The 278,933-nt window shown below is 39.8% G+C and overlaps 2 protein-coding genes across 3 annotated transcripts in view; both read left to right on the top strand.

The window, feature by feature from the left end:
* The window catches only part of smarca2 (SWI/SNF related BAF chromatin remodeling complex subunit ATPase 2), a 57,768-nt gene extending 56,510 nt beyond the window's left edge, over positions 1 to 1,258 (top strand). The window contains 1 exon segment of the mRNA XM_084115523.1: positions 1 to 1,258. This exon segment is cut by the window's left edge and continues 217 nt beyond it. The gene's annotated coding sequence lies outside the window, so the exon portion shown is untranslated.
* Positions 1,259 to 48,439: 47,181 nt separating this feature from the next.
* On the top strand, positions 48,440 to 212,640 carry adamts3 (ADAM metallopeptidase with thrombospondin type 1 motif, 3). Of its 2 annotated transcripts, XM_084114139.1 has the most exons (22): positions 48,440 to 48,819; positions 49,938 to 49,962; positions 50,609 to 51,009; positions 81,129 to 81,285; positions 105,186 to 105,373; positions 110,739 to 110,822; positions 112,142 to 112,298; positions 126,632 to 126,737; positions 130,620 to 130,763; positions 133,047 to 133,179; positions 137,704 to 137,817; positions 137,902 to 138,047; positions 138,893 to 139,068; positions 142,937 to 143,070; positions 149,788 to 149,911; positions 164,420 to 164,500; positions 170,181 to 170,344; positions 186,082 to 186,238; positions 186,864 to 186,996; positions 205,858 to 206,065; positions 208,075 to 208,192; positions 211,700 to 212,640. In XM_084114139.1, the coding sequence occupies exons 1-22, from the start codon at positions 48,754 to 48,756 to the stop codon at positions 212,179 to 212,181; spliced, it is 3,498 nt and encodes a 1,165-aa protein (XP_083970265.1). In that variant the 5' UTR covers positions 48,440 to 48,753; the 3' UTR covers positions 212,182 to 212,640. The 2 variants fall into 2 exon arrangements, with proteins under 2 accessions (XP_083970265.1, XP_083970266.1); XM_084114140.1 differs by lacking the exon at positions 186,082 to 186,238 and having other exon boundaries at positions 48,454 to 48,819.
* Positions 212,641 to 278,933: the final 66,293 nt, after the last annotated feature.

Genomic DNA, 278,933 nt, shown 5'->3' on the forward strand with positions numbered 1-278,933 from the left:
GAATAATCTACAGTTTTTGCACCTTCAATAGCTTACAGTTATTTCCCTACATGCAGTGAGGTATTTTAGAGATAATTTCTGTTTGCTTGTATATAATTTACATTTATGCAATGTTTAAAAATATATGTTTGATAAAAGAAAAATCTGAATTGCATCAAAGAACGTCATTTATAAGCTATTCAAACCTTTTTTTTTCCTTGGTTAAACCAGTTGTTTCAAATTTATGAAGCATATCAGAAAGTATTCAAGTGTTACTTAAAGTGAAGTCCTCATAGCATTTCGTATCATCTAGATTAGATCATATATTATAGTCACTTCTATATTGTATTGCATGCAGCACAAAAGCCAGCAGAGATTACAAATGTGTTTGAGATGGGAGCACTATTCAGCCCTGTACCGTTTCAGTGGTATGTGATATACGAATTTGACCAGCTTTGTATCATATACATAGATGTGGCGATTTCTCTTTTCCTATTCAGTGTCTTTCCTTCACTGGTTTTATACTCTGCAGTCGGACATGCACATTTCACCTTCACTTTCCTTTAATTTACAGTGGAGAAGAGTGTCTCACAATATTTCAAAGCTCATGTAGATAAGACAATCAGTATTTTAAAGCATATTGTTCAAATATAAACCAGTTCAGATTGGCTACCCTTTTCCCCCTATCGATATTTTTTTTAATCATTATTTTCATTTACAAAAAAAAAGAAAGAAAAAAAGTGTTTTTTTAAGTAATGGGATGTTTTTTAAAATAATGAATTGCTCTTATACTATATTGGTTGAAATATGCATTTCATCTTGTTTTTTAATGAATGTTGTTGCTTTAAAATGTACTCACTAAGGCACTTGCATTATTGTCAATGAGAACTCTTTTTGATCTGTTCTCCTGTGTGCCATTGGTCATTTCTGACATCTCTTTTGTAAGTGCTTGAGCTTGGTAACTCTTCAAAAGTGTCATAATCTTTGCTCTCCTTGCACAGTGTCTTTGTGGTTGTAGCTCATAGCCCAAAGTAAACATCACCAATGATAACCCTTCCCTCGTTGATCTCTGGTGTAATGTCATGCTGATTGTCTTCATGAAATAATAGTGATTTGATATTTAAGTTTGCAATGCTCCTCTACTAATAGACTTGTGAAATCAATCCTTGTGTATTTTTGCAACCAGTCATGATGTGCTAGGAACATTTGCAATATCCCAAATATTATGTTTTAGATGTATATGGCGTCATCTGCTTTATTAAAATGGAAGCTTAATTACCTTAATAGTCATTTGAGATAATTACTTGTCACTTTGCAGTTGCTGTTTACCTAAAGCCACTAAGCTACAGTAATTGCAGGGCCAGTTCCCAGACAAAACACTGAGATTAAGTACCTTGCTCAGGGTTGAAATAATAATGAGATAGTATTCTATAATTACCTAGGTCAGACATTTTCAAACTGGGGTCAATGGGGTGCTTGGGGTCTGCAAAAACATGGGACATGGTGATGAAAAAAAAAAATTCAATTCTTTTGCGTTCCCCAAGAAACTTTGCGTCCCCTCGGAAAACGTTTGTGTTCCCCACTTCCCCTGAGAAACTGCTTTCGCTCACAAACCTTTTGAGTTCTTTGCAAGCGAATGCAAAGTTTCTCGGGGGAGTCAAAACTTTTGCAAGATGACACAAAAGCATTGAAATATTTTTTTTTCATCACCATGTCCCATGTTTTTGCAAGAGAATGCTAAATCATTGAAATATAGATATTTTTCCTCCCATCTCATATTTTCCCATCACCATGTCCCTTTAGGGGCTCCGTTCACCGTCATGTTGTTCTAAACCCATATACATTTCTACACGTATTTTTGGGTGAACTATCCCTTCAAGACAGTAATGTTTAACAATTTTAAACACATTTACAGAATTTAATATTCTTAATATTTCTTTGTTCAATGAAATTGCAATGCAATGAAAAAGCCTGTTATTTATTTTTGGAAATGTGTTGTTTTTATATCACACTTAATATTTTTCTCATACAGTATAAATGGGTTTTATACAATAATATATATTCAAATGTTTGGGGACAGTACGGATTTTTACCCAATAAAAAGAGACAGTGAATACATAATGTAACAAAAAAATATATATTTCAAATAAATGCTGTTCCTTGAACTTTATATATCAAAGTATCCTGAAAAATGCAAGGATTCCACACACACACACAAACTAATCTGGTGCCTCTTACACGTCAAACTAATATTGCTGTGGGGAAAAGTAAGTCTGTTAAGTTAGCAATCCTTAACATTCGCTCACTTAAAAATAAATCACTTCTAGTCAACGACTTAATAACCACAAACAATCTGGATTTTATGCTTCTAAATGAGACCTGGCTAGAAGACAGCTGCAGTGCAACAATCCTCAATGAAGCAGCCCCCCCGAACTTTACTTTTATGAGTGTCTGCAGAGCTGTTAAGAGAGGTGGGGGTCTAGCTGCTCTTTTTAAAGATATCTATCAGTGTAAGCAAAAATCATTTGGGAATTACTTGTCTTTCGAATATCTGGGTATTGTGTTAAAAGGTGCTCCACGCATTTTACTTATCATTATTTACAGGCCTCCAAAATACTCTCCAGCCTTTGCTGAGGACTTTACAGAAATGTTATCAACAATTACATCAGAGTTTGACTGTTTTGCCATTGCTGGAGATTTAAACATCCACATAGATAATGCAGAAACCAATATGGCAAAAGAAATCAATACTGTTTTAAAAACTTTTGATCTGACTCAGCATGTTCATGGACCCACACACAATCGTGGACACACTCTAGATTTACTTATCAGTAAGGGTCTAAACATTTCATCGATTGTTATTAAGGATGTAGCACTGTCTGATCATTTCTGTATTTTCTTTGATATATTGATCTCTCCTGCCACTGAAGCTAGATCTGTGTCTGTCAAGAAGAGATGCTTAAATGAGAACACTAGTGTACTATTTATGAAGGCTATATCCTTAACACCAAGCATATCTGCAGACTCTGTTGATTTTCTCCTTGATTCCTTTAACTCAAAAGTTAAAAGTGTAATTGATGATATTGCTCCTGTGAAAGTCAGGAAGAAGAGTGGCAGACAAAAAGCACCTTGGAGAAACTCAACAGCAGTGCAAAATATGAAAAGACAATGCAGAAATGCAGAGCGCATGTGGCGGAAGACAAAACTTGTAGTCCATTATAACATCTACAAAGACAGCATCCATGCTTTTAATATGGAACTAGGCAAAGCTAGACAGACTTTCTTCTCAAATATTATAAACAGTAATTTAAACAACACACGCACTCTTTTTGCTACTGTAGAGAGACTGACAAACCCCCCAAGCCAGATTCCCAGTGAAATGCTCTCGGACAACAAGTGCAGTGAGTTTGCTTCTTTCTTCTCTGAGAAAATCAATAATATCAGAAAGGTGATCAGCACATCCTTGAGTTGCCCTGGGGTTAGACAGACCATCAAACCACCTGAGAAAGTAGTTACTATGTCTGACTTCAAAGAAATTGATGGCAAAATTTTGGAAGAAACCGTACAGCACCTTAAAACATCAACCTGTGCTCTTGACACACTTCCCACATCATTTTTCAAAAGTGTGTTAAATAGTTTAGAAGCAGATCTTCTAGAAGTGGTAAATGCCTCACTTCTCTCTGGGAGTTTTCCAAACTCCCTGAAAACTGCAGTTGTCAAGCCCCTCCTGAAAAAGAACAATATGGATAAGACCATATTAAGCAACTATAGGCCGATCTCAAATCTTCCTTTCATAGGCAAGATCATTGAAAAAGTTGTCTTCAATCAGCTGAACAAATTCTTATGCTCGAATGGATACTTTGACAATTTTCAATCTGGTTTCCGACCGCACCACAGCACAGAGACAGCGCTCATAAAGATAATAAACGATATTCGCTTAAATACTGATTCAGGCAAATTATCAGTGCTGGTGCTACTCGACCTCAGTGCTGCATTTGACACTGTCGATCATAACATACTTCTTGACAGGCTGGAAAACTGGGTGGGGCTTTCTGGGAAAGTCCTAAAATGGTTCAGGTCATACTTAGATGGGAGAGGTTATTATGTGAGTATAGGAGATTATAAGTCTGAGTGGACATCCATGACATGCGGAGTCCCTCAAGGCTCAATTCTTGCGCCACTCCTGTTCAACCTGTATATGCTCCCAATGAGCCAAATAATGAGAAAGAACCAAATTGCTTACCACAGCTATGCAGACGACACACAGATCTACTTAGCCCTATCGCCTAACGATTACAGCCCCATTGACTCCCTGTGCCAATGCATTGATGAAGTCAACAGTTGGATGTGTCAAAACTTTCTTCAGTTAAACAAAGACAAAACTGAAGTCATTGCATTTGGAAACAAAGATGAAGTTCTCAAGGTGAACGCATACCTTCACTCTAGGGGTCAAACAACTAAACATCAAGTCAGGAATCTTGGTGTGACACTAGAGTCAGACCTTAGTTTCAGTAGTCATGTCAAAGCAATAACTAAATCAGCATACTATCATCTGAAAAATATTGCAAGAATTAGATACTTTGTTTCCAGACAAGACTTAGAGAAACTTGTTCATGCTTTCATCACCAGCAGGGTGGATTATTGTAATGGACTCCTCACTGGCCTTCCCAAAAAGACCATAAGACAGTTGCAGCTCATACAGAACGCTGCTGCCAGGATTCTGAGCAGAACCAGAAAATATGAACATATCACACCAGTCCTCAGGTCTTTACACTGGCTCCCAGTGAAATTTAGGATTGATTTTAAAGTATTATTACTGGTATATAAATCATTTAATGGCCTAGGACCTCAATATATTGCAGATATGCTCACTGAATATAAACCCAACAGATCACTCAGATCACTAGGATCATATCAGCTAGAAATACCAAGGGTTCACTCTAAGCATGGCGAGTCTGCTTTTAGCTATTATGCCAGCCGCAGCTGGAACCAGCTTCCAGAAGAGATCAGACGTGCTCCTACAATAGTCACTTTCAAATCCAGACTCAAAACACATCTGTTTAGCTATGCATTTAATGAATGAGCACTGTGCCAATGTTCGTCCGACTGTTTGTACTGTACTGTATTTTATTTTTTTTATTTTTCTAAACTGTTTTAATTATTCTTATTTCTTTTTATTATTTTAATTTCTTCTATGTAAAGCACTTTGAATTGCCACTGTGTATGAAAAGTGCTATATAAATAAACTTGCCTTGCCTTGCCTTGCAAAATGTTTAGGCCTAAGCAGCACAACTGTTTCAACATTAATATGATTTCTAAAAGATCATGTGACACTGAAAGGCACAATATGTAACTTTTTTGCTTTAAAAATAGCAAAAATCACTATATCTATGTTAGATATATTTTTTAGTTGTTTACTTACATTATCCCGACTGTTTCCAACAACTTTCAAACCAGGAAATTTTAATTTAATTCGAAGACACGGCACGTTTCTTTATTTCCGTTTTGTCGCAGTCAATGGCGTCATATCCGCGTTGTCCCTGGTTTCCGCTTGTACTGCCATGGCAACCAGAGCTATGAACCAGAGCCCTCTGATAGTAACCAAGGCGACAGACGTGGATCACTTTAGTTCGCAATGTCTATCTGCACGCTGTTGTTGTTTCGTTCAAACATTATGGACCATGGCAAGCAGACTTTGGATAAAAAAGGAGAACTAAAACGAGAATCAATATCAGCGCGGTGTTTTCGAGATGCCGCTCCACGTCCTATCTATAGTGTAATTTAGACTTCGACCGCTCCTACATGTACTTTATTAAACAGGTGAGCACATTTACATAAAACTAATCAATGTTTTATAACTGTTAGTTCAACAATGATAAAATGTCAGAATATGATCTGTATGTTATTCTCATGTTGATCTACAGACAGACTAAAACATAAATTTCAACACATTCAAATGCAGTTTAGTGTGCTAGTGTAATGTTAGACCAAGTGAAACAGCGCTGCGTTACCTCACAAGTTTAATTTGTCTAATAAACTGACCTGTGAGTAGTAATTCTGCACTCGCGTGTAGTTCGGTAGAATGAAATGTCCATATTCCTTTTATATCCGCGGGACTCGCGTCGCTTGTGGAGCTGATAGCTGTCTCTTAGCAATCCCGAACTGCTTCATATCACAGTCATGATAAAAACATTGATGTATTCAGTCATCCATAAACATTATTAGATCGGTCGGCTTGACGTTGACGACAAGATCCATAATTCTTAGCAAATGTTGCGTCATCACGCCTTTGTTATTGTAAATAGGTTAGCGACCCCTAGTGGAGAAAAAAATCCATACTGTACGTTGAAGACTGGAGTAAATTTGGCATCAGCTTTGCCATCATAGGAATAAACTTAATTTTTTAATATAAGAAAATATTAACAAATCTTAGACTTGAACTTTTTTATGGTAGGCTAGCTGCTTTTATAAGAAGAACGCCCCTCATGAAAAAGCTTGAAGAGATTTTTGGCTGTTAGGATACTGCCATTCCTATAGCTCAGCACATTTAAATGTGATGTAGGCCTATAATATTGCACTGACTTCAAGAACACTAGAACTTCTATTTAGCCACCACACTCCACCTTTAAAGCTAATCCCAATTTAAGTGTTTTACCTCATATGAGCACTGAGGGGCAGTGCAGAGGTCCCTCATAGGTTTACCAAGCTTCTTTTTTCCTCCGAGATCAAAAACGCCTTTTCTTCCAGAGCTCCAGCCATTTAAATGGAGTTCTGCTAAGCTGATTCAGTCCAAGAGAACAGTCCATTTCTGCCCTGTTTGTCCTCCACTTTGAAGTGGCAAGCTGTTTAGATAGCGGTAAGCCTCAGAAGATAGCTAAATTGGACAGTAATCCTTGTCTCTGTGCCAGGGATGTCAAATGGAAATAGTCAGGTGCCAATGCAATCCCTGCTATTCCTCTGTAGCCTTTGTGAGCTCTTTTCCCGATCATCCGAGTGACCGATGTGGTGATAACCTAGGCCGTTTCTCAAACAATCTCTCTCAGAAGTGCGTAGAAAATTAGTCATGTATGACTGAATGAAAGGACCAGGTGCTCCCTATTATTAGAAGTTCTGCTGCTAATCACGCTTTATATCACATATTTAAGGTCTCAGGCCTATGAATGGCCAAAATGCGTCACTTAAAAGGGCTAGGAGAGAATGCATTGATCCCTCTGGCATTCCAGAGTTCGTGATCAGTTAACTGCATGACTGAGGAAATGAAATGAATTAAACCTTACGCCGTATATATCTGCTTCACCATAATCTCACCGCTGAACCAGCGTTTATATAACCTGACTGCCGCATTTCCACCACCAGGCAGCAAGATCAAAGCTTGTGGTCAGCGAAATTTCCGTCATACATTCATGAAATGCAGCACTTGTACTGAATGAGCTTTATCGACTTTTTTTTTTTTACCAGAGGCAGATTAAGGCGAACCTGACATTAAAAAGTCAGTGTAATCTATAGTGAATCTATAGTGTAATTTATTCCATGATAAGGCCTTATCTGGCTCTGTTGTAGGCCTATCTAATTTGCCTAGAGAACGGACTCTTAGATAGCAATAGCTCTGCTCAATATCATCTGAAAGGAGAGTGTTTAAAAAAAGAAAAAAGAATATAGAAATCTCAAACTGTGTAGGAAAATTGGCACATTTGAATGAGATAAAACCGCACTAGGGGACCTGCCTAAATCTACTGCCTTTTTACTCTCGCTTGTGTCTGAAACCAGCAGAAAAGGTGCTTTATTCAGATGCATCCAGACCAGCATAGACAATGCATAGATAAAAACTCTTCGTTCACAAGCTGCCATACAAAGGAACGCTTGAAGTGGCTTATTTGAAGGATTGCATTTCAACTGAGCTGTCTGTTCAGTCCTACTCTGTCTGTAAACCGAATGGTGTGCACATGCTAATGTCTTGACCATGATGCAGGATTTCCTGGATTATTCTATAGATCCTTGTTTCTGCTACTCTGGAAATCCTTGTACCATCATAGGTACTATCATGAGTGGTAATGGACAATTGCCATTTTTGTGTCTAATTTAGGGATGCAAGAGTTCCATGATGTAGGATGTAGAGAAAATGTCATCTTGATCATTAATTTTGTTTTCATCTTCAACTAAATGTTTTGCCTATTCTGTGCTTGATAAATGGACTTTGAAAACCATGCAGTTTTACAATAACCCAGATGTTCATAAAGTAAAAAAAAACAAAAAACATACTTTATATTCAAAATACTGTACATGTCATTATAGCTGCGTCTCAATTCACAGGCTGTATCATTTGAAGGGCGCATACGAAAGTCGATTGTGTCACAGCGACACGACGATGGCTTTCCCAAGTCGAAGGCTCCAAATGCAGCCTTCGTTTCCCATGAAATGAAGGATACAACAGATGGATCCTTCGTGGCCTTGCCTACCCCAGAATTTTTTTTGAGAGAGAGAGAGTAATTGCCGAATTAAACTTTTAAATGCAAGTATTGGTTTTCAGCTTACTCAAATATCCAATGACACAACTAAAACTTGAATGCGGTTCAAATGATGTTGACTTGTATCTTACTAAGATGCGATTATATATAGTTTATAGTCTTTATTACATATAGAAATGGACTACGATGAACATATTTAGACAGTTTGTGAACCCTGTTTTGTTTTCAGTTTATTATAACTTTCAAAAAAGTCCAGTACAAACGTTACAGCCACTCATCAATGGCAGCTGTCACAGTTGGCGACAAGAACAGTCCTCCGAAGGGTAGACCGTCCCATTTAACAATGCTCAGTCCGACCTTCGTGGCCTTCGAAGGATGCAGCCTCTGAATTGGGACACAGCTATAGTGAGTGCATACACATTAAAGACTCCTGTAGTCAATAACCTACAATAAATGTTCACTGGACCAGTCGATCATAAATTAAATAATTTCCTTGTTTTCTTTATAGGTTCTGTGAATTCAAACATTCATTGATTCACATTATCTTTTGTGTAGAAGTGCACAGTTTAAATAATGAGCGACATTCTTAGTAAATATGATCAATCATTTGAAAGAACCAATGAGATACAGACCTGTTTAAATCAGTTAAGACAATGTGAAAATTTATTTACAGCTGGATATTTATCATGATGTAAAGAATCAACTGCACTACACTCCATTGCACTTCCTCTCTAGGATCTCAGCATAAAGGGCAAGAGATAAATATTTACATTTATGCATTTAGCAGATGATTTTATCCAAAGTGAGTGCATTCAACTATACATCTTGAACCTGATGTATAAACTTGACGTAACTAGCACAATGCTACCAGTTGTACTGAGTCAAGTCTAGCCAGTATACTAACATTGTTTCAAGTTATCACATTATGAACATGTTACACTTAATGTTTGACAGCCAGAAAGTGTTTAAATAAAATTGATTTTAAACACTGGTACACGTTGGGGTTATAATGTTCAGGAACAGTGTGTGGAGCATTTTATGGAGAAGAGCCTCCAGAACCTAAGAGAGTACAATGCAGACTACGCACAAAAGCTTCTCCTGAAATGGAGCAGTTCCCACTTTGTAGGGACAATCCATTGTTTATGGATCACAACTTGTAAGGATGTCTTATTATTTGTAGTTGTGTTTTCTATTAACAGTTTCAATTATAAGTTTTATGTAGCCTAGTTGCTATGATGTAAACAAAGGGCAAAGCTTTGCCTCCGCTCGCCTGCTAGCCAACATTAGTGTTGATATAGTGTTTACTGTAGCTTTTGTAAGGTTGTTCACCGCCCCTTAGGAAAATAACCATGGTTTTGTGATCAATTACTGTTTATATTACATAGTTTTCCGACAAATATCATGATTAAATGGTGTACAATGTATCTAAAATGTATAAGAAAATAAAAAAAAATAAAAAAACACACCGCTCTGAAACCCATGCTTGCAAAGTCTATGCATGAAATCCGTTCTAGACGATACTTTTGTTTATTAACATTCTTAAGTTTGAATCAGGCTTGAATTGGTTTGAAATTAAGGCCATCCTTAGTATTTACACCTGAGCAGATGAAACTCGCAGTTACCGCAAGAGGCGTGACATTTCCCAAACACGCGGTGTCAATCACAACACACTGGGCCAGCTAACCAATCACAGCACATTTCGTATTTCAGAAGGAGGGGCTTCATCGAAACAGGAACTAACGACGCATTTGAGCCAGGGGAGAGAGGTGCTGTAATAATGTAAAATTTGTGGAAAATAATGTGTTTTTTGAACAACCAAGTGTGAAAGCATATTCTTGTACACCCCAAAAACAAAATCAAGACTTTGTAAAAGGGCATAATATGACCCCTTTAAGATATTTGTAAGTGTGCCTTAAGTGTATATATAGAAAGGGAATTTAAGCTGAAATCAGTGTGTGTTCCTCTTTGGAGCAGCTGTGCTGACATGACTGACTGCCGACAGTGCTGGAAGACCCTGGGATGTGAGTTCACTTTGGGTAATGTTGAAGTATGGCATGCGGAGGGGTGCCACGGCGGGAGTCGGCTCACTGCTTGATGTGCTGCAGAGGAATTCAAGTTTGAAAAGGGGGGGCAGATTAAAAACATCATCCCCGGCAGGTGGTTTTATTGTATTGAGAGAAAATGTGAGGTCTGTAGGCCTACTCCATAATATTCACTCTCACTTTGCTTCTTTGAATGTTTTCATCTCCCTTTTCTGGAACTTTCCCGAGTATAGTTTAAAGGTGCTCTAGGTAACTTTTTAACCTTAACTGAACAGCTTTGGAGTCAGTGGAATGGTTATATTACTTATTTCGAGTTGAATGGTGGTGGTTTCGCACCCCCCTGGTGCCCGAGAGCGGAAAAAACTCACTTGCAACTTTGGGCCGGTGGGTCGGCGTCAGGAAGTATCGCGTGATATCAGGTCTCGCGATGTAACGAATTGCTTGACGGCACTGCACACGTACACGCCCCCATTCAAGCACCGGCTAGCTATAAGCAAAGGGCAATGATAGATTGAGTTATGGCTGAGGCTGTAAAAAAGATGCAGAAAGCTAGGAAATCTTTGTCAGAGGACCAATGAAAGAGGAAACGGGATACTGACCGAGCAAGTCAGACTCGAGTAAATATCGGACCGGCTTTTTCAGAATGGGGAGAACTGAGAGAAACAGAAGCCTGCAAAACGGATGCTGATCCTGCTGTTGCACTTGTAAGTATCTTTGGAATAAACTGTGTTTAATATTTAAATTTCAAGTAATTGCGACCTCAGGATGTTTGCTATTGTCTGTAAAGGTTTTTATTATGATCGCTGTCTGTTACGGGCTTAACGTTACTAGTACGCTAGATACTATAACTTTGATGTTAGCATTGTCATTAGCAAACACGTTTGATTTCTGTAGTTGTTTGTGTAACTTACACTTTTATTTTATGTCACTAAGTCAACGCGTCTGATAATAGGCAATACACATGTTGCACATATCATGATCGAGCTAGAAAAAACGTTCTGATGTTTTCTTAGACAAGCAAAGGTAAACCGTCATTCTACCAGATTAACTTATAGACCTTACTAATTTAACTTTAGACAAATATTAGCCTCCGATATATATATATATTTATACTACAGGGCCGTTGAATGCTTGAATCTGATTGGTTGACGAACGTTCTAAGGTGTGCATTATTTTCAGGGAAACGCACGGCTAAAGTAGTTCCAGGCAGGTCTTGACCGCATTACAGTTCCAAATCACTTCGCGTAGTTAACGGTAATAACGGAAAATAGGATACAATTCATAACAAGAAAAAGCATTTAGCCCCATGCGCTTGATCTGCAATTTTCAATGTCTAGCTTCACAATCAATGGAAACATGCAGTTTAATTTGAATAAATAAAGTATATAGTCCTGTCTATATTATAATCAATAGAAAATTAAACTGAATATAGGCTAAATAAATGGATAGTCCTGCAGTACGGATTTTTATTGCAGATAATAATAAATAAATAATTATTTATAGGCCCACTTGTTAAAAGGGCTTTGTGTTTCATTTATTTGGCTATAGTCTACTGTCATCTGTCAATGAAAAAAAAAAAAAAAAAAAAGAATGAACGAATTAATTAAAACGAATTAAATTAATAAATAAATAGGCTAATAATACTGACGCACATGCTTTTCTGTCTCATTATTGCAACATCTCTCTCTAATAACTGCATTAATAACTGCATAAAGCCGGGGACACACTTTAAGGCCGGTTATGAATGCAATTTGATACTTATGACTGATAATGCCCAAACGCGCGTTCAGTCTGTGTTCAAAGTCGGTGTTTAAAATCTGCTGCAGTCGATGAAAACAGTCAGAGAATGTGTCAGCTAGTCGTGTGTCCCCAGCTTTAGTCTGCTATCAGTGGCTCAAACCTCCGTTACTAACTCTAAAATGACGTTTTGGAATTAGCAACGGAGGCATTGGACTAGATGCGTAAGAAATTAGTCCTACATACAAGAGCGTTTTAATGACAAAAACTTTACAAACGTCTTGAAATACATAATCTGAACAATGTTTCGAGGTGTGGTAACTGTAGTATAAGCGGAATAATTGACTTCAGGCCGTTGAATTATTAGAAAAATAATGCACACCCGAGGTGAACGGCCACTCCGCTTCGCGTCGTGACCGCATTACCACCTCGGGTGTGCATTATTTTTCTAATAATTCAACGGCCTGTCGTCAATTATTCCTTACATATATTTATGCTCATGCCCATTCTCCCAAAAGCAAACAAACACCAAAGCAGTAGTTCGCCTCGTTCATATCGTTCGTTCCCGGTAAAAATAATAGTATGCATGACAACACAAAAAAAAAAAAAAAAAAAATCGCCATCAGTTGGAAAGAAAATATTGCTTTACTTGCCTCTAGACCTAACTGGTTTTGAAATAGCCTGTTTCTCTGCTCAGCTGGGTTGACAGCTGATCAGCTGGGTTGCTCGTGGCGAGGGGGGAGGGACAACAGTTCGTTTTTAGTGTTTGAAAGCATTTACTACCAGACACTAGGGGGAGCTACGTAGAGAAAAAACACTCAGACTTGCCTGGTGTCCCTTTAATATTCCATTACTGTAAACATAATTTGAAGAACAGATACTGTATTTGCACGCAGTCTTATCCACGCACTCTCCCTTTCTAATCCATCCATTCATTTTAAAAATCGCTTGTCCTAAATCAGGGGGTTTCAATCGTATTTTAGACTCCCAAACTTAATCATTCTTGTGTGAAGGATAGGGTTGTAAAGCGAAAATCGATTCCAAGTCAGGAATCGCTTACTTGTTATAAAATGTCAAGTTTGATTCTTATCGATTCCTGTGTGCGCATTTTAATGTGATTTTAAACATTTCAAGTGCAAGAGGATGCGAAAGAGAACTCAATCCGGTACTCAAGCATTGTTTTCTCAAGCTCGCCACCTCTCATATAGTGCATGAATACTTAATTGTGTTCTCTTTTATGTTTTATTGAGCTTGAACGGAAATACACAAAAGATGGCAAGTATTAACATACACTTGGAGCCTGTCCAAATACACACACTTGCAGTCTTTGCACTTGGAGTCTGCAGTGTTATGTTATTGTCATGCCGCTTGAAAATGTGTTTGTTTCAGCAGTTCAGTGTGGTTTGTTTATCTTGTAACCATAGTAATTTAGTACTAGTGCATGTTGGGAAACAGGAAGTAAGATTGCCATGCGGTAATCAGCTACAGGAATGTGTGAGCTCTGTCAGTCGTTTCTGAGTCGATCGCTTTTCCTTCTCCCTTTTTGCTAAGGCAACGTCTGTAAGTATTTCTCATCGTGTAATATTTGGTTACTGCTTACTTTTAATTTTGTAAGATTATTGAGACGGCTAAATTAGTTTTGTTTATTGCTGCTGGTTGTTTCTACTAGCTTGATTGTGTTTATCATATAGGCTACACTGCTATGTTAGCTAAGTGGTGCTACTTACACTGTTATTGTGTATTTGAGTTTAATTAATAATATAGACATCTCATTGTACTGTATTGCAGTTTCACAAAATTCCCAGTAAACTTCATGGAAATGAATCAACTGCGTCCTGGAGTTTCTTGGGAGTGTTTTAGCTGAATGGAACATAGCCCATGACAGTGAAAAGACGGCATCACAGCTAATGAAGGACAGAAGGATTGCCATCCTACAGAGCAACTCAATACCAAGAGATAAGTGGCTAACGCTACAGCTCCCTGTCAGCTACATACTAGCTTCCTTCTCCTGATATTGAAAACGCGGTGAGTCACAATGTCACAACGTAGCAACAATAAAAAAGGAAATGGAGATAACCAGTCTGAGACTGCGCGCTCAAGAAGCAGTCGCTCATCTGGTACATTGTCCAGCTCGAAGATTAGCATGGCCGTCGCCATGGCAAAGGCAAAGGCTGAAGCAGCGCAAGCTAGAGCGGTACATGCGCTAAAGGAAATTGAATTTAAAGTGGAGCAGGCACGAGTTCAAGCTAATCTTGATGCATTAAATGACGAAAAAGAAAAGGATGCTGCCATTGCAGAGGCAAATGCTCTCGTGGCTGGTTTACAAGATATGGGCTTTGAAGTATGCAGTAAGGCTAACAGCCCAGTCCCCCAATCGGTCAAAGACCAGCTCGTCGCCGCCTATGTGTCGACACAAGCCAGCCTATGCAGCAGGGGTCTATCTGTCAGAAGAGGGAGTGACTACGCTTTGCCAACGCTTCATCCTCCACACCACCAACCAATCAATGTTATCCCTTCAACACCTCACCCACTCAATGCAAGTCAAACCCAAGCTGCTGCTTCCGCTGACATTATGCCACACCAAGTTCCTCAGACCAGTGGGGCACCGCCACAACAAAGCTTCAAGCAGCCTCTCAACTCCTCTCCAGCTCCTCAGCTTGGTGGGAATCGTCCGCAACAGAACATCAAGCAGGATTCCTCATCTCCTGTGCACCCGCCTGCTCACAGGACTCCTTATGGAGGTAGCTATGACCATTCTACGTCCACTGGAGACCTCATCAAATACCTTGCTCGCAGCCGCCTGGTGACTTCAGGCATCACCACATATGATGACCAGCCAATGAACTATTGGGCCTGGAAAACATCGTTCCTGAACGCTGTCGCCGATCTAGACTTGTCTGCTGCAGGAGAACTCGACCTCCTCACCAAGTATCTGGGAAAAGAGTCAGCAGAACAAGTAAGAAGGATAAAAACAGTCAACATTAAGGATCCAGCAACTGGACTGCACATGGCATGGGGGCGCCTCGACGAAATATATGGCTCACCAGAGGCCGTCGAGCAGGCTCTGTTCAACAAACTAGAAAACTTTCCAAAGGTCACAACAAAGGATCCACAGAGACTCAGGGATCTAGCTGACCTGTTGTCAGAGCTACAAGCCGCCAAGGAAGACGGCTACCTTGCAGGCTTGTCATACTTGGATACCTCCAGAGGAATTAAGCCTATCATCGAGAAACTGCCATACAACATGCAAGAAAAGTGGCTTTACTTTGGTACCAGATACAAACAGGAACATTTCGTTAGCTTCCCACCTTTCTCTGTGTTTGTAAACTTCATCGCCATGGAGGCAAGGGCTCGCACTGACCCAAGCTTTAACCTCTTCACGCAAGCTCCAGCAGAGAGAAAGAGTAAATGGGAGAGGCCCATAAAGACATCGGTTTATGTTCACAAGACGCAGGTCTCAGGAACTGCTAAGGCTGAGTGCAGAGAAAGTATGGAACGAATTGATCAAAATAAATATTGCCCTCTGCATAAAAAGCCCCACCCTCTGAGGAAATGCAGAGACTTCCGTGAGAAGAGCATAAACGATCGCAAACAGCTTTTGAAAGAGCATTACATCTGCTTTTGCTGTTGCTCCTCCACAGAGCATCTTGCAAAGAACTGCACTGCTGAGTTAAAATGTACAGAGTGTGAGAGCACTGCTCATGTGACAGTGCTCCACCCCTGCCCACCTACCTGGAAATCTAAGTCGTCCCCTTCCACTTCAGAGGACGGCGGCGAGGAGGACAGAGCAGACATCCAGGAGGTCAAGTCGACGTGCACTCAAGTATGTGGTGAAGGATTGAGTGCCAGAGCATGTGCTAAGATCTGTCTCGTCAGCGTGTTCCCAAATGGATGCAGGGAGGAGTCCAAGAGAATGTACGCCATACTGGACGAGCAGAGCAATCGCTCCCTGGCGCGGTCGGAGTTCTTCGAGGTTTTTAAGATCTCCGGAAGCTCCTACTCATATACTCTCAAGACCTGTGCGGGGCGTTCAGAGACAGCGGGGAGGAGAGCCAGCGGTTACACTGTGGAGCCGGTGGACAAGAAATTGAGCATTCCTCTGCCTACACTCCTCGAGTGCAACCAAATCCCTAACGTTCGCTCCGAGATTCCTACGCCGGAAGCAGCCTACCATCATGCCCACCTGAAGCGCATCGCCGACAAGATTCCGCCTCTGGATCCGGATGCCAAAATACTCCTCTTACTGGGTAGAGACATCTTACAGGCACACAAGGTCCGAGAGCAGATAAGTGGCCCAGGAGATGCACCGTTTGCTCAAAGGCTTGACCTAGGATGGGTTGTCGTCGGTGATGTGTGTCTTGGAGGTGCCCCCAGACCACTTGAAGTGAGGAGTTACAAAACAGCCATCTTAGAGAACGGTCGTATGAGTTATCTTCAGCCATGCAACAACCAGATCAGAGTGAAAGAGGTATTTGGTCAAGTGCCTAAAACTCAGCATCATCCAGCACCAACCTCCACCTGTGGCTTAACCCTCTGGGGACCAAGCTGTTTTTGGGGTCCTTGAGATGTTCTGACATGCCTTGACATTTGTGCTTTTTTCAGTTATTTATAAACATGTTAATGGCAAAGGTGTAAATTCACTCTATATAGCACAAACAGGGCTACCATAATATGCGAGCAACGTGTAGATGTTTGTATTTTTAAGAGAATAATGTTTATGCGTGGTTATTGAAAAAAATTAAAATGAAAGTTGCTGAATTAAGACCACAAAACACATATTAAATATGTGTCCACAAGACTTTTGACTAATTGATGTTGTCCCTTTGAGTTCTAGCTTCAAAATGATGTAAAAATAGTCTTGCTTTATCGTTCACAAAAAAAAATACATTGATTTAAATGGTGTAAAACAGGTTTTGCTTGGAAAGCCAATATGCGAGGGGGAGGAGTAGTTTACACCTTAGATTATGAATGTCCCACCCACTCTGTATAATGAGCCATTCACTCAGGTGTGAAACTGACTGAGCCACAATGCAAGGACAAAAGATGTATTTAGAAGAAGACTTATATTGACCATTTAAGATTTCGCTTACATCTCTCTTGTAAATATGTTTTGCTATTTTATTCAAAATGTTACAATTTCAACAATATTTCAAGTGTACTCTTTCTTTGTAAAAAAAAAAAAAAAAAAAGATTATAGGCCTACATTTTATCATATGTATTCATTAGTTTGAATATAGCCAACATTGGAACATCTAAGGCTATGTTCACACTTAGCGTCTTTTTTGACAAGAAAAAGTTGACAACGGCGTTTTTTTAGCAAAAAAAACGCTGGCAGCGTTCGGTTACAAATAGCAGCCGAGCACGTCTTTTGTTGCTATAACAACAGCTGCAACAGTGCTGTGTGATGCAAAAAATGTCGAGAAAGAGAAAGTTGGCTCTTGCGTTGGCTTTTGAAGTTACCGGGGAGGAGAATGTCGGTTCACAAAGACGTTTGTGGGTGCACGACATTATACGGGGAAGGAAACATACAAGTACATTCATTTTTTTCTTGTTGTTCTTGTTGTTATGGAAACGACAGGTCTCGCTACTCGCTTGTCATTGGTCAGCTGTCAAAAAGGCGCTTGACGTAGGGCGTTCTTTTCAGAAAAGTTGAACTTTTTTCAACTTAAAAAGACGCTCTGGGCTGCAGAAAAAGACGCCGGCGGTGGCGTCTAAAAAAGCGCTCAGGACTTTTTTGAAAAAACGGTTTACTCCATAGGGTTATAATGTAGAACAGACGCTGGCAGTTTGAAAAAAGACGCTAAGTGTGAACATAGCCTAACATCTTAGTCTATGAATTTATTTTTGACAAAAATAGTATTTTTTTTGCAGTTTAATACGTTGCTTATACAAATACATTTTATTTCAACATATTCCAGTCGATTTTTACTCATCTCAGTAGGCTATAGCAAAGCAGTTTATTCTTTCACACAGACGCGCGATTCATATTTAGGCTAAACAGTCTTTACAAATATGTCCCCTTCATTCATCTCACAGAAAGGCGAGTCATATTATAGAAATGCGATTCATCTTTTTGCGGTTTACATAGGCCTACACTAACGTTATTCCATAACGTTATTCCACACGTGAGAAAAGAAAACAGCCTACCTCACTCCTCAGCGGAATCTGCTCCTCATTTCAGGAGATATTGCTCCTCATCAGCACTGTTCTGAGGAATATTTTCTCCATAAGGTAGGCTATAATGTCTCACTCGCGAGGAGTCGCGACGCGCTTTGTTTACAGCTGATGTGGGCGTTTCACAGCTCTGAAATAGTTCTCAGAATTTGCGTTTGAATAGCACGCGCTCTCCGGGGAGTGGTCACATTACTGTGAATGAGCTCCTAATGAGCTCGACAGGAGTCGCTCTCTTTTTATACAGATTACAGAAGCTGAGAATATTTGTTTTTTATATAAATGACTTCATTTAAAAGATGCGATCTCAAGCTTTATGCCCGTGGGTCTGTTTGCCTGTTTGACTGAATTTTCGCGGAGTTATAGATCATTTTCGAACGCGTTTCAAATGGGAGTTTACTGACAGAGAGAAGGCAGAAATCGCATCATGTTAATTTTTCTTTATTTGTCAAAAAGCAAAACACTTTATTTTTATTGTGAGTATACAGAAAAAAAATAGAAACTGAACAGGATCGATTGATGTATTACACGAAAATGAAAGATCAAAATTAACAGAGCATTTAGTGTTTATTTTCATTGCTAAAAAAAAAAAAACGAGCAAAACGCGCGGGCGCGTTTGTGGTCCCCAGAGGGTTAATGATGCTCAGTGGAGACTGCCTGGGGCAGACTGTCTTCGCTCGTACTCCCGACGACCACAGACTCGCTCCATCCATGGAGGATCTAGAGTTTCTGAAGATAATGGCAGCTGAGTGCTATCAGGACAGCTCCAAAAGTTGGGTTGCACCTTTACCCTTCCGGTCGCCAAGACAGCGGCTGCCTAACAACAGGAAACAGGCTTTCGACCGTCTTGTCTCACTCCGGCGCTCATTGGAAAAACGACCACAGATGAAAGCCGATTTCCTAGAGTTTATGGAGAAGATGCTTAAGAAGGCACACGCAGAAGTTGCCCCGCCAGTGCAGCCTGGACAAGAGTGCTGGTACCTGCCCCTGTTCGGTGTGTACCATCCTAGGAAGCCAGATAAGATCCGTGTGGTCTTCGACAGCAGCGCGTCATGCGAAGGAGTGTCACTCAACGATGTCTTGCTCACTGGCCCTGACCTTAATAATAGCCTGCTAGGTGTTCTTATGAGGTTCAGGAAGGAACAGGTGGCGATCACCGCCGACATCGAGCACATGTTCCACTGCTTTGTCGTTAAGGAGGACCACCGTGATTTTCTCCGCTTCCTGTGGTATAGAAACAACGACCCTACCTCCGACATCGTGGACTACAGAATGCGAGTTCACCTTTTTGGGAACAGTCCCTCGCCTGCCGTTGCAGTGTATGGTCTGCGACGGGCAGCTAAGGAAGCAGAAGCTGACTATGGCAGTGATGCAAGAAGATTCATCGACCGCGAGTTCTACGTTGACGATGCTTTAAAGTCCTTCGGCACAGAGGAAGAGGCCATCAGCGTCCTCGGGCGAGCACAGAAGATGCTTGCAGCTTCTAACCTCAGGCTGCACAAAATTGCTTCAAATCGACTGGCAGTCATCGAAGCATTTCCAACCGAAGATCGCACCAAGGACGTCAACAACCTAGATCTCTTTGTTGATGATCTGCCCATTCAACGTAGCCTTGGATTGTTCTGGAACATGCGCACAGACACCTTCATGTTTCAAATCAAAGATGATCAGAAGCCATTCACTCGCAGAGGGGTACTCTCAACCGTGAACAGCCTCTACGATCCTCTAGGGTTCCTTGCACCCATCACGGTTCATGGAAGACTGATACTCAGGGAACTCACCACGCAATCAGAGGACTGGGACTCACCTCTTCCCAAAGACATGGAGATTGAGTGGACTAGATGGAAACAATCACTCCAAGACCTAGAGGGGCTCCAGATACCACGCCCTTATACGTCCTTCTCCACCGCAGGTGCGCTAAGAAGAGAGCTCTGTGTCTTTGCAGACGCATCAGTCAAGGCAATAGCAGCCGTTGCCTACATCAAGGTGACAAGCCACCAAGAACAGACTGAGATTGGCTTTGTCTTCGGGAAGGCAAAGTTGGCCCCCCAACCTGGGGCCGGTTTCACAAAGCTATTTTAGACTGGTCTATAGTGTTAGACTAGTCTAAAATTTGCTCATAGACTAGTCTAATGCAATTTAGACTGTTTCACAAAAATAAAGACTGACTTAATTTAGACCAAAAAAATTAGACACCTTACCCCCAGGCTAACTTAGGTTTAAGACTCTGTTACCTTGGCAACCAGCAGTAACAATCAGTTAGCCTACATTACAAACAGCCAGAAGAAAAGGGAAAATGGCTCATAATTTAAACATTTCTTCTTGTTACTACATTCCCAAGTAAAATGTCCTTGTAACTGTTAGGGCCGTTACATAGTCAACGCGAGCAACGATCGACGCGCTCCCTTTCATAGTCTAAACAGTGGACGCGTCACGGGCAATGCGTGAAATGAAATGCAATACACCGCTCACGCAACAGGGCAGTAGAGTCACATGGCGCTTTTCCACTGCATGGTACGGTACGGCTCGGTTCGGTACGGCACGCTTTGGCGCTTTTTCACTGCATGGTACGGTACGGTACGGCTCGCTTCGGCTCGCTTTAAATGGTACCACCTCTGTTGAGGTTCAGGTGGAGTCATAGCTCTGAACGCCCGTCTATTTCGCTTCAAACGCTCGCTTTGGACGCGCGAATGGATTCAAAATGTTCAAGCGTCGAACTAGACGCGATAGACGCGGATTTGACGCTCTATTCGCGTTTGGTGTGAACGCAGCATAATAGGCTGCGATGTCAAGATTGCAATGCTGGAATGTGTGTGTGTGTGTTTCAGAGAGAGAGAGGCACGGGCGCGATCGAACAGTGGAAACATAAAAACATACTCCGTCATTTATACTCCTCCAACAAACACATATTTTCCGCTGGGGTAAACTGCACTGAGCGGTTGAATGCGCTTACTCGATCCGCCATGTTTTTTGTTTTGAAAAGTGTCTTATTTTACCCAGAATGCATTGCAGTGTAGTCCTACTTAAGATAGTCAGAGTCTTAAGTGCTTTGTGCAACAGTCTGATTTAGATGTCTATCTGAAGTCTGACTATCTACTATATCTAAGCCATAGTCAAAGTCTATCTTTGTGAAACCGGCCCCTGGCTTAACTATCCCTAGACTTGAGCTCTGTGCGGCTGTGCTCGCCATTGAGATCGCCGAGATGGTAGTCACAGAGATGGACACAACATTCGACAACATCACCTACTACACAGATAGCAAGCTTGTATTAGGGTACATCCAGAACCAGTCAAGGAGATTCTATGTCTACGTACACAACAGGATCCAACGAATCCATCAATCACCTTGTTCCGGTCAGTGGAAGTACGTCCCAACGCACCTCAACCCAGCTGACATTGGGTCAAGAACTGTGACACCAGCTTTGCTTAGCAGCACAACTTGGCTCAAAGGACCAGCCTTTCTCCATGATGCATCTTCGCATTCACCTGAGCTTCAAGAGACTTATAACCTTATTGACCCTGACACTGACTCTGAAGTGCGCCCTCAGGTGGTGACAAGTCTCACACATGTTACCAGAGATGTGGTGCACCCACAACGCTTTGAACGCTTCTCCAAGTTCAGCACTCTCCTCACGGCCATAGCGCACCTCATCCACGTGGCTCGTTCCTTTGCCCACTCCACCCAGAATGAATGTCAGGGCTGGCACATCTGTCGCTCTACAGAGGAAGAGTTGCTAAGGGCCAAAGTGTGCATTGTGAAGAGTGTCCAAAATGAGTGCTATAATCTCATCTTCCAGCAGCCTGTGGAAATTGCACCCCATCATGGACCAAGATCAACTTCTTAGAGTGGGCGGTTGGATTGGACAGTCAGATCTGAGCACGGACGAGACTCACCCCATCATCATTCCTGGCCGACATCATCTCGCAACCCTGCTTGTGTCTCACTATCATGAAGCAGTGAAACACCAAGGAAGACATCTGACCGAAGGTGCCATTCGAGCGGCGGGGTTCTGGCTGGTAGTAGCTAAACGCTGCATCAGCAGTCTGCTTCACAGATGTATCACTTGTAGAAGGCTGAGGGGAAAGACCGAACATCAGCAGATGGCAGCTCTGCCAGCAGAACGGCTACAAGTAGCACCTCCTTTCACCTACGTAGGTGTCAATGTCTTTGGACCATGGGACATTGTCTCACGCCGCACAAGAGGAGGAGTCTCCAACTCTAAATGATGGGCTGTGATGTTCTCATGCATGTGCTCAAGGGCAGTTCACATTGAGGTAATTGAAGCAATGAGTACCAGCAGCTTTATCAACGCCTTGAGGAGGTTCTTTGCAGTCAGGGGCCCTGCAAAGCAGATTCGCTCTGACTGCGGAACTAACTTCGTCGGCGCCTCTCGTGAGCTGGAGATGGACAAGACTAATCCAGGCTTCAACAGTGTGGAAGAGTACCTGGACACACAGAGCTGCACCTGGGTATTCAACCCGCCCCACGTGTCTCATATGGGTGGCGCGTGGGAACGCATGATTGGCATTGCCTGCCGTATTTTGGACTGCATGCTGCTTGAGCAGAGGAGGTCTCACCTTACACATGAAGTTCTGACCACACTTATGGCCAAGGTAGCTGCAATCATGAATGCTAGACCGCTCATCCCAGTATCATCGGATCCGGAATCGCCTGTCATCCTCACCCCAGCAATGCTCCTGACTCTCAAGACAGGCTCTGCTCCTCCTCCTCCGTCAGGAAGCTTTGAGGAAGCGCATCTCATCAGAGAGGAGTGGAAGCGGGTTCAGGGCCTAGCAGACATGTTTTGGAACAGGTGGAAACATGAATACCTCAAAACATTGCAGCTTCGGCACAAATGGCAAGGAAAAAGGCAGAACCTCCAGGAAAGAGACATAGTTCTCTTGAAAGACAATCAGGCAAAGAGAAATCAATGGCCTACGGGCATCATCACAAAAACCTTTCCAGGAGAAGATGGATTGGTCCGGAAGGTTCAAGTGGAAGTCGTCAAGGATGGAACCAGAAAGGCTTTTTCTCGGCCCATTAAAGAAGTGGTTCTGCTTCTCTCTCCAAAGACTGATTCTGTTAATTAATGTGGGCTCTTTAAAGACCCCAAGCGGGGAGTGTCATGCCGCTTGAAAATGTGTTTGTTTCAGCAGTTCAGTGTGGTTTGTTTATCTTGTAACCATAGTAATTTAGTACTAGTGCATGTTGGGAAACAGGAAGTAAGATTGCCATGCGGTAATCAGCTACAGGAATGTGTGAGCTCTATCAGTCGTTTCTGAGTCGATCGCTTTTCCTTCTCCCTTTTTGCTAAGGCAACGTCTGTAAGTATTTCTCATCGTGTAATATTTGGTTACTGCTTACTTTTAATTTTGTAAGATTATTGAGACGGCTAAATTAGTTTTGTTTATTGCTGCTGGTTGTTTCTACTAGCTTGATTGTTTATCATATAGGCTACACTGCTATGTTAGCTAAGTGGTGCTACTTACACTGTTATTGTGTATTTGAGTTTGATTAATAATATAGACATCTCATTGTACTGTATTGCAGTTTCACAAAATTCCCAGTAAACTTCATGGAAATGAATCAACTGCGTCCTGGAGTTTCTTGGGAGTGTTTAAGCTGAATGGAACATAGCCCATGACAGTTATATTTGATTTCAATTTCTGTATCTAAACATACCTGTCATGGAATGGCAGGACACAGACAGGTAGAATATATCCAAAGGTTTATTAAAGGGGGGGTGAAATGCTATTTCATGCATACTGAGTTTTTTACACTGTTAAAGAGTTGGATTCCCATGCTAAACATGGACAAAGTTTCAAAAATTAAATTGTACGTTTGAAGGAGTATTTCTGTGCCAAAAATTGTCCTTCCGGTTTGTCACAAGTTTCGGAAAGTTTTTTTCGAGTATGGGTCTGTGTGACGTCAGCTGGGGCGTAATTTCCTTATATGGGTCCTAAGGGCACTTCTCCCGGAACAGCGCGGGCACTCGTAGACCAGAGCAAGAGAGCGAAAGCAGTACGCCATCAAAGCGCTCTGCTCGGCTTTTGGGAAGTCAATGTCACCAAAGAAGTGGGTTTTTGGTTGCCAGGGCAAGACAACCCTGCACAGATTCCCAAAGAACCCAGCGTTGAGGGACCAGTGGATGGAGTTTGTTTTTTCAGAGCATCATCAACGGAGTTGTGCAAGACTGTTTGTTCCCTGCATTTCGACGATGATTGTTTTACAAAGCCCAGATCGACGGATTTGCAGAGCGTCTAATGCTTAAGGATCGAGCAGTCACAATGATAAAGGTTCGCGGTCGTGGTTGGAACCGCAGGCGGTGAGTAAAACTGCTTCAAATGTCTCTGTGTGTTGTTAGCTCGGCGCGCTAGCACAGCTTTAGCTTCGCCCACACGGCCCGCCTCCAGCCGCTCGTTTTTTTCCGGAAAGACTCGGTACAGCCTATCTTTCTTTTATAAATATAATAAAACTAAAGACTTTTTGGAGATATGAAGAATGCAATACTACTCTATAGGTACTCAAGATTAACAGGAGATTGAGTGAAAATGAGCACTTCACCCCCCCTTTAAAGAGCACTGGATCGACAATGACAGGTAAATAGCAGTATTGTAGATAAGTTAAATACTGAAGGTAGTGGGAAGTCTGACAGAGTCTCTCTGAACACAGGAATGAATGATGGACCGAAGAGACAGCGTGATGACCAGACAGGATGACAACCAGACAAGACGAGGAACCAGAGAGACTGGATGAGGAGCAGAAGTAGAACAGGTAAGTAGACAGGCTGGTAGAGTTCAGTTTAGGTAGCGGGTAGAGAGTCAGGTAAGTCTGTGTAGTATAGAAGTAGTGGTGAGATGATGAGTGCAGAGTGCAAACAGGTGGTGAAGGCAAGTGCAGACAATCAGAACTCAGGGGATTGCGAACGAGTGGGCGGAGTGAGGATGTCTGGTGCTCACAAAGGGTGTATCCGTGACAATACCTACTTGAAAAACGTAAAACACTGTTTATTTAATTTCTTTGCTCAGTTGTATGTGTTTGTGCTATCCCTTACGAAAAAATAAGTTTATTCAAGTGTGCTTTCAGTATACTTCTTTTAAACTAAAAATAAGAAAGTATACTTTCAGTCTATTTTTATGTACTTGTCAGAAATATACTTAAAATTTCATTTAAGTATACTTGACTTATACCTACTGACAGAAAGTCTAAGTATATTTGGCCTATAGTCTTTTGATCGAGACATACTTAAAACTTTTTAAGCAGGATATACTTATAGAATACTTGATTATACTTTTAAGTTAAAAGGGTAATCAAGTGTTCTAAGCATATTTGGCTTGTAGTTGTGTTTACTACATAAGTAGCGCTGATCGCCGTACCCGTAGCTCGGCCTGCTTCTCTAGTAGGTCCCGGATCTGCCTCCAGCTCCAACTGCACCGTGTGCAGCTCGAACGTGTCCTCGCCATTGATGTCATTTTCATTCTGTGTGCTTCTTCCTTCGTAAAGTCTAGAAATATACCGTCTCTCCATTGTAAACTGGATGCACTTTCTAAGAACTTCGCAGTCATTGAAATTCTAGAAACCCTTTTGAGAAAATGTGTCGTTAAGATTCAGGCAACTTGGGTTAGACTTTTTTTTTTTGATGGTAGCCTCTAAAACACTCAGAATGTACATTTGCTACATACATTAAGTCAAATATATCAGTAATGCAGCACTGAATTTGACTGAACATAATCACAGAACTATCCGGTCTTTGCAGTCTGTTAAATTACTCTTGAACAAGTGACAGTCTCTGCCAGGATTCTGAAGGCAAGTGCATTTCCAAACCATCTCGCGCTGAAAGATTTTCATCTGTGGATAATGGTGTGCTTTTGCTCTTATAAGGATGAGATATGTAAATGGACAGGCTCATTTAGGTTGTTCAGGTATTTAGTTGATTTTTTCACAGGGGGAAAAATCACTAGATTTTTAAATTGAAATTGATCTTTGAATCTGTTGGCCATGTTGCCACTCAAATAATCATGCACCAAGATTTTTTATTTATTTCTTTATTTATTGTTTTGCTTGAACAACTTTTACCTTAACTTTACGACTTCTGAGGAAAAATAATTATCTGCCTAATGACATTTCTGAAGACATCTGTTAGATGAACAAAAACTGTTTACATTAAAAAAAATGTTTCAAGCTGTTTACATTCAACTTTTGACTTAATTCAACATTGTTTCACTGTGCAGACATTTGGAACAAATGAAGGCATATAATCACAGCCATTTGTGATTAAACTTGAATGCTGGCTAGTTGCCCTGTTTCACTACAATGGTTATGACGCTGTATGTTGTTCTCAGGGAGTCTTGTACAAAAACAGATTTCAATGTGCTTTTGTCAGATATGAGTTCGATGACATTGCCATCGAAATGTGGGTTGAACAATTATGTACCTCTATGTTCATAGCACACAAAGGTCATAGCACACAAAGAGTCAGAAAGATGGTCACCTTGCTTTGTGTCCTGTATGTCAAGCTTTGGGCCAGCCTGCAAAAGGATATTTACCATGTTAGGCAGAGGGCAGGAAGACTTTTCAGATGTAGATGCAGATCCTGATACCGTGAATCCTTGGTTTTTCCTGTGGTAGCTGAAATTGTACACTATAAAATATCAATTACATTTTATCCAGCATTTATAAAGGAGCTGTGTGATTCTTATGGAATAATGTTGCTTACTTGTTAATATCTAAACAAAAACAAAATATGATCTTTAGAGCACAGTGCAGGGTACATAAGCAATAAGATACTCGAGGCTGTGTATCGTGAATAGTCACGGCTGAAGGGCGTTGTTAAGACACAACGAGCTGAGCTGCACAGCGAGCACAGAGCAGAGCTGACTAGCGCGCTCATTGGCTTTGCTGCGGGAACTGCACGAACCTATGGCGAGGTGGCTGATGCGCGCAAACCAATCATGGTGCTTGGATGGTGCCGCCAGAATGGGCGTGGCTTCTGGCTATATAAGCGGGCCATTTCGCTATAGGAATCAGATTTAATCTCCTTCAGCGAACTCTTCACTTCGCTGTTTCTCCTGCTAAGAAGCCTTCGCCAGCGGAGACCCCTTCACCTGTTCTGTTCACTCAGACGGACCAGCGCCCCTCTCCGCAAGCGGCAGGCCTCGTCTCTTTCAGTGGATCAGAAGAGGATGAAGATGACAGCCTGTCTTTGGCTGCATCTGAGTGCGAGGATTGGGTGGGCTCGGCTGACCCCACCCCCTCATCTCAGTCCAGTGAAGTAGGCGCAAGGGCGAGTCTGGACTCCGCGAGTCGACAGAGCTTCTCCGCGTCCTCACTAAAACCGTCGAAGACTTCAGCTCGATTGGTCTTCGCCTCAGGAGCCCGCTAAGAGCTGGCTCGAAGACCAGTGCCGTTCTTTCCTGAGGTACACGACGAGCTGACTAAATCATGGCGCGCCCCCTACTCGGCCCGTCTAAGAACATCCACCTCCACAACGCTCTCTACTGTTGACGGCGCTGAGGAGAAGGGATATGAGACGCTGCCCCCCCTAGAAGAAGCAGTGGCCGTGCACCTCTGCCCGCCCACTGCTATTGGATGGAGATCCAAGGCAGTTCATCCATCGAAACCCTGCAGAGCCACTTCAGCTCTCGCCGGCTGAACTAACACCGCCGCTGGCCAAGCTGCATCGGTCCTGCACACCATGGCGGTCCTCCAGGTGTTCCAAGCTAAACTCCTCCGCTCCATGGACGAGTCTGGACCTAACCCCGAGGCTTTTAGGGAACTGCGCAGTGCCACCGATCTAGCCCTGCGTGCCACTAAAACCACCGCCCAGGCTATTGGAAAGAGTATGGCCAGTTTGATTGTGCTAGAGTGCCACCTCTGGCTAAACCTGACGGAGATTAAGGACGCAGACTGGACTCTTTTCTGGACTCTGAAATAGTCAGTGTTCACCAACTGGTGCGCAGCCCGGGACCTTGACCCTTATTCAAGTGAAGTACCACTGGTACTTTCTTTTCTCCAAGAGCTGCTGGACGCGGGTCAAACCCCTTCCATGCTCAAAGTATATGTGGGGGCCATGGCAGCCTTCCACGCTGCTGTGGCCGGCCAGTCACTGGGAAGGAACGACCTCGTCGTGCGTTTCCTCAAAGGGGCCAGGAGGTTGAACCCGCCTCGACCCCCTTTTATACCGGCCTGGGACCTTTCCACAGTCCTTAGGGCCCTGAAGGGACCCCCTTTCAAGCCACTTCAGTCGGCTGATCTAAAGACTCTTTTACTGAAGACCGCACTTCTGCTAGCCCTAACATCGGTCAAGCGAGTGGGTGATTTACAAGTGCTCTCTGTGAGTGCTTCCTGCCTTGAGTTCGGGCCCAACGACTCCAAAGTTGTCCTCAGGCCCAGGCATGGCTGTGTTCCCAAAGTGCTCTCGACTGCATTCAGAGCTCAGGTCATTTCTCTATCAGCTCTTCCCCCTTCGGAAGAAGATAGAGATGTGTCTCTACTCTGCCCTTTTAGGGCCCTTAGAGTCTATTTAGAGCATTCTGCCCCATTCAGGCAGTCAGAACAGCTCTTCATATGCTTCGGTGGCCGCACCAAAGGGCTTCCGGTCACCAAGCAGAGACTATCACGATGGATAGTAGACGCTATCGCTTTAGCCTACGGTTCTATGGGCCTTCCTTGCCCCATTGGCATTAGAGCTCATTCCACGAGAGGCATGGCCTCATCTTGGGCCTGGTCCAGTGGTATACCAATTGAAGACATCTGTGCGGCGGCCGGCTGGTCCCCCCATTGGATTTGACTTTAGCTCTACTATTAACCTCAGGCTTCGAACCCTAGGTGATAGTTGGGCGAAGTGTTAGCACTGCGTTTTAAAATGGGTTCCTATAGCGTATAGCTACACAATACGAGAGACCGTTCTCGAAAGGGAACATATTCAGTTACTGACGTAACCTCGGTTCCCTGAGAGTAAGGGAACGAGTATTACGTACCCTGCCGAGCTATTACCTTGGTACAGGTGCTGACGATTTAAACCTGATTCCTATGGCAAAATGGCCCGCTTAAATAGCCAGAAGCCACGTGCAAAGCGCAAAGTGCAAAGCGCAAAGTGCAAAGCACCATGATTGGTTTGTGCGCGTCAGCCGCCTCGCCATAGGTTTGTGACTAGAAGAAAAGACTAGAGCCATGGGTTTGTGACTACATGAAAAGACTAGAGCGTGGCATAAGAGTGGGGACTCCACCTTTGTGAACGAAGGCAAGTCTCAAACTCAACACCGAGATGGTCATATTCCCGCAGTGGGAACATGAGTCATCCACGAGAGCTGCCTCAGGGTGCTGTAAGCCCAAACACGTGATGCACCTATCGTAACCGTCAGAGGGGGACAGAGCCCTACCGCACCCAGAAATGCACGAATGGAATGGCATCTTGGCCAATATGAACTAACACAGTAAGGTGGATATATACCACACCCCATCAGTTATATTCAGTACTATGCTGCCACCTGTTGGCGCAATTGTGTAACTTAGAAAACAACTTTTGTTATGTCAAGATCACAAGAAAATTAAGTAGTGATGATGAGAAAACAACTTTTATGTTGAGATCACAAGAGAATAAATATCAGAATGTCGTGATAAAGAGAAAACAGATAGAAAAGAGACCACTAGAAAAGCTGCCACCAGACACAATGAAATGAAAATGTTGTCCATTTGTCTTTTTCACGATAGCATGTTATAACATTTTAATAAAGACATGTATTGTTGTGGTATGAATAATAAAACAAGCATTTATGTGTTAAACTGCAAGCATAAGGTTAGGAGGAAAAAAAATTAGTGCTTGGACCCCGATGATTGCCGCTTATGACTATAATAATAATTTAATAATCATTCTAATTCTGTTCACACCAGCTATAATGATAATGACAGATTTTGCAATTTTTCAGTGTTTGAGTAATCGTCTGTATTAATTTATATTATGTATTATTATGATATAACTATGACTATAGAGTTTTAATAATCATTCTAATTCGATGAGAATAGGGATGTTCACACCAGCTATAATGATAACGACAGAGAGGAACAATACCATTGGAATCAATTTCAGATTCCTTCTATCAATTTCAGAATACATTTTTTTCAGCTGATAAACTATACAAACTTTAAAGTGCTTGAACATTTTAGACAACTGCAACACGCTTATAATAAACAGACCTTTATCATCCATCCACTGGTGTAGGCTAATAAACAGACCTTTATCATCCGCTGGTGTGGGCACTAATATAGTTGTTGTATAGTTATCTTTATAGTTATCATTCTTAAACAGGCATTGACTCTTGACAGCAATGCATACTTGAATACAGTTAAAAATAAAAAAAAATGACATTGACTTGCTGCTCTGGGTCGCAACACAAGTTTAGTTGACTTGAAATCCACTAACCCATATTACACATTTCACCCCAGTGAAAGGTCCAGTGTGTTGCATAACCTGAGCAAGCAGCTCTTGCACTAAACTACATTTCTAAAAATTACACTCCCATTCACAGCAAATGGCACATCTGAGCTGGGCTGTGGCAAAGTCTGCCACAGAATTTTCTCCGCCTGGTTGTCAACTCTTCAACAAAGCTGACCCTCTTAGCCATAGTGCAGCAAACCAGCAGTGAAAAGTTCAAATATTGGACTTTCCTGTGGGGCCCAGGCTCTGTGACAGCATGTTCACGCCAACATCAACAGGGTGGGATGGTGTCGGAGAGCATGTCTGTCTCGTCTGCGGCAAATGGCTAAAGTGCCATGTGTTTTAGCGGGAAAAAATACCACCCCATCCTTTGTTTCAAAAGGCAGCATGGACACTTTCCATTTACATGCAGCTCAACTCATCTCTATATACTTTTGGCTATAATTACCTGCATATATAGTATAATTTTGTTTTTTATTATTACTAATTTGTCTACCTTATGCATACAGTATGACCTACTTCCAGTGAGTGAACAGGGGAAGACTAATTTTTTTTCTGCATTGCTGCTGGGCATTTCGAAGAACAGTGCGACATAGATTCAGGCAAAAGAAACAAACTTTAAATTTATTAAAGAATGCATGATGTCAAAGATAACAGATAATATTCAATCATCTACTTAGGGAGATATCTCATGGGCTTGCTCACTGGTGTCACAGTCTAACCAGGCTCCTCTGTCTCACACACCCAACCTTCACTCTCATCCAAATACTGATCACCTGCACTTGTCCCTTATCAGCCCACCAATCAGGACCTGTATTTAAGCACACAGCTCACAGTCACACTTTGTCTTGTCTCCAATACCGATTACAAACTACTTACCCGCTTTACTTACTGGTGATGTTCCCTTGAAATACTCCAGTAATCTACTTGTGGATCTCCAATAATTTCCTTGTGATACCACAGCGATCTCCTGTAAGCTATTATTTGGAATATTGTATTGACCCGTTTACTCATAATACTCTGCAAAGAGGTGTGTGCTCTCTCCACTCTCCAGTCATCACAAGTACTCCGGTAACCTGGTAAAAGAGAAATAGACTATGTTCTGTATACATCTGCTCATACTCACTCTGACTGCTTCATTACTCACCAGCTTTACAGTGCAACTAATTTGTGTCAGTAAATACCTGTTTGGGTTGAACCAACATCTCTTTCTTTGAGTGTGGTATTCCCTGACAGAACCAGACCATAACATCATTAACCCAACAAGCCATGATGACTATGCTCTGAGATTTTGTACCCTAGCAGTAGAAAGTGGATGGAAAGAGCGCTCGGTCCTCACTACTTACTGCCAAGGATTGGAACCGGCTCTGTGGCTGCATCTCTCCGCTTATGACGATTCCATAAGGCTCAAGTACTTCATTCAGTTGTCCATTTGAATCGCCCATCGAGTAAATAACTGTATGGAATAACTGTATTTTAATCAACAACATATGTGACCCTGGATCACAAAACCAGTCACAAGTCGCACAGGTTTATTTGTGGCAATAGCCAACAATACATTGTATGGGTCAAAATTATAGATTTTTCTTTTATGCCAAAATCATCTGGATATTAAGTAAAGATCATGTTCAATGAAGATATTTTGTAAATTTCCACTGTAAATATATAAAAAATTTATTTTTGTGAGTGAATGCAGCACAATTGTGAACATAAATGAACAATTTTAAAGGCGATTTTCTCAATGTTTAGATTTTTTTGCACCCTCAGATTCCAAATGTTCAAATAGTTTTATCTCGGCCAAATATTGTCCTATTATAACAATAAATCATACATCAATGGAAAGCTTATTTATTCAGCTTTCAGATATTGTATTATTCAAACAATTGACCCATGTGACTGGTTTTGTGGTCCAGGGTCACATATGGTAGATAGGACAGAACAAGAAGACTATTAATAATATTTCAATGCGCAAAAGTATTATAGGCCTAATATGAAAGGCTCCAATACAGAGCGGCTTAGGTGCATCCCGCGCACAGAATGATGCGCTTGAAGCAACATGGAGTTGCAGTGCTTCGCATTGAAAAGTTCGAAGCACAAGGGGAAGAGATATTGAAGCGTAGTGTATCATATGCAACAGTTTTGAATTTCAGTTACTGTGCGCGTGAAGAATAATTAATAGTGCTCTCTACTCCAGTGTTGTGATCTAACAGAAACAGGTAGAAAGATAACATGATTTAAAAACAGAAATATACTCCAGCAGGATAAAGTTCGTTTCCCTGACTGTCCACGGCCTCTTCTTTCCAACCACAAGACCATCTCCATCAATTCTACCACCATTAAGTCTATAACCATTAAGTTCTGCTGCCCACTTTTCCTCATCTCAACCGCTTTGAAACAGCTGAGAGGTGCAACTGTTTTCCCTAAGCTGGACCTCTGAAGCGTGTACAACCTCATCCGTATTCGTTACACCTACAGGCCACTACGAGTGCTGCGGTATGCCGTATGGGCTTGTCAATGTTCCCTCCGTATTCCCTCTGTATTAATTTGAGCATGAGGTGCTCCGGGAGTACCTCCACCTATCTGTGCTGTTATACATCGATGATATCTTGATCTACTCCCGGACCATAGCCGAACATCGGCAGCATGTTTCTGAGGTCCTCCAGCAACTGAGAGAATATCGACTCTTCCATACCCTCCTAAGGCTTAGTGGTCACATATGTGGACAGCACATTTTAGCTCTTATGTCCACAATTGTGTTCACTGCTGAATTGGTGGTGTTATGGACACGTATGGGGGTACTTACACTGCCATCTGGTGGTGTCAGAAGTTTATAACACACTACGGTCAAAATTCAAAATGGCGGCGAACACAAGGGAAGATTCAAGTGGTAGCTCCATACACAAACGTCGACCAGGTAAGAAGTTCTGTCATATTTCATGGCTTATTCTGATTTAGATATTTATAAAAGCCTTGTATATTTGTCATGACATGCAAATTTGAAAAAAAAAGTGTAAAACTAGCAACTTTGTAGGTCACTAAACATGAAGTACACGTACGTGTACTTATGGACTGATGCTCCTCGAAACAGCTAATATGCTAGTAAACATGCACACACGTAAAATGGGAAAAAAGCTAGCTCTGATGCAGCTAAAAAGCTGTACATGGTCCCAATGAAATAAATAACAATTAAATCACTAAATACATACATACATACTTAAATTAGTTGGGGTGAAAATGTTAGTAAAAATGTAATATGCTAGTAAAAACCCCTCTCGATGTGGAGGAGCAGCGGCTCTACTCTGAGCTCCTCCCGAGTGACGGAGCTTCTCATCCTATCTCTAAGGGATCGCCCAGCCACCCTGCGGAGAAAGCACATTTCGGCCGCCTGTATCCGGGATCTTGTCCTTTCGGTCATGACCCACAGCTCATGACCATAGGTGAGAGTAGGAACGTAGATTGACCGGTAAATCGAGAGCTTCACCTTGCGGCTCAGCTCCTTCTTCTCCACGACAGACCGGTACATCGACTGCATTACTGCAGAAGCTGCACCGATCCATCTGTCAATCTCCCGTTCCATCCTTCCCTCACTCGTGAACAAAACCCCAAGATACTTAAACTTCTCCACTTGAGGCAGGAACTCTCCACCAACCTGAAGTGGGCAAGCCACCTTTTTCCGACAAAGGACCATGGCCTTGGATTTGGAGGTGCTGATTCTCATCCCAGGCGCTTCACACTCAGCTGCAAACCGTCCCAGTGCATGCTGAAGTTCCTGGTCTAAAGGGGCCAACACGACAACATCATCCGCAAAGAGCTGAGACGAAATCGTGTTGTCCCCAAACCTGACACCCTCCGGCCCCTGGCTGCGCCTAGAAATTCTGTCCATAAAAATTATGAACAGAACCGGCGACAAAGGGCAGCCCTGCCGGAGTCCAACATGCACCGGGAAGAAGTCTGACTTACTGCCGGCAATGCGAACCAAGCTCCTGCTTCGGTCGTACAGGGACCGGACAGCCCTTAGCAAAGGGCCCCGGACCCCATACTCCCGGAGCACCCTCCACAGGCCGCCGCGAGGGACACAGTCGAATGCCTTCTCCAAATCCACAAAGCACATGTGGATTGGTTGGGCAAACTCCCATGAACCCTCCAGCACCCTGTAGAGGGTATAGAGATGGTCCAGTGTTCCACGGCCTGGACGAAAACCGCACTGTTCCTCCTGAATCCGAGGTTCTACTATCGGCTGTATTCTCCTCTCCAGTACCCTGGCATAGACTTTCCCAGGGAGGCTGAGAAGTGTGATCCCCCTGTAGTTGGAACACACCCTCCGGTCCCCCTTCTTAAAAAGAGGGACCACCACCCCGGTCTGCCATCCCAGAGGCACTGTCCCCTTCCGCCACGTGATGCTGCAGAGGTGTGTCAACCAAGACAGCCCCACAACATCCAGAGACTTGAGGTAATCAGGGCGGATCTCATCCACCCCCGGTGCCTTGCCACCGAGGAGTTTCTTGACTACCTCTATGACTTCAGCCCGGGTGATGGACGAGTCCACCTCTGAGCCCTCAGCTTCTGCTTCCTCAATGGAAGACGTGACGGCAGGATTGAGGAGATCCTCGAAGTATTCCTTCCACCGTCCAACGACATCCCCAGTTGAGGTCAACAGCTGCCCACCTCCACTGTAGACAGCGTTGGCAGGGCACTGCTTCCCTCTCCTGAGGCGCCGGACGGTTTGCCAGGATCTCTTCAAGGTCAGCCGATAGTCCTTCTCCATGGCCTCACTGAAGTCCTCCCAGGCCCGAGTTTTTGCCTCCACAACCACCCGGGCTGCAGTCCGCTTGGCCTGCCGGTACCCGTCAGCTGCCTCAGGAGTCACACAAGCCAACCAGGCCTGATAGGACTCCTTCTTCAGCTTGACGGCATCCTTTACTTCCGGTGTCCACCACCGGGTTCGGGGATTGCCGCCTCGACAGGCACCGGAGACCTTACGGCCACAGCTCCGAGCGGTCGCTTCGACAATGGAGGTGGAGAACATGGTCCACTCGGACTCAATATCTCCAGCCTCCTTCGGGATCCGGTCGAAGCTCCACCGGAGGTGGGAGTTGAAGATCTCTCTGACAGGAGACTCGGCCAAACGTTCCCAGCAGACCCTTACGGTACGCTTGTGTCTGCCGAGTCTGTCCAGCTTCCTCCCCCGCCATCGGATCCAACTCACCACCAGGTGGTGATCAGTTGACAGCTCTGCCCCTCTCTTCACCCGAGTGTCCAAGACATACGGCCGGAGGTCAGATGAAACGACCACAAAGTCGATCATCGACCTACGGCCTAGGGTGTCCTGGTGCCACGTGCACTGATGAACACCCTTATGCTTGAACATGGTGTTCGTTATGGACAAGCTGTAACTAGCACAGAAGTTCAATAACTGAACACTGCTCGGGTTTAGATCAGGGGGGCCGTTCCTCCCAATCACGCCCCTCCAGGTGTCACTGTCATTGCCCACGTGGGCGTTGAAGTCCCCCAGTAAAACGACGGAGTCCCCAGTCGGAGCACTTTCCACCTATCCCCGACCCGTAGGCGCAGGGAAACGACCCTCCTTGAACTGCCACCATAACGTGGTGGAGGGGTTTGAGTACCCGAATGACCCTAGGAGCTATGTTGTCCGGGGCTATATGCCCCTGGTAGGGTCTCCCAAGGCAAACAGGTCCTAGGCGACGGGTCAGACTAGGAGTGGTTCAAAAAACCCTTTATGAGTAATGTTAAATCGAGGACCGTTACGTCGCCCGGTATGGCGCAGCCGGGGCCCACCCTGGAGCCAGGCCCGGGGTTGGGGCTCGTATGCGAGCGCCTGGTGGCCGGGCCTCCCCCCACGGGGTCCGGCCGGGCTTAGCCTGAAGGAGCGACGTGGGGCTGCCTTCCCGTGGGCTCACCACCTACAGAAGGGACCGTAAGGGGCCGGTGCTTAGAGGGTCGGGCGGCAGTCGAAGGCGGGGGCCTCGACAACCCGATCCCTGGACACGGAAACTAGCTCTAGGGACGTGGAACGTCACCTCGCTGGCGGGGAAGGAGCCTGAGATTGTGCGTGAGGTTGAGAGGTTCCGACTAGAGATAGTCGGGATCACCTCTACGCACAGCTTGGGCTCTGGAACCACACTCCTCGAGAGAGGATGGACTCTTCACCGCTCTGGAGTTGCCCATGGTGAGAGGCGGCGGGCTGGTGTGGGTTTGCTTATAGCCCCCCAGCTCAGCCGCCATGTGTTGGAGTTTACCCGGTGGCCTTCACACCTTGAGGGTAAATCTTCAAATTTCATATAAACTTCCACACAGATTCAAGTATTTTATGCACCAATACACCTCAATTGCTTACATGGGTAAAAATGTAACTTCCTACAATAAATACTATTTTTATTCTGATTCTGGTTGTGCAGGACGTGGACTACGCTGGAAGGCTACTCCATTGACGCCAAAACGCTACAAGATGCTACATCCACTGTCCAAAATGGGCAAAAATGCAATGTTTCTATGTTGTTTTTACACTCTGATAGTCAAAACATGTTCGAAAAGTATGTGTGTATGTGTTATTAATACATTAAAAAACAGTCAGGAAAACAACTGCTGTGTTCAAGGCAGAAATAAAGAGTTTTTCATTCTATTACACAAAGGTGACTTTATTGTGTTTTATGGAAATTCGGACCATGAATCCACATATGTGGACATCATTTTTCTCTAAAAGTACATCATATCAAAAGATGATACTTAGTTTTTATTCTAATTAGTTTCCAATAAGCCCAAATAGCAAAGAGAAATAAAAAATGCATGTAAAAAAACAGCTTGGGCCTTAAATGCACCTTTCCCTAGTCATCCATCCAGTTCTTTGGCTACCATATCAGTGAAAATGGTATCAAGATGGGTGAGGGCAAGGTTGATACAGTACGCTCCAGGCAAACTCCCACCAGCATTGAAGAGTTGCAACATTTCCTGGGTTTTGTTCATTTCTACAGCCACTTCAAAGTTGAAGCGTCAACAAGTGGTCTAGGAACGGAGCTTTCACAGCAGCAGGGAATACTATCACAACATTGATGTGCCTTCTTCTCAAACAAGCTCACTGTGGCAGAGCAGAACTACGATACTGAAAATTGTGAGCTACTACCATCAAACTAGCTCTAGAAGCATGGAGGCATTGGCTGGGAGGAGACCATCACCCTTTCTTAATGCTTAGTTTAAGATCGCTTCTGGTGGCCTGGCATGGCACAGGACATCAGGAGGTTTGTCCAGGGGTGCCATTTCCAAAAGTCCATGTAATCTACCATCGTGAAAACTCCTCCCACTGCTCATTCCTCATCCACCCTGGTCAAACCCTTGGAGTGGATTTTTATCACAGACTTACCTGCCACCTAGTGCCACTCAAGGGACTGCCTACTGCCATGGAAACAACTGAGATGATGTTCAATCATGAATTCCGCAACTTTGGACTCCCTGAAGACATAGTTTAAGTATATGGAAAGCCTTTTTCATCTTCCTAGGTGTGACCGTAAGTCTCTTTTCTGGTTACCACCCTAAAACAACTGGGCATATGGAGAGAAAGATTCAGGAAATTGGATGCTTTCTGAGAACCTTCTGCCACGGCCACCAGAGGTCCTGGAACCGCTTCCTCGCCTGGGCCCAAAACTCTCTCTGTCAAGCAGCAACTGGATATACTCTGTTTCAATCCATACTCTACTTCCAGCCCCCTCTGTTCCCATGGCTCACCTCACCACTACCTTCAGCATGCAGTGTGCCGTCAGAAGGGCAATGCTGACGGACCGACACTTCTACTTAACAACCCAGGCAGAAGGTGTGGCTCTCCACATGGGACATCAGACTGCGTCTCCCCAGCAAGAAGTTAAGTCCCAGATACATCTGTCCCTTCCCCATTAATCATTAAATTAACCATGTCACTTATGTACTGCACATACCCCCCCCCCCCCCCCCCCCCCCCCCCACACACACACACACACACACTACGTAATTCACCATACCGTCCATGTCTCTCTGCTCAAACCTTATCAACTCCTGTTTTTGATTCTCCCACAGACCCTGGTCATGTAGACGCATCCCCCAAGCCCCCCAACCAACTGGGGGTTGTAAGACACTATTATTTGTATGTATTGTCAAAAGTGCTATGATTACAAGTAAATTAAATGGAAAATTTATTATTGCATTCAATCATGTTAATAATTGATTATATATCTCTCCTCTGAAAGAAGATATAATCAGTACATTTCATAAACCTCTGACTTAATGTATCCCCCCCCCCACACACACATTTTTTTTAATAGGCCTTATACATTCTGAAAGTTAGCCTACTCACTTTCTATGTAATGTAAATGTGGACAATGTTATACTGTTTTTTCCTGTAATCAGTGCAATAAGAGTGCAAAGTGGAAACCATCATGACCTTATTGAGCAATATGAAGAATTTACTTATTGCACAATCAGCATGACTGAACAAGTGCTCTTATACACAATCTTTTGCCCTTTTGTGATGGGTTAAGCAGCTATCAGGCCTCTGTTATGCTCTGCTAAGAAACTTTGATTTGACCACAGCTAAGCTGAAGAGATATTATCTGTAAATGTCACTGACTGACATTAGCTGGTAATTACTTTAAGCATCCTTACCCAAGAAACTCAAAATGTGTTGTGGTACTTTAGTTTGCCCTCTTCACCAATGTGATCCAAATGGACTGTGGGGCATTTTCCTTCCAAGCAATTCTTACATTTACTTATCAAAAGAGGTCATGGATAAGAAATACAGTCAATTTGAGGCTGGATCCAATTGGTTGATTTTGTGACCTGTCCATGGACTTTAAAACAGCTGCTCACTCATGTTCTCTCTCTCTCTCCTCCCATTTTCTGCTTCTACTGTATCTTCACTTTTTTTAAATTAACCCTGTCACTTATGTACTTATGTATATTAACCCTGTCACTTATGTTTATGCTGAAACTCGACTTCCTGTTTCGAATGCGCATGCGTCGCGTCTGAACGCGTTGTTGTCTTTGGAGCTCCATCGATTGATTTATAATTCTTGATTTCTCTTTAAACTCACTTACAACGAACATTTTCTATTTTTCCTCACCTCATAGTTACAACGCGGACTGTTGAGCAGACGCGCCTCAAGCCTATTAGTGATCCAACGTCGGATACTCTTATAGGTTACTCCTGTGGATCACGGCTGAACGCGTCTTCTCCACACTCACTTACAAACAAACATTTTTTCGCCTATCGTGCGTCTACTCTACACCTGTACCACTAAAAAGACGGATTATATCCAAGACTTCAGTCATAAATTAGTATTAATATTGATAGCATCACTGGTAGCGTCGTTGCTAACTTAACTTACTGTCCATCTGTTAAAATGGCGAATATATCAGATGTAAGTAGTCTACCTTTTGGTGCAGGTGAGGACACATTTGAGCTACACGCGTTGCAGTCTGAGCTGGAAGCTGTTGAGAAACAGATCCACGACCTTTTAGTGAGAAAAGCCGAGCTGATAGACCGGCGGTTAGCTCTTGAAACATCACGCGCCGATGCACACAAATCAGTGATCAACGTTACTAACCCGCTGACTCCGACCTCGTCTACTCCGTGCGTTACTCAGCATCGGTCACGAGCGTCGAGGCCGCGATCAGCTATGGTCTCGTTTACGCCGGCTCCAACATGCCACCACGAAGCCTGGATATTTCCGCAGCGGAAGACGCGAGTCAGGTCTAGACCAAGAAAACTCTCTCCGACCCTCCCGGTTTTCGAGATATCCACACAAAACCGCTTCTCCCCTCTTCGCGAAACAGAACGCGATGCTGTGATCATCGGTGATTCCATCGTTCGACACGTACAAGCTACGTTAAATAAAAGTAAGGTGCATAGTCACTGCTTTCCTGGTGCTCGTGTTTCTGAAATCGCTGCTCACGTTCCCGAGATTCTGAACGAGCGCGTCGGAACTGTGGTCCTGCACGCGGGAGGGGCCGACATCAGGCTGCGACAGACAGAGGTTCTGAAGAAAGACTTCAGGAATCTGATCGATACGGTACGCAGCACATCGCCTGATATAACGATCATTGTGTCAGGACCGCTTCCCACGTGCCGACTAGGTCATGAAAAGTTTAGTAGATTATTCGCGCTAAATGAATGGTTAATGTCATGGTGCAATGAGCAGAAACTGCTCTTTGTAAATAATTGGAATCTGTTTTGGGAGCGTCCTAGGCTTTACCGTGCTGATGGCTTACACCCAAGCAGATTCGGATCGGATCTTCTGTCAGATAACATCTCCAAAATGTTAAATACCTTTTGACTAGTAACCAAAAGTTCAAATCATAGTCTCTGCTGCACCAAATTAACTGATATAAATAGTGTAGAACATTGCATAGAAACTGTGTCTATTCCTCGTTTAGTGAGATCAAATAATAAATCTACTGCAGGATCTAGAAAAAATCTAATTGTTATTAAACCAGAAAATGTTGCTATTAGTAACCAAAAACAATTTCTAAAGCTAGGTCTTCTAAACATTAGATCACTCACACCTAAGGCAGTTATTGTAAATGAAATAGTCACGGATAATAGCTTCGATGTACTTTGCCTTACTGAAACTTGGCTTAAACCTAATGATTATTTCGGTCTAAATGAGTCTACTCCATCAGGATACTCCTATAAGCACGAACCCCGTCTGATTGGTCGTGGCGGCGGTGTTGCAGCGGTCTATAGAGATATTCTCAATGTTACTCAGAAAACGGGTTATAAGTTTATTTCGTTTGAAATACTTGTACTAAATGTTACGCTCTTAGATGTTAGAAAAAAATCCATATTATCTCTAGCCTTGGCTACCGTATATAGACCGCCTGGGCCTTACGCTGATTTCCTAAAAGAGTTTGCAGATTTTCTCTCAGATCTATTGGTCAATGTAGATAAAGCATTAATTGTTGGAGATTTTAACATACACGTAGATAATCCAAATGATGCGTTAGGGGCTGCGTTTATAGATTTATTAAATTCCTTTGGGGTCAAACAAAACGTCACCGGACCAACTCATCGTCTTAATCACACACTCGATTTAATTATATCATATGGAACCGATCCAACCGATATAGATATCATTCCACAAAGTGATGATGTCACTGACCATTACTTGGTAACTTGCATATTACGTACTGCTGTAATATGTCATGCGGCGCCGCGTTTTCGACCAGGCAGAACAATCCTTCCATCCACCATAGATAATTTCTCGAGTTGCTTGTCTGATCTGTCTCAGCTGCTGCCTGAACCCAAACAAACAGATGAACTAGAAGAACTAACAAGCACTATGAGCACCATTCTCTCTAGAACATTGGATGTTGTTGCACCCGTTAGATTAAAAAAGGTCACAGAGAAAATTAAAGCACCATGGTACAATAATACTACGCATGTTCTAAAGAGAGAAACCCGTAATTTAGAGCGTAAATGGAAACAAACTAATTTAGAGGTCTTTAGAATCGCATGGAAAGACAGTATGTCACGTTATAAAAAGGCCCTAAAAGCGGCCAGGGCTGAGCATCTCCGCAAACTAATAGAAAACAACCAAAACAATCCTAGGTTTTTATTTAACACCGTGGCTAGACTAACAAATAAACAGACGTCACCCGAACAAAATATCCCGTTACAGTTTAGTAGTAATGATTTCATGAACTTCTTCACTGAGAAAATAGAAAACATCAGAACCACAATTGTAAACGTTCAATCCTCAATCGCACCTTATAATTCAGCCTCAATTTTCCCCCCGCAAGAACAATTACAGTGCTTTACAACTATAGAACAAAAAGAGTTAAATAAACTTATCACTTCATCTAAAACAACAACATGTTTATTAGACCCTATACCAACTAAACTACTGAAGGAAGTGTTACCTGTAGTGGAAGAGCCTCTCCTCAATATTATTAACTCGTCTTTATCTTTAGGTCATGTTCCAAGAACATTTAAACTGGCAGTTATAAAACCTCTCATTAAGAAACCACAATTAGACCCGCATAATCTAGCAAATTATAGACCCATTTCAAATCTACCTTTTATGTCTAAAATACTAGAAAAAGTTGTGTCCACTCAACTGGGCTCTTTCTTGCAAGAAAATGATATCTATGAAAAGTTTCAGTCAGGATTCAGGCCGCATCATAGCACTGAAACTGCGCTCGTTAAAATCACAAATGATTTACTCTTAGCTTCTGACCAAGGCTGCATCTCAATACTAGTTTTACTCGATCTAAGTGCTGCGTTCGATACTATAGATCATACAATACTCTTAGATCGACTACAAAATTATACTGGTGTTCAAGGACAAGCATTAAGCTGGTTTAGATCATACTTATCAGACCGCTACCATTTTGTCTATTTAAATGGAGAAAAATCGATCATAATTCCAGTAAACTATGGAGTGCCGCAGGGATCTGTGTTGGGCCCTCTGTTATTCTCAATATATATGCTGCCACTTGGAAATATTATAAGGAAACATGGAATTAGTTTCCATTGTTATGCTGATGACACTCAAATATATATTTCATCACGGCCGGATGAAAATGCTAAATTATCCAAATTGACAGAGTGTGTTAAAGATATAAAAGATTGGATGACGCGTAATTTTCTATTATTAAATCCAGACAAGACAGAGGTAATACTTATCGGTTCAAAAAACCGCCCACAGAACCTCTCACAATACAACTTTGACATCATAGGATGTCCTGTTACTTTATCCTCTACAGTAAAAGACCTGGGTGTTATACTCGATTGTAACCTGTCTTTTGAAAATCATATTTCGTATGTTACAAAAACAGCCTTTTTCCACCTTAGAAACATTGCTAAGCTACGTAATATGCTATCAGTTTCTGATGCAGAAAAGTTAGTTCATGCATTCATGACCTCGAGACTAGATTACTGTAATGCTTTATTAGCCGGTTGTCCTGCATCCTCAATAAACAAGCTACAGTTAGTCCAAAATGCAGCCGCTAGAGTTCTTACTAGATCAAGAAAATATGATCATATAACACCGATTTTATCATCACTACATTGGCTACCTATAAAGTTCCGTATTAATTATAAGGTATTGCTACTGACTTATAAAGCCCTAAACGGCTTAGCTCCAGTCTATTTAGCGGATCTTCTATCACCCTATAATCCATCGCGCTCTTTAAGATCAATAAATTCAAGGCTTTTGGTCATACCTAGGATATCCAGATCAACCAAAGGAGGGAGAGCATTTTCACATTTGGCTCCAAAACTCTGGAATAGTCTTCCTGATACTGTTCGTTGCTCGGACTCACTCTCCCAGTTTAAAACTAGATTAAAAACGCATCTTTTCAGCCAGGCATTCATATAATATTGTTAATCTCACAGTTTCAAACTACAATCCGGCCTCTAGTTCATAAATGCCAGAGGAGAACTGACCCCCGACTGAGCCTGGGTTCTCCCAAGGTTTTTTTTTTTTCTCCATTAGGTCACTTGATGGAGTTTTAGGACACCATTAGGTCACTTGATGGAGTTTTTCGGTTCCTTGCCACTGTTGCCTTTGGCTTGCTCAGTTGGGGATATTTTGGTGATATTTAATTTTATTCTATCAATCAATAAATTCCACTAGAAACAAACTTTGTTGTATTATTTTATTTTAATACTGTGAAGCTGCTTTGATACAATCTGTATTGTGAAAAGCGCTATACAAATATACTTGATTTGATTTGATTTGATTTTTCTTCAATTTAAAGTTTGATCAAACCGGGGGACTTCATCAGTCGTTTTCTTTGCCAAAACATCACGATAGACTGTGGTGAGTCCACCAATTCTTGTTTGATCTTACAATGGTTTTTGGGGAGAAAATAAAAATATGGTAAACTAAAATGCTAAATTAACTTTAAACAAACTGAAGCAGCATATGTTTCACTAAACTATTGTTCTTCCCACATTAAAGTGTGTGACATATTAGTAATGATTGTGTTTTTATGTTTTATGGGAACATTCCCCTAAACCTAACAATCACAGAAAACTTTCTGCATTTTTACATTTTCAAAAAAACATCACTTAGTATGATTTATAATCCATTTTGCTCATGGTGACCAAAAAATGTCCCCACAAGGATTTTGGATATTGCCATCTTTGTGGTGACATTTTGTCCCCACAATGTAGGGAATACCTGAAACACACACACACACACACACACACACACACACACACACGATGAAAACGATATTTTTCTTCATGTCTTTTATTTTAATATTATCTCTTTGTTCAGCAAGATCTATCAAACAAGTACAACCTATTTAAGAGCAATCACATTAAGAGTGTAAGGGGGAATTAAAGAAGACATAAAATAATACATTCAGCATAATGTGATTGTAATGAATACAATAATAATAATAATGAATAAATATATTATTATTATTATTACAATTATCATTATTATTATTATTATGAAGTTTTATTTATTAGTTTATATAACATTAATTAGCTTTACTGTAATGTTAGTCAAAGGCTATTTTTTATCTTCAAAGGCTATTTTTTATCTGTAGTCCCTGAACAGAATGTTACAAGTCACCCTAAAAACAAAATGTATTATTATAAACATAAAAGTAGAAAAAAAAACTATACCATGCAAAGCAGATGCACAGACATGCACAGTGTATTAGATTTAAAAATAAAAAAATACTATAAACCACAATACTATTGTGTGCTTTTGTTTTAGAAATTGACATCTTTTCAATTTTGCAGTGGGTTTTTACACATCTAGTAAGTTAGTGTTATTAGCAGTTGTTTTTCCGGTTTGGTTTGGGTTTCTAGTATCAAGACAGTAGTTTCCTGTTTTCAGTAAAGCTGTCTACATGAAACTTTTAGAAGAGACATACAGCTATACTAACATAGATATATACACATGGATGCCCCATTAGCCGCTATACATAAGCTGGTCTTTGAACACTTGTGAGTTGACTGTGTGTCTTTAACCATATTACTCACGTGTGAATATCTATATAGACTTTAGCAGCAATAGGATTTAATTTATAATAAATATTAGATAATTCTGTAAATGGATATTGCATACTGAGTTAAAACACAAATTAACACATTCTCACCTGAAATGTATAACTTTGTGGTTGTTATATTCATATTGCTCTGGTATTTCTGATTTGTTAGTGAAGACTGTTGAAGACATGCTGAAAACTGTTGTGGGAAAAACAATTAATGGATAACACAAACATTAATTAAAAAAAATCACTATATCCTCTAAAGTTATAAAATTGATAATAATTATAACATTTTACCGTTACAAATATCTTGCTTTTTTAATCTCGTAAAACAGTACAGACTAACACCAGAGGATATGGGACTATAAAAAATGGTCTTGCCCTCAGAATTAGACAAGTAAGGGTTAAAATGGCAAAATGTGTTGTCCTTCCCTTTGTGAAAATCCTTTACATGGCAAATTTTTATTGGTGTTTCTTTTCTTTGACTCAAAGATGAGCATGGACAAAAACTTCCATTCAGCCCTCACGAGGTCAAAGCACTAGTGAGATGCACATTGTGACTTCTGCATGCCTCCAGTTGCTATTGTGTTCCTAATGTTTTGTTCGAAAACAAAGACGGGATGACAGCAAGTGGACAGCTTGACATTCAAATATTTCATATATAGCAATCAGAATGCCCTTTGTGAGGTCAGGAAGGTGTGTCCATTTCAAATTGCTGTTTGGTGTGGTCTTGTGGTCTGGTCAATGTGCAACACATTAGACAAACCACAAGTGTCTTGTTGTGAAAGACCAAAGCATTTGAATTATTTCCGGGATTGGTACTCATTTCGCATTAACCTCAAAATGCATGACTATATGCTTACAGTTTAAGGTAATGTATTTCATTCAAGTCTTGTGTTTTAAAACAAGCTTTAGTGTTGAGAAATGCCTGGCTGAAAGACAAAACAGGTGATATGCCTTAAACTTAAATGTCCTTCATGAACAGTATGGCTCTTAATGTCAGCAAAGTTGCAAATAGTTTATTGTTTCATTGACCACTTTACAACCTCATTACTCAGCTGGAGTCTGCTTTACAGAACCAAAGCTTAGGCACAAAACAAAAGGGTTGCTGACATTCAATTTTACCTTCCAATAAAAGCTTCAGAGTGCATGGACCTGAGTGCAGACAGATTCTCAGGACCTCCGAGCACGTCTTTAATCAACGATAACAATACTGCTGGAATTTCATATACCATTTCAGCAGCAGACCGGTAACACTTGGAGGGAAGCCAGAGTTAGGACCACAGGGAAAGAGAAACACTGCTATGAGCATTATCCATGGGAGAGTTACATGTATCAGATATATCATTCAAGAAATAAAAACAACCTTTTTACAAAAGTAAATAGATAAAACAATGTATAGTGAATTTCATATCTTACAGTAATGTAACAGTTATACACACTCCAAATTCTTAGGTTGAAATGAAATAACAAAATTGGCATGTGCTTGTATTGTAAAACGTACAAAAAATGTCACCAGATGGAAACTGCTTTTTTGTAGACAGTCGACACTGAACATGGGCTATTATTGAGTGATATGGTCTGGGAACGTACTCAGACAGTGGAAAGCATGCCTAAATTGGGATGAGGGAAACATAAGGTCTACAGATGTGAGGTGATCAGATTACCTCTGCTTAAAACTCACCTGTAATGCATTTGAACTGACACATGGCCTAGAAGGCATCAGAAAGACCTGGAATAGTGTGGAAGAGAAGAAACGAAGGTAAGAACTGCAGGTGGTCTTTGCATGGATATGAGGAACAAAATTGCTGGTAGCCCAGTGTTTTGGCTAAGATGTAAAAAAAAGAAAAAAGAAAAGTGCTAAACAAAATTGTGTTACAGATTCAGACAACAAAGAGGTCGAGAAAAGTGATAAGAAAAGATGAGAGGTTCTGTCATGTTAGGGAATGGAACCCATATGGCAGTTTTTTCTTTTTCTTTTCTTTTTTTCTTCTCAGAGGTATTGACACATCCCTCACAAAGAAATGAGAGCACAGCAGAAATTAGTTGTATTACCCAATATTTTTTTGTCTAGAATAGAGACCTTGTAGAAGGCCATTAAACAACATGTTGATTGAGATGGGAGATGAATGTATTCTCTGCTTTGTTGAATACAAAACAAATAATTTTAAAGCACTGCAAAATGTTATTGCATTTGTTTAATAAAAGTCTATCAACTCACTTGAAAATAACTATACAAATAACAGATTTTAACTTCAAACATATTGAAATCAAAACTAGTGACATTTTATGCTATTCAATATTATTATATTATGTTACCAGTAAACATAACATGAGCAGCTTAGTTTTACCCCTGTAGGATCTCAGACCTCTTCTGACTTCAATAGCTTCACTACTATATTCACACTAGCTAGCTTTGACAAAAGCATCGCCATGTGTTTTCTTAGCATATTTCTTAGCATAACCCCCCCCCCCCCCCCCCCCCAACCCCAACCCCCACCCCCGTCCCCCTCCAACCCCAACCCCCACCCCCGTCCCCCTCAACCCCCACCCACCCACCATGTGCTTTCCTGGGAAAGGGTCGAAAATGACGTCACTGTAGGGCTGGTCTGCAGTTTATTAGTCAGCGCGAAGTGCCAGGTTAGAACTCAGACAAGGCTCTGTCCAGCCAGCTCAACTTAACTTAACCACCTCAGTTCTTCAGAGGGATGTCTTTCCTATAAGTTTAACAAACTGAGGCATTGACCCAAGTTCTACAACTTTTAACTTTCTTAATGACTCTTTGTTTACTTTTAACCAGTCTTTAAATGTGTCTTGTTTAAGGATTAGTGCGCAACACTTTTAGAGAAGACAGGCGCGTAGTGAAACATCCAAATTTGGATTATAGTTTCTGTTTCTCGTCTTTCAGTTGAGAAAACCCGACTCGTGATGGTTGTCCTGTCACTTAGGTTACTAATGGTAGGAGTTGTAGTAGGTCTGACTTCAGCTCTTCTGGTAAGTGTTAATGATTTTCTGTTTCTGCATGTAAAGTTGTATGAAAGTGATCTGTAAGTGAAAGCTCGCGGGGCATGTTGGAGGTTTAACAGTCGCCCTCCCGCTTGGAACACGATTAGAATCCAAATAAATCTGACTGAAATTTAAGCTGGTTTTAAGAATATCTACACCAGTATTGTGTTTATTCTGTCTGTTCGTAATATGCAGAGAACTTAGAGAAAACGTATCAACCAAATACTAGAGAGAAACTTGAGCATTATAGGAGAGTGTTCCCAGCTGTCAAACCAATAGCCAAACTGTCCGAAAAGTTGGCATGGCAGAAAACACGTGAAATATGGCAAGCTGTATTCATATTTCTTCCTTTAAACGAACAAGCACAGAATTAATTTATTGATTAAATACTAGTAGCTACTTGTAATTAATTGATAGTGACAAATTATTCCTCTGAGAGTGACAAATTATCCTTACTATTCCGGGTGTCTAGTATGTATATACCGGCATATATATATATATATATATATATATATATATATATATATATATATATTAATTTTACTAAAACTTAATTTTTAATTTTATGAAACTATAAATTACACAAGAAATGTTACTAATAACAGCTGGAATGGGATACTAATGTCAGATAAATAGGTAAGAGTATCTGATAAGTATCAGAAAATCTGAAATAGATACTAGCAACAATCTGGATGTTATAGTAGTAACAAAAAGTACTAGTAGCTCACCTAATGAATAGATAATAGTAAAAATAGATAGGTACAGTTGGAGCACTTGTTGGTTTATATCTGAACCACAGTAACAATAACAATGGAAGAGTTGCTTATTCCTTTGTTTCTGGTCACTATTGGGTTTCATCCTAGAAATTGAAATTAAGTAGTAACATAAAAATAGATACCTATTAGTTCAAAGGAATACATGTAAAAATGGCTTGCCACAAACGGAATTGAAAGTTAAATGTCAGATTTGGATATACTCATGACAGTTTTACATCCATTATGGTTTCTCTTGTTCTACAAATGGTACTTTCTCAGCTGTTTTATAAATGTCTTGGCTGCATGTTTTATGCATCATCTCTTTATCTGTTTGTTTTCTTTTTCTTGCAGGCTGGTGAAATTATAGATAAAAAAGGTAAAGTATACGGCCTTGTGGTCCTCAAACTTTTTCCGCTAATATTGTGCTTGTTTTGTTTCTCAGATAGTTTTTCAGGGTTAAAAAGTAATTTTATAACTTTTGATGCTTCTTTAATAATTTATGTAGACAGCTGCAAAGTAAGAGTCACACTGTGCCAAGTCATGTGGTGTTTAACTGTTATCACTTGCATCTTCTCCTCTCAATGTTTAATGACAAATATTTTAATCAGAAAATTGATCAGAATTGTTAAACAGTCAGTACAGGAAAAACCCTAAGCGGCACCCTAAGAGATGATGCAAGCCAATCTCTAGAGAACTTTTAACAGACTTTAACACTAATAGTCTGTTAATTAAAGTTGGGAATGACAAGCAAATTGCACAGGATAATACATTGTTTAGTCAGCTAGACTTACAATAATTTATTTTGTTTCTCTTTTTTAATGAACAGTGGGATAACTTTAAGAAGTTAATTGTACACCGTAAAAACTCACACTTGATCCTTTACATTTAAGTAAACTCAAAGTAGAGTCAACGTCACAACCTGCAGTGATGAGTTTAGTGCACTTTTTCAACCGCTTTGATTTTAATTACTGATGTAGAAAATCATATTTTTTTCATCATATGTTTGTCTTATGTTTTATCAGACTTGTTGAAGATCCGTCTGAAAGAGTATGGCCTCATTACTCCCATCAGTACCGATGCAGAGGGACACTACCTCTCGCATCTTCTCTCAGCCAATCACAAGCAGCGTGTGAAGCGTGAGCTTTTGGAAGGGTCGACGCAAGCGGTAGACAGACTGTTCTTTAACATAACTGTCTTTGGCAAGGAATTCCACCTCCGACTACATCCCAACCAAAGATTAGTGGCTCCAGGATCTATGGTGGAATGGCATGATGAGATCGAAATAGCTGGGAATGCAACTGAGAATGGAACCCACTCAGAGAGAATACTTAGAAGGGAGTTGCTGAAAACAGACTGCACTTTTATAGGGGACATCACGGATGTGCCTGGAGCTTCTGCCGCTATTAACAACTGTGATGGACTGGTGAGTGTTGTTTCCTTTCCTATTACTTTTGAAATGAACTTGGCACAGGGCCTGGCACAAATGACAAAATATAACAGAAACTGCAAAGCATTAGATTTGTGTAGTTAATATAATGGCTTACAATCTATTTTGGCCTATTTTCCTACTACATAATGCCAGTGCAGTTTGGTTTCTAAACTTTTATGGAAATCCTCACTGGCATTGAGTGGTGAATCATTCCTTTCCACCCCCCACCCACAGAATATTTGAAGTTTGCATTATATTTGGCATTCTCTTTATTTCTTTATTTCTATGCTATAAAGGGACAGCTCACTCCTTTGTCTACTAACTTTCATGGCTCTCAAAACTAGCAATAGAGCAATATTACATTTCATAGTCAATATAATCAAGTCAGTGATGTTTTTAATTTTATGGCTGGTAATCAACAAATGGCCAATAATAAAATGTTACATTAATAAACTTTTCTAAATAAAAAAACTAACTTTACATTAGACTGCGAAAAGATATATAAGCAGTCCATAAGAGCCATTTGTTAAATTACAAGCCCTCTAAAGCCATCCAATAGCTTTGTGTGAGAAATGGTCTGACATTTAAGTAATTCATTGAAAATCTTGCTTATAGCGCAAATGAAAAGTTATTAATTTCCCTTTCAGAATATGCTGTGGTGAGGATGGTACAAATCCACTCACCTGCCAGTTTACAAATCAGATCATTCAAGGAAATTGTGCATTGTACTGTGTGTCTATTGGTCTTTCCACTTCCTCACAAAAGACTGTGAGCTTGAGGCTAGTGTCCTGAGTGATAGTGGAGTTGAGTGAACTGTGAGTCACCCCAGGAAGCTGACAAATAGGATGAAGCTGCTCTCCCCAGGGCCTGTCTAACATCAGAGGAAAGCTTTACTCTTCAACAATAAATTGAGAGGTCAAATTGGAAAAATCAATTTCGCATAGACTTCCAAAGAGTTTGCGCAGATAAGCATGGGCAAAGGAGTGATGGCTATGTTGATGAGACACTCAGTGGGAAAATATGTTTTTTTTGGAAACAAGCAGTAACACTCGATCTCTTTGCTCTGACCTCCTCAGTAAAACAAATAAACTTAAATCAATTACTCATAAGATCATCAGATTACTCTCACTATGTGCTGTATATTTGTTATTTTTGTAGCCTGCTAGAACACCTCAATTGAAAGTTGTGTTTTCTTACCAGTCATTATTTTGATTCAGATATTGATTTACTAACTGCTTTGGGATGCATTTGCCAAAAGCATTGCTTGCCAACTATGTTCGCAATTCCATCATTATCAGCATAGTTCAACGAGTCTGTTTCCCGAAAACATTCCAAGCAGCGTCGCAAAGTTGTATGGTCTGAACGACAGCTCTCGACCTGTGGTTAGAAGCATAGTTTCTTGTTTGCTTGACATGTGGACTTAATAAATTCTTATCTTGAACAAAATAAGCAAGCTGACATTCAGTACAATCTATATCTTTTATTTAGAATATATACAAATTTCATTTACGTCTTTTAGTTTATCAAGAGATATAAAACACCATTTTTGAGTGTGCATGTGTGCGTACGTGCTCTAGTATGTAAGAACGAGCCTATCTTTGAAACTGGAAATAAAGCAAAATAACTAAGAAAATTTGAATTAGTCCTCAGATGCCGTGCCCGTAATTTATAGCAAAACATCAACAGATTCATTAAAATAAGTTATTACACCACCACCTGCGTGACATCAACCAACATGGTTGAACAGCAAATTTATGACAATACGGTTTCGGGAAACATTCTTGAGTAGCTGATTGATTTCTTTAACAATACATTGTTCTATGGTAATTAAGCAAGCCCCCTGATGAATTCATTGAGTTCACTCAGTAAATTTGTCAGACTAATTTAAACTGGTTATTCATGAGTTTGCAATTCTTTTTGAATGTTCATTAAAATAACTGCTTAAAAAGTTTAATTTGGTCATGAATTGGTCTACACTACATGCTGTATGTTTTGATTGCAGCCCACAAAGGCCCCTAAATATAATTTATTTCCCTCACTAGACATTATAGTGAGTCAGATTCAGTATCTGCTCTGACTTATTCAGTGAAGGATTCATCAGACTCATTAGAACTGCAATGTAACTCCTGAGTTTGATTGTACATACTGTGAGACTGTAAGCTGAACCATTCCATTTGAACTGACTTAGACATTTTCCTTCAGCTCTGAATGTTTAAATTGTCTTAAAATGACATCAGATTCAGTGCTATTGTGTGACCTTTGAAACCTTGACTGTGCATTTCTTCAATATCCACTGAGGTTTTTGTAGCTTTGCATTTTCCACCTAAACTCTGCCATTTCCTTAAGTAATGGATCAAATGCTTACGTGGACAGTCTTTGATGTAAAGTGGCACTCAGAGTTGACACCAAGATATGTTTTACTGTTCTTAATTACAGCCACCGTGGATCTTGAAGTCTTCACATGCAGCCCGTGAAGCAGTTATTTCCTCTCTGAGCTGAGAGGTTGTGGGGGATGGAGGGATGATTTTAGCTGAGAGAGGAGGAGGAGGAGGAGTGGGAGGCTCACTTACATGACACAGGCATGTTTCAGGCTTGTGAACATTCCTCTGAAAGTGGAGAAAAGTGAACAGTTCTGTTTCTGCTTAGCAACTCAACAAGGTCTCGGGAATGTCAGCAGAAATACTTTGGTAGAAATATCAAAGATCCCAGCCATTGGCCATACCCTTTCCACTAGGGACCAAAAAGGGTCAGCAGTCCCAAAGCAATGGGAATTATCCTTTGCTAATCTACAGCTCTGTGTCACTCATAGCTTGGCCTCTTTAATGCATACTGCTATATTCTGTGGCCAGGGTGCTGAATGAGGCTCCTCACTCATTGATGATCAGAGCTGGCTGTGTTACTGAACTCCTGGCTGAGCTTCACACGGGAGGCTGGCTCTGAGCCAGAACTTCACCCCCAGTGCACCTTTGTCAGGAGAATAATGACATTAATGGTCAGTGGAGTCTGTGTTCTTCTGCCCACACTGCCAGTAACAATCTAACATGTTCAGTCTTTTGCAGATCCACTTTAGTGCTGAGATGACTTTGAACTTCTCTGTTTTTTTTCCCCCATCATGCCTTGAATTCCTCTGAGTTCAGTTCACTGTTCCAAGACCTAGTAAGCTGACAAACAATAATTTGTAGTACTCTACTGTACAACAAGAAGCTATAACAGCATAAATGCATATGATGACACCCATAATTTTAAGAATCAGTACTTTTCAGTATTGAATAAATATTCATCAACGATGCATTAAATTGATCTACACTTGTGATGAAAAGAGTTAAGACTTTTACATTGTTACAAAGATTTATAATTCAAATAAATAAACTCTAAAAAAGTTATCATGGTTTCCACAAAAATATTCAGCAGCACAACTGCTTTCAACATAATTCAGCATATTAGAATGATTTCTGAATGATCATGTGACACTGAAGTGTCATAATGCTGAAAATTCAGGTTTGCCATCACAGGAATACATTACATTTTTTAAATATAATAAATAAAAACAATTAATTTAAAAATGACCCATTTACTGTATTTTTTTATCAAATAAAGGCCGACTTGATAAGTAATAAGATACTTGTTTCCAAAACATAAAAAAATCTCACAGACTTCAAAGTTTTGAACAGTAGTGTATGTTAATTTAGTGAAGGATTCATCAAATGGGCAACCGCATTTTTGATTTATTCCTCAAAAGAATCACTCATAAGAGCCATTAGTTATACATATGTTGATTCAGTAACTGCTCTGATGGATTCAGTGAACGATTCATAATCATATATGAAAATTATTTATTTTGATGTGACTCTGTATATTTAGTGATGGTGGAGGGAGCTGGAAACACTGCTGTTATCACAGCCTGGTTAAGATGTAGGCCTATGTTGGAGTTGCAGTTCAGAGAGGAAAACTGTGCTGTTTATTTTATTTTATCAAGTTCAGACACAGTGGCTGCACGACCTACATCAAACAGAAGTGCCAGTGACCAAGCAGTGTATGAGACCTGAACTGTCACAAGTGGGTGTAAGCTGTTTTAAGAGCAAACACATCTCTGCTTTCTGACATCTCTGGCACACCAGTGTGTGTCCCACCCTTTACTCATTGGATCACTCACTGTGCCTTTTTCTTAATGCCCCAGACTCTCACCATCTGGGAGACAAACTGAAAAATGACAAATTCATTGAGCATGAAAATAAAATATGGAATTGAAGAACAAAATGTTTCAACCAAAACATAATGCTTTTTAAAACTTATAACAAAATTGTCTCTGAATCTGCCCTCATGGCTGCTGCAAAAGTGAGTCAAGAATTGTTAAAGATGTAGATGCATGTGCATTGAATTCTGTAACCCATTTACATAGATACTAGAACAGATAGCCTTGCTGATAGAAAATGAATAGAACAGTTACTAGTTAAATAAATGGTGTCATCATTTACTCTTAAAGAGGTTGTTTCAAACCTCTTTTACCTTATTTCTTCCATGAAGCATAAAAGTAGAGATTCTGAAGACTGTACTGACCCCCCATTCCGTGGCATTAAAATTAATAGAAAAATAAAGCTTTTCAGCTTCAAAAAAGAAGGACCTAACATAACAGTGCACTGCGTATATGACTCGTTTTATGAAACCATACAAGCTTTGTGTGAGAAAGACGGGACCAACATTTATGTCATTCACTGATAACCTTCACCTCCACAGCGCTGTTAACCACTCAAGACTTGAATTTGAGAACTGGATTTATCAGTTAGATTTATGAATGAATCATTCAGAATCATGTTTTGTTCATGAATTGGACATCTCTACCTTTCTTTTGAAATTTCTTGAGAACTAGGTTGGATGTCAAGATATTATGTGAATAATTAATTCATATTATCCCTGGAATATTGACCCTTCTATAGCATTTTTGAAGCTTGAAAGCTTCAATCCGTGTGTGTGTGAAATAGCTTGGGAAAGAGCATAAAAACAATCTTCAAAATAAATCCTTTTGAGTTCCACAGAAGAAAGAAAGTCATACATGTTTGGAATAACATAAGGATGGGTAAAGTATGACTGGATTTTCATTGTTGGGCGAATGGACAGCTATATTATTGAGAGAGTGCTTGAAGGAAAGAGAGTAAAGCAAGCTTTCTGTACTATCATACCTATCAGAAGTTATTGCTTTCCATTGGAAAGAGCAGCATTAGCTTGAGTTTTACTCCTTAACTCTGTTTAAACTTTGCAAACTTAGGTGAGGCTTTTATTCAGTCCAACACCAGTTTAAACTCAGAAACCATCCTTCTGGGAACACAAACATTCTTCACCAAATATTGGCTGAACTCAGTGACTTCAACTTTAGCATCTCAGCTTGAAATCAGGTAACATTTGGATCATAACAGGCTGTCCTGATTTTAACGGTTACCTCAGTTCTCCTAGTGTTTTTACAGCTAAAGAAATTTAGCCATGTAAAAGAAACTAAAGCCCCCTTCTATGTTCCTCAGTGCACTATAAAATGCACCAAAATAATGTTTTTAGGGTGCAAATTAACTGGCAGTAGTCCCAAAATATTTCATAAAGTTTTGTTTTTACTGGCAAGACTTCCATTACGCAGAGCATTATCTAAAGCGACAAAGAGAGGCTGGAGAAAACAGATGCTTCAATATTTGGATTAGACTCAAATGCCCAATTTACATTTAATAAGCCTCTTGTCCTCTTTCAGAAAGAGAGGCCCTTAGTCCATCTTCAAGATGATTTAAGCATTTGCGAAGAACGGCTGGGGATTTAGCATATCCAGAAAAAAAGGTTGCCTTTGATTGAGAAAGAAACCGAGCCAGTTCCTTCCCCCTGAGAAGTGAACCCGTGCACAAGAGTTGTATTCACTAATAGTTATTGATGTACTTTGTTGATTCAGCCGAGGACTTGCCTGTTGCAGAGGCTTGACCCCTGAGCTGTTTTGGTATATGGTTTGAGGTTGAAGAGAGGAGGTGTTGGAGGATATGCAGAGGCAACTTGTTTCTTTAGGTCTGATTCAGGAGAGGTCAGAGACTAGCAACTCTAGCCCTGTGTGTTTGGCTGCTTTTATTGGTATATTCATTTTTTTTTATACATTTTTACTCATGACTTGTTTAAAACCACATTTTCTGTTGTCATTGCTCTGAACATTGGGTCCTGTTCACTAACAGCGCTTGGGTTTTATTTGGAGTTAAGGCCCTTTCACAATGAGCGCGACGCGATAAAGCTAAGCAAATTGCAGATGAATTGCTTTCACACTGAACGGAAAACTATTGATTGCCTTCAACTAATTCACGCCTGGTGGCAATAGGTGGCGCTGACCGAGAATACATTTTTCTTCATGAATGTATCTCATAGATTTTCCCATTTGGATTTAACCTTGTCTGGTGCACAATATACAATAGTTATTTAAGACAAATCAAGTTTGGTACTTACACAGAAACCATCATCGAGTGCATGTAATAACTTCCGACTGTGAGTAGACGTGCATTATTTGTACTGTTTTATAATAAACTAGACGCTACACCTGCTTAGTATTTCTCATGTAAGCATTTCTCATTCTTTATTGTAATAAAAATACCCCGAGCTGCATGAAAAACACATACAGAACATTAACGTCGTAATCTTACATTTATTTGGCTTCATGTTTCATCTGTATGAAATATTTCTTTCAATTGTTTATGTGCGTAACCGTGTGGAACTCAGAACGAGGAAATTAACACAACATCGTCATTCGGAAGGGCAGGAGTTATGATCACATAATATGATTGACAGCTCAAGCGAATGGGCTCCCTGACTCATAACAGACACGCACGGCAGAAAACAGCGCCCTGTACGCTGTTTCAAGCTCTTCAGATCGCATAAATGCTAGAAAATGATAATAACATTCTGATAACCATGATGATAACACGAAGAACGTAAAAATAAATCTGTTCTCTCAGACACAAATGATAACACTCAACATCCATTATCTTCTCTCTTCCGGTGTGGTTGAGTCCCAGCGAAGTGATGAGTCCCCCCCAGCAAGCAATTTTGCGTTTAAAAGACGTCTAATAGCCGTCCAAACACAGCCCTGATGTCTAGGCTAAAACAAGGCTAATTTTGGGCTGTCAGTGAAAATTTTATAGACTAGTCATCAAATAGACAACAAATGAATTACTACATATAATAGACAACAAAATACAACTTAAGGATTCTGTTTACTCAAATATAACATATTAAAAAAAAAAAATATATAAACCTTTTATTAAGAACAATATAAAAATTAACAACTTATGATAATAACAAATGAAAAAATATACAATTATGACACTTATTAATTATACAATTACAATTATGAAAATAAAATATGATAAATACAATAAAAAATATATAAAGATTATAATAAAAAATATTGGAAATTAACTTAAGATAATGAAAATATAAGGAATGACAAAATAAAATATTTTAAACAACAAGTATAGCTAGGTATAACTTACATAACTGTAAAGTTTGGGTTATTTATTCTCTTAACACTCAACAGTGAATAAATGATTAATTGGTTTTCTGCCCAGAAAACTTGGCCTCTCAGTCGATGCCATTCTCTTAAGTAGTTGAGATAACTGTTGAATATGATAATAAAAAAATTACATAATTTAATGTGCATCACTGTTACCGCATAAGACATGTTTGACTACTAACATCATATGATTTGAAATTAAAATATATAGTAGATTTCTAATTAACATGATGGTAAAAATAACTTTTATTTTTATTTCATTTTAGTTTTTTTCCTAAATTTTAAGGCATTTATCACTAACCCATTTATGTCTAATGTACGTGTAAGTATACTTAAACACGTCACATGTTTTTAGCTATCATGTTGCATTAGAACAACGAGATAGGCAATTGGGAAAGCTGCTTTTATTCCTTTATGTGAGTAATGTGCTGCCTGTAAATTTAAGTGTTATGTTCTGTATATTTATTGTTGTGCTTGCTTAGTTGACTGTATGCTGGATAATTTGCAAGAAACAGTGTCTTTAAAACCAAGAAAGTGGATCACATCTCTCCAGTTCTGAGGTCTTTACGCCGGCTTCTTGTCTGTAAAAGAATTCATTTCAGAATACTCATGTTGGTTTAAGCACTGAATGGTTTAGGACCAAAGTACATTTCTGATCTTCTGCTTGTCTGCTTTCTGTCCCAGACTCCCTAGAGCAGGGGTGGGCAAACTTTTTGGCTCAAGGGCCACACTGGGTTTTAAAATTTGACAGAGGGCCGGTCCAGTAGCAGATTATGAAACACGATCTCATGAAAGTGCGTATCTATACCACAAATTGTATTTCTCGTGCCATTTATACGCCAAAAATATATTTTTTTTTGCGTGCATATGCTGCGCACTGTAAACCCCTTGGTTAAACCAAACAGTTGATGGACCCCATTGACTTCCATAGTAGGAAAAAAAAAGTAAATGTGTAAATAAATACTATGGAAGTCAGTGGGGTCCATCAACTGTTTGGTTACTGACATTTTTCAAAATATCTTCTTTTGTGTTCAGCAGAAAAAAGAAATTCATACAGGTTTGAAACAACTTGAGGGTGAGTATATGATGACCGAATTTTCATTTTTGGGCGAACTATCCCTTTAAGTGCGTATCATATGCACGCGAAAACTGCGTTTCATAAGATCTACAAATACAATTCGTGGTATTCGCACTTTCATGAGATCGGGCTGAGCAAACACATTTACTTTGTGGCAACGTCTGCGCGAAATTCAACAACTGAGAGATGACATTCTGACAATAATTTTTTAATGCTAGATATCCCCCATTTAGCATGTTATGTTTTGAGGTTAATTTTTAATTAGTCAGATGTTCGATAATTATAGGGAATGTGAAGGTACGTCACGCAGTGTTGCACTATGGGACGTGGCCGCCATCTTAGGAGGCACGATCTCTGTTTACCTTTTCGCCGCCCGTTGCTATGACATGTAATAGTTGGGTGTGTTTGGCTACAACGAGGTAAAATTGAAGAAAAACGAATGAAATTGAAAGAAAAAGAGAAGGGACCCTATCGGGAGAAACTAAATGCCACTACCAAAAACGTTATTCGGACAAATTGTGGAAAAAACGTATTCTGTTGTTCATTTTCCTCCCTGAACGATCGTGTGACCTGCTATGGCAGTTCTTGATCGAGCAGTACTGACCAACCATATCGACGTTACTAAAAATCTCAACAGAAAATCTAAACACAGCCTCCAACACATGAATTCACATACAGCGGAATAGGGCGCGATCCTCTCAATATGGCGGCGGACGCATAATGCAACACGGCGTGACGTCACCTTCACATTCCCTATAGCCTATACTTTTTAAATATTGTTTATCCTTATTATTATTTAATGGGCCTAACCGTAAATTAGAAACAAAACGTGTACACTTAGAAGAGTAAAAATGACAGAAGGTTACGTTAATTCAACTTTATTAAAACTGCATGGCAATCAATTTGCACTTCCAAAAGTCAAAAGTATTTGTGGAAAAAAACGAAATAAACGAATATACAAATTTATTTTAAGTATAATAAAATAAAACATAAAAAGCAAAGGCAGATCAGAACATTTAATGAACAAAACCGGGTTCTGTACATGGCAGACAGGGGAGCGTAGTCGAAAGCCGGGCGATAAAGGTCGGTAAACGGAATCAGTCAGGAGGAGACATCCACAAATCCAGAGTAGCAAAACTAAATAGCAGACAAATCAAAGGAAAAACTAAACATGTGTGCAAGCGGTTACCAAACATTTTTTTCTCTGTGAGTTTCCAAAAAAAGGAAAAAACATTAACGTGCAACAAGTCTATGCGCTTAAGTTGCTGACTGTTTGGTTTCCATGGTGACGCGTCTAGCTTGTTACGTGACACACCGCAGCCACAACAGCGCTGAATGAATGATGATCTGCTTTTATGTCATTTTTCCTTTTTTACATTTGTTAGCTATGGCATGAAATATCTGATATTCCGATTGTCAAATATATGCAACGCAATATATATATATATATATAACGCAAAGTATTGCAAGAAAAAGGCAAAATTAATGCGATCTTAAGACAATTTTTTAAATACTCGACGGGCCGGATTAAACAGCCTAACGGGCCGTATGTGGCCCGCGGGCCGTAGTTTGCCCACCCCTGCCCTAGAGTCAAAACTAAATAGAGAAGCAGTGTTCAGTTTTTAAGCACCATATATCTGGAACAAACTCCAATAAAATTATTTTTAAAGTTAAGGCTAACCTTTAGCTTAGTTTTGTTTGCCACTACCTTTTATTAATTGGAAAAAATATTAATTTCTTACACTGCACTGTAACTTTTACTATTCGGTTTTATTTGTTTTTGTTTATAATATTCTATAAACATATTATATTGTATTTTTTTCTTATATTGTATTTTTATATTGCCTTGCTGTTGAAATGTGCTATAGCCTACAAATAAACTTGCCAAGTTAAAAAGTCCTATTTTCATACCATAATGATCTAAAGAAAAGAGTAAAAGATATTTGTTGCTTTCATAACACATTATAATAGGTTGCACATGTTTCATATTTACCCCTTTGAATTCAGATAATTCGAGTTTAAGGGCACATGGAAACGGGTTACAGTTCACTGTACACTGTTACCTGCCAAAATGTCACGATTCCAACAACAACAAATAATTTAGATAAAAAAATGAGCACGTCAAAACGAAAACACAGATACTTACAAGACAAAAGTTGGAATGTCTTTTACCTGTTCTCTTCGACCGACAGATAAGTGAATGCAATGCTCCATCTCGTTTAAAATGTTTAAAAATGGTGGAAATGTTTATCGCGCGATCGCGAGAACAGTAATCTCTAGCCTACTAATTATCAAGTCTGGCGTTGCCAGTAGTCATGTCTCAGTAGGGCTGTTGCCATCTAGCGTTTGAGAAATGTAATTGCATTTTTATTTAATTTAAAATGAAAGACATAATTTAAAATAATATCGTAGATTGTGTATGAATGTTATGTGTGACAGCAAACATGAAGCTGCGTGGGCGAAAAACATGTAAACTATTTTAAGACTATTTTGGCTATACTAATCGCTGGTCTAAATCAGGGCTATTGCCGAGCCGTTAAACGTTGACCACTGATTGCCTAGATTTTGCCGGGTGGGCTGAAAGCAGACTACACATAGCCCATCCAATTCAGAGCTAAATCTACAGATCCACCATGTCATGAAATGACACTTGCACCTTGTAGATATTATTACCAATGCGAACATAATGGGATATCAACCATCTCATGCGCTGCCTGGCCAAAAAAACTACAATTAATCAGTTTTGACTATAAGTGGGCTACAAATAGCCAGTCTGACTACGAGCTAAATCATGGCTACACACAGCCTACATATAGATCATGTCAAAGAAATGAAACCAAACACCTTGTAATCACAGTTGACTGTGCCTATATGATGGAATAGCCTATCATACATCTCGCAAGTTATTTAGCAAAAAATGACATGTAACCAGATTCAGTGTTATTTTGGCTAAAAGTGGGTTTCACATAGCCGGACTATATAGGGTCTATATTTAACTGAGACGGTGAAATGACGTAATATGCCTGATCTAAAGCTGTTCTCGCGATACTTAATGTAATAATCAATCACACTTTAATCCATATAACAATCTTTTATTTTTATCCTAAATATTTATATAGTTATAGTGAAAGAAATTGCATTTTTTAGGTATGTTTTGCGACATTGTTAATTGTTATTAAGCAATAAGGCATAATAGGCCTATATATTTTTTTAATTACAATTAATTACAAGTCATCAGAGGCGGACAGAGTACACACCTTCATTACTTGAGTAAAAGTACAGATACCCCTTGCTAAATTTTACTCAAGTACAAGTAAAAGTACTACAGTCAGATGTCTACTTAAGTAAAAGTACTGAAGTACTTGTTTTTAAAAGTACTTGAGTATCAAGAGTACAAGTGTACATTTTCTAAATATTGCATTACTACTGCCACAGTGCTTACATTGGTAAACACAGCAAACACTTGAAGCGAAAACTATCATTAACTTTTATCATTAACATTAAAATTGAAATAGTCTGGCGAGGTGGGGCCACGGGTTGGCACATTCCCGGGATGGACCTGTTGCGTCTTCATCCATTGTTTCGTCCATGGTTTCGTCTCTTATCTAAATCTGACCATGGAGTTGACTTTGGCGGAAAGCTGAAGGTGATTGCTGATAGGCTGTCCCAATCAGTGGCGCCTGCACAATCCAATCACGTTTGAGAGGGAAACAACAAATTGAGGGTTTCTGAGATTTTTCTTTTTTCCTTTTTTTTTTTTTTTTTTTAGAAGAAGTAACAGGTACTCACGGTTATGGATAGAAATGTAGTGGAGTAAAGAGTACAATATTAAAATTGTACTTAAGTACTGTACTCAAGTAAATGTACTCCGTTACTGTCCGGCTCTGCAAGTCATAACATATGACATGTCATGTCTCTAAAGAAACAACATGTCATAATTAATTCTTAAACAGAATTATGCTTATATCATATTTGTATGAACTTCGGATAGCTGTATCGCGACGTACATTGGCGCTGTTTAATCGTGCTTACTGTGAAATGGCCTTTAACCATGCAGGTCTTGCCAGCACTCAAAGTGGTGGGTAAATGTTTGCTTTCAGTGTTTTTCAGAGCGGCACAAAAAGAAATGAATGATTCTGATTTGATTATCATATATTTTCAAAATGGATTTAAAATTTCTAACACAGTTCATTATTGTGGGAAGAAGGAGGCGAACATTTAAAGACTTTAATGACATAAAATACAACAAATACAAAACGAAAGTAAAAGAAAGCAGCCCCTCACGGACGACTGCTGTCACATCAAATAAAACATAAACATCAAATAAAACCCAGGCCTGGCCTTTCTCGATCTCCAATGTTGTCACTCCCCCTTTTATGCTTTTATGCTTCATGTGTCGCTCATTAGCAATCACGACACCGGCCTCGCACCGTTCTCCCACGGCCCTCGGCCTCGTCCTGCTCGCCACATAATGTAGCATCACATGGCCTGCTATTCCTTTTTATTTTTTCAGAGTCCCTTTGGGCTTGTCAGATACAGAAATGTAGTAAAATCATGCAAACATTGGCACACGGTTACTCGGATTGTGAGATTGAAAGCGGAGCGGATTTCCAATTTCAAATGCAATTTGAAGCTTTTATTTTGATTAGGCTGTGGCTGGGATTTTGAAAGTGTACTAAATTTGGGTTTTTGAAAAGGAGATTTGCATTTTTTCTACTGAAATTGCGAATATATATGAAGACTTTATTGATTGTGTATTGAGCGGTATATATGAGTGGTATTGAGCGGTATATATGAGTGGTATTGAGTGGTATATATGTGATATATTCACATATAATAATATGCTATGTGGTATGATGTTTTCAGTTAAATACTCTTCTTCTGGCTAAATACAGCATGCACATAATTAAAGGGATAGTTCACCCAAAAATGAATATTAGCCCATGATTTACTCACTCATCCTAGGTGTATATGACATTCTTCTTTCAGACTAGGGCTGGGTATTGGCAAGGGCCTCACGATATGATACATTTCGCGATAGATTGTGATACGATACATATTGCGATATATTGCAATACTTAAAGGTCTGATATGGTGACACTTAAACTTATATTTGTACCGTTTATATGTGTCTATTAAACACTAATTTAATAGTGTTAAAAAAAAAAAAAAGAGTTGGGATGATTTTCCCACACTTTTCTGAGAGCCTTTTTTCTCCCCTCCCACAAATGCTTGGATTCGCTGCTGGATGGAATGTTCACGTTCATGTTTGAAAGTCACAGAAACCACTTAGACTAGAGGGAATGATGTGTTTTCATGTTATTATCATACTTTCGGTTATGTGTCTGTGTTTATGTTCAGGTGCACGGCACATAGCGTTACCTGACACACACCCACCTACTCTTATCCCCGGCTCTCTGTGCGCCGCTGTTGCCTGGAAAAGGCAGCGGTGTCAGCAGCATGAAGGTCCCTGTGACCGCTGGTAGACGATATAGTACAACCTTATTTGTAGTTTTATAAAATGATGCATTTCTCATGGCCGGTTTTCAGGGACGACTTTAGCCTGGCAAGCCAGACCTAACATCTTGATGTAACTCACCATAGACACGGCTCAATCCGAGGGGCGGGATAAACGGCTGTCTTTCAAATTCACTCTGCACGCAATAGGACAGCGCTTCAACCAACCAGAGCGTTTTCCCAACAGCGGAGCTAACGTTAGTTGATAGATTCTTCAACTTTTGAATCTGGCCGGCAAAACTATGAACACATCTTCCTTTTTTAAGATGACTTAAGGCGAGACACTACAGGTGAATAGGGTAAAAATTTTAACTAGCAGATATCACCATGAAACTTTCCCAGTTGATTACCTACATTAAGATGAGAAAAAAATGTATTACAAGTTTTCTGTAATTGAATGTTTAAATATGCAAATTAGGCAATATCTAATTAAATATGCGCTAATTTGTATATATTTTAAAAAACAAAATCTGAGTATTGGATAAAGCCAGATAAAACAATTTTTTTTCATTGTGTTCACATATTAGATGGGAAAAAAAATTAAAGAGGCATTTATGGATATCTACTTTTGTTATCCTGTAAATCATAATATACTGTCAATAGCCTTAAAAAAATGATTTTCGCCATGTTTTTTGGAATAAAATGTTATAGAAATCAGGCTAGGAATAATATATTTACAAATCCCTCTTTAAATGTCTTCATAATATAACTAGGTACAAGACTGGAAAGATTGGTGTATATAGGTGCTACTGAAGTGGAGATTTCAGACTTGGAGTATGAGAGAAAGGTCATTTTGAGAAAACGGGCTTTAAAGATTTATCATCAGCCAATGAGATTGCGCATTCAGCCCTTTTATTTTCGCGATTGGTTGCTGATAAAAAGGAAATGATCATATTTGGATCCAACAGCATTGTACAGTGAAGAGAGAGCTTTCCAGCGGTGCCTGTGATGACAGAGAGCAGACAGAGATCGCGGATCGGCGGGAGGATTTACAACGACAACTTTTGTTGAATTTACGCGAAATCTACAGACGCAAACAGACAAAGTGTAGTAAAATAAAGACCTAAATGTGTATTTCTGACTTTTTTTCACCACAGTCTGAAAGAAGACATGTTATTGAAGACAAATATCCAAAAATCTCAAAATTGACCAGTAAAAAAAAAACAATGTTTTTGCCTGCCGTGTCTCGCCTTAAGTGCCGTTCTTTGCTCTTTTCTCAAAGAAAAACTTAACTCCCAAGTCCTCCAGAGTCGTGGCCAAAGCCGATTCGAAAGACTGTTCGCCAGCAGCCATTCTTTGTTTTCAAGTAGCAGGGAACCATCGCAACTCTGTCGTCATTATGTTAAGCCCGCCCCGCCTACTCTATACACGACGTGATTGGCCTGACCCAATTTAGGTTTTTACAGCTCCGAAAGTCAACGGAGAGTTGCTAGACTACCCTGGAAGCAAAATAAATTTTGCTGCCGCTAGGGTGCATCTAGATTTCTAGGCTAGGACGACTTAACTCCAGACATGACTCCCGCTTCCTCTCGGATTCGAGAAAGGGGGCGGGGCGAGGTCGAGTTTTGGAACACAACACCCATTGGTTACCCGGGTTCTACGTAGCAAAATACATCAAATTCTAACTGGCCCGTTTAGCTGGGAGGCGGTCTAGTTTTGTGGGGGGTGGAGAAATGGCAGCAGTGAGCGATTTCATATTTTCACAGCTTTTAATTTACACCCCCGAGCCTATATTACACACAGAATCCCATAAAAACCCATTTCACCATATCTTACACCATACCTTTAAAAAAAAATCAAAAATGTAAAAAATAATAGAGCTGAAAAACAACTTGCTGTGTACCACCTGAGGTATTCTGGTATGTGTATCACTTTATATTGATAACTCAGCAGAAAAATAAAAACTTCCATTCCAATTTATTAGCAAAGCTATTTGCATTGCACAGTTGTCACTGAACAGTGAACACACTGAAATGTAAGTGCATATTGTGTCACTGAACACTTAAAATGTAGATTTATACATTATAAAATCCACAATTTATAAAACTGAAATAGTAGGCTATGTTGTAAATAAAAAAATAAGTGTATTAATAAGTATATAAGTGTTTACTTATTAAGTGTATTAAGTAAACATTCATAAAAAGAAATAGTCAGTAATATTCAACAATATTGTTGATCTGCCTGCATTGACACCATTATATGAGAACTGAACTAGACGATGACATCACTGTTTTCTCCAGAGCTGATGTATAGATAAATGATTTTTTTAATAATTCATGATTTTTACAACCTAAATTAATCGAGTATTGAACTACAGTACTATTTTCTTCTAGAGCTACAATACTTGTTGCATTATTTTCCTGTTATCACTTTAAAGGTCCCGTTCTTCGTGATCCCATGTTTCAAACTTTAGTTAGTGTGTAATGTTGCTGTTAGAGCATAAATAATATCTGTAAAATTATAAAGCTCAAAGTTCAATGCCAAGCGAGATATTTTATTTAACAGAAGTCGCCTACATCGAACGGCCAGTTTGGACTACATCCCTCTACTTCCTTCTTTAATGACGTCACCAGAACCGTTTTTTTTACTAACCTCCGCCCACAGGAATGCTCCCTCAACTCTACCGAAATTCGTTTATGTAGGCTACTTGCGCACTTCTTATAACTTACTGTGTTTACTCAGCTCTTATGGTGATTTTCTGAAGTAAAACTGACACTTCATCTTTTGTGTGATGTACAATAAACTTTATTAAACTCATCAGTATATGTTTGATCATCATTCAGACAGCAGACTTGTAGGCTATTAATAAATAATGGATACATACGAGCAGATGACAAATACGTTATAATAACTGTAATTAAACTACTAAACTATACCTGTTTCATCTCTATACAGCACTCTGACTCTGTAGGCATTATTGTCCGACTCGAAATGAACACCGTTACTGAGAGTTTCTGATATTATCATCATTCCGTGAGATGAAATTGTCCTGAGAGACTGAGCGCAAGCTCATGAAGCTCCGCCCCCTGGGTCGTCCAGCAGCAGCTTATTTGCATTTAAAGGGCACACACTAAAACGGCGCGTTTTTCTGTGCCCCCAAAAATTACAATTTAAACATGCTGTAAAAAATGATCTGTTGGGTATTTTGAGCTGAAACTTCACATACACACTCTAGGGACATCAGAGACTTATTTTACATCTTGTGAAAAGGGGCATAATACGGGACCTTTAAGCTGCTTTAAAAAACCTATGTTGTGTAAAAAGTGCTATATAAATAAAGGTGACTTGACTATGCTTTAAACAATTTTTTGATATTTTGATAAACTCATCTGCTAGTCAGGATCACAGCGCGTGCATCGTGTTCATCATATGCCTTAAGACGGGGTTTTTTTAACCACACTATATGACCTTGTAATCCTTACAAAGGAAATGCACCACCGACTCCATTATCTTCTTTACGCGGGCTAAGGTAGAAGGAAGCTTGTTGGTGTTATTATCCAGTGTAGTTTGCCTCGCATCAACAGATTTCGGCTGAGGTTGCAGTGGCGCCATTTCATCTGCTTGATGTCTTAAATGATAATGCAAGTTGGTTGTCGCCTTAATATTTTAGTGTAACCTGGCAAAGCTTACAAACGGCATTTGTTTTATCTAAATCATTACTCTCTGACTTATTTTAAAGGGGACATATCATGCCAAATGCACTTTTTTTAGCCCTTAAATGCATTTTGTTGTATATTTGGAGTGTTTAGAAGTACAGAAAATATGAAATTATTCTCTTCAGGTGCTTCGTTGATATCTTTATATTCTGTTTTGGTCATATTTTTCAACCTGTTCCGATTTTTCTGTTATCTATGATGTTTTTTGAACTATTACGTCACAGTATTTGCAGCGGAACTGCCAAATAAGGACATTGACTTCCGGCCCAACACTTCGAGCAATCCGCCATTTTTATTTCTCGCTGCAATTTTGTAGTCCAAGCTAAAGGATGCAGAAGTTACGAGAGGATAAGTTAAAATGTTCGGTTGTTGGATGTAGTAACCCACACGCTTCATTACACCGTTTAATGTAGATGAACTGCCGCGCTTGTTACAGGACGCATGTTTAACTGAAAGAACGAGCAGAGAGAGAGACCCGGTCGCGCGCGCGCTCACTTCAGAGCCAGGCGAAAGTGTAAACAAGACATCACCGTCTCCAAACTAGACGCTGTCTTGCTCTCTCTCCCTCGCACATATTAATCAAAATAAATCGACACGGTGGTAAAAGGTCGGAAGACCAAAGTTTCATGTGTAAATACAGTACACACCATTGCAATACATCCATATGAAGACGTTGTTCTACAGGTTCGTCGTCTTCATTTTCATCTCGCTCCTGCTCCGACTCTGGCTCGAACATGTAAGGCTGGCTGGACAAGTCTTCCGTTGTTGACATTTTGTTAATAACGTGTGAATAAAAAGTTTCTGTGCCGCTAGATAATCGTATCTCTGCTATCAAAACTACAAAAATGGCCGAACGGGGTGGAGTTGAACCGAGTGTGGGCGGGGTATGAAGTGTCTCAATTGTATTTAAAGAGACCGCACCAAAACGAGTTGCTCTCAGACGCACATCATAAAATGGGTAGAAAAGGGGCCTGTGGAGCTATAATAATGAGGAATTCAGACCCAAGCATTGCAGTTCCGCTTTATATAGACTACAAATGTATGATTTATATGTAAAAAGGAACAATTTAAAAGCATGATATGTCTCCTTTAAAACCAAAGTGCACCCACACGTCTGCTTTGCAAGCTGGAGGCACTCATATTTTCCACCATGCTCGCTCCCACTTGCTTCTGAGACATTGGCCGTATGAATGTAGCCTATATGACGGGGAAGTGTTAGCTTTGTAGTCAGCGAGTCAGCAATCTACATGAACTGAAGAGGCCGTTTGACACACAGAGGGATTTGATGAAATGTTCACGTCATTTTCAATCCGTTTAAAACATGATTATTATTTTTTTTTAAGTAGGCTATCGATACTAAAGGTCGGAATATCGATACACTAAGTGAAAAGAAATATTGAGATAGTTAGCTGTATCAATATTTTTCGACAGTCCTATTTCAGACGAATACAATTGGAGTTATATTAAAAAATATCCTGGCCCTTCCAAGCTTTATAACATTTAGGCCTACATTTTACATTTATTCATTTAGCAGACACTTTTATCCAAAGCTACAAGAGAACAATAAAAGCAATTAAACTAACAATAGGATAACAATATGCAAGTGCTATGTTATAATGTCAGTGAATGGCTGTTTCTGTTTTGAAGTCCATAAAAGTGAATCTATCCATCATAAAAGTGCTCCACACGGCTCCGGGGGGTTAATAAAGGCCTTCTGAGGCGAAGCGATGCATTTGTGTAAGAAAAATATCCATATTTAAAACTTTAAAAAGTAAAATAACAAGCTTCTGGCCAAACGAACAGACGGATTCCACTTAAGTCTAAAGTGCAACTTTGTGAGTAATGCGACGTACTGCTGATATTTACACTACGCCATGACGTACTACGCTACTTCCGACGTCGTAAGTTGCGCTCTAGGCGTAAATATGGCCGTTTGGCCTGAAGCTAGATGGTGGAAAAAATAAAAAGTACCAAAAAGTATAGTGTAAATGTGATTATTATGTTAATTTTCCTAAGTACACATAACATAATTTTGCTTCACTCAGTTTACTTTGATTCTCCTTCCTCGAAATACAGAGATTCCTCTTTTCCTCTCTGGGTTGGATGACTTTTAAATTTTTCTCTGGGTTTTTTTTTTTCCGGCGAAAGAAATTAACTGGTGTAACTTTTTAAAAGTTCCTTTTAAACGAGGGATGAAAATGGCAGGTAATGATGACGAAGGTTTACACACATTTCTAAACCAAACACACCTTTAAACAACATGGCGGGTGAAAGGTAGCAGTGTGTCGGCTGAATCTATGCTTTTTGGAAAGTGGCAGTACCTCTTTTTTAAATAAAGTACATTCAGACTGGCTCCTTAAGAGGTTTAGACTGGAGTGCCGTCTTAGAAAACTGGACCCCTTCAGCTGAATCCCATATGTTTGTCTTGGCCCATAGCTGGTGTCTGCTTGGCGGGCGCTGATGCTGGGGATATTAAACTGATGGAACACAGGTCTCTTGATCCCTTTCGAGGGCTGCTATTTAGGTAAAGGCACGAGGCTCTGTCCATCCACCTGTGATTGTCTGCTTCATAAAACAAGCTGCTTTGTGGTCGGTGTAGGTAATGGACTACTGGGGTGTTCATAGAGGTGACTACCCTGTGTCCTCCTTGTTTTTTTACTTGCACTGTCACCTCAGAGATGTGTTTAATGTTTTTAATGAGGGCTGGATGTAAAAGTGGGTTTTTTGAATAGTACTACTAGTTCATTGAATGTGATCAGCTTAATATTTATCTACCACAGTGTCCAGCCACAGGCATGTATTATGGAGGACTGTTTGTTTTGTATTTCTGTTTCAATATTCTCTGAAATGGTTTCCTTGGATGCAAAGAGCCTAAGTACTTGCATATTAATTAAACTATATAAATAAAAATACATTTACGAAACATAAAATACATTTATAAAAATACAAAATACATCCCAGTTATTTTAGCTTGAGGACTTCAGATTCAGTCCAGTGTTGGTCTACTGGACTAGTGGTTCCTTAAAACATTGGATTTACAAGACTTAATTAAAAAAAAAAAATCATCTTCCCATTTTCCAAAAGTCTTTTTCAAAAGATTTTACAAGATGCAGTATAAGTCTCAGGTGTCCCCAGAATGTGTCTGTGAAGTTTCAGTTCAAAATACCCCACAAATAATTTATTATAGCATGCTGTAATTGACCATTTTTGAGTGAAAGCAAAAACGTGCAGTTTTCAAGCATGTATCTTTAAATGCAAATGAGCTGCTGCAGAAAGAAATCACATGTGTATATTAGATCTGTATATGAAAGTGACAGCAGTGTAATATACAGTACCCACTGCTGTATGTTGTTAATATGAACCACAAAAGAAAAACAAAAACACACTCACTGGAGTCACTGCTGTTGATTGAATAACTAAAGGAGCTTTACTTGAATGCTGCTGCTAAATGCTCTGGCAAGGAGATACACATGTCGGTCTGTATACAGCTCACTCAGGGGAGGAGTTAAGCTAATAGGGCAGATTCTATTGCCAGTTGTGGGCAGGGCCTGTTCCAATGTGATGTTAATGTGATGTTAATGTGATGAGTGAACGGATTTGTACCACAATAGGGTCTTTGTGTACACATACTGCGGACACATAAATATGATCAAAAACAATCTAAAAGTGAATTTTGCATAATAGGTCCCCTTTAAGTAAGTGATGCCTCAGACTGCTGCTTCTCTGAGACTTTGTACATGGAGATGCTTTGAGATCCCCATATCTATGGGACTGAACTATATAGGGCCTTCAAAATGAGGGGCTCCATTGACAGCTATTTCATTAACACTTCATAGACCCAGAAAGGTAGGAAAGACATCGTTAAAATAGTCCATGTGACTACAGTGGTTCAACCTTAATTTTATGAAGCGACGAGAATACTTTTTGTGCGGCAAAAAAACTAAATAACGACTTTATTTCTTCTCTTTCGTAACGGTCTCCGACGCACATTCACGAGAGCACCACGACGCATGCGTGTGATACATGTGTCGTCTCATCGTCTGAATTATCCAAACTTTCAAGATGTGGCATGACAATATCACAATCGGTGCAGCACACACTCTCCTGTTCAGCAGGCATCGCTTGGTATTGATGACATCTTCACCACCAGCTCTCGATTGCTCTCTGTTGCTGTGTGTTGCAGCCTCTTCCATCTCTTTTAGTTCGTTCTTTGTATATTCTGGTTCGAATAAGTAAGTTTGTGCAAAAAAATGCAATTCATTCTCTGTGTCGAAATCTGCAGACATAGTTATGAACTGTTTTATGTTGAGCGTGTTATCTTCCTCTGCTTGTAAACAGCCCCACGTTTCCTGGTCATATGTCAGAACGCACGCGTCGTGGTGCTCTCGGGAACGCGAGTTGGAGACTGATACGGAAGAGAAATTGTTGAATAAAGTTGTTATTTTGTTTTTTTCAAAAAGTATTCTTGTCGCTTCATAAAATTAAGGTTGAACTACTGTAGTCACATGGACTATTTTAATGATGTCTTCCCTACCTTTCTGGGCCTTCAAAGTGTTAATTAAACAGCTGTCAATGGAGCCCACCCTGAGCCATCGGATTTCACCAAAAATATCTTAATTTATGTTCCGAAGATGAATGAAGGCTTTAAGGGTTTGGAACGACATGAGGGTGAGTAATTAATGACATCATTTTCCTTTTTGGGTAAACTATCCCTTTAAGATATCTTTAATACTTCTTGAGTTACAGGCATGCAAACGAGGCAAAAAACACAATAAGTGTTTTTCCCCATTTTTGAACTGTCACTGTTGGCATATAATGAAACAAAGATTGCTAAAGTCAACATATTTAACTAATAGACCTACCCATCTCTGTTTAAAAATAAAATAATGATGCTGCCATCTTTCTAAAGTCATTTTACACCACTGTAATTTGGCTCCAAATCTTGGCTTTCATCATGTTTGTCTATCTTCAGAAGAAATATTAACAAAATCAACTATCTGAGCTGGGGAAAGTTGACACGGAATGACCCCGCAGTGTGTGTGGAGTCAGGATCGCTAACAGTATACCGCTGCTGTTGTATTTTGAACTTGTTTTTACCCCATAGTGAAGAACAAAAAAGATCTACACCGCAAGTATATAAGGGCCTTTAAGCAACTTGCAGTGATCATTAAAAAATTATAATATTATCAATATATACATGTCTTGCAGGCGCTTTTGACAGCTGTAATGCCTGATTACTTGATTAAACTTGAACCATGTTACTTTTTTGATTATTATTGTATGATCATAAGCTTTACTGATTGATTGCCAATTATAGGTTAGTGCACAACAGTTTAGAGTTAGATTTGAGAATTTGTCTATATTGGCATCCCCACAAAGGCAGTAGCATTTTACATGGTTAAACAGCAGTTGAGAACAATGTTCTGTTACACTGGTCTCCTGCATATCCTCTTGCTTTCCTTGTAGACTCATCAAGAAATTATTCTTGCCATAAATGGACATTCGTTTACTTTTATTTTACATGATTAAAGTGCTCAGTGCAATATTGTGCAAAGATAATCCCTCTCTGCAAGTCAAACAGTTTGTCAGTGGCTCAGGTGGTTGGTGCAGTGACTTGTGGGTCTGCAGGGAAGAGTGTTGAACATGTATGTTTGGTGCATACTGATTCTGTATTCAACACGGTCTATTTACTTGCCTCGGGCAGTTTGATAGAAACTGGGTTTGATTTTCATAATAATACATAATCATTTAGTGTTATTGTGACTCATGGGTGCAGAGCGATTCACGTGGTGCAATTGTTCAGCTTCAGGAATCTGTTACACTTCGGATGCATTTTAAAATGTCCTATAAGCCAAAAATGACTTTTGAAGCATAGAGTTCTTTTGAAATCGATGCAGGCATGGAGGAAGGTAAACCGTGTCTTCTTGAGCGCACAGGATGGCTCTGAGAAGAGGTGGCCAGGTTATAACTAGGAAAGAGTGGACTGAGAGAAAGAGAGAGCGCTAGTCTTTCAGCACATTCCAAAGCACGGCCTCTGAGAGGCTGTTCTGTGTCCAGGAGGCCGGCTCTGGGGCTGGAGGTAAAACTGAGAGGCTGTTCAGAAGAGCAATGAGGTCGGTCCATGCACACACACTTGAAGTACTGTACATTTGAACACTCACCCAATCACGTGCACAGAGCCGAGTACGCAGTTGAGCATATGGATGAACTCCCACAACAGAAGTGAGCACATGTTCGATCACATATTGCAAGTCAAGATGGTTTGGCGTCTTCATGATGTTACACAAGTTGAAACGCACATAATGGACTAATATACTGGTGAAAATGCACTTTTGAAAATGTTTTTATTTTTATTGCTTTTTTAATGAGTTTACCAAATTGAAAAATAAAATAAAAACTTAACCCTAAATCCCCTATGTCTTAACTCATTAATATAAAACTCTCCTGATATTATAGTAACAATTACAGAAGAATAAAATAAAGTTTGTTACCTTTTAGAGCTTGGAAATGTTCAGTTTGAGCAGATATTTTATACCATCATAACTGTCATCATCTGGCTCATATCCGTGATCTCAAACATATTCTCAATCATTTTCAACATCTTCAAAATCAAGATTTTGATTGCTGACTGCTTCTTCACCAGATTAACCATCAAGTGACAGTGACACTAATATTTGATTGCCTTCATTACTCTGCGGTACATCGCTGAGCCATTTCAAGTTTTGCTGATGAAACTTCCAATTCTTTTATTTTCTGCCTGCAGTAACAATGAGTGAAACGTCACTTTATCATTGTGTATCAGACATTGCCACCTTGTGGAATAAAGGTGAATTGCACTTATTCAGTCATCAAAGATTCAATTATTGTTGTGCAGAAAAATTATATATACACCTTGGGTTGTGAACGGAAATACAGGCATTCGTTTGTATTTTTTCCTTTTCTAGTTTTATTGCTTAAAAATGAATTGATTGAGGAATACTAAGAAGATTGATTGGCAGGCATTTAAGTATTAATTAATTTTTTTGTTTGTTTTTATATTTCTTTTTTTTTCTTCTCTGTTTTACACTATAAGAAGACAATCTGTAGAAAATCAGAAAAGGTATTGGTAATTAATTTTCTGCCACGACATTATCTGTTAAGTTTACAGACATTTCCTTTAACCCTAATACATAATGCAATGCGTAATTTAAAGGGGTGGTATAATGCCCTTTTCACAAGATGTAAAATAAGTCTCTGATGTCCCCAGAGTGTGTATGTGAAGTTTTAGCTCAAAATACCCAACAGATATTTTTAAATAGCATGTTAAAATTGTCACTTTTTGAGGGTGAGCAAAAACACACTGTTTTTGTGTCTGTTCCTTTAAATGCAAATGAGCTGCTGCTCCCGGCACAGGGGGCGGAGCTACAACGGCTTGTGTCTTGAAAATTACAACATTTAGACAACCTTTCTAAATGGTTAGTTGATGAATTTATGTAGCTTATGTAGTTATCTTCTAGTCATATTCTGTCATGATAATCTATCAATTGTGTTCCCGGGGGCGAGGTTTATGTAAATTTTAGGGTTAGTGGTGTCACTAACCTGAGAGGAATGTTGTGTAGTCCCTACCAGCTGTTTGTTGTAGTCCTTAAAAAGCTATTTCTTTAAAATAAAATATCTCCCTTTGCTTTGAACTTTGAGCGTCGTGACTTTGCAGATGTTGTTTATGCTCAAACAGCAACATTACACACTAACTAAAGTTAAAAAAGTGAAATCATAATCAACCACCACTTTTAAATATGGGTAAAACACCTGTAAGAAATAAATACGGAAAATTTGCTCATATTAACACGGTACATTGTGCCCTATTTTTACGGAGTTTCTTAGTGCATAACGTTTTTTTTTCTTCAATTATTCAAAATACCAAAACTCTCTTACTATTAGATAGAGTATTTAAAGGGGTCATATGCATTTTAATTTTTCCTTTTCATTTAGGGTGTATATGTATCTATTTATACATGTATACGGTCTGCAAAGTTACGAAGCTCAGTGTCCCACAAATATTTTATTCTATCTAACAGAGGATACTACTCCATGACCTGTCTAAAACGCCTAAATATTATTTTCAGAAATATCTTTGTCACAATGTGAAATATTTGCATATTGCATATTTTGCCCGCTCAAACGCAAATGCAAAGAAAGAAGATGAGGCTTCAGTGAATTGTAGCGTTAACGTTGTGTTTAGATGCGAAAGCAAAACCCCTTTGTTTAGCCATCCAAAAATGGATGAAATTAGGAATCAATGGCTAAAATTTATTTATAACTCTGTTCCTGAGCAGTACAACCCAAAAGTTAGATTGTGTACAATGCATTTTATGGAGGACAGCTTTCTGAACCTGCGAGAGTACAACGCCAGTATACATTGGCATTACATACAATACATTTCAGTATGTTTTTTTAACTGTATTTTATGTTGTTACATTAGGACATAAAGTTGTTATAGTGAAAAAGACAAATTAAACTATTTTAACCTTTCTGAAAAATAAGAGAGTTACAAAATAAAAATGTATCAAAATGTTTTGCTCAAGTCGATTCCAGTCTATCTGCTAGATCATCCGCATTTTCAGAATCTGACTCGGGCTCGAACTGATATGTTAATAGCGTCAACATTAAAATGTGTGTTTACAATTTATTTAGAAGCCATGGAAGCTTATGCTCACAATTATGGTAAGGGGCGTTACATTTCCGACACACACTTGAGCTGTTTGGCCAATCACAATTCACTGGGTCAAGTGACCAGTCAGATAACAGATAGCTTTTCAGAAGGAGGGGCTTTGTAGAAATCGGCGCATTTCAGACAGACTGGGAATAGAGATACTGCAATAATGTACAGTATGTGTTAACCTATTCCATTTCACCCAATAAACAAAATAATGAACTTTTAAAAACAGCATCATGACACCTTTAAATAAGCCGTACTTTGTTAGTTTCTGAACAATTTTGTGTAATAAATAAAACACACAATGCAGTAATATACATTTGGTGAAAAGGGAGGTTTTTTTGCCCTTTTCATATCATTACATTATTATATTTATTATAGTTATATAATCAGTGTTCCAATTTTAATTTTAAGTTTTCTTTTTCATTTTATGTGATCATTTGTATATATTTTTAATAATTTTAATGTGATAAAGATTTTTCACAATACTACACCTTTTAGTTTTCAGGATTAAATTATCCCCATTTTGTTGATTTTTAATACGTTTGTGTTTCAGACTCATTAAGACGTTTGGTCAGGGGAAATCTGATTAGTTTATTGAGTTTTGCAGGAAAACTAATTTCCCTTTCGAGGGAACTCCAACTGCGTTGATGACGACACTTTGGGGAATGCCCTTAGTGTAATGCATCTGAAGTATGAATGAAACTAATCCAATCCTGATTGGTGCTGCTTCATGACGTAACATGTGACGGCATACACGGAAGCTACAAAGGGACGCCGGCAGAGTTAGTTTTTGCTCTTCAGCAAGCGCTCTGTGTCAAACTGTCTGTCCTATTTGGTGTTGTTTGTCCCGTAAGAACTTCAAATAAAGGTCTGCATTTCAATATAGAATCTAGTGGCTCGGATCTCGTGTTTGCCGAAGCAGCGGGTAGATTACCTGTCAGCTCCTGAGGTTGCTGGCTGTGTTCATTGAGAAATATCTCGACGCGCACAGCCGTGCGTTTTCGGGTGTTTCAGCCTCGCGCCTGTTGACTTTCTTCTCGAGAGATGAAAGCCAAATATATTGTGAATGACTCGAATCTCGCGTTTGCAGAGGCAGCGTTTAGATTACGAGACGTATAAGTAAATATTAAAACAGTATTGTCTGGTGATTATGGCTGCATTTAATTCTAAGAAATTAAAATTATGGAATATTATCTGACTTTAAGAAGTTAGATATTTTAGAATATTGGGGGCTTAATATTCACCCTCGAACAGACCTGTGGAAACTTTGGGCCTGGCCCCTGAGGGGGCTCAGTACCTTGAGATTGGCCTGGCGGCTGGAGTGTTTGAGACCATACTCAGTTCCAGAGTTCCTTCCACGAGGAGATTGTACGGCCTAAAATGGAATGTGTTTCCACTTGGTGTAGAGAACATGAGGTGGACCCAGTTAACTGCCCGGTTGGCTTCAGTGTTGGAGCTCCTCTAAGATCGCTTCTCGGCTGGTCTTACCACGTCCACACTCAAGGTGTACTTGGCTGCCATTGCGGCTTTCCACGCTCCTCTGGGTGATGGGCCTCTGGGGAGACATCAGATGGACGTACGTTTCCTCCATGGGGCTCGCAGGATGAGACTTGCAGCTCGTAACAGAGTTCCTGAGTGGTTTTCGAAGGGCTGGTCAACTTCTTTCGAACCTCTGGAGTCGGCTGAGGCCAAGAACCTTTCCCTCAAGGTATCTTTTTTATTAGCCATTACTTCTCTGAGGAGAGTAGGAAACATTCAGGCTCTCTATATCTCATGGGTGCCTGGAGTTTGGTTCCCGCATCCAAACAGAGCATCAGTAACTGGATCGTTCAGGCTATCTCTATGGCCTATCAGGTGCGCAACTTGCCTTCACGTTTGGCTGTGAGGGCTCATTCAACCAGAGGCATAGTGTCCTCTAGAGCCCTCCTTTCAGGGGCCCCAATCCAAGAAATGTGCAATGCAGCAGGATGGGCCACCCCTCATACTTTTATCAGATTCTATAGCCTGGACATACCTTCTACGCCAGGCACTCTAGTGCTCTCGTCCTAAGTGTGCCTGTGCACAGCTTCACACTGGGACAGGCAGGGCTCGTTGTGGCATAGTGCGTATTCGTTTCCCAAAGTGTCGTCATCAACGCAGTTCGAGTTCCCTCGAAAGGGAACGTCTCGGGTTACGACTGTAACCCCTGTTCCCTGAGAAGGGATCGAGACACTGCGTAGAAGCTTCCTTCGCAGAAGCCAACTCTGTTGTGTGCTGGCGTCCCTTTGTAGCTTCCGTGTATGCCGTCACATGTTACGTCATGACGCAGCACCAATCAGGACTGGATTAGTTTCATTCATACTTCAGATGCGTTACGCTACTCTCGTTCTCTTCTCAAGGAACAGGGGTTATTATCGTAACCCGAGACGCTTTGTTTACAACTGTGTGTAATAATCAGTTTTGTATCCTGAAAGCATTTTTGAATTAAAGATGCCTTTGATTTTGAAACGAATATAGGAGACTGAGAAGAAAGCAGAGATGAGATTCAATCTACTGAGTTTTCACTGATGAATGCATTAAACATTTACAAATTTTTCTGGTGTTTTCAGTTGTTATCGAGGCTTCTAGAAAATATTTGCTTGTGAAGACACACACTGGACTGTTTTTTATCTGAGAAATATATGATTGCTGAACTCTGAGTAGAAGGAATGTTTGGAGGTGAAGCACATGTTCAGTACCTGTACAAATGTTGTGACTTACCATATGTTAGATGAAAATATAAATGTAAATGTAAATGAGGGGATGAGGGTTGAGTGATAAATAGAGCATCTGCTCTCCCAACAAGACCATACGATGTGTTTTGGCAAGGGCCTTGCATTTAGTGGTGAGACTAAAGTCCCTTTCACACATCGCATTGATCCCAGGAAATTGCCGTAAAATTGCTAGAGTGCCTTCTGTGTGAACGCAAACACGTCCTGGGATTGATGCCGGGATGGGGACCTAGTAACATTGCCGGGATCAGTCCCGGAACGCGCCCTGTGTGAACAAAAATGTCGTAGTGATAACGCATGTGCCATCACGCGACTCTGTTGCTCTTAGAAGACAGTTTGTGTTCGTCATCAACAAAGAAAGAACGAAAAAAATTCTGCAAAATGGAATGAAGCAGAGACCAAGGAGCTCCTTACTATCCGCGCTGAAGCTGAGATCGTTCGCCAGCTTTGTGGAATGGTACGCGATGCATTAGCTCTACATGTTTTTGGCGCGTACGTTACGTCACATCCTGACATCACGTGTCTTTACAGGATCTTTACGGGATGTGTGTGAACGCACCCACAGATTCTGGAAAATCACTGGCAGTGTGAATGAACCAAAATCAAATGATCCCGGGACAAATCCCGGGACAGATTATCCGTGTATTTTCTGGAATTTCTGTGTGAAAGGGGCTTTATTGTAACCAATGACAGTCATCTACATTTCAGTCACATACATGACAGCCAATGACAGTGAAATACATTAACATATTTCATTTGTACACTGTCAAATCTGGTGTTGTAAATAACAGTAGTTATAGGATAATTCTCTTGAGAGGTCCTAGGTTAGACAGACTTCAATTTTCTGTTAACTTCATTTCTGATAACAATTGGTCTTTTTTGTTCTCCAAAGGCTGGTATGATTCGTACTGATTCTGATGAGTACTTCATTGAGCCTCTGGAGCGAGGAACACAGGAACACGAGGAGAGAGGAAGAGTGCATGTGGTATATCGAAGGTCTGCAGTATTACAAGCTCCTTCAGACATCTCCTTGGATTACCAGCCGATCCGTACGTATCACTGGTTTATTAAAGTCTTGTGTGCATCTGTTGATTCTAGCCTTGTCCAATTTCCTGTGTATACCTTGGGCTTAGGGTTTTCCACAGCTTCATGTTGTAGATCATTTAATAATGCTTGATTTGAAACCTCTCTGTGTACACTCTTAAAAATAAAGGTTCCAAAAGTTTTTTTTTTTACATTGCATTGAATGACATAGAAGAACATTTATTGGTTCCCTAATAAACCTTTTAATGATCAGTTCTTAAAAGAACCATTTTTTCTAAGTGTGAAGAACATTTTAATAATCTAAAGAACCTTTTGTGGAATGGAAAGGTTCCATGGACGTTAAAGGTTCTTCATTGAACCATAGATGCCAATAAATAACTATTTTTAAGAGTGTATTTTTCTCTACCTTTTTAGATATTCCTCTGTACTTTTTATTGTACACTGCTATTGTGACAGTGTTTACCCGAGTGACAGGGGTGGCACATGTGTCTATGGTTGCCGACTCCTGCCGGTTTGTCATATTTATGGTTCTTTAGAAACTAGTTAAATTTTTTTCTTCAATCAAATATACACTACCTGTGCTAAACTACCGTAAATGGTACATGCTTTTCCCCCTTTTGAATGAATAGTGTTTGTTTGGAGCACATACATTAATTTATATAAAAAAATAAAAGAAAATAAAAAATAATATATATATATATATATATATATATATATATATATATATATATACAGTACCAGTCAAAAGTTTGGAAACACTACTATTTTTAATGCTTTTGAAAGAAGTCTCTTATGCTCATCAAGCCTGCAGTTAAAAACAAAAAAAAAACAGTAATATTATGAAATATTATTACAATTTAAAATAATGGTTCTCTTTTTTAATATACTTTAAAATGTAATTTATTTTTGTGATGCAAAGCTGAATTTACATCAGCAAGTACTCCAGTCTTTGGTGTCTTATGATCCTTCAGAAATCATTCTAATATGCTGATTTATGATCAATGTTGGAAACAGTTGTGCTGCTTAATATTTTTTTATAACCTGAGATACTTTTTTCAGGATTATTTGATGAATAAAAAGTTAAAAAGAACTGTATTTATTTAGAATAGAAATCTTTTGTAACAATATACACTACCGTTCAAAAGTTTGGGAACAATAACTATTTTTTTTTAAAGAAATTAGTACTTTAATTCAATAAGAATGCATTAAATTGATAAAAGGTGATGGTAACGATTTATATTGTTAGAAATGTTTTTATTTTGAATAAATGCTGTTTTTATGAATAAATGCTGTTAACGTTTTACTCATCAAATAATCCTGAAAAAAGTATTCCAAAAAAATATATTAAACAGCACAACTGTTTCCATCATTGATAATAACTGAGTATCAAATTATCATATTAGAATGATTTCTGAAGGATCATAAGACACCAAAGACTGGAGTACTTGCTGATGAAAATTCAGCTTTGCATCACAAAAATAAATTACATTTTAAAGTATATTAAAAAAGAGAACCATTATTTTAAATTGTAATAATATTTCAAAATATTACTGTTTGTTTTTTTTGTTTTTTTTTAACTGCAGGCTTGATGAGCATAAGAGACTTCTTGCAAAAGCATTAAAAATAGTAGTGTTTCCAAACTTTTGACTGGTACTGTATATATATATATATATATATATATATATATATATATATATATATATATATATGATTTCATTTAAGCAAAGGCAAATATAACATAATATAATATCATATATATATATATATATATATATATACAGTATTATATTGCCTTTGCTCAAATGAAATCAAATGCATCATGGCACTTTTTAGAAATGGCTTACTAAAGCATGCCAGAAATTCTGAAGTCAGACATTCTTTGTAGGTGGGCCAGCCCATTATTGCTTAACAGCATCTCCCCAACCAGATCACATAAGCCTTTTTACAAACCGCCATCAGGGTGTGTGAATGACTGACAGCACTTTCAATTCACAGCCAACTTTTTTTTGTTGAAGTAATTTTAGAATCACGTTCGAACAGTGGGAAACTCTGGGAAGTCAAGCCCTTTGTGCGGTCACAACCTTTCGAGATTTCCTCTCAATTCAGTCACTTCTAAAGAGTCAAGTGCTTGTGTGGTTGAAGCGGTTGCCATGGTGATGTGATGGTATCCCATTGTCCCAGGTGGGAAACATGCCGTAAGCAGAGATGATTACGCTCTCGCTCCTGTTGCTTAGATAGCCACAGCGTGCTGCTTATATGAGGAAAATTCTTCTCTGTTTGGCCAGCAGACCTTGAAGTTATTGTCACTATCAAACCTATTGTGACTTTTAATGTACTACTTTTAAAACCTAACAAATGTTTAGCAATGTTTATTTGAATTACATAAAAGATGCAAGATCCATTTATATGGACAAACCTCTCTCAAGGTAATAAAGGGATAGATCACTCAAAGATGAAAACTTATTTACTCATCCTCAAGTTGTTCCAACCCTGTATGGTTTTCTTTCTTTTGCTGAACACAAAGGAAGATATCTTGAATAACATGGGTAACCAAACAGTTGATGTGCCCCCTTGCCTTCCATAGTAGAAGTTAATGAGTCCCATCAACTGTTTGGTTACTGACATTCTTCAAAAATATCTTCTTTTGTGTTCAGAAGAAGAAATAAATTCATAAAATAAATGTCCAGTTTGAAACAACTTGAGGGTGAGTAAATGATGACAGAATTTTAATAATTTAGATTTTTTAGATTTCTTTTAAAGGTCCCATGACATGCTACTTTTTGTAGGCTTTAATATAGTCCTTAGTGGTCCTTAGTACTGTATCTGAAATCTCTTTCCAAAAAAAATTCAGCCTCGGTCAGGGGCGGCTGGCCAATAGAGGGCGCTAGGGCGCCGCCCCCCCATGAGCCAGACCACAGTTTATGAGCCACACTCATTAAATAAATAAGTAAATACATACATAAATCATACATACAAATTGTCAGTATTTGTGTGTTTAAGATATTAAATACACCCAGTATATGTGTAAAATATGATAGTAATTAAAATGTCTGCTTTTTCAACACGTCTCCTCTCTCAGAACACAAACTGTCTTCTCTCAACTCTCTTCGATACAAACACATACCCTTGTGTGAGTTCCTGTGTTTAAAGCAGGGCTCAGTAATTTCGGGATTTCTTCGCTGTATTCTCGCTTTTTGCTCGCAGGTTTCTTTCTAGAGCTCCCCCTACAGCTTCGGAATAGATATTTGACAACACTGTTGTAAAAACTCGTTGGCGATTCTCAGACACCAGAGGCTAGTAGATCAACGACATCAAAGCAGATGGGACATTCTTTAAAACGTCTTCTTCATTCGGGTTCAAACAGCGTGAGGGAGCGCAATAATGACAGCATTTTAGCAGATTTCTTTTGGCCGTAAAGCAATTCGTTACATCGCGAGACCTGATATCACGCGATACTTCCTGACGCGGCGGCCGGTGGCCCGCCGGCTCAAAGTTGCAAGTGCGGATTTTCCGCTCACGGGCACCAGGGGGGTGCGAAACGACCACCATTCAACCCGAAATAAGTAATATAACCATTCCAGTGACTCCGAAGCTGTTCAGTTAAGGTAAAAAAGTTACTTAGTTCACCTTTAATGTTGATCACATTATATGAAGTTCCACACGATTGCGAATGTGACATTGATTTTATACAACAGTTCAACAAACGAAATATTAATATTAAGTTATGTTCATTTTCAACACAGTTGTCAGTATTTTTACAATAAATGAATAGCTCCAATGACAGCCACAGCAGAACTGCAGCACACAGCAATGATTGTGAACGAATCTTTAGAGTCAATGATTCAATGATTAATTCATAAATACAGCCACTTGCTTTGTTACTGAATGAATGACTCGATGACTCATCACCTAGGCTACTGGCGGTTTTAATTTAATATTTAAAAGCATCACTTCGTTTTTACCATCATTGCATATTTATCTATTTCACTTTTTTTTTTTCAAAGCATTATTTATTTTATAAAGGTATTTGTAAAGGTAAAAATGCACTTTGAAAAAATCGATTTAAGGGGGCAAATATTGTCCCTTACTGAAAAAGGTGTGACTGAAGAGTGGGGGTACGCAGAAGGATATTAAAGCCTCTTGGGGTACAGCTCTAAAAAGTTTGAGAACCACTGGGACTGGGTTAAGGAATAGAACAAAATAAACATCAAAGCACAATACACATACCAAGGGCAGAAAGTAGGCCTAATACTCCCATGGTTACCAGACTATTGAAAACGGCTGATTATGACAGCCCCACCTAAGATATTTTTCACCAGCCGCCACTGGCCTCGGTGCAGAATTATAGCCACTACAAGCCAGTCCCAGAATGAGCTTCCTTCAGACGGGCCGTTTCGGTGTCTGTAGCTTTAAATACTAATGAGGAGGAGAAAGGCGGCACAAGGTGGAGGGTGGGTGTGGCCTATGACCATCTTGCGCAACAGTACCATGCATGTTTGTTTATGTTGGATATATTGCAATGGCACGAAGACACACAGTTGTTCAAGCATTTCAGTTTGACCCAGAATCTGATCCAGATGGAGAAGCAACGGATGAAGAAGTTGCAACTCAGCGGCTCCAGCAGGACGTTTCCGAATGGTTAGTTTAAAATATTATGTCTGGATACGGTACTTTATTCGGATGGTTTACAGTTATTATCATGTAGCTAACGCAAATCTACTGTTGCCTTTACATGAGAGATCTGTAACGTCTGTAATTTATCTTATTATAATTACATCAAGCTCTGCGATCTTGAAATGCGGATATCGCGCGCGCCATATAACCAACAGGAAAACGGTTATCCAAATAACAAAGAAATGTACAACACTCGCGTTACAGTGTGTGTAACTTGATGCTGTCTACCTTTACATTAGCGCAAGTAACTGCATAGCTGCATAGCTAATGTGACAGCCACATTCTACGTGTAACAAGCTACTGTAGGTAACCATAAACAGTAAAGCAACACACTTATATATAATTTGTTGACTTACTTGTCCAAGGTTCAGCAAGCCCAGCTCTGTATTGACCATTCGATGTTCATTTGTACATTCAATTATTGAGCAATTATTATGCTTCGCTCGCACAAAAGCCATGATATCTCTCGTGGACAAACTAAAATCGCGCGCGCCCACGTTCCTACTTCCTAGCTCATTTTCTCATGGGCAAGAAATATTCTCTGGGCGGGCAAAGCAGAGAAAGGGGAGGTAACATTTCTCCTTATAACGTCATAAGGAGGAGATTCAAGATCAGCCCGGTTGAGCTTCCATTTTCTCAAAAGCAGAGAAAAATAGCAAAAGCTCGATTTACACCGATAAAAATTTCTAGAAACTTTGGGACCATATACAGGCTAGGGGAACTCATATTAATGTTAAAAAACCTCAGAAAGTGGAAATTTCATGTCATGGGACCTTTAAGCTAAGTTGCTTGTCCAATGTATAGGAATATCTCTATTTTTAACATAGTATCATCTTTATGGTGGCTGGTCTCATGAGCATCAAAAAGAGACTCAATTGCATGCCTCATTCAGCTGTCTTTCTAAAACATCTCCACTGAGGTCATTCAAACTGTGGCCAGGTAGCAAGCTGTGTAGGTCTAAGAGAAAGTTAACGTCGCTTTGCTGCTTAACCATACGTTATGTGTTATTTTAACTCCTGTCTGTTACACAGGTCAGCTGCTCACTCTCCTGACCAAAGAGAAGTTCTCCTTCCTAAGTGAACGTGTCTTGAGCTCTAAGAAAAGACCAAAGCGTCTATCAGGTTACATTTGCAAGTGTGCAAGTGCCTGTCCTGTAGCTCAAACAGTATAGCATGGTGACGGCAACACCTTGATTTTTGCAGTCTCTCCTCTGGTCCAAGTTGTTCATTTGTCACGTGACTTCTACTCATCTCTTTTTATTTCTGTTTATTTACTCCATTTATTTACAAATTATCATATTATTATCAAAAGATGTGTGTAAGAAACAGTTTTTATAAAGACGTTAGGAATTATGAACTAATTTCTGTATCCAATAAAGAGTATGCGGCTGTCATGTTGCGTGACAAATGAACAAAAGAGACTCGGACCGGACAAAAGACCCGGGAGGTGAATTAATTCATAATTTATTCCAGAGCCTATGTGGCTGTCACTTGAAGGAAGGAACGACTCGGACCTGAAGACTAATCAATTCTGTTTCCTGTACAGAGCCTATTTGCTTTCCACATTAGTTACAAATGAAATGGCTAACACAAAAAGAACGAATCGCTCTCTGAGACAACTCGTTATTCCCTAGTCAAATAAAAGATTTATTTGAAATGGACAGATCGTTCATGATCCATCACTAGTATCTGCTAACACTATCTAAACAACTACTGACTTTAGATTTGTATTAAATTTACTGGTGTTTTTAATGATGAACTTTGAATGTTTGATGATGCCAAAGGCAATCTAAATGTAAAATCAAGTAAATAGGCATGCACAACTTTCGTTTATATCCAGGTGTTTAAGAGCTAGATTTGAACTGTATATCACGCTTACCTCTGCCTACACAATTTAGTCCATAATGAGATTAGCAATGGGCCGTCTCACCCTCAGTGTACATAATTCAGGCCATGCTGTTTTATTCAGTCAAACTCATCTGTGATGTTGAGCTCTTCTTTAAACAAGCTTGATTGCACAAGGGAAATACAGTGAGGAAAATAAGTATTTGAACACCCTGCTATTTTGCAAGTTCTCCCACTTAGAAATCATGGAGGGGTCTGAAATTGTCATCGTAGGTGCATGTCCACTGTGAGAGACATAATCTAAAAAAAAATATCCAGAAATCACAATGTATGATTTTTTAACTATTTATTTGTATGATACAGCTGCAAATAAGTATTTGAACACCTGAGAAAATCAATGTTAATATTTGGTACAGTAGCCTTTGTTTGCAATTACAGAGGTCAAACGTTTCCTGTAGTTTTTCACCAGGTTTGCACACACTGCAGGAGGGATTTTGGCCCACTCCTCCACACAGATCTTCTCTAGATCAGTCAGGTTTCTGGGCTGTCGCTGAGAAACACGGAGTTTGAGCTCCCTCCAAAGATTCTCTATTGGGTTTAGGTCTGGAGACTGGCTAGGCCACGCCAGAACCTTGATATGCTTCTTACAGAGCCACTCCTTGGTTATCCTGGCTGTGTGCTTCGGGTCATTGTCATGTTGGAAGACCCAGCCTCGACCCATCTTCAATGCTCTAACTGAGGGAAGGAGGTTGTTCCCCAAAATCTTGCAATACATGGCCCCGGTCATCCTCTCCTTAATACAGTGCAGTCGCCCTGTCCCATGTGCAGAAAAACACCCCCATGCTTCACAGTAGGGATGGTGTTCTTGGTATGGTACTCATCATTCTTCTTCCTCCAAACACGTTTAGTGGAATTATGACCAAAAAGTTCTATTTTGGTCTCATCTGACCACATGACTTTCTCCCATGACTCCTCTGGATCATCCAAATGGTCATTGGCAAACTTAAGACGGGCCTTGACATGTGCTGGTTTAAGCAGGGGAACCTTCCGTGCCATGCATGATTTCAAACCATGACGTCTTAGTGTATTACCAACAGTAACCTTGGAAACGGTGGTCCCAGCTCTTTTCAGGTCATTGACCAGCTCCTCCCGTGTAGTTCTGGGCTGATTTCTCACCTTTCTTAGGATCATTGAGACCCCACGAGGTGAGATCTTGCATGGAGCCCCAGTCCGAGGGAGATTGACAGTCATGTTTAGCTTCTTCCATTTTCTAATGATTGCTCCAACAGTGGACCTTTCTTCACCAAGCTGCTTGGCAATTTCCCCGTAGCCCTTTCCAGCCTTGTGGAGGTGTACAATTTTGTCTCTAGTGTCTTTGGACAGCTCTTTGGTCTTGGCCATGTTAGTAGTTGGATTCTTACTGATTGTATGGGGTGGACAGGTGTCTTTATGCAGCTAACGACCTCAAACAGGTGCATCTAATTTAGGATAATAAATGGAGTGGAGGTGGACATTTTAAAGGCTGACTAACAGGTCTTTGAGGGTCAGAATTCTAGCTGATAGACAGGTGTTCAAATACTTATTTGCAGCTGTATCATACAAATAAATAGTTAAAAAATCATATATTGTGATTTCTGGATTTTTTTTTTTAGATTATGTCTCTCACAGTGGACATGCACCTACGATGACAATTTCAGACCCCTCCATGATTTCCAAGTGGGAGAACTTGCAAAATAGCAGGGTGTTCAAATACTTATTTTCCTCACTGTAAGTATATCATCTAAATGATACTTCTTTTCTAAGCCGTACTCTACGAAGAGTTTTGGGTGTGAATAATGGTAGTGTTCCCCAGGGCCACGGAATAAAAAAATATTTTTGCTTTCATGCAGATAAATATCAGCACATCAAGGACCATATTAAAATTGGCGGGAACAACTCCGTTATCTGTTTAAAGGGGACATATCATGCCAAATGCACTTTTTTAGCCCTTAAATGCATTTTGTTGTATATTTGGAGTGTTTAGAAGTACAGAAAATATGAAATCTATGACGTTTTTTGAACTATTAAGTCACAGTATTTGCAGCGGAACTGCCAAATAAGGACATTGACTTCCGGCCCAACACTTCGAGCAATCCGCCATTTTTATTTCTCGCTGCAATTTTGTAGTCCAAGCTAAAGGATGCAGAAGTTACGAGAGGGTAAGTTAAAATGTTCGGTTGTTGGATGTAGTAACCCACACGCTTCATTACACCGTTTAATGTAGATGAACTGCCGCGCTTGTTACAGGACGCATGTTTAACTGAAAGAACGAGCAGAGAGAGAGACCCGGTCGCGCGCGCGCTCACTCTCTCTCTTCAGAGCCAGGCGAAAGTGTAAACAAGACATCACCGTCTCCAAACTAGACGCTGTCTTGCTCTCTCTCCCTCGCACATATTAATCAAAATAAATCGACACGGTGGTAAAAGGTCGGAAGACCAAAGTTTCATGTGTAAATACAGTACACACCATTGCGATACATCCATATGAAGACGTTGTTCTACAGGTTCGTCGTCTTCATTTTCATCTCGCTCCTGCTCCGACTCTGGCTCGAACATGTAAGGCTGGCTGGACAAGTCTTCCATTGTTGACATTTTGTTAATAACGTGTGAATAAAAAGTTTCTGTGCCGCAGATAATCGTATCTCTGCTATCAAACTACAAAAATGGCCGAACGGGGTGGAGTTGAACCGAGTGTGGGCGGGGTATGAAGTGTCTCAATTGTATTTAAAGAGACCGCACCAAAACGAGTTGCTCTCAGACGCACATCAGAAAAGGGGTAGAAAAGGGGCCTGTGGAGCTATAATAATGAGGAATTCAGACCCAAGCATTGCAGTTCCGCTTTATATAGACTACAAATGTATGATTTATATGTAAAAAGGAACAATTTAAAAGCATGATATGTCTTCTTTAACATGGTTACCACACTGCTTTATCAGCATGTCAGTGTGCAGTGGCTGTAATGGATGACACCAAGTCTCTTAAATGACACAGCAACAACTTGAAGATTGTCAGATTATATCAGACTTGCCACAGAGTTCTCGCTTGTGATAACAAATCAGAAATTGCCATCATAATCTAGATTCAGTCTCCCTCCGAAGACTGAGTCATCCATCTGAAAGGTCATGACGTCTGGGGGAACAGATAACATCAGGACTTTGATGAGCCCATTTAGTGTAAATTGCAGGCCAGGCTGCTGGACACCTACTTTGTCTTGGTTGCAGTGCATGTTCTGTTTACTCCTTAAGTGATATATCACTGGCTGTAAAGATTGGCTCCAGCCCCTGGAGAGATAAGTTTAACCAAAGGGAATAGCAATTATGGTGGTTGACAGTCATGGCATACCATGCTGGGTAAGGCACCTATTAGCATGCTGCAGTTGCTAGGCTTTTAATTAAAGATGCAAGATCAAGACCGAAGGAAGGGAGAAAAAGACTGTGGTACCTCTGAGAATCCATGTCAGATTGGACTAGAAAGTGTAGAGGTGTAGCACCTTTGGGCTTTTGTCTCCAATCTGACAGTGTCTTCAGGGTTCAATCCAGATTTGGCAAATGGAAAATAGTTGTTTATATTTGAAACGATACCCACTGAGCTTGATGGAATTGGGAGAGCCTTTAATACAAACAACTGAGGAAACTGAAAACACCCACTTAAACACATAATCCCTCCACAATGCACTAGTGTATGGTTTCAGAAAACGTCAAGCTGAATATAAAAGGTGAGACGACAGTGAGATAAAGAGAGCTGTTATCTGAGGACGACTTAACTGAGACTTTTTTTTTGTCAACCTTAATCCGCTTATGGTGGTAGAACAACAATTTTTCTTTTTGCAGTTTAAACTCTTCAGATCAGGATTTAATTGATTTTATTGTCTTTTCTTCATTGCTGTTCTATATTTTAGAGAATGCACTGACATTTCGAACATCAAAACCTTTAACAGATCAGATAACAGAATCTTTAAATGGAGATTTCACCCAAAAATAAAAAATTCTGTCATCATTATTCACCCTCATGTAGTTTCAAACCTGTATGACTTCATTTCTTCTGTGGAACACAAATAAAAACTAATTCGAAGAACTGTTTTTGTCCACACAATTTAACTCGGTAGGGTCCTTGAATTGGATCCCTTTTACTTTCATAGTATTTTTTGTAATACTGTTTTTATTGCATTTTCTTGAACACTTATACAACAATGTACATCACATGTCTGTAACAACACATATAATGTACAAAAACAAAACAAACAAACAAACAAACACCGGGGCACATATTACATGAAAAGTGCAATAGCACAAACCAGCATTGAATAATACAGTATGTACTTTGGAAGTCAGAGTTAACAATACACTGCAATCAATAATAGCCACAGATAAAAGCAATAAAATAGGGTTAGTGCAAATTAAAATATATTTTCAAATGAATATAATACCTAATCAAGCATTTTGTTCCTCCTCTATTATATTGTTAATATCCCCATGTTCAATAAATAATAAAAAGGGACACCAAATCCTCTTAAATTGGTCTTCTTTACCCTTAAGAATATTGGTTATCATTTCCATTGCAATGCATGAAGATATTTCTCTTAACCATTGAGTTATAGTAGGCCTTTCTGTCTTTTTCCAATAAATGGCGATGAGCCGTTTGGCATGTAGAATACACGTCTATCAATACTTGAGTGTCCTTTTTAATTTTCCAGTTATCTGGATGAATACCAATAATGAATAGCCCAGGATCCAGTGGCAATCTCACTGAGACTATATGCCATATCATATTATTAATTTCTTTCCAAAACTCTTTTATTTTATCACATTCCCATATACAATGAATTAATGTGCCTTTTGCACTGTTACATTTAAAACAAGTATCTGGTATGTTGCTATACATTTTGTTTAGTTTTACCGGAGTTATATAAGTACGCATAAGCCAATTGTACTGTAACAGTTTTAGTCTGCTGTCAACTGTCTGTGTTTGGGCTTTTGCACATTTTTGCTCCCAATTTTCCTTATCTATCTTCAATCCAAGGTCTTGTTCCCACATGGCTAATCTGGATGTAGATGACTCCTGAGAACCTAACAATAAAATGTTGTATAAACAAGATATGTGTCCTCCACCAAGGCTTGGTTTAGATACACATTTCTCCAGATTAGTTAGCTCTGTCTCAGCAAGTCCTTGTCCCCGGGCAGTACGTATAAAATTCCTAATTTGCAAATATTTATAATAATGTTTTTTAGGGATTTTGAACGTGTCCGTAATATCAGTAAATGACATTAGAACGCCATCTTTAACTTTCCACACACCATTCTGAGCCCAGAGTCGAAAGCCTAAATCCTTTCGACCAGGTATAAAATTATCATTCCCCCAAATTGGGCTAAATACAGATAGAGACTCTTTTTTCCTTTAGATGAATTCGTACTTTTCCCCAGACATTAATCATGTTCAGTACTATTGGATTAAATGATATTCCACTCAAATTTTTCTGTAATACTTACTTCATAGTATTTACTTTCAGAGAAATGTTTAAAATATGTAAATAATTTTTCACTTTGAAATATCCTTTAAAACATAAAAATAATCATATTAAATAGAAATGGCTGCTGAATATTATGATATTCTACAGGAAAAGCAATTACTTTTGTACTTTACTTTTACTTATCTTGTGTTCAAAATTCAAACAGTTTGTAAACATTAAGTTAACAAATGAATTAGCTCTTTAAAATTGTACACAAATTGTGTGACCATTCAAATACTTAAAAATATAACATTACAATATGGCTTATTTTGAGCATTAAAAGCATATTTGGTGTTGCCTTTCGGCCCAGTGGCTCCAGGAATTTGTTGTGGGCAAGAATTTATTAGTCTTTAAAAAAAAAAAAAAATTGTTCTATTCCCCCAACCCCCCCCCCCCCCCCCCCTCCCCATAGTTTCAGGTGTTTCATTTGGCTGAAAGAGAGAACAAGGATAGCTAGTATTGTGGATATTAGTGCAGATTTACTTCTAAAGCTTGCTGCCCATCTGTTGTGCAGTGCTGTAGACATTGGGTTCACTAAGTGAAAGCTCCAGAAGCAAGGACAGTTGGCTTCTCTGACACATTAAGGATCAGAGTAAAGCTATGTGGTAACATAGTGAACACAAGGGCCTAAATTGTGAGTAATTGCATCCCTGAAAGAGCCAATCCAAAGTCCCCTCCTCTTCCATTGTGCTGTCAAAGACTTCAACATAAATATTTTCCCATAACAAGAATAAAAGGCCTTTAAAGTGCCTTTTCATTGGACTAAATAGCTTGAGCTTTAAATAGCTAGCGTCTTGATCGTGAAGACACATAAACACTTCAGATTTGCACTAGCACTTCTGAGTAGGAAGTTCTTAGACTATTAACTGGTATAAACAAAGTCATAGAAGATGATATTTGCATTTGCCTGGAGGCGGATGGCATCATCTTAGAAAACACTTTGTAGTTTAGCTGATAAGCAAACTGTTGGCGTCTATGTGCAATTGCCAGAGTTTTCATCATGAGACTATTGGAAATGTCTTGATCAGGGATCTTAGCAAAGTAATTGATTGAAGCAACATTATGTTATTAAGCGTCATTCTCATGTTCACAAGGAAACATTGTTTAGGCTTTTAGACTGGGGGAATTTTTATGTTCTTGCTTATCTAGCACTGTATCTAGCACTGTTAAATCTTACAAAATACAAAATAAACAACTGTGATGATGAACTAGGTTAATGACATCATCACTAGAGTGCCAGCCTAGTGCTAGCCAGAAAGTACCATTTTGTTAAGAGGGAAAGAGACATAAGAGCAATGAGGTGTTAAATGTTTGAATTTGTGTTTGTATGTTATGCATGTTTGTATTATGATTTTTGCATAATAGTTCTTGATTATATAGTTCCTGAGATATAATAGTTCCTGAGTTCTTGATTATTTAGGTGCCAATGTTTTGCTGTGTAATTGAGTGTTGAGTGTCACGGGGAAAAGTTCCACCCCGTGACAATGGTTCGTCCCACTAGTGTTTGGCGGGAAACCTGTATATTTAAACCATTGTCTGAGCATGTTTGAGAGGTTGCCTCTTGTATATACTGTGCAAACGTTTGTACCTGTCTGAGGTGAGACATATTGATATTTTGTGGATGTGCCACTAGGCATTGTTCAGTGCCAGTTTTGCTGCTCACAGCATTTTTCTTTTGTTTGTTTTTTAGCACCAGTATCTGTTGCATCAAGTTGTTAAGGGTTTTTTTTTTTTTTTTTTTTTTTGTTGTACTTTGTGGACTGCACATTAAGAAATGCTGCTTCAAAAATAAACCACAACTGGCATTTTGAAAAACACTCCTTTGTACTGAGCCTTCCTAAGCTTCTCTCAAGCCTCTCGACAACACGCTACATGACAACAACCAAAAGGGGATGAGATGAGTCTGTCATGAAAATATTGTGGTCCATCAAAGAATGAAACGGGTCTTCTAGCTTTACATTCTGGTCCTGTATGATGTGTTAAGATGTAAAATGGCATGGCTAAGAGAACCCAGAGCCTGTTGAGACAACTATTGCCAGTTGCAGAACTTCATTTGCATAACACAAATACGGCAGACATAATAAGTAGTCTTAGAATAAATAAGTCTTTAATAAGTGTAAATTTCAGCATACCTTTAGGCCAACTTCAGATGTATACTATTCGGTTTGAATATCCTACAACCATGTTTAAAAGAGGATATAAAGCTGATCTTGTCTGGGGCACTCACATTTTTTAAAAGTAAATGCTTTGGAGCAGAAAACCGGAAACATATACCTGCTTATATTATAATACTGTATGGTGAGAGTGAATGAATATGGTTTTTGGTTTCCATAATTCTCCTTGAAGGTTTGTACCATGAACGATTCTGATCCTTGAGTCAAAGAAAGAATTGCATGCGTCCATCTTTTATTCTTGGGTAAAGCATTTTTTTTGTAATGAAATATTAATGTTTAATTCAACCCTGCATAATTGGAAATGGACTTCTCAGCTGAGGAGCTACTCAAGTTTGTTAAGCTAAAAGAGACACAATGAATTCTGATAAAGTTTTTAAAAAACAAGCTCATGAATATCTGCTATTGCTCTTGTTCAGCGATATGCACAACTTTTAAACAAGTTTGAAATGGAACCACTAAACAGAACTTCTTATGCCAAGTTTGGCTTTTTTGTCAGATAGACAGAGATATATGTGCAGCCCTCCAATTCTCCTTCGGTGACCCTTTTCTTTTCGAAGTTCATCTCCAGTCAGTCAAAAGGAGAATATTGTGTCAAATGTGTGGTGCAATTTACCTCTCAAATGAATTGTTCTGTGAAATGAATTATTCAGGCACTGTTCTTTCCATATTCCCTTTTGAAAATAATTTGTAATAGTTGATACATTTTTTCCATGAGCCATTGTTATAATTATCCTAAAGTCTTGGCTCTGAAGTGTGTCAAGTCGAGGACAACCTTGAAAGCAGTTTCACAACATTTGAATGTGTCATTAGAGTTGGGAAGTTACTCTGTGAGTCTCTGTCCCATTGAATCACCCCTGTGCTATGCCATCTGGCAGTGAAACAGATCTGGTTTTAGTACCATCCCACAATGTCCTTCTTCTTTCCTGTCTCTTTAGCTTTGCTGGAATTAGATACCAGCAAATAGACAGAATTCTTTGAATTCTTGGCCTGTAGAATGATGTCATAACCATTGCGTATTTTATTCCATAAGTAATTTATTAACAGAAATAAAAGAAAAGAGGGAAATCTTCAAGAGCTGGCAGAGAATCATGCTCAGTGACTGAAGTTATCGTCCAAGAATGTATTCCTTTTGAGACACTAATGTGGATATATTATGCAGTAAGTTTCTTTTCATGCCCCTGCTTATATAGCTTCTGGCTTTTATGCAGTTTTAAATGAGTAAAAACCACCTGCAAGGCAGGAAGACTTTGCATTTGTGCTGTTATCAGCTGGTTTACTTTATTGAAAGGTATTTGTGAATGTAAATGGACTGTTGTAAATGTTATCCTGGAGTTAATGGACTAATGTTTATCACGTACAGCTCCTAATGACATTTTGTAACGTTTTTCACTTGCTTTCCAGCAATAATTGTACTTTTTCAATGCACCTGGCTTAACTTATTCAAGGCTTAAAATTATGTTCTATCTGCATTTTCATCAATGTGGCCACATCTGTTTTTGTTTTGACTTGCCTCCCTCTCCCGCACCCCCCCATCCCCCCCCCCCTCCCTCTCCCTGTCCCCCCCCCCCCCCCTCTCTCTCTGAGGGGGGAAGCTTTCTGAATTCAGTGCAGCGTAATGGGCAGTATTTGGAGTGGATAGCACACTACATGAGGTTTTCATCCTCATGAATGAATTATAGACGTTCATTCGTTTACTTTCACGGTGCTATGTGCTAGGTTGACAGAAGGCCTTTGAGAGCTGAACCCAATGACACCAACTGTTTTTATATTATATTTACAGCATAAACAACAATATTTAAGCATGACAGGTTTAATACAAGTGCTCTCCTCTTTCCCCTCCTGACTTTCAAGGATATTGGCCCTCATTTATCAATCTTGCGTAGAAACGGGCGTATATATTGGCGTAAGATTATGCTTACACTCCTCTCATCGCCTGATTTATGAAGCTGTGCGTACCTTTGAAATTCTGGTGTACGCAACACCTGCCCTTGATAAATGCCGCGGCTGAAATCGATCGTCATTAGAATAACACGCCCCTATATATTCAAGTCTCCGCTTCCCCCACGCCCTCATTTTACGCCATGGACACACGGAAGACGGCAAAGAAGAGAAACTTCTTTGAGAAAGAGAAAGCGAAACCAGGGAAGTGGAAAGAAACAAAATTGATTTCTAGATTTTTATTATTAATGACGCTTATTGTTATTTAGAAGAAGAATGTCGTTATTATTATTTGTATTATTATTATTATTATTATTTAAAAGAAGAAGAATGGCATTTTTATTATTTTGTCAGTCTGAATTATTTTTTTGGTCATTGAAAGCCTTTCATTACTAAACCCAGTCCGTGCATACCTGCCGGGCCTAACCCTGGCCTAACCATCGTTTCAAAGAATAGTACAACGGCGAGCGCGTCGAGTATAAACGCCTCGTCCGTTTGGGGAGGTGCGCGCGCAGTCTGCGGAGACTCGCGCTGCGGAGCCAGGCGAAAGTATAAACAAGGCTTGAAACGTCAGGTAAAGCGCACAGGCTCGCAACTTAAGGAATACATATGCCTACAATTCAAATGCTTTGGTAAAGTCACACAAATTAAACATTGAAGTCCATGTTGCACAAAAATAAACACTGAAGTTTATAATTACTATGATGTTGTTTTTTTACAGTGGGTCATAATATATTATATCTTTTAGTTTGTCAGTGCGTTTTGTGGTGTTAGGAATTGTTTTTTTGCGCATTCCCGCACTCAAAACGTGCGTACACCACCTCCTGAGCTGGCGTAGGATTTGAGCGTGCCGTACGCCAACGTCCATATTGATAAATCTCAAAGTCAACGTGGTTTTGGGTGTACGCCAGGTGTACGCTGGAAATTTGGTGTACGCACTTTTGATAAATGAGGGCCATTGTGTTTTGAGGCATTGGTGATAGCTGTCATATGTCCTATCAGTTTCAAAGATGTTTGAAAGCCTGTCATGACAGCTTGAGTACACTTCTGATTTTAATAAAAAGCATAATACACTTAAACAGTATCATAAGAGCAAAAGTGCTGTTGTAAAGTCCATACCAGCCGTTTGTTGTAGTCCTTAAAAATCAATTTCTGTAAAAGAAAATATCTCCCTTTGCATTGAACTTTAAGAGTTGTAACTTTGCAGATGTTGTTTATGCTCAAACACCAACATTACACACTAACTAAATTTAATAAAAGTGAAATGATAATCAATTACCCCTTTAACTAATGGGACCTTACTGTAAAGTAATACCAAGATTTTATGTAAAATAAATGCAGTCATAACCTCTAGGCACAAAAAAAGAAAAAATGCTAATCAATTATGATTCATCAAAGAATCCTGAAAAAAATGTTACCACAATTTCCTTTAAAAAAAATAAAAAAATAAAAAATTATTAAGCAGCACAATTGTTTTTTAAGCATTGATAATAAGAAATGTTTCTTGAGTTTACATGGACCCTAATGATCTAATTGTAACCAGACTAGTGTCAACTATGTCAATGTCAAATTTATTTCTAGAGCACAGTTTACAACAAGAGTTGATCAAAGTGCTTTACATTGATACAAACATAACAACATTCAAAACAAAAACAAAACAATACAGGAGATGATATTAATCTATGATACATATACAGCCAGGGAGTTTTTAGCTTAGATTTAAAATCAGAAAGTGTTTGAGCTGTTCTAACACACAGTGGGAGGCTATTTCACAGTTTTGGGAAAAAGGCCTGATCCCCTCTCAATTTTTGTCTGCTCTTTAAAACAAAGGAAAGAAACAATGTAGGAGAATGGTTAGTATGTGAAAACAGCGGGAAACTCTGTGTATTCATGCAGTGTGCACATCAACCTGATCACTTTTATTTAGCGTTCATGTAAACACTGTGTTCGGATTCATCAATCTGAATTAATTATGATTAAAACAAAAGGTGTCCATGTAAATGTATCTACTAAAGACTGGAGTTATGATGCTAAAAATTCAGCTTTGTCATCACAGGAATAAATTACAATTTAAAATATATTCATATAGAAAATATATTAATACAAGTTTATATTAATATTTCACACTATTACTGTATTCACTGTATTTTTTATCATATAAATGCAGCTTTGGTGAACAAAAGAGACTTATTTCAAAAGGATTAAAACTGATTTAAACATTGAAAAGATTTTTTTAAATATATTTACAAAAGCTGAATATGTCTTGTTTAAACTACTTTAAAATGTAACTATACTTCAAAGCCTTTTTAGAGAGTAATCTATTGTGCATTAATTATGCTGTCAAATTATACATTTTCTGCCGGAGACTAAACGTGTGAGGCCAGCTGCATGTGTTTTAGTAAGTATTAATTTCATACAATATAATTTCTTAATATTCAGTATGTTGATTGTGAGCTGCAGGCTGGGTGACATGAATGGGATAATAATTAAAACTGATTGCTTCATACCTGCTTTCACTGTGGAAGAAAATGAGAATTGACACCAGAGATCACAGATAACATCAAGTCTCTTTGGGATATAGAAAACATTTTTTCTCTCCCATCTTAATGGATTCAGTGTGTTTAATAGCTAAAAAGTTGATTCTGTTTTCTCTGACGTCCTCAGAGAACTTTACTGAGATATACAGAGAAATGTACAAGAAGAGACCCTTTGAACAAACAGAAAAAGATCATTTATTAAGCTCACAATAAGATACTTAAGAGTTGTAATTAAAAATGAAAGATCACCTGACTGCCTCAAATAAGGCCGAGAATGTTGATGATGTACAGTAACTACACCATACTCCAGCTTTAGGAGGCCGGCATTTGCTAACTCAGCTGCTCTCTTTTACAAGAGTTCTCTTATGTCCTAATAAAGAGTTAAAGTAGCTCCCGGCACATTAGATCACAGCTAGTGGTGTTATACTTGAGCCCACGTGGAAGAATTCCATCAAAACTGCCTCCTGCAGAATCTTTTGATCCTGATGCTGTTTGTTATTAGCACACTGTTGCCTGCTAATTCTTTATACTTCCAGGGAAGAAACACCACCTTCACCCATCAAAGATATGGTCGTTAATCCTCACACAAGTTTTCTGTAAGTAGAGCAGAGGGATCTATTTTCGAAACCAAGATAAAATAGGGGAAAAAAAAGCGAAATCCAATCACACTGCTCTTGTCGAGAGACACTGCATAGATCCCTTTTACATCATTGAATAAAACAGTAATTGGATTCATAGATGGTTTTAGCATGCCCAATTTGTTTATCAAATAATTTCAGAGTAAGCGGATTTCATGATGATAAAGGGGCTCTGTAACTGTCAACTCAATTTGTTCATTTTGTCCCATTAAGAATGCTTTCATCATGACAGCGTGCACATTTTTTACATTCATTATTATGTAATCATGCAAAATAGTGCTTTTATGTAGAATCTTTCTATTTTAAGTAGACACCCGTGTAGACTTTTTCTCTGAGAACAAAATGAATGTAATTTTAATGTAATTTTCAGCACTCTAAAATATGGTGAGCACATCTGATAATAATGTAAAATCAAAATAATTTAAAACGAGTTAAACCGAGGCTCATGATCTTCCAAATGTTTCTTTGTGCCATCATTTTAAAATATGTGACCCTGGACTACAAAACCAGTCACATGGGTCAATTTTTTTAAATTGAGATGTATACATCACCTGAAAGCAGAATAAATAAGCTTTCCATTGATGTATGGTTTGTTAGGATAGGACAATATTTGGCCGAGATAAAACTATTTGAAAATCTGGAATCTGAGGGTGCAAAAAAATCGAAACATTGAGAAAATCGACTTTAAAGTTGTCCATTTATGTTCACGATTGTGCTGCATTCACTCACAAAAATAAATGTTTTATATATTTACGCTAGGAATGCACAAAATATCTTCATGGAACATGATCTTTACTTAATATCGTAATGATTTTTGGCATAAAAGAAAAATCTATAATTTTGACCCATACAATGTATACGTGCGACTTATGACTGGTTCTGTGATCCAGGGTCACATATGCCATGTATGCATCCAGTTTCTCCTCCACAGCAGTCTGCCACCTCCTGAATTTTTATTGTGCAGAGCGTGGCTGGCAAGGCAAACCCACTCATGTTTTACAATTGAAGAATCGAAATGAGATCGAGTTGAGGGGAACACAAACACACATTTGTTTTTTCTGTCATGGTGGGGACCTTACTTGGTCTACTGTTGTTGTTTTACAGAGGTAATGATATTTTCTGTCCCCTAATTAGGGGTGTCGCTAGATAAATCCTTGTCTGATAAATATAGCTGATAAATCCTTGTCTGATGATGGAGAGATTAACGTATACCATCCTCAGAGTCATTTACCCTGATAATATATTTCAGCATTTTTTTTTTGTGCATTTTCTATCTGTTCAGAATGTGAACTAGCAATGGCAGATTCGTGAATGAATCTCTTGGTCAAATGCTTTTGCAAGAAGGTCTAAAAATTGTTTGCAATTTAGTTTGATTGATTCAGACATTTTACTCGTGCACTGAATCATTTGTATCATTTTCTCACAACGCAACGGGATACTACAAATAAAAAGACAGCTGGATGAGGTGATATTTACTTAATATGAAACAAAACAAATGTAGAAGACATTGTGAGTCAACGATGAAGCAGCTCTTTATTCTTTTATGAACTCACTGTTACATGTTAGGAGGCGCTATGACACATGTTCTGAAAGTGTATTGAATCTGATCGAAACAAGTGATCTCATGTAATCATATGCATATTTAAAATAACGCAATCATCAACATTAAACAGCATATAGGGTAAACGTACCTATTAAGCTCACCAAAATCTACATTGAGACATTTTTAGTGCACAAGATATTGGTTTTAGTACAAGAAGTTATTTTAAAATAAAATATTAATCTCTCACACTATAATATTTCATTTTATTTTAAATGACAAAAGTATTTCAATTAAGATGTACATCATTAAATATAAAAAGTCTGGCTGTGCTTAATGGGTACGTTTTGTACCCTTTAAGCACACCCCTGTTCCCAATAAGCTCACAACAAGTTTTATTAGAAATTCTTGTTTATTTTAAACAACCTTTTTAAGGAATAATTGAAAAAAGTTTTATTTGAAGGTATAGAGTCAATCACAAAAAAAAAACAGAACACTAAAATCAAGCAACAAGGCATTCAATTTGATCAGGTAGCCTATCCTATTCATAGTGACGTGTCATTCAAACTCATTACAACATCTAGACTAGTCCACGTTCAGCTAAGTAACAGATATTGAAAAATCAAATAACAAACCAAACCAATGTGCTCCTTAAAGGGATACTCCACTTTTTTTGGAAATAGGCTCATTTTACAACTCCCCCAGAGTTAAAGAGTTGAGTTTTACCGTTTTCGAATCCATTCAGCCGATCTCCGGGTCTGGCGGTACCACTTTTAGCATAGCTTAGCATAATGAATTGAACCGGACAAGACCATTAGCATCTCTCTAAAAAAAATGACCAAAGAGTTTTGATATTTTTCCTTTTTAAAACTTGACTCTTCTGTAGTTACATCGTGTACTAAGACCGACGGAAAATGTAAAGTTATTTTACAACTCTTTCTTTCTAAAAAATGCACATTTGAGGGGCTCCTCTTCTGGTGAAAGTTTTCAGACAGCTTTCAAAATAGCCACCAGACAGTGTGAACACATGGATACACATATCTCAGTGTGCAATGGTCTGATTGGTTTAAAATTACAGGAGGTATATAGTAACAAACACATCAATTGGTTAATACATCAAATAGGATAATACATTGCTGTTTCTTTTTATAATCTGAGCTCCAAGATGGTAGTGTGCTTAATGGGTACTTGAGCTTAATAGGTACGTTTACCCTAAATCAAAACTGCCTAATGTTACTGAATGAAATGTTGGCCCAGGACAAGCTATAGGATTGTGAAGCTTTAGGGGTGTTGATGGACTCGATCTATATGATCTATATGTTTTGATCATTGTTCTGAATCCGATTCAGATGTAGTCTTTGACAAAAGTGTGTTTTTTCTCAACTTTTTGCTCAAAATGTAGCTATTTTATGAAACTTACCCATATTCAAGTGTTAATAGAAAAAGAGTGCATGAAGCTAGAATAAAACAGTTTTTTTTTTTAAAGCAGAGGGTCTGTTCTTTCTTTTGATATATTGCATGTTCAGATATTTACAACCAAATATTCTGGGGTCCATGAATGTTTTGTGAAAATTATCAAAAATGCTGGCCCTGGCTGGAATTATTATTTTTTTTTTTAAACGATGACGGTAAAATATTTAAATGTGCAGTGAACGAGTGCCTTTCTCCACTGAAGTTCTATGATGTTCAAAGCATTTCTAAGGATGCCGATTTTTAGAAGGCAGACGGAGATGGCGAATGGGAAAATGGTGTGTGTAACATTAGCAGCACGTTTGATAACGTAGTCAAGCAAAAGGCTAATCATATTAATTACCGTTATGTGTCCTGACGTTGTAAAGAGCGATACCTTTGTGCAGTGTTTACTACAGTAACTTGAGGAAACTCGAGTGGGTCTCTGAGCTGGTGTGAGTGATTGGAGGCGGGGCTAACTTGCATATTCATGAATCCACGTATACTAAGGGTGTAGAGTTACATTCAAGCTATTTTAAGGCATGAAGAATTTTTTTTTCATTTTGGTGGTCAAAGATGAGTTTAAAGGGATACAATTACTGACTACAGGGAGACTTTAAGACATTTAGTATGTTTATTAAGCTGTTTTCATTGTGAGGCCTGGTAAAACCTGAGGATATTAAGAAGGTTATAATCTGCCCACAAATAGTACAAACTGCTTTCTTTAATATAGACATGACATCTCATTAATGACATAACATAAGCCTGTTAATAAATATGTTTGCAATAAATCATAACCAAACAAATATTACAATTGTATGACACACATTAATAAGCATAACTATGGCATACAAAATAATACTGTAAAATCCTGACCCATACACACTTTTTGAGTTTTGCAGTCTAGACATAGTAGATTTCCACTGGTGATCTGGATGGTCTCATTTGCCATCATAAGTCATTTTTAGAATTGGGGCCGGCGGGTTACGCAGGTTTGCCATGTGTGTTCTATCCTTGCTTTGCCATTTGTGAATGGCAGCCCCTCAGGAGAATGAAGGTGTGCATAGAGACGCTGTGGACCAAGGAACCTGCGAGGGACACACGGCACGTCTGAGCGTGAGGGGAAGCCCTGTGCTTTTTGAACTGGAACCTCAGAGACGTGTTTACTCTTCTGCGAGCTGGGCCACACAAGAATGCGTGTGTCATGACGGGATGTAGGAGCCGAGGAATGTTCCTTACAATCCCCACACTGTAGGCCAGAGCCAGCCAAAGAGCAAGATGTTTGGAATATTTATTTTAGCATCAGCGTTTAAAAGACACACAGATTTAAAAGACATTGGTTTATAGTCTGGATTGATGCTGGATCATGAAGAGCCCTTGTTAGGATTGCTTTCTGTTGTTCTTGGCTGGCACCCACTTGCACTCTGTGAAGAAGAAGAGAAAAAATAAAACTTGCAAGGAGCTAGTGCATAGTAATGCAAAGATGCCCTTAATATGTTTAATATGCTGGTGTTGTCAAATGATTAAGATCAGGTGCTTTTTTGAGACTAACCATTTTGTCTTGCAGAGCCTGAATTGAATGTTCCAAGGGTGCTGGACAGTATTGCTAAACAAGTCAAAAGGACAGTCAGGAGACGGAGGCACGCTGGTGACGATGACTACAATATTGAGGTGCTGCTTGGAGTAGATGATTCTGTTGTCCGTTTTCATGGGAAAGAGCATGTGCAAAACTATCTCCTCACCCTCATGAACATTGTGAGTATCCTATCATCTTTAGCAGGGCTCAACCGGATTGCCTATTTAATTACTTCATTACTTCATTTATTTATTTTGGGTGCTAGAACACAATATTATTATATATATACATACATATACATACAGGGCTTGACATTAACACCCGGCAACCCGGTTGAATTTTATATAATATACATTTTCAATTGTAGTCTTTTTTAAAAAGGCATCTGAAATAATAAACTAAGTTCAGTCAAGTGATTTTTTTGATACAGTACATAACGATACTGAAATATCTGAAACTCTTCGCAGGATACACAATTCCAGCTGCGCGTTCTCGCTCTCTAATCTCTCCGACAGCGAGTTGACAAGAGTTTACTCACTCGATTAATTTGCTCTGGATAAATATTGTTGGTGTTACAGGGCTTGAATTTGGGATTGCGCGTATTCAGCATAATTTTACTAATTCCCGCAGATTTTGTGCTCACACCCAAAGTGCGTGCACGTAAAGACAAGTATATTGGCTATATAAAACAGTATGATGTGTCTGTGCGTCAGGTCTTAAAGTGACAGCACCCTATATATATTTATATACAGTGAGGAAAATAAGTATTTGAACACCCTGCTATTTTGCAAGTTCTCCCACTTGGAAATCATGGAGGGGTCTGAAATTGTCATCGTAGGTGCATGTCCACTGTGAGAGACATAATCTAAAAAAAAAAAATCCAGAAATCACAATATATGATTTTTTAACAATTTATTTGTATGATACAGCTGCAAATAAGTATTTGAACACCTGTCTATCAGCTAGAATTCTGACCCTCAAAGACCTGTTAGTCTGCCTTTAAAATGTCCACCTCCACTCCATTTATTTTCCTAAATTAGATGCACCTGTTTGAGGTCGTTAGCTGCATAAAGACACCCCATACAATCAGTAAGAATCCAACTACTAACATGGCCAAGACCAAAGAGCTGTCCAAAGACACTAGAGACAAAATTGTACACCTCCACAAGGCTGGAAAGGGCTACGGGGAAATTGCCAAGTAGCTTGGTGAAAAAAGGTCCACTGTTGGAGCAATCATTAGAAAATGGAAGAAGCTAAACATGACTGTCAATCTCCCTCGGACTGGGGCTCCATGCAAGATCTCACCTCGTGGGGTCTCAATGATCCTAAGAAAGGTGAGAAATCAGCCCAGAACTACACGGGAGGAGCTGGTCAATGACCTGAAAAGAGCTGGGACCACCGTTTCCAAGGTTACTGTTGGTAATACACTAAGACGTCATGGTTTGAAATCATGCATGGCACGGAAGGTTCCCCTGCTTAAACCAGCACATGTCAAGGCCCGTCTTAAGTTTGCCAATGACCATTTGGATGATCCAGAGGAGTCATGGGAGAAAGTCATGTGGTCAGATGAGACCAAAATAGAACTTTTTGGTCATAATTCCACTAAACGTGTTTGGAGGAAGAAGAAGGATGACCGGGGCCATGTATTGTGAGATTTTGGGGAACAATCTCCTTCCCTCAGTTAGAGCATTGAAGATGGGTCGAGGCTGGGTCTTCCAACATGACAATGACCCGAAGCACACAGCCAGGATAACCAAGGAGTGGCTCTGTAAGAAGCATATCAAGGTTCTGGCGTGGCCTAGCCAGTCTCCAGACCTAAACCCAATAGATAATCTTTGGAGGGAGCTCAAACTCCGTGTTTCTCAGCGACAGCCCAGAAACCTGACTGATCTAGAGAAGATCTGTGTGGAGGAGTGGGCCAAAATCCCTCCTGCAGTGTGTGCAAACCTGGTGAAAAACTACAGGAAACATTTGACCTCTGTAATTGCAAACAAAGGCTACTGTACCAAATATTAACATTGATTTTCTCAGGTGTTCAAATACTTATTTGGAGCTGTATCATACAAATAAATAGTTAAAAAATCATATATTGTGATTTTTGGATTTTTTTTTTTAGATTATGTCTCTCACAGTGGACATGCACCTACGATGACAATTTCAGACCCCTCCATGATTTCCAAGTGGGAGAACTTGCAAAATAGCAGGGTGTTCAAATACTTATTTTCCTCACTGTATATGCAGTATATATATACATTTATTTATACACACACACAACATTGAAAATAAATAAATAATGTATGGAACAATAAAATAATGAAACTGGTGATTACCATGCAGATACCAATCCCAAATTCACTGACATGCCCCTCAACTGGCCCAAAACTGTCTCAGTCCCATGACCATCAAGCCATCTTTACTGTTGAGCAACCCACCTTTAATTTTGCTTGAACAATTTGCAAGAATTAATGTCAATATATTCAAAGGAAAGCTGTACTTTCTTTTGTGGAGGATTTATATGCTTTTTCATCTTGATGTGGCACACAACAAGGCATAGACCAAATGTGGCATACTTGAGGATGTGGCTGAGAAATAAAGTAGCTACAAAATAGCTATGGCTATAACACTCATAACATTTTAAGATTAAACCGCTGCTTTTGAGAAATTTAGAAGTCCTTCCTCCAGTAGATGTCCCTGCTGCTCTGTATACCTGTGCATTGATGAGATGTACACTACAATATTTAAAAAACCCTCACTTAAGATTGGCCCAGCATTCAGAATGTAATAAGCTCTGTATAAAAATGTAACATTGCTACAACTTTCACACATGCAGACTTCTGTGGTTAGGCCCCTTGCATGCTTATTTAAAGCCCTGCTGCCTGAAGAGGACAATTTTCTGTATCAAACAGAGCTTCTGTTTAATTGCATGAGGCGGCTGGGATGAAGAGAGGGGGGAGTTGGTAAGAGACTAACCATCCTCTGCTGATTTAGAGAGTTGTTTAGGCAATCTGTGTTCATATGCCAATGGAGAATTTAATCATTTTGCACGGGTATATTTTTGCTGCTCCCTACAACAAATTACTACAGCAACACAGATCTGCTGAGGCATAGTTTTTATTTCTGTGCCCCTCCCCTTCTTTTAAAAGCTGTCTAAACATGCATATAAAAGTAGTTATTTTTTTCTGTAACATAATTGTTTTTCTCACCTTTCCCTTCTGAGTGTAGAGTTTGTGGCAGACCCGACAGCTTCTGCCAGTTTTAAGGTGGAAAATAATGTAGGAGGAAAAATTGTTTGCAGTATTAGCTAGATTATTTTTGAGGGAACTGTCAGAACAAATTGTAGTAATACTCATAAGAGTTTATTAACCTTTTCCAGTTAATTTTATTGTATTTATTTATGTTCTTTTGTTGTTTGCTGTTTTAGGGATTTATAAAAAAAAGTATATACACTATAATGATATGGTTCCATTTGTTAACATTGGCATATGAACCTGAACGAGCAATGAACAATACTACTAATACTACAATGAACATACAGCATTTATGAATGTTAGTTAATGTTAGTTTCAACATTTACTAAAACTTTAAAGTCAAAAGTTGTATCTGACTAACATTGACATTAACATTTTTATTAACTAACATTATCGGAGTTTAATAAATGCTGTAAAATTTTTAGAGGTTAGCTAATAAATTCAGTAAAAATGTATATCTCATTGTTCATGTTAGTTAATGCTTTAAATAATGTAAACCAATGAGACCTTATTGTAAATTGTTACTATATGGCAGAACAAAGGGACCGTATGAAAGATCTTCAGCATGCCTACTTTATGCCTCCTTCTGATTGTTCATGCTCTGCTTAGGAGAAGAGATCTCGACACAAATTCAACACAGATGTGCATTTAGATCCACCAAAGTTGTCTCTCTTCTCTGTCATACAAATGACCAGGACAATCTGAACTTTTTATTTACAGAATCATAAGCTTAAAACTGCTTAACTGGGCCAATTTGTGTCAATCTGATAAGAACAACAGTTGAATCATATTTTGAAGCATTTTCAACAAAATTTCAACACTTTCAATTAATATATCAATTATTAGTTATATCATTTTATTATTTATTATATCAGCATCACAGAAAGAAAACTCTTAATGTAACTCCCATCGTCAAGTCAATTAACCAACCAACCAGTTTATTCATATGTTTCTTAGGAAAAGTTCACTAAAGTCATGAGGGGGGAATGTGTGTAACAATATATGTATAAAATAACAATTTTTGGAAAAAATAACATTACGATGTCCAGAAATAAATTTCAATAGTACATTGGGTTTAATTTGTCGTTTAATGAGATCTACTATATCAGCCCAGGCTCATTCGAAAAACGTACCTGTGGCAACATTTTTGCAAAACGTCGCAACTGAAATGTCCAGTAAGTGGCGCTAATAGCGTGTTTATTTTTTTTCCGGAACAGATGAACGTGAATATGTCAACGTTTTATTATGTAGGAGTTTGTACGTATCACATCACTGCAGTTCTGAATTGAAATGTCCAGTGAGTAGCGCTTAATGCTTAATGCTCCATTATTTTTTACAATAACGTACACCTACACTAAACCCTAAACCTACCCGATAGTGTTAACAAAAGCAAATGCGACATAAAAAGGTAATCATGGCCTTTTAGCTTGATTTTGAACTTTTAGTTCTTGTGTTATGACTCTTTCACAGGGTTCGTACCCGAGCTCTCCGCATCACAAGTACAATTCTGTACCAACTGAGCTACTGAGCTACAAGTCAGTTAAACTGAACATATGGAACTGGTTAAATGATGCAAACTCCAAAATATATTTGTTTACAAATCATGCACTGTGGTAAAAAGTGTTTTGAGGTCATAACATAATTGTGCAAGGAGCCGCGTGAAAACAAGTCTTTATTAATCCATAATAGCTAAGAGAAGGTTAAGCTCCAGAAGGTTTCGATGAAACATTTGTACATTTAGGATGTAGTCATTCAGTACAGCATCACACCTTGCATTCAAACAGCAAAACTGTGCCTTTAAAACGCAGCACCCCACACAGCAGGCTCTTAGCTAGGTGGAGAAGGAAAAACATCTGAACCTTTAAAAAAAGGCCTCTGTATGACCAGCTAAACACTGGGCCCTTTTCATTTACCAACCTTTCATAGGCTTTTCCATGCCAACCGTAGCCTCAAGTCCTGTCTAAAAACGCCTTCTATGCCTCAGAGAGCCACTCTTATGGGTCTGAGATCCATTTCCTCCCACTCTCTTTATCTTGATTCTGTTGTTGAAAAATCTTTGCTTTCTCTTGCTCATTGTCAATCATGGTGAAGTTTCAGAAATGGAATTAAGCAGCATTTGTTTTCACAGTCCCTGGAGTTGATAAAATCAGTAGCTGTCATAATTGACTAGGTGGAGTATGATGCAACTTATCTTTGCCTGATATCCCTTTTCCCCTTTGTGGCAGGATCAATGTTTTGTTGTTTTATTATGTTGAATTTAGGGGATAATAATGTAATTTTCATCATGTGTTTACAGGTGAATGAGATCTACCACGATGAATCATTGGGAGTACACATTAATGTTGTGCTTGTGAGGATGATAATGCTTGGATATGCTAAGGTAAAATACAGCTAAATATCTCTTTTATCAACCATAATGGGTCATATCATATATTTCTTACATAAGATGTAATATTTTATATCTTTATTTATTTATTTACTTAATTTTTTCATGACAACACTCTCTCTGACTATATTAACCCATTAATGGCCTTTTTATTTTTGTATCTGTTTTAATTTAAATTTTTAAATTTTAGTAATTTTGCCATGTTTTTGTCTTTTTTATTAGTTATTGCTTTTTTAAATGTCTGTATAGTTTTTGTTTTTGTATATATTCACTATATAGTTATATAAGTTAAACCAAATTGAGAAATGTTGCTTTGACAACTAGCAGTAATAAAATACGTTTTATTTCATTTTATTGTATTATTTAAAATTTATTAGTAGCAGAAATGCTTTTTTATTGGTTTTAGTTTTAGTCAACAATAGCCCTGTAATGTTGCCAGGTGCATCTATCGGTAAACACACAGAAATGGCAGCATGGACACAATTATTATTATTATTATTTATTTTTTTTACTTAACCCCCTCCCCCCTGCCATTTCAGCATGTCAGTTACTGTCACAGTTTAGTTTGATGGGTTTTGATTTCATTTTCAAAGACTCTTTGTATGTTTATCTTTGCTTCCGGTTTCCTCGTTCCTCTGTTCCCTTTATCATCAGTTACCATGGTTTTTCATTATATGATAAATTAATGGACACCTGTCTGTACTTTAGTTCGTTTTCCTCATCTTTCTCCTCATCATCCTTTGTGGATCTAACCATGACAGTTACCACCACAGTTTTGAAATGTGCAATAATTTGGTGTGTAGAGGAGGACAGGGAGAGCACAACAACTGTCGGTAGTCTAACTAATTATATCTGTCTAATTATGACAGTATCTAAACCTCTCACTAATGCACACAGCCATTCACAATTGAAAGCAAAAAATACATAAAAATATACTATTTTGTGAGCTCATAATTCAGTCCACAAATACACAGAGGTCATTTTATGTCTGTTTTGTAATACACAAATAATTGCAACATGGTTTGTTCTTTGCCAAATACATGTTAATGTGATTAATAACTAAAATGTATTAGGAAAAAAGTAGCTACAACAAAATGGAATTTTAGTTTATTGTACTGTACTTTGCAAATGAAAAGGTTTGAATTTCACCTTTAAGTATCTTGACTACTCTCTTGACTATTAATAAACAGGAGCTTATCTTAAAGACGTTAAACAAACAGACACACAGTGAATAATGTGAGTCAGTTTAAGGTGTTTTATAGATTAATGAATGCTGAAAGTGTCCCCTAATGAGTCTCTAATCTTTTTCTCAGTCCATCAGTCTCATTGAACGTGGCAACCCTTCACGAAGCCTGGAGAACGTGTGCCGGTGGGCATTCGTCCAGCAGAAAGAGGATCCAGAGCACTCAGAGCATCACGACCATGCTATCTTCCTGACCCGGCAAGGCTTTGGCCCCACCGGGATGCAAGGTTTGACTTTTTTGGTCTTTAACATGCCTCAGACTTTCCAACAATTCCTCCCTTGTCATGTATAGCATTTTTCACACACAAAATAACTTTTGTAACTTTTTGTATTTAAAATGTACAACATTTATGTAAGAGTGAATACATTATGAATCCATTTTCCAAACCATGTTTTTGTCTTATCCTGAATCACTAAGGTACACCTATAAAAAGTGTTTATATTGGGACTATTTTAAGGGCCGCACCGCTTTCTCCTTGTTTCCACAAGCGTTTGCGCTCCCGTAACGTCTGTCGTTGCTATGCAACCATGAACTGCGCTCTCCATGACATGATGACGAGGAAGTATCAGCAAAGAATGAATTGATTTCCAGCCCTTGCATTAGCTTTACTACTAGATATATTTATGGAGATGAGAAATAAAAACCCGCCCTGTACAGCTATGATCAGCTGTTCGGCCGAGCTTTCGATGTTGTTACAAAAAGGCCGAAGCTGATCGGTTGGTTTTTGTCACATGACCTGCTGTGCACTTGCGGCATTCTGAAAAGTTGAGACGTTTTCAACGTCACTTCTATTATGAGTGCGCTTGCTGCGCCTACATTATTTTTTTATATGCACTGTTTGTGGACTGTGATTTTGAACTGATAAGTGACTAAATGTCACAGAGCCTATTATGTATGGAAGACTAGGAATGCAGGATTTGTTGTGACACCTTATAAACCGAAAGAATAAGGAATAGCATAAATCAATTTAATTAAAACAAAAATGTAAATGAATAAATCATTTTAAAATGGACAAATGAGTTGACATTTAAAATTGTTGTGCAATTCTTGTTTTATGTTAAATGTTTGATTATTCATGTTAAATGTAAAAATGTTAAATAAAATAGAACAATACATTAATAAATAGTAGGCCTATATTAAAAATAAATACATATTAGACTGTTTATTCACATGTTTAAAACATAGTTTAATAAAGCCAACATTTAAAAACATTTTGGCAGTTTTTTTTTTCTTTATCCATTGAAAATCTTGTTAAAATATGCTATTATAAACTCGTAGGGGCAACAAATGAACTTCCGACTCTCTCCCGTGCCATTCAAAGTAGATATAAGATGGGCTGTCATTGGACAGTAAAAATGACCGTAGGCTGTACGGTCATTAAAGTGGTAATGTTTGCACTTAGGTTTTATTACGCATTTAGCAGAGTATTGCAAGAAGCTGCTTACATTAACCTTACTTTCGAAAAAATAAATAAATACAATCATGATTTTTCATGAAAAATTATGTTAGAATTGTAGGCCTAAAATACCTCGGTATCAGCTTGTTTTCATCAATGGTATAATTAATACAATTACAATTAATGTGGTTTGTCATGATTAATTTTTGTTCATAATCAGTAACAAACAAAAAAAAAATACAACTTTTTATTTACAACACAACATAATCCAAAGATACACAACAAAGGACAAAAAGAGCACATTATTGAACACACTGATCTAAAGACAGAGACTTGAACAGTCACACACCTTTGTGCCATTGCTGAAACATAGTACATACCTGTCATTTCCAAGGCGTTTGATTTTTCATTTTACCATGTTCATGTACAGAGACTCATCTGAATGTTTAAGTCAGCAGGTATCATCAGTGGGGCATCTGGTCCCTGTAAAAAAAACAAAACAAAAAAAACAACAACGAAACACCTGTGAACATGCTGATATCAAGATAACCTATAGGGCTGCACGATTTTGGGAATACATTTTAGATTTTTCTGGTTAAAATTGCGATTTAATTTACAAAATACATACAGTATATATGACCACAAGGTTTGTTGTGCCTTGTAGGCATATATGTTTTGGGCTGCATAAAATAATAATAACAATAGCCTATAGCAGGTCGCCTATAAATCGTTAAAAAGGAACACTTCAGTAACACTACACTAGAGAAAAATAAATGTATTATTATGTTACTTCAAATGTTTCCATTCGTTATGACGTTATGAAATGAGATTGGAGTAAAACCATGCCTAATGTTTGGCCTAATGCTTTTCAAACGCACAGCGCGAGTGACTCAAAACTCACAGCGTGTGCAGAGAACATTTACTGAATGTGGAACTTCGAATCGCTCCAAACTATGAAACATTATTGTTACCACATTATACATATCTACGTTTGAGCACATATCCACAAACACAGTATTTAACAGTAAACATGGGTCTAAACATTATAATATTCACCATATTAGAGTAAACACTCATACTAGCCTACTTTTATATCGTGCTGTTTTATTATCGAACATAAAAACATCCTCGTGTCGTACATTTTAGTCTGGCACCAGTTTGACTAGTTGCTACAATGTAAAGTTTATACAACAATAACATGCTTACTATTATGAGTGGAAATGTCTTACCTTAAAAATCTTTCTCATCTTCAAATCGCATTCCTCTAATTCTTCTGAGGTAAATCCAAGCACAGCACAAAACAGTCTTCCAAACTCGATGAAAAGCAGAGTCTGAGGTCTCTGATTCTTTGTTTTTGAGGTGGTGGGGCATTTACAGGTCTGCGTTCCTTCACGTGGACGATTTGCATGTTAATTGCTCTTGCGCTCGTGGGTGTGGTCACATTAGAGCTAATGAGCACAGGCTGGAGAAACTGTACATCTCATTGCTTTCACATACTTACTTATTTACTTAAACATATAATTTTTGTTTTTGATATAATTTACATCATTTAAAAAGAGAGACTTGTTTCATGTCTCATGTCAGTGTGGCAAGCATTCACTGAGTTACAGATCATTTTTTGTTTTAAACTGGTAGATTTTAGAATGTTGTAGGCAATTATTTTGCAAGTAATTACATGTTTAATTTTGTCTTGCCTGGATCTTTGGTGTAAACCCGTGAACACCAAAATAAAATAATTTCAAAAATCTTGCTTCCAACGTCCCCCGTTGTTCTCTGAATGCCCCCTGGGTACCACTACTGTAAGAAATGCTGCCTGGTGTAAAAACTCCTCTTCAGACAGATGGTAGATGTGTAAAGAGGTTCACACTATTGGAAAGAGAGACATGAAAGCGCCCTTACATAAGCACATAAGAAAAAGGGATTTTGTTGTCTAAGGATTGAGGCGGCTGCTGAAGCAGCAGTCCTCTCAGGGCATATCTCCTTCAGCACTGACACAGTTCACACAGTGCACATTTAACGTCTATTCAACCTGACAGGAAAACTCGAGCTTTCCCGAGAAGAGCACTGATCTCAGCGTGAAGTGTTTATGCTGTCACTGCGACTCTCGCATTTCCTTTATCATGCCACTGTATGTACTCAACAGCCCTTGTTAATCATCCGAGAAAAGCTCTTTGGCCTCTCCACCTACCTGTGGCGCATCATTTGTCTGGCAATGGTGATATTGAGCTAATCAAAGCCGATGTGTTTTATTGGCTTATTGACACCAGATAAGAATATAGCTTTAGAGCCGAGTGCTTAGAGGTACTTACTTACTATTATGATAGGCAACAATCTTACATTTAGGAGCAATTTATTTATCAAACACTTCTTATTCATTTATATATACATTTTTAAATCAACTTATCATTTCAAATACTAAAGTCCCGACAGAAAGTAGCACGTTTTTGTTTCTCTTGCTTGGCTTCCTCCTCTTCTTGTTCCTCTTCTTCTTTTTCATTCTTTCCACTGGTAGGGAATCCCATGTCTTTTGCTATTCTGTATTAAAATAAAATACAGTACACACCCAATGTTCTCATAATGTACTAATCTTTTCACTTCCGAACAACTATCACTAGTGCGTGCATGCGAGTCAAGTTCACGTTGTACGTAAACCTGTTGTGAAGCGCGAAGTGAAGTGTGATGTAAGCGCGCTGTGAAACTCACGCGAGAACTGGCGTCTCTGTTCTCCTGTCTTGTTTGTTTCTCATTGTTATTATCTGTTACTGTTTGTATTTTGTTGTAAGCATTAATAAAAAAAATGCTTACGTCACGATTCAAGTTACGTCAAGCATGAACTCAACCCTCTCATGCACGCTGCAGGTGACATTTGGTTGGAAGCGATTAGTCTACAGTTTAAAACGTTTAAAATATTGGTAGTTTTCTTACAAACACTTAACGTTTCACTTCAGAGGCGTTGATTCATCCATTGTGGTTCTATGGATTACCGTTGTTATTGCTGTACATGCTGTTTGACTTTTAGGAACCCACGAGCTTGCTTTAGCAGATATTATTTATTTTTCTAAAAACTTTTGTTTGTTTTCATCTAAAGAAAGAAAGTTGTATACATTTTGGATGCCATGAGGGTAAAAGATGAGTAAATGGTGAGGACATTTCTGGGTGTACTGTATTTTCTTTTAATACATAATACAGAATAGCAAGATGCATGGGATTCCTTCTTAAAGGGAACCTATTATGCAAAATTAACTTTTATAAGGTGTTTGAACACAGATGTGTGTCCACAGTGTCTATAAACAAACAGCCTATAATGGTAAAAATCCACCCAATACTTTTTTTATAATCCCCATATATCATTATCAATCTCTCAGAACAAGCTGTTTCAAATTTCCCCCTACGCCTACGTAAGAGTAGGGAAACCCCACCCATGACTGGTGACGATCTGCACTAGATCCCGCCCTGAGTGAGAAGCAGCAATCCGACATTATAACCACAAACAAAACGATAACTGGTCTACCTCCATGCAGCATATATTTTCTGGTTATCCTAATACAGTTCACACACAAGCACCTATACAACAGTTTATAGATCAAAATGACAGTACAGGCTTGTCGATGAGATGAATTAACAAATTCAATCGCATCAAATTTCTGTGTTGTTGATGGCTGGTTAGAGGGCGGAAAAGTGAGTGCTTCACCATTTCAGTTCACTGTTCAGTGTTGCCGTGGTCATTCGCCTGTGTACTCCAGTACTGGTGATGGGTCCCATTTCCTGAAAGAGCAACACGGGTGCGTTTGCGTCTTTGTCAAGATGTCAGTCCACCCGTGCGTTCCCTGTCCCCCCAAATGGACGGTCAAAATAGCTGTATCACGTGTTTGTGGAAATATATATATATATATACAGTGAGGAAAATAAGTATTTGAACACCCTGCTATTTTGCAAGTTCTCCCACTTGGAAATCATGGAGGGGTCTGAAATTGTCATCGTAGGTGCATGTCCACTGTGAGAGACATAATCTAAAAAAAAAAAAATCCAGAAATCACAATATATGATTTTTTAACAATTTATTTGTATGATACAGCTGCAAATAAGTATTTGAACACCTGTCTATCAGCTAGAATTCTGACCCTCAAAGACCTGTTAGTCTGCATTTAAAATGTCCACCTCCACTCCATTTATTATCCTAAATTAGATGCACCTGTTTGAGGTCGTTAGCTGCATAAAGACACCTGTCTACCCCATACAATCAGTAAGAATCCAACTACTAACATGGCCAAGAACAAAGAGCTGTCCAAAGACACTAGAGACAAAATTGTACACCTCCACAAGGCTGGAAAGGGCTACGGGGAAATTGCCAAGCAGCTTGGTGAAAAAAGGTCCACTGTTGGAGCAATCATTAGAAAATGGAAGAAGCTAAACATGACTGTCAATCTCCCTCGGACTGGGGCTCCATGCAAGATCTCACCTCGTGGGGTCTCAATGATCCTAAGAAAGGTGAGAAATCAGCCCAGAACTACACGGGAGGAGCTGGTCAATGACCTGAAAAGAGCTGAGACCACCGTTTCCAAGGTTACTGTTAGTAATACACTAAGACGTCATGGTTTGAAATCATGCATGGCACGGAAGGTTCCCCTGCTTAAACCAGCACATGTCAAGGCCCGTCTTAAGTTTGCCAATGACCATTTGGATGATCCAGAGGAGTCATGGGAGAAAGTCATGTGGTCAGATGAGACCAAAACAGAACTTTTTGGTCATAATTCCACTAAACGTGTTTGGAGGAAGAAGAATGATGAGTACCATCCCTAGAACACCATCCCTACTGTGAAGCATGGGGGTGGTAGCGTCATGCTTTGGGGGTGTTTTTCTGCACATGGGACAGGGCGACTGCACTGTATTAAGGAGAGGATGACCGGGGCCATGTATTGCGAGATTTTGGGGAACAACCTCCTTCCCAAAGTTAGAGCATTGAAGATGGGTCGAGGCTGGGTCTTCCAACATGACAATGACCCGAAGCACACAGCCAGGATAACCAAGGAGTGGCTCTGTAAGAAGCATATCAAGGTTCTGGCGTGGCCTAGCCAGTCTCCAGACCTAAACCCAATAGAGAATCTTTGGAGGGAGCTCAAACTCCGTGTTTCTCAGCGACAGCCCAGAAACCTGACTGATCTAGAGAAGATCTGTGTGGAGGAGTGGGCCAAAATCCCTCCTGCAGTGTGTGCAAACCTGGTGAAAAACTACAGGAAACGTTTGACCTCTGTAATTGCAAACAAAGGCTACTGTACCAAATATTAACATTGATTTTCTCAGGTGTTCAAATACTTATTTGCAGCTGTATCATACAAATAAATAGTTAAAAAATCATACATTGTGATTTCTGGATTTTTTTTTTTTAGATTATCTCTGTCACAGTGGACATGCACCTACGATGACAATTTCAGACCCCTCCATGATTTCTAAGTGGGAGAACTTGCAAAATAGCAGGGTGTTCAAATACTTATTTTCCTCACTGTATATATATATATATATATATATATATATATTAGGGCTGGGAATCGATAAAAAAAAATTAACTAATTAATTGCGCAATTTGCTGTAATTAATTGCAATTAATTGCATTTTCCCTAAGCTTGTAATCTTCAATATTTAGACTTAGAATAATTAAATTAAACAGGGAAAAAAAGGAACAGAAAATAGCCCTATATTAAAATAATATTAAACATCAATATATCAATATATTATAATTTTTCAATAAGCACTCAACATAATCAATTTAACAGATTTTTTTTTTTTTTTTTTTACTAATTATCAAATAAAATATAGTCCTGCAAAGCTATTATTACCAGAGCATGTGATCAGAGCAGGTCATTTTACCATTGTTGCCCAGCATGGCTCTATACCAGCTCAGCAAACAGAAGTCTACTCAGAGACAATTTATCTACTACAGAGAAATGTCACGTTATTTGAGCGGACTTTACTTTTCCAGTGCGTGATCGGTACATGATTGGAGCGTTTGGGTCGTTAAGGACAGAGCAGAACGCGTAGCGCAAACACGGAGCAGAACATTAAGCAGAGAGCGCCAACACACACACACACATACACACACACACACGCACACGCGGAACGGAGACCGCGGCGCACACACGGAGCGGAAAAAACCCGCTCATGAAAGCTGCGCGAGAATGAAACGTGATCGCCGAACACGGAGGGGCGGGACGGCCTTTTCAATAGCAGCCGCAACAGGAAATCATTAAAACAAGGCAAAAAAAAGTGTGCTGCCTTAAATGCGTTAATTTTTTTTAACGCGTTAAACATTTCAAATTAATCGCAAAGATTAACGCGTTAATTCCCCCAGCCCTAATATATATATATATAGAGAGAGAGAGAGAGAGAGAGAGAGAGAGAGAGAGAGAGAGAGATACAGCACATTGAAGCAGCTTTTGTGGATAGTTCATGTTCTCATTGTGAGAACTATTGTGATAGTCGAAGTCTCAGTACAAGTCCCTCCCTTTGAGTGCTACATAGCCAGTTGGGTCTTCAGGTCAACTGGAGAAGAGTAACTCGTCTACGGACTGAGGAGCTTTTTTACAGTACGGAGGTGGAATTGGTTTATAAACTGTTTCCTCCATATGATGACTGCTTCAGCACCGACTTCATGTCCCTAGGTGGCCGTGGCAAAGCAGCACGCTCCGTGTGTTAACAACACCTGGTATGTTGCCAAACTCTCAGCAGTGTTCAGATCTTTTGTTTCACTGGGCTAATCGCTCCTAGAACAGAAGTGTCTACAAAACACTAGCTCAGGTGCTACGTATAACGGCCATGCAGTAAGGAGGGCTTGGACATACCTCACACTGCATTGGCATTCAATTGTCTCGACTTGTTAGCAGTTTCCTTGTTTGATGCCGCTGCTCAGCAAGATGTATTACCCAGTACAGCGACCGTTGCTCGTACGATTCTCTCGCATGTCGCAACTCGTCCGCCACCTCCTCCTATGGAGTCAGAAGCTTCTGAGGTCGCTTCTTCCACTTTAAATTCCGGCCTGCTCAATCGTGCCGCCCATGTGGCCTCACAACAGCCTGTTGCCAAAGAGAGTGGAGACTCCATCCCCAGGCGTTCCAGCTGTCCGGGATATCTTCAGGGCCGCACAGTTACATCTGTTGCCGCTCTGATCTTGTCCCCTTGCCAGTTGTTTCCTCCCTTAAAACACGGAGACACTGGCTTACAGCTGACGCCAGGGCCTACGCAAAATGCCTTAATTCCCCAGTGAGCCCTCTTGCACATCACTGTGTTAAGTTAGGTAAGAAGGAGCAGGTTCTTTTAGTTGCCTCATAATGGCCCAACTAGGACCTCGTTCCCTAGACCGCCTTCCTGACTCATTCCTCTGAGACTTCTCAGGGTTGGGGCACCGTTGGCACCCGCACCGAACCAGAGAAATCCAGGTTCCGTTGCGGTGGTTCAGCTATCTACCTCTGAAAGAACATAGACACTATTACTTCTGCGAGAGCTCCCTCTAAAGTTGAGTCTTGCTTGCGATCTGAAGTAGAACCTGTTCGTTGTTGGTGTTCTTCTCACGAGAGGACCCCCGAGAGTGTTCAATCACTTCTGTGCTTCCGTCCTGCAGAAGATGGGTCAGAGCGTGGCTTTTCCGCTCCACCCTCGAAATTATGTTGCTCTTAAAGCACATCAGGATGCGGTTGAGATATAGAAAGTATGACTTGATCGTCAGGTTCCTAAGCGGTGCAAGGAGATGAAATCTTCCTTGCACCTTCTCTATACCTTCTTGGGACCTATCTCCAGTGCTACTGCACTCTGAGACCTCCCCTGAGCACTTCAGGTAGTTGAGTTAAAAATCTGTTTTTAAAGAAACAGTTCTCTTCCTTGCTTGCTCTATCAAGAAGGTAGGGGACTTAAATCGTGCACTAATGTGAGACCCCGGCCTGGATATGTGCCCAAGGTTCCTACCTCTCCCTTAAAACGGGACCAGGTGGTGAGCCTGCAAGCGCTGCCCCGGAGGAGGCAGACCCAGCCCTGACTTTCTCTGTTCCTCCTGCCTTGTGGTTATTCAGGACATAATGCAAAGTCACAGGACCTCTCCAGCTCTCGTCTGTTTCAGAAACCAGCAGAAGGGAAGGCGGTTTCCATGCAGAGGTTGGCCCACTAAAAGATTAGTGTTGCTATCATCTTGGTGAAATTCCCAAGGTGCACCGTGCCCACCTGGGTAGTGAGCTCCTCCAAAAAGAGAGTGTAGCTCCTTCCTGGGCATTGACACGAGTGCCTCGCTGACAGATTAAGAGCTCTGGGCTGGGCGACACCAACACATTCACTAAGAAACTAGCCTATGTGGCTTGCTGTGCTATTCCCCTCCTTTGGAATGGATAAGTGCACCTTTTATGCTCCAGTTGAGTTCCCTCTTCGAACCCTGTTGAGTTCCTCCTCACCCCGTCGGTGTTGGATCCCATATGTGTATTCTTCCACGATTTTGACTCCCTGCGGCGAGCCCGTGTCTTCCCTTGGCAGAGCCTGCTCTGCCATCACTGACCGGTTGCGTCTCCCCCCTGTTATTGGCTGGAGCCACCTCAGTGACATGCCATATGTTGTACTGCCCGCTAAGTTCGCTCAGTCCATATGTGTTCTCCACATGTTACCTCCTTCGGACAGGATGTGGCTTCCGCAGCATAGACCTTCCAACAAAAGGTACGCTTTCCCAGTGGTCCTTTGGAACAGCAGTGACTTTCCTGGCCTAAGCCCTGTCATATTCGCAAATGCGGAAGATCAGGAGGCTTTTGTCTAGGCACTGGAAGGTGGCAGCACTAGTGGCATTTTAGTAGGGATCCCAATCAGTCGACACGTTGACTACGTGTTACCCCTTTATTTACGTGTTCCCCAAACTTTACATATTGTTCCCTTATACCTACACGTACGTACTTTAAAGGAACACTTTAATTACCGAAAGTTACCCTGTACATTCACTTTACTTACACAGTACTTTCCGGGCTGTAATCTAAAACGTTACCCTGAGATCTTTAGTTAAGCATCTGTCACAGTTTTGTGCACTGTGAATGCTGGGTTTTAATAACCCTATTTGGGTTATTTGGCAACACATTTTCTCCTCTCCTCTCCTCTCCTCTCCTCTCCTCTCCTCTCCTCTCCTCTCTCTTCTATTTTCCACATAATTCCTGTTGTAAGCATAGCGGTGTGTTGCTGAAATCTGAGCTGGTGATGGGCTGCTGATTCGGCGGGGAGCTGCAAACCTCAGACCGCTTCTGCCTTTCTCATCATAGACGAAAGATATCGTGACAGGCTTCTAATAACCTGCACATAAACAAGTAGTACAGAGCAGTGGTGTAGTCTACGTGATACGCAGGTATACGCCGTATACCCACTAGGAAAGGCCAAGGATTTCTGTATACCCACTTAAAAAAAGCGTGAGGATATGTAACAACTTCGTTTTTTGTAAGAACTTTCATACTTTCATTCATAAATTCACCCCGTCTGTGTTTGCAAAGCGACACGGATCTAATTGCGGAATCCAGTCACAAATGGAACTTGCTGTATAAAGCAGAACGTAACGGAATTAATAAATCAAAAGTAGGGCTGTACAATGAATCAAATCTTGGACTACTGTCTGTGAATTTTTAAAGTTCAAAGAGACTGCAATTGTTCTTTGTGTCTCTGGGAATGAGCGCACACACTGAAGCACACGTGACGCTCGTGGTGTTTTCAGCGTTTCTCTGTATTGAGACATGATGTAGGCTACACATGTGCATTTCATCGCAGAGCTCCTAGAGTCACTTCACGAGAATTTCACCATTTCATTTGATAAAACTATCGTCATTCATTCGTATCATATACAGACAGAAACTGTAATGTCTTTACGACAACCTGTCAAAATAAAAATTTGGTATAACTTGAGAAATTATAACATAAATATATTACTATTGCACAGTGGAGTATACTTCAAGTAGGCCTAATAATAATAATAATAGTTTATTAAAACACACAGAAACTCAAATGTCTACAACCCACCAAAATAAAAGTTCGGTCTAACTCAAAGTAATTATGAAAGAAATTGCACAGTAAAATGTAGTTTAAAATAATAATAATAATAATAATAATAATAATGAACTCTATTAACCCTCTGATTATCTTCATTTGTGCCGACACTACTTATCTTTGGGGTTACCCAGGGACCCCAGACAATAACATTTCATTTTGTAACAGAATAATAGTTTTTTTTTTTTTTTTACAAATGTAATTTTATTCTGTTTATTAATGTTTTTACTCAACATTTGTGCAGTTTTTGGAGGATTTATGATATATTTTAAATTTCTATAAATAAATACATATTTCTTTAAATAGGCTTTTTACTAAAAAACAGCATTTTATGGAAAATTCACTTTATTAAAAGACCCATATTTCTAACTTTCATTCATGAGGATAACATGGATAATTTTACATGGTTTAGTGTAAAATGTTTGCCCATATTTTGTAAAATGTAGTTTTAAAAGTAAAAAATTATCATTTTAGCCACTAGATGGCTATAGAGCTCCATTATTATGCTATTTGCTATTTGACTAACTGAAAGATATCTTTTCACAAGTTTTTCAAGTTGGATTCATATCTAAATATTATAAAATCACAATTCTAACAATAAAAATGACTTTTTTGTCAAAGTTTAGCATTTTTTGTACTGAAATTTAGTTTTTTTCAATAATGTTACATTATGATTAGAGTCAAACCTGAAAAAGATAAAAGTTGAATTTTTAGAGTTTATAATTTATTTCAATCTTCTTTTTTTCATATAATTGTACAAATGTGATCTACACTTCCGTTACTAACTGTAACAGAACAGATATGTACAGTTATATTATATATTGAGTACAAATACATGACATGAACATCAAAATGCAATGAACTGAACAGCATAACAAATGAGCAAATAAAGCAGTAACTTTTGTCTCTTTCTCTCTCCCTCTCTCTCTCTGTGTATGTGTGTGTGTGTGTTCACATTGTGGATGTGTCAGTGTCACCAAATTTATTTTTGTGGTGGTTCCGCATTTTGGACTATTTTATGTGACAAATTATTAGAGAGCAGTTTTTATAGTCTCACAAATGTATTCCTGTGTGTGTGTGTGTGTGTGTGCGTGTGCGTGTGAGCATGATAAATTTGCATTGTGGATGTTTTTTGCATTGTTGGAAGTGTGCCACTTTATTTCTGTCTATGTGTTCTGCGTTGTTTCTGATTTTGATGATGAATTTTGTATATTTACATTGCGGGGTCTCCAGGGACCCTGAAGACAACTAATGTCACTATTTTTTTCACGCTAACATAATAACAGATATCATTCCAATTTTTTTTTATTTTTTTTTTGTAGATCTAGAAAGTGTTGAGAGCTGTAGAAAGTTTCATACCATTTGGACAAAGAAAAAAAAAAAATTTTTTTATTTGAGCAAAAGTAATTTGCGGGTTAAAAAGACCCCGAAGATAACCAGAGGGTTAAAACGTTATTTTAAAGGAATATCACACATAACAAGTCTTCATAGGTGTTTTAATTTAAACAGTAAACTTACCAACTTACCTTTTTTTTTTTTTTTTTTTAAACACCATTTCTAAAAATAAATGTGTATTTGTGCCTATAATGTTTGTTTTGTTTTTTTTAAATTGTCAGCTGATAAAACCTGTGCTTCAGGGACCATATTCATATAGCATATAAGGCTAAATGTAGCTCTTAACTGGCTGAGTTAGATGGTGATTAACACTAAACAGTAGAAAATCAGTCCAGTCTCCCCAGCTGTAAATGTCATCGGCTTGTTAAAGTCTTGTGTTGCTTATAATAAATTGAAATGTTGATAACACTTAGTCTTTCATAATGCTCTCAATTACATGTCAATGGATACTGTATGCATTAGTGAGTGTGGTGGTGCTTATGGGGTGATGCTCTGGGACGGGTGAGTATGAGGCGGGCGGTGTATCACAGTATACTCACTACAAAAAATAGTCTACACCACTGGTACAGAGTTCTGAGAACATATTTTAACATCCAAATTAATTAACGAACATCCCAAATAAATGACTTGACAAAACGCAATGAATCTGTCATGTTATCTTGCGTTCAGATGCCTGGTGTTTGGTAATGCATTCATGTAAGACACTTTTGGGAGGTCATTATTGTAAATCATTCTGATGACAGACTTTGGCTCATGCATTTTGATCAAACCAACATTTGAGATGCTGTGCAATGAAATTGGTCCAGTGGTTAGTCCAGTTATCCAATCACATCCACTGTTGAGTTGAAGATATGAGCTTTTTTGCTGTGCATCGAGGGATTTGTTAAATGTGTTTCCGTTGTAGTTTATGCTCATGTCTTATCAGATAAAAAAAATGTATCCGCCTCATCTTGCCGTTTCCATCAAGCGTTTTTATACGATATCCCAAAATGCACATAAACAGGATGGAAACATAGCTAGTGTTTACTTTTTAAGGGAACAGGATGAGAACATATACAGTAATTTCTACTATGGTGAATGTTTTTACATTAATATGTACACACACAGACACTTTTAAAAAGCAGCGCAATTGTCCAAATCACCACAAATGCCATTACCAAGAAAAATAAAATCCTTTTACAAACTGAGAAATATTCATTTCACATCACTCATTTGATCTGAATTTTATTTATTTATGTTGACACTTTGTTTGTAATTAATTATTATTGACTGCGTGCCAAACTGTCAGTATGCTATAACAATTGCACATTTCACTGTATTGCACTTCGAACAAAGTGACTGTCTTTGTCCAACACAATGAAATGTGGTGTAATGACAGCTGGTAGGTTGACATTGTTTTGGCACATGCTGTCACCTTTGCTGGAAAGACTCTAATTGGTTCCATCCCCCTCCAATAATCCTCAAATATATATTTGAATTGTTAGTAAAATAGCCATTACATGTCATAACTAAATGAAAGAAACAGAAAAAATAATGAAAAATCAAATCTAATTCTCCTGGACAGCTCTTTGCAGAGTTGTCAGCATTAGTCTTCTCAAATAATTACAAGTACACCAAGCAGCAAGCTGTCAGACTGTAGAATCACAGGGCAAGTTATGACAGAAAAAAATAAACCCTAACCATTTCATCTTCTCTGTCTGTCTCTGTCACTCACTCAATCTTAGGATATGCCCCCGTCACTGGGATGTGCCACCCTGTCCGCAGCTGCACCCTCAATCATGAAGACGGCTTCTCTTCTGCCTTCGTTGTAGCCCACGAAACAGGACATGTGTAAGTTTTTTAACATGATCTTTTCAGCCATTTCAGATTGATGTTAGCTTTTGTAAAGTGTTTTGTCACTCTGAACATTTGTGGTTTCACATTTGAATTAAAAAAAAAAAAAGTTTTTTGTAAACCACATGGAATGCGTGTTTTCAGGTAAATAGGCATAATGGTACTAATGTACTTTACTGTCTGCTCTCAAGGTGAGGGCTCTATTAAGAGTAACAGAATGGACAAAAGAAAATGTTGATGCCTCATACAAGTGAATTTGCTTATTTTTTGAGGATATTATCTAATAGTGAAAAAATCTCAGTATATTTAAGAAATAGATAATATTTTGTCCTTCCTTACTTCCTTGATGTAAAGTCAGTCTCTCACGTTGTTCAAAACATCCCTCATGTTAATTTTTGAGCTCATGCTCGAGAGCCACTGTCTCTACAAGCCTAATTTGCCTGTTCCCTTTTGTGGGTGAGCTTAAATTCCTTTTTTGACAACAGTTGCTAAAAGTCTGTAGTAATATAACAATCAAATGGGTTTCATAAAAACCCACCACCTACACACAGATTAGTCATTAAGGCCAACTCCTTATCTCCTTCTCCATATTGAAACTATTGTCCAGGACTTCACCCTCTCAAACTTCTCTGTCTCTATCTGTGTATCTCTTTCTTTCAAATGCCTTTATCCAGTTTTCATTGAGCACATGACAAAGAATGATAAACCATAATTACTCTACATCTTGCCACCATCCTACTGATAGTCTTTCATTCAGTTTAGCACAGACTGAAAAAAACATTTTATTTAATTCAAAGAGAGATGTCAGGGCCTCTCTCATTTTCTGGCTGGCAGCCAATTGATTCCTGCTTAAGCCTCTGTCCTTCCTCTTTCCATACCAATGCCTAGGCAAACTTATCCATCTGTTCGACATTAGTATTGCAACAATACAACAGTTCTTTCTGGTTCTTGATACTGATTGGCTGATAGCCTTTTCCAGCCTTGCGATATTCACACAGTATCAGCACTCTTACCGTTTTACTGTTTGTATCACGACTGTCATGGCGGTCTAGCAAATCCACCATATTATTTACAAAATTACTGTTGTTGTGTCACAAAATGTTTTGAACAGTTTTTTTTTTGGCGAGAATGTACTTATTTAGACCTCAAATATGTGACTCATATTAAACATAGTGCCTATTTTACAATTTGTTTAGACGTTTTCGGAGATTGAGCTCCAGGCCGACAGCAGCCTTTCAGCGCTCATGTACCCGCAGAGAACAGCTTCATCTCGGCCAGTCCTTCAGGGAACTATTTATAGATAGTTTTTTAAACACGAGAACAGGCAATCTTTGGTCTTATTAATCTATTACTTGTTCAAGAGCAAATCGATTTAGGTTAACTTAAAATTAAGTTTCATAACTTTATATTAAGGCTATATTTAAAGGTGAACTAAGTAACTTTTTTACCTTAACCGAACAGCTTCGGAGTCATTGGAATAGTTATATGACTTTTTTCGGGTTGAATGGTGGTCGTCTCGCATCCCCCAAGCGCCTGTGAGCGGAAAAACCACCCTTGCAACTTTGGGCTCAGCGTCAGGAAGTATCGCGTGATATCAGGTCTCACGATGTAACGAATTGCTTTACGGCACTGCACACAAAGCTAGGAAAGCTTTGTCAGAGGACGAAAGAAAGAGGAAACGGCAGACTGACCGAGCAAGGAGTCAGACTCAAGTAAATATCGTTCTTGTTGATGGACTAGTAGACATCTTCAGAGGTTATCTGTGCCTGTTCGATGTCCGACACTTTGCGTTCTGTCAGGAGGAGAAATAGGGATAGCTCACAGATGAAGTTATTACAGAGGCCAGACAGACTCACGGAGGCGATTGGCATCTCACAACTTGCACTTTATTCCCCAATCGAACTCGTGTAACTGTCTGTCACCCGTTCTACCGTCCACATCTTTACTTGATAAACAAAAGTAGGATAAGAATGAGCATCAAACTGAAATAACCCGCATACATGGGGTGTTCGAGGTGCACATACAATACAGACTGCCGACAGTTCAACAGGGCGCGCGCAGCTCTTAAAGGGGCCACACCTTATTTCCACTCATTACAGCTTCCATCCTACTGAACAGGTACCGGTATAGAGGGCGGAAGGGATCAGGCCGTGAGTGCAGAGACGGCTCTGCGCGAGTGGTATTTACGACAGTAACGTTAAATACAAGTACTCCACAGCGACTCTAGGGGTCGCTGTTTGACAAAAACGGAAAGCTGCATAGTGTGCCTTTAACTAAGTCCTGCATGGCCTATAGAGCGCTGCTTTTGTACATTTGACTGAATTGTTTGCTTGTGTTTATTTCCTATTGTTAATTCCTTTTGTACTTTTAAAATGGCTATTGTTGTTAATTTAAATATTATTGTTTAATAAATATTGTTTTATATAAATAATATGCCGTATTTGGTATGGAGAAAGGGTCTGTTAGTGATTGCAATAGTCGACTTCAGTGACAGTTACATTATTACACCATTAGATGACGGCAAAGACTGTCTTTATGAGTGATAGTGGTAAACAAGGAAGTTGTTTTAGCGCTGTCTTGGGAAATCTTTTAAAAGGACATATACAAAGATATCGCTTTTCTCAGCGAACATTCAAACAGATTTTTAAAATAATGGATATAATATTATGGACATCGACTTGAAGAATGAATGCTATATCAGATGCAGGTAATACACTCGTTTAGTCGATCTCTTGCTCATAATACTCTCCTCAACAGTGATCGGAGGTATTCAGAGAGTCTATAATCCAAGTGCAAAAGGAAAAGGAGAGGAGAGGGGGCGGAGCAGCACAGGGACTGGGGCTAGTGTTGGGACTTGGTGTTGAGCAGCATTATGGTGTTGTGAAAAAAGCTGTTTCTGAGCCTGCTGGTAATATGATAAATGCTGTGCTTTTCAACTTTCTATTCATCAAAGAATCCTGATTTGTTTTTTTTTTCAACATTGATGCTAATAATAAATGTCTCTTGAGCAGCAAATCATCATATTAGAATGATTTCTGAAGGATCATGTGACACTGAAGACTGGAGTAATGATGATGAAAATTCAGCTTTGCCATCACAGGAATAAATTACATTAATAATATATTCAAATAGAAAACAGTTATTTTAAATTGTAATGTTTCAAAATATTACTAATAAATGCAGCCTTGGTGAGCATAAGAGACATTTAAAGAATATTCCCAATCCTAAACATTTTAACGGCAGTATATAAAAAATAAATGATGCTTTGTCAATTAAACTGAAATATACAATAATACAGACTGACATACATTATGACATGCACATTTATACTTTTATTCAGCAGGGGTGCATTCAATTGAAACAAAAGTGACAGTAATTTTTTTTACATTGTTACAACATATTTCCAACATATACAATTTTACGTATATTTAATAGACTTCTTTCAAAAACAAGAACTAATCTTACTCACCCCAGACTTTTAAGTGCTAGTGTAGGTGTTTAGAAGTAGGATTGTTTGTTTTTCAGCATTTAATCAATCTCTTCTGGGCTTATTCATTTTTGATATTTAATATACATGAGTGAGATTTTGGTCCAATCAGATTTCATTGTGGGCGGGGCTATCCCCTGCAATACTGCAAAAATAACCAACACAGCTAGTTAGGCAAAAGATTCAGATCATCAATTGTATAGCTTTCATTGCTTTGTTGTGTATCGCCTGGTTAGGTCACAAGGTCACAGTGTCCTTTTGTAATTTCATAACCATTAATGATGATGTTGGGAGATGAGGTGCGTAGATATTACTATGCTAATTGGGGTAGAAAATGTTACCATTGCTGCACTCAAATGTCCCTACTTACCATAATCATGCCTGATCTGTAGACTGGGAATGGAGCATGATGGTCAGGGCAACCGCTGCGGGGATGAAACAGCCATGGGAAGTGTCATGGCTCCTCTGGTGCAAGCAGCCTTCCACCGCTACCACTGGTCAATGTGCAGTGGCCAAGAGCTGAAGAGATATATTCAGTAAGTTCACACTTCTCTCTTCTCACACCTCTCTATGTTTTATCTAGAAACTGGAAGGCCTTGAACTTATATGCATATTTTAAAAGGAAAATGTCTCTTCACAGGTATGCCTTATGATCAGGGTGCGATTTGTGTAAAAAGCAGAGGGAGGATGTTTTTTTTGTTTTTTTTGTTTTGTTTTTTATGAAAATAAATCAAGAACCACAGTAGGTATTTCTTGCAGATGTTAAAGTAACATTTATAAAATAATTTTTAACTTTAATGAAACAATATCGGAATATTTAGACAAAGTTTAATGTTTTAATCCATTTTTACATTTGAATTCTGAGTGATTTACATTTAATTAGATCGAGATTAGATTAGTTTACAGATTACCTCTGTACCTCTTGTTGGTTTCATATGGATTACATAATCAGAGAATAGACCTATCTGTTCATATTTCAAGCTTTCTATAGACATATTTCTTATCGTGACTGAGGCAAGTAGCCTAGAGTTTTGGTTTATTTTTGTGACGCACTGGTGTCCAGGGAGACAGAGACGGCAGAATATGCATCCTGTTTGTGTACATAAATAAAAATAGACATTTAAAGTTTACATTTACTTACCCTTATCTGTATGACCAGAAAAGTTTTTTAAGTTCTTGCCACTGTTATGAAAAAGAAAAAAAAAAAAAAAAAAAAAATCCAAGAGAACGTACCGGCGCGTTCGGCAATCGCTAATGTAGCCTGCCAGAATAAAACCCGATTTTAGAACAATGCGTAGTGCCACTCGGCATGGTGTGCCAAAACACATATTGATAAACTTCAATATTTCATACAAAACAATCAGAAAATGTTTTGTAACAAGCTGTGCATGGATTAAGGTTAACTTAGATCGTAAATTAAATGCACAGTGTCTCTCATCACACGAGCGGAAGTGCTAACAGTTCTGATTTTATTGTTGTTTAAAGGTTGTTGCATAGATTTCAAATCTTTATTTTAGATATTTAATATGGTCTTTTGATTAAGGAGCATTGATTACTGTTGAGGGTACTGAAAAAAAGCAGAATAATTCAGCAGAATAATTGCACCCTGCCTGTGACAGATATTTATTATGAGTTATACTTGATTGTAAATATTGTCATGTGCTTTAATTGGAGCTGTGTTTTGTTTGGTTTCACCTCAAGTTTAGTTGACTGTTTGTTTACCTGAATTAGAGTCACCAATAGGTAATTTGCTGCGAGAAAGAAGTGCAAGATCAAAGGGCTTTCATTTAACTGGTCAGTGGATCGTCGTGATATCTGACAGTTTACATACAACATGACCAACAGAGATTAACTCTAAAACAATCTGTAATTGCTGCTTTAGCCATGATAATGATGGTGTTTAAAAAAACAAAACAAAACAAAAAACATTTGGCCATTCACGTTTTTTTCCACAGATGATTTCTTAGGCTTGCTCTGCACACTGTAGTCATTCTTTATATAATTTCTTATATAATGCTAAAAACACTCTTTTTTTTCTTAAAGAGACATTTGATACACATACATCATCATTGTATGGACAAAAACATATGAAACCAAATCAGAAGTTAAATTTTTGGGTGAACTGTCCCTTTAAGAAAAGATCATGACAGTTATGTGAATATGAATTGTCAATGAAGAAAAAAAACAGTTATTAATGAGATGATGTGATCCAACAGCAAACTTCTCTCATCTGAGACCTGTTACATTATGATCTGGGCTAAAGGTTGTGGGTTGTATTTATATAATAAACCTCTCAATTTGAGGTAATTTATTCATTTGAGCCATCACTGATTCACTCAATCATTTCAGAAGGCATCTATAGTGCCGCTTGAATTTATATACTGCTTAATGTTCAGGGTTATCTATCATGACTAAGAGCTGATGGGATATAACCTAGATATTGAGTAGCTCTCTATGACAGGAAAAGCCTTTTCACCGTTGTCTATTGAGTTTGAAGTGGTCACTATTCTCGTTGGTCTTTGAGCAGCGTAGAATGAATGATTTTTCCATTCACACCAAGCAAATCGACTTGTTCTCAGAAGAAAATGTTATTTAGTCCATTCTGTGAGGGTTCAAAATGAGTTCCGCTTTAATGATATGAATCATAGGAATCATCTAGAATGTATGAGTCTCATTTTCATTACGCCATTCTGTCCAATTTAGGCTTACTGTTTGGTACCAAACTTTAAAACTGGCTTCCAAAGTTTATAGGGCCATTCATTAAACACCTTTTCTGGGTTTACTCAAACAGCTGTTGTAACTTTGTTTGTTTTTCACAGTTCATATGACTGCCTGCTGGACGACCCCTTCAAACATGACTGGCCGCAACTCCCTGAACTTCCCGGCATCAATTACTCCATGGATGAGCAGTGTCGCTTCGATTTTGGTGTTGGATACAAAATCTGTACTTCAGTGAGTTTAGCTGGAGGCTGTATTCTCCCTTGACATATCTGATAAATGTCAGTCATTAAACCAAGCACCAAAAAGTCAATCTAAATATAAATATCTAAATACTCCTAAATATTTCGTATTTTAACCAATGCTCATTAAGGTCTCTGTCCAAGGTCTTTAAGCTGGAAGTGCTTAAAATATTTTTCATATATTTCTATGCCAAGTTTCTCTTGCAAATAAGAAAGTTTTAAGAAAGACATGGATAATAATTCAGTATTAGTTTCTGGCCTTAAAATATATATATTTTTTAATGTTCTCTTAACCCCCCAAACCCTCCGCTCTAAACACTTTCAAGTGCGAGATGAATATGTGCTGCAAACTCCCAATCACAGGTACAGTGTCAGGGAAAAGAGCCCCACACCTGGTTTATGGCCTGAAACTGAGAACCAGCAGATGGCAAGATGTTTTGCATTCTGTGATCAAAGGCTGTGTAACACTAGTAAACAAGAACACCATGCTGTGATCCTTCCTCCCAGCCCTCTGTCATGCCTAAATAATCTGTTCCCAGCTGTACACCATAGCCTGGCAAAAACTTACACCCTCATGAGATGTTCTATGACTATGACCCACCAATCATGCTTTAAAAAGTTGTCTCTCTGTGTCCCATTGTCAGTGTCGATAGAAACAATTAGATTGTAATGGGATTGTAAACAAAACATTTGTCAGGAACTATTTGTTGCTTCTCCCATCTGTAGTGCGACATTTTATTTAGCTGTCTGAGGAGTTTGTGCTACCAAAAAGGTAATTTTGCTGCAAAGCTTTTCCATTTTTTACTCCATAACTAGCCATTCTTAGATTCTATTGCTATTCTTGACAACTTTTTCAAGGACAATTAGGAAGAAAACAAATAAAAACCTTTATGCAACTCAAATATTAAATTTTTTCCACAAATAGGCCTGTTTTATTTTTATTTATTTTTTATTATTCCATAATTTAATGAGGGCCCAGTTCTGTACTAATAGTGGATAAAAGCAAGATGACAAATAAGTTATAACCGTAATTAAACAAAATGATACCTGTTCTATCTCCATACAGCATATTTCTGTTCTGACATTTTCATTCCATGAGATGAGATTGTCCTGACACTGGCTTTCATGAAGCTTTGTCCTCTTCTTGAAAGGGGGCCGGAGGCACCATTTGCATTTAAAGGGACACACACAAAAACGGCGCGTTTTTGCTCACCCCCAAAAAGTGGCAATTTTAACATGCTATAAAGAATTATCTGTGGGGTATTTTGAGCTAAAACTTCATCAGAGACTTATTTTACATCTTGTAAAAAGGGGCATAATAGGTGCCCTTTAATAAGCAAATCGGTTACGAACTTGCAAAGAGCTATGTTTGGCACATGCATGAAATACTATTCGTTTTTTTCACGTTCCTGTTGCTTCAAACCTGTATGACTTTTGTTCTGATTGTGTTTTATGAGCAATTACAATGAATGCTGACTGTTGCCTTGAAGCTTCAAAAAGGGTGTAAAAATGAATGTTTTAGTGTGTTTTAACCTATTTTTGGGTGAACTATTACTTTAATTTATATGCAGTAAAATCACATTGAAACAGAAGTAGCGGCAGATCCTTTTTTTTCTGTATTGTTAAGGGTCATATCATTAACATTAACATCCAATGTACACTCACCTAGAGGATTATTAGGAACACCTGTTCAATTTCTCATTAATGCAATTATCTAATCAACCAATCACATGGCAGTTGCTTCAATGCGTGGTCCTGGTCAAGACAATCTCCTGAACTCCAAACTGAATGTCAGAATGGGAAAGAAAGGTGATTTAAGCAATTTTGAGCGTGGCATGGTTGTTGGTGCCAGACGGGCCGGTCTGAGTATTTCACAATCTGCTCAGTTACTGGGATTTTCACGCACAACCATTTCTAGGTTTTACAAAGAATGGTGTGAAAAGGGAAAAACATCCAGTATGCGGCAGTCCTGTGGGCGAAAATGCCTTGTTGATGCTAGAGGTCAGAGGAGAATCGGCCGACTGATTCAAGCTGATAGAAGAGCAACTTTGACTGAAATAACTACTCGTTACAACCGAGGTATGCAGCAAAGCATTTGTGAAGCCACAACACGCACAACCTTGAGGCGGATGGGCTACAACACCAGAAGACCCCACCGGGTACCACTCATCTCCACTACAAATAGGCAAAAGAGGCTACAATTTGCACAAGCTCACCAAAATTGGACAGTTGAAGACTGGAAAAATGTTGCCTGGTCTGATGAGTCTCGATTTTTGTTGAGATATTCTGATGGTAGAGTCAGAATTTGGCGTAAACAGAATGAGAGCATGGATCCATCATGCCTTGTTACCACTGTGCAGGCTGGTGGTGGTGGTGTAATGGTGTGGGGGATGTTTTCTTGCCACACTTTAGGCCCCTTAGTGCTAATTGGGCATCGTTTAAATGCCACGGCCTACCTGAGCATTGTTTCTGACCATGTCCATCCCTTTATGACCACCATGTACCCATCCTCTGATGGCTACTTCCAGCAGGATAATGCACCATGTCACAAAGCTCGAATCATTTCAAATTGGTTTCTTGAACATGACAATGAGTTCACTGTACTAAAATGGCCCCCACAGTCACCAGATCTCAACCCAATAGAGCATCTTTTGGATGTGGTGGAACGGGAGCTTCGTGCCCTGGATGTGCATCCCACAAATCTCCATCAACTGCAAGATGCTATCCTATCAATATGAGCCAACATTTCTAAAGAATGCTTTCAGCACCTTGTTGAATCAATGCCACGTAGAATTAAGGCAGTTCTGAAGGCGAAAGGGGGTCAAACACAGTATTAGTATGGTGTTCCTAATAATCCTTTAGGTGAGTGTACATATGATAAAGGAAAAAGAAAAATATATAGGTTGGTACTTCATCCATCAGATGTTGCTTGGATGTAGACCTGAATGTGAGCTTGTGGTCGATTGTAAGAAAGGAGTGAGGTTTATGGACAAAATGTTTGATTGGAGAGTTATGATATTTCTATTTACACAAAGAGGAATTGTTCTCAGTAAGGCCAATCATTTGGATTTTTAGAAAATAGACAGAGTGTTTTTCCATTTCATGCCAACTTGAATAATACAGGTACTGTATATATTAATCGATATTGGCTTCACCTATTGGTTAAATAAAGCAATGAGCCAGTGACAGAGCAGACAACTGATATCCTTTAGTCTAACTGCTTGCCAAGGGACTTGTTAGAGAGTTTAAATGGAAGTTCATTTATGCCCTCAACATAGTGCCATTTCTCCCTTGGGCACATCCGTCCATTTATTAACCGTATGTCTGAACCTTCCTACTCCACACGGCATTGCAAATAAGCAGAACTGTTTTGGTAAAGCACAGAGCTTAGAGATGAACCTTGTATTTCAGCTGTCATTCATTAGTTTCCTCTCCCAGTCAGTGTTACAGGCTGGCATTTAAATTATTTGTTTACATTTCTGTGTGTATTTTTTCCAAAGAAAAAAATATATATTGCAAATATGAACTGTATTTTCACTTATTCACATTGTAATGTGTATGCCACATTCTCCTGCTGTGTTTAATGAAAAGAAAATGTAGTGAACAGAAGTCCAGCTGTGAATCAGCCTGGAGTGGACAACGTTATCATTCCTAAATGTTCCTAATGTTTTTATCTCATGTGCTTTAAACGCACAAACAAATGTGTAAGAAACCACAGCTGATGTGAATTAAATGGATAGTCCAAGCAACAACAACAAAAAAATCACTATCATGTCATTCCAAACCTGTGCGACTTTCTTTCTTCTGAGATATTTTGAAGAAGCAACCTGTTTTAGTTCCCATTGACTTCTATTGTATGTATGTATGTATGTACATAAAATTCAATGGAAACCAAACCTTTTTTTTAACCAACATTATTCAAAATATCATCTTTTGTGTTTTGCTGAAGAAAGAAACCCATACAGGTTTGGGACATGAGGGTGAGTAAATTATACAGCCAAAATTTTCATTTTTGGGAGGACTATCCCTTTAAGATAAATAAAATACTCAGAAACTCAAATCCTATTTGGTACATTTTATTGTGTACACAATGGTGCGCAATGACTATTTGTTCCTTCCGACAAAAAATATACACTTTTGTTTTTTGTTGACTCAGATTCTGGCATTTGCAGTAAACAGAAAATACAAGCCCCCCAAAAAGTCTGTATACTCTTTCCTGTTCTTAGATCCATTTCCTGGGTGTCTAGCAGTAACACTAGCTCCAGAGTTGCACTGGCAGTCTCTAGAGGGAAAATCAATTCAGTCTCTCTCTCTGTTTTTTTTTTTTTTTTTTTTTTTTTTGAGCTCCAGCGCGTTCCTAAGAGGAAAAGGATTGTCAGGTCTTATCTCTGGTGGAATTGTAGTTTTGTAGCTTGGCCAAAAAAGTTAAAAAATCTTTTACATTTGTCTTGCCAATTAATTCTCTCTCTCTTAAAATGCCAAGCATCCAACCATGGGCACTTTTCTCTCTCTTCAGTTTCGCACATTTGATCCATGCAAGCAGCTTTGGTGCAGTCATCCAGATAACCCTTACTTCTGCAAGACCAAAAAAGGGCCACCATTGGATGGGACTGAATGTGCACCTGGGAAGGTAATTTCATGTGTCCACATTTTGCTGTGCCTATTTTGTCCTGTTGTTCCCAATTTGATTCTGTCTCACACCTTCCCCTTGTAGTGGTGCTACAAAGGTCACTGCATGTGGAAGAATGCCAACCAAGTGAAGCAAGATGGAGCCTGGGGCGTCTGGAGCAAGTATGGCTCCTGCTCTCGCTCCTGCGGGACGGGCGTCCGATTCAGAACCCGCCAGTGCAACAACCCTGTGTATGTTATCTACTGAATGCACAGTCAGGATTGCTAATGAGGCTTACTGGCACACTAGAGTACTCTTCATAACCAGATTCAGTTATCATATGGATGGCTGCAGGTTCTTAAAAATGAAAAGAACTATCTGTATAGCGATAAAGCATACAGACAGCAGGGGTGAACATGATTGACACTATCCAATGATAGTAAATGTCAATCACAAACTTTGCATTATCCAGTAAGGTTAGTTTGTTCTTTATTATTTCAATAAATCAAAATCATGCATGAAATGATCTGATTACCTGTTTGCATCTCTAAATCTATTTTTTGATAAACATCTGCACAGGGTGTTTTTAATCAGATAGGGCTGCTGTCTTAGTGTATTTTTCTTTTTGAAGTAGGGGTATTATTTTGCACCAGAAAAATGAGTGGATGCTTCTTAATTAGCATGCATGCTTTGAGAATGAAGGAAGCAAGAGAACTAGGTTTTTTTTTTTTTTTTTTATGCCAGCACATTAGTGTGCTAGTTGTGTAGAGTGTTTGTTTTAAGGACCTGTTAAACAGCATATTGTGTTAAACAAGTGAGGCCTGTGATGTTGTCAAATTCAATCTATCTTTTGCATCGGTTGCCATTCGATCCAAACATTGCTTAGCTTTTCTGAATCTGGATCTAATTATTTTATTTGGTGAAAGAAGGGATAGATGTGTTTCTACTATCTGTTTGTGCCAGATTTCTTCATTGAAGTGATTCATTTAAACTTTGTGTAGATTAACTTTGGTTACTGACTGCTTTTTAAACCACATACTTGTATGTTTAAAGTACTTTGTTGATCTTTATTTGATTATTATCTTTTGTCTGTTAGTCCATCTAATGGAGGTCAGGACTGTCCAGGAGTGAACTATGAGTACCAGCTGTGTAACATTGATGATTGCCCCAAACACTTTGAGGACTTCAGAGCACAACAATGTCAACAACGCAACTCCCACTTTGAATACCAGAACACTAAACACCACTGGCTTCCCTATGAACACCCAGACGGTGAGTTTTTCAGATTTTAAAGCAATTAAGTAATTTGGGGAAATATATTTATATAATAGTGCCGGGTCCTAGAGTTTGATTGGCCGAGTGACATTCCAAGAGCACTGAAATAGTGCAAAAGTTCCTGACAACTTTTTCAGCAGCCTTGTTCTATATTTTTTTCCATAGGAATTTTTAAAATGTCTGTGTTAAAGCAATGTTAGCCATGAACCAAACCAACCCATACAAGATGAACCACAACTTTACCCACTTTCCTTAGTGTGTGCGGCTCAAGAAGCCGTTTAGAGTACCCTCACACATGAGGTGACAAAGTGTAATTTTAAAGGCTTTGGGCCGTACGCCATCTTTGCTTACCTTTTTTTTCAGCAGTGCTTTTGTTTAAAAATATTTTTAGGGACACAGTAAAAAATGTAGGGACAGGTGAGGTACATTTTTTTTAAAGACTGCAATGTTGCTGTATCACAATACGTTTTGCCGCAAAGGTCTCTTATTCAAACAATAACAATGTTGTAGCTTGATAATCCCGTGAAGGAGTGTGGAATAATGGGGGTCGTCATCTACACAGCCGATGGAATCAGTCTGATGGGAACAGAAATCATGTTCATCACAGTTCATGCATGAGGAAGCACACTGTTTTTCTTGGATTCTTCAGGAGTAAAATTGACAACCAAGGATAATGAGGATATGCAACTTTGACAGGCGAAGCAATGATACGGACCACTTCATTGGTTAAATGGTGGATTTCTCTTGATTTAAACATTGTTGTAAACATTTGGGAAAATGCAAGTACACCTCAACGACATATATAACTTTGTTCTAGTGATTTTTGGATATTTGAATGCAAAATTTTTGCATATCTGTGCCTTAAAGATATATAGGTATCAGCATCACACCTGTTGCATTAAGCCATCCAGCTGTTATCAGTGTTACTTAAGTCTCTGTGAACTGGAAGTTACCACCGACATTACTTCAGTATTGTGACATATTTTCAAGCGAAGATGATATTTGAAGAGGAAATCTCCATCTCTCACCTCTAGTTTACAGCAGGGGGACGGTTAACGATGTTTTTCCAAAGTAATCAACTGACACATTAGAGAAGGAACACCATTCCAGAAGGGAAGCCATTCCCTTCACATTTTGAGCAAAAATTATTAAAAGACAACTTGCACAGATGAAGGTTTACCATAAGACTAGCAATTTGTGCTACAGACATGGTCAAATTGGATTTCATTTCCAAATTGCCTGTTGCCTAAGATTTCTGATGGTTATTGGTAACATGTTTGTGGCTTAACAGCTCAGACACACCAAGCCTAGATCAAGAACTAGTGGCAACAAGCAACCATGGTTTACGTTTACATTGCCTGCTTCTAGGTCAAGTTGCACTCGAACACAGTGCAAGACTACAGCCCAGAAGCATGCACATTTGCACCTGCATGAGAGGAAAAAACTGTCAACAACAGCATGTGGTAGTAATATTCATAATTCAAAAGAAAACTGGAGCTTGGACTGCAAATATACAAACAATAACCAAGCAGTGCTTGATTGATGTTGATTACTTAATCTTCACTTTCTCATTCCAGACAGCATGTCATTTATGGAAATATTGCATTGGAATGCTCAGAAGAACCCTTCTGTGTATTCCCTCTTGCTTAATCACTTGCTTTTTTATTCTTGTGCACTGGTTTGCTAAGCTGAACACTCAATAGCTCTGATGCTGATTCAACATGCTCAATCGGCTAAAACACTTTTATGGTAATATTGGCAACGTGCTTGTTGCTTATGGCTATAAGAGTATAGGAAAACACTCGTTTAAGTGTTCTGGGAAAGGGCAACATGTTTGTTGCTTACGGCTTTCCAGTTATTGTTGGATAAAGGGATAGTTCTCACTAGATGCCGGCGTATGACGTAGGACGTAGCGTTTGATTTAGCTATACTTCGTTCTATGTCACAACGCTTCCTACGCTACGTCCTACGTCATACGCCGGCATCCATCTCCTGTGAACGCACGTCGACCGTTACCGGAAGCCAGTTATTTTCATTTATAAAGTTTTAAATATGTATATTTTTACGACAAAACCGCACGGATTACCCTCAGAATCAAGCTTTGATGAATGGAAGTTTGGTTACATCCTGAATCCACCAAAGCTTGATAAGTACCCCACTTTATACTCAGTTGGATGGCCGAGTCCAGCGGCATTGGCACTGGACCCACTGCGCCGTCTTCTTTGACAGTCAGCCGATGAACTGTTCCAGTACCACCTGGTCGATGATCTGGTCCACGTCGCTTCCCTCGACCACCAGCCATCTGCGGCATGCATCCTGGAGCTGCTTGAGCCATCACAAAGTGCACGGCCACTTTCGCCCAGGTCCAGTGATCTGAAACGCTGGCGGTGTTGTTCAGGGGTGAGGTCGACCCGCTGAAGGATGGCTCTTTTCAGGTCTTGGTAGACCCGGAGGTTCTGGACCGGAAGCTGCTGGGCCACCATCTGCGCCTCCCCCATCAGCAGGGGAATGAGGCACTCCGGCCAATGTTCTTGTGCCTCCCCACAGGCCTCGGCGGTCCTCTCAAAGAGGTCCAGGAATGCCTCCGGGTCGTTCTTGCCCCCCATCTTCATGAGAGGCATGTGTGTGGGTTGTGCAGGTGCAGCGGTTTTCCCTTGGCCCGAACCTCCCGATCTAGCTCGCGGTCCTCCTGCTGAAGGCTGACGGATTTTGCATAACGGCGGCGGCACTCTTCTTTCCTCCCGGGTTTCGGCACAAGTGTGATAATGTTCGTAGGAAGTAAGGAAGAAGTCAGAGTTGGCATTACTGAGGATTGTGGGTTTTTTATTGATCTTAGCACAGGTTCAACATAAAGCACACTGCGCTACGCATAAACTCAAACTCAAAATAAACACAATCTCTCAGAGCTCTCCAGAGCATTCAGTGCACCCACAAGTCCTCAGTCTGTCTCTCTCCCTCCAGCCACTGTTCCTCAGTGGCTTTAAGCAGTCTCTCCTCGCCAATTACTGCAACAAGACACAGGTGTTTGTCATTATGTACTTGACCTACTTTCTCACCGCTCTCTCAGCTCTTTCTCTTGGGTGCAGACCTCGCTGAACCACACCCCCCTCGCCACAGATGGGCAGCGAGTTCTTGCCCCGAACAGAACCATACTGCCAATCCAAACTGTATGCTAATTGTCAATCATCTTTGATGATAGTGGTCCTGACATAATTGTCTACATTACCATGTTAATATTCAGACACTATATGACTTAATTTTATTGCATTCCATTACTATGTGCTGAATTCTGTCGTCATTTACTTGCCCTCATGTTGTTCCAAACCTGTATGACGTGACATGATGACATGAGGGTGAGTAAATAATGAAAGAATTTTCATTTTGGGGTAAACTATCCCTTTGAAAAGTAAACTTCTGTGCTCTTTTCCTGTTGACTTGGATGGAACCAAGTAGCCAGTTGCAATGTGAAACCTAATTTGCATATGTTAAATGTTTTAGGGAGTTATTCTAATGTTATTTTATATACGTTCAAGAGTTCAATAGGTTGTCAGATGTCAGACCTGTGCTAATATTTCACATTAGCACAAGTAATTTTTAATGCACTTGAATAATTAATTGGTTAAAAGCTTGTGTAGATCAAGACCTGTAAGAACACATTTATTTTAATTTTGCTTGAATATTACATTACACTATTCTTTATGCATGATTACATACCATGATTACATACCATGTCTTACTGGTTGAATATTGTTGTTTTCTCATAACTTAATTTTATGTTAATAGACCTATAGCAGACAACAATGTATGTAATGTAATTTGTGTTCTTTCTTATTATATATTTCTTCATGTTTTTCTATATTGTCAGCCAACAAAAGGTGTCACCTTTATTGCCAATCAAAAGAAACAGGTGACGTGGCTTACATGAAGCAGCTGATGCATGATGGGACAAAGTGCTCTTACAAAGACCCGTACAGCATCTGTGTGCGTGGAGAGTGTGTGGTAAGTGTTTGAATTGCATTATGCATTAACTTATTTCACGGTTGCATACTTACTTTTGCAGATATTAGAACCGGTGCTAGTGTGCTAAAACTTAATTAGCACAAATTAAAATGAATAATATTATTGTTTTTCTCAGTAAGATTTCAATAATATAATGGTGTGTAACAATGTAATTAGTTCACAAAACTGCCTCATCAATCATCTACTTCAAACAGAAGTGAATTTCTTTGAAAGATTTCATGTCATGAACTTCGCAAACTTTTGATAATCCAGCCACTAGATTATCTTCTGAGTCACTTATAATAAACCAGCCTGGTATTGATTGATTGATTGATTAATTACTAATAAAATCCTGTGCACTTTGACTCGCAGAGGTTGTGTAGCAGCCAGCCAAGAATGAACCAGCAGATTTTCTCCAGCTCTTGTCAGTTTAATTTACATTAGATTGGCCGTGAACAGTCCTTGTGCATTTTAATGATCATGCTATCTTAGGCTGAGGCTCACTTTTAAAAATCAGTATTATTCTCTTTAACTCTTTCCCCACCATTGACGTAATTTTCCATAATTTATGACACAACACTTTCCCACCAGTGATGGAATTTTCCCAGCCATCCATGTTTTCACTGTTATACGGTAGGGGCAGTATTATGCATCTTCTGAAAGAGGACCGGATCTTCAGGTCAAAACACAGGTGAAAAATAATAGCAGAAACAAGTGATGAAAGCATTGCTTACACACATGTAAAATAACGCAAAACATTAAACAGCATTATAGATCATAGCTGCCTAACATTACCGAATGAAATGTTGACCCTACAGTACTGTACAAGTTTTGGGGATGGCATCTATGCTTTGATCATCGTTTTGAATCCGATCTGGATGTAGTTATAACAGGAGATCCACTGGAGGCAAGTTGTAGAACCCAAGTGCAGTTTATTATAACTCTTCAAAAGCAAGATCAAACATAAAACAAAGGTATGGTGTGGCATGAAACTCAAGACATGGACATGGACATGGACATGGACATGGTGCTCACCAACAGTGGTTACAGGGAAACAATACTTGACAAGGACACATGGCAAACATGAGGGCTTAAATACACACAAGTCCAATTACTGAACAAGACACACCTGTGCACAATGAAACAATGAACCAATGACAGCATGACAACACAGAACACATGGCAAGTGTGAAACATGACTGACATGAAACATGACCCAAAAACCCAAAACAACCTGTGACAGTAGTCTTTGACAAAAATGCGATTTTCTCAGCGTTTTACTTAAAGGTGCTGTATGTTTTTTGGAGAAAACTTTTTCACTCTAAAAATACCATAATTTGTTATCATATATTGAGGAAACATGCTAAGTTCACATACTCGTCTCTCTGAAAAACACTTCTACAGCAAGTTATTTTACTTTGAAATGTGCGTTTCCAGGCTGGAATGTTTGTTATTGTTTTGGTCTGTGATACTGCACGTTGCCAATTTGCCAATTTTCATTGTCCATTGCCATTGCGAACCACTAGTGATTCTTACATACTGCACCTTTAATGTTGCTTTTTTTTATGAAACTTACCCACATTTAAGTGTTGATAAAAAAGAATGCATGAAGCTAGAATAAAATGTTTTTGTTGTTGTTTTTGTTTAAAAGCAGAGGGTCTGTTCTTTCTTTTGATACATTGCATGTTCCGATATTTTTACAACAAAATATTCTGAGGCCATGAAAGTAATGTGTAAATTATCAAAAATGCTGGTGCTGGCTGGCAATAATTTTTTATTATTATTATTATTATTATTCTGGCGGGGAAAGAATTAAAAATCTATTGTCTATGGTCCATTGGCTTGTCATTTTCTCCCACCAGTACAGAATTTGTATTTTCTTACTTCCAGCTTTTAATTTTTTTTTACATTTTATTTATTAAGATATCAATGCCAGTGTCAATGTCTTTGGTATCTTGCCATTTTATGTATTGCCTTAATCATGTGCCTCACAACACCAGCATGCAGTGTAGATGGACTTTATCTAGTCTGATATTAAAGTAGACATCTGAATCACTGTACTCTCAGGCATGTGAGTAAGGCCAGTTAGAAAATTATTGCACACTTCTGAATAGGTAAAATGAGTCTTCACATATGATAAATTAAATTTTAAGACAAATCTGTCACTGTGCAATCTTGTTTGTTTTTTTGTTTGTTTTTTGTAAATTTGTGAGTTGGCTCGGATCACAGTGCAGTGTGTATAGGATGAGTGCCACTTCACAATGAATGTTGTTTGAAGAATGAATCTCTCCAGATGGGGTTGATAGAAGTAAATTGATTTTTGTAGATGGACAATGAATAGAGATTAGCTTTTGGGAGCAAGTGATTGATAGTGTGTCAGCTAGTGTACAGAGGCTTTAGGATTTATTTGTAGATATCTAGCACCTTTTTAAAAGTTTTGATCAACAGACGGCTGTTCAACAAACAGCTGTAGTGTCTCATATTTGTCAATGTCAGTTGTACTTTCAAAAGAAAAAAACTCCTTGTTGACACTTTTTAAGGATTCTGCTTCTGTGGCCAAAATAGCAACATTAGAAATACTTCAAAACAATCAAAAGCTTCATACCCGGTAGCCGGCATCATTGGGGAATATATATAGTGCGACGAATCGACGCATTTCACGAAAATATACTAATTTACGCAATCAACGTAATCGATTATGTCGACGCATCGTTCCAGCCCTACTTCAAACATTACAAAGCCCATGATAACATTTCTTAACTCTACAATAACTAAAAACACATCACTAGCAAATATAATCTTCGACAACGATGCCATAGGGTGTTTTCACACTTGAGTCCTCTTTAAAAGAACCGAACTCAGACTCCTTTAAGTGGACCAAGAGGTGAACCAAGTAAAAAAGGACCCAGTTCTCTTTACGTTCACTTTGTCCATGTCCCTGAAAGAGGACTCCGATCCTTTTTTGGTCCACTTAAGTAGGAATGTGGTCTCAGTCCTCCTTGTATACTGTTGCTTTTTGTATCTAGTCCAGTTCAGTGTTTGATGGCTGACCCTATGGTTTTTCAAAATAGCAATTTCCGGTTTCACGATAAACCACGATAAAAGGTCTTGATGGTTAGTATTATCGTTTAAAATTTAATTATCATTAAAATCGTGTTTGATCATCGCGATTTTGAAAACTGTCCAGTTAATCACGACCAGGCAGCAGCAGTCTGACGCACATGCAAAATTATTATTGACATGGCGGAAGGCAGTGACAGATTTTGGGAGATTTTCAGCCCTCTAAGAGGACCAAATCTGAGGTGTGGTCATATTTTGGCTTTTACAAAAGTCCTGAGGGAAACTTAATCGAGGATGGTCACCCTGACTGCAGAACATGCAAAAAGAAAGTTACTGCAAAAGGAGGAAACACTTTAAATTGGGACCACCACCCACTGTAGTATAGCAAACGCAAGGCAAGTTAACTTTGAACTCAAAACCAAAACAATTTCTGGAAATTGGACACAAAATATTGTTTTAAGTTGAAATATTTTATCTCACTTGTAATTAACGCAAAGCGTCCGTGAAGAAAAGTTTGCAGCAAGTGGCTTTGAGTTAAGAAGAACTAACAAGTTCAAACAAGACTACTAAGGGTGACAATTAAGCGATAATTGTACATTGTACACTTATTTCACCATTTATTTTATTTTTTTTGCTACAGAAATAATTCTAGAATTATTATATATAGAATCAATAATTCAAATATTGAATGAGATTAATGTTTTAAAATCTTACCCATTTATAAATCCGTTTTGTACAGTGTACAAAACAATCGCCCAGACAAGATGACCACTACAACAATATTATATTAGTATTAATACTAAAGTCCTCTGAAAACACTGATAAGCATGATGGCAAGTTGCATTAGAATGAGGATTAGGTCTTTTATATCACTGCATTAGTCCATTAAGCTACGTTAAGCGTTTTGTCCCGACGGAAGGGAATCCTCGAGTATGAGGTATTGAGGGAAACCGATTATAATCCTGTTCATGGCAGAGAAAGCTGATGACATGTAGGCTACACAGGGAAAGTAACAATGTTATTGAATAAAACATAAACACAGCTTTTGTGTCTTTATCATCTTTTCCGCATATATACTGACACAGATAATCATTTTCATTTTATGAATGAATTACTTGTTCTAACTGTTGCTGGTCTTCGTCAACAACACGCGCTTTTGCACCACCTGCTGGTGAGGTTGACTAACAGCAGATGGCGAGTATGCTCGGCAATCTACTGCTTTTCCTGCAGTTCCTGGATGTCGATGTTGAATTTACTGTCGAATTTGAACCACTGAATTTGTGGAAGCGAATTTGCAAAGCGAAATAAAATGGACCGAAAATTGCCTGTTGAATATTATAGGTTGTATTTTTAAACAGTTTGAATATTTTGGAAGTGAAATATGAAAGGTGAATATGGATTATTGAATTTTTAATAATGAAAATGTGTTTGAAATGTTTTTAATTGAAATATTCACAGCTTAAATATTCAACCATGTTGAATTTCAGCCCATAAAAATGCAAGCCCTAAAAATACAATGCATTAAAATGCAATCATGGTTAATGCAATGCCTATTTTTTTCAAGTAGTGCAATTCAACAGGCTTTTTTATTTCAAAAACATTTGACATTATTTTACTTCCATAGAGGGTGGACTTTCTGTGCATTAGAGGGTGACACGGCAGTGGATTTTTTAAACCTCTCCCGTCTCACTCCCACAAAAAAAATCCTGTCCCGTCCCAATCCCACGAAAAAACACCCAATCCCGTCCCAATCCCAGAAGAATGACTCCTATTCCCTCCCACTCCCGTGTTGTGTTTTTTTTACCAGAATCTGTCAGTTACAGTAAAAAAAAATGCATCACAATAAGTGTATTGTGATTGTCACTAACATTTTAGTAACTAAACTGATTTTTATTAGGTTTAGTGACAACATGTTACAATTTTTACATGGTACAATTTCTGGTAAGCTACGCTTTTTTATTATTTCAATTCAATTATTGTGATTTGATATAATATTGACTCATTTGGATAAATATTAGGTAGGCTACACAAGATAGGCGTTATTTTTTCTCAAGAAAAAAACAACAACTCACCTAATGCTGTAAACATACAGAGAGCCCTATCAGCTGGTAGTAGGCTATTATTTAAGGTTAAAAATAACTCAAATTAAATATAATGCGTTTTTTTATTATTAAAATAACAACTTTATTTAATGATACAAGTAAAAATATAATAAATATGTAATATAGAACACATATTTAGCAAAATACTCTCTATAGCTATTTTTTTTCTTGCCAACTACGTGCTATAGCCTATATTATGTTCATTAAATGGCTTTCCTGAGGTAAATGTGACATAATTGTTCTCCAGCTATGTTATTGACCTCTTAACGCTGATGAAAAACACTGATTGATCGATATTATGTATGAGAATACATTTCGGTAAGTTGTACTGTATCTTTCAACAGTGTTCATTCGTCTTTATTAACTATTAGCTAGTAACGTTAGAGATGATCGGTTCACGTGCGCTAGGGATCTGTCACGTAACATTTAGGCTACAAGCGCCAAAACGGTATTTATTGTTTGAATTTCGTAAAAAAATTGACAGAATCTGAGAGCTTATATTTTTTTATATCATAAGGTAACCTGCTGTGTCTGGTCTGTCGGTCTCCGTGTCCTCTTTGCTTTGCGATTTTTCTGTGCGTGAGAAAATGGATGTAATGTGTGGCGTGAGAGCGTGTGAAAAGTGTGTCTCAAAGTGTGGAGCACGTCATTCACTTTACCAGCCACACCAAAGCAAACAGGAGAGCATAAAGAGAAAGGGCAAATATAATTTAGTTCAAAATTTAAATATAGAGTTTATTTATAGAAACTGTATATTTGTGTATAAAGTTGGGTATCATAGTTTTATTACGATTCCCGGTCCCGCCCACTCCCGCTGATATTTTTTTCCTGTCCCGTCCCAATCCCGTGATTAATAGTGATTTTGTTTCCCGTGACCCGCGGGATTCCCGAAAAAATGTCAGCCTCTACTGTGCATACACTTTAATTGTGTGCACTTGTAAAACTGTATATCAAAATATTTCAGCTGGCAAAGCAATCAGCTGCATCTCTCTTACACAGCTTGGAAGTGGTTAAAATGACAATAAACAAGTGTACGTTATGAATGAATAATTTGTAGAGATCTGCCAGAAGAATCAGCCATGATGAACAGCCTATTTGTACGGAGGCATCTGATGACCAAACACTGGAATTCACAAATTGAAAAATCAAGTGAGCTCAGACTGATTTGTGTTCACAATGGATATTTTTAGCGAACCGTACTCAGACCACCTCCTGAGATGGTCTCGGTTCGGTTTGCTTTAAAGGGGTCTGAGATCATTTTGAGTGTTCACATACGAGACCAAAAATCATGCGAACCACGCTCAGACTTCTGAAAAGGACCAAGTGTTATACAGAGTTATACTGTATACAGAGCTAGCGCAAGAACGGAAGTTCAAACAAAATGTTCTAATGATGGCTGCTTGCTTGTTTCTGTGGCGCATTACGTCTATAGTTTCATGATATTAGATGTAGACATATCCAAGATGAAAGCTTGAAAGTGTTTCTGATAGCACATCTTGCCTTTTTTCTTATTGTGTCTCGCATATCCCCCCATATCTCTCTTCCTCTCCTTCAGAAAGTGGGCTGTGACAGGGAAATTGGCTCCAACAAGGTGGAGGATAAGTGTGGTGTGTGTGGGGGTGACAACTCCCACTGCCGAACTGTGAAAGGAACCTTCACCCGTGTGCCCAAGAAAGCTGGTAAGATACTTTCCTCTTTCCTTGGTCATTGACTTAGAGTATTTAACTTAAATCGGGCAGTCCTTTATTCTGGACTTCAACCCTGTCATTAAGTTTATATTTCCAGTCCTCTAGTTTGAGGACACTTCAGGAGTTCACTTGACTTTTGTGGGGAGGGGGAGGGGGAGGGGGAGGGGGAGGGGGGGGGGGGATAAGCATCTGTCTGTCTGTCTGTCACAGACGGACACAAACTGAAGATTATTTCTATCTGAGTCTGCTGTAGTTCATTCAGTGAGTTTTGACAGTGTAGTATGACCCAAAATACTTTTTTCACACTGGGTTGTCTCATTTGCATCTGCCTCTCACAACCCCTACTTGACCCCATTTTTTTATTTAGGTCTGTCACATTTCACAGTGTCACCAGCTGAAATTCTTATTCTGTATTCACATTTTTACTCTTGACACTCTTCCTCTGACACCATAGAATGAACAAGCTGTTTGAGAAATTTATTTGAATGCATTCAAAAGTAAAGGGCATCTGTACTTTCCTTGTTCTTTGCACATACTGTATACATAAATGACCATGCTCAAATGTCCATTAAGTTACGGACACACCAAGCCGACGGACGGCTGTCAGGCAGTTTTTGTGCGTCGGCCGACTAAATTTTCTCATGCCTAGTTCACACTACACAACTTTAAACGTCGGCAGATCGCTGTGCTGTTTAGACTACATGACTTGCTCTGGAGTCTTGAAGTCGTTGGTTGTGGTGTTCACACTATGTGACACTATGTAAATGATCTGCAACTGGGGGTTACACACTACACGAGCTGACAACAACACTGTCACCCAACGACTCTATCCGGTCCCAAAACCACATTTTGTCACGAAAACATGTGCAAGAAGTGGAATGGGAAATGGCGCATTCCAATGGCGCATTATCTATTTGAAAATGGACGGCGGGACAAAATTGGCGGTAAAAATAAATAAATAAGTAATAATAATAATAATATATATATTGCGCAATGATCTGTTTAGAACCCCAAAAAAAAAAAAAAAGAATATGGGTGAAAGGATGGATAAGCACACACGGTCTGTCAGAGAGAGTTGGAAGTGAGTAAAACATTATAATGAAAAAGCAGCTGCCTGTTGTGGTTTGGCAACGATGGTTACAAATACAAAAGGCTTTTGTAAAGTCATAACAAGCTAATCATTGGCTGTTGCTCGTCGCGACACGTGACACCACAGGGTATCGAGTCGGCCGACAGCTCCAGATATTTGGCATGCTAGATATTTGTCTTGCGTCAGCGACGCGTCGGCGATGTGTCAGTGAGCGTTTTTGATGCGTTGTTAAGTATTTCACACTTAAAGATTGGCGAGCGCGGATCACCCGCAGATTTGCACGCAATTACAGCCCGACCTGTCGGCGAGCTCGTTAACTTGCAAATCGGGCTTAAATCGGGCTTAAAGGTGACAACACAGTCGGCTTTCATCAGTGCTAGTTCTTTGGCGTCGGTTTGGTGTGTCTAGGGCTTTGGACCCACTCAATGTACGTACATTCATTCTTTATCAGACAAATTAGAGGTCTTGCCTACATCTGGAGAACTTTGTCATTGTACTTCAACTGTAGCAAACTTCGCAAATTGAAGAGCTGATGTCATAACTTTACTTTAGTCTAGCTTTAGGACTGAACAAAAGCATTTTCCTTAACTTCAGTTACATTGCCAGCCTGAATGTTATGGTTATGAAATGAACCCTCTACCGCACGCATTATGATAGACCTATAGAAAAAGATAACTTGACTCTTTTTCTTTTCTTAGAATGGCTTAACTTGAAGTGCTGTAAAAAAAAAAACAACAACAAAAAAATTGGAATAATATTGTTTTAATGTACTTTGATACAACAACATACAATAGTGGAACTTTTTAGAATTTTTTTTTGCCATTTAATTTTGATTTTTTTTTTTCCATTATACAAATGCCTTGGCAGTCCTTAACATATGACTAATCAACATTATGTAACCCGTGTGTAACAACATTATGTAACCCGTGTGTAACACGTGGTTAACCACGTGTAACCACACCAGCTCAGGACTTCCACATCCAGCATCTTCACCTCCAAGTTCTGAGACCAGCCACACGAAAAGCTGCTGCAACAATAATAATCGGTTTGCATAACCAAAGAATTTCTGCACAACTGTCAGAAACTGTCTCAGGGAAGCTCATCTGCATGCTCGTCGTCCTCATCTGGGTCTCGACCTGACTGCAGTTCATCGTCGTAACCGACTTGAGTGGGCAAATGCTCACATTCGATGGCGTCTGGCACTTTGGAGAGGTGTTCTCTTCACGGATGAATCCCGGTTTTCACTGTACAGGGCAGATGGCAGACAGCGTGTATGGTGTCGTGTGGGTGAGCGGTTTGCTGATGTCAACGTTGTGGATTGAGTGGCCCATGGTGGCGGTGGGGTAATGGTATGGGCAGGCGTATGTTATGGACATCGACAATGGGTGCATTTTATTGATGGCATTTTGAATGCACAGAGATACCGTGACGAGATCCTGAGGCCCATTGTTGTGCCATTCATCCACGACAATCACCTCATGTTGCAGCATGATAATGCACGGCCCCATGTTGCAAGGATCTGTACACAATTCCTGGAAGCTGAAAACATCCCAGTTTATGCATGGCCAGCATACTCACCGGACATGTCACCCATTGAGCATGTTTGGCATGCTCTGGATCGGCGTATACGACAGCGTGTTCCAGGTCCTGCCAATATCCAGCAACTTCACACATCCATTGAAGAGGACTGGACCAACATTCCACAGGCCACAATCAACAACCTGATCAACTCTATGCGAAGGAGATGTGTTGAAGCAAATGGTGGTCACACCAGAGACTGACTGGTTTTCAGCCACTTGGCAACACAGGCATTTGATCGATTTACCAAAAACGAATTTCATAAAAACTTTTTTGAGTGGTGAATGTCATAATAACTTACCTGAGGTGATGTGTGGCGAGCAGGATGAGGCTGAGGGCCGTGAGAGAGGTTCGTTGTTATGGGAAGAAGGAGGCGGGAACCGGCGGACATTCAAATATTTTAATAAATAAATAAACCAATACAAAAACGAAAGTATAAGCCAGCAGCCCCTCGCGGACGACTGCTGGCCACACAAAACAGGAACAAAACATCACATAAAACTCAGGCCTGTTCCTCTCTCGCTCTTCACTGTCGTTGCTCCTCCTTTATGCTTCCGCTCCTCCGTGAGAGATACGAGACCGGTGCGTCGCGCATGTGTCGCTCATCAGTAATCACGCCACCGGCCTCGTGTCGCTCTCTCATGGCCCTTGGCCTCGTCCTGCTCACCACATGATGCTTCTGTTTTTTTTGTGTATGTGATATGGGCTGGTCCTTGTTTGTTACTGACGTTTTAGTTTGCTTTCAGCAACTACCGACAAGAGACCGCAGTCTGTCAAAAATCGTGCCACAGAAAAAAAATGCATGTCATGTGACTTAACCAAAGCACATCATTGGCTAAACTAAGGTCTTCTCATTCCAACAAAAAACACGAGAATGTTTTCTTAAAGAGACAGTGGCAAGGAAATGAACACAAAGAATATGTTGCCATATGGCAACACCATGCGGTAGAGGGTTAAATGTCTGAATATAGCCCTATATGGACGGGACTAGTTTTCTAAATGGCGTTTGAGTTACCCCTCCTTGAACTGCCACCTTAACGTGGTGGAGGGGTTTGAGTACCCGAATGACCCTAGGAGCTATGTTGTCCGGGGCTATATGCCCCTGGTAGGGTCTCCCAAGGCAAACAGGTCCTAGGCGACGGGTCAGACTAAGAGTGGTTCAAAAAACCCTTATGAGTAACATTAAATTGAGGACCGTGACGTCGCCCGGTATGGCGCAGCCGGGGTCCCACCCTGGAGCCAGGCCCGGGGTTGGGGCTCGTATGCGAGCACCTGGTGGCCGGGCTCAGCCCGAAGGAGCGACGTGGGGCCGCCTTCCCGTGGGCTCACCACCTGCAGGAGGGACCGTAAGGGGCCGGTGCTGAGAGGATTGGGCGGCAGTCGAAGGCAGAGGCCTCGACGACCCGATCCCTGGACATGGAAACTAGCTCTAGGGACGTGGAACGTCACCTCGCTGGCGGGGAAGGAGCCTGAGATTGTGCGTGAGGTTCAGAGATTCCGACTAGAGATAGTTGGGATCACCTCTACGCACGGCTTGGGCTCTGGAACCACACTCCTTGAGAGAGGATGGACTCTTCACCACTCTGGAGTTGCCCATGGTGAAAGGCGGCGGGCTGGTGTGGGTTTGCTTATAGCCCCCCAGCTCAGCCGCCATGTGTTGGAGTTTACCCCGATGAACGAGAGGGTCGTTTCCCTGCGCCTACGGGTCGGGGATAGGTCTCTCACTGTCATGTGTGCCTACGGGCCAAACAGCAGTGCAGAGTACCCGGCCTTCTTGGAGTCTCTGGGAGGGGTGCTGGAAAGTGCTCCGACTGGGGACTCCGTCGTTGTACTGGGGGACTTCAATGCCTACGTGGGCAACGACAGTGACACCTGGAGGGGCGTGATTGGGAGGAACGGCCCCCCTGATCTGAACCCGAGCGGTGTTCAGTTATTGGACTTCTGTGCTAGTTACAGTTTGTCCATAACGAACACCATGTTCAAGCATAAGGGTGTCCATCAGTGCACGTGGCACCAGGACACCCTAGGCCATAGGTCGATGATCGACTTTGGGGTCGTTTCATCTGACCTGCGGCCGTATGTCTTGGACACTCGGGTAAAGAGAGGGTCAACTGTCAACTGTATTTAAGCTGTCAACTGATCACCACCTGGTGGTGAGTTGGATCCGATGGCGGGGGAGGAAGCTGGACAGACTCGGCAGACCCAAACGTACTGTGAGGGTCTGCTGGGAACGTTTGGCAGAGTCTCCTGTCAGAGAGATCTTCAACTCCCACCTCCGGCGGAGCTTCGACCGGATCCCGAGGGAGGCTGGAGATATTGAGTCCGAGTGGACCATGTTCTCCACCTCCATTGTCGAAGCGGCCGCTCTGAGCTGTGGCCGTAAGGTTTCCGGTGCCTGTCGAGGCGGCAATCCCCGAACCCGGTGGTGGACACCGGAAGTAAGGGATGCTGTCAAGCTGAAGAAGGAGTCCTATCGGGCTTGTGGGACTCCTGAGGCAGCTGACGGTTACCGGCAGGCCAAGCGATCTGCAGCCCGGGTGGTTGTGGAGGCAAAAACTCGGGCCTGGGAGGAGTTCGGTGAGGCCATGGAGAAGGACTATCGGCTGGCCTCGAAGAGATTCTGGCAAACCGTCCGGCGCCTCAGGAGAGGGAAGCAGTGCCCTACCAACGCTGTCTACAGTAGAGGTGGGGAGCTGTTGACCTCAACTGGGGATGTCGTTGGACGGTGGAAGGAATACTTTGAGGATCTCCTCAATCCCACCGTCACGTCTTCCATTGAGGAAGCAGAGGCTGAGGGCTCAGAGGTGGACTCGTCCATCACCCAAGCTGAAGTCACCGAGGTAGTCAAGAAACTCCTCGGTTGCAAGGCACCGGGGGTGGATGAGATCCGCCCTGAGTACCTCAAGTGTCTGGATGTTGTGGGGCTGTCTTGGCTGACACGCCTCTGCAGCATCGCGTGGCGGTCGGGGACAGTGCCTCTGGGATGGCAGACCGGGGTGGTTGTCCCCCTTTTTAAGAAGGGGGACCGGAGGGTGTGTTCCAACTACAGGGGGATCACACTTCTCAGCCTCCCTGGGAAGGTCTATGCCAGGGTACTGGAGAGGAGAATACGGACGATAGTAGAACCTCGGATCCAGGAGGAACAGTGTGGTTTTCGTCCAGGCCGTGGAACACTGTACCAGCTCTATACCCTCTACAGGGTGCTGGAGGGTTCATGGGAGTTTGCCCAACCAGTCCACATGTGCTTTGTGGATTTGGAGAAGGCATTCGACTGTGTCCCTCGTGGCGGCCTGTGGAGGGTGCTCCGGGAGTATGGGGTCCGGGGTCCTTTGCTAAGGGCTGTCCGGTCCCTGTACGACCGAAGCAGGAGCTTGGTTCGCATTGCCGGCAGTAGGTCAGACTTGTTCCCGGTGCATGTTGGACTGCGGCAGGGCTGCCCTTTGTCGCCGGTTCTGTTCATAATTTTTATGGATAGAATTTCTAGGCGCAGCCAGGGGCCGGAGGGTGTCAGGTTTGGTGACAACACAATTTCATCTCTGCTCTTTGCGGATGATGTTGTCGTGTTGGCCTCATCAAACCAGGACCTTCAGCATGCACTGGGACGGTTTGCAGCCGAGTGTGAAGCGGCTGGGATGAGAATCAGCACCTCCAAATCCGAGGCCATGGTCCTCAGTCGGAAAAGGGTGGCTTGCCCACTTCAGGTTGGTGGAGAGTTCCTGCCTCAAGTGGAGGAGTTTAAGTATCTTGGGGTTTTGTTCACGAGTGAGATTGACAGACGGATCGGTGCAGCTTCTGCAGTAATGCGGTCGATGTACTGGTCTGTCGTGGAGAAGAAAGAGCTGAGCCGCAAGGCGAAGCTCTCGATTTACCGGTCAAACTACGTTCCTACTCTCACCTATGGTCATGAGCTTTGGGTCATGACCGAAAGGACAAGATCCCGGATACAGGCGGCCAAAATGAGCTTTCTCCGCAGGGTGGCTGGGCGATCCCTTAGAGATAGGGTGAGAAGCTCGTTCACTTGGGAGGAGCTCAGAGTAGAGCCGCTGCTCCTCCACATCGAGAGGGGTCATTCGAGGTGGTTTGGGCATCTGTTCCGGATGCCTCCTGGACGCCTTCCCGGGAAGGTGTTCCGGGCACGTCCCACTGGGAGGAGACCCCGGGGAAGACCTAGGACACGCTGGAGAGGCTATGTCTCCCGGCTGGCCTGGGAACGCCTCGGTGTCCCCCCGAAAGAGCTGGAGGAACTGTCTAGGGTGAGGGAAGTCTGGGCATCTCTGCTTAGACTGCTGCCCCCGCGACCCGGCCCCGGATAAGCGGAAGAAGATGGATGGATGGATGGACGTTTGAGTTTAAAAAAAAATGTATCACTCGACATCTGTGATTTCATGTACTGATTCGGACAGGACTAACATGTCCGTGTTTAATACAGAGGTGGGAGTGTGTGTTTTCTAGATGTGGACGTTATAGAAGGTCACCTGCTGTGCTTGCATGCATCATGACGTATATGTATTTTAATTTATTATTTGTTAATATAATTTTGATGTAGGCCTATCATAAAAAACCTATTTATGTGAACTTCACGAGTTTATAGAAGTGGCTGTTTATAATGAACCCATATAAGTGAGTAGCGAAATCTAGACAAGCATCTTACTCTTAACTGACACTTATATTAAAATGGGTAGTCTTTGCAGTTTTTTTGCGATTTGGCTCTATTTATTAATTTTACAAATTTATTTCTTAGTCGGATACTATCCATATTGAAATTAAATGAAATGAAAGCATGCTGAAGATTGGTGTGCAAACGGTAGCTCAGGTAGGTAAAAAAAACACACACAAGGAGAAGCATTAGGATAATACAACATCAGCAATTACAGACATTCGCATTTGGACAGGATTAGCATTACCTGAGGTAATTTTTCCAGAACTTTTTACAAAAGGTAAAAGTTGCCATAATCTTTACTGATGTTGTCCGTAAGTGTTGTCAAAGTACCGGTACTTCGATACCAAGTCGGTACTGAAAATGTGACGATACCAGCATTTCTGTAGTACCGGGTATATTCGGTACCCAATAATAGGCAGTTGCTTTAAGTCGCTTCCATGTTTTTATCTAAGTACAGGGCTTCAGACTAACTTTTTTACTTGGAGCACTGTCTGTAGCCGATATATACCACGTAAATATATATATAGTGTCTGTGTATATTAAACTGCAAAAAGACTATTTAAATATTAACCCTGCATGTTCTGCTGGTCTGTGTGAATGAATGGCGCAGACGTGCGGTTTCATTTATCTCACACACACACACTGAAGCGAGTGACGCTCGCGCTGTTTTCAGTCTCTGCTGCCTCACGATATGATGACATGATGAAATTCATCTCCAGAGCCACTCTGAGAGTCACTTCATGTGCATTTTACCATTTAATTTGAGAAAAAAACTATCGTCATATCACACACACACAGAAACTCAAAGGTCTTCACGGCAACCCGTCAAAATAAAAGTTTGGTTTAACTTGGGAAAAATAGTTCCAACAGATTTTGCTGTGGTACCGAAATTGGTACCAAGAACCGTAAAATTTTAATGGTATCGGTACTGACTACTGGAATTTTGGTATCGTGACATCTCTGTTGTCCATAATGATTACTGAGATGGCACGTTCGGACGGTTATTTACTGAGATCTGGAAATATTTACTTTAACCCACCTCTCCATGTAAAACTTATCCCATCCAATTAGGGCTTATGTAAGTAAAGCACTGACTGCATGTTCGTGAGTTTAAAAAAATGATGGGACATTTGTTGGAAAATGTCTTTTCATTGGTCCTAATTCATCCAATAAAATCTCAGACTCACTTTATTTCTATTATTAAGGCCTGTTATTATCCATATAAGTGCAATGATCTGATTGTTCAAATCACATTCAAGGCGAAAAGGCATTTGACTACATTGTATTTGTAGTTTAAGGGCCCTATCTTACACCCAGTGCAATGCAACCAAGCACGACGCAAGTGTTTTTTGCTATTTTCAGTCCGACGCAGTAATCATTTTCACATCCTGCGCCACGTTGTTTGAATAGCAAATGCATTTTTTGCCCATGGGCGTGCTGGTCTGAGAACGAGGTGTGTTCTGCCGCATTGTTGGCACGTTGCTATTTTGAGGCAACAGAAATAGACTGCAATATTTTTTTTTTTGTTATTTAAAGAGCACATTAGTAATGTACACCTATAGGCGGGTCCACAACGTGCGTACACTCTGCTTATTAAACACACAGGGACGCACAGCAGCACACAAACATGCCAAATATTTAAAATAAAAGGATTACAATGTAAAAGATTATTATTGTGTACATAAAGATATGGTGGAATCCGGCTTGTCCCGTAGATGGTCTGCTTGCGCACTTTTACCTTGCGCACAAGCAGTTCCGTTTGCGCTCTGGAGACGTGTTCGGTCTTTCCACTATCAAATTACACAATGTAAATCCGCCATGGGCCCCCAGACTCTGATTGGTTTAATGCACGTAAATCCCAAAACACACCCATTACCCATTAAGAGAATAGGGACAACCCTTTTAGACCATGCGCCTGGCGTGCCGACAATTTTTCCCGTCGTTAAACTAGCAAAAGTGGATTCGGACACTCCCTAAGGGAACTTGTGCCCTGCGCTTTAGACCCTGCGCTTAGATCGTTAAAATAGGGCCCTAAGAGTGTAGGATCACTTACTAACTTGTCAAAACTTGAGATTTATATTTAAATGTATATATTTTGGATTTTTGCTTTATCAACATAATAATAACACAATAATATAGTAAGTGACATATGTAGACTGATTATCAGAGACTCTCTTCTCCATCACAAGTGAGAGATTTAAGACATTATCACCAAGTGTAAACATTGACCTGTCTCTTCTGACCACTGGTGATCAGATCGACAGGCGGATGTTACTACCAGGTGTAGACATGTTCTTAGTGTGTGCTGTCTGAGTTTTCATTATGTTTTATAGGTATCAGGAGATAACTATCTGTTTAAAATCAATATTCTCAAAGCTAATTAGACACATTCCCACACTGGTATCACAGTGAAAAACAACATCACACTCATGTGAATAAAAAGAGGAAGGTGAATGATATACAGCAGGAAAAAATACAACATAAATTAGACCGTAAATGCATGTCAAATAGCAAGCCAAGAACATTGACATTCAGGACCACTGGGCTGCTTGATGCTGGAGGTGCTTCCCTCACCTGTAAACACAGTGAAACAATATTTACAACATTTATTGAAATTATATGAACTCACAGAGCTTCCCTCAGGACTTTACCACTCCAACTCGACTGTTTACTTTGCATACAAACTGTGTATAATTTTCCCAAGACACACAGGAGAGGATCCTGGTTTTGTTGCAAGTCTCACTCCTTTCAGATCATCTGGTGACAAATAGAGCCAAGTACCATTGGCAGTGAATTCAATATGAATTGAACAACATATTAAAAAGCAGAACATTTTGTACCCAGGGAATCCCAATAGATGGACAGATGAAGCTTTTATTTGAGCAGTCCATCACAGAAAAGCCATCAGTTTTGGGGGGAGGGGTGTCATTGTCATTCAGCCAACAACAGGGAAGAAAGCATGGTAGTCATCTAATTGGTTTCCTTAAGCAAACATCACTTAACTTTTTAATGGTGTTTTCCAGTTGTGCAGCCTAGTGGGAGCTTGAGGCTCACACCAGAGCTAATTTATAAATAGATTCCCCCACTGCGATAGTATTAATTATATTATGTTTTGGCACATTGTCACTATGGCTAGTAACTGTAGTGCAGAGGTATTCAATTAAAGTACCAGAGTCCAGCCTTGAGATTTCCTTCCCAGCAAGGGAATAAGTTGGCTTTGCATTTAGATGACCAAATAAAACCTACAGGCACACTTGTGATACTCACTTTGATATGTTGTCTATCCTACTATTTTCAAGATTTTATAATTTTTAGATTATTATTAGATTATTTTTTATATCCTAAGATTCTTTCTGTTATTTTATCCTTATTTTTTTCCTCTTCAAATTAGCTGATGCTGTACATGTAGTTGAATTAATAGCACATAAGAAAATAACCAAATGGAGAATGTATTAAAATACCTATTTTCCTCTATTAATGCTATTTGTTTAACTTCATGATTAGAGAGGAACTCAAATGCACAAAGGGCAAGGGGCTGACATCTTTAAAATGGCAGGGAAGGGCTGTCAAGCACTTCATGTACATTAGCTAATTTGAATACAGTGTGCGGGACTTGGCTGCTCTGAATCAAAAATAACGTGATTATTGCTTAATTTAAATACATTTTAACTTAAATATGCAAATCACATTCTTAGGATAAGTATAAATCTTCTTCGGAAACAGGCATTGGCACGCACCATGTGGGTCTGGCACAATGTTTCATTGCAGTAATTTCAGAAGCTGCCTAATTTTACTATTACATAGACACATACAATCGCAACATATCCTTTAAAGCTTCATTTTGGCATTTGGCCTAAAGGTCTATAAAATGACGATAAAACACTCATGCTAATGCAAAATGAAGCACAGTCCTTGCCCAGATGGCAGGACAAATGTGTCTAAGAAAATGGATTCATGTATGTTTATGTTGCCTTTGTTGCATCTGAAAGATGTGGCATGTGGCATTGAGGCGATGTTTCTGGCATGATTTCTTTCAGATGTGCCACAGTTTTCGTTATGAATGCAGATTGTGCAATTCCTTAACTTTAATTAGCATGCTGTCACAAGTGCTGTATTTACTTGTGTCAATGAATTAATGTTTTATTCTGGTTCTATCCAGAATTTGCATGATTTTTACAGCATGATGTTTTCATAAAATATGTGTCATATGGGTGATTGTACACAATTTGTGACACTTAATATCACAAATTCCTTATATTGTACTTAATTATTATCATTACTAATTTTAACACATTGTCTGCATGAACTAAATCAGCATTTTTTACCTTTCTCCATCTAACTCCATCTTGTTTTATTTTCAACTGATTACTTTTTTTAACAGGAAAAAAGTTAAGCAAGAGATCCCAAAAAGAAATTCCTGTTTTGGAAAACACAACCTGCAAGTATCTTATATTGTCTAATCCTACACTTCTCTTTCCTGCTGTACTGCTGTCCTCTGCATTGACTGTAGCTAGTAGCTTTAAATGAATGTTCCGAGGATGATATACAGTAAATTAAACTCTTATCAACTGCATCTGAATAATGCTGTCGATTACCACAGAAAATAACTTCAATGAAAACAAATCCCATGGCTTTGTTTATAAAACCCAAAGAAAAACCTGTTTAAAGTAATGCACTTACAATGGATGCCCATGGGGCAAATTTATTGAATAGTTTAGAAACGGAAATGTGAAGGTCATACTTTTCTTGAAGCACTGGAATTATTCAGAAAATCAATCTGTTTAAATCATCCTCTTAAGGTGTAAAACTTTTGTTCTACATTATCAACGTAATTCCTGAGTGACGTTTCTTCCATTTAAACAGCATTTTGTGGACAAATACATCCTCTGCTGATAGTCCTGAGCAGATATCATGTGAAATTTTTACATTTGACCATTTTAACTTGGGTTTGCCAGCTTTTGAAACACAAAAACGTTGGCAAGCAATTCTATGACACCAGTGTCATGCTGACTTATGTACTGTGACTGCATAATTTAAAAGTTGTGGTGTTTCCATTATAGGTACTACATTACTGTTCAAGTGTTTTTCCTTTGTATTTTTCAAAATGGTGCACCGATTAAAATGATTTTCTTTAGTGATAGACAGCATGCCACAGATAAGCTTGAGATTAATTTAACTCAGAATCTTCCTTAAAAGATTGGCATAAAATTGTTTTGTTGTGCAAACTCGGCTTGACTTAAATGTCCATTGAAGACTACTCTTACATTAGAGGCATAGTTCACCCCAAAATTTAAATAATTTTCCCTCATGTCATTCCAAACTTGTATGCTTGTGTTTCTTTTTCTGTAGAACAAAAAAGAAGATATTTCGAAAAATGTCTCCAGTGTTTTGTTTGTTTGTTTTGTAAGTCAGTGGGCAGTGAGTTGTTTGGACCCCAACATTCTTGAAAATATCATATTTTGTGTTCCATAAAGATTTGGAACGACAGTGAATGATGACATTATTTTTATTTTGGGTGAACTGTCTCTTTAAATAAAGGTCTTGAAGAGCTTAATAAAAATGTCCATATTTCTAATTTCAAAATAGGATAAATATAATATGGAGATGATGAAATCAAGTGAATCTAAGATTACTATCGTTGTTTCGACGTTTGCAATCCCTCGTTAGTTGAGTATGATGTCTGCTTGCATTAGTTGTGTATTCTCAGATGATTGAGAAGTCCAATCTGAGATCGGCATATCTTGTGTGGCAGTGAGGGCAGTTGTTGCTCGGATCAGCTACAGCAGGTGTCATGACAGCAGCGCTTTGCCTAGCTTTACGAGCTGCCCTCTTTTCTTCTCTTTTGTTTCTCCGTTGCTCTTCAAATATTTTAACACCACGATGGATAGTGCTCCTCCATAATTTCCTGTCCCGAGCTTGTTGCTCCCAGTTGTTGGCTTTGATGAAACACTGTTTAAGGCTGTGATGTAGAGTGTCCTTGTATTGTTTCATCTGACCTGTGTGCGCTTGCCAGCCTCCAGCTCCGAGTACGTGATCTACTTTGGAATCCTAGAGTCCTCCAAACGGACTACATGACCCGCCCATCGCAGCTGGTTCTTTAATACCATCGCCTCGATGCTTGTGGTGTTGGCTTGCTCGAATACACTATTAGTAGTTTGTTGATCTTGCCACTTAATATGAATATGCTCTCTCTCACCCCCACTCATACATACTGTAGTGTACAGCATCCCTCCCCCACCATCATAACACACCAACCATTATTTCTGTCCATTTTCTGTAATCTCTCTTTCTCCTTCCTCAACCCTATTTTATTCCTGCTCCTTTTAGGCCTGCACTTTAACCTCATCTGAACTCTATTAGGATTACCCAGCAGCCCCATCTTTCCTTGCAGATGTCTTCCTGTCCACATTAATTGATGATAAATCCTCCCAACAGACACTGCCTTAAGTGACTTAATCCTTCATTGCAATGATTAGACTCCTAGCCAACTTGTTACATCACACCGGTGTCTCAGACAGGCATCATGCTGCTAGAGACTGGTTCAAAGTCTAGCTTTTGTTTAGAGGCATTTAGCATGTAAATGACGTAACAAATCCTTCTGATTCTGAAGGGAAAACAAGAGGAGCCTTCTTGCTGCCGAAAGGAGCTCGGAATATATATCTGAATGAAACGGAGGATTCTAGAAATGTGATGGGTGAGTGGTATCATGCTTTGCAGAGGAATGGGCATTCGTAGAGAAGGCAACATTAGTGTTTTTGTGTTCTTGTGTGATGTATTGCAAACTGACTCAAGGCTCTGCCATTCAGCATCCTTCTTAATTAGCCTTACATAACAATTGTTCATGGTTTTCAGTTTTGTTTCGCCTGACATTGTTTTTTGAGCTTCTGAAGGATATGTCATACATTCACATGGATGAATGTATGAAATGAATGGAAGTGGAACCTTCTGTCACATCTTGATATTTTTCCCTTATAGGCTTCTCATGACCCTGCTAGATGGACAGTTGCAATAGTCTGACTGTTCAAATCTGAAAGCTTTAGTGATGTACTACTGTAGAAATGCCTTAGTGATGAGATGCCCACCTCTGCAAAGATTAAACCGTAGTAGAACTTCTTAGCTAACTAATTGCTTCTGCTGTCTCTTCCTTTGCCTTTTTTTCACCGTTGCAAAGGTTACCTAAAGATGTTTCTCATTCCTCCTGGGGCTAGACATGTGATCATACAAGAACATGAGGCTTCTCCTCAAATTCTTGGTAAGTGAAATCTGTCCTCATGTTTCCCAGGATAAACAATAAAAATATCAAATGCATGCTCATGTATTCTGTGCGTGGTACAGGTAGCTGTGCTTAATGGATCCATGTCACTCTAATACTTATCCATCGGACCAATGTATTCATATAAAGCAGCATGTGCATTTCCCTGGAAGTGCATTAAACAGAATTATACTCACAGATTTTAGAGACAATCACTGTCCACCACATTTTTTCTGTGGCACTGTGGACCATAGTCCTAAAACCTGAAAGGGAATGAGCAATTCCTCTTCTGGAATTTACAGTGGGTTTTTAAAATAGCAGTTTTCAAACGCATCTGCCAAATTCACAAGCGTTAAAGGAGTAGTTCACCCACAAATTTAAATTGCTTGATTATTTACTCCGGTCCATCAAAGATGTAGATACAATTCTTTCTTCTGCTGAAGAGAAACTGGGCTCACCGTAGCCCATTTTTGATGGTCCAAAATCCATATTTAGGCAGCTTCAAAGTAATCGACACGATCCTAGACAACAAATAAGGGTAATGATCTGTCATTTTCTGAAAATAATAATAAAATAATACAAATTTATATACTTAAACACAAATATTCACCTTGGTCCTGCTCTGCAATGCGCTTCCATGAGTCCACAACTTCTCATGTGACGTATGCACGTTGGGAAGATCATGCTTGATGTAGGCAGCAAGAACCACACCATTGTTTAAAAGAGGAATGTGCAAAGATTACGTCAAGCGCCCTTCACACTGTAAAAACAGTCCAAAACAACTATTTCTGACAATTAATATTTTAGCTTTCACAAGATTGAGGCGTCCAGGATACACACACGAACAGATGCATTTATGCAAAAATAACATGTTAACTAATTTAAATAAAAATAAATGATCCTGGAATGTTTTCCTCAAATTATTTACTTAAAGGCAGGGTAGGCAGGATTTTTCAAAAAAACTTTTCCCAAATTTGTTTAAACTGTCTTTATATACCAATACATAATTAAAATGTAAGTACTCTGAAAAAGAGAGTATAAAAATCGAGTGTCTGTAGTCCTCTCAGGGCTGCAATGAACACAGCTACTTATTTCCATTCGGAACCAATGAAATGATTGGCTGGGCGACTGTCACTCTCCCTCGCTACCATGGCTACTACCCCTGCTGCTACAGGAGCTGCCCACATGCGCGCATCCGTTTGACTTGAGGAGGGGAAGAGGCATGGAGAGAGGCACGGAAGCTAGGAAGAATCACAATTATGGCAGAGAAAGAGCAGTCAAAATTCAAAAAGTCAGCGATGGCAAACAAGGCAAAAAAAGGAACTAGTAAGGTAGAAAGGTAGGCTACTTATCTCCGGAGTGTAACGTTAGTCCTCATCAGAGCCAACAGTGCTTTCATCGTGGAAGCTCTTACATGCAAAACACCGTATATGTTATGAATCTTACACGAAATTCACCTTCATCACAGTGTAACTCAATGCAACCTGTTTTTAGCTTTGCCTTATGTTACTAGCTCATTACTGAATCAAACTCAATATATTTTAAACTTTACCAGTATCGATATGCTAGCTTGATAGTGAGTACTAACAGCCATGTTAGTTGTTTATATTCATAATGATAAAGTTAGGTATTTTATTACATGTGATTCTGACATGATGTCACTACATGCACTGCGCTCCTCTCCGCTCGGCGCTGGCAAACCTCCAGCTGAGCGGTCGGCATCGTGCGTTCATGTGTTTTGGGGGCGTGGCTTTGTTTTATTGCAGCCCTGAGAGGACTACAGACACTCTATTTTTATACTCTCTTTTTCAGAGTACTTACATTTTAATTATGTATTGGTATATAAAGACAGTTTAAACATATTTGGGAAAAAGTTTTTTAGAAAAATCCTGCCTACCCTGCCTTTAATGTTTCTTCGGCTGAAGAAAGAAAGTCATATACTAAACTGCTACTCTAAAAACGCATTAGAAATCCCGAGCCATCTATGTAGAATTTGCTTTCTGGCATAACCTGCTAATTGGCATTGTGACTGAACAGTTTCCTTTCGTTCAGTCACTGAGTTACGTCAGTGACTGACGAATGGGGTTTCGCTTAGAAGCCTATCACCTTCTAGTTCTTATAAAACGAGCCAATGGCAAAACAATGCCATGGGTCTGCGGAATTTGCGTAGCGTAACTCCGCCCCACCGCGTGGGTATAAAAGGAGCAGCGCGGCAATCTTGCATTATGTTTTTGCTTTGGAGCCGAGTGTTTCTTCACTTCTCTCCACTGCAAACTGTCTACGAGTTCTAGATACGAGACGAGCGACTCTTCAGCGGTGTTGGTGTGATTGCCGTGTTCCAGCGAGATCTCATTCCTGCTGCTGGTCTGTGCAGTGAAGACCCCAGAAAATGCCAGATCGGGTCCGTGCTCTCCTTCCACCCTGAAGGTTTACGTGACTGCCATCTCTGCGCACCATGACCTCATGGAGTCAGCATGACCTGGTCATCAGGGTCCTGAGGGGGGCGAGGAGACTAAATCCTCCTCGCTCTCCTCTTATACCCTCTTGGGACCTCGCAGTGGTCTTATCAGCCCTGCAGAGAGCTCCCTTTGAGCCATTGCGATCAGTGGAGCTTAAGTTCCTGTCTATGAAGACAGCGCTCCTGGTCGCTTTGGCCTCCATCAAGAGGGACCTTCAGGTATTTTCGGTTGACGAAGCATGCCTAGAATTCTGGCCGGCCAACTCTCACGTGATCTTGAGACCCCGGCCTGGATATGTGCCCAAGGTTCCCACCACTCCCTTCAGGGATCAGGTGGTGAACCTGCAAGCGCTGCCCACGGAGTAGGCAGACCAAGCCTTGGCACTGCTCTGTCCAGTACGTGCCCTCAATGCTTACGTAGACAGAACACAGTGTTTCAGGACCTCAGACCAGCTCTTTGTCTTTTGTGGTGAGAAGCTGAAGGTAAAGGCTCTCTCTCCAAGTAGAGGTCGTCTCACTGGATAGTGGACGCCATTGTCTTGGCTTACTAGACGCAGGGTCGACCAGGTTCCTCCTGGCCTTTAGCGCATGGCATCTCGCTAACAGACATCTGTAGAGCTGCAGGCTGGGTGACACCCAACACGTTTGCGAGATTCTATAATCTCCGGGTAGAGCCAGTGTCCTTTCATGTACTCGCTTCCACTAGCCAGTAAGTAGGACCTGCTCAGTGTCATCACTTGCTGCGCCATTCCACTCCACGGACTGGATACATGCGCTATTTCACTCAGATGAGTTCTCTTAGACCCTGAGTTCATCCTGCACTGTCGATGCCGTCACCAGAGTGCATGCCCGGTCGGTCAGCCCTCGTGATTGGCTAGGTGCTTCCATATGCATGGTTCCCTGCTTCGGCAACCCCCACATGTGTATTTCCACGGTAAGTCTCCACCAAGCACGAGTTTTCCGTTGGCAAGACCTCTTGCCATCTCGAGGTTGAAACATTCCACCCTGCGGGCTGGATACCTCTGAGTTTTCCATATGCATCCCGCTCTCGGGTCATATGTGTATTCTAAGTCCTCCCTACGGGTAGGCGCTGCGTTACATATTCCTCCTGGGATATTCCACCCAGTGTACCTTGGTATTCTTGCGTTAAACCTAGCCCTTCGTCCGTGCTAGTCTCATGACAGGGAGTTCAGACTTGTGAAGGGCACTGGAAGACAGCCGCTGTGGCGTGATTGAAGGTTCCCTGAGGAGGGAACGGAGATCTTGCGTCCCCCTGCCACAACCATTGTACAGCTGGAATAGCCGGGAGTTCAGTCTCGGCTCCTCAGCATAACATAATGCGAGATTGCCGCGCTGCTCCTTTTATACCCACGCGGTGGGGCAGAGTTGCGCTATGCAAATTCCGCAGACCCATGGCATTGTTTTGCCATTGGCTTGTTTTGTAAGAACTCAAAGGTGATAGGCTTCTACGCGAAACTTCCATTCGTCAGTCACTGATGTAACGTCTACGTTCCCTCCTCAGGGGAGGAGTTCTGTTTTCCATAAAAATATGAGCATTAAGGCATTGCATTTTTATGCTTTGTGAATTGAATAGCATTGAAAAGCTAGTTTTGAATGTTAGTGTTTTTGTTTTTTTTCTTGTTTTCGTTATTTATTTTTATTTATTTTTTATTTATAAACTGTACACAGAGTTAAAAGAGGGAAAGACAAAATTATTTATTGCCTTTTTTTATTCATTCTATTCATTTGGAGAAGCCCATGCAGACAGCAATTATCACATTGTAATGCACATAATGGAATGAATTGAACTGAAGTCGTTTTTATTCTAAGAATATTCCCCTTCTTGAAAGTGCTTCTTGAAAGTACTATAGGACTTTAAATATTACTCCTTGGTAGTTGAACTTTTAATTAAACCTAACCTATTTTAATTACCAAGATACAGTAAGTAGTTCACTGCCTATCTTTACTTCGCCACAGTTAACCTTACAAAGGTAATGTTTCTGTTTCAATAATACTTTCCTTTAGGGGTGCTTAATAGCTAATTGATACAAATTTCAGTTATCCATATATTTAGCTTAACTGATTACAATATTTAAATTCCTTTGCATGCCAAAATGCAAAATCTTAGCAATTTCCATCAAACAGAAGAGTTGGATTATGGGAAGATTCCGGAAACCTTTTGTTCACCAGTCTATTAAATTAATAAATCAGAGTTAGCTGTCTAAGCATAGGCCTCAGGGTTCTAAAATAAATAATAATAATAATATATATAAAATATAAATAATGATAAAAATGTATATGGTGCCTTAAATGACCCATTTCTGTCTCCAATTTTTAGATTTGTAATTAAGATAAAAAGCATTTATTTGCATGATAATTGAATATATCAGTGAACGATGAATTAAGTAATGTATAATATGTGAGTTCCCATCAGTAGCATCCTTGCTTGCTCTGATTAGTTTTATGATTAACACCTTTAGCATTTATTCTGACCTATTAAGGTCTATTTTTCAGTCATCAAATGGCCTGGGAAAATATATATTTTTTTTATTTAAAGGCATAATTCACACAAAACAAAAAATTGTTTTTTTTTTTAAAAATGACATTTTTTTGTGAAAAACACAGGTGGAAAAGCGTAATTTCCAAGCTGAATGGTGACCATGATTTTCAGATTTTGTAAATAACCTTTATTTAAATTTATTATTCACACAAATCTCTGCGATGGCTTGTAATATAGCACACTAGTTTATGAACTAGAATGAACTACTGTATGAAGCTTTTATTGTGTTGTTTATTTTATTTTTATATTTTTCCAGAGCTTACAGCTTCTGGTTACCATTCATTTTTGTTGTATAGAGGAGCAAAACCTTTTTTAATTCCACAGAAGAAATGTCCATGCTTGGGGGAATTATCCTTTTTAAAGTTAACATTTTGTTGATATTCAGCCCTTTTTTTCCTCTGCCAAAAATAAACACAATTTTATCATACTAAACATAGGAAATCAAAGGTCAATTTTGACTTCATTGCATCAAACCTTTTTTCACAAGTGACATTTGATGACTGGTAGCAATGGTGATTTTCCTGACATGTGCACATCAAAACGTCTGTTTTGATGGCTGATGCAATAGCTTAAATTAACAGATCTTTCAGTTTGATTCAGATCCTTCTGTTAACCTCTTATCCCCGAACTTATGAAGAGTTGTAATTAATCTCTGAATGCAGCTATCAAAAACCAAGCAACAGGACATTACATTCTCAATGGCAAAGGAGAAGATGCGAGATCTCGGCGCTTCATTGAAATAGGAGTGGAGTGGGACTACCTCATCGAGGATGATGTCGAGACTCTCCACACTGATGGTCCACTACATGATGCAATTGTTGTTCTGGTAAATAAACTTTCCGTAATCTAATTTAAAGCTTAATGTGATATGATTATTAACAGTTATTATTTATCAAATCTCAAAATGAAAATCCATTTTAATACTGTACATTCTAATGTTGTGATGCCTTAAATTTACCTGTAGCATTTAAAATGATTGATTTTAGTTTCTGTATTTAAAATTAAAAAAATACTTAGACAAGACAATATAAATTTAATACATTTAAAACATTTAAAAAGTATTATTTTATTATGAGCCATTTTATTATAATTTTAATATCGGCCATAAAAAAAATCCTTATTGGCCACAATATATATTATCGGGGCATCCCTAAAAATAATTGTAATATATATATTTTTTTAAAAGCATCTCCTTTTCCAGCCCATTCTCACTCCCAATATATCAAAAACTAAAGCATAGTCCAAGCGCCTTGCATGGCCCTAAAGGTACCCCTATAAGCTAGGAATGTCTTGGTTACTGTCGTAACCCTCGTTCCCTGATGGGGGAAACGACTGACAAATGGGGTGTCACTTGGGAGCCCCAATCACATTTGAGTTTTAGAAAAACGGCCAATGGAATTGGTGAGTGGAATTTGCATGCCCAGCCACTCCCCCATACATATGGGTATATAAGATGGCACTCATTGGGGTTTATGCTTCGGAGCCGAGACAGGATCCCGGCCATTCAGCGGGGTGGTTCACGATTGTGACAGGATGGACATCATAACATCTCCGTTCCCTCCCTCAGTGAACGAGAGTTACGAGATGTTCCCCATCTGTCAGTCACGTTCAACGTTATGGCGAAAAACTGACAAATGGGGTCTTATGGAAAGTGCCACAACCTCTGAACTGTGTTGGAGATGCAGATGCTGGCAAGCTGAACGTGCCATTTTAGCAACTGTTCTCGTAAAGTCGTAAACTACCCAGCGCCCCAAGTAAGCCCAAAATCTTAGTCCTCCATGCCTACGGGGTGGAAGGGACAGAGCTTACCATGGAGACAGTCGTAGCTGCTGTTCCTAGATATGATACATCACAGGAAGAGTGCTTCGGCTCTCTTCCTATTTTCTTTTACATGTCCAGAGTTGTTAACACTGGGGAAGCAAACCTATTCCAGATGGAGAGGGATGCCACAGAGGCATATCCAAGCAAAATTACAGCTGTATGCAGATGACTCTGTTATTTATACATATGCTCCCTCCATAGTACAGGCAGTACAAGAGCTTCAGATTGTATTTAATTCATTACAAACTGCTCTGTTAAGTTTAAAATTGATTTTGAATGCATAGAAAAATATGTTTAAAAAAAGAAAAAGCTCACTCACAGATGTTTTATGATGCTAGCATTTTCACGTCCGATGATAAATCCATTGAAAGGGTGTCCTCATACAAGCTGTAATACGCTGCCAGAGGGGAAGTTGCTCGTAGAAGACTTGATGAGCGCTTTCTCACTGGACATAATCCACCAGCTCCCGGTGGTTGAGAAGGCATGGAAGAACCCATACTCCTCTCGCATTCACCATATCTGACATTACAATTATGCGAATGTGAAGGGAATGCGAGAGCACGAGTACGTGTCGATGCCCCCCATTGAAGAGACATTTGCGAGCTATCTTTCAAATGGGGGAGACATCGACACTCCAGCCCTGCCATCTAGTATTCGGCCTTCGTTTTAAAATCCATTTAAAAATCTGAGAGTTTTAATTCTGAGTCTTTCATTACCAGAGATAAAAAAAAAAAAAAACATTTTTCAGTTTAAGGGGATATTAAAGTAGCACAGGTAGTAGGCTAAGCTTCCCTGTGGGTCTAGGGGTGTGGCTAGGCTTCCTATCATCACAGAGAGTTTTCTTCGGAGGCCTCTGCTCTCTAGAGCGTTGACAGAGTGATTATGAGTTTATTAGTCCCATAATGTTGTTGTAGGCTTCCTCTCATGCGAGAGTCATCATGCTGAGGCCTCCGTCCGTTAGAGTTTCATGCAAACAGCTGAGCGCTGAGCCAGAGACAGGCACGCTCAGAGCTGTCATATATCAGTACTAAAAAAAACAATACATTTAGAGTTTATAAAATACACACTGATGTCTATGGAAGCGGCAATAAAAATCCTTTCCATTATAATTAGACATGTTTTATTCATATCAGATACACATTGTGTAAGTAACTTTAAAGTTTACTCTATTCTTCTCCCAGTTCACCAGCCACTTACTTTCATGTATTTCGGGAGAAGTGGATGAATTCACGTGTTGTAAATCCAACAGATCTGATTCTCTGAACTGCGGCACAAACTAACATGGCGGTGCCCATCGCACATGCAGCTCAACTAACGCGATCGTTATAAAGGTGTTTAAACAACAAAACAGTTCCATTTGCATATATTTTACAATCGGAATATCAGATATTTCATGTCATAGCTAACAAATTTGTGAATATTTTGAATAAAAAAGTAAAAATGAGATAAAAGCAGATAATTCTTAATTCAGCGTTGTTGCTGCGGTGTGTCACGTGACAAGCAATGACGCGTCACCATGGAAACCATAAAGTGACACGTTCTAAATAACGGTTGCCTTGAAAAACTCACGCTGGGGGATCAGCCAGAATATTTTAAACTTACGTTTGAAAGGGTTAAGGGTGTTTTTACAGAGTGCTCCATTTCACAGATAGTTGCCGGGTAAGCCTAAATACTCCCCTTGTTTGAAAGGGTCATTATGCAGAGTACTTCACCTCTGGTTGAGTCATAGCAGGCATTCACAGGGTTTTGAGCCTCTTTAGTTCTAGCAGGCAGGACGTGTTAAGGTGACCGGCTTCCAGTGTAAAGCCTCCCTCAAACGACCAGGCTGCCCCAGATATAGACTTCAGTACTCAACTTAATTTAGGGTCGTTATGCCGAGCGCATCGCCTGCGGCCACATAAAAAAAAAAAAGAGAGAGAGATATGGGTGTGGTAGGCTCCCTCTCATCTGTGAGTTGTCATGATGAGGCCTCCATCCTCCAAAGTTCCATGCAAATGGAGTTATCTTTGCATCAGGAATTGACCCCTCTCTCTTTATATCAGAGAGTTGTTTTTAGGCCCTTCACTTCTTAGCTCTGTGTTGTGCATATCTGAGCTTAGCTGTGTTTTACATAACACTAGAACCCTCTGGTGTGAATATGGCAGGCCTTATTTTCCCTAAAAAAAAGAGTCATCCTGCTGAGGCCTCCATACAAACAGCTTTTCAGGTAGAATTAGAGAAGTGGTCTCTCTCTCTCTCTCTCTCTCTCTCTCTCTCTCTCTCTCTCTCTCTCTCTCTCTCTCTCTTCTCTCTCTCTCTCTCTCTCTCTCTCTCTCTCTCTCTCTCTCTCTCTCTCTCTCTCTCTCTCTCTCTCTCTCTCTCTCACTGAGAGTGGTTCTTAGGCCCCGTCGCTCCCTGAGCTTGGTGATATTTGAGCCCAGCTGTCCTCAAACATGTGACAGGCCTCCTCTTCTTCAAGAGTCATCCTGCTGAGGCCTCCATGCAAACAGTTTTGCAGTTTGACCTAGAAAAGAGATCTCTTTTTCATAATAAGGAGCTTAGACCCTTCGCTCCATACTGGATATATTAAAGCTTAGCCTTTAAAAAAAAAAGAAATATGGCAGGTCTCCTCTTCTTCAAGAGTCATCCTGCTGAGGCTTCCATGCAAACAGCTTTTCAGGTAGAGCTAGAAAAGTGGTATCTCTGTTTTTTTAGGCCCCCCCGCTCCCTGAGCTCTGTGATATTTGAACCTAGCGGTCTTGGTGAGTCATCTTACTGAGGCCTCCATAAAACCATCCTTTGCATCCTTTGAACATTTCTAAGCTTAGCTGCTTTTCCACATGGTAAGAGGAAAGACACTAGAAATTTCTAGTATGGCCTCCTCTTCCTTAAAGAGTCATCCTATGAGGCCTCCATGCAAACAGCCTTTACAGGTAGAGTTAGAAAAGAGGTCTCTTCTCATATTAGTGAGCTGTTCCCTATCAGTCGGTCACTCCCTACGTACGTGGTGATCGACGAATAGGAATCTCACTAGAGAGGCCAATCTACTTTGAGTGAAACTAAACGAGCCAATGCACATTGGCGTGCAATCATTTGCATCAGCTGTTCAGCCACTCTCTCTCTTTTTTGAGCAAAAACAAAAAAGCTTTTTTTTACAGCTGGTAAGGTGCGCCGTGAGAGCGCTGAATAGGGCTGTTGCGGTGAAGGATTTTCCCTTGCGGTAATTTTGAGTGGCTCAATAGCGCGATATGTGGTTTTACCGCATTTATTAATTTATTTTGATTTATTTATATTTATTTGTTGCTATATAAATAAGTGTCACGATGTGGTCAGCATGCACAAAAACGAGTACATTTTCAGTAACCAATAAACCGAAACTAAACAGCGTCTCTCCGCATTGAAAGCCTGTCACTCAGCGCACAGTTGTTCCATTCATTCAACAACACGTTCAAAAACGCTGATTGATTCATTAAAATATAGTAATGAAACAACAGGGTGTCCGCGGATCCTTAAAAAGTTTTTTTTTAAGGCCTTAAAAAGTCTTATTTTTACTTATGAAAGGTCTTAAATTTTCGATGGCAATTTGACTTACACATATCTAAATGTTTTCCAAATTAGAACCATCTAATTAGCGTACTTTTTTATTTATTATTCTATCTTTGTGGATTTGCTTGTTCACGTGACATTTCGCGTCACATTCGCGTCAGCATTAGGTCCGTCTCCTGCACGCAAAACAGGAGGAGAGAAGGAGAAGCGAGTTGGTAAATGTCAGTTCAATTCTAAGTTCATTCTTTATGTGCGTAGTGGTGTGCGATGTGTATTGTCTATTATGATATTGTAATCATTGTTTTAACGATGTACGAGGCACTGCGAGCTGACATCGCTTTTGTCTCTCGTGCTTTCACTGCTTGATGTGTGCAATTATAGGTGTGTTCCCAAATGAGTTTTTGTCTCATATTTATATCATATTATGTTGTTATCATAGGTCTACAATATCACATCAGCAAGACTTCCGTTTTCCCGTGCACAATTGCAAATGTGATTATTTATTTTATATAACAGTTAAATTAACAATAAATTAACATTGTGAGTTAAATTTTATAAACAATATTGTCAATATTGTTTGTTTTTCCTTTATTTCACTGACGAGAATTTCTAAATGAAGCCATAGCAGAGTCTCAATGCAACAGACAGCGATTATTTTTTTACTGGAATCCGCGTTTTGAACGAATCAATTTAATGATTCAATGAACAATCACTTGCTTCTTTCCCGAATGAATCAGCCGTTTGAACAAATCGGTTGAATGAATGACTCCCTCAACTCACTTATTAAGACAGTGACTTGCCGCCACCTACTGGCAGTTTTAGTTTCACATTTAGAGTACCTTTTTCAGTTCATATTTAACAATCTCATAGCTTTATTTATGCAATTGTAAATGTAGTGTAAATATATTAATGCCAGATCTGATGCCACTTCTGTGTCACCTCTGCACTGCAAAGATGGATTTTGATTTAATGATTTAATTTGACTGGTAACAGTGGTATTGTGTAATTATTCTAATAGAATTTAATTTGAATGTTAGAATTTGACATAAAAGGTGATGCATACATCTACAAATGTCCATATATAGGTGAAAATGCCCCTTGAAATCAATTTAAGGTGGCAAATATTACCCCTTAATAAAAAAATGTTAATTTCTGTCACTGCTGTGAACTGACCACTGCATAGAATATGAAAAATATGAATATCTTCGTCAGTCAGCTGTCAACAACAGGCCTAAACCAGCCATGGCACCAAGCACAAAAACACAATCAGTAAAATGTTATCTAATTATTATCAAGAAAATATTGATCGAGACATATTTTGTCAATATTGCACACCCCTAATGCATGGTATTAATTTTGATTTCTTCGGGGCTTAAAAAGGTCTTAAAAAGCCTTACATTTGACTTTAAAAAATGTGCAGAAACCCTGAACAAGGTTAATTATTTTTAACTTTGAGCTCCACTTTTCAAGGCTCAGCTGACCAGCAATGCGTCGCATGTGTAACGCTGAAGCTTCACTTAATAGAGACAAATGGCATTGATTCAATGCGTGACTCACTGAGTTCTGTTTCCGGCGACCACGAGTTCCTCACGCTGTGGATGCTGACCAGCGCTGTCGCTGATGCCATTCATGGTAAATACCCTTTATTTTAAACATTAAAAGGATGACAGGACAAATATTTAACTTTCCTTGGACACGGCAACCTTTTCACGAATATGACTTGACCTCAAAGACAGACGCAGGTAATCGCACGCGCTCAATTGATCTCTCTCATTCACTGTCTGTTTAGGCTTAAGTGCAAATCCACGAAGCCTCTGTACAAATCACCATGATAAAACCATGATCGCCGCGTCTTATTATCATTATTAACTTATTTAACATTCAATACACATGCACGAAGTTCAAAACAAGAAGGGTATAGCCTTATGAAAAAAGAAAACACGTGAATATTGCGGTTGCTGCGGTTACTTGAATTCCTCTGCGGTTGGCTTGTCAGTAGCGCGGTACTGCAATATTGCGGTTACCGCGACAGCCCTAGCGCTGAAAGGCTGTTTTTACGGCTGGTAAGATCGCCAGCGAGAGAGACAGCGTACGACAGGTGCACATTCCTGTCCATGTTCGCTGCGACTGTTCCCCTGCGTGCTTCAGCACCAAGGAGAGCAGTCCCTAAAAGAGCTTACACGGGTAGAGCGCGTCTTTTTAAATATGTCACTCTACCTGTGTGTTTCTGGATGCGGTCGTTGCCTGGGATCACGGGATGGTCACGAGCGCTGTATCGCGTTTCTGGGCATTGAACACGCTGAGGTGGAGTCCCTGCGCCTCCGCTGCGATCTAACCCTCCTCCGAAGGTTACTTCAGGCGGTGGTATGGGTGACCTGAGGATCACGGTGAGTGCACTTCCTTTGGGGAACCAACCCCCTAGGAATCCTCATCCCTCCCACGCTCCGTAGCCAGTAGAGCCGCCAACGGAACGTGCTGGATCCACGAGTTGTGTACCAGTCGTTTCCTTTGGCGCTCCCCATGATGAACAGATGTCGATCGCTGCATCGGAGGGTGGGTCAGACTTCTCTGCGGATGACGATTCGGTGCCCCGAGTCGGACCCAGAGATGATGGCCATGCTTTCCCGGGCCGCCAACAGGATTGGGCTCGTGTGGAACCCTCAATCGTGTCCCGACCCCCCGAGGCTGGACGATTGGTATCTCGGGGTGGCGCATGCTGGTTCTCAGCAACCCACCCCGGTGCCTTTCTTCCCTTTTACTGCCAGAAACCGTCCCGTTGGCTCCTACTCCGTCACCACCCTTTATGGCAGGGCGGCTAAGGGTTACACGCGTATCCCACCAGTGGAGCAAGCCGTTACTATGCAACTGTGCCCTAACTCCACTTGGCGCACAAAACCGTGTCTCCCTTCCCGGGCCTGTAAGTACTCGTCAGACTTAACCGGCAAGGCTTACAAGGCCTGTGGGGAAGCCACCTCTGCCATACACGCCATGGCGTTGTTGCAGGTACATCAGGCCAAGGCACTGAAAGAACTGCACGAGGGTGGTCATGATCCCCAAGTTCTCTAAGAACTTAGTGCCGCGGCAGACCTCGCACTTCGTGCGACGAAGGTGACCGCGTGGTCGGTGGGTCGTGCAATGTCCACTATGGTGGTCCAGGAACGCCGTATCTGACTGTGTCTGGCTGACATGAGGGAGACTGACAAAGTCGGGGCCGGGTGGAAAATCTTTTGTTCCCTTTTATTTGTGGCCATAAAACCAACGGTACCCAAATTTACAATAAAAGAGCAGTTTCTTCCATCTCTGGGGCCGAAGAGGGCCCGGAGAGCAGTGGGAGGAGATAATCCTCACCACTCTCACCACTCTCATTTTCAGAGGCTCCTGGGGCATATGGCAGCAGCGGTAACTCCGCTTGTGCTGCTTCATATGAGACCGCTTCAGCACTGGCTTCGCGGCCGAGTCCCCAGATTGGCGTGGCATCACGGCACTCACCAAGAGAATATCTCATTTTACTAAATGCAAAGAGAAAACAGTGCTACTGCAGTAAGATGTGATGGCACTGAGTCACTGATTATTGAATACAATTAAATGAGGAAATAGAGACTGAGTTTGTAGAGACTGAATTTATGAACCTTCTGGAATTATCTTTAGTCATCTAAGCTGATGGAATTGATATACAGTGAGGAAAATAAGTATTTGAACACCCTGCTATTTTGCAAGTTCTCCCACTTGGAAATCATGGAGGGGTCTGAAATTGTCATCGTAGGTGCATGTCCACTGTGAGAGACATAATCGGAAAAAAAAATCCAGAAATCACAATGTATGATTTTTTAACTATTTATTTGTATGATACAGCTGCAAATAAGTATTTGAACACCTGTCTATCAGCTAGAATTCTGACCCTCAAAGACCTGTTAGTTTGCCTTTAAAATGTCCACCTCCACTCCATTTATTATCGTAAATTAGATGCACCTGTTTGAGGTCGTTAGCTGCATAAAGACACCTGTCCACCCCATACAATCAGTAAGAATCCAACTACTAACATGGCCAAGACCAAAGAGCTGTCCAAAGACACTAGAGACAAAATTGTACACCTCCACAAGGCTGGAAAGGGCTACGGGGAAATTGCCAAGCAGCTTGGTGAAAAAAGGTCCACTGTTGGAGCAATCATTAGAAAATGGAAGAAGCTAAACATGACTGTCAATCTCCCTCGGACTGGGGCTCCATGCAAGATCTCACCTCGTGGGGTCTCAATGATCCTAAGAAAGGTGAGAAATCAGCCCAGAACTACACGGGAGGAGCTGGTCAATGACCTGAAAAGAGCTGGGACCACCGTTTCCAAGGTTACTGTTGGTAATACACTAAGACGTCATGGTTTGAAATCATGCATGGCATGGAAGGTTCCCCTGCTTAAACCAGAACATGTCAAGGCCCGTCTTAAGTTTGCCAATGACCATTTGGATGATCCAGAGGAGTCATGGGAGAAAGTCATGTGGTCAGATGAGACCAAAATAGAACTTTTTGATCATAATTCCACTAAACGTGTTTGGAGGAAGAAGAATGATGAGTACCAGCCCAAGAACATCATCCCTACTGTGAAGCATGGGGGTGGTAGCATCATGCTTTGGGGGTGTTTTTCTGCACATGGGACAGGGCGACAGCACTGTATTAAGGAGAGGATGATCGGTGCCATGTATTGCGAGATTTTGGGGAACAACCTCCTTCCCTCAGTTAGAGCATTGAAGATGGGTCGAGGCTGGGTCTTCCAAAATGACAATGACCCGAAGCACACAGCCAGGATAACCAAGGAGTGGCTCTGTAAGAAGCATATCAAGGTTCTGGCCTCAATTTGTTTTTGTTGGTGTCTTGGACTACTTTCAGGAATCATAAAATATTTATTTTGTCATTGGACAAATTCAGTTCGATATCATGATGCATTGCATCCTCAATTTTAAACTTTACTTCACATGTATACAATTTAGTCAATAAATACAAGCAGTCAGATACAGTGGTGGTCAGAATTAATGGCACCCCTGGTAAATATGATCAAAAATGGCTGTAAAAAATAAATCTGCATTGTTTATCCTTTTGATCTTTCATTCAAACAATTCGGAAAAATCTAACCTTTCATTGAAGTAAAAGAATTGAAAGTGGGGGGTAAATCACATTATAAAATAAATGTTTTTCTCCAAAACACGCTGGCCATAATTATTGGCTCCCTTTTATTAAATACTTTTTACAACCTCCTTTTGCCAAGATCTGAGTTTTCTCCTATAATGCCTGATGAGTTTGGAGAATAACTGACAAGAGATCAGAGACCATTCCTCCATACAGAATCTCTCCAGATCCTTCAGTTTCACAATTTCATGTTGATGATGCTTCTCTTCAGTTCAGCCCACTCATTTTCTATAGGGTTCAGTTTAGGGGACTGGGACGGTCATGGCAGAAGCTTCATTTTGTGCTCAGTTACCCATTTTTTTTTCAGTTACCCATTGATTTTGATGTTTATTTTGGACCATTGTCCTGATGGAAGGTCCAACCACGGCCCATTATAAGATTTCTAGCAGAGGCAGACAGGTTTTGATTTTTTATCTGTTGGTATTTGCTAGAATCCATAATACCATGTATCTGAACAAGATGTCCAGGACCTCCAGCAAAAAAATAAGCCCACAACATATAAGATCCAGCAGTATATTTAACCGTAGGCATGGGGTACTTTTTATCCCTGTTTGCACCAAACACATCTGGTGGGTTTGCTGCCAAAAAGCCCTTTTTTGTTTCATCTGACCATAAAATCCGGTCCCTTTTGAAGTTCCAGTCATGTCTGTCAACTGAATATGCTGGAGTTTATTTTTGGAGGAGCAAGGAGGATTTTTCTTGAAACCCTCCCAAACAACATGTGGTTGTGTAAGGGTTGTTTGATAATATTTTTTAGGCTTTCTGACCCCCAAGACTCAAGTAATCTCTGCAATTCTCCATCTGTGATCCTTGGAGAGTCTTTGGCCACTCAAACTGTCCTCCTCACCGTGCATTAAGACAATATCTACCAGTTCCTTACCGGTTGTATAAGAACACCCCAGGTGTCTTGCGGTTTCTGTGGAGACTAATGAAGGTGACATGGAAGAAACAAAACATCCCAAAAGCATGGCGAAGAGCAGGGGGAGTAGTAATTCCCAAGGAGAAGGATGCCTCAAATATCGATCAATTTCGACAAATTAATCTCCTGAATGTCGAAGGCAAGATCTTCTTTAGCATTGTTGCTCAAAGAATGAATATTTACCTTAAACAGAACAATTTAATTGACACATCAATACAGAAAGCCGGGGTACCAGGTTTCTCAGGATGCCTTGAACACACAAGCATGATCTGGCATCAAATACAATCTGCAAAAAGGGAAGGAAGAGACCTGCATGTATTATTCCTCGACCTGGCCAATGCTTTTGGATCCGTCCCCCATTCGGTCATATGGGCAGCCTTCAACTTCTTTCATGTGCCTGAAACCATCACAAATCTGGTCAGAAACTATCTCAAAGATTTGCAATTCTGCATAACAACTGCAGAATACACAACATCATGGCAATCATTGGAAGTGGGTATCATGGCAGGGTGCACCATATCCCCTCTAGCCTTTACCATGGCAATGGAAATGATCATCAGGGCATCTAGATGGGTAGTCAGAGGGGAGCGTCGGCAGGATGGGCAGCGGCTACCTCCGATTCGCGCCTTTATGGACAACATGACCACCTTGACCTCAACCATCGTCTGTACCAAACGCCTGTTAGCGAAGCTTCACTTCAACATTACATGGGCAAGGATGAAGTTGAAACCCAGTAAATCCAGGAGCATATCCATCATCAAAGGAAAGCTTACTGACCAGAGGTTCAACATCAATGAAACACCCATTCCATTGGTATCAGAGCAGCCTGTCAAGAGCCTAGGACGGTGGTACAATGCAAGTCTCAAAGACGCAGAGCAGTGTGACCAATTGAGGGAAGAAACCATCAAAGGCCTTGTCAGTATTGACAAGACTTCACTTCCAGGAAAGTTGAAACTGTGGTGTCTGCAGTTTGGGTTGCTCCCCCGCCTAATGTGGCCTCTAACGGTGTACGAGTTTCCTATTTCCAAAGTTGAGAAGCTGGAGAGGACAGTCAGTGCATACATCAAGAAGTGTCTGGGACTCCCGCGCTGCCTCAGTAACATCGGGTTGTACGGAAACGGTGCACTGGAACTGCCTATCTCTAGCCTCACTGAAGAATATAAGTGCACCAAAGTGAGGCTGAGTATGACCCTGGCAGAGTCTCAAGATGCAGCCATACGAACAGCTCCTCCCAGACTGGCAACTGGGAAAAAGTGGACCCCAGCTGAGGCTGTAGAGCAAGCACAATCCGCTCTCAGACATGGATACATAGTGGGACAGGTGCAGCAGGGAAGAGGCGGGTTTGGACTTGGGACTAGTCGACCTACATGGAACAAGGCAACATCTGCAGAGAAGAGAAAGATGGTAGTTGCTGAGGTCCGGCACCAACAGGAAGCAGAGAGATGCGCAAAGGCAGTGGCACAAGCCAAGCAGGGACAGTGGACTACCTGGGAAAACCTGGAGCACCATAAGCTCACCTGGAGAGATATGTGGGAGATGGAAGGAAGCCAAATAAGCTTCCTCATCAGGGCCACTTACGGCGTTCTTCCTACACCTAAGAATCTTAACCAGTGGTTTGGAGAAGATCCAGCATGCCCTCTCTGCCAAACCCCAGCAACTCTCAGGCACATCCTCACCGGCTGCAAAACCAGTCTGTCCCAAGGCCGTTACACCTGGAGGCATAACTAAGTCCTACGCCAACTGGCAGCTATTCTGGAAGGAAGGCGATCCTCCATCAATTCCCTCCCTCACCCAACATCCGGACACTCATCCACTATCCCCTTCGTAAGAGCAGGGCAGTGCCCAGGAAAAACAGCTGCAAGAGTGGATAGCACCCTCTTGGACGCCGCACGGGACTGGAAAATGCAAGTGGACCTAGATCAGCAATTCAGGTTTCCGGCTGAGATTTTAAACACCAATCTCAGGCCGGATCTTGTTTTGTGGTCAACTTCACAGAAGTCCCTGTTCATCGTGGAACTAACTGTACCATGGGAGGCTGCAGTGGGAGAAGCGTATGAACGGAAAAAGCTGAAGTATACTGATATAGCTTTTGAGGCGAGACAACGGGGCTGGCGTGCACAGGTGCTTCCGGTGGAGGTTGGTTGCAGAGGATTTGTGGCCACATCCATAGTCAGGCTCCTGAAGGGGGTGGGAGTTCGGGGACAGGCCTTCAGGAAAGCCGTCAGATCACTGTCGGAGGCGGCGGATAGGGGCAGCAGGTGGATCTGGATAAAGAGGAAGGACCCCAACTGGGCTGCAAAAAACAATAAGGAGGGGTAAGAGCAGAAGGGGGCTCACCTGGGACGCCAGGTGTTGCCGTTGAGCCCTCTGGAGGTGTCGTGGGCCTATCAATGAAACACCGGTGAAGGAGGGTGCCCACCTGAAGACCCTGATGACGTTCTCACCCCTCTTCCCACTTAAAATTAGGAAGTGCTGATAACTAGGGATATTAATATCAAGTCCTATGAGCTGAACAAAAATATAGACACACGTCCTCTTCCTGGCAGATTCGTAACATCTTTAGTTGATTGAAACTTCTTAATTATTGCCCTGATGGTCAAAATGGGGATTTTCAATTCTTTAGCTATTTTCTTACAGCCACTTTCTATTTTGTGATGCTCAACAATCTTTTGATGCACATTAGAACTATATTCTTTGGCTTTACTCATTGTGATGGATGATTAAAGAAATTTGGCCTTTGTGTATTCGTCATATTTAAACTCCTGTGAAACAAGAAGTCATAGCTAGACAATTTCATGTTCCTAGTCACTCTGGTGTGCTAAATAAAGGTAAATATTAATGCGAATATACTTCAGAGATATTTTACTCGTAAAAAATTCTAGGGGTGCCAATAATTGTGGCCAACGTGTTTTGGAGAAAAACATTTATTTCATAATGTGATTTCCTCCCCACTTTCAATTCTTTTACTTCAATGAAAGATCAAAAGATCTATTTCATTTCATGAAAATGAATTTTTTTAATGAAAGATCAAAAGGATAAACAATGCAGATTAATTTTTTTACAGCCATTTTTTATCATATTTACCAGGGGTGCCATTAATTCTGACTACAACTGTATGTGAACTGAACCTTTAATTTTACCTGCTCAAAGAAAACACACTTCTTGAATGTATTGAACATCAAACAAAACTCAAGTCTGAACACAGAAGACAACAGGAGCATTTAGAACACACAAGTGATAGCTGCCATTCATCCACAACATGAGACAGTAGCTCTGCCAGGCGTTAACAGCTCGGGGTGAAAAAGGCTGACGTGGTTTCTCAAGTTAGTGGTATTACCCCCTGCATATTTTATTTGTGCGTGATATGATTTACACACAGTGTGTGACTTCTCCAGGTCGTGCTTACCGGGTTGTTCATAAAAGCTTAAATGTGCCCAGATGTAGGCTTTTAAAATAGTTGGAGCATTTTTAATTACTCGCACTCGCGTCTTGCCGAGTAGACTCGGTTATGGTCTATTACTGAACCGATACTGAATCGTCCTCGTCTGCATCGCGATGCATCATAGAAACGATTAATTTTGACACCCCTACTAGTAACATCAAAGTCATGGGTTCGCATAAAATGTAATGTAACCTTAAATGCAATGCAATGCTCCCCATTCAATCGCATTTATGTCTAAGAGAAACTATTGAGTTATTAAATACATTTTTAAAAAATACATTACATTTTTTATTTGCCATGAGGAGTGGTCAGAAAAATCATGGTCTTAATCATGATAAATCAAACTTAATCATGGTATCTTTTGTAGATGTCTTAATTCAATGGTAAGATGATGTATAGCAACACAGAACACTTTACAGTCTTATTTCTGGCCAAACTTATAATTTAGCAGTCTCACATTAACTTATGTCACAACACTTCAGCTAGATTAAGTTGAAGGCTTTGACTTGTCAAAGCACAACAGTTCTTCTACTTTAGATTTAAAATTCCACTTGAATAGGATTTTTTTTTTTTTTTTTTTTTGTGGCATGACCTTCTTTCTGTAAAGCACAAGCTCATGGATAGACACATTGACATTTTCATGTAAAATGTATTACTAAAGTCCATAATACATCAGATATTTAATGACCATAATACATCAGATATTTAATGACCATAAGTCATCTGGGTCCTCAGGTTGCAAAAAAACAACAACTGATATTTCTACCACCAAATGTCATTGTTCAAATGAAGTATGTGGTTCTGCTACAAATTATTTAAATACTGTGATTCCTTTCTTTAATATCCTTCCATTTACACCTGTATTAACTGTTATCTGCCAGGTGAATTCATGAACATCAGCCAAAAAGTTAAAAGTTGCATACAGAATTTTAGATGTGTTTTTAGCCTTTAGCGTGCATAGAAAATAACAAACAAAATGTTCTCCATTTGGACATTGTCTGTGGATTTATACAGGCCAGAATAATGAATTTTAGTAATGACATTGTGACATTTACACATAGAGACTTGTTTCTGATCAGTGCGTGATTCATACGAATGCAGTACAGTTAGTATTCCAATTTGCAATGACAAACTGGAATTTATTCAATACAAAATACACTGTTTAATGTCTTCAATCACAACCTATTCTTAGTTACTACTACCTCAAATTTTGGCAAAATGAATACAGGAAGGGATATCATTTTAATGAGTTCACCACCTTTTTCTCACCATCACAAAATGCCAAAATTACTTTGAATAAGTTTAAAATTGCACATGCTGAATGCTAATCTCTGACTTGCACACTGATTTTTAAATCAGGTTGCAAGCATATTAAGAAAATAAGAATCACTATCAGAATATGAATTTATGAAGTATGCATGAAATTGCTGCTACAACAGAAAACTAATGCAAAATGAGTCGTCCTTGAAACGACTCCACAAGCGTGTGGAATTAGGCTGGTCATGCTCATTTATTTTTCAAATGTAATTAAACAGATCCTCGAGTAGGCCAACACATTAATCTGCATACTATTACATATGCATGAACACATGCTATATCCCTGCGTACATAATCAAATGCTTGTAAATATCACTTTGCGATTTCTGAAACTTTTATCCTATTGTTTTTCCATCTCCATTAGATTATACCTAAAGACAATGAGACGAGGTCCACACTGATGTACAAATACATCATCCATGAAGATTCTGTGCCTCTTAACAACAATAATGTCATTCAGGAGGACACATATGAATGGGCGCTTAAAAGCTGGTCCCAGTGTTCAAGACCTTGTGCTGGAGGTAACGTTCCATTAGTATGATCTTTCAGCTTATTTAGGTTACTCAAATATTTTTCCTGGCCTCATTCTGCCTCTTTCAACAGCCAGTTTCACATTTGGTAATATGCACTTTGTGTTTTGTTTCTTTTTTGATTTTTTTTTGGTAAGCATTAGAGACACAAATCCTATGGTTGTTTTGTTGTCAGCAACATTGGATATGTTAAACTAGTATCAATAGTTATCAATTATCATACAATTAACCTTATAATTAAAAAAGTAGCTAGTTTTAATCACATCAAATGTCTGATATATGAGATCACCCTTAAAATGTTTGGCCTGTCCCACATCAGAAGTCTTGACCTTCTCGACTATATCCAATAATTAAAATCAGTGTCATACAATATCATAATTTTGACATAACCTATGAATTTATATATAATTAATTAAAAATACTATTAATAATTTGTTTATTCATTTTTAATTAACGAATAATTGTGACACCCAATAAACAGCATTGTGGTTAAGTCTATTGAGGTGTATGAGAGATTTTGTTCTGCCAGGCCAGATTTTTCAAAAGTTATTGAAGACTGGTTCACTTCATTACACGTCATGTTTCTTTCCGTTCTTTCATTTTATTCACTCTTCAGGATTCCAATACACCAAATATGGGTGTCGTAAAAAAGGTGACAGCAAAATGGTGCACAGAGGCTACTGTGACATCAACAAGAAACCCAAACCTATTCGCAGAATGTGTAACTTACAAGACTGCACTCAACCACAGTAAGTTCAATTTCGATTTTTTTTTAACCCTACGCACAATAACTGTAGTCCTTTTACCTCAACTGAAAGCTAGAATGTCATGAGCGTGTCATGGTACAAAATGTGATTTTCATGGCATTTAACTCAATCTAAACTACACTAAGTAATGTACAGTGGGGAGAACAAGTATTTGATACACTGCCGATTTTGCAGGTTTTCCTACTTACAAAACATGTAGAGGTCTGTAATTTTTATCATAGGTACACTTCAACTGTGAGAGACGGAATCTAAAACAAAAATCCAGAAAATCACATTGTATGATTTTTAAATAATTAATTTGCATTTTATTACATGACATAAGTATTTGATCACCTACCAACCAGTAAGAATTCCGGCTCTCACAGACCTGTTAGTTTTTCTTTAAGAAGCCCTCCTGTTCTCCACTCATTACCTGTATTAACTGCACCTGTTTGAACTCGTTACCTGCATAAAAGACACATGTCCACACACTCAATCAAACAGACTCCAACCTCTCCACAATGGCCAAGACCAGAGAGCTGTCTCACTTTCTCAGAAGGCAACAACTGTTGGCGCAATTATTAGAAAATGGAAGAAGTTCAAGATGAGGGTCAATCTCCCTCGGTCTGGGGCACCATGCAAGATCTCACCTTGTGGGGCATCAATGATCATGAGGAAGGTGAGGGATCAGCCCAGAACTACACGACAGGACCTGGTCAATGACCTGAAGAGAGCTGGGACCACAGTCTCAAAGAAAACCATTAGTAACACACTACGCCGTCATGGATTAAAATCCTGCAGCGCACGCAAGGTCCCCCTGCTCAAGCCAGCGCATGTCCAGGCCCGTCTGAAGTTTGCCAATGACCATCTGGATGATCCAGAGGAGGAAGAGTACAACCCCAAGAACACCATCCCAACCGTGAAGCATGGAGGTGGAAACATCATTCTTTGGTGATGCTTTTCTGCAAAGGGGACAGGACGACTGCATCGTATTGAGGGGAGGATGGATGGGGCCATATATCGCGAGATCTTGGCCAACAACCTCCTTCCCTTAGTAAGAGCATTGAAGATGGGTCGTGGCTGGGTCTTCCAGCATGACAATGACCCGAAACACAAAGCCAGGGCAACTAAGGAGTGGCTCCATAAGAAGCATCTCAAGGTCCTGGAGTGGCCTAGCCAGTCTCCAGACCTGAACCCAATAGAAAATCTTTGGAGGGATCTTTTGGAGGGATCAATCTTTTGAAAGTCCGTATTGCCCAGCGACAGCCCCGAAACCTGAAGGATCTGGAGAAGGTCTGTATAGAGGAGTGGGCCAAAATCCCTGCTGCAGTGTGAGCAAACTTGGTCAAGAACTACAGGAAACGTTTGATCTCTGTAATTGCAAACAAAGGTTTCTGTACCAAATATTAAGTTCTGCTTTTCTGATGTATCAAATACTTATGTCATGCAATAAAATGCAAATGAATTACTTAAAAATCATACAATGTGATTTTCTGGATTTTTGTTTTAGATTCCGTCACTCACAGTTGAAGAGTACTTATGATAAAAATTACAGACTTCTACATGCTTTGCAAAATCAGCAGTGTATCAAATACTTGTTCTCCCCACTGTATATGCACTCATGCTTCACCAATCTAGCTCGGAGAGCTCAGAGATGGGTTTTGATTGCGTTATATCATAGGGATGTCTTGCTTCATTTATTTCTCTTGTCAGAGGCTAAGAAGAAATTGCAGAGTGGGATTGTGCATGCATGTTTCATTTCTGGAAATAGACTGCCTCTCAGCCTATAGTTTTTACTGAATGTGTAGCCTTGACTAATTTTCAACTGAGATGAAAATATTTCTTCCACAAATGTGACCCTGGATCACAAAACCAGTCACATGTCGCACGGGTAGATTTGTGGCAATAGCCAACAATACATTGTATGGGTCAAAATTATCGATATTATTTTTCTTTTATGCCAAAAATTTCCTAGCATAAATATAAAACATTTATTTTTGTGAGTGAATCCAGCACAATCGCGACATAAATGGAGAACCTTTTTTTTTTTAAATGAAGACGATTTCCTCAATGTTTCGATTTTTTTTGCACCCTCAGATTCCAGATTTTCAAATAGTTTTATCTCGGCCAAATATTGTCCTATCCTAACAAACCATACATCAATTGAAAGCTTATTTATTCAGGTGATGTATAAATCTCAATTTCAGAAAATTGACCCATGTGACTGGTTTTGTGGTCCAGGGTCACAAATAAGAAATAAATCACAGATAAATCTGCAGCAGCTTTTGTTTTGTTTTTATCGAGCGTGTCCATGACCTACTTTTATGGTTAACATAAGGAATGCGCATATAATAATTATTAAGACCCTTCTGTATTCTGCTGAATCAACCTACACATGCTACTGAGTGTCATATCCGCACAAAAAAAAACATCTTTTTCATTTAAATACATAGTGTAGGGTCTACATGCAGTATGTTTATCTTAGAATTAGAAGGCATTTCTGAGCATCGCAAAATCTTTTCTTTCTCTTCACAAAAACCTTTGAAATCTCTCGAGTTGTTAGTGTTTTCTCAAGCAGTCTTTCTGCTTTTATCAGCCATAGTACTTGAATGAAATACCAGTCATGAAAATATATAAATGTCCATTAGAAAGGAACCATGGCAGCAGATGTTCTTTGTGCTCTGCAGTTTCTGCTGTTCATAACCTTGAAAGTCTTTTCACAAAAGACCCAGCTGTTTAATTAATTTCACTTTTTTTTTTTTGAGACTTAGTCCGTAAATGAAAATTATTTTTTTACCTCAGTCTTACAATTGAATTACACTCTAAAACATGTTGAGTTCATTTTATTTCAGCTTAATAGGATTTGCTAGTTTGTTTTTACGGGAATACTAGTTTATTTTTTTACCTATACGTAGGTTAATATTTCCAGATTAACTTTAATCTTGTAAAATGTTGTAAAATACACTACACGACCCATGTATTGTGTTTACATGATACGTCCTTTATTTTGGATGAATACAGTTCTAAAAACAGTTTTTATTCATGTGTACCAAGATTTTAAGTTAGAAGTTTGTGAAACAACCAATGCTGACTGACACGTTTAGCTGACTGGCATCTCATCCCTGTATGTTGTTTTGGGTAAAATAGCACAGTAAAGACAGTATAGATTAAATAAAATGTGATTAAATAAAATTATTAAATAAAATACAGACCTTTATTTCACTGAAGAAACACAACTGTGCTATCTACTGAAAAGGTCAGAGCCTATGATTGAATACTGAAATTAATACCTGCACCTTTTGTTTTGGCCTTTAGATTAAATATTTACATTCATCATGGCATCGTTTATAAGGAAGATAAGATATTTTATTGCCTTACATGATAATTTGATGTTTTCACTGCAGTATTGCAGAATTCCGTTCACAATGCATCTGGTTACCATGAAAACAATGTCAGCTTCAAACTGATGTTTCAGAATCAGAATCAGAATCAGAAAGAGCTTTATTGCCAAGTGTGCTTGCACCCACAAGGAATTTTTCTTGGTACTGAAGCTTCCAGTGCACATATACAAATACAAATACAACAAGAAACATAGTAATACAAATTCTAAGAATAAAAATATATAAAAAATAAATAAAAATTGTATAAAAGTAAAAAAGTAGGGTCACAGTTGGGTTTAGTCCGAATAAACATTTACAGATTATGAACATATTTACAGTATTTTGAGTAGTATGAATAATATAAATATAAATATCACCTGAGTTAGAGAATATTGCACCAGACAGTGGGAGTCTAGCGCATGTTACAGATTATAAACATATTTACAGTATTTTGAGTAGTATGAATAATATAGATATAAATATCACCTGAGTTAGAGAATATTGCACTAGACAGTGGGAGTATTGCACTTACAGGCATATGCCTTGGGGGCATGTTAAGTGTTCAGAAGGGAAATGGCCTGTGGAAAGAAACTGTTCCTGTGCCTGGATGTTCTTGTGGCCAGTGATCTGTGTCGCCGTCCTGACGGTAACAGTTCAAACAGGTGGTGTCCAGGGTGAGTGGAGTCTGTGATGATTTTACCTGCTCTCTTCCTCACTCTGGAAGAGTACAGGTCCTGGAGGGTTGGCAGGGGGGCACCAATAATCCTCTCTGCAGTCCGGACTGTCCGTTGTAGTCTCCTGATGTCCAATTTGGAAGCTGAACCAAACCAGACAGTGATGGAAGTGCTTAAAACAGACTCAATGATGGCTGAGTAGAACTGGATCAGCAGCTCCTGTGGCAGATTGAACTTCTTCAGCTGGCGAAGGAAGTACAGTCTCTGCTGGGCCTTTTTCACAATGGAGTCAATGTGATTTGCCCACTTCAGGTCCTGAGAGATGGTAGAGCCCAGGAACCTGAATGACTCCACTGCTTCCACAGTGCTGTTCATGATGGTGAGAGGGGGGAGTGCTGGGGTGTTTCTCCTGAAGTCCACAATCATCTCCACTGTTTTGAGTGTGTTCAGCTCAAGGTTGTTATAACTGCACCAGACAGCCAGCTGTTCAACCCCCAGTCTGTAAGCAGACTCGTCACCATTTTGGATGAGACCGATGACAGTGGTGTCGTCTGCAAATTTCAGGAGCTTGACAGAGGGGTCTTTAGAAGTGCAGTCATTAGTGTAAAGGGAGAAGAGCAGTGGGGAGAGAACGCACCCTTGGGGGGCGCCAGTGCTGATGGTGAGGGTCCTGGATGTGAGTTTCCCCAGTCTCACTAGCTGCTGCCGGTCCGTCAGGAAGCTGGAGATCCACTGACAGATTGAGGATGGCATGGAGAGCTGAGTCAGTTTGGCTGTGAGAAGATCAGGGATGATGGTATTGAAGGCCGAACTGAAGTCCACGAATAAGATCCGTGCATAAGTCCCAGGTCTGTCAAGATGTTGCAGGATATAGTGCAGTCCCATGTTGACTGCATCATCCACAGACCTGTTTGCTCTGTAAGCAAACTGAAAGGGATCCAGCAGGGGTCCAGTGATGTCCTTCAGATAGGCCAACACCAGTCTTTCAAACGACTTCATGACCACAGACGTGAGAGCGACAGGTCTGTAGTCATTAAGTCCAGTGATTTTAGTTTTTTTGGGAACCGGGATGATAGTGGAGCGTTTGAAGCAGCAGGGAACTTCACACTGCTCCAATGATCTGTTGAAGATCTGCGTGAAGACTGGGGCCAGTTGGTCAGCACAGGCTTTTAGACAAGCAGATGAGATGCCGTCTGGGCCTGAAGCTTTCCTAGTCTTCTGTTTTTTGAAGACTCTGCTCACGTCCTCCACGCAGACCTTAAGCTCAGGTTGGATGGCAGAAGGGGGGAGGAGAGGGGTTGCAGGAGGTGATGGTGGATGTGTGAAGTGCACATCAGAGCGGGTGTGAGGTGTGAGTCTGGGCTTCTCAAACCTGCAATAGAATGCATTGAGAGTGTCAGCCAGTTGTTGATTCTCCACAGATGGGGGGGATGGTGATTTGTAGTTGGTGATGTTCCTCAGGCCTCTCCAGACTGATGCGGGGTCGTTGGCTGAAAACTGGTTTTTCAGCTTTTCAGAGTAGCTTTTTTTAGCAACTCTGATCTCCTTTGTCAGTCTGTTTCTGGCCTGGTTATACAAGATTTTATCCCCACTTCTGTAAGCATCTTCTTTGGCATGACGAAGCTGTTTGAGTTTCCCAGTAAACCATGGTTTATCATTAGTGAATGATAAGAATGTCCTGGTAGGAATGCATGTATCCTCACAGAAACTGATATATGATGTTACAGTATCTGTGAGCTCATCCAGATCGGTGGCTGCAGCTTCAAAAACAGTCCAATCAGTGCAATCGAAGCAGGCCTGTAGATCCTGCTCTGCTTCATTGGTCCATCTTTTTACAGTCCTTATTACAGGTTTAGCTGATTTCAGTTTCTGCCTGTAGGTCGGTATAAGATGAACCAAACAGTGATCAGAGAGCCCCAAAGCTGCCCGTGGGACGGAGTGATACGCATTCTTTATCGTGGTGTAACAGTGGTCCAATATATTACTGTCTCTGGTAGGACATGTAACATGCTGTCTGTATTTTGGCAGTTCACGGGAGAGATTTGCTTTGTTAAAATCCCCAAGAATGATTAAAAGAGAGTCTGGGTACCTTTGTTCCATTTCAGCTATATGTTCAGCCAGCTGTTGTAGCGCTGCGCTCACACACGCGTCTGGAGGAATGTAAACATTCGCGAGAATGAATGAGGAAAACTCCCGCGGCGAGTAGAAAGGTTTACAGTTTATGAAATGCGCCTCTAAATTAGGAGAGCACATCTTCTTCAGTGTTGTTACATCTGAACACCAACTTTCGTTAATGAAGAAACACAATCCACCACCTCTCGTTTTCCCCGTTAGTTCCGCGATGCGATCCGCTCGGAACAGCTGGAAGCCCGGCAGATGTAGTGCGTTGTCCGGTATGGCTTCACTCAGCCAGGTTTCAGTGAAGCACAGAGCAGCGGAGTTTAAAAAATCCTTGATAGTGCGGGTGAGGAGAAGAAGTTCGTCCATTTTGTTAGGAAGAGATCGGAGATTCGCAAGATGAATACTGGGTAGTGCAGTGCGGAGGCCGCGCTCGCGGAGTTTAACCAGCGCGCCCGCGCGCTTCCCGCGTTTGCGTCTGACCGCGCGTTTGAACAACACCGCTGCCCCTCCAACGAGAATGTCCAGTAAAACATCTGAGTTATCAAAATCTGTAAAAAACTTGTCTGGTGTGTGTTTCCTAATGTCCAGAAGTTCGTCTTTGGTGAAACTGATAGGAAAAGAATGACTAAACGCAGAACAAACGAACAAAAACAACACAATGACTGGAGAGCTCCACACCGAGGCAGCCATCCGCGGCGCCATCTTGGTTTTACAGTCAATGCACTACCATTATAAAGCTCGGAAGCGTCAGGGTGTTTATTAATATAACTCCGATTGTATTCGTCTGAAAGAAGAAGAAAGTCACATCACATATGGCTTGAGGGTGAGTAAATCATGGGGTAATTTTCATTCCCTTTCGTTGTCACTCCGAGTTACATCGGATGACGACGAATGGGGTTTCGCTTAGAAATCCTATCATCTTCGAGTATTAAAACACGAGCCAATGGCAAAGAAATGCCATGGGTCTGCGGAATTTGCATAGCGTAACTCCGCCCCACCCTGGGGGTATATAAGGAAGTCGCGAGCAACATGCAGATATGTTTTCGCTTCGGAGCCAAGTTGATGTACTTCACTCCACAGCCAAATCCTGAGTTTATCTCTTCATCTCTTCGAGACGAGCCTCTCTCCAGGTGTTGGTGTGACAGCGAGTTCCAGCGAGTGCACATTCCCTGCTGATCTGTGCAGTGATTTGCCAGAGTTTGTGTGTTCTCTCCCTGGTCGCTTCAACACTCTGCGGAGAAATCTCCTTTCACAAAAGAGCATTGCACGCGGCACGTCTTTTTAAAGATGCCTCGCCCGTGCACTTCTGGTTGCGGTCTATTCGTGTCTGACTCTGATGGGCACAATCGCTGTCTTGTGTGTCTGGGTGTTGAGCACGCTAAGGCAGCGTTTGTGGATGAGTCATGTTCCCACTGCGGGAACATGCCCATCGCACGGTTGAGATCGAGACTCAATGATCTTCATGTGAGAGTCCCCTCATCCGCACCCCGATCTACTGGTCCCGAGAGGGCTGGTACTTCGGCTGGCGGCCAGGGTGATCTGAGGGTTACAGTGTGGAACAAAGCGCCGACTATTCCACGCTCCACACTTCCCTCTGTTCCCGTGCAACCCGCGAGTGTCCGCGTGGAAACCGCTGTACAGTCTTCTGACTTGCCGCGAGTTTCATTCGGTGCTCCAGAGGAGGACGTGATGTCGATCGCTGCATCACAAGGTGGGCAGGAGTCCTCGGGAAGTGAGGATTCGGCTGTGCTGCCACCCTCGGGTGCCCCAGCATTGTCCGAGTCTGATCCCGAGATGACGGCCATGCTTTCCCGGGCAGCCGCGGCGATCGGTCTTGAGTGGTCCCCGCCACCTGGGCCGGTTCGTTCGCGGCTGGACGATTGGTTTTTGGGTGCGGCTGCTGATCCGCGTCGGCAGCCAACCCCAATGCCTTTTTTCCCGGATGTGCATGAGGAGGTCACGAGGTCCTGGAAGGCACCATTGTCTTCCCGTGATCGCTCGGCGACCGCCTCCGCCTTGCCTCCCCTTGATCAGGCGGCCGCCAAAGGGTACACTGGGGTTCCCCAGGTTGAACGTTCTGTTGCGATGCAGCTGTGTCCTCAGAGTGCTTCTTCCCGCGGGGACCCAAAGCACCCCTCCAAGGCCTGTAGGTTCTCCTCCACCCTTGTGGCGAAGGCCTATAGAGCTGCGGGGACGGCGGCCTCCTCACTGCATGCCATGGCGACTCTGCAGGTCTACCAGGCCCAGATGTTGCGTGATATGCACGAGGGGAGGTCTGACCCAGCACTCTTTGATGAGTTGCGTGCCGCCACCGACCTTGCTCTCCGAGCGACGAAGGTGACCGCACGCTCGCTGGGTCAGGTGATGGCCACTTCGGTGGTCCAGGAGCGACACCTATGGCTAAACCTGGCTGATATGCGGGAGGCCGAGCGGACTCGGTTCCTCGACACCCCCATATCCCAGGCTGGCCTATTCGGCGGTGCAGTCGAGGACTTTGCCCAGCAGTTCTCGACTGCCCAGAAGCAGACTGAGGCTCTAAAACATGTCCTGCCCCGGCGGCCCGCTGCTTCGGCGGCGCAGCCGTCGGCACAGGTGCCTCAGCCCGCTCGCCGCCGAGGGCGCCCTCCTGCGGTTCCCGCCCCTCCCGATCGGCCCCAGCAGTCCGCTGCTCCCGGGTCGCGTCGTCGAGGAAGCCGTAGGAAGGCGCCACAGCCCTCTCCCGCCCCGCGCCCCGCTAAACGCCAGGCTAAGCGGCGCTCCTGAGACGGGCTGCTCAGAGATGGCGATGACTTCTGCACAGGAGCCGGTAGCAGGGCCGCTCCTTCCCCCGGTGGAGGGCCGGGGGAGAATCCTTGGTTTTCCCATTCCCGCTGCTCGTCCCACGACGATACGTCTGTGGTTCGTATGACCCCGCTGGTGCACTTTCTGGAAGCCTGGCTAGAGCTTCCCAGACTGTCCCGCTGGGTCGCGAGAACATCAGGCTCGGCTACGCGATTCAGTTCGCGCGATCTCCTCCCCGCTACAGCGGAGTCCGCTTCACTATGGTCGGTGGCAATGCCCCTGTCATGAGAGCGGAGGTCGCCACCCTACTGGCGAAGGGTGCGATCGAGATTGTCCCTCCAGCCGAAATGAGGTCCGGCTTCTACAGCCCTTACTTCATTGTTCCGAAGAAATCGGGTGGGTTACGACCGATCTTGGACCTGCGCGTCCTGAACCGCTCCCTTCACAGGCTGCCGTTCAGGATGCTCACGGCCAAACGCATTTTCGAGTGTGTGCGGCCACAAGATTGGTTTGCAGCGATCGACCTGAAGGACGCCTACTTCCATGTCTCCATTTTACCTCGACACAGACCGTTTCTACGGTTTGCTTTCGAGGGGCAGGCATACCAGTACGCGGTTCTCCCTTTCGGGCTAGCCCTGTCTCCTCGCGTCTTCACGAAGGTCGTCGAGGCAGCCCTTGTTCCCCTCCGGGAACACGGGGTTCGCATCCTGAACTATCTCGACGACTGGCTGATCCTAGCTCACTCTCGAGACCGGGTTTGCGAACACAGGGATCTGGTGCTCCAACACTTAGCCCGTCTGGGCCTTCGGGTCAACTGGGAAAAGAGCAAACTTTGCCCCGTGCAGAGGATCTCTTTTCTCGGTATGGAGATCGACTCGGTCGCCATGTGCGCGCAGCTTACGAGCGAGCGCGCGCAGTCACTGCTGACTTGTCTTCGCCAATTCGAGGGCAAGAGTGCGGTTCCACTGAAATTATTTCAGAGGCTCCTGGGGCATATGGCATCCGCAGCCGCAGTAACGCCGCTCGGATTGCTTCATATGAGACCGCTTCAGCTTTGGCTTCGCGATCGAGTCCCGAGGTGGGCATGGCAACACGGCAAGCTCCGGGTCCCAGTGACTCCGACCTGCCGTCAGACCTTCACCCTGTGGTCGAACCTCAGCTTTCTACGGGCCGGAGTGCCCCTGGAACGAGTTTCCCGGCATGTTGTTGTCTCAACAGATGCCTCCACCATGGGCTGGGGCGCCATGTGCAATGGACATGCTGCCGCGGGCTCCTGGACAGGACCCCAGCGCCTATGGCATGTCAATTGCCTCGAGTTGCTGGCTGTACGTCTCGCCCTGCACCGCTTCCATGCGCTGCTCAGGGGTCAGCACGTATTAGTCCGATCAGACAATACCGCGACAGTAGCGTACATCAACCATCAAGGTGGTCTGCGCTCCCGCCGTATGTCACAACTCGCCCGCCACCTCCTCATATGGAGTCAGAAGCATCTGAGGTCGCTTCGAGCCATTTATATCCCGGGACACCTGAACCAGGCGGCCGACGAGCTGTCTCGAGTTCGGCCTCTCTCTGGAGAATGGCGACTCCATCCCCAGACGGTCCAGCTGATTTGGGATCAGTTCGGCGACGCACAGGTAGACCTGTTTGCCTCCCACGACTCGTCCCATTGCGACCTGTTTTATTCCCTGACCGAGGGCACGCTCGGCACGGATGCACTGGCGCACAGCTGGCCGCAGGGCCTCCGCAAGTATGCGTTTCCCCCAGTGAGCCTTCTTGCGCGGACCCTGCGCAAGATCAGGGAGGACGAGGAGCAGGTCATATTGGTTGCCCCATACTGGCCCAACCACACCTGGTTCTCAGAACTCATACTCCTTGCGACAGCACCTCCCTGGCCAATTCCTCTGAGGAAGGACCTCCTTTCTCAGGGACGGGGCACCCTGTGGCACCCTCGTCCCGGTCTTTGGAACCTCCACGTGTGGCTCCTGGACGGGACGAGGCAGGTTTGAGTACCCTACCACCAGCGGTGGTGGCTACCATCACTTCCGCTAGAGCATCGTCCACGAGACATGTCTATGCGTTGAAGTGGAACCTCTTCGTCAACTGGTGTTCTTCTAAACATCAAGAACCCACAAAATGCCCCATCAGTGTCGTGCTTTCCTTCCTGCAAGAAGGGTTGGAGCGAAAGCTGTCTCCCTCCACCCTGAAAGTGTATGTTGCCGCCATTGCCGCACATCGCGACGCAGTTGATGGTAAGTCCTTGGGAAAGCACGACCTGATCGTCAGGTTCCTGAGGGGAGCCAGGAGATTAAATCCTCCTCGTCCTCCCCTCGTACCCTCTTGGGACCTCTCAGTGGTTTTAACTGCCCTGCAGAGTGCTCCCTTTGAGCCTCTGCAATCAGTGGAGCTTAAGTTCCTGTCAATGAAGACAGCGCTCCTGGTTGCATTGGCCTCCATCAAGAGGGTAGGGGACCTGCAGGCATTTTCGGTTGACGAAGCGTGCCTGGAATTCGGGCCGGCTAACTCTCACGTGATCCTGAGACCCCGGCTTGGATACGTGCCCAAGGTTCCTACCACACCCTTTCGAGACCAGGTAGTGAACCTGCAAGCGCTGCCCTTGGAGGAGGCAGACCCAGCCTTGGCACTGCTCTGTCCAGTACGCGCCCTTCGTGCTTACGTAGACAGAACGCGGTGTTTCAGGACCTCAGACCAGCTCTTTGTCTGTTATGGTGGGAAGCTGAAGGGAAAGGCTCTCTCCAAGCAAAGGTTGTCTCACTGGATAGTGGACGCCATTGCTTTGGCTTACCAGCAGCAAGGTCGACCGTGCCCCCTTGGTGTGACGGCCCACTCCACTCGGAGTGTGGCATCCTCTTGGGCTCTAGCGCATGGCGCCTCGCTAACAGACATCTGCAGAGCTGCAGGCTGGGCGACACCTAACACATTCGCGAGATTCTACAATCTCCGAGTAGAGCCAGTTTCTTCTCATGTACTCGCTTCAACTAGCCGGTGCTAGATTCTGCTCAGGTGTCTTCGCTTGCTCGCCATTCCTCTCTACGGACGGGATACGTGCGATATTCTCCTCAGGTGAGCCTAATAAGCCCTGAGTCTCCTCCAGCACTGACGACGTCAACGCCAGAGTTATGCCACTGGCAGCTTTCGCGCTTGGCTAGGTGCCTCCATGTGCATGGTTCCCTTCGGGCGACCCCCACATGTGTATTCCACTGTAAGCCTCTTTGAGCATGTGTCTTCCCCTTGGCAAGCCACCTTGCCACCCCTGGGGTTGAAATATTCCACCTGCGGCTGGACACCCCAGTGTTGCTCCGTATGCAGCCCTTCGGGGTCATATGTGTATTCCAAGTCCCCCCCTTCGGGTTGGGCATGATTGCATATTTCCACTGGATATGCTTCCCAGTGTACCTTGGTATTCCTGTGTTAAGTAGGACTCCTTCGTCCGTGCTAGTCTCACGACAGGGAGCTCAGACTTACGCAGGGCACTGGAAGACAGTCGAGAGGTGGCGTGATTATACGGGAACCCCATTCGTCGTCATCCGACGTAACTCGGAGTGACAACGAAAGGGAACGTCTCGGTTACGTATGTAACCCTCGTTCCCTGAGTAGGGAACGGAGACGTTACGTCTCCCTGCCACTTCCGCTGTACCGTTGGAACGCCTGAGTTCAGTCTCGGCTCCTCAGCGAAGACATATCTGCATGTTGCTCGCGACTTCCTTATATACCCCCAGGGTGGGGCGGAGTTACGCTATGCAAATTCCGCAGACCCATGGCATTTCTTTGCCATTGGCTCGTGTTTTAATACTCGAAGATGATAGGATTTCTAAGCGAAACCCCATTCGTCGTCATCCGACGTAACGTCTCCGTTCCCTACTCAGGGAACGAGGGTTACATACGTAACCGAGACGTTTTAAAGTGAACTACCCATAACTCAACAAAGCATGATGTCAGCTTCACATTCTCTTTTGAGATTAACCCAGCCACTAACCCACTACCCAACATCAGAAAAAAAAAGACCCAACAGGCTCAACCCAGTGTTTGGGTAGAACAAAATAAAACAACTTTGTTAAGGTGTACAGATGAACTGTAGATAAATGTCTTACTGTTTGATTTATATATACATTAATATTTCCCCATCCATCCCAGTCATTTGATCAATGGTTTCATGTGCACAAAATATTAATGGCTTTGACTTATATGATGTAATTTACTTTCTTTCCTTCCTTGTTTTACTGTATAACTGAAAAATGCATGGGCCACACATTTTTTAAAAAGAGACTGGGACAGTTAGTTTGCTGGTTTTGATGACACAAAATGGTGAATGCATGACTCACGAATAGTACATTAATTAGGTTATGCATAAATTATTTAATATAGCCCCTATAATTATTTAATATAGCCCCTATGCATAAATTATATATGCTATTTAATATAGCATAAATTAGCCCCTAACGTGTAATAATTGTTCAATCTCCCACGTCACATTGTACAATTCCTGCTGAGAGGAAAGCCACATAATTGTAATTCAGCCTTAGACTTTCTCAAAGTTTATCCTCCTAATGTGGCACAAGAAAGAAAACTAATCGCAGATCGAGGCATGATGATTCATTTATATGATCTTAATACTTATCTTAATACTTTCGAAATTGAATGCAGTTAGCATAAGATTCTCCAACTACAGGCACTTTTGTGTCCCTGGCCTTTTTTTGTAAATAAATAAACAAACAAGTGCACAAATAAACTGTCATTATGAAGTTCATGCTCCAACATCCTAGTAACCACCAAATCTTGCCCCTTTGTTCTTTTAAAAATGCTTTTGCATGGCTGTTTATTAGCAGATTTTGCAGTTTTATGCTTGTCCCCAACCCAGACTGGCCCTCTTTGAATGTTAGAAAATTATATTAAAGGATCGATTTAAAAATATTTTTTAACATGTTTGTCTTAAGGACAAATAAAATAACATCATACCATCGAAATTCCATGTGTATATCATAATTTTAAACTATTTTTGGAATGAAATACGTCTGTCCCCAGGTTTTCCGTCATTTCCACCTCCATCAACAAAATCCACTTTAATAGATCCACCTTAAATATTTTATTTACTTGGTAATCATGGAAATAACAGTGGAAAGGATGTATTAGTTGAAGATGAAACTTCAGGCACATGTGCTCATCAGCACAAGAAAATAAATCAAGGTAACTCAAGCTTTTATACAGAGTATTTTTATTCAGCATCATTTCCACCTTGGCTGTAGTTCAGTTGAATTATGTACAACAAATATGAAAATAATGTATTTATGTTTATTACGAGTAAACAACATAATGGGCCCTATTTTAACGATCTGAAACGCAAGTGTCAAAGCGCAAAGCGCAAGTAACTTTGTGGGCGGGTCTTGGCGCTGTTGCTATTTTCCCAGCGGGATAAATGACTCTTGCGCCAGGCGCAAATCTAAAATGGGTTGGTCTGAAGTAGCTTCATTATTCATAGGTGTGGTTTGGGCGTATCGTGAAATAAACCAATCAGAGCGACATCTCACATTCCCTTTAAGAGCAGACGCGCTTTGTTCTAAAGCGGATTCCTATTATAACGGCGGATTTGCCAGGCGCGCGCCAGGAGCGGTTCACAGCCGAGGAGAGCAACGCTCTCGTCAGGGACGTTGGGGATGGAGAAACCCACCCAAATTAACTTCGGTTAAAAAGGCGTATGATAATTTGGGTAAATGTGTAAGCTAGATGTATGCTTTTATAACAAATTGTCTATCTATATTTCTATCTATCTATCTATCTATCTATCTATCTATCGTAATAATATATGATTTGCAAAAATGAAAACTGCTGCTTCTGTGTAGATGAGAGAATCAAAGTGTATGCGCGTTGTGCACACGCTACATTGATTATGGCCAAGCATCCGCCCTTAAAATAGCATATGAATAACATGCGCAACGCGCCACTGACTTTAAACTATTTTTTCCTGGTTAGTGGCGCAATTGTTTTCTAAACCTGCAAAATAGCATGAAGGAACGTTTGCGCCGGAACACGCCTCCTTTTTTGCGCTGAACCGCCCAGGGAGCGCAAGTTCATTCCCTAGTTTAGCGACGTGCTTTTGTGGAGGGAAAAGCGCGCTTTGCACGGGTGCAAAATAGGAATGATACATGCGTCGGTGTACAAAGTCAATTGCGCTGGGTGCAAGATAGGGCCCAATAAGTCCAAAAGTAGCTAAGCCTGACATGAGGGTGTGCTAATATTGCAGAAAAACTGCTAAAATGTAATTTCCACCTCCGTCATTTACACCTCTGAGAAATTCCAGGCGTAGCTTTGGACATGATATATGCTGTTTTTGTGCGCTATTTGCATGTTCTCATTACATATTTGTGCTTTTGGACTGAGAACTTTATATATCACCATTCCAGTACACTCTAAATGTATTTTTATTTATCTATATTTATATGAATGTTTTGAGCAGGTTTATATAATTTGCATATCATTTGTAATCATTATTTTTAATAATATACTGTATGGGTATACTGTTCAACTCATATATGTTAAATAATAAAATACATGGTTAAAAATATTTTGGACTGGCAATTTAAGTAAAAATAAACAGAAACAATCTTTCCACCATAAACCGTCATTTCCACCACTTTCCACCACTACAGTTTTTAAGAAAAAAAATAAGAATAACCAATGATGTGGATCTAAATGTATTTTAAATCAAGTAGTAATAGTTCATTACTTACAATATATGTGTGAGTGACTTATAATAAACATAGACCTGAGCAAAAATGATATGCTGTAGGCAAAAATCCCAACTCGTGGCAACTCGTGGCATTTAGCAACTTTAAATGAAAATGCATTAAGTTCATGAAGTATTAAGATTTATTTTGTTACATGATTAGGTAGCCACTGATGTTGTTGACAGATACATAATCTTATATAACAGTTTTACAATATTATATTGTAATAAAATACATAAATTGAAAAGTGGTGGAAATGACATGGCTCTTCAGAAAAACTGTTAAAAATAATAATAATCCATGGAATTCTAAAACTGCCCACTGTTATATTGTGTTAGAAGACAAATGAATGAAGCTAGGAAGATTGTTTTAAGAGTGTTTTAAGAGAGTGAATTTTCCATAAACTCACAGTGCCAAAAGTGCTTCTAGTTGGAGAATCACCCATAAATGGTTTCCTTAAATGTGCACTACAGATGATGTTTTGGGTAAAAATTTTTAAAATAACAAAAGTTGAAATGTTAATGTGTGAATGTTAAACTACTGGAGCTGCTGCAGAATCATTTCATTTTCCACAAGATGATCTGTTGCTGGAGATTCAGCGGCTGTGACGTTTTCCTATTTTGATTCTGATATTTCCTCTGTGGGCCCATCAGTCTCCAGGGCTCCTCCTCCCTTCACATCTGCGGAGGATGAGATTGCGCCTACAGTTCTTCCTGCATTTCCTTTTTCCCCATTCCCTTTGCGTTTGCTTGCCCTAATTTAGTTTTTTCCTCATTTTTCATCTTCCTCATTCTTGAAGCTGTCTCTGTAGGTGGTGGCCATTTCAGTTTCCTCTGCCGCCCTACTACTATGCTTTTTTTGGTGTAAAATGTGTGAAAGGCAACTAAGAATAACCATCTCATATTGCTAAAAGCATTAATTAAATTTACTGAAATATTTAATAAACATGCAAGGGTTGGGGAATATACAGCATTGGTCAAAAGTTTGGAAACATTAAGATTGTTTTTATGTTTTTGAATGAACTTATGCTCACCAAGGCTGTATTTATTTGATCAGAAATACAGTAAAAACAGTAATATTGTGAAATATTATTACAATATAAAATAACTCTTTTCTGTTTTAATATAATTTAAAATGTAAATTATTTCTACGATGCTATGATTCTAAAGCTACTCCTCCAGGTTTCAATCTCACATGATACTTCAGAAATCATTGTAAAAGGCTGCTTTTGTTCTCAATTATAATCAATTATTATTGGTGCTCAATTATTAATAATGGTTCTTGGTTGTAAATGTTGAAAACCTTGTTTTGCTGTCTAATATTTTTGTGGAAACTGTGATACATTTTTGTATGTCTCACATATTTTAGCTTCTAATTACATCCTTTAAATAATGACCATTGACTTCCTCACATATATTTAACTTAAATATATATATTATATATATTAACCTGTTTGTAACTGACCATGCTGACTTTCCTGACCATGTCATGTGGCTGTTTATTGTGTATATTATTTGCCCTGGATATATTTTCAATGGCTGCATGATTGGTCTTGAGGTTTATGAAGAAGCTTCAGATGTGTCCAACTTTAGTCAATCAGACAGACCAAATATTTTCATTCTCTGATCACATTCTGATTGCTAAATAGTCCACATGAATCATTTTATCCGACACAGATTTGTTAGCAGCTGGTCTGTCTTTGGACAAGGAATAATTGATGGAAGCTCCTGCTGTTTAAGGAGGAAATGTGTTGTGCAGTTTTATCGTCCTGAAATAATGGGACAGACCTGTGAATGATAATAGGCAGATAAGGAAAATTGAAAACTGTTGAGAATTTTTTTCAATCAGAATGATTAACATGATTAATGTACTTAGCAATTGTCTTTATATATTTTTTCCAACCTAATCTCATAAGTAAACGTTATTATATTGTTTTACGAGGTGACAATTTCATATACATTTTTATAATGGCATTCATCTGAAAACTATGCTATATAAATGTATTGTATGAAAATGTACCACTTAGATCATACAAATTCATACGAATTATTGCCACCAATTCACCAATACATATAATAGTTTTGAGTTGGCCTGAAAGTATCATTTTCATTTCTGAAGTATAAAGATTAAACTAATCACTATCTATGTCTGTTTAGTTGCATAGGGTTTTGGTTTCGGTTTCATTGCTCCAGTTTTTCCTGTATTCCTTGGTCATTATTTTCTGATTAATCCTGCACATGTTTCTGTTCTAGTTAATTAACTCTCCCTGTGTGTGTATTTAAGCCCTTAGTTCTTTGTCCGGTACTGTTTATGCTTTGACATGTTTGTATTGTCCTGAGTTTCCCCTTAGAATTATGAGCTGCGCCCTCACAGGTAATTTTTTTATTTTTTTTTATTATTATTATTATTATTAATTTGTGATAATGATTTGCTGATTAATTAATTGGAATTAATATATCAAAGTCCTACATACTGTGAAGACATTACATGATCATGACAGATGAAACCATCAAATAGACGTAATAAAAATTTCTAAAGTCAAAAAAGCCATAACATTGAACATAAACCTATAAATACATAAACAATACATCTTGCAATCAAGTTTGTCAATCTGTCCGAGGTAGACCAAGGGGCTGTTTATACAGGATATGTTTCTTCTGTAATATTTTAAAATTGTTCAGTTGTTGGTCTGTGGACACATGCACAACATGGATGTCTATGACCATATCCAGACCATATCTCATATCTCAATTATGTCCATTTATCAGCATGTTTAGTTTGGCATCACACATCGCCATTTCTGGGTCCAAACAATCTATCAGATCCCAAAAGCAAACAACAAACAGTGCTAAAATATGCTTGCGGTGTGCTATAGTGCAACTAAAAAAATCATGATCCTAACCTTTATCTCCATATCAAAATCTAAATTGGTCACACAGTTATTCATCTTTTCTGAATTGTTAAAATATTGGTGTCTAGGACGCCATGAGCCTAGACACTGTAATGCACGCTGTGAGTTTTTAAAAGCTTAGCTTAAAGGTGTGCTATGAATGAACAGTGGCAGTGCTCATAAACAGCTGTTGAGAAAATGGGAGGCCTGGATCTGGAAACAGTATTCGATATGTCACAACAAGTGGATTGAACCATATTTCATTTGTCTTCTGACAGATGGATCACAGAGGAGTGGGAACATTGTACTAAAACCTGTGGGAGCTTGGGATACCAAATCCGCACTGTGCGCTGTGTCCAGTTCCTTCACGAAGGCACTAACCGCTCCATCCACAGCAAATACTGCAGTGGGGAAAAGCCTGAGATCAGGAGGGCATGCAACAGAATACCCTGCCCAGCCCAATGGAGGACCGGGGCCTGGTCAGAGGTAAATTTTTCTTAGGTCACATGATGTTTTGAGTCTATCAATACAAAAGCATAGTTGTCGAGGTTTTTGAAAGGAACCAATCTTCTCACTTCCCCAAAATGCTCAATTATATTTTGCAAAGCTCAGCAGAAAGAAATACTATGTAAATGTGTAAAAGAAATACTAAATAAATGCAAGCATTCTTCAGTGTAATTGGGCTTGAAATCAGTGTGAAATTAGTCTCATTTGAATAATGTGTTTACCACATCCAAGGAATGTTTTTTTTTTTTTTTTTTGGAGAGTCAAGAATTGTCTGGAGAAAAAAAATCAGGACTTATTTCCTTTCAGTTTGTACTTTTTACCTTGAAGTTAGAATTTCTTGCACTGGTAGTGTCCAAGTGAGGCCTGACATTTCCATAGAATTTTACGTCAATAATGATTTAAAAAGTCAACCATAGAGAATGAATGTTTCATGACAGTGACCTTATTACCCAGCTGTGTCAGAAAGCTAAAATCCAGACTTTGAGTGTTTAAATTGCCAAGAAGTCTTTTGATGATTGTAAATATTGTACAGAGATATCAAGCTTGAGCTAGTACACTGTCAGTAGGTGTAATCATCTAGTGAGCCAGCCTATGTGATATTGATTTTGACCCCAAGCAAAAGGATTAATACCAAGCTCTGTCAATGAATATTGTTGATAAGTCATTGAATAGGCTGACCAAACAGGACATAAAGACAATATGCTGTGCGATAAGGGCAATCTCCTTTTTTTTTTTTTTGTCCTAACCAGCTGTGACTGCAAATATTTTCTGTTTGTCTTTGATTCAATTGGATTTTTTTTCACACTACGCTTAACTTTGGCGTTCTAAAAACTGCCCGAGTAAGGTAACATTTTACACTTGTAACTTAGAAGCAGGTTTGGCATCACTTTTGCTAAACTTGTACAGTGTGAAACAATGTGGTGCTACGGCTAGATGCTTAGCAACCGACAGCCAATTGCCTGCCTCATTTTCAGGTGTTTTGGCCAGAAACGCTGTATGCTGTATTTAAATCAAACATAAAGTCAGTTCTGGCTGGTCACGTTAGTCAAGCTTGCATGAGCTGAATCTCAACTGATCCATGTCTACCTATAGGAATACGATACCTATCAGTGTATTCATAAATAAGCTCCTTCATTATTATCAGCAGCTATCGCGTTTCTCAGGAGCTAATATCCCTCCTCCATCCCCTGCTCCTCCTCTCATCCAGTCAGGATTTGGCATTCTGATTCCCCCTTGAACGAGACTAAATTCTCAAATTATGTTGTACAATTTTTTTTAAATTAATGATATCTGCAATACATCCATGTTGGTTCTGTTCTGTTTACCCTAAGGGGGGTTATTGCTGCTCTCCTTGCTCTTATCCACGCTAGGCTGCTTGGATGCGCAGGGAGTTCTTGCCCTGAACAGAACCACACCGCCAATCCAAACTGTATGCTAATTGTCAATCGTATTTGATGATAGTCATCCTGACAGAAACAGTAGTTTCAGCGTTTGAGTGGGAAAATGTCAAATGCTGATAGAAAATGCAACAATTGGAGTAAAGAAGAAATCATTAGATTTTCACCTATAAAGTCCGAAAAGTACATTCAGGATAAACTTGATAGTACAGTCTGCAATATATTACATGAGGAAGCTCAATGCTAGAGCCTTTACATAAACAAATTGTATTCACAGTCATCCAATCAGTAACACTGACTCAGTGAATATATAAATAAGGACTTTTACCCAGGGTTTAGGAATCTATAGTGTGAAACGTCATTTTATGAATGCTAAGTATTAATTGTTAACCCCAGGTAAATTATGAGCAATGTGAAACATAAAGATAACAAAGGATTTCTTTTTCCCAGGCTTTAAAACGACCCAGGATTAACTATTTCAAGTGTGAAAAGTCCTATGTGTACAGATAAAATTGCATTGTGCTTGTTTAGGACAGTGTTTGAAACCATGTGTATTTTTCTGTGGTTACCATCATCCTCCTTATCTCTCAGTGCTCAGTGTCCTGTGGGGAGGGTGTGGCGCGACGCCTGGTCACATGTCGCATTGGAGATCAATGCACCGGTGAGAAGCCTGAGTTACACAGACCCTGCAGACCAGGACCCTGTCATGGTAAGATGACACAAACACATCATTACAAATTCTGCAACCCAAAGCAGGAAATTGGTTTCAACAGGAAACGCTTCAGCACAGGGATGAAAATTTGCGATTTATGGGGTCGATTTTATGGGGTCTTGAATGGCTAAACTGTTCATGTTCTTTCAACAAAAGAAAGCATATTGAAAGATAATAGAAAATATTGCACAATGAACAAATTCATCTGCATTGATGACATTATTCATGGTGCCCTTAACCACAGTGCATTTCCCAGAATGCTTTTGTGGTCTATGAACTTCTCAACTGCTCTCTGGTGAAGCGTGTTTACCCCATCTCACTTGTCTGTTGAGAGCTTTTATTTAGACAAGCATTTTACGTGTGAGAAAGCTTTTAATTAGGCCACGCAATGCCTACAAGCTTAAACTGAACATGAGGTTTTGGCAACGTTCCCAATACCCAGTCTTTTGCTTTTTCGCTCCCCATGAGTTTGAAATTGTACATTTATCTTTGTGTTTTATGCAACATGTTTGGCTGTTGTGATGTGCACTGCCTACAGCACAGAAAATCACAGTTTCTTAAAAAAACATAGAAGCTTAACTTTGTTCAAGAGAACTGCTGTCAGTATGTTTCCTCCAATCTTTTATGAGTTACACTCAGATGGTCAGCATTATTTGTTAGAACACAGTGTGTCTTGATTACAGGGATACGAGTTAAAAATCCAAAATAAATTTCAGCACACATTACTGTGAATAGCACTTTCTTTATGTATCTGCTTGCATGACGCTCCTCGTTATTCCTGTTTAATGGCTTAAGCCGCACCTGGATGACATCCATCTCAGTGGAAGGTTAATAAAACACCTACCCTTTACAACTGACACTTGCGGCACACTGCTTAGCTTTCAGCTTCATATAAAGCGGGACTCCTTAGGGAGCTGGAGGCATTTTCTTTTCATCTGTGAAACAGCCAGTTGGTGGTTTACCTAATTACAATGACAAATTGTCCATAATCCAACTTCATAAACTGGAATGACTCTTTTATGACTTTTATTAATTAAAAGACCTCATGGCCTTTTTACTGAGGACCATTTTTAATGTGCTTTTACTTTTGTATTGAATAGGACAGTGAGAGGAGGAAGGAACAATACAGTAAAGCTGAGGGGATCAGAAAATGACACAAATCCGGGTCACCCACACATAAGCATCAATTAAAATGCATATGACTTGCCAGGCCACATCACTGGCAGACCTCTGAGTTTGATATTGGCTTCAGAATTACATAATCAACAGTTACATCACTAATTATCAAGACTAAATGGATAGTTCACCCAAAAAAATGACATTCGTCATTTAACTCTTTCCCCGTCAGCGTTTTTTTTTTTTTTTTTTTTTTGCCAGCCAGTACCAGCATTTTTGATCATTTTCACAAAAGTTTCATGGCCTCCAGAATATTTTGTTGTTTGAATATAGGAAAACGCAATATATCAAAAGAAAGAACAGAGCCTCTACTTTAAAAAAAATTGTTAATTGATTTTTTTTTTTTATCAACACTTGAATGTGGTCAAGTTTCATAAAAAACATTTTGAGCAAAAACACATTTTTGCCAAAGACTACATCCAGATCGTATTCAGAACGATGATCAAAATTGGATTAGATCGCGTCCATCAACAACTCCAGGGCTTGCACAGTCCTATAGCTCGTCCTGGTGACCCGGCAAAAAGAGTCACAATGAGCAAAAAAATATATATATATTGTTATTTTCACATTCTCATTAAAAAAATGATTTGTATGATTTGTTGGAATGAGACAAAAATGACAGAGATACACCTTTTAAAATTTTATAGTCAAAAAGTCAATTTTGTGAAAAGAAAACAAAATCACCTAGCAACCATGCATTAAAATCCCACAATACCACCAAATTTGGCAAATACCAGGTCAAAACCCATATCTATAGGAAAACTATATATTCAACTTTTTTTCCATGATACCACAATTGTTTGATTAACATGATTTGATTAATGAGACAGACAGCCTATATATTAAGACCTACTGTAATGCACGGATCTAAAATAATGTTACACATCAGATGTTTTTCCCCAACAGTTAACCAAACATTAATTTAAGACATAACAGATAATGTCTGCGTGAATACTCGCCAAGACAGATATTTTGAAATACTGTAATTCTGTGTATACATTTATATCGGGATCATGTGCTGTCTGAGAGGCATCTTTGTGTGCACGCTTCAGATCTGTCAGTTAGCGCGAGTAAGATCATTTTGTTTACATTATAACTTGGGGAGGCGGCAGTCGTTGAGAAGCAAGCAGAGAAAAATTACATTTTTCATGATTTAGGAAGCTTAAGGCTTAATGAACTCATTTTTGTAAAAACCTCAAAATCATCCAAAATTAACATATTTCACTTTTGAAAGAGTTAATCACCCTCATGCCGTAACAAACCTGTATGAATTTATTTCTTCTTTGGAACACATCTGATGACAGTTTAATACAATGCAACAAATGAGGACAAGTTTCAACAAATTTAAGTTTCAAAAAGGATGCAAAAGCACCATTTTGTGATTTGAACACACTGTTCGATTCATGCAACATTTTGTGAAATGACTAAACTGATTTATTGAAAATATCCAACTCAAAGGATTAATTCACTCACGAAGATCTCATGAAAGAGATCTAAGTGATTTTTAAGATTATAAGTGAATAACATCTTAAATTTTATGAAATAAGTGAACAAGTGGTATTGACTTTTTTGTCTATTTTTATTATTTACTTTTTCATTTTTAGAACATGACAACCCCAGTATCCGCTTGTCAAGTTTTGATATGTTTGAAACAGTTTGATACTGTGACTGGGTCAACTCCGTTTCAAGTGAGAATACAATCTCAGCAGCTGTTTATGAGCACTATTCATTCATATTATAATTTAAAAAAAATACTTAATGTACACTAGTCTCTAGGCTCATGGCATCCCAGACACCAATATTTTAACGATTCAGAAAAGATGAATCATTGTTTGGCCAACTGAGATTTTGGTGGAGATAAAGGTTAGGATCATGATTTTTCAGTAGTAATACAGCATACTGGGATTGTATATTCATTTTTGGACACGGAAACTGGGATGTGCAACATCAGACTTGACAAAAAGAATGACCAGGATACTGGCGAACACAAAACAAAAGGCAGAAAGTCATACTGATGTGAAACACAAAAGGCAGAAGGCTACTGGTTTGGAATGGCTTGAGGGTCAGTAAATCATGACAACATTTTCCTTTTTTGGTAAACTTTTGGGTGAACTTCCATTGTGGTCAAAGCTATGAATTGGGTGAAATACTGACATAATTCTGCATGGGCAGCGTATTTTACTGTACTGTATGTAAAGAGATCCTTGCTGTATTGGGTAATATTGATGATATAATGGCCCTGAACATTTAAAAAGCTGAAATGTGAAAATCTTCTGTGAAAAACTGTTTAAAACAGCACCGAATAAAAGCCTTCTGCTTCTCTGACAGATGAGCCATGCGGAGGAGACAAGTCTATATTCTGTCAGATGGAGGTTCTGGCTCGTTATTGCTCGATACCAGGTTACAACAAGCTCTGCTGTGAATCCTGCAGTAAGCGAAGTGGCACTTTTTCTCCTCTTCTGCACGAAGCTGCTGAGACAGAAGAGGAACTTCGCTTTGGTTCAGCCTCTCAATTTCTGGAGATGCTTTCAACCTCAGCCATTAATGGAACACTGAAAGGCCCTCAGCAGCATCAGCGGGGATCCTCGTCACAAGGCCAATTTGCCAAGAAGACCGCCACTCCCCCGCCTCGCAAACCCAATACCGAGGACAGCAAGACTCAAAAGCGCCTCAAACCTGGCGCGAGACATCTGCCTGCAATAACGATCCATAGCTCGTGGAACGAGAACGACGCTAAAGATGCACCATGGCTGCTGGAAAGTTTCCAAGAGACTCAGTGGCCAACAGCATCATCCGAGGTGGAGAGATGAAGGCTAGTTCGTCTCTTTTTTTTTTCCTCTGGACTCGCTCTCTCTCTCTCTTTTATTTGTTTGTTGTAGATATAGATCTTTAACATTCATCATTCCCTTCAGATCATCCTTAAGATTTTTGAAAGCAAGAGAGAGTAAAGTGCTGGTTCACTTTCAATGTTCTCAATTCCCTCGCCAGCAGTATTTGTTTTTAGAACACACTTGTCAATCACACACTGTTGTGAAGGGGAATGTGCCAAAGACTTTTTTATGATGATCCTCTCAGCAGCCTGGTCTATGGAGGTTTGGTTCGCATACGTGAAGAGACTCCGGTGGTACTCGTGAGGAAATGCTTGTAGTTGCATCAAACTTCACAATCTATACAGTTTTACTTTGAACGGCTCCAAACTACTTGTTTGACCAAATAATATTTATGAACATTCCTGTAAATACTGTATATGGAAAATGTCAGTATTATTTAAAAAAAAAAAAAAAAAAATACAAGCTGAGGATTTTTAAGACCATTATCGGTGCTTTTAATGTTAAGAACACTTAAATAATATTTTAGGAAATGTGCTTTCAGTCATGATTTAAGCACTGAAGAATATGTATTCCAAAACGGTGTGAGCCAAAGGAAAAACATCAGTGAAAAAGTATTAAAATTGCCATAAAATATCAACTTTTGGTTCCAAAAACATTTCTGTCACTCATGAATCAGCCTCTCAGCAAGTCATCGATCAAATGAAATTCTCATCAAATAAAAACTTTGTTTTCCTCCTAAAGAATTTATTTTCCGCTAAAATGTTTACCCATGATGTTGAGGCTTCTCTTTGACACATGCCTCTTAGATTTCTCCTATTGTGTCTTAGTATGTATTCACCTTTTCAGTCAGAATTTTTTTTAGCCAATGACAAAACTGAGTGTGAACGTCATGAAGCAGCTGATATAGGAGACCCATCATATATGTTGTGAAATGAATTGGATGTTTCAGGTGGGATTTTGAAGAAGTAAAGCTGGACTTTCTGGAGATCTTATACTGCACACGATATCTCTTGTCTGAGGAATAGGAAAGCTATTTATTTTTTATAATCGAGGGTTAAATCTCAACCACAATGCATCTGACTGCAATACCAAGGAGACCAGTTAATCTATCAGTGGAGTTCAGCTGTTCATAACCATACACACACTTTCACCTGTGTGCCACTGTAAAGCTATTGTATATACCATTGAGAACTTTAGAGTATTTATTGAGATTCAAAGTTCAATATCATGTCTTAAGTGTTACTCATTATCTGTTACTTCAGAAAAAAACACAAGCTCCCATTGAGTTGTAAGAGTTGCTCACTAAAGTAAATGCAGTAACAAAAGTAGACATATGAATAGCCTTTTTTGTTGTTGTTTTAACTGGCATTTTAGATATAAGACACATGCTCAGTTTTTGAGATGTTATAATAAGGGAAAGCTGTTTCACAGCCATTTTAGAATAGAAATAATGTAGAGAAAATCCTAAACAAAACTGTCATTTACAGTGATTCATTGTCCTTCACCCAAAAATTCCCCAATCCTACACGAAACTGTTTTTACAGTTAATTCGTAGCTTTAATAAAAATTAAAAAAAGCAAACTTATTGTGGATTTTGATCCTCTAGAATAGACAATAGGTGCAGTTGCATAAAAATAGTATCAGTTGTCTTTGAACTTCATTCAACCGATGAAAGCTGAGGTGAACGTGTGCATCACAAACAATATTGTTCACTTTCTGCTAATAAAGAATTGGTTTCTGATCAAATCGACTAGCTTTCAGCAAAAACAAAAAAATGTGATATAGTTTAAGCTAAATTGACAATCCCTAAGCCACAAACAGACACCCAACACAAAATGATAAATCATGTTTATCTTCACAATTCTATGTCCATTTAGGTATTAATTATTGTTCTGGCTTACAAAGACACTTTCAGTTGCTTGCAGTCATTTATTTTTGTTTTAATTTGTACTTTTGTTAGTTGTAATGGAAGTGTACACTACTGAGGCTGTTTTTGTAATGGGGAGCACATAGAAATAAAGAAAGTAATAAACACCACGCTGTCTCTTGAGAGTACTTTTTAGGTTTGCTTTAATGTTTGATTAAATGTGAACTCACATTTTCCCTTACAAGACTCATTACAGTGAAAATATGTGATTATAATTCTAAACAAATTAAAAGGACTAAAATCTGTTTGCGAAAATAGCAACAGCTAATCACAGTATTCAACATTTAATGAATCTACTAAATTGATTATATTACGCCTGATATCAAATGTATGCTGGGATATGTTTCCTGGAGCACTGAGGCTTTAAGTCTGTCTATTTTTAGTTTGCACCCTTGTTCTTTTCATAAAACTGAATTAAATGCAAACAATTAAATGTTCTTCATTGAAGTTTTTTTCACAAAGGATGTCCATACAGACTTCTCTATGGAAGTAAATTATTTCACTCAGGCAAACATTTTATTGCAACATTAAATTGCTTAAGAGCGCTACCCTGGTGCTGCACATGGTATTCATATAACCTGTGCTCCCAATTCATTTTCCAGCTCCACATACTACCTTCAGGCTCAAAATTGCTATATTGTGGGAGGCTTTAATTTCTAAGACCGATTCAGATTAATGAGCCACAATTATATTTAATGTCATGTCAGTTATATGTAAAAGGACATTCTAAATAAAATACAGTTCTACCAGAAAGACTCGGGAGATAAAATGATATAACAAGTGTAAATTTATTAATAGCTCAGCAAGCATAAATTTGATAAAGTCTTTGGCGTAGGCCCCGTCCTTAGCAAGCAATGCGAGGGAAACGGAATCTGCAAATCCCGCCTGAAGATGAAGGCAGGGGCGCAGCCGACCCCCTTGAGGTAAAGGAAGGGACCATCCTGGTGGTGGTGGGGAGGATGGAGGGAAAGGACCATCTTGGAGGTGGTTGGGGAGGATGTAGGTAATTGGCACCGTCAGTATCTGCAACTCAGACGAATGTAAGTATCATTCTTTTATACTGAGAGTGTTAACACATGATTGGTTAGAAGTGAGTTAATACATGACGCGCTGATTGAGTCTTCCTGGCAGAACTTAACGCTAAGCTTACATTTCAGCGTGAGAAATGTTTTTTTTTTTTTTTTTTTACAAAAGCAACGATAAAGGGACAATTCACACAAAAATTACTTACCCTCATGACATTCCCAACCCATAAGACTTGGAAATTAATAGAAATTCTGATTCTGTCTAATGAAATATTAAGTAAATGTGTGAAAATTGCAATTTTTCTCCAAATGTGCACACTTTTGGACTCAATGGCCAATGAATGTCATCAAGCAAAGCCCCGCGAACGCAAATCAACTGGAGAAGATGTGATTGAATTTGCATGTCTTGTTACTTTGTTTGGCCAAAAGAAGGCTGGTCCCCCGACTGAGACTGTTTTTTTTTTTTCCATTCTGTCACCTGATGGAGTTTGGGTTCCTGTCCAAGAAGCCACTGTCGCCTCTGGCTTGCTTAGTTGGGGACACTTAATATTCAACAATATTATTAATTTGACTGCACTGACACTATTGGATGAGAACTGAACTGAGCTGGATGATGACATCACTGTTTTCTGCAAAGCTGCTTTACAGCCAAACTTTGCGTCATTGAATTGTTATTTTCCTGCTATCACTGTAAAGCTGCTTTGAAACAATCTGTATTGTAAAAAGCGTTATAAAATAAAGGTGACTTGACTTCATTACAGCAACTTGCTCTTGCTCCTCCCAGTATACCAGACCGTAGCAGTTTGGCTGATATTCAACCTCCCTAAATATTTATATTTCATCTTTATTTGATGCATTAGTGCTAAAATGTTTATTTATTTATTTATTTATTTATATCTGTGTCGGTAGGCAAAAAAGAGAGCAAGAAATATGAACTTTTCCCATTTAATGAATGCTGGACCATCCCAGAAAGAATGGAGTGTAGTATGACTCAACCATTTAAAGGCCCACTGAAGTGCTTTGAAACACGCAGCATTATTCAACCTGTTGACATAATTTCCACAGAAATAGAAAGACATGGCAGGACATATCAAACTTTTTTAAAATAGCCAATAGCATTTAGTTTAGGCCTATATCACAGCTCGGCCAAACCAATTGAGCTCTCTAAAGCCGCAGTTTCCTCCTAATCTCTAACCATTTATCCTCCTAATCTCCTCCATTTCACTTTAAAATATAGCATTCTGTGCAGAACTCAAATGTGTCTGATATGTTTTGTGGTCTGCGCCGACTCATGCATATGATCCACTCTGTGCTATCGTGTCTTTGGACCGGAGCAGACTGTGTGCGCACTGTAGAGAGCATTGGATTGGACAGAAAATCTGATGAGAAGCTAAAGGTGCAAAACAATGTTATCAAAATTGTTGATCCATATTGGCCGAAGTGAGAGACTGCAAGTTTCTTCTATATATGAATTGTGTCATTGTTTTGGAGCACACTAGCTTATAAATAACAGTAAGGCTAACACTAAAAGCCAATTATTATTTTTTACTTTAACTACCGTGTATTCTCACGCCTCAATTATAACCCCATTACTAGGTTCACCATTCTCTTCACACTCAAATGGTAAAATGTTTCCCTTTTAAGTTTTGCTATGTTGCTCAAATTTAAAAATGTAGGCTAAGTGTATTGAATGTACCTCAAAGCACAGGGAAGTTCAAGTTCAAGTTCACTTTATTTATATAGCACATTTACAACAGCAAATAGGCTGACCAAAGTGCTTTACAAAACAACCAGATAAATAATAAGAAAATAATACCTGCATAACACATAAAACACAAATAAAAGCAGCAAAGCTAAGAGCAACCTTAAAATCGGAGTAGCAAAACAGTATCAGACTCAAATATAAAATAGTCAAACAGAAGTGGCAAAGCAGTATCAGACTCAAATATAGAATGGAAAGAAGGAGTGGCAAAGCAGTATCAGACTCAAATATAAAATAGTAAAACCAACCTAAGAATAGAGATCAATATGCTAAAGAAAACAGGTAGGTTTTTAACAGAAACTTGAAGACAGACAGGGTAGGGGCCGTTCTAATCTCTAGAGGCAGGGTGTTGCCCTGCCACCGCAAATGCACGCTCCCCTCTACTCTTGAGTCTAACACGAGGGACTACCAGCAGAGCCTGGTCGTAGGATCTTAGGCTTCTGAACGGAGTGTAAGGATGAACAAGTTTAGAGAGATAGGCAGGAGCTAAGTTATGTAGAGATTTAAAAACAAATAAAATCTATTCTCTGTCGAACTGGCAGCCAGTGTAGAGATTTGAGAATCAGATAGATGTGGTCATATTTGAGACACTTATGAATAAGTCTGGCCGCATCATTTTGGACTAACTGAAGACGAGCAATTTGAGAACTTGATATACAGCAATATAAGGAATTGCAGTATCTAGTCGAGACAAATGCATGAACAGCCATTTCCAGAGTTTTCGGAGTGAGAAAGCCTTTTATTTTAGACAGTAGACGAAGTTGGTAGAAACTGGAACTGATTACGGATTAAATGTGTTTGTCAAATTTTAAAGGCTGGTCAACAAGAACACCTAAGTTCCACACTCCTGGGGATTTAAAACCCGATAGACTCTCTAAATCAGGGCTTATACACTGAGAATTTTCATTTGGGCCGAAAACAATTACCTCAGTCTTGTCTTTATTTAGAAAGAGGAAATTTTGGGTCAGCCATGCTTTAACCTCCTCTAAGCATAGCAGAAGAGAATGTATCGCTACAGGGTTGTTTCTCTTGATTGGAATATAAATTTGGGTGTCATCCGTGTAAAAATGAAATGATACACCATGTTTCCTTAGAATAGCGCCCAGAGGTAGCATGTAGAGAGAAAATAGAGAGGTCAGAGGTGCCATGGAGCTGGAGAAATTACCCATCTTTACTAAAAACTTTCTGTCAGACAGGTATGACTGAAACCATGTCAGAACAGAAGGTTTTAGACCCACCCAAGACTCTAGTCTAGATAAAAGAGTAGGGTGGTCAATGGTATCAAAAGCTGTCGAAAGATCTAAGAGAACAAGAATGACAGTATCTCCAGAATGGGTGGAGAGATATATATAATTTAACACTCTCAGGAGGGCGGACTCAGTGCTGTGAGCAGTCCTAAAACCAGATTGAAAAACCTCATGGAAACAATTATTTGACAAACAGTGTTGGAGTGTATCCAGCACAATTTTCTTCAGTAGCTTAGAAATGAAAGGTAAGACAGAGATAGGCCAAAAAAAATTTAAAACAGAAGGATCTAGTGAAGGCTTCTTGAGTGACCGTAGCCACTTTAATTAATTAATTAATTTGTTACATTTATATAGCGCTTTTTCTGAGACCTCAAAGCGCTTTACATAGAAGGGGGGAATCTCCTCAACCACCACCAATGTGCAGCATCCACTTGGATGATGCGACGGCAGCCATATTGCGCCAGAACGCCCACCACACACCAGCTTATTGGTGGAGAGGAGACAGTGATGAAGCCAATCAGTATATGAGGATGATTAGGAGGCCATGATAGACAGAGGCCAAGGGGCAAATTTGGCCAGGATGCCGGGGTTAAACCCCTACTCTTTAATCGAAGGGATTTTTAATGACCACAGAGAGTCAGGACCTCGGTTTAACGTCTCATCCGAAGACGGTGCTCTTTTGGCAGTATAGTGTCGTCGTCACTATATACTGGGGCATTAGGACCCACACAGACCACAGGGTGAGCACCCCCTGCTGGCCTCACTAACACCTCTTCCAACAGCAACCTGGTTTTCTCAGGAGGTCTCCCATCCAGGTACTAACCAGGCTCAGCCCTGCTTAGCTTCAGTGGGCAACCAGTCTTGGGCTACAGGGTGATATGGCTGCTGACGATTTAAGATTGGCAGGAACAGAGCCCATTTTGAGACACTTGTTGATAAGAGATACCATACCTGGCCCAACCGAATCAATGATTAATTTTAAAAATCTCGGGTGAATGATATCATTAGGACAAAATCAAGGTTTGAGCTTGACAGTCACGTCCTTCAGTGTCTGCAGGTGTCAAGATTGGGGGGACAGTTAAATTAGGGCAGACACTAAGTCTTAAGTTAGTGATTTTGTTAATAAAAAATCTTTGGAAGTCTCAAGACAGGACTCAGGTGTAGGGGGAAAACAGGACGGAGCCACTGGTAAACCGCATCCAGCGGGCGCCAGGCAGCAGAGCTGCACCGAGACAATTTGAGTGAAGAATTAGAGAGAATACCAGCTCGTAAATGAGCCCTCAGTTTCACCCCGAGTTTCGCGCTGTATCCTCCACGGATTCCACGTTTCCTCCTTTGCTTTCTCCGCGAGATGTTGAGCGAGATGTTCTGAGCGACAGTCCACGTCCAAGGTGTGTGAGTTTGTGAATGAGTCTACAACAGAGACGCCGATGTCTAGGAGAGCTTGACAGTCGTATACTAGAAGCGTACATCAGGTTTAAGACACAGCAGACAACCAGAGAAGAAAACACAAGAGCAACAGACGGTAAGTCAAACACACAGGCGCCATCTTGGAGGAAAGACCTCCAGAAAAATCATGCAAGTGCGGAACGGATGTCATCTACCCATCTGTCCACTCAAGAAGAAGCCACCATAAAGATCCAGACAATATGGGGGAAGAATCCATTGACAGATGACACCAAATGTGAATGTGTTCATGTAAGCACTAGCTGACACAAACCTGAGCACATATAACATTAGAGAATCACTTATAAAGTGAAATATGTAACACTGTAACAGATATAACACCATAAGTGTTAGTATTCAATAGGGGCTAGGTTCAACTCTTAGGAGGATATAAATGAATTTTGGGCCAAATGGTATAAAACCAGCTAACAGCCAGCACATTTATTACACACTAAATACTAAAAATACTAATACTAAAGACACAAATGAGTTTATAAAGGTCTTGTCCCAACACTGAAATAATTGTATATGCTGTACATACACACACTGATTCAAGATAAGAGACAAAAATGTTTTAGAGGTTATTTTTTATTATTTAATAATACTTTATTATAAACTGATATATTTGTAGACAAAGGACTCAGCTAATGAACCATGTAAGGGAACAGGTTTTTCTGAAAATATTTTTTCTAAAAATGTACATTTGTTTACTTTATAAATTAATTTGTATCAACTCCAACTGACGCATTAAATAGCATGCTATTTTAATTCGATCCATCCAACAACTGTGTAAAGTCTTCAATTATGTAATAATGTAAAGAAGCGAAACATTCTCTACATTTTGACAATGTTAAATACTCTGAGTTGACAAAAATTGACAGAGTTGACAAAGGTCCAACTGAAGTTACAACAGCTGATTGACAAGACAACAAATTAAGACAACTAACTAATTTTTTTAACTAATATTTAATTTAATGCAACAATCCTTCCAGTGGTTTGTTTTTCTCCTTTTAGCGGTAGGCCTACAGTACGTCTCATTCTGAGTCTCCAGTAGCTCACAGAATTCAAGAAGTGTATATGTTAGGTTGAGTGTAATGGTAAGCATTATTATGTGCCGCCCTGTAGCAGCAACAGAAATGTTCACAATGTGAATCCAAAGCATCTGTAGCCTTTCTTTAAACCGCATTAGTTACATACATATTATTTGTGCTGACCTGCATGACTTAAGCCCAATTTATATTTATGCGCCGTAGCTACGTCGTAGGCTGTGTGTAGCACGCGTAGCCTACAGCGTACCCTGGCATGTACCTCTCCAAAAATGTAACAACCCGTCAATTCTATGTGGACTGCAAGCGCAGCGATTGGTCTGCTAGAACCCCTCCCTCGGGTTTCAGATGCTCCCCCTGCATGTGTAATTGCATGTTAAAGTCCGTGTGAACCGGAAGTTGCAAATTACTTTTCTCCAGTGTTGTGACGTAGTTCTCAGTGAAACGGAATATTGAACAGAGGGCAGGGTTTTACTCTAGCGCTCCCCCTCTCCATCTCTCGCTCATAACAGACTAACGGTTTGAGGGGAGTGGTTAAGCGTTTCCCAACCCAAGCCGTCAAACCTACATCATCGGAGAAGGAACGCCATTCCAGACCGGAAGTAACTTTTCAGACTTTGATTAAAGATTACGACGGCAAACAATTTTTTTCTGTGTATTAACTTGCACGGATTAATTTTTCACCACAACACTAGTAATATGCGCTAACAAAGTAAATAGGGTCAATTTTGATTTCAGTTGGACTTTAACGTGGACAACGAAGCAGACGTGTAAATCAGCCTTTAGGCAGTGGGAAACTTCTAAGTTACCAATGTAACTAAGTAGGGAATGGAGACATTACGTCAGAACTGTCTTTGTCAAACTTGGGTTTTCATCAAATTATTTATTCTATAACATCTTCTATCATCTCTGGATATATCTTGGCAAAATTCACTAGTTTAGTGCAGGAAAAATAGCGATTTAGTGACAAGCTGAAAAGACTGTGTATTTCTCTTTAAGAACGCGCACGTCACCGGAGGTAAAAAAAAATAATAAAAAAATAATAATATATATATATATATATTATATTTTTTTTAAAATCGCCCATAGCTCTCCTACAAAGACCGTTCACCTATCAAAATAAGCCACATAACATCTAGAATGAAGCTATATTAATGCGCATTTCCCGCCATTCCTGTGTAAACTACAACGGCACGCAAAATTTGTTGTTGTTGTTGTTTTTTTATCCAACGTTATCGTGAGATATGGAGCGGAGCACAAGAGAAGAACAACGGAGTCTGAATTCTTGAACTTGACCGAATTTGACGCACAACGTAATGACGAACACGGTTGCCCTGTGTGTTTGAACCGCAAGAGGCGTCAACTGCCGTCATTACGTTGTGCGTCAAATTCAAGTGCTACTCTTTTGGCGTAAATCGATGAGTATGGCTGTAAATGAATAATGACCGTTGTCCATTTTAGCTTCAAGTTGTATTGATTCTTTTTATGAGTCTGATAGTATACACAAGCACACACACTATATCAGTCTATATGAATTTATTTGTTAACCTGTCTACTGCAGTGAGGCATTATTAACCTTGCTACCTGCAAATATAGCTGAGCTCAGATGGGAGATGAGATTTGTTTTACCCAAAATGAAAACCTAACCACACCATGTTTTATCTTTAGCCCTGTCTCCAATTTCCTGCTGAGTTCTGACAACACATACTGATGTTTTATCCACTGAAAAAGTGACAAATATGGTTAGACATGATATTTTGCTAGAAATGGTTTATCCTTTAGCCATAAAAAACACACTTGTCATTGATTTTCTATTAGTCACAACGTCCTGCACAATCACTATCAGTGAAATTTCTGCTATAAACACCTGTTGTATTGGACTGATTTCTGCAAAGCCTTCGTCTCAGGGAAATACATCAACATTTAAAGCGAGGTGTTTACAGTCTGATCATGATTCCTTATAAGAGCTACTAAAATTTGTCTAAAATGTTCGTCATTTGAATTTGGGGCCAAAGTTGGAGCTGACAAATACTATAGTGGGCTTTGAATAAATTGTGTTCAAATCATTCTCCTTGTCTCCATATAATACAGCCTTGAGTGATTGAAAAACTAATTTAGTTGAAATATTGCATGGGTTTCTGTTTTTTCTAATCACCTTTCATCTCATTTTCTACAGTAATCAAGTAGCCTATGTGTAGAGAGGATTCTTACACAATAATCAGGTAAACACAAGTCTGTCCATAATAATTTTGTCATCTCTTGTGTTACAAGCTATTAAGACACCTTACAACAAGGTTATATATGTGTTTCAAACATCCCATATAGCTCTGCAGATGTAAACTATATGCAAATCTTTTGCCCATGTACTCCGAGGGCTGATGAGCATTTTTAGTGTGTCCTAGTTTCTTCACTGACCAAGGGCTGTATTGAACACCATTGTGCTTTCTGCTGTACATCATTCAATGGCGGTTCCTTGGCCTAGGTGAGAGAATGCTGAGTGGAGCGTCTGCGGTTGAGAGATAAGCCTGGATACTTGTGCAGAGTTTTCCTACTCCACACCTTTGCATTATTGCACAAAATAATCCTTTTTTTTTTCTTATTTAAATCAGGAGTGTCAAACTCATTTTTAGGTTGCAGACTGGATTTTTCTAAATGTCACCTTATGGGATGAAAGTGCATGCATAATACACACTCTTCTGGAACGAATAATGTCCAACTTCTTAAACTTAATGCTGCTTACATAACTCCTATTGAGATAAAAGAAACAAGTTTTACCAATTCCATTAACCAAAGGCTTTTGGATTAAATATACATGCAATTTATGCTTTGAAAATGAGTCCTAAGACAAACCATACAGCTCATTTTAAACACAGGCCTACTACTCTATCAAACTGACAGCACTAAATCAATGCAGTAATATATATCCCAATAATTGCTATATTGCTATATATACATTTTAAATTCAATCACTTTTAATCTAATTTTAATCTTGAATTTTAAACAGCTTCTTTTTGTTATTTTGATGTACTATGGAATTCCAGTACCATAGGCAAAAAATAAAAATAATAATAATAAAATATAGCTGCGAGCAGCGATTACGGGCCCAAGCCGGTATAGATATTGATATATATATATATATATATATATATATATATATATATATATATATATATATGTGTGTGTGTGTGTGTGTGTGTGTGTGTGTGTGGCGCGGGCGCGATTGAACAGTGGACACATAAAAACATACTCCGCCATTTTGTTCATACAGGACATCATTCAAACTGCAAAGTGTTAACTTATATTTGTGTACAGTCGCAATAAAACACAACATTGTGCTTTTGTAAAATAAATTCAAGCAATCCGCCCCCCGAAATGGCGCTAATTTTAAAATTAAACTAAAATGCTCACGGCTGCACGGGCATTCATAACAGTGCGTGTCCACGGCGAGGAACGAGCAGAGAAGAGCGAACGTTTTTTAATTAATTCCTACTTCCATAAGAATTCATTGAAAACGCTCACTCTGCTTTATCAAAGTTTATCACCATTATCAATGTCAGTGCGGACGAACATATTTTACTTTCGTTTTTTAATTAGCGATTCAAAAGCCCCCAGCAGTGTCACACGTCGATTAACAGTTTGGTGGGAATAAAATAAACCACTTAAGAGGAGTGGGTAAAAATTCAGAGGCTGATTTTGCAAAGAAATCCACATTCAAACCAAAATATCTGACTTCCTGATGCTCGGAGCTAATGACTGTAAGTTAGAAAATTGTCCGACTCGATGAGACCAATATGCGTACTGATTTTTGTGACTTTACATAAAATGAACACCCCCACTTTTGTCAAAAGCATTTAGTAAGTGACACACTTCCTGCTGCCAGTTGGTGGCGCTATAACTTTGACTCACAATAGTTACATACAAGTGATCAGCCTCTTACCACGAACACACTGCTGAAGTTTCATCAAGATCAGTTAATGTATGCAGAAGTTATAATACTTCATTTTTATCTTTTCTCGCCATAAATTTGTTTCCTCGCCACGGCCAAACCGTTCGAGATATCAAAAATCCGTCCGCAATTTAGCATTCCTCAATGTCTTTACTTCATGCTGAACGAGTTTGGTGGCAATTGAAAGAATTGCCTAGGAGGAGGACATTAAATTCCAGAGCAAGCGTTCTCCAAACAACCCATAATAGCTGACTTCCTGTTGGGCTGGCGTAAAACTTGACCGAGGGAAAGTTGTTCGGCCCGATGAGATCTATACGTTTACTGAGTTTCATATTAATTCATGCAAGCATGTTTTATCTATGGACCAAGTTTTCAGACCCCGTTCAAGGGTGAAAAATCTCCCCCACCCCTCACACACACAGAGACAGAGAGAGAGAGAGAGAGAGAGAGAGAAATCTCCAGAAAAATCCACATTCAAACCAAAATATCTGACTTCCTGTTGGTCGGAGCTAATGACTGTAAATTAGAAAGTTGTCCGGCTTGATGAGAACAATATACATACCAAGTTTTGTTGCTGTAGATGAATCTAACCCCCCACTTTGGTCAAAAGGTGGCGCTACTGAGCCATTCCACCACGCCCATTTCTGAAACTTTGCACATGTCCACTGGCTAATAAATGTGATGTGTCTTTCGAGTTTCATCCAATTTCAAGCATGCTAAGAGTCTCAAAAGCATCAACAAAGAATATTAAAGTTCAATGCGTTGCCATGGCAACAGTATCTAAGATATCAATAATCCTTTCACAGGTCTACATCTGCCGTGTGTCTACATTATACACAAAGTTTGAAGCAAATCGGGTAAAAATAAGAGTGATTTCAAAGCATTTTGAAAGTGACAAACTTCCTGCTGCCAGTTGGTGGCGCTATAACTTTGACTCACAATATTCACATCAATGTGATCGGCCTCTGACAACGAATACACTGCTGAAGTTTCAGCAAGATCAGATAATGTATGCAGAAGTTATAATACACTTCCTGTGTCCCATTATTTGCCATAAATTTGTTTCCTCGCCACGGCCAAACCGTTCGAGATATCAAAAATCTGTTCGCAAGAATTCATCCTCAGTGTCTTGACTTCATTCACACCGAGTTTGGCGGCGATCGGATGAATTCCCTAGGAGGAGTATTTCACATTCCATTGTATGCGTTTTCCAAACAACGTATAATAACCGACTTCCTGTTGGGCTTTTGTAAAACCTAGAGCATGAAAGTTGTTCGGCCCGATGAGATCTATATGTGTACTGAGTTTCATATTATTACATGCAAGCGTGTTTGATATATGGACCAAGATTTCGGACCCCATTCCAGGGGGTGCTGTCGAGCCCCCCTGCCACGCCCGGGTACCAGCTTAAGTCCGGCCCTGATGGCCGCAGGTTCTGACCTGTGTGCAAAGTTTCAAGAGTTTTTGAGCATGTTAAGGGCCCCAAAAGTGGCAAAAAGGCAAAAAAAAAAAATAATGAAGAAAAAAAAGAAAAAAAAATATAGCTGCGAGCAGCGATTACGGGCCCAAGCCGGTGGCACCGCAACCCCGGTGCCTTTGGCGGTGCCGCCGGCTATGGCCCTTCATCGCTGCTCGCAGCTATATTTATATATATATATATATATATGTGTATATATATAAATGTAACAAAAATATATATATATATCTGTTCACAATTTAGCATCTTTAATGTATTTTCATCATGTTGGAAAAGTTTGGTGGCAATAAAATAAACCACTTAAGAGGAGTGGGTAAAAAATCAGAGACTGATTTTGCAAAGAAATCCACATTCAAACCAAAATGTCTGACTTCCTGTTGCTCGGAGCTAATGACTGTAAATTAGAAAGTTGTCCGGCTCGATGAGACCAATATACGTATTGATTTTTTAAACTGTAGGTAAAACTAACCCCCCCACTTTTGTCAAAAGCATTTTGGAAGTGACACACTTCCTGCAGCCAGTTGGTGGCGCTATAACTTTGACTCACAATAGTTACATCCATCTGATCGGCCTCTTACCACGAACACACTGCTGAAGTTTCATCAAGATCAGTTAACGTATGCAGAAGTTATATTACTTCGTGTTTCTCTTTTCTCTCCATTGTTTCCTTGCCACGGCCAAACCGTTCGAGATATCAAAAATCAGTCCGGAATTTATCATCCTCAATGTCTTGACTTCATGCTGACCGAGTTTGGAGGCGATTGGATGAATTCTCTAGGATGAGTACATTAAATTCCACAGCATGCGTTTTTCAAACAACCCATAATAGCCGACTTCCTGTTGGGCGGAGCTAATAACTTAGAGTGCGGAAGTTGTTCGGCCCGATGAGATCTATATGTGTACCGAGTTTCATATTAATTCATGCAAGCGTGTTTGACATATGGACCAAGTTTTCAGACCGTGTCCAAGGGGGCGCTGTTGAGCCCCCCTGCCACGCCCGGGTACCAGCTTAAGCCCGGCTCTGATGACCGTGGGTTCTGACCTGTGTGGAAAGTTTCAAGAGTTTTTGAGCACGTTAAGGGCCCCAAAAGCCCCTGAAACCTTGAAAAACAAAGATTAAATGGAATAGACAAATCCCCCCTCCCCACACACACAGACACACAGAGAGAGAGAGAAAATTCTCCAGAAAATCCACATTCAAACCAAAATATCTGACTTCCTGTGGGTCTGAGGTTATGACTGTAAATTAGAAAGGTGTCCTGCTTGATGAGAACAATACACCTACCAAGTTTTGTGATTCTAGGAAAAACTAAGCCCCCATTTTTGACTAAAGGTGGCGCTACTGAGCCATTCCACCACGCCCGTTTCTGAAACTTTGCACATGTCTACTGTATAATAAATGTGATGTGTCTGTCGAGTTTCATGCATTTTCAAGCATGTGAAGAGTCTCAAAAGCATCCGAAAAGAATATTAAAGTTTGATGCGTTGCCACGGCAACAGTATCTAAGATATCAATAATCCTTTCACAGGTCTACATCTGCCGTGTGTCTACATTATACACATAAAGTTTTAAGCAAATCGGGTAAAAATAAGAAAGTGATTTCAAAGCATTTTGAAAGTGACACACTTCCTGTTGCCAGTTGGTGGCGCTATAACTTTGACTCACAAAGGTCACATCCATGTGATCGGCCTCTTACAACGAATACACTGCTGAAGTTTCAGCAAGATCAGATAATGTATGCAGAAGTTATAACACACTTCCTGTGTCCCATTATTCGCCATAAATTCGTTTCCTCGCCACGGCCAAACCGTTCGAGATATCAAAAATCTGTTCGCAAGAATTCATCCTCAATGTCTTGACTTCATTCACACCGAGTTTGGCGGCGATCGGATGAATTCCCTAGGAGGAGTATTTCACATTCCATTGTATGCGTTTTCCAAACAACGTATAATAACCGACTTCCTGTTGGGCTTTTGTAAAACTTAGAGCACGAAAGTTGTGCGGCCCGATGAGATCTATATATGTACTGAGTTTCATATTATTACATGCAAGCGTGTTTGATATATGGACCAAGATTTCGGACCCCATTCCAGGGGGCGCTGTCGAGCCCCCCTGCCACGCCTGGGTACCAGCTTAAGTCCGGCCCTGATGGCCGCAGTTTCTGACCTGTGTGCAAAGTTTCAAGAGTTTTTGAGCATGTTAAGGGCCCCAAAAGTGGCAAAAAGGCAAAAAAAAAAAATAATGAAGAAAAAAATAAAAAAATATAGCTGCGAGCAGCGATTACGGGCCCAAGCCGGTGGCACCGCAACCCCGGTGCCTTTAGTTACCTAAAGGCACCGGGGTGGCGGTACCGCCGGCTTTGGCCCTTCATCGCTGCTCGCAGCTATATTTATATTTATATATATATATATATACATACACACACATACATACATATATATATATATATATATATATATATATATATATATATATATATATATATTACTGTTCAAAAGTTTGGGGTCAGTAAGATTTTTAATGTTTTTAGGAGAAGTCTCTTCTGCTCACCAAGGCTGCATTTATTTGATTAAAAATACAAACAAAAACTGTAATATTGTGAAATATTATTCCAATTTAAAACAGCTGTTTTCAATTTTAAAATATTTTACATAGTAATTAATTTCTGTGATCAAAGTTGAGTTTTCAGCATCATTACTCCAGTCTTCAGTGTCACATGATCCTTCAGAAATCATTCTAATATGATGATTGATGCTCAATAAATATTCATTATTATTTTCAATGTTGAAAACAGTTGTGTACAGATTTTTTTTTTCAAAATGCTTTGATGAATGTAAAGTTCAAAAGAACAGCATTTATTTCAAATATAATTTTTTTAACATTATAAATGTCTTTACTGTAACTGTTGATCAGTTTAACTCATCCTTCATAAATAAAAGTATTGATTTATTTTATTTCTTTCCCCCAAAAATAAAATTTTAATTATTACTAACCCCAAACTTTTGAGCGGTAGTGTTATGTTACAAAAGCTTTAGATTTCAGATAAATGCTGTTCTTTTGAACTTTCTATTCATCAAAGACTGTACACAACTGTTTTCGACATTTAAAATAATAATGAATGTTTCTTGAGCATCAATCATCATATTAGAATAATTTCTGAAGGATCATGTGACAGTGACTCCGCTTTGATCACAGGAATAAATAACAGTTTAAAATATATTAAAATAGAAAGCAGCTGTTTTAAATTGGAATAATATTTTACAATATTACTGTTTTTGTTTGTATTTTTAATCAAATAAATGCAGCCTTGGTGAGCAGAAGAAACTTCTCTGTTATGTGCGCGCCACAGACTGCACGCACGTCCGCTTAGAGTTCCGCCTTTTGCGTTCCGTCAATATTACGTTATTAGAAAAATATTTTTTTAGAGAATCGATTTTTTGACATTTGTGAATCGATTCAGAATCGTCCGCATTCTCCCACCCCTAGATTTCATACAACAGGTTAATAAACAGTTACAATTAAGTCACTTACATTTTAGATGCAGTATTGACTGTTTTTGTTCTGTTTCAGCAGCGAAAATAGTTAAAGATCACAGCAGAACCATCACGCATCACGTGTTTTCTCATAACTGAACGATTCAGCATTTTTAAGGAATCGGTTGACTCAAAGTTTGAATGATCAATCCATAAACATCTGTCTTAATCATGATCGACTCATTCGAACGAATCGTTTGAACGAATGAATCAATGACTCGCTTATTAAGATGGATGCCTGGCGACACCTAATGGCGGTTTAGTGTTGTTTAAAAGCATCATTCTTTCCAACGTGTGTGTGATTTGTGTGTGCAACATTATCAATGTCAGTGTGGAAGTCTGTATTTTTCTTTCACTTTTATATTAGCAATTTAAAAGCACCCGCTTGTGTCACACGTCCAAATAACCGGTGGGACAATATCCTCAGACACATACCTAATAAATGTATCTTTAAATAGAATATTGGCCTACCTGGTAAAAAGTTTTATATACTATTTTGATGTCCTTTTGGACACAAGAGGGCAGTATAGCCCTATGTATGGCTTGTTTTTTTTTTTTTACTTTACTGTTTTTAATTTTAGAATAAAATTAGAATAAAATTCTTTTTAAAAACAGGATAAAATGGGTTTAGTTGTGATATTTGTATACTTTTATATAGAAATAAATGGTATATAATTACATTTTTAGAAGATTTTAGGCTTTTAGTGTTTCCTTTTTGGACATTATTTTAATCCCTCGCCATAGCAAAACCGTTTGAAATATTTATTATCCGTTCACAATTTAGCATATTTAATGTATTTTCATCACGTTGAAAAAGTCTGGTGGGAATACAATAAATAGTTGTAAAAAGTTGTAAAAATTCAGAGGCTGATTTTGCAAAAAAAATCCACATTCAGACCAAAATATCTGACTTCCTGATGGCTGGAGCTAATGAATGTAAATTAGAAAGTTGTCCGGCTTGATGAGAACAATATACAAACTAATTTTTTTTACTGTACTTAAAACTAACCCCCCCACTTTTGTCAAAAGCATGTTGAAAGTGACATACTTCCTGCTGCCAGTTGGTGGCGCTATAACTTTGACTTACAATAGTTACATCCATCTGATCGGCCTCTTACCACGAACACACTGCTGAAGTTTCATCAAGATCAGTTAATGTATGCAGAAGTTATAACACACTTCCTGTTTCCATTATTCGCCATAAATTCGTTTCCTCGCCACGGCCAAACCGTTCGAGATATCAAAAATCCGTTCGCAATTTAGCATCCTCAATGTCTTGACTTCATGCTGACCGAGTTTGGAGGCGAATGGATGAATTTCCTAGAAGGAGTACATCAAAATCCACAGCATGCGTTTCCAAACAACCCATAATAGCCGACTTCCTGTTGGGCTGGCGTAAAAAGTAAAAGTACGAAAGTTGTTCCGCCCGATGAGATCTATATGTGTACTGAGTTTCATATTATTACATGCAAGCGTGTCTGATTCATGGACCAAGTTTTCGGACTTCGTTCAAGGGGGCGCTGTTGAGCCCCCCTGCCACGCCCGGGTACCAGCTTCAGCCCGGCCCTGATGGCCGCGGGTTCTGACCCGTGTGCAAAGTTTCAAGAGTTTTCGAGCATGTTAAGGGCCCCAAAAGTGCCCGAAAGGTTGACAAAAAAATAATAATAATAAATAATCCTACCGAAAACAATAGGGCCTTCGCCCTTTCAGGGCTTGGGCCCTAATAATCCTACCGAAAACAATAGGGCCTTCGCCCTTTCAGGGCTTGGGCCCTAATAAAAAAATAAATCCTTACGAAAACAATAGGGCCTTCGCCCTTTCAGGGCTTGGGCCCTAAATATAGCTGCGAGCAGCGATTGCGGGCCCAAGCCGGTGGCAGCGCCACCCTGGTGCCTTTAGTTACACTAAAGGCACCAGGGTGGCGGTGCCGCCGGCTTGGGCCCTCCATCGCTGCTCGCATATATATATATATATATATATATATATATATATATATATATATATGTATGTATATGTAACAAAAGATATATACATTATATATATATCAGACAAGTAATATTCTCTGTCTTGTCACTTCACAAAAAAAATGGCACAAATTGTACTACTGACTATTTAAACAGAGCAGTGTAATTTTGATATGTTAGGTTGACTATTTTATAATTATATTTTATTAGGGCTATAATGAACAGGCTGCGATGTCAAGATTGCAATGCTGGAGAGTGTGTGTGTGTGTGTGTGTGTGTGTGTGTGTGTGTGTGTGGCGTGGGCGTGATTGAACAGTGGAGACAAAAAAATATACTTTATGGTGCTAACTTCAAAATTGAACTAAAATGCTCACGGCTGCACAGGCATTCATTCCTACTTCCATAGGAATTCATTGAAAACGCTTGCTCTGCTCCCCACCATTATCAATGTCAGTGCGGACAAACATATTTTACTTTCGTTTTTAAGTTAGCGATTCAAAAGCCCCCAGCGGTGTCACACGTCGATTAACCGGTGGTAAAATTATATTCTCACTGTCACATACCTAGTATAGGCCGCCTACCTAAAAGAGAGTTTAGCTTGCCCGACCATATATGCTCTGTTAATTTTGATCTTTCATTTTCGTGTAATACATCAATCGATCCTGTTCAGTTTCTATTTTTTTTCTGTATACTCACAATAAAAATAAAGTGTTTTGCTTTTTGACAAATAAAGAAAAATTAACATGATGCGATTTCTGCCTTCTCTCTGTCAGTAAACTCCGATTTGAAACGCGTTCGAAAATGATCTATAACTCCGCGAAAATTCAGTCAAAGAGGCAAACAGACCCACGGGCATAAAGCTTGAGATCGCATCTTTTAAATGAAGTAATTTATATAAAAAACAAATATTCTCAGCTTCTGTAATCTGTATAAAAAGAGAGCGACTCCTGTCATTACGAGCTCATTCACAGTAATGTGACCACTCCCCGGAGAGCGCGTGCTATTCAAACGCAAATTCTGAGAACTATTTCAGAGCTGTGAAACGCCCACATCAGCTGTAAACAAAGCGCGTCGCGACTCCTCGCGAGTGAGACATTATAGCCTACCTTATGGAGAAAAGATTCCTCAGAACAGTGCTGATGAGGAGCAATATCTCCTGAAATGAGGAGCAGATTCTGCTGAGGAGTGAGGTAGGCTGTTTTCTTTTCTCACGTGTGGAATAACGTTATGGAATAACGTTAGTGTAGGCCTATGTAAACCGCAAAAAGATGAATCGCATTTCTATAATATGACTCGCCTTTCTGTGAGATGAATGAAGGGGACATATTTGTAAAGACTGTTTAGCCTAAATATGAATCGCGCGTCTGTGTGTGAAAGAATAAACTGCTTTGCTATAGCCTACTGAGATGAGTAAAAATCGACTGGAATATGTTGAAATAAAATGTATTTGTATAAGCAACGTATTAAACTGCAAAAAAAATACTATTTTTGTCAAAAATAAATTCATAGACTAAGATGTTAGATGTTCCAATGTTGGCTATATTCAAACTAATGAATACATATGATAAAATGTAGGCCTATAATCTTTTTTTTTTTTTTTTTTACAAAGAAAGAGTACACTTGAAATATTGTTGAAATTGTAATTATTGTTGTAATTGTAACATTTTTAATAAAATAGCAAAACATATTTACAAGAGAGATGTAAGCGAAATCTTAAATGGTCAATATAAGTCTTCTTCTAAATACATCTTTTGTCCTTGCATTGTGGCTCAGTCAGTTTCACACCTGAGTGAATGGCTCATTATGCAGAGTGGGTGGGACATTCATAATCTAAGGTGTAAACTACTCCTCCCCCTCGCATATTGGCTTTCCAAGCAAAACCTGTTTTACATCATTTAAATCAATGTATTTTTTTTTGTGAACGATAAAGCAAGACTATTTTTACATCATTTTGAAGCTAGAACTCAAAGGGACAACATCCATTAGTCAAAAGTCTTGTGGACACATATTTAATATGTGTTTTGTGGTCTTAATTCAGCAACTTTCATTTTATTTTTTTCCAATAACCACGCATAAACATTATTCTCTTAAAAATACAAACATCTACATACACGTTGCTTGCATATTATGGTAGCCCTGTTTGTGCTATATAGAGTGAATTTACACCTTTGCCATACTTTAATCCCTCGCCATAGCAAAACCGTTTGAGATATTTATTATCCGTTCACAATTTAGCATAGTTAATGTATTTTCATCATGTTGAAAAAGTTTGGTGGGAATAAAATAAATAGTTTAAGAGGAGTGGCTAAAAATTCAGAGGCTGATTTTGCAAAAAAATTCACATTCAGACCAAAATATCTGACTTCCTGATGGCCGGAGCTAATGAATGTAAATTAGAAAGTTGTCCGGCTTGATAAGAACAATATACAAACTTTTTTTTTTTACTGTAGTTAAAACTACCCCCCCCCCCCCCCACACACACACACTTTTGTCAAAAGCATGTTGAAAGTGACACACTTCCTGCTGCCAGTTGGTGGCGCTATAACTTTGAATCACAATAGTTACATCCATCTGATCGGCCTCTTATCACGAACACACTGCTGAAGTTTCATCAAGATCAGTTAATGTATGCAGAAGTTATTCCACTTCGTGTTTCTCTTTTCTCGCCATAAATTTGATTCCTCGCCACGGCCAAACCGTTCGAGATATCAAAAATCCGTCCGCAATTTAGCATCCTCAAAGTCTTGACTACATGCACACCGAGTTTGGAGGGGACACGGTGAATTTTCTAGGAGGAGTATTTCACATTCCACAGCAAGCGTTTTCCAAACAACCCATAATAGCCGACTTCCTGTTGGGCTGGCGTAAAACTTGACCGGGGGAAAGTTGTTCGGCCCGATGAGGTCTATATGTGTACTGAGTTTCATATTAATTCATGCAAGCGTGTTTGATCTATAGACCAAGTTTTCAGACCCCGTTCAAGGGGGCGCTGTTGAGCCCCCCTGCCACGCCCAGGTACCAGCTTCAGCCCGGCCCTCCTGGCCGTGGGTTCTGACCTGTGTGCAAAGTTTCAAGAGTTTTCGAGCATGTTAAGGGCCCCAAAAACCCCTGAAACCTTGAAAAACAAGAATTAAACTCAAAAGACCCCCCCTCCCCACCCCACACATACACAGAGACGCAGAGGCAGAGAGAGAGAGAGGGAGAAAATCCACATTCAAACCAAAATATCTGACTTCCTGTTGGTCAGAGCTAATGAATGTAAATTAGAAAGTTGTCCGGCTCGATGAGAACAATATACGTACCAAGTTTTAAGACTCTATGTAAAACTAAGCCCCCATTTTTGACTAAAGGTGGCGCTACTGAGCCCCTCACCACGCCCGTTTCTTAAACTTTGCACATGTCTACTGGCTAATAAATGTGATGTGTCTGTCGAGTTTCATCCAATTTCAAGCATCTTAAGAGTCTCAAAAGCATCCAAAAAGAAAATTAAAGTTTGATGCGTTGCCACGGCAACAGTATCTAAGATATCAATAATCCTTTCACAGGTCTACATCTGCCGTGTGTTTACATTATACAGATAAAGTTTGAAGCAAATCGGGTAAAAATAAGAGGGTGATTTCAAAGCATTTTGAAAGTAACACACTTCTTGCTGCCAGTTGGTGGCGCTATAACTTTGAGTCACAATCGTCACATCAATGTGATCAGCCTCTGACCACGAACACACTGCGGAAGTTTCATCAAGATCAGTCAATGTATGCAGAAGTTATAATACACTTCCTGTGTCCCATTATTCGCCATAAATTAGTTTCCTCGCCACGGCCAAACCGTTCGAGATATCAAAAACCCCTGGCAATTTTTCATCCTCAGTGTCTTGACTTCATGCACACTGAGTTTGGTGCCGACCAAGTGAATTCCCTAGGAGAAGTGTTTCAAATTCCTAAGCATGCGTTTCCAAACAACCCTAAATAGTCGACTTCCTGTTGGGCTGGCATAAAACTTAGAGCATGAAAGTTGTTTGGCCCGATGAGATCTATATGTGTACCGAGTTTCATATTATTACATGCAAGCGTGTTTCATTTATGGACCAAGTTTTCGGACCTCGTTCCAGGGGGCGCTGTCGGGCCCCCCTGCCACGCCCAGGTACCAGCTTCAGCCCGGCCCTGATGGCCGTGGGTTCTGACCTGTGTGCAAAGTTTCAAGAGTTTTCGAGCTTGTTAAGGGCCCCAAAAGTGCCCGAGAACTAGAAAAAAAAAATAATAATAATAACAAAATATAGCTGCGAGCAGCGATTACGGGCCCAAGCCGGTGGCACCGCAACCCCGATGCCTTTAGTTACCTAAAGGCACCGGGGTGGCGGTGCCGCCGGCTTTGGCCCTTCATCGCTGCTCGCAGCTATATTTATATATATATATATATATATATATATATATATATATATATATATCTTTAATGTATTTTTATCATGTTGAAAAAGTTTGGTGTGAATAAAATAAACCACTTAGGAGGAGTAACTAAAAACTCAGAGTCTGACATATCCAAAAAATCCACATTCAAACCAAAATATCTGACTTCCTCTTGCTCGGAGCTAATGACTGTAAATTAGAAAGTTGTCCGGCTCGATGAGACCAATATGCGTACTGATTTTTGTAACTGTGGGTAAAAGTAACCCCCCCACTTTTGTCAAAAGCATTTTGAAAGTGACACACTTCCTGCTACCAGTTTGACTCACAATAGTTACATCCATCTGACCGGCCTCTTACCATGAACACACTGCTGAAGTTTCATCAAGATTAGTTAATGTATGCAGAAGTTATAACACTTCGTGTTTCTCTTTTCTCGCCATAAATTCGTTTCCTCGCCACGGCCAAACCGTTCGAGATATCAAAAATCCATCCGCAATTTAGAATCCTCAATGTCTTGACTTCATGCTGACCGAGTTTGGAGGCGAGTGGATGAATTCTCTAGGAGGAGTACATCAAATTCCACAGCTTGCGTTTTTCAAACAACCCATAATAGCAGACTTCCTGTTGGGCGGAGCTAATAATTTAGAGTGCGGAAGTTGTTCGGCCCGATGAGATCTATATGTGTACCGAGTTTCATATTAATTCATGCAAGAGTTTTTGATATATGGACCAAGTTTTCAGACCGTGTTCAAGGGGGTGCTGTTGAGCCCCCCTGCCACGCCCGGGTACCAGCTTCAGCCCGGCCCTGATGACCGTGGGCTCTGACCTGTGTGCAAAGTTTCAAGAGTTTTTGAGCATGTTAAGGGCCCCAAAAGCCCCTGAAACCTTGAAAAACAAAGATTAAATGGAATAGACAAATCCCCCCCACCCCCTCCACACACACACACACACACACACACACACAGAGACAGAGAGAGAGAGAGAGAAAATTCTCCAGAAAATCCACATTCAAACCAAAATATCTGACTTTCTGATGGTCTGAGCTAATAACTGTAAATTAGAAAGTTGTCCGGTTTGATGAGAACAATATACATACCAAGTTTTGTGATTCTAGGAAAAACTAAGCCCCCATTTTTGACTAAAGGTGGCGCTACTGAGCCATTCCACCACGCCCATTTCTGAAACTTTGCACATGTCTACTGGATAATAAATGTGATGTGTCTGTCGAGTTTCATGCATTTTCAAGCATGTGAAGATTCTCAAAAGCATCTGAAAATAATATTAAAGTTTGATGCGTTGCCACGACAACAGTATCTAAGATATCAATAATCCTTTCACAGGTCTACATCTGCCGTGTGTCTACATTATACACATAAAGTTTGAAGCAAATCGGGTAAATATAAGAGGGGGATTTCAAAGCATTTTGAAAGTGACACACTTCCTGTCAGGGCTTGGGCCCTTTCAGGGCTTGGGCCCTAATAATCCTAACGAAAACAGTAGGGCCTTCGCCCTTTCAGGGCTTGGGCCCTAATAATAATCCTACCGAAAACAATAGGGCCTTCGCCCTTTTAGGGCTTGGGCCCTAATAATCCTTACGAAAACAATAGGGCCTTTGCCCTTTCAGGGCTTGGGCCCTAATAATAATAATAATAATAATAATAATAATAATAATAATAATAATAATAAATAATCCTACCGAAAACAATAGGGCCTTCGCTCTTTCAGGGCTTGGGCCCTAATAATAACAAATAATTCTAACGAAAACAATAGGGCCTTCGCCCTTTCAGGGCTTGGGCCCTAAAAAAGAATCCTTACGGAAACAATAGGGCCTTCGCCCTTTCAGGGCTTGGGCCCTAAAAAATGTAAAATGCAAAAAGGATTGATATGACATTGAAGCTCCCACAATGATGATAATCAGGTCCAAAATGTTAGTGTAACTAATGCACTCAAAAGTTATGAGAATAACTGAGAATCCCTCTCAGTAGCATTTCTCTCCCACAGTACCTTGATTCAGGGAGTAATGCATTATAGAAGTACCAGGGGTGAATCACAATGAGGCAGTCACAAGATCCTGGATATATGATCCATCTTATAACACCTTTCCTGCAATGTTTCCTCAATTAATGTTGCTCTTTTGAACACAATAAACAGATCTTTTACATCTGAATGGCCATCCATTCTCCTCAGATAGACACTTCATGACAAATTCAGAAGGCTCTGCTCTGTTGCGTCCTGTCCCATTCACCACATCAGAATCCTGCTGTCTCTGTCTTAAGTGTCTCCTGATTCAACACCCACAGCTGCTGAATTAATGAAACACAATAAAACAAAGCTATCAGGAAAGGGCTGCTGATGTTCTTCCCAGCATTTCTCAGATTTTAATGCCTTTATTGGATGGGATAGAGTGGCCATTATCAAGGCTCAGTAGAGGTGGAAACAAAAAAAAATCAAAGGCAAGAAACAAAAATTGTCCTTAAATTTTGCACGTTTTGAGTGCATTTTTTTAACGACAACGTAAATTGTACTAAACACACTAAATTGTACAACAAAATACTAAACAATACAAAACACTATACAGGACCTAAAAGCCTGTTGATTAGTATGTGTATAGTGTATGTGCACCATTTCTCTTTAAGAAAGATCTTATTGGTGCTGCAAAACTCTAGGGTATCAAACAGACTATCCTCTGGTGATGAAAAGTCTATGCAGTGATACCTTTAATGGTGTTGTAAGTTGCTTGAAGAACATAAGATGAAAGGCTCTGTCGCTGCTGGATTGCGTTCCCCTATTTACCTTTGAACCACAACAAGATCTTCTGAGTTCAAAACATCGTAATTATTGATGATTGTGTATCAACCATTTTTTGCTGCCAGACATATTTTCTTATGTCATATTTTCTTATGGACTTACTTTTGCTTCCACATTGTCAGTCATTAGTAATCCAAAGCTCAATTAAAAAACAAAACAAACAAACAACAACAAAAATAAAACCTAATGAACCATTAACATGTGGGTCTCTTTAAACCATCCAACTGTAATATAAAGTTGTGATGTAACAGATGGTTTGTGCTTTCTCAGGCTCTCATGCATCATATGTAGACTACATTAGATGACACATTTCCATACTGCATTTTTTTTTTTTTTTTTTTTTTTACTCTTCTCCACTACAGTACTTCCCCAATCACTATGCACACTGACTCACCAATGGGCGTTCTCCAATAATACGGGTGAAGGTTTTTGCGCATTACTGTCTTTCCTTTTACGCAACACAACAAGATTACATGAAATACACTTATTACACGTTATTTCATCTGACTCCATAAATGAAAAAGGTTTTAATGATATCTGTGCTTCATTAAATGTGAGCAAATGTTTGACTATTCTTTTTAACTCTTTACTGAAAATAATGTCAGAGTCAGTTAGAATAAAATCAAATGTAACAATTTATTATGTCAGGTAAATGTATCATTCCAATTTCATAATCAGTTCAAAGATAATAAATACAAAACATCCAATGCTCTGGAATAAAGAGAAAAGATGCGAACCTGGCATTAGAAAATACATGATTCTAAAAGTCTCGGCCACTCTCAGCATCACGGGCCAATTTGTCTACAAATCGCCACAAGCCTTCTTCAGCATCTCCCTAAATACTCAGACCAAGGCAGAAACCTCTTTTCAAATGTAAACATGAGTTCACAGTGGGAATTTACATTAATCACCGTCCTAGACTTACTGGGGGCAGGAGTTGATTTACATGGAAACATTTGCTAACAATGGGAATTTGCATTGAGTTTACACCTTTGAGAGCATGATGCCAATTTGCCTGGAAGACACCCTCCTCTGTGTGCAAATTATCCCTAAACTATCAAATACCTTATTACCTTTTGGTTTACTACTTTGGGAATGAGACCTTTGTACCAGTCGCACTGAGACATTTCAAATGATACCAAACATGTATAATAATTCACATTTAAACCATATAGATTTTTGGGTGAATTTCAGGTGGTCTCAGCATGAGAGAGAGGGAGTGGGGGAAGAGGGAAAGAGATGTATTCTGAGGTGAGACTTGCGTCTCAAATGGTGAGAGTTCAAATGTTAATTTCCAGAAAGGTCCTTTGTCTTCTCTGGGAGTGGTCGTTCCTCAACCAGACTGCCCGGCATTTTCTAATTTATCCAGTCTTACACTATTCTATAAATATATTTCTAAAGACTCTGCATTATAAGAACAGTTATAGTTGCATTTATATTATTTTTTATAATTACTTAAAAGTCACGTGTTTGCTTTTTCAGTGTGCATGCTCATAATCCATTATGACTTATAAATGATCAAATATAAAATAGTTCCAGAGACACTTGTTTGCTGGACCAATTAGTAATCAATTATGTATTTAATTGCTAATGTTTGCATTAGAGGTCATGAATGGTAATTATGATTTGTGAAATTATATATCTCCTCAGCTATATGCATGGCATTGCTTATAGCAGTTTGGAATTAGGCTATACTTAAAAAAATATTGTTACAGTATTTTGCTAGTATGTAACATTTGCTTTAGGAAAATTGCATCCTATTTTTTCACTTTACTTAAAGCCATCAATGATGCATTTATAGAGGTTAGTAACTGTATTACAATATTTAAAAGAACACAACATGGCTGTTAATAAAAATATATTCACTTATTTGACAGAAATAAATCTGAATTACTAAAAAGTAATTGTAACTATAATATAATAACATTTTAGCAATGTAGGTTGCATCTTTATAAATACATTCATGGAACCATACAACTGGCTAATTATTACTTATAAATCAGTGTACAATGGATTATGAGCATGCACACTGAAAAAGCAAATGCGTGACCAGTAATTATAAAAATAATATACATGTAACTATGATTGTTCTTATAATGCAGTATAGGTCGTAAAGAGTCTTTATAAATATATTTATAAAATATTAATACTTACTTATAAATAAGTATAAATGGAGCTATAATTCATTATAAGCATGATCTTCATAGAATGTGTTGCCAAAACTTTTTATGCTTTTGGCTGTTCATTTACATGACAACGGTATTTTGGTAATTATAAACTATGTATTTTTTGCACAAACAAAGCACTCGCGCCACTTCATAAAATTGAGGTTAAAGCACCGCAGTCACATTTATTACTTTAATTATGTCTTCACGACCTTTCTGGGGCATGAAAGTGGTAGTTGCGTAGGCTGTCAATGGATGGACAGAAAGCTCTCAGAATTCATCAAAAAGATCTTCATTTGCTGAATTCCCCCCCAATCCCCAGTATATGTAGCCAGCGTGTTGGCTTCCAATACCTCAGCAAAAATCTAATCCATATTAAGGCATTCACACCATCTCCTGAACTGAGTGTCAAAATGCCATATTAAAGTGTGTAGAAATCAGCTGTGGCAGTAGCAGTGGTGGGCAGAACAGAAACAGGATGTGACATATTGGTGGCAGCAGCTGCTGCATAAGCACTTGCCTTGCAATTAAGATTTTCAAGAGAGTTTTTCGCTTCTTTTCACTCTTTTCTTTCTCCCTTTTTTCAGACTTGGAATTCTTTGTCCGCCATAAACACAACTAAGGAAAAGCATTTTTTCTCTTTGACAGACACAGCCTCACAGTTTCTCACACACATACAGAGCAGCAATCACAGATCAAAGATGGAGAAGTAGGGGGGTGACAGGCAGCGGCAGAGTAAGTGAAAGGAAAAAGATGCCAGACATTTCTGTTGCATGTGGCATTTATGACAGTTCTGTCTCTTCTCTCTGACAACAAATGCATTCCTACTGACATCTGAGACAAATCTCCTAAATCTATTCCGGCCTGCCAGTGTTCCAGTTTACCTACGTTTTATTTTCAGTAGAGTGTTTATTGTGAATTTCGAGAAGGGGGGAACAGTACATTTGTCATGGCAATTTTATACCACTCTCTCTTTTTTAAGTAATTTTTTATTTATTTTTTGTACTGTATCATCAAGGCTTCTATGTAAATGCACTATGTTTTGATTAGCTAACTTCTTTTCATGTGTAATAAGTAACAGACCCATATAGTTGGTTCTGTCAATCCTTCAATAAAAGCCTTTTTGCAAAGCCTACATTAAAGGCAGGGTAGGTCATTTGAGCGACGTCCGTTGGTGACGCCTCTTTGGAAATGAGTTATTAAAGGAGCTTTGCCAGACCCTAACTCAGTTACTACTGAGAATGGTCTGGTTTTAACCAGGCTAAACTATTTTGGCAATTTCATATGAATTTATACGATGTGAATCTTGTTGCTTATGTACATTTATATTGACTCATTACTTACAGTACTCCCTTCTCTAGCTTTCAAATTACAATGTAGACTTGAGACTTTTGTCCTCATTTGTTCTCTATAGTGCTTTAAAATGTCTGTATATTTTGTCTGCTTTCAGCTACAGAGCAAAACAATTGAAAACATGATGCTTTACTGAGAATCTTGCCATATATTACAAAATCAGCTGCACTGTAAGTGGCCCATCACTTACTAGGAGTGAGCAGGTTATTCTGTTCCACATATCCTCAAACAAGGTCAATTATTTGTGTGGAAATGGCACCTCAAGGCTAGTCTTGAATTTGAATTAGAGTCGCTGTGTGTATTTTCTATGTGCACCCAAGAACCCTTCTTACAAAATCAAAGATGTCAATCCTTTACTTCACCCTTTACTTCTGAGGTAGTCTATTATTTCAGCACAAGGACATGTTGTTACCACCTTGGCTATAAATGATACAGGGTTATGGAACCTTATTTTATAAAAGGGTGATGTGAATTGCTGTTGAGGAGATGGACTTGGACAAGAACATGTCTTACAAAATGATCGTTTTTTTTTTTTTTTTTGGTTTGCTTTTTTTAGTCTGATATTGGAGTATTTTCACATTATCTCCTTTAAAAAACTTTCTCATTCACTAACTGAGCACATGCAAGTATCTGAGCTTAAAATCCCGATTCAATAATTAGTCTGCACTAAAATGTATTATAATTTGAATTTTTAAAATATAATTTTATATTATTATTATTATTATTATAACAAAAATAACTAGGTAACTAATAATCAATAATTTGTACACTAATAACTTGTACAGCAAGAATAAACCAAACATAAAATGCACAAATAAAAAATGAGAGGTCTGAGGCGAGATCACATTTAACTATTTATTGTCCAACTATTGATTGTGTTTTAAAGTAGGCATGAAACAGAAATTATTATAATCCTTTCTTTGATTTTGTCCATTGGGAATTGATTGGATCGTTGTGCAGCAACACAGTGTCAAGTTATTCATTCATACAAGATGCAAAAGTGTACAAACTTGTACAAGCTGTAATGCATGTTTTGGAATGAGACTCATTGCTGAAGTGCTACTCTTCCTAGCATGTTTATATTTGTTGAAAATATTGAAAAGTTATTGAAAATATTGTTCACCAAAATGCTATAATATGTCTTACAGAGTCCCAACAAATAACACTATTTGAATCAAATCTAGTTTCCTTTTTCTTTAGCTGTGACCTTGATGTGCTGTGAAAAACACCTGCTCCCATATATTCATTCAAGAGTGGAAGGGATGCCAGTAATATTGAATAAATAAAAATGGCACAGAAATTCTTCTTGTACAAAGAGAATACAGCTCAAATCATTAAATTCCTCCAGAGGGTTATGAGAAAAGGGAGAAGGTTGACCTGAAGGTGAGACTAAACCTTTGCTTTACCCGTGTCTTTTTCTCATTAATAAAATGTCATGGAAAATAAAGCTTATGTGACATGCGATTTTGTTCATCTTTCAGAGCCCCCGTCAGATTCTTATTGGGAGTGAACAAATGGCATTGGCTGGCCTCAGAGCGATAATTGCAGCAAGCACAGGGGGTAGACAGACGTTATTTTCTTCCTTGAACAACAGCACAGTGACAAAAAAAAAAAACACCATTCAGTGAGTTTAGCTTGAATTCTTTTCAAGACAAGCAAGACTGCAACTCCCCTTCAAGCAATTCAGCAGAAGAGCATAGCATGCTGGTTCTGATCTCTCTCAATGAAAAGACGAGAACTGTGACAATCATCTGACACCAACTTTTACTGTGGGTTTCCTGTGATTAAGAATCAGTGTGAGGGACCAAGCAGTCGAGGGCAAAGGACACAGGATTTCCAACCAAAAAATATTTATTAAATGCAAAAAACAAAGTTACAAATTAAATAACTTGAAAAACTGACTGAAAATAAAGTCAGGTCTAGGCCCATAACAATAATAAACTAAAGAAAATCAAACTAAAAACAGTAATCAAACAAACAAACTAAACAAAGAAAACATGGCCCCCAAATGCCACACATGGGGAAACTTATGGGGAAACTTAAGCTTGCCCAGGCAGCGTCAACCCTCCGCTCTCCACATGTAGGTAACTTAAACTCAAAAGCAATAAATGTTAACACAATATACCACTAATAACTAGAAAGTGTGCACCCAACCTAGTCATAAATGGTAAGTGTAAATTAGAAATAAAGTGGGTAAAATGAACCAAATCTGTGTCTGTCTTTATTATGAAATATATAGGATGATCTGCAACAAAATATTTAATTATAAAATGTGATAAAGGACAACCAAAATAACATGTAAACAAACAAAAATGCATGTCTGTGTGTGGTTTAGTTACCGCCTTGCTGTGTGGCCACGTCGTCGGCCATCACACTCCCCCCCACTTCAGGAACCTCCCTGACACAGCGAGAGAGGAAATCAGCCGTAGCATTGTCTTTCCCTGGAACATACTGGATAATGAATCGGAAGGGCTGCATGGCCAAGTACCACCGAGTAATTCTGCTATTTGTGTCCTTCATCCTCTTCAACCACTGTAGAGCCTTATGGTCAGTTTCCACAATAAACTCTCTCCCAAGCAGATAATATTTTAGGGAATCCAGAGCCCATTTCACAGCCAAGCACTCCTTTTCGATTGTAGAATACCGGACCTCTCGCGGGAAGAGCTTACGGCTAATACAAGCCACCAGTTGTCGTCCATCACTTGGCCCTTGCAGTAGCACGGCTCCAATACCTTGTTCCGAAGCATCGGTTTGCACAATAAACGGTTCATTAAAGTCAGGATTATGCAACACAGGGTCCTCACCCAGGGCAGTCTGGATGTCTTGAAAAGCCATCTTTTGCTTTCTCTGACCACTGAAGTCGATTAGGGCATCTGGAGCCCACCATATCCGTCAGGGCTGCTGCTCTGCCAGAGAAATTAGGAATGAATCGGTTATAAAAACCTGCCATACCAAGGAACGATCTCAATTCTTTCCGTGTTTGGGGTAAAGGACACTGTTGAATGACTTGGACCTTTTTTACCTGGGGTCTGACCACCCCTTTACCAATGACATAGCCCAGATATTCAATTTCAGTCCGGGCTACAGCACATTTGAGTGGATTGATGGTGAGGCCAGCTTGCTGGAGTCGCCGCAGAACTTCTTGCAGATGTTGTAGGTGCTGTTCCCAAGTGTCACTATAGATAATGTCATCCAAGTAGGCGGCCGTAAAGGACAAACCATGTAATATCTGGTCCATGAGCCTCTGAAAAGTGGCTGGAGCCCCATGCAGGCCAAAAGGGAGGACCATAAAATGGAATAGCCCCCATGGGGTTCTAAAGGCAGTCAACTCTCTAGATTAAAGAGTGAGAGGAATTTGCCAATATCCTTTGGCGAGGTCAATAGTGGTCAGATACTTGCTTTGACCTAGGCGGTCAATGAGGTCGCTTATACGGGGTGTTGGATAGGAAACGAACTTAGAGACAGAGTTCAGGTATCGAAAATCAATACAAAACCGTAAGGTTCCATCCTTTTTAGGGACTAAAACCACTGGGTGGCACCACTCACTCTTAGACGGCTCGATGATTCCCAACGTCAGCATCAGATCAATCTCTTCCCTCAAGGAGACCTGCAATCGCTCAGGTATTCGATAACTCATCCTTTTAACAACAGCATCACCTTTCAACACAATCTCATGTTCAATCAGTGTTGTGGCTCCAGGGTACTCAGAAAAGAGGTCAGGGTGACAAAGCGCTCTCACCTGGGATTGGCGATCCTTTGGCAAATGCTCCAGGTTAACACATTCTGCGACCGGCTGAGGCAAATATTGCTCCTCCAGTTCCTCTTCCTCAATCACCTGTTGAATCATCAAAACTTGTGACTCCTTCTCAGGACGAGGAATCCACTCCTTTAGTAAATTAATGTGCAAGACTTTACTAGGCTGGTCCAAGCCTGGTGTGGTAATTTCATAAGTGGTGCGTCCCAGCTTCCGCTGGATCTCAAATGGACCCTGCCATTTCGCCAATAATTTGCTCTCCTGACTTTGTAACATCACCAACACTTGCTGGCCAGGGTTAAAACTCCGTTCACATGCAGACCGATCATACCATGACTTCTGGGATCTCTGTGCCTCAGCCATGTGAGTTTGAGCCAGTTTCGCCATCGCCTCCAACCGTTCCCTCATCTGCACAACATAAGAGATCACATTTACCAAGTCCCCGCTACCCTGGGTTCCTTCCCACAGCTCACAAAGCAGGGTCAAAGGACCTCCCACCTAACGTCCATATAATAACTCAAATCGAGAGAACCCAGTCGAGGCCTGGGGAACTTCTCTATATGCAAACAGGAGGTAGGGCAACCACTGGTCCCAATCCTTGCCTGACTCACTGATGAACTTGCAAAGCATTTGTTTGAGTGTTTGATTGAAACGCTCTGTGAGGCCATCTGTTTGCGGATGATAAGGAGTTGTACGTAAACTCTCGATACCCAGAAGCTGATACACCTGCTTTAAGAGAGTGGACATAAAGTTAGTGCCCTGATCGGTAAGAATCTGACAGGGGAACCCAACTCTGGAAAAAAGTTGTATTAAGCATGTTGCTACGTACTTGGCTTTAATGGACTTCATCGGGAACACCTCGGGATATCTAGTCGCATAATCTGTTATAACAAGCATAAATCCATTTCCAGCTCGACTCCTTTCTACAGGGCCCACAATATCCATACCCAGTCTCTCAAATGGTGTACCCACCACAGGTAAAGGTTGTAATGGAGCTCTGGAAGGGCTTCTCATGGAGACTTTTTGACACTCAGGACAACTTTTACAGTATCGAGTCACATCCCTTCTTAGTCCTGGCCAATAGAAGTGTCTTTTGATGCGAGCTAAGGTCTTGTGTTTTCCTAGGTGGCCAGCCCAGGGAATTGAATGACTCAACTGGAGGATTACCTCTCGGACACATTGTGGCACAACAAGCTGGTTTGTCGACTCAAACTGGCGATAAAGAATACCTTTTTGGAACAAATACCTTTCGGCAGAGTCAGTGTCATCAGCATTGGCTGTAGTTTCATGTTCTGCTTTCTTGAGGTACGGAGCCAGGCTGACGTCCTCCTGCTGGAGCTGGATCATGTTAGTGGGCACCTGGAAACTTTGAAACAAGTCACATGAGGGGTTAGCTGGTATCTTGGAAACATTATATGCAAGCTTGTCCCGTCGTCTTTCACTACGGGACTTCCGCGTCTTTGAAGGTTCCACTTCGAGATCCACGTCAAAGAAAGGTAAAGTACAGAGTGTTTGCATCGGTTCCTCTGCCCGTTTCATTTTGGCCCTGGTGACTACAACATTGCAAAGCTGTTCCGGCTGCAATAAATCCAAAAGCACTGGTAAATCATGCCCCAGAATCACAGGATACGGCAAATTATCTGCAACTCCAACGTCCAGGAGATAAGTCTGTCCCTGTATTTTGATGTAAAGACCCACGGTAGGTAACAGTTTCTCATCGCCATGGACACACCATATCAGTCTCTTGTCAGAAGGATTAATCAAGGCAGGTGAAACAAACGGTCTGTGTACCAATGTCTGGTCGCTGCCAGTATCAACCAGAGCATGGAGTTCTTTACCGTTCACTTCTACAGTGGTCATCTTTAAGGACCGTCCAGGCTTTACCGGAGCTGCATTATTTCTGGGCACATAACACACTTGAGAGAGCTTGACAACGTTCTTCGGGCAAACAGGTTTGGTATGACCCTCTTGACCACACAGGTAACAAATAGGCACTTTCTTAGGTGGTTTAAAAGACACAGATTCAGATTTTCCTCCTCCAGGAGGCTTACCAGAGTTGTAGTACTGGGGCGGATGAAAGACATGGGGCTTGCGAGAATCTCTCCCACCCCTCCAACTCCATGGCTGGTTCCTTCCCCGGGCAGCAACGAACACATCCGCCAATGATGCAGCTTCAGCAGCAGTATCAGGGCCCCGCTCACGAATCCATACCTGAAGCTCAGGAGAGAGCATTCGGAGATACTGCTCTAAAACAATTATTTCTCCAATTTCCTCAACAGTTTTACCTTTAGGCCGAATCCACTTCCCATACAGCTCCTTCAGCCTGGCATACAGTTCATTGGGACTCTCAGATGATTCAACCTCCAGAGAACGAAATCTTTGTCGATAAGTTTCTGAATTAATGTTGTACTTTCTCAGAATAGCCGACTTAACAATCATACTCAAGAGAGTCGTCAATGTCCATAAGCACATATGCCGCTCGGACCTTACCAGTCAGTAGGGGAATCAGGCGGAATGCCCAGTCAGCCTTAGGCCAACAACACGCTGCAGCAATCCTCTCAAAGGTTATCAAAAAATGTTCTATGTCATCAGAGTCACTTAATTTTTCTAATCTAGGCTCTTTGACCAAGGACTGACCTCTATCATGGTCCACGTGGTGAAGTTCTCTTTCACTCCTTTTAGGGAATGGTCGATCATAATCAGGGTCACCATCCTGCATTACCCCTGGACTTGGATTCATAGAAAGTGGATCAGGGGTGGGCGGAGTATGAGTACGAGCTTGCACCTCCATCTGAAGCAGGCCAAACTGGTGCTGCAATGCCTTAAATCGTCGTTCTTGTTCCTTTTGCTCTTGGGCCCTCCCGGCCTCCCGAGCATCCATCTGCGCCATGTGGGCCCGGAACAAACTTGTCAGATCTGCCAGCGTTGGCTCCCGCCCTCCAGACTCCTCTGTGACAATCTCCTCACCATCCTCTATGGTCTCCACCTCTCCTTCCTGTGCTTCCCTTGGCATCATCCTTTGTGCCCCTTTTCTTCCAGGCCGACTCATAGCTAAAAAAAAACCAGGGAGAACAAAAAGGGGAAAAAAACAAAAAATAGGAAACCTGCGCCCTCTGCGGATCCCACTTCTGACACCATATGTGAGGGACCAAGCAGTCGAGGGCAAAGGACACAGGATTTCCAACCAAAAATTATTTATTAAATGCAAAAAACAAAGTTACAAATTAAATAACTTGAAAAACTGACTGAAAATAAAGTCAGGTCTAGGCCCATAACAATAATAAACTAAAGAAAATCAAACTAAAAACAGTAATCAAACAAACAAACTAAACAAAGAAAACATGGCCCCCAAATGCCACACATGGGGAAACTTATATACACCAAGGACTAGTCCATTACACACACATAGGGAACAACAACATCAATTAAACACAGTTAGAATGAATAAAATAATTCATCCACAAAAAATAAAGAAATGGGTCATAAACAAATTAGTTATATACATAAACAATTATAATAAACAAAAATAAACAGATAAACAAAATTAGAAATAAAGTGGGTAAAATGAACCAAATCTGTGTCTGTCTTTATTATGAAATATATAGGATGATCTGCAACAAAATATTTAATTATAAAATGTAATAAAGGACAACCAAAATAACATGTAAACAAACAAAAGAGAAAAATGCATGTCTGTGTGTGGTTTAGTTACCGCCTTGCTGTGTGGCCACGTCGTCGGCCATCACAATCAGATTAGGTATTAGTTAATCTATATGAGCTTTCATCAACAGTTAATTTTAAAATGACATGGACATAATGTTCTGGAACACTTTGCTAATACTGTCAATGAAAACTTATAGAAAACTCACCAGCCCCAAAATGCATTTTCCCCCCTAAATGTGTACAGTGTGAAATTAGTAGTGATGTAGTACTCGAGTCCGGTCTCGAGACCGATTTCTGCTTTCTCGGACTCGACTCGGACTTATTCCTTCAAAGACTCGGTCTTGACTCGGACTCGACCCTTCAAAGACTCGGTATTGACTCGGACTCGGCATAGGCAGTCTCGTCCCCATCACTAGTCCACTAGAATACATACCACTAGAAATTTTTTATTTGCTCTGCATGTCCTAACTATGATTAAAAAAGTCAGGGTGGGCTTAACATGTTGATGACAGAGCAGCACTGTTGAAGCAGTTTAGAAAAATAGGCAGAAGATGATGCATGTGGTAGGGATTTTTTTTAATGATAATAAAAGCATAGTCCATATTAAGACGTTAAGACTGCTCCTCTAAACAATTCCCAATCTAGCTAAAGGCGGGCATACACTGTGCGATGTCTGTGCGATTTCAGCAAGGAACCTACTCACACTGAACGAGTAGATCGCATGCGATGTAAAGCCAAAGCTCAGGATTTATGTGCTCACACTGTACGGTCCGAACGTCGAGCTGCGACTTGACTGCTCACACTAAATATGCGCGAATCAGCGCGATAAATCCTCGTGCCGGGTTGCGCCTATGGAAGATATCATGTAGCCTATCCAGAGATATTGTCAAAACAAGCATCAGCTATCAATATCAAGAAGATCAATTTATAGAGCATTTCCAATTTATATATTCAATTATTAGTAGGCTAGTATTATTGTATTATTATTATTATTATTATTATTATTATTAGGGAAGGCCTATAGGCTATTAAAGTGATAGGCTACTATAATTAAATTGCCACGCAACAATTTCATAGCGCATCACCGCATAACCAACGCGCTGTGAGGATAATAAAATATTACATAGAAGCTTACTTCTCCGCATTAAAAATTGTCTAAAACGTTTAGGTCAATTACAATGAATTATATAGGCCTACATATAATTAATTATTAACAGTCTATAATATGTCCGAACACTGCAATAATTCATCAATGAAAATTAAAAACAGCTTTATTTCAAAAACATTTTTTAACAATAAAAGAGGCAAAGTGTAGCCTACATCGCAGGTGGCTTGGAAGAAGTGGGTAATGGTTAATCCATTTTGCAACACGAACTGGAGGTAAGCAACAGTAATTTGTAGCTTTGAACTACAGAACTTAAAGATCTCCCTTTTTTCGTTTTTTTTTTTTTTGGTGTAGATGAAACCGTTTTTGCTCAGGCGCAGTGAGGGAAAAAACACTGAGTTTAGGGCAATCGGTTCATAGCTCTGCTTCAACTGTGCGATATAGTCATGAGGAGCGACCAAAATTTCTAACATGCCAGAAATTCATCCGACCATCCGATTGCCGGTCGTGAGAGGTTAATCGCCTCTCTTTTCCCCCTGTACACTGCACGAACACTGCACGACAAACGACGCACGACAAAGCTGAAAATCGGCCCGACCCGAAAAAGAGTCGCACGAGTCAGAATTCGGCTCAAAATCGGACGAAAATCGCACAGTGTATGCCCGCCTTTAGTCTGTAGGCCTAACTGTTGATTATTAACTCATGAATATGAAAACTGACATGTTTTTATGGTCTTGGTCTCGACTCCTAAAGACTCGGTCTCGACTCGGACTTGCTTCCTCAAAGACTCGGTCTTGACTCGGACTCGACTGAATTTGAAAACCAACGGACTCGGTCTCGACCCTTCAAAGACTCGGCCTTGACTCGGACTCGGCATAGGCGGTCTCGTCCCCATCACTAGAAATTAGTATCATTTAAAATTATGAGATACAAAACAGATAACTTCTTGATAGTGAGGAGTGACAAGATTAACTGCATGAGTTGATTGCCTCAACAGCGACACAGATTGCGTTGATGCTGTAGGCCGGGGATGGCTCACAGAGTGTTGGAGTGAAATGAAAAACATGACTTTACCACCAGCTGCAGCTATCACAGAGAACTCGAGTAGAACTGCACAACTGATTCACACTTGAAAATGATACAAGACACCAATCATGCTTGCCAAGCAACTCACAAGCAGGAAAATGCCACAGCCACCAATGGAGATACAGTAGTGCGAGTTGTGTCAGGCACATGCACAGATAGACCCTTAGTGGTGCTCAATAACCTGCCCTTTTGGACTCTGATATAGTGTACTATTTGCAAGAAATTCGTTTTATTTCATATTGTTTTTGTTTAAGTTTGGCCCATGGCATCAATTCTCAGCGTGTGCCCGACAACTTCTTAAATTCTTAATAATTCGACAAGGCCGCACGAACCCTTCCCACTCTCCGACATCTTTGTCACAGCATCCACATCTCCCAGACATGCCTTCATTGGTGACAGCCAGGTAACAATCGTTTACCCTAAACTTTGGCACTGTTTGACACAGCTGTGAAATTAAACCACTATTAAAACATCTCAATACAGCCAGCCTTACTTGGGCAATTAGCCCTCTGTTATGCATAACAACAAGCAAGCTGTTCTGGCTTTGACGTAAAATAGCGTCGTGCAAGGTCGGAAATGGCACCAAAATTAATAAAAATGCCCCCAATGAATTGCCCTTGTACTCTTTTTTTTATATTTTTTTTATAACATAATATAGTTAAGCAATATCGTGTAGAATATCAGCATAATTGCAAAATGTGATATTAATTTTATACAACAGTTCAATAAACAATTAGTTGATTATATGAATTAACAATTTTTAGACACAAAATTGTCAATTTGTCATTGTCAATGTCAGTTTTTGCTCTATTTTGCTAACGAAAATAGTTCCAAACTAAGCAGAAGAGTTGCATCTCCCAGCAAAAAAAATCAACTTGAAAAAATCATCTTTTTTAAACGAATCAGTTGAGTCTATGATTCAGTGACCTATTCATAAAGTCAATGAGCACTTTTTTCAAGAATGAAACAGACGGTTTGAACGAATCGGTTGAATGAATGATTCTATGATTCACTTATTACGACTTGCCGCAACTTTACTCTTTTTTTCTTATAAATAATTATAAGACGGTGCCATCTTTTTCCACTTGAGCACCTGCCCCCTAAAAGGTCTGTGCACGGCCCTGGGTAGTGTACTCAAAACAATCTAAATGATAACTGCGTAGGGAGCAGTCCAAGTTCGGCACTGCATCTTGACCTGTATTGTTTACTTAGGCCATGGTTCTCAGTTGTTTATGCTGAAGCTCCCTTTTTAGTTGTAAAATTGTACAATATCACAAAAATAAATAAAAAGTGATACTGCTTTACATGAGTGAAATGAAAGAAAAGTCCTGTCATTTACACACCCACATATTTTCATCAAACCCATAATATCTCTTTTGTGAAACGAAAGGATGAGAGATGATTATGATTGTAGGTAGATATAGTATAATGTGTGTGCTATTCCTAGTCCTGGACGGCAGGACTGCTGCATAGAACTGTCAATTTTCTTTTTGTTTCAAACCATAAATATTTATATCACCTCTGAAAAGAAGAAAAACATGTGAACAAACGGTAGGTTTGGCCACTTGAGATCCATAGAGCACCTGCCACAGTACTGCAATCAGTGGGACAATATGAAATGTTTACCTTGAAAAATGTGCCCTACTGTCCTAAGGGTGAACTTGATTTAATCAAGTAAAACATATTCCTGGATCAACATCCTTGTTTATCCTGGAACAACATTCCAATCAACCAATCAGATAGGGATAGATGAGGGATACGTTTACAGTTAATGTCAAGTTTAGGCTTACAACCAGGGTTATTGTAGCTGCTTCTACATCAGTGTTATTCACCTATCATTTCAGGGATAACTTATGGGTAGGGCTAGTTTTAGGGGTAGGGATAGTGTTAGGGCTATTGTTCCAGGATTAACAAAAGATGTTGATCCAGGAACAAGTCTTACTTGGCAAAATCCCGGTGACCTTGTACTAAGACAGTGATAATATAAGATAAAATTCAATATGCACCTTAAAGATGATGCACACTCTATATAGGCAAGCAGATGGGTCCACTTGCATAAACATAACCGCTAAGTTAAAACTGTGTATTACTATTCTGACCATCAAGCAATTAGTTAGGGCTAATCAGTCTTACTTTTCAGACATTTTAAGATCAGTCTACCTTTTTATGTACCGTAAAACTTTTACACGAGTCTTTTACACGCCTGGTGTGGCTACAGGTTTGGATAAATAAAGGCCGGTCTCTAATAGAGGCCTGGTCTGTTTTTTAGTTTCGGGTTGTATTTAATCTTCTAAAACCCGTCAGATCGTCTGTTTAAGCCAGTTCTATGGAGCAGGTTGCGCACGCAAGAGAGCCCTGTGCATGGGCGGGATCTGTTAGCGCAAGCAAGGCAGGCAGAGTTAGCAGAGGCCGGAGAGGGAGAAGTGGAGGAGAGCGACGATGAGGAGGAATTCGCCAATGAACTTGTAGTTGAGGATCGCGGTGATGATGATAGTGATGAATAGGGTCCTTTTGTATCACATGATTGCAGTTGTTTTATAGGGTAGCCTTCTTTCTTTCTTGTTAATGTGTTTCGGGCAACTAGTTCATAGGCTCGATGGATATTACTGGTAACTTGTATTGTTCAGCCCATGGCTGTCACATTGTTTCGTTTTTTTATGCTGCCAATAATCTAAAGGGGGTCGCACACCGTACGAGAAGCGCAGCGCCGCCTCGCGTCTATGACAACTCGAGGTATCGCACACCGGACGCGCACTTTGTCAGTTTATGGCCAGAAATATTGTTATGTTTAAGGATATTATGGAATTAATGTCATATCTGTACTATGTTATGATTGTACTGTACAATTATACAATCGTTGCTGCAGTCTAAATTCACTTTACCTCAGAGCGTCTGTTAACTGAATTAATTGAGAATATCACCTGAAAATCCGATAACATCAGCAATTTTCATTCAAGCAGCTGATTTCTATTAATGAATGTTTATTGCAGCACAGGGTGAAGTCAGTATACATTAATGACGATTTGAGACAATGTACACTCATAGAGAATAATGTGTTCGAATTTTAAAGACGTGGCGCTGCACTTCTCGTCTGGTGTGTGACCCCCTTTAGACGAAATAGTAGGCTAATTCTGACATTAACTGATTTGTTAAACACAAACACAGATATGGTAACCTTCTACTGTCATGCGCATCTCAACACTAAATTAAAGGCCTGTTTCATATAGATGCCTGGCTGTCTCAAATACAAGCCGGTGCAGTTCGGCGATTTGGGAAAATAAAATCCTGGGCTATTATTTTAAGTTTTACGGTAATTGACTTACAAATGTTATGGCCAGTCTTGAAGACTAGTCTAAGCAGTTTATGCAGCTGGCCACAGAATATGAATTCAACTCATTAAATTGCATGCTTAATGATTTCTTTAAAATGGTTTTCTATGGGAAAATGCTTAATGTGGGGTGGTGATGGCGCAGTGGATAAGACACATGCCTTTGGTGTGAGAGACCCGGGTTCGAATCCACTGTGAGACACCAATGTGTCCCTGAGCAAGACACTTAACCCCTAGTTGCTCCAGAGGCGTGCGACCTCTGACATGTATAGCAATTGTAAGTCGCTTTGGATAAAAGCGTCAGCTAAATGAATAAATGTAAATGTAAATGTAATGTTCACTTAATGAGTGGTCGCATCACACTTCAAAAATCTGTAAGAAAGCAAATGTAATTCTGTAATGACAAAAGAATATAACTGTGAAACAAAGTGATATATACAGTATACAGTTAAGGAATTCAAATAAGAGGATGGTAAAAATGTAGCCTACAGAAAAATTCCATGATCGATATACAGCAAAGCGTTAATGGTGCTGTAATACAAAATTTGTATTTCTGTTGTATGTTCTGAAGACACATGTGCATGACATCACCGTTTTCACAGATTAGCGTTTTTGTGGTTTATACAGAGATGATAAAGGTATCGTTTTCAAAATTTAGCATTTTCAGTAAATGATGTAAATGATTGGCCCGTTTTTAGATGTAAAAGACTAAAGATATGAATTATAAACATAAAACTGTGATCAACTTAATTGCTAAATATAAGTAGCCTAAATACCACATAATTAAAATAGGTTTAAAAATCAGTATGGGAACATGTTAAAAGTCTCTTTTTCATATCATATCTTTTTCATTTCATTTTCATATTGATCTGATCTTACCACTTTAATTTGTATAGCCATTAACCAGAATTAATATACCTGACTTGCTGAAAATCAATAATTAAACATTTTCTTTCCTCATGACTTGCCTAATCGTATATTCTCAAAAATGTAGCTTTCAGCAGAAATGAACAATCATGTAAAACAAATATGAGCGGCTACACCAGAGTGCACAATGAAATGTTTTGTCAGGTAAGCTGAAGATGTGCTACTGAATGTAGTGACATTTTTAAAGACAAAAATATTATATAATATGACTTAATTAACAGTAGGCTATATGCTATGGGTCTGGGTTACACCAGAAAGCAATTATTAGAAATATCAGGTTAAAATAGACCACACTTTTTAACAGCACAACAGCACTTTTTCATGTTTTACCATGTCTAGAGATCCTCATTGAGCTCTGTTTAATTTGTGAGGCAGCACTTCACAGACAGGGATGAATGACCGAAAGCAGATTCCACAAAAAGAAAAAAAGAAAAAAGGTTTAATCAACTGCCACCACTGAAATTGAAAACGTTGGTCTCATTTATCATGGCCCACAGTAAACCTTGCAGCGTGATATCTTTCTTTTTCTGGTATTTTACAGTTTTGTTTAATACCTATTTTGACTGCAAATAGAAGTCATGCATTTTGTCAAGTAAAAAGCAAGCTAACCAGTCTGCAGTATGTGGATGGTAAATGGCACCCTTCCAGCCTCAGTGTGATTGTGAAGAAATTCCCATTTCACTATTAGATTGATCGATGTGGCCTGATGCACTGACTGCAGCACAGAGTCATTCTCAAAATCGAACCAGTTTTAGAGATTTACAAGACTAAAGTTTAGTCTTTAAAGTTTATTTTGTATTTCGCTGTGTTCATATCACAAGGCACATCTAAGATGCAAAATAAATCTTTGTAGGGCTTTCTGATGTAAAATAGTTTTTCTTGTAAATATAACACTTTTGTGGATGTTAAAAGCTAGAGACGACTGATTTGACGAACCATTGCACATGTGGGTTTATCATTTACTAAAAAAAAATCACCCTGTTGTCATGTCTGGATGGTACTTGTTGTCATGGTTACCCGTAAAGAGCACGCTTTTGACCTACGACCATTTGAAACTGAATTTTTGTCCACAACAGTTTTGCGATTTTCTGTATCTGTATTTTTTTCTATACATTTAGACATGTTACTTTATGTTGAGAGCCTAATTGTATTGTGATGTCATGATCATTGTGAACCAGAGTAGTATGAATACAGTCTGAATTTGGTCCCTGTAACCATGACTACAATTCTGAGATCACTTCAGTCCAAGGCTTTGGGGTTTGTCAGATCGACGGCTGATGTCCTGCAGTCCCTCTTGCATGGTCACTGAAGTTCATGGTAAGCACAGCATGCTCCTGATTCTTCTTCATGATGATGCAATTCCAAAGGAATGAGTGAGATCCAACACAATGACAACAATGAAACTGACAGTCAGAGAAGAACTGACTTTTGAAGGTTCTGGAAACCTTTGGGAGTTTTCTGAAAGGGAAATCAGGTTTGTTGTTTCTGAAAGGAAAATCCTGAAAGAGAATATTGTTGGTATTATATCAGAAAGCTTACATTTGTTTTGATGAATAATTCCAGCATAATTGCTTTCAAGCTCTTTGAATGCATAACTGCAATTGCTAGAGAAATAATTCCTATCGTTTCCTGTTTATTCAAGCATTTGAGTGCTGAGATTACTCTATACCACACAGAAATGTGACCCTGGATCACAAAACCAGTCACAAGTCGCACGGGTATATTTGTGGCAATAGCCAAAAATACATTGTATGGGTCAAAATTATTGATTTTTCTTTTATGCCAAAAACATTAGGATTTTAAGTAAAGATATTTTGTAAATTTCCTACCATAATATATAAAACATTTATTTTTGTAAGTGAATGCAGCACAATTGTGAACATAAATTGACAACTTTAAAGGCGATTTTCTCAATGTTTCGATTTTTTTTTACAACCTCAGATTCCAGATTTTCAAATACTTGTATCTCGGCCAAATATTGTCCTATCCTAACAAACCATGCAATGGAAAGCTTATTTATTCTGCTTTCATATGATGTCTAAACCTCAATTTCAAAAAATTGTCCCATGTGACTGGTTTTGTGGTCCAGGGTCCAAATAGTATTTTCAGCTTTCATTTTCAACCTCTCATACTCAACGGAAATGTCTGTCATCTCCGTCAAGGGCAAGTGATCCGGACGCTATTGAATCTGGTTAACTAGGTTTCATCCCTATGTCTTTCCTGTACCGTGTCACCATCGAGACAACATTGAATCAGATCCACAACCTTTTCTGTGTTACTGTAAGGTAATAGTTACATAGTGAAGCAATGTATAGGGCCAAAAATATATAATAAAAGTATATTTAAAAATAGAATAGCTTGCCACTTGGTTCCTGCATGGTTCATAGGGGGTTATTATGTGGTAGACAACCTCATTAACGTACTTGGTTACTTCAAGACAAACAGAACCTCAGATACTTTGATCTCCCAAAATATGGACAAAACACAGACACATACAGCCATTTGTCTCCACACTGTGGGAAAGCTTCTTTCTCTCCTGTCCTTCCCAAACATTTGTTCCTTCTCCCCCACTTCCTTCCCTTTACACATTCTTTTTTTTACTCAGTTCACTTAGAAATTTTATATAAATTATTGTTTTATGTCAATGCAAATGAATTAACAGTCACGTTTAGTCTCATTTAAAATGTCTCAGTGCGACTGGTACAATGGTCTCGTCTCCACAGAAGTAAACTAAAAGGTAATAAAGGTTTTAAGAGTTTAGAGATACTTTGCTTACTGTGGTGGGTGTGCCCCTTTCCCAGAGTCCTTCATCCAAACCACCTCCTGTTCCTCGTCAAGGTGCGAACCACCTTGGTCTTTAACCCTTGTCAATGCAAATTCCTATTGTAAGTTCATGGCCCACATAAAAGGGGGATATTTTGTCTTGGTCTGGTTATTTAAAGAAATGCTGAAAAAGGCTTGGGGCGATTTGTAGTCAGATCAGCCCGTAATGCTGATTGTCCTCCAGACTCTCAACGTTCCCATTATTTCAGGGAACCGAGGTAACTGTAAGGCCCGCCCAATCGGCCAAACAACAGTTTCTGATAAGCGGGTGAAGGTTTCCCACGCGTTCTGCCTTTTCAGTGTGGCAATGTAGTTTAATTCCAATTTACTTTTATCTGACTCAATTTTATCACAACCTCGCATTTAGATAAGGTTTAGTTCAAATGAGCAGTAGTTCGCAAGATCCACTTATGATGGTGTTCACTTTATCTATTTCCAGTAGGTGCAAAATTAATGTTCATTGGGAAATTGTCTGTATCACTATGCTGGGAATTTCCTATGATTAGTGAGCTGCATGGTTTGCCTGAGCTACTCTCGTGGTTTGTTTGCAGAATGGGTCTATAGGCCTCAAACAGACATTGCCTCTGGGACAGACACTTTTCCAAGGTTTTGTTTCCTCCTCACAAACCCCCATCACTGACATGTTAAACTTACAGCTTGGATTCTATTTAAATTCACAGCCTGGTTCATAATTCATTGACACCCATTAACATTGCTAAATTCTTGAGAAACATGTTGAATATTTACAATCAGAAATCCTGATGTGTGGGGGGAACCCCGTGGACAAACGCGCACGTACGCTGTTGATTGTCAGGTGGAACGAAACGATACCCAGTCAGAAAGCGAGCTGACAGAAGACGGGAGCATATTCGCAGTCATGGCGCAGCACAGAGTGAAATGGACATGGACATCAGAGATGGATAATCAGCTTGTCGATTTGTGGCAATTCTGTCAAAAGCATTCCAAACACTGTCATAGCAATTTCTTCCTGCCTATTGTCCGCTATGTTTATTCTGAAGTCTCGAGAGATTTTGTGTGATTTCCCATGTTCACAGTCGGGACTCTGGTTGAAAATCTGTTTGTGTGTGTGGTGTGTTTTCTTCTTCACATCGTGGCACACCACATACTATAGGAGCAAAACTGTTAAATCTAGGAGTTTTTGTCCTCATGTTTGTGGCCTCTCACATTTTTAAATCTTATAAGATTTTAAATATCTTTTGGTGTGGCCCCAGCATTAGAGAAGATATCATCGCCCTTCACAAAAAAGGAACAGGATACAGAAAGAAAACGAAGGCACTAAATATTCCTAGAGACACCGCTGAAAGCATAGTTCGCAAGTTCAAAGTTAAAGGAACAGTGATTACACTACCTGGACAGAGCAGAAAAAGAAAGCTATTAATGGCTGCAACCACATTTCTGAGAAGGCAGGTTCAGAAAAACCCTTGAGTGACTGCAAAAGACCTGCAGCACCACTACTGACCAAAAGCACAAGAAAAGTTATTTCCAATTTGCTAAAATCATATAAATAAGCCACAGAGGTTTTGGGATTCTGTTCTGTGGAGCGATGAAACAAAACTGCAACTTTTTGTCCCTATGGATCAGTGGTATGTATGGAGGAAGAAGAATGAAGCATATGTTGAAAAGAATACTCTGTCTACAGTTAAGGTGGTGGTGGCTCGTAAAGCTCTGGGGCTGCTTTGCATCCTCTGGCACTGGAAACCTGGAGCGTGTGGAAGGCTAGATGGATTAATTTAAGTATCAGGAAATCCTAGGAGAAAACATCACGCCATCAGTGAGGAAGCTGAAGTTTGGGCGTCATTGGACTTTAAAACAGGACAACGATCCCAAGAATACCTAAAATTCCACCAAGGCTTGGTTGCATAAGAAGTCCAGGAAGATTCTACAGTGGCCTTCACAGTCACCTGACTTGAACCCCATAGAAAATCTCTGGTGGGATTTGAAGAAGGTGGTTGCTACAATTCTAGCTACACTAGATTGGTGAATTCATGCTACACGCAAACCCAAGAATATTACTGAACTGGAGGGAATTGCTCATGAGGAATGGGCTCAGAAACGCTGCCAGAAGCTGGTGTCTGGTTATACATCTCTTTTGCAGCAGGTCATAACAAAAAAAGGGTGTTCTACGAAATACTAAAGATGCTTGCCATGAAGGGGTTGAATAATTTTTAAAAGACTGCAGAAGGCATTAAAAGTTGCATTTTCAGTTGAATTTGGGGAAACCACTTGAAACATTTGTTGTGTTGAGCTTCAATTACTTTTGTTTGATTTGTTCATTGTAAACAGCTGAAAGTCTGTACATTTTGCCAATAAACCAATGGGGGTTGAATTGCAATGCAGGTTGAATAATTTCGATTACACCTCTATGTAGCAATTAATTTTTGTTGAGGAAAAAAGTGCAAAATTGCATAGGATTCAACAGAGCATATGCTGTGCTTTGAATTTAGAAAACAACAACAACAACAACAATAAAACAGTCTAAAACCAATGTGCACAAAGACTGACACTGTTTTGCTAGATCTATTACAAAAACAATGAATATTACTTTGGGGCTTTAATGAGCGTGCATAGTATGTCATTACAGTTCAGCCTTCAATATGGAATTTTTTTTTTTTTTTAATTATTGCAGCCGCATAGGAATAAGTGCAACAACAAAAAAACAGCATCCTCTAAATAGACAGCTTAATTCTCTTTGCAAAGTGTAACTTTGCAGATTTTCAACCCTAGATGTAAATGAACAATGTTTACTCATTATCTGTGTTACCTGGACAGAGAAATTCACGTTTATTTGTCAGGAACAGTTTTGCTTTTGACAGCTCCTAGGCTTTCGTGAAAACAATATTATAATATTAACAATATTAACAATATGCTGCAGTCATGATCCCAGTGTTCTCCTGTTTTGTGTTGGACTCTAATTTTGAAATATAATGATGTTCCTTTTGTTCCTATGTTTAGTTTCTGGGTTAGGTTTTATAGTCCTTTGTAGTCCTTTTGTTGATTGGTTCCCTGTTTATTAGTCTTGATTGTTCCTAGGTGTGTCTTGTTATATTGTTAGCCCTTTTGTATTTTAACCCCTGTGTTTCCTGTGTTCTTTGTCAGGCTTCATGGCTGTTTGTTTGCCATAGTACAGTACATAGATGTCCTGTTCCTTGTGGTTTTTTGTTTTTAAATTATTATTCATTAAGCACAAATTAAATGTTCAGTTTTCTGATAATATTATTCACATATTAAAGTGTTGCAATAACTTCAATGTAATAATAATAATTAGTAGTAAATGGTGGTCTAATTATTATATGTTTTTTTTATACTGCTTATATGGCAGAATATATGGTCATGTATGTATATATATATTAGTAAATGGACTTGAACTTCCATAAACCTGTAGAGTAGTGGTCTGGATTCAAACATTCGGACATGTGAAGCAGTGAAGCAGTCACGTGACTGGAAAGAAAGTGAGGCTTTAGTGTGTTCGACTTAAAGCAGCTCTGCACAGACCAATCAGTGTATGACTTGAAAGTACCACGAGAGCAATTCGGAGCCGTCTGTTCTCTAATCGTCCTCACATTACTTTGATTTCATACACCGATCGGTCTGTGTAACGTTTCAAGTCAAACAAACCTTTTGTTTTTTATTGATCACGTGTTTCTCTGAAAACAATAGGCGCTCGGGCACGGGCACAGTTTGAACACAACTGTAATTAGTGACATAATGAAACAGAAACGCACTAAGCTTCTGTTTCATTATGTCACTAATTACAGTTGTGTTCACGCCAAGTCGCAATAACTGTAATTTCGAGATGACAACATGTGTCATTCTATTCGGGGGTGTTCGCGTTCTTGGTCAGGGAATTATGCGTTTCTATGGCAACACTCTCTCTCTCATTAACGTTTCAGCCGTATCCGACTCTTGGTGATTCTATGGCCATAGGTTGCCTGGTCTTTCCCCAACCCATTGGGACACACACACGGACAATTTTCCGTCTCCAGTTCACCTGCCCAATTCATACTGCATGTTTTTGGATTGTGGGGGGAAACCGGAGCACCTGGAGGAAACCGACACAGACACAGGGAGAACATACATACACCACACAGAAAGGACTCCAGGTTCAGCCGGGACTTAAACCGGGGACCCTTTTGCTGCAGTGCTACCCACTGAGCCACCCATGGCAACACTATCAACACCTAAATGAATCTGTAGTGGTCAGGTGGTACAGCGGTCACGTGGTACAGGTAGGAGCTCTCAGAAAATTCTCATCTTACAAGCTGTAATTAAGAGCTCTACAAGGAAGTGAATGAGTTGGAATCTCGTAAGATTATTACAACATGGTGTGAACTCCCCTATTACGCATTTTTGTATCCTCTCACGAGGACAGTCAAAGCGACAGAGGGTTATTAAGATAACAGTTATTGTAAGGGAAGGTATATCACTGAAAATTGTTTTGTATACTTTGTCTACTCTTTAAACAGCATTATGGTAAAAAAATGGAACAATATGGCAACAGCTTTCTTACCTGTACATGACGGCATCTTGCTTTGGGGGGTTGGCTGCAACTGACAGAACGGCAGTTTCTTTCAGTTTTTCCCCTCCGTTAAAAAACGGTTTGTGGTCATCCAGTTTGACATGTTTACTACAAACATGGAGATTTTTCAGATTTTCGGTCTCTGCATTCTCTCCGTATTTAAGATTCTTTGCAGCCTTTAGCCACTGCCTACAACACGCTGGATCCTTCACTGGAAACCGAATGTTACTCACTCTCGCAAAATGTTTGCTCTTTGAATTCATGCAACCGAGAACAATACAAGTTGACACCTTTATGACTAAAAGTTTGCTAAAAAGTATTTCCTACTAAAGCAAGGAGGCATTTGACTGGTGAGCGCACACACAGCACACTGGTGGGAGTGGCCTTGGACAGCAGTAGCCCAGTGCATTATGGGTGTTGAAGTTTTCCTACCTATTTAGCAAAAGGGTATGGAGATGGGTTTGTTGAGGATCAGTGCCGATGGCTGTCGTGTCGATGAGGCCTTCACAGGGGAGAGTCTAGTTGACACAATCTCTGCTGACACTTCAGGGATGTGTTGTGGTCATGTCTAGGTGCAGGTACTCCATCTGGTCTGGATACAGCCCGGATCCGGCTGACTACATCATGTTTTGTGGTCATGTCTAGGTGCAGGTCCACCATCTGATCTGGATACGGCCTGGATCCAGCTGATTACAGTGAACCTCGGAATATGCAAAAAGACTAATATAAGCGTAGATGCCATTCTTCTTCTGATGTAACGGGTACAACGGGTGTTATAGGAAGTTTTCCCGGCTCCGGCTGACCTAATTTATGCAGCCTAATAATCATTTAACTGATTTGAATAATAGGAATGTATAATTCTATATGTGTATGCCAGGTTAAAGAGATGTGTTTTTAGTCTAGACAGAGTGTGTCTGCTTCCTGGACAATGTTAGGAAGACTGTTCCAGAGTTTAGGTGCTAAATAGGAAAAGGATCTACCGCCAGCAGTCGATTTTGATATTCTAGGTATTATTAACTGGCCAGAGTTTTGAGATCGCAATAGACATGAAGGACTATAATGCGTCAAGAGCTCGCTCAAGTACTGGGGAGCTAAACCGTTTAGTACTTTGTAAGTAATCAGCAATATTTTTAAATTTATATGATGTTTAATAGGGAGCCAATGCAGTGTTTCACGGAACCGGGCTATGGTCATACTTCCTGGTTCAAGAACTCTAGCTGTTGCATTTTGGACCAGCTGTAGTGTGTTTATTATGCGTGCAGGGCAACCACCCATAAGAGCATTACAATAATCTAGCCTTGAGGTCATGAACGCATGAACTAACTGTTCCGCATTTTTCATTGAAAGCATATGTCGTAATTTAAGCCCTATTCTCACGGGATTAGTATTACCCCTGGACCTCTGTAATTAAGAAATTACCCCCTGACGTCTGTGTTTTTGGTGGCTCATTCACACGGGCAAATAAATGTTCGTAATTCCCTCGAGTTTACAGACTTTACAGCGTGCGCCCACCCATTCACACTTCACTAGCTGAACGTGCTGAAACGAAGATTGCGCTGCAGTATTGCAATTTAAAAAAAAGAACTTATTTAAAACCAATTTATTAGAGAAATATATTATATATATTATAGAATATCATATTATTGTATAAATATATAATATATCTTATTTTTATTTTATTCTTTGTCCATATTTACAACAAGCCTGCCTGAAGAAGGTATTATAAACAGAGGTGCACATAACTTTTTTAGTGAGTTACTCAGGTGAGTACCAGGAGATGGAGTTTGGTACTCACCCCATATTTAGCGTGGTCTTAATGATACCCCTTTTCCACCAAAAAAGAACTTGTTCAGAACTGGTGCTGGTTCAAAGTTGGTTCAACTTGCGAACCTTCTCAGAACCTGTTTGTTTTTCCACTGACTAGAGAGCCCAGCGAACGACGTCGTTACGTCACTGTGTACGTTGACATACGTCTTAGCTTTCCCAACTTCAAGCATAACAATTACAATGTTGGACTACATCGTCTTTCTGCAAATGTTTCTCCTGGCTTTGCGATCTTATATTTGGGTCAGAAAAAGACGTTTCGAACACATTTGTGCTGCTCGTCTGGATTACTATCGACGGAGGTTACGCTTGAGAAGAAGTTCGACAATAACCCCGCCCCCAGCCCCCGACGTAAGCATGACGTGGTAAAAGAACGGTTCTAGTCCAGCAAAGAGTTGGTGCTGCTTTGGAACCAATTTTCCTGGCTGAGAGGTGCAGATGCACCTCCCTGTCCTTGGTTGAGCCTCCGATTAGCTGTCTCCATCCACAGGTCAACAGCATGCTTTGGGTCAAATGTCTCTGTGGTCTGCTTTGACAGGTGTATCTGCATCAGGGCTGAGAGACGAGCATGTGACAGATGAGATCTGTACTTGGTTTTTATTATGTTGAGATGTGAGAATCCCCTCTCACAAGCTGCACTGCTTAAAGGCAGTGTAAGAGACAGCTTAACCACACTGTTGATGTTGGAGTAAGCATCTGGGTTACTTGTATTTACTATTTGGACCAAGTCATACACAGAAGAGGCTCCCAGGCGTTTTCCTGCCTGCTTTAAGCGCATCCATTCTGTCACAGTGGTGTCTTTGTGAAGTTGCAATGTGGCCTCATATTTCTTGAGAATGCTGCAAACTGTTGCATTTCCAAAACTGTGGAGGTCTTGCATTTCCTGAGGCCATGTTGAAGGATCAAATACTAAGAAGTGATCACATGATTTGAGTGAGTCATATCTGATTTCAAACTCTTCAATTAACCCCCTGAGTAAGTTTGTCTTGTCTCTGTCAGCATCAGCATTAGAAACAGTGTGTGCCCTGAGGCCTTCACCATCAAGCAGAAGTGTGAATTGTCCAATGGCCAACATGAGTTCATCCTTACATTCTCCAATGGTCAGCTTTTCCTTCTGAAACCTAATGGATGTGGTCTTCAAAATGTTGCCAATGTCAAGCATATTTGACAGAAAGCACTGAAAACGTTCTGTGCAGATATGCTGCAAGTCACTGTTATCACTCGTAGCCAGTTGCATTTTAATGGCTGGCAATAGTCTTGATATTTTTAACAGTGTTTCATGCCTCCATGCAGACCATCTGATATTATGAAATTTACAAAGGAGATCCCATTTTCTTCACACAGCTTCTTCAGTTCAGCAGTTTTTTTTGCTCCACCTTTTTGTAAATAAAACTGCAGCAGCTTGACCACAGAGCGATTAAATGTCTCACAGTAAGTAACGTTGCGATCAGCTGATTTTGCGCAATTCTCCCGTGTGTGTGCGGTGCACAGAATGTGCACAAGGGAGTCTCCAACCACAGCAAGTCGCCGGAGTTTTGGCACAATGCCGTTGTACATACTAACGTTTACAGCAGCCCCGTCTGTGCACACAGCGACCAACTTTGTTGTCCAGTCATCCAAGCCTGTGTCCTGGAAAAGTCTAACAAGTCTGTCTGTTATGGCCTGCGCAGTTTGGTCAGCACCCAGTTCAATCAGTCCAATAAAGTCTGAGGTAAACTCCCCGTTGCTGGACACAGAAACAATGTAAACGATTTCCTGCTCAGTTTTTGTGATGTCCTCAGATCCATCAAAAAGCAACCCCCAAAATTCAGCAGACTGCAACTTGGCTCGTAACTCCCCGCTGATGGCGCGGGCGATGCTTTGCATGATCCATGTGCCCCCTTCACGTGAATGATATGCACCTCTGACATTTACTCCTAGCTGCTTCAGTAAAGGAATATCCTCAGAATAGGAAGACATGGGACGTGCGTGTTTAGCTTTATGGAAGGCGAGGAGAAAAATATTAAACAGAGCTTGCCGCTGTTCTTCATTCAGCTTGTCTCACCATCTGGCAAGTGGGCGACTGGACATTTCTTCTTGGCTAGCTTGTTTATTAGCAATAGCTTGCGCCACATTCGTGTGCTCCTTGCTCTTTTCATGTTTGTCAAATAAAGGATGGTTGAAATTCTTTGAGCCTTTATAAAACGCACCTGTTTTGTCTGCTAGTTGTGGATTTGAGCGGCAAATCTTGCACCACATTTCCATTCGCTCATCGTTAGCGTCAAGCCACTGCACATCTTTGAGCCACTTTTCCGAAAAAAGTCTTTTTTTCGGCTCTGACTCCAGTTGACGTTTCTTTGTAGATGGCGAAACGCCAAAGAATCTGCTTAATGTCTGTTGCTTTTTGGACATCTCTGACAGTATAACTTAGTTGACAAGCAACATGTCATGTCTAAGGTTAGATGAAAAGATCGGTTAAGTACGCAAAGGCGCGGAGTAACACAAGTCGCATTACGCATTCCTGATTTTTGTCGCGCATGCGTACCTGCGTACCAGTTATGTGCACCCGTGATTATAAATACCGAAACGTCGCGATAGGCTTGTTTTTCTATTCATTTTATTTGGTTTATTTCATTTTATATCATTTTTACTCTTTCACACTTTGATTTCTTGAGATACTTACAGGATGGAAGTCTTTAGAGGCCGTGTGAGACAAAGAAATGCTCCACGATACAGATTACTAAATTACACTACCACAAAAAGCGTCCAAACTTTCCAAAAGAGCTTCCATGTTGCGCCAAAATACTTAATTTGACGTTTCCATGACAACGGTCCGAGTTGAACTTCCGGATCACGTCTTTACTGTAGTTTGTTTTCTCTTTTGCAGCACTTCATAGTTTTTATTGGAGAAAAACTATAATCGGATTGGAGTAGAGCATATCGAGAGATTTTATTGTTAATATAGTTTTAATACAGACGTAAAATGGACTGTTAAACAGCCCATAATGGTTATTACGTTCTTTAGGAAACGATAGGCTCACAGAAAAACAGCCCAAATCACAGACATGGGGATTCGCACGGGACTGATATTATCAGAGGACCCCTGTGTTGGCCGAAATACGGTAGGTAATTTTCGGGGGAATTTTTACAGACATTTTTACAGACATGGCAGATTCGCACGGGATAAAAATCACAGACGACCTCTGCGATTATTACAAATTACCGGAGGTCCCTAGGTAATACTAATCCCATGCGAATAGGGCTTTAGATGTATTTTTAAGATGCAAGAATGTGGTTTAACAGATGCTAGAAACGTGGCTTTCAAATGAAAGACTGGTGTCAAAGAGCACACCCAGGTTCCTAAACGACGACGAAGACTTGAAGACTTGAGTGGTGAAGTACCCCTTTAAATTGAACTTCACTAAGAGCCTCATTATAACTAACTTCCTGACTAAAATTGTTTGTGTTTATACAAACCCTACAAATCATTAAAGTGCTTAATAAAATTAGTGTAAAGTTCTCTCAACCTTTCCTCATGAGAAAATGACAAAGTTCTGTCAGTTGCATCCCATGTGATCTATTTTTCTCAAAAGAGACTCTGAAACATTGACCTTTGCACTTAATCTTTCAGATTGTAAACAACATGTCAGAACATAGAAAAACAGATCACTCAATACAAGTTTGTCCTTGTAGCATATACTGAATAATTCAGTGTGAGGCCAATGTGAGACCGGTATTTGTAGTTTACTGTGACCATCCTCTATGGATCACCCATTTTCCAAAGGCTTACAAACCAAGGGATTTTTTTTTTTTTGTTTGTTTGTTTTTCAGTTGTATACTCCAAGGCCACTGAACTGGAAAACTAAAGGTTCTTGTTTGTTATTAAATATGGATCAGCTTTACTGCGGGACACTTCACATTTGATACATTTTTGTTGAAATAACTATGTTTCTTCATAGTTTTTCTTATTTTTTTTCTAATCAGTTATGTACATTAGGGTTTTATGTTACATTTAATGTTGTTAAATTAATGTTTATTGCATTTTTTTAATTTCATGTGTGTTACCATGATGATGTTTAGTGTTTTTGTGAATGAAACTTGACCTCCTCCTCTGCTGCCCTTTGTATTATGCAGACTCTTAAGATAAACCGAGATAATTAATTTACTCTGAATCATATGATGAACTTCTAATGTTTATTCAAACAGTTACGTGAGGGGCATTTCAAACCTTTGTGTAAGATACGGAAACTGTTTGTAATGTCACAAAGAGATAATGGCCTGGTTTCACAGACAGGGCTTAGATTAAGCCAGAATTAGGCCTTAGTTCAATTAGGTTACCTTGGGGGAAAAAAAGTACTGGTGTGCATCTTGAGACAAAACAATGGCACTGACTTATTTTAAGATATGTCAGTGCAAGTTGCTATAAGTTAAAACATGCATTTTAGTCTGGGACTACCGGGGGAATGACATGAAAAAAAAAAAGTCGCATAATTTAAAGGGGTCATGACATGGATTTCCCACAATATCCAAATGAACCATTTTTGGAGCTTGATTAAGTAAATGCTTTTTTATAATGAGGAGGTCGTTTTAAGCTATGAAACTTGCAGGATGTTTTAATGGTACAAAGACCTCTTGTATGTCAAAAGATCAATGGAATTTTGAGTTATTATTTCATGACTCCTTTAAATGAATAGTTAACTCAAAAATGAATCATCATGTAGGCCTACTCACCTTCTAGTTGTTCCACACCTATATCCACATACACATGTTGGGTTTTCATGTTTTATGGGGACTTTCTATAGACAAAATGATTTTTATTCTGTACAAACTGTATATTCAAACTGTATATCTAACCCTACCCCAAACCTACCCATTATCGAAAACTTTCTGCATTTTTTTATTTTATTTAAAAAAACACCCTTTAGTATGATTTTTAACCCTCTGGGGTCTAAGGGGTTTTTGGGGTCCTTGTGATGTTCTGACATGCCCTGACATTTGTGCTTTTTTCAGTTGCTTATAAACATATTAATGGCAAAGGTGTAATTACACTATATTTAGCACAAACAGGGCTACCATAATATGTGAGCAACGTGCATGTACATGTTTGTATTTTTGAGAGAATAATGTTTATGCATGGTTATTGAAAAAACTAAAAACTAAAGTTTCTGAAATAAGGCCACAAAACACATACTAAATATGTGTCAATAAGACTTTTGACTGGATGTCGTTGCCTAGAGTTTTGTCTTCAAAATGATGTGAAAATCATCCTGCCTAATCATTCACATAACACAATACATTGATTTAAATCTTGTAAAACACTTTTTGTTTGGAAAGGCAATATGCGCAAAGGGCGTCAACGATTCAACACCATCATGCATATTTAGTGGTTCACACCTGAGGAGACAATGGGGCACACATACTTAATGAGCCATTCATTCAGGTGTGTCACCTATAGCCACAAGAAAGAATGCAAGAGCATTGGTTCACAGTTGGAAGCATCTAAATTTTATTTTATTTTTCCACAAATTGTGCTTGCAAATTGTATAATATCCAAGGAAAACATGTCTAGTAATTGTGCAGTTAATTCTCATACTGTATTCTCAGTTTTGGAATATGTATCCTCTCCCCAAATTTGTCAATAATAAAACACAATAAAAATTATTTAAAGAAAAGGCTTATATTTACCTTTTAACATTTGTTTACATCTACCTTGTAAATATATATATTTTATTAAAAAGGTTACAATTACAACAGCAATTCAAGTGTAATCTTTCTTTGTAAAAACTAAAGTAGCCTATACATTTTATCATACATATTTCAAAGTTAAGGATTCATTACTTTGAATATAGCCTACATTGACAAAACATACTATATTTAACATATTAGCAAAAATTGGCAAACAAAAGCTTATTTGAGGTGGCAGATATTTTACAGTAAAAATATATAATCTATCCAAAACTAGTCAATGAAATGTTGTCTTTCATATGTCTGTAACAGTCTTTTGTTTTTATTATAAGGAATATAAATGTTAATTTGCAGTTTAAAACGTTGCTTATACAAATACATTTTATTTCAACATATTTCAGTCGATTTTTACTCATCTCAGTATAGCAATACAGTTTGCTAAAAGCAGATCATTCATTCACACACAGAAACGCGAGTGTGCGAGCTGTGGTAAACAGTGCATCTCTGCCATTCATTCATTCACACAGAAACGCGATTCACTTGAGAATGAAAAAAACTTACTACAGTATTCCTCAGCTCAGCTGCATTTGCTCCTCGAAATACCAGCACTTCTGAGGTACATTTTCCATTATTATTATTATTCCTCACAGCGCTGCGAGACAGTGTAAACAAGTACAATGATCTGTATAAGCTTGATGTGTTTTCTCGAGCTGATATGGGGGTGTTCACAGTTTGCACGGATCGCCTCAGTCATTTGCGTTTGAATAGCGCGCGCTCTCCGTGGGCGGAGTCACATTAAAAATAATTAGCTGAGATGTATGGTGGCGAGAGAGCTCAACGCGCTGCAACTGAAGAAAACACATGCAAATAGAAAAAACACCCGCAAATTAAGAAAACATCTTCATAGGTTTCACAACACATGTGTGCTCCAAATACTCACAACACAACCAAATACAGAAACGCGCTGCAAAAGTTCACAACACAACCAAATACAGAAACGCGCTGCAAATAGGACAGAACACAACGGAAATGTTTCCGGGGAACCCAATAAGTGAAGGACGGACGGCTGGGACGTGCTTATTGCTCGTGAGCATTACCTATGTCCTACTCTCTTAAAAGGGCAGACGGCAGAGCCCTTGAATTGGGCACTTTGGAGGGAGCGGGGCACTTGTGTGCCATTATGTTGATGAAGGGAGCAACGAAAGACAACGTAATTTCCTCATTATTTTCACCTGGGATGTTCCCATGACAACGCAGCGCGTGTCCATCAGCTGAATAGCTGTTCTTACCAGAAATATAGTATTATTGCTGTTAACATAACTGTTGCAAATAAATATACATTTTATACAACAAAGTTTTTAAAATATGCGTTATATCTGTGTGTGAGTGTCTCAACTTTAAAACTTGCCGTCTCATATTTGGACCCTAGCTGCATTCTAACATTTCTTATGAAACTTATTTTAACATAACATGACAAAATGTGTACAATGTAACTGATGTATAGATGAATGTCTTTCCCTCATGTTCTTTTTCTCTATCTTTATTTATTTATTTATTTTAGTCTTCAGCTCATTGTTCTTTTTAGTATTCTTATGACATTGAACATATTGTAAATACATTTTGTATATTGTATACAAAGTTGTATGTCATAAACGTGTCATCTCTGTATGTTTTGCAAAAAAATTAAATAATAATAAAAGTAGACAGCTGTAAGCACGTCCTAGCCGGGTCCGTCACTTAATGGGTTCCCCGGAAACATTTCCGTTGTGTTCTGTTCTATTTACAGCGCGTTTCTGTATTTGGTTGTGTTGTGAACTTTTGCAGCGCGTTTCTGTATTTGGTTGTGTTGTGAACTTTTGCAGCGCGTTTCTGTATTTGGTTGTGTTGTGAGTATTTGGAGCACACATGTGTTGTGAAACAGATGAAGATGTTTTCTTAATTTGCAGGTGTTTTTCTATTTGCATGTGTTTTCTTCAGTTGCAGCGTGTTGAGCTCTCTCGGCCACCGTAGAGATGAGAACGACTGACATCTCTCTCTTTTCATAAAGATTACATAAACAGAGAATATTTGTTTTTTATAAAAAATACTTCATTTAAAGGCACACTATGCAAGAATTGAACCTTAATATAACAGCTTCAAAGTCATTTCAGTGATAAACAAACTCATAGTAGGGCGAATCATCCTGGTAGTAAAGCTTGGGGGGGACGCCGCTGGAAAAACCAGCAATGCAAGTTTGAGAGAGGCGCCCCCGACAAATCTCGCAAGAATCACGACTTGCTTTACGGCAACGACGTCACACACATCAACAACAACATGAAGCACGAAGACACTTGCGCGCACTCAGGAGTGAACGGTCATGAAACGGAAAGAAGAAGAAAAAGACACTTGCGTTGCGCGCATTTCATACGTGATTCTTGTAAGACTCAACGATGAAAAAAAACAAAGAAAGCGCGGTCGGAAGAGTGTAGGACAAGGAAGAGAGAATATGACCGCGTGAGGAACCGGACAAGAGTCACACTCGGTCAGGCTTTCACTCGTTGGCGCGAGCTAAAAAGCAGCACTGGATGCAATAGCGATGCTGACCTGGCGATCTTGTTGATCGACTAACGTTAGTAAGTAAATCTCTTATTTGTAAACGACGCTGTTGACGTTGATTCCTGCGATTACCATGAGAACAGTTGTCAATATCTCACATAATTATCGGGACATAAATAAGCCTAGAGGTTGTAAATAGTGTAAACGAGTACAATTTACAAACTATTATGATGCAATAATCATGTCTAATGACATCATAACGGCCAATGTTATGAAATAATGTGACGTACATTTAACTTTATTGATGTCATCTGGCATTTTGAAATGTTTACAATTACAATCAATTATAATACAGTAGGCCTAAACTATAGGTTATTTACTTGTGATTTAGCTGCAATCAAAACGTTATAAGCCAGCAAACGCGATAGGCTACTTTATTATTATAGTCTTAACACTTGACATAAACTTTATAATCCTATTACCATCATCAGAAGTTCAGTAGACTATGCAGTAGCCAAATATTTGTATGAAATCATGAAACATTACCTGGTCAATATCTTAGGAGTCTATCTGTGCCTGTTCCATGCTTCTATCCTACCGAACAGGTACCGGTGTACAGCGAAGGGGTGGGTATTTACGACAATGCAAGTATTCCACAGCGACTCTAGGGGTCGCTGTTTGACAAAAAACACAATTCCTACATAGTGTGCCTTTAAAAGAAGAGAATTCAAGCTTCATGCCTGTGTGTCTGTATGCCTGTTTGACTGAGTATTCGCTGACTTATGGTTCATTTTCGGACGCGTTTCAGAATGGACTTCACTGACAGAGAGGAGGCAGAACTCGCATCATGTTTATTTTTCTTTATTTGGCGAAAAGCACAACACTTTGTTTTTATTGTGAGTATACACAAAAATAATACACACTTAACAGGATCGATTGATATATAACACAAGCATATAAGATAAAAATGATTATTATTATTATTTTTTTTTGCACTGATAAGGAAAAAAACGAGCCTATCGCGCCGGTGCGATAGCCGACCTCAGGGGGTTAAGCCATTTGGTTTATGAGGACACAGGAAGTGACACAGAATGTTTACGTTGTAATACCCATGTCATTATACATATTTGTGTCCTCATAAACCACACACACACAAAATATTCACTGCTGTTTTCCATACAATAATAATTTCCAATTCCATACAAAACATGGGCATGTCTGCATATAGTCATCATTAATACTGTATGATTGGATTGCATCTGTTCAAATCAATGTTTGTGCATGCTTGTGTGTGCGTTCATTTGATTGTATAAATTTGTTTAAATATGTGCCAGCTAGAGATATAACAATTGTATAAAAATTGTAAAAATACAGAAAAGCTGCACCGTATAAAAATCATTATGTCTATGAAATGTCCCCATAAATACTCCCATTTTTCTTCACCTCTAAATCATGTTAGGATTTTTTTCTTGTTTTTTTGTTTTTTGAAGGAGAGCAAATAATGACAGAACTATGCCTCAGATGCCTGAATGTCAAGCTTAACAACTGAACTCCATTGTTGTAGCCTGAGTAAAGCTTTTGAGGCTTCAGAGATGAGATAGAATATAATGAGAATCAGATGGTAATGCATTTTTTCAGAACTGAACCATAACTGTGCTTATGGTCATCTGTCTGCACCACAATGTAATATTCCTCATGCTTCAATTAAAAACATTCAGTGAAAGCCACAATGTCTCTTTACTCTTGTTTTTACTATTTTGCGCACACAAGTGAGAATTTGAACCGTTATGCACTAAATTCTTCTTTCTTCTAATTCCACAACGAATTACTCTGTCAAGGTTTGAATGATCCCATAACAGTTCAGTGGAGTAGCCTGCAGAGGAAACATTTGATGGATGTCATGGCCACTTACTCCTGCAGCTATTCGGCAGAACAAACAATCCAAGTCCAAGGCCAAGATTTCAGAGCGCTGGTTTCTTTGTTGTCTAAATGATCACGTCCAGAACACTAATAGGCTTTGACACTCTGCAACCAAGTGGGACAAAAGCAGAGGATAAGCCTTTTCGTGCTGGATTTAGACTATGGAAAGGGAATTTCAGAGGTAAAAGATTGTGCATGCTTTAGGTTTCTTGTGCCCAAAACATTCAGATTGCTGTTTAGAAGAAAACGTACAATCAGTTCTGAATGAATAAAACATATTTAATGAAAACATGAGTCATTATGAGTTATTTGGGTTTGTTCGATTTCCATAATTCCTGGAGTGTTTCTTCATTCTTGGAAGTGTACTAGATTGTAGTAATTTGAATGCAACTTTCAGCAAATACTTGAACAGTGGATTTCAAAGGTGACTGAGCAAAAAATATATAAAAAAAATAAAGGACTCTGACATAAATCTGGGGTCACATAACATCACTGAGAATATTTTACAATGAATAAGTGTGTCTTTGATTCATCTGTGATCTCTTTATAGTGACTATGATTTCTGACTCTGTAGTCTTTGTACAGTGACAGCAAGAAAAGAAAAAGATGATCTTCCTGGTTAACATGGCTTTAAGAGAACAACAGCTCCATCTTAGACATGTCTGAGAATGTTTTGCAGTGTCATGTAGGTGCAAATCCTTTTGACATCCTTCCTGCAAACTCAAAAAGCTAGAACTGGCCTTTTATGTTGATTCATATTTCAGTTATCTCATTTAATACTAAAGTTTATCTTTTTACAAGAGTCAGTGACAAATATAGGTATTCAAGGTAAAGAAAATGAAAAATATATAAGTTTTAGAAGTTACAGTATTATTGTGCTGTTATTTTTTTTTTACAACATGAACTAAGAATCAACAATATTTCGACAGCATTTATCGATCTTAGTTAATGTTAATTTCAGCATTTAATAATATGTTATTAAAATAATAGTTGTATTTGTTAACAGTTAATGCACTGTGAACTAACATGAACAAACAATAAACAGCTGTATCTTTACATTAACAAAGATTAATAAATGCTGTAACAAATGTATTGTTCAAATGTATTGCTGGGATAGGATCCAGCATCCCTGTGACTTTACATAGGACAGATGGTTTAAATGGATGGATGGATGGATGGATGGATGGATGGATGGATGGATTGATCACATGACATGACAACTAACCTTATCTCATCATAAAAAGGTCAAATTATTTAATTGATTTGATCCTTGCTACCATTGCCTTTTTAATGCTGTTTAATGCATGTTGGTCGCACCACATGACTTTGACAGAAACGTTTTTCAAATATTTTTTTTTTTAAAGAAACTTGTACTTTGAACTTGAAATTACTTTTTTCTTGTCATGAATTTCGTCCTTTAAATAAGTTTTTTTTTCAACATTATGATTTTAGAACAGTTGCATCACCTTGACATGTTCTACTTTATGCCCCCAAAATTCAGAATTTTAATTCAGAAATTAAAAACATGCTTATAATAGAAGATGTGTATTCAAGTCATTGTACAGTATGTATGAATGGCATTTTTAATGTATTAACATAGGAAATCGGATCCAGACAAAAATGAGTATCACATCAGTGACGCTCAGCACACAGAGGCAAATGAAGAAGAGACTTGTATTCAAGCCCTTTCACATTGATTTATTACCCTGAGCACATTTGTATTACATAATTCTGAAACTCACAAGCCTTGGACTCCATTCTGACAAATTACAACGATCACTGGAAACAAACATATAATATAAGTACAGTCATTTTCTTTTATTCACTTCCCTCAATTTTAAAATGTTGCCACAATAACAGGTCTGTATGATTGATGTCCTTTTCAACAGTGCCATCAATTCGGCCAACATGTTTTACTATAGTTTTGCACATGATGAATGTTTACACATGCAGTTAAGGTCAGTGACCAGATCATGACAAATGACTTGCCTCATTGGCACTCGGAGTTGTGACCACATCACGTCTACATCACTAACACATTACATTAAAATCGTAAGTATGATGAGTCATTTCTCAAGTTCCCCAGCAGTGACCTGAATGAATTCGTCATTCACTCCAGTCTCCTCTATACTCTCTGATTTGACTCTTTGTGACAGTTTTTGTCTTGCTACTTGGAACATCGTACTCACACGTCACTAGATTCTCACCAGTGCTATGCATTCATTGCGAACTGAAAGCACAGCAGGTTGAATCATGGCCAGAATTGTTCTGTTTCCAGCGACGTCAGAGGTACTGGCCATGGGCCGTGCAACGCCTGATTACATTACCAAGAGCCGATCTCAGCTCCCTCATTGGTTACAGCAGAAAGTTCAGTTTGAATAGATCAGTGATGAATTACATGGCAGTTTGATCAGACACTTCTTGCTTTACATTGAAATGCTGTATACTTCAACACTAAAGTCTGCAGGCTTATGGCAAGTATCTTGCACATATAAAGAATGATTTGCACCCATTCAGCCATTCAGGAAAAGGAAACGGTGACAGAATCAGTGATGATTCTAGTGTGTCAAGAGTCAAGACAACAACTGATGTACAAAAATAATTTTCTTTCTTGGTATTGTTGTGTTATATTCCAGTACAAATATCTAAGCATTCTTAAATCAAGATCCATTTACTTGAGAAGCAAAGTGACATAAGATATTCATTATGAAAACAAGTATCTAAATTAAGTGAGTTTATGCTTAAAACAAGAACTTTTTTTGCAGTGTAAAAAGAAAATAAATAAATCATAAAGAGCAATTGAGTTACACTGCTTTATTAATCTACATCAAATGATGGCATCTCCACAATATAAAAAGCACTCTGAAGGACAGACCATTTTAGTCCATATCCAAAAGTTAACCCTGAACACAGATTGCTTTACTCCTTGTTGAAAAGTGCATTTATAAAATCAAAATTAGTCTGTCACAATTACTTTTGAAACAACTGTACTCACTATTATCATGTAGCCAACACTAATATAACAAGATTCATGAAGCCTTAAATACTGACAGTTTACTTACAGCATTGCTTTTGCAAATACATCATTAGAAATACACAGATTAACAATTTCACAGTAAGTACTCCGTTGTTCATAAACAGCATATTCATGTTTAGTAAACAGTGAGATAAAAATGACTGTTTCTTCAAGACATTTTTGTTCAAGACCTAGAGTGTCCATAAAGTTAGAGTCACCTTGTAATCACAGATGTGTTTTTTTTCTTTATATTCTCTGTTTACTAACTAATTTTCAATCTCACTATACAGTGGTGATGCTGCCTTAATCATGTTGAGATCACATTGGTTTATGTTGTGTCTGCTGTCAAGAAGAGGGCAGAATTAACATACTCATCTCCCATCTGCTATGATAATCACAAATACACAGCTCTGACTGCCGACAGGTTTAATCTACTGTCGACAACA

Source organism: Abramis brama, assembly GCF_963993115.1.
Source record: "Abramis brama genome assembly, chromosome: 5".
NCBI lineage: Eukaryota > Metazoa > Chordata > Actinopteri > Cypriniformes > Leuciscidae > Abramis > Abramis brama.

What these genes read in the sequence shown, in the direction of transcription:
- adamts3 (XM_084114139.1), top strand. Translation starts at nt 48,754, where the DNA reads ATGGTTGTCCTGTCACTTAGGTTACTAATGGTAGGAGTTGTAGTAGGT. An exon ending in TGGCCCCACCGGGATGCAAG is followed by an intron (nt 112,299 to 126,631) that starts GTTTGACTTTTT and finishes ACTCAATCTTAG; the next exon opens with GATATGCCCCCGTCACTGGG. An exon ending in GATACAAAATCTGTACTTCA is followed by an intron (nt 133,180 to 137,703) that starts GTGAGTTTAGCT and finishes CTCTCTCTTCAG; the next exon opens with TTTCGCACATTTGATCCATG.